Source organism: Rhinolophus sinicus, linkage group LG03 (genome assembly GCF_036562045.2).
Source record: "Rhinolophus sinicus isolate RSC01 linkage group LG03, ASM3656204v1, whole genome shotgun sequence".
NCBI lineage: Eukaryota > Metazoa > Chordata > Mammalia > Chiroptera > Rhinolophidae > Rhinolophus > Rhinolophus sinicus.
In genome coordinates, this window is record NC_133753.1 from 63,167,402 (window position 1) to 63,386,978 (window position 219,577).

The 219,577-nt window shown below is 42.0% G+C and overlaps 6 protein-coding genes and 2 long non-coding RNA genes across 19 annotated transcripts in view; 6 read left to right on the forward strand and 2 right to left on the reverse strand.

Moving 5' to 3' along the window:
• Positions 1–207: 207 nt before the first annotated feature.
• Positions 208–62,287, reverse strand: GANC (glucosidase alpha, neutral C). Of its 4 annotated transcripts, XM_019725410.2 has the most exons (24): positions 62,003–62,287; positions 60,141–60,203; positions 58,672–58,780; positions 49,665–49,792; positions 44,886–45,068; positions 40,873–40,918; positions 38,208–38,274; positions 36,650–36,746; positions 35,440–35,620; positions 35,061–35,214; positions 28,969–29,204; positions 25,690–25,816; positions 24,715–24,794; positions 22,247–22,390; positions 21,299–21,395; positions 20,095–20,196; positions 18,287–18,530; positions 16,885–16,949; positions 15,406–15,482; positions 11,470–11,544; positions 9,195–9,308; positions 7,901–8,013; positions 2,402–2,505; positions 208–1,796 (listed from the first exon to the last, which is right to left on the reverse strand). In XM_019725410.2, exons 1-24 carry the CDS (start codon positions 62,029–62,031, stop codon positions 1,687–1,689), a joined length of 2,745 nt encoding a protein of 914 aa, XP_019580969.2. In that variant the 5' UTR covers positions 62,032–62,287; the 3' UTR covers positions 208–1,686. The 4 variants fall into 4 exon arrangements, with proteins under 4 accessions (XP_019580969.2, XP_074183970.1, XP_074183968.1 ...); XM_074327869.1 differs by lacking the exon at positions 44,886–45,068 and having other exon boundaries at positions 1,535–1,796; positions 62,003–62,183; XM_074327867.1 differs by lacking the exons at positions 60,141–60,203; positions 62,003–62,287 and adding an exon at positions 55,617–55,833 and having other exon boundaries at positions 1,535–1,796; positions 58,672–58,776.
• Positions 4,571–5,279, forward strand: LOC109444193 (uncharacterized). The gene is made up of 3 exons (XR_002136802.2): positions 4,571–4,689; positions 5,001–5,067; positions 5,151–5,279. It is a non-coding gene; the product is annotated as an uncharacterized LOC109444193 (long non-coding RNA).
• A 770-nt stretch (positions 62,288–63,057) lies between the features above and the next one.
• Positions 63,058–99,158, forward strand: TMEM87A (transmembrane protein 87A). 6 transcript variants are annotated; one of them, XM_019725416.2, is made up of 20 exons: positions 63,058–63,276; positions 64,528–64,588; positions 67,423–67,508; positions 69,960–70,073; positions 72,046–72,099; positions 72,185–72,229; positions 78,367–78,484; positions 82,385–82,446; positions 82,940–83,123; positions 84,086–84,170; positions 86,461–86,554; positions 87,524–87,595; positions 90,040–90,148; positions 91,071–91,129; positions 92,097–92,200; positions 94,638–94,711; positions 95,462–95,523; positions 96,045–96,100; positions 96,655–96,685; positions 97,903–99,158. In XM_019725416.2, exons 1-20 carry the CDS (start codon positions 63,121–63,123, stop codon positions 97,942–97,944), a joined length of 1,668 nt encoding a protein of 555 aa, XP_019580975.1. In that variant the 5' UTR covers positions 63,058–63,120; the 3' UTR covers positions 97,945–99,158. The 6 variants fall into 6 exon arrangements, with proteins under 6 accessions (XP_019580975.1, XP_074183973.1, XP_019580973.1 ...); XM_074327872.1 differs by having other exon boundaries at positions 84,086–84,185; positions 96,048–96,100; positions 97,903–98,029; XM_019725414.2 differs by having other exon boundaries at positions 63,059–63,276; positions 84,086–84,185.
• A 1,773-nt stretch (positions 99,159–100,931) lies between these two features.
• Positions 100,932–143,360, forward strand: VPS39 (VPS39 subunit of HOPS complex). Of its 3 annotated transcripts, none has more exons than XM_019725417.2 (26): positions 100,932–101,154; positions 107,741–107,806; positions 112,695–112,727; positions 113,237–113,301; positions 113,619–113,661; positions 114,832–114,926; positions 115,835–115,933; positions 116,561–116,653; positions 118,987–119,170; positions 122,461–122,581; positions 122,693–122,813; positions 125,530–125,659; positions 132,131–132,273; positions 134,635–134,778; positions 135,245–135,386; positions 135,525–135,611; positions 135,940–136,013; positions 136,360–136,458; positions 137,064–137,181; positions 137,683–137,811; positions 138,409–138,511; positions 138,731–138,776; positions 139,681–139,830; positions 139,993–140,127; positions 140,327–140,418; positions 141,246–143,360. In XM_019725417.2, the coding sequence occupies exons 1-26, from the start codon at positions 101,082–101,084 to the stop codon at positions 141,319–141,321; spliced, it is 2,661 nt and encodes an 886-aa protein (XP_019580976.1). In that variant the 5' UTR covers positions 100,932–101,081; the 3' UTR covers positions 141,322–143,360. The 3 variants fall into 3 exon arrangements, with proteins under 3 accessions (XP_019580976.1, XP_074183977.1, XP_019580977.1); XM_074327876.1 differs by having other exon boundaries at positions 100,939–101,154; positions 107,725–107,806; XM_019725418.2 differs by lacking the exon at positions 112,695–112,727 and having other exon boundaries at positions 100,941–101,154.
• A 1,148-nt stretch (positions 143,361–144,508) lies between these two features.
• Positions 144,509–159,637, forward strand: PLA2G4F (phospholipase A2 group IVF). 2 transcript variants are annotated; one of them, XM_074327877.1, is made up of 21 exons: positions 145,403–145,540; positions 146,021–146,101; positions 146,469–146,541; positions 147,200–147,336; positions 147,435–147,563; positions 147,972–148,012; positions 148,276–148,318; positions 148,751–148,817; positions 150,648–150,817; positions 150,945–151,058; positions 151,269–151,306; positions 151,529–151,664; positions 153,800–153,936; positions 154,214–154,436; positions 155,347–155,461; positions 155,656–155,793; positions 155,894–156,007; positions 156,943–157,137; positions 157,385–157,551; positions 158,346–158,532; positions 158,845–159,637. In XM_074327877.1, the coding sequence occupies exons 3-21, from the start codon at positions 146,538–146,540 to the stop codon at positions 159,063–159,065; spliced, it is 2,376 nt and encodes a 791-aa protein (XP_074183978.1). In that variant the 5' UTR covers positions 145,403–145,540; positions 146,021–146,101; positions 146,469–146,537; the 3' UTR covers positions 159,066–159,637. The 2 variants fall into 2 exon arrangements, with proteins under 2 accessions (XP_019580978.2, XP_074183978.1); XM_019725419.2 differs by lacking the exon at positions 146,021–146,101 and having other exon boundaries at positions 144,509–145,540.
• A 22,549-nt stretch (positions 159,638–182,186) lies between these two features.
• PLA2G4D (phospholipase A2 group IVD) lies at positions 182,187–204,989 on the forward strand. The gene is made up of 19 exons (XM_019725538.2): positions 182,187–182,259; positions 182,462–182,598; positions 183,159–183,290; positions 183,959–183,999; positions 184,389–184,431; positions 185,941–186,025; positions 186,377–186,513; positions 187,389–187,499; positions 187,630–187,667; positions 187,850–187,985; positions 188,322–188,458; positions 189,651–189,873; positions 199,423–199,540; positions 199,933–200,070; positions 200,321–200,428; positions 200,556–200,747; positions 201,028–201,194; positions 201,783–201,969; positions 203,119–204,989. The coding sequence occupies exons 1-19, from the start codon at positions 182,190–182,192 to the stop codon at positions 203,343–203,345; spliced, it is 2,427 nt and encodes an 808-aa protein (XP_019581097.2). The 5' UTR covers positions 182,187–182,189; the 3' UTR covers positions 203,346–204,989.
• An 11,592-nt stretch (positions 204,990–216,581) lies between these two features.
• LOC141570597 (uncharacterized) overlaps positions 216,582–219,577 on the reverse strand; it is a 53,511-nt gene continuing 50,515 nt past the window's right edge. The window contains exons 2-3 of the long non-coding RNA XR_012494777.1: positions 219,043–219,113; positions 216,582–216,707 (exon numbers count right to left, since the gene is read on the reverse strand). This is a non-coding gene — a long non-coding RNA (uncharacterized LOC141570597). The remainder of the gene's footprint in view (positions 216,708–219,042; positions 219,114–219,577) is intronic.
• PLA2G4E (phospholipase A2 group IVE) overlaps positions 217,138–219,577 on the forward strand; it is a 59,846-nt gene continuing 57,406 nt past the window's right edge. Inside the window, exon 1 of the mRNA XM_019725422.2 lies at positions 217,138–217,559. Within this exon, the coding sequence (XP_019580981.2) occupies positions 217,377–217,559 (183 nt within the window). The 5' untranslated portion in view covers positions 217,138–217,376. The remainder of the gene's footprint in view (positions 217,560–219,577) is intronic.

Here is a 219,577-nt window from a genome sequence, read left to right on the forward strand (position 1 = left end):
GGTAATGTAGGCTTCTTTCTTAAGAATTGTAAAAAGTTACAGAAATTGCAAAAGTTACACAAATAAGAGGAAAAAATCTACATATGTATATGTGAGCTTATATATGGTGCAAAACTCAAATCTCAACTGATATAATGAAACGCACAATGTTTACTACTTCTGGAGGGAAGAGTCCTATGTCAGAAAAACAAGTCAGAAACAAACAGATTCAATTCTCGCTTTTTAATCAATCAAATCCATCAGTTAACCAATTACAGCCAATAGTTACTGAAAGCCAAGTATAATAACATGCCTTTGAGGAACATACAATCTAGTAGGGGAACAAGACAGACAAACCTCAAACACTAAGGACCTGTCCCTGAGAATGCTGAGTAGAACATGTATTATTACCTGGGGCAGCATTTCAGAGAAGGGGAAAATCACTGCTCATCGTACAGTGGAATGGGGGTGTTAGGGGACTTAGACAGTCTCAATGGAAAAGGGAGGTTTGAGTTGGGCCTGGACAGATGGTAAGATCTGCATAGGTAGACGGAAGGCGGTAGATCCTGGGGCCCAGGGAACAGAAGGCACAGACGTGGCAGTTGGCAAGTTGCTAAGTGGAGGAAGCCGGATAAGGAAATGTGCGTGTTGAGGAGCGCTGAGAACACGAGGCTGCCCCACAGATGCTGTGGCAGGAAGCAGGAAGTCACTGGGGTCTCCAGAGCAGGGAGGAATGGCAATGTTGTAATGTTCTACCCCTTGTCAAGCTGTACTGGAGCCCGAGGCAAAAGGAGAACTCAGTAATACTGATCCGTCTGGATTTAAAATTTTGATATTTGGTTAATCATGGATTTTTGCATTAATTTTGATTTTTTAAAATATTGCATTAGAATATGTTATTTTGGTTACTGTGTTTTTCGGCACCCCCTTATATTTTGTGCCCAAAGCAAGTGCGTCACTTGTCTCACCCTCATCCTAGCCCTGAGTTGTATTTCTGAAGTACGTAGGTGGGGACATGGGTATGTATTTTATTATTAATTATGGCTTACTCATGTTATAAATGTTCTTTGGTCAGTAGACAGTATTTAATAAAAACAAGAAATTAGAATTTTAAGATTAATTTGGAACTTTGGAACTCAAAAAGCATGAGAGGGAAAAGAATCCTTTGTACTCCTGAGTCAATCTGTGGGGAAGAATAACTCCCTGTTGCTGCAGTGTACGGAGTACAAGCAGAAAAGGGTTGTTTTGCCCACATCTAAGGGGGTGAAAGATAACTGTCGGGGGGTACCAGAGGCTGCTGTCCACTGGAGACAGGCCTCAAGCAACTCAGCTGCTGTAGCCAGAGTGACTCTGCTGCATGGCCCCAGGCAAACTTCCACAAATGGGCCATACAAGGTGGGCGTGGCCCACATCTCACATAAAACAAACCAATCCAGCTGTGCTCAAAGAGCAGCCAATCACTGGGCGACAGCGCTTACCACAGGGCCATGGCCCAACAAGCAATGGAACACTACAAATGTCTCAGGATGGTGTTTGACACAAAGAATATTACTAATACATCTAAAAATTGTTTATTAGTAAATTGATGACTAATGAAAAATTATTTTGAGCCAGAGAATTAGTATGCAGCACGACTCTCAGAAAAGACCAAGGGAAAGGTTGAATGGCGCAGGCTGCCCCTTGTTCGTCGCCGGATGCAAGTGTCTGTCATTTAATGTGTATCTCCCAGTCAGTGCCGATGTTCAGTGAGAGCCGCTCCAGGTTCAGGGTGGACGTTCTGGCACAATATGTAAAAGCCACAGACTGATCATTACCATCTAAATATCAAGAAAATAAAAGGGAATGTTTGATGAATGTCTAGATGAGAAAAATCTTTTTGTCTGAAATGTTTCTGGCTCTGTCATAAAACCTTATACCCTACTTAGGAGAATTTTACCTAGCACTTTTGCCCATGGACTTCCAGGAATTTTTAAAATATAAAACACTCCATTATTTTAAATGCAAGATTGGTTGAAAAGAAATTGTAAGGAACAAAGTGATTTGTCCAAGAAACTCAGTCGGTAAGAAAGGATATAGCTCTTCCTATGCCCTTTGAGAAACTCCACAAACATGAGTAGGGCTTCAGATAGCTACAGTTTACAAAATACAGATAGCTACAGATTACAAAATATTCAGAGAAGCCACGCTATCATTTCAAGCCCCAAACAATTTTCCTTAGAAAAGCATTAGGAGCTTACAGTGAGCAGAAAGACCAGCTGAGGAATAAAAGTGGGCTGGCCTTGACCCTCTAGATAGCATAGCTGACCGCTACCAGAAAGTGCAGAGTCCACCTGGTGAAGCACATTGTGGCAGTTTTAGGACTAACCATCTCTTCTCTACAGGTATTTCTATGTGCACAAAAACAAGTGGCCTGCTTCCTCACCGGACAAATGCATGGTCACAGATGATGGCTGCTTCCTGAGGCCTAGGACACATATCTGCTCCACCACACACTCGCTGGGATAATGACCACTCTCGTCAGCACAACTGAAAGCAATAAAAATGGCATTAGGAAAAGAGAAACAGCGCTTTGGACTGGTTACCAGGTCAATGTCCCCAGCCTTGTCAGCCCCCCAACCCCCACTTCTTTTCCTATAGAAGCCTAAACCATATGGTTATCATATTTACTAGGATGAAGAGATGGAAACAGATGAGTCTATGTGCCAGGAGCTAGCTAACCAGTAACGAAACCAATCTCTCTCTCTCTCATTTTTTTTCCCAGGGATAAAATAAACCAATTTTATTTTTCTAACAGGAATGAGACTGTGAGGCCTACTGAGGAATCTTTCATGCTACCAAATCATTAAAAACAAACAACTGTTTAAAACCTATTTACACCCAGCAAATCTCACTGGATAGTCTAGATGGGAAGTTTCTAACAAGGAATTAAAAGCTGATAGTACCCCCTACCTTCCTTCCAGGTTTTCTGTCTTTTTTTTTTTTAAATATTAACTGTCTTTATAATAGAGTAGGAAGTGTCAACATTTTAAGTTGGGAACGTTAGAAAAGTTATTTTCAATTACTTCATAGTATATTTTGTGTATCTGTGCTTTGTACCTTAACTAGGCTACTTGGGGGCTTATTTTTTTATTTAAAAAGGTTTTGGTCTTATTAATGAAGTTATTAGTTCATTAATTTCTGCTTTTCTCTTTAATTTTTACCTTGGATTTAACTTCTTTAAACAGAGTATATCTACTCCAAAATAAGGGCGAATGTGCTGAGAGTATTAAAATCGTTTGTTTTTGGAGTAAATGCAACGTTGTAAAATTCTTGCATTGGTATCAAATGCTCTTTGACGAGTTAAAATCAGGGAACATATGAACATTGTGGCAGTATTTTACATTTTATCTGATTTAATCCTTAGGACAACCAGGCTATCTATATTTTAATCTATTTTTATAGATGAAATCTAGACTTACAGTTAAAAATTTTCTCAAGGTCACATGTGTTAGAAGCAGAAATCTAAACTGTCATTAACAGACTATTGCACATGAAGGCAAGTAGGTTTCAAAACATATGGAAAGGCCTTTTAATGCCAAAAGGTTGGGAACTTCTATGAGCTCTTCACACACAGGGCAGTCAAAACACAATTTACAAGAGGGCAATCGATTATTTAGCTTCACACATTATTTGTACTCAATGGAATCAGTCCCGAGTGACTAGTCAAAATAAACAAGCCACATGTTGTCCCCCTGAAGCTGTAAGGACAGCACAGGGCACACTGGGAACATGGGCTGCGCTTGTCTGCATAGGAGCAGTTGCTACTACATGCACTGAATTAACCAGTGTACTTCAGAAACTTCACCCCTGCATTCTTTTTCTGGATTTCTAGAGGATGGGGATAATGGCCATTATCCACATGAAAGTAAAACTCTCCCCTTCTTTCAAGCCCCCACTCCAGATTAAGTATACACAGAAAACACTGCAGTTTCCTAAATATGTTGATTGGAGGTGCTCCTTAGTACCAAGTGTATGAACTGCTGAGGTACTGCACTGTCTCGTACGCCTACAGTCACTGAGTGGAGACATGATAAAACACTGCAGATATTTAAGGCACAAAATCAGACCTGAATAAAGTAGAAATGGAATCAGAATTCTCAGGCCCGTTTTTTTATTTGCAGTAATATCAAACCATCCATTTACAAAGTTTCTGGTCTCCTATCTGCTGGAATTAACTAGGTATGTCTTTGGAACCATGTAGTTGCATCCACTTTGGTGGTTACAAGAAAGCAAGCAACCAACCAACCACTGGAACACAAGGCTAGCATACCGCTCCAGCTGGAATCCAGCAGGGTTACCTGAGCATGCCACAACTGAACACTGAGTGGAGGAAAGGAGTAGAGCTGCTCTTCATTTGTTTCCAAAGCAAATTCATTTGAAAGAATGAACAAATTGTCATCAGTACGTCAAATGTTTTTATCACTTAGACCTTCAACCCAAGACAGAAAGTTTTTCTTTTTCTAACACCCTACCCTGAAATAAATTTGCCAATAAAACCCAATGATTTAATACAAATAGTACAATTCATATTTGCTTTCCTCTTTCCTTTTTTAGACAAACAACAAATAAAATGCAGGCGAAGGAGCTGAAACACAACTGGAAGCTGACTTAAAAACTACACTAACTTTAAAGAATCTAAAAGCATTTGGGTACTACTGCTTTTCAAGTAAGGTAACAGTCATACTGCTAGAAAGTTCCTGGGTGGAAAAAAAAAATTAAGGATAACCTTTTCAAAAAAAGATTAAGGCAAGTTGCTTATGCTTTATTTAGCTGTGGTCATGGAGACTATCCCAATTTTCCATAAAATCCTCTTGACACTGCTGCAATACTACGGCATAAATGATTCAAAGTACCACTAGACATAAGGACCAGAGTTTTTGATAATAAACCATGATTTTGGGTAACGTTTGGATGGGAACATTTGATATGGATGATCAGATGAAAGATACCAAATCTCTCTCTCTCTTTTTTTTTTTAACAAGCCATTTGGAGAGTAATCGCCTAAGGACACTGAAGTCACAAGTATGACTTGGACACTGCAATCAAATAGTAAGAAATCAGATACTTAATGAATTGTTGAATGGTTGATAAATGGGACTAATAGGAACTTGAATTCTTTTTTTATGTTTTAGAGAGGGAAGGAAAGAAAGATGGAGACAAGAAGGAAGAGAGGTTCATGGTATGATTGAAAAAATACTCCAGGGGGACTCTGGACCAAGATGGTGACATAAGAGGCTCCTGAATTTCACTCCTCTCATGCATGGATGCACCAAATGGAAAGCTACACATGGAGAAAGTTCCCTCTGAGAGAAATCCAGAAACTAGCTGACTGACTCCTAAACATCTAGTAAGTGAAAAAATACTGACATCAAACAGGTAGGAAAGGCTGAGATACATTCTCTCTATAAGTCCCACCCCCAGCACAGTGCCATACAATTGGGAGGGAACCGCCAACCCCCAGCTTCTCCCTAAAGATTGAAGGGTTTGTACTCCAAGTTTTAAGACTCCCACCTGAGGTATAGGCTCTGATAGCCAACAGGGTTTGTGTTGCCGAGTCCCATAGGATTTTAGCAAACAAAGAAGCAGGTGGGGCTCAGCACAGAGGGAGCAGGCAAAAACACCCATTTTTCAGTTTCTCCCTGGAAGGGGTTTGACTGCAAACTTTCACAGCTACTGCCTGAGGGTCTAGCTTCTAATCAGCTGGCATCTAGATGCTGACTGAAGTATCCCCCTTTGGGAAACTGATGGGTCTTGGCACCTCCTCAACTACTGGTAGTCACTAAGAACAAAGATGGCAGCTTGGATAATCACAAAGGCTTGAGAAGCAACCAGGAGCTCAGGCTGAGCTGATTGATGAAGTTCATCTCTCATACACAAGACCTATCTGTCGAGACTGCAAGAGGTGGCTGTTTTATTTAATGTGCAGAAACCAGCACGGAGAGTCAAGGAAAACGAAGAAACAAGAAGTATGTTTCAAATAAAAGAACCTGATTAATCTTCAGAAACTGACCTTAATGAAATGGAATTAAGTTATTTACATGAGAGAGAGTTAAAAATAATGGTCATAAAAATACTAAGATCAGGGAGCAACATATGAACCTGTAGTGAAGACTTTATGCCAAACACTGTAACAAGAGACGATAAAAGTCATTATATAATGATAAAGGGCTCAATTTATTAAGAGGAGATAACATTTGTAAATATTTATGCACCCAACATTGGAGCACCTAAATATATAAAGCACATATTAACAGATCTGAAGGGAGAAATAGACAGCATTACAATAATAGCAGGGGTCTTTAACACCCTGCTTTCAACAATGAATAGATCTAGACAGAAAATCAATAAGGAAACATTGGACTTAAACTACATGTTAGACCAGATGGACCTAACAGATAGATACAAAACATTCCATTCAACAGCAGCAGAATATATACTCCTTATCAAGCACACATTGAATATTCCCCAGAACTGGTCATATGTTAGGCCACAAAACAAGTCTTAATAAATCTAAGAAGACTGAAATTAAATATCTTTTCTGACCATATTGTATGATAGTAGTTATCAATTGCAAGAAGAAAACTGGAAAATTCATAAACATGTGGAGATTAAATCACATGCTCCTGAACAACCAATGGGTCAAAGAAATCAAAAGGGAAATGCAAATCAAAATCATAATGACATATCACCTCACACCTGTTAGGATGTCTATTGTCAAAAAGACAAGAGATAACAAATGATGGTGGGAATGTGGAGAAAAGGGAACCCTTGTACACTGTTGCTAGGAATGTAAACCACTCTGAAAAACAGTATGGAGGTGCCTCAAAAAATTAAAGACAGAACTACCACATGATCCAGCAATCCTACTTCTGGGTATATATCTGAAGGAAATGAAATAACTACCTGCACCCCCATGTTCATTAAAGTATTATTCACAATAGCCAAAGTATGGAAATTAAGTGTCTGTCAATGGATGAATGGATAAAGAAGATGTGGTTTATATATACAATGGAATATTATTCAGCCTTAAAAAATATGGATATCCTGCCATTTGTGACAACATGGATAAACCTGAAAGGCATTATGCTAAGTGAAATAAGCCAGACAGAGAAAGAGAAAGACAAATACTGCATGGTATCATTATATGTGGAATTTTTTTTTTTTTTTTTAAATGCCAAACTCATATAGAGTAGAATAGTGGCTGTCAGAGGGGTGGGAGTAGAGGTGAAATAGGGAGAGGCTGGTAAAAGGGTACAAACTTTTAGTTATAAGATGAATCAGGTCTAAGGATCTAATGTATAACATGATGATATAGCTGATAATACTGTATTACATAACTGCAATTTGCTAAGAAAGTAGAACTTAAATGACCAAAACAGGAAAAAAAAATACAAAATAGTCATAGAGATGTAAAGTACAGCATAGGGAATACGGTCAACAATATATTATAATTTTATTTGTCAGTTTTACCTTAGTGAACCTAAAAAAAAGAAAAGGAAAACACTACAAATGACCTTTATCATTAACTTCTTTAAATATCGTGTTTCCCCGAAAATAAGACCTAGCTGGACAATCAGCTCTAATGTGTCTCTTGGAGCAAAAATTAATATAAGACCCAGTACTATATTATGTTATATTATATTATTATATTATATTTTTATATTATATAGTATTATATTATATTATATTATATTACATTATAAAGACCGGGTCTTATATATTAATTTTTGCTCCAAAAGATGCATTAGAGTGGATCGTCCAGCTAGGTCTTATTTTCGGGGAAACACGGTAGTACCTTAAAATATTACCTGTGCATTTGAGGATAGCAAAAGGATAGCATAATTTACCTAAGATAATGCACAGATTTTTTAGCTGTCATTACCTGTTGGTCAAAACACCTGAAGAGAATGAAAACTTCCTGTGCAAGAATTGCTTCTGATGGAGGTATTTGAATGAATGGCCATCATCGAGATATAATTCACCCACAGCAGAACCCTGGAGAGTGAATCACAAATAGAGAATGTGCTTATATAATAGCTTTCTGGGAAAAGAATGTCACCCTCTAAAGGGAAATAATAGATTTTAAAATTTGTGAAAAATTATGTTGAACAGAAGCTTAATAAATACAGACATTCAATACCTATTAGTGAAATAATAATAGGAAACGGAAATCACATAAGAGGAGCACAAAGAGTGAGGCCTTGTTGAAAGAAATTTAAACTATGAAGTATGGTCAGTGGCATAGGTGGCTTCTCTGAAAATACTGTCCTAGAATGTGACAACAGGTCATAAAAGTTCACAGAATGAAACTGCAGTTAAAAAAAATTAGTATAGAATGGATGAGATTAACTATCTTTAGAAGACCCTCAATTTAGAGAATAGTATCTAGTTCCTACTTTTTTTTTTTTAATTAAGAGGACTCCTTTTGCATGTCAGATAATGTCACAGCATTCCATGTGGCAGGATACTGTAATTGACAATGTGCCATGGATCTCGAGTCTCTTGTATTTATTCTGTGGCCTCTCATGGGCTGCAGGCCCAGGTGGGCCCAAGAAAACATGGCTAAGTGAAACAGATGAAAAAGAAGGATGTAAGAAAAAGAAAGCTTAATTATTTTATATTTGCATAAGAGTAAGAATTTGTGTTTGGTACTATAGTTGGGCAAATTGATAGGCGAGGAATCTGCTAAGGCCTCATTTGGCTCAAAAGGATAGATCAGTTCTGGATCCTTTCAGGCTTAACCCAAGGAGATTTTAGTTGTTTGAGCCATCTGATGAGACCAGAAGTCACTGTGTGGGGGCGGTGTCCCGGAAATGTTGCATAGATACAGATACCCTTTTACAGAAGACTGAGTTCAGGGCTAACCTACGTGGCAGGCTGCCTACACCCCCAGTGACCTTTCAGTCCAGCGGTAATCAATGCCAACGGTCACAGTGCCCCAGAAGAAATTTCTATCATTTCTAGTTCTCAGAATTCCCTTAAGAACAAAGTCAGACAAGCTGGACAATGATTCAGAAATGATTCAAAGCTTTGATTTCTAGATAAACATCAGAAGCACCTATCCCATTAGATGGGGTTCACCACTTTTACATAGTGTCACACACTCAAAAGGCTCCCACTGCGAAGAGACAGAGTAGTAACAAATGAGATATATACAGGTAACATTTTCCACATACCTTAGTGCTCAGAGCCACCCGGAGCCCATATGGGAAATCAGTCATCCAGCCTGTGGATTTTCCTATTCTCGTCTTTATGGGCACTACACTTCCACCTCGTTGAAACACTGGTATCTATATAACAGAGCAACTCTCAGGGCAGGAGTATTCGTATAAGGCCATTTCAAAGTAGAATTTTAAAATATTTCATTGTATAACACTTCATTCTTTACAAGTATAGACTCAAAGGCAAAATAAATTTATGAACACAGAGATGGCAAACATGGAAAGGAAGAGCTCAAAATGGTCCATTTTTGAAATTATTAGAGAAACTTCTCACCCGTCATCAATTGATTACATAAGCTGCTTATCCTATAAGTAACCTTTCCAATTTTGTGTTTTTTTTCAATCAATAAAATAAACGTGTTTACTTCTAGGGCCCTGCTAAGGAGTGAATTTTTCTCTCTGTGCAAGCAGGCCTGGATGCATGTATGTATGTATGAGTGCATAGAAAAGATGGTAGTTTCTTGGTTTGGGGGAGATGACTTTTGTCCTTACTCACTGGACCCTATACCCTTCTTGCTCCCTGCTTCCCTGGATCACCAGGATGAATGACTCAATTCTGAGGGTAAATTCGTGGAACTTCTGTGATAGATGCCACCAAAGGTACTTTAAGTGACTCCAACACGGGGTTGTAGGCATGACCTGTATCTATGCGTCTTCCAGAATGGCGTTGCCAGCAGACGAAGTAGTAGGTTTCCTGTCTCCCTCTACACTCCTCTATAAGGAAGCTCCCTGGATCACATGAGGGCTTATACTTTGCTCTGAATAAAGTACAAACAGGAAGCATATAAGAGTACAAATGAAGTAGGGAGTGAGAGTGTAGTAGTTAAGATGTCCACTCGCTGCTTGATTCACAGTTGGCAGCAGGAAGTAAAGCACATCTATCTCCCCACCCTCATCAGACAACCTCTCTCTCTCTTTTTCCCCTCAAAGAATGAGGTAGTAAGTCAGTATGGAATGGGCTCAAGTGGGAGTCTGGCTGACCTGGGGTCTTGTTTCAGTTCTGCCACAATCTAGCCAAAACTCTGGACAAGTAATTTAACTTCTCTGAGCCTCAGTTTCTTCACCTGTAAGCATGTGGGATTCGAGTAGATGACTATTAACATCTCTTGTATATCTGAAAGTTGACATCTGAAATAATTTTCTTTCTAATGGAGTTCATATCGCTGCTGACGGTTAAAAAAATAACATCAATATCTATTTATTCCTCTTCACAGTACTGAGAGCTAATAGTAGTGGTTCTGATTCAGCTGCAGGAGCCCACGTCCCGTCAGAAATTCAGCCTGGATGAGCCACTTTGATTCTATTATCATAATTGGTAGCATTCCCTGGCTTAGAGGTCCAGGGTTACAATTAAAGTCTCATGGTTGTGGACTTGTTCCTACAGAAGGACACTCTGTACGGCATGTGTGGTGACCACCCTGTTGGTTCTCTGTCATCAGTGTTCTTATTTTCCTTAGACATACAGTATAAACAACAGGGGAGGAGTTGTTTGTCCTTGATGTTTCATACTGTGAAATCAGAGTATATGTTATTTTTATCCTCTCTTTTTTTCACAATTAAACAGCTTTATCAATGTAATCTACATGCCATACAATTCATCCATTTGAAATACACAGTTAAATGGTTTTTAGTATATTCTGAGTCATGCAACCATATCACAATCAATTTTAAAACATTTTCTTCACCCCAAAAAGAATCCCTGGGCCCATTAGCAGTCACTCCCCATTGCTCCCAAACCTTCTCTGTTCTCCAGCCCAGAACAACCACTAATCTACTGTCTGTCTCCATATGTGTGTGTTATTACACAGAGCACTGATGTCCTTGGTTCTTTCTATTCGTATGTAGGCATATGCTATGGTCTGAATGCTTGTGTCCCCCCAAATTCACATGTTGAAGCCCCAGTCTTTAATGTGATTATATCTGGAAACAGGACCTTTCTAGAATTAAGGCTAAATGACGTCATAAGAGTGGGGCCCTCATCCTGTAGATAGCTCACTCTCTCCCTCTGCTATATGAGGACACAGCAAGAAGGTGCCTGTCTACGTGCTAGGAAGACAGTCCTCACCAGGAACCAAATTGCTTGGCACCTTAATCTGGGACTTCCAGCCTCCAGAACTGTGAGAAAATAAACTTCTGTTGTTTAAGCCACCCAGTCTGTGGTATTCTGCTATGGCTGTCTGAGTGGACTAATACAGCACAACAGAGGAAAAAAACAGTGAAAATAACTTACAGTGTCCAAGGCTACTGGGATCTTCACAGTACAGGCTCCTTCCCAATGAGCAAATGTCTTTGAGTCATACCAGACCTGAAAAAGAACAGACCCCATGGAAAAGAATATAGGCATAACTCTGCTCACAATTTCATTATTCAGTGAAACACCATTTGTATTGATTTCAAATAACCAGAAAGCTAAAATAAGTATAATTTTTTAAAAATCTCGAGTAGAAGTTAGGAAGAACACATGCTTTTAAGAAGATCCCAAAGGACTAACATACTACTGTTCATGGATTAATTTGACTAAAAGGCCACTAATTTGTCCATCCATCCATCCATCCATCCATCCATCCATCCATCCGAAAGTTATTTATTAAACAGCCTACCAGGTGCCCAGCACTGCTAGGTATACACGAGTGAACAGAAAGACCTCATGGATTTTACAGTCCAGTTCGCTTATAAAAATTTAATGCGTCTATTAGTAAAAAAGATGAAGAAAGAAAAAGGAAACAGCAACAAAGAAGAACAGCACATTACAAGCAAATAAATTACAAATGAAGCAGGAGAAAAGGAAAGTGTCAGAGGAGGATACAGATCTTGGAGAAAAACAAACGGAAACTTGCATTACTGCTATAGGATCATTTATTTTTTACAGAGTACAGTACAATTTAGGGATGAGGTTCAAACTCTTATCTGGGATCTTGTCAAGGGGGTTTAGTTGCTGAAGTACCAGAAAGGTCCTACAGAGTAATTTGATGGGATAAATCCTTAAGATACCACCAGAAGCAGCATGAAAACAAAAACCTCTTTCTTCTAGCCCAGTGTAATTTCTGGCAGCCCAGAGTCTATTTCGCAAGTTCACCTCCTGGGATTACCACATCCTTTATATAGCTGAGCTGTTGCATCTCACTATCCTGCTGTGAATGTGAGAGGGTTGTTTCTTGACTATGGTTAGCTACTGTAAACTCCTTTTCTTTTTAATTAAAATTTATTGGGGTGACAATGGTTAGTAAAATTACATAGGTTTCAAGTGCACGAATATGTAATACATCATCTATATATCACATTGTGAGCTACACTGAACTCTTAATTCAACAGGCTCACACCCACCTCATCATAATGTATTATCCTTGGCTGGATTCAATATGTTAATGTTTTGTCAAGGATTTCTATGTCTGTCTTGACGAGGGATATTGTCTTAGCTTTCTTTTCTTATAATGTCTTTCTTAGGTGAATTCCAGTAGGTCTAGATAAAGAGCTGGTGGGAGTGAAAGGCAAAACAAACAAACAAACAAAAAACTGATTCAAACAAGATTTGGGGATTACCTGTCTACCATTACTAGAACTAGTTAAAATGAGGGGTGTATGGTATGTGCTCTGGTGCAGTACACAAAGATCTCCAGCCTAAAAAGGGTATAATTGGTACAAAACACCATGTAGATCAGGCCTAGAGCTCAGTCACCAAGCTCCTGACCCAGCAAGTACTTACTGAAGGCCTATTATGTACCAGGTGCCCATCTAGACCCTGGGAATACAGCGTAAACCTAATAGATAAAAATCACTGCCTTCAAGAAGCTAACATTCTAATGGGAGAGACAGATAATAAAACATATAAGCCAGGGGTGTCCAAACTTTTTTCAACGGTTTTCACCAAGGGCCATATGCAGTAAAATACACAAACAGCCGGGCCACTCACTTGCGGTGAAGTACGTATTGCCTCACCTGGTTTATTTAAGTAAACTAAATATGTTTTTGGAATTTGCTGTGGGCCAATTATCAATGGATCGCGGGCCGCAGTTTGGACATCCCTGATATAAGCAAATACATAGAATGTTAGAAGGTTGCATGTTCTGTGGAGAAAAATAAAGGATGAAGGAGGGTTGGATGGGGGCAGTGGGAGTGGTTTATAATCCTAAACAAGTGGTCAGAGAAGGCCTCACTGAGAAGGAGATATTTGAGAAAAGACTTGAAGGAGAGGGAATGGGGAAAATGACAGTGAGGGCCTTTAGATAGCCCCTTGGCACAGTGTAATGTGGGACTAGCTAACCAGCGACGTAAAGGTCTAGCAAGAAACAACTTGGTTCTTCTACCCAGGCTTTGGGAAGATGTAAGCAAGAGAACCAAATAGAATGCCCTGGGAAAATGGTGCTGGAGGAATATATTATACAGTCACAATAATATGCCTGCAATGATGACAGGTCATTAATAAAAATGTGTGGCTAAGTCAGAAAGGGAGTTCCTATTAATGGGAGCTTATACTTTGTTAGAATAAACTTGAGAAACTCTCAGCAAAAATGCTTTGACAGGACAATTTATTTAGCTGTTGTTGTATTTAACCTTTTCCTCAGGTTTCTGCTTGGCAGGGGAACCTTTGTAAAGAGCCCTCACCTTCAGAACTGCAAATGACTGGAGAAACCAAGGGGAAAGAACATAATTCATGAACATTCTGGAGAAAAGCCTGGTTATTTTCATATCAATCATGGCAAGTGCAGTGGGCTGATTGGTGGCCCCTCGAAAAGATATATTCACTTCCTAACTCCTGGAAGGAGTGACTATTACCCTCATAACAAATTTGACTAAATTAAGGATCCAAGATAAGGAGATTGTCTGGGATTATCCAAGTGGGCCCTAAATGTCATCACAAATGTCCTTATAAGAGATAGGAGGAAGAGACACGGACACACAGGAAAAGGCACTGTGAAGATGGAGGCATACATTGAGGTAATGGGGCTACAGGCCAGGAACGCGGAGGACTGTGGGCAGCCACCAGAAGCTGGGTGACAGCCATGAAAACAGATTCTCCCTCAGAGCTTCCAGAAGGAACCAACCCTGCTGACACTTTGATTTTGGACTTCAAGCCTTCAGGACTATGAGTGAATCAATTTCTGTCATTTGAAGCCACTAAGTTTGTAGTAATTTGTTACAGCAGCCTCAGGAAACCAATACAACAACCAAATATGTGAAGCTGGATGGAGGGAGAACACTGACACTGCATGTGGTTTCCTGGTGCTGCCGTACCAGGGCTTGATAGTCCCGGGCAGTGAGCACGGCCTGGCTCAGCCACCTCACCTCTCGCCTTGATAGCCCATGAGCATCTTGCCCTGGCGGTTCCACATCAGTTTCGTATCCTTCAGGCTCTTCCCCCTGCCTGCGGAAGCCTGTGGTGATGCTCCAGCGCTCAGCGACTCTCTCGGGGATCTGTCTCCTTCCTGCTCTCCACTTCACACCCTCTTTCCCTGGTCTGGTGCCCCAAGTGTCTGCCCTGTCTCTTCTTGCTCCTTTGGACATATCCTCGGTCTGTCTCTGGAGGCTGTTGCTCTTACCACCCATGGCTATCTGCTCTGCAGCCCATGGGTTATTCCCACCTCTCCCCCATGCTTTGCATGGGTTCAGTGCCCTGGGCTTTAGCAGGTCCAGGTGATATTTTCTACAGTGACAATAATCAATGACAATAACCAATAAAAGAGCAGAGGAAGGCTGGAGGGGCACAGAAGGAAGTCACTATTGTTACTTTTTATCCACTCCCATGAGTGTCTCGAGACCAGCTTTTGGTATCAAAAACTCAGGATTCAGATAGAGCGAGGAACAAGGAGCAAAGTCTGTTTATATTTCTGTTTCCCAGCCCGAGTTTAATACCTCATAGTAGACTAAAAATTTCTTACTACCCAAAACCTCACTGTGTTCACAAGGAGTCACTTACACAAGTCTACGTGTGAAGATAAAGAATTACTCTGATCCTCCTAGGTGTGGTCACCTATTCATGTTCCTCTGCACTTTTCCACTAAGTTTCTTGACCTCTGAGGACAGTGGTCATGACTTACAAGAATCTTCAGTTGCTATAGTCATTTGGGCGGTCTTCACAACTGCATGATGAAGAAATCTATATCCTAACGGGCTAATTCATTAGAACGAGGGATGAGATGGAAGATATGCGACTGTCATTTACTCTTACCTCATTTGGTCCCGGCAGAAACACATCAACCACAGTAGCTTTTGGCTCTGTGACTGGATGAACCAATAAAGCACTTCCTGAAAATGGAGAAGAAATAAAATCGAATATCATTATAAGAGGTCTGAAAATATCCTTTCCTTTTAATTGAGTGCTTTTGTGGTGTCAAAGACCACTCGCTGAGAAATTCTTCAAAGTAGAAACCTTGGAGAGTTGAACCAGTGATTCATCAGAGAGATGCATTGCTTGAAAGAGGACAGAGGCTCAAAGAGGTGACTGTATTATCGCCTATCATTAGTCCACTTAAGGTATATTGGGATTACAGGAAGGGACCCTTTCTTACACAGTCTATCAGAGTCTCATTTTGTACGCAACTGCGAGTGTGTCAGTAGTTTGAAAATGCCATTGCACTTCTCCAGGTGCTTCATTGTTTGCTATAAGTGACTCTGGTGATGGTCAGCTGTTATCCACAAGTGTGGTGGGTGTGGATACTCAATCCACTTCCTTGTGCAATTATCACGGGGAATGCTAAAATTCTCTTAAAGGCAACCTGAATTATTATTTTTGTTTTGAACTTTGCACCACATATATGTAAAATCCATCCACTTATGAATTCACTCCTTAATTCAATATTTATAAAGTGCCTACAGAGTACCAGGCACTGTGTTAAGCTCTGGAGATACAGCGGCAAGTAAGGCAGACATGTCTCTGCCCTCACAGAGTTTACATTCAGTGAAGACCGATATTAAATAAGTAATTACAAGTTAATTAGAGTTATGATGAATACCCAAATTGAAAGTACCACATGAAATGAAAGTTATGTAGTAGGAGGGGCTGACTTTGATTAAAGTAGGTGGAATTAGGTATTAGGAAGTAATTTGGGTCAGGAAAATTTTCTCCAAGAACGTAGCTATTTAAACTGAAATCTAAGGATGAGTGAAGACCTAAAGAGCTAGGTATTTCACAGTTTGGGTTTTCCACTCTCTAGAGTTCCACCTTTGGGGAAACTTTCTGTTGAGTCTGGCTGCTTGAGCACTATTCCCAAGAAACTTCCATGTTCTAGATTTGGTGGTTAATCCTTGTTAAAGAAGAATCCCCCCTCCAGTGGCCCCAATCCTATTTTGCATATGAAAAAGGCTCTTTTGGGTCTTTACTTCAACCTTCTCATCTACTTTATTCTACATCCCTTCCCTGTAGTGGTATCACAGGCTTAGGAATGAACCCAGAACAAGAATCCCAATTGCATCCACAAATAGAATGGATTTATTTAACATTAACAATATTATGAGAGGTGTTACATGATCACAGAACAGAGCTATGATCGCACTTACGCACTAAAAATCTTGGTGATAAAATTCCTTTTATTTTTTTGGCTTTCTTGAATTAGTTTTTTTTTTTCTTTTTAGTGCTCTTACACTAGAAAATACAATAACAAGAACATAATTACAGTATTTATCATAACTATAATCAAGAAATGCTCACCCAGCATGTATTCATCTTCCACACCAAAAGTCTCTAATTCATCAGGAAACTCTACCCACAGAGGCCTGGAGAAAGAAAAAAATTCTTACTTCAACATCATTAGATGTGTCATTATAATTCAATCACATATTTTCAGTTTTATAACTATTCAAAGGAAATTGGAAAAAGCCAAACAGCCAAGACTCTTTTCATATGTTTCAAGATTTTATGAGCAATTGCTATGATTACTAGTATTTTTCTTATGGAAAGAGCTATTAATTAGCTTAAATGGTCCACTGAAAGAGTGAGAATTCTGGTATCTGCAATTTTTCCTTCTGAGTGTTGAGCACTGAATACTACTCCAACGGGCAGAATTAGAGCTTTGTGCAAGTCCAAATGCCTAAAACATTTAGTATAAAACAAATTAAGTGTTTGTAAAACCATATTTTATAATGATATAAAATCCGCCATCTTTTTTTTCATGCTGTCACTGTCTTTCATACATCCTGAATCATTACCTAGTTAAATGAAAAGAACTGGTGTATCTCGTTTTCAAGCTGGCAACATTTTTGGAGGGTGGAAAAACTGGTGTGTGGTTTTTGTTCTATTGTTATTGTTGTACATAACTATCTAGGAGGCATTTGGGCTTATAAAAATAATAAAACTTTTAATATCTATGTATCTGAATACTAACTTAATGGTTCTAATAATTTTTCCAATTTCATGAGGAAAAGATACATTTTAATAAGAGAAACTTATTTTTAGTTTATTCACTAGACTTTGTAATAATATATTCCCTTTCCTACTGAATGGTAACAAAGCAGTAGTGTCCAAAGCTGGCTGATGTCTAGAATCTCCAGGGAAATTTCTAACAAATAGAGCTCTCTGGGACCTACCCAGGGAGGTTCCTAGTAGTAGATCTGGAGGTGTAGTTTTAGAATCTATTTTCAAAAAGCTCCCAGGTGATTCTGGTCTGAGCGAGGTTTCGGAACTGCTGATACAGAAGTCTTGGGGGACTATGTGTCTCTCTCTAACCTAGAAAGTTGATTTTTCATTCGTGCCTTTAAAATAGAATCAGAATATAATTTATACACCAGGAAAAATGTTCACCTCAAACTTGGAATGGTTTAGCATTAAGGGTAAAATAGAGCTTAAGATTGGCAGAATAAATTGTTCATGAGAGGATATTTGTGGGTTAAATACTGAATGAATTCAAAGTCACTTCCTTATTCTTTGAAAAATCTCTATTTCTGTCTCATATCAATATTAATACTTGAATCACAAAGTAGGAGGGAACCTAGCTATCTTCTGTGACCTCAACTGCCAGCACCCTGTTTACAATCAGTCCATAAGCTGATTGACTCCATTCTCCAGTGGTTGGGTAGATTGGTGCTGGGGCCTCTGACTGGTAAGGCCCATTTACCTCATGATGGGTTCGGAAGCCACGTGTGCACGGTAGAACAGAGAATACCAATAGGGCAGGAGGGCGTAGCGCTCTCTGATGGCTTCTCTGATGAGCCGGGTGTGTTCCTCCCCAAAGAGCCAGGGTTCCCGTCGCTTGGTGTTCATGGTGGCATGGCCACGAAAGAAGGGCTGGTAGGCTCCAGCCTGGTACCAACGCACTAGCAGCTCTGCCTCTGGATTCCCAATGAAGCCGCCTACATCAGCTGATTAGTCAGTCAAAGAAAGACTTTGTGAGGCAACCAGGCTTCTAACAAATGATGCACACAGGTAAAATAAGACCTTGAAGACTGACGGGAAAGGTGCTGTGTGGGGACAGAGTCCCAGAGAGCAGTTTCCAGGCTCTCGGTCTCACATGGAAAGGTCCTGGCTCAGGTAGCAGATGGCCATCAGCTGTGACTAGTTGGCCATCAGCAGTAACCAGTTAGCCATTAGCCACTGATACAACTGCCATGGCTGAGCTAGCAAGCGGATTGCAGTTAGCAAGTGGGGTTGGTTAGCAGAGAAGCGGACGGCAGGCTGCGGATTGTGTGGCTCCTGCTTCCTGTGTCTCCAACCCAGCCACCAGCGAGACTATAGTGGTATGACTCCCCTATCTATGGCTCCGTGGGTGTTCCTTTTTGGCCTCACCATATCTTGCGTTCTTATGTGAGGAGCAGGAGCAGACCCCGCATGACACCCCGTGTGACATATTGTATGTGCATTCAAAATGATAGGATAAAACTGTGGCCTTAAATTAGAAAGCACATAGTAAAAAAACAGTCTCTTTGAGGATCTGACAATATGCTCTTCAAATATTCTTGTCAAAAGGTCAGAGGCTTTCCTGCAAGATCAACATTCAGGTATGTTCCAGAAATTGCAAAATGTCTGCCTGATTCAATAAGTCTGTGTTTAGGGTGGGGTGGGGGTGGAGGTTTGGTATTTGATTTCCTTTAGCAACAGCTAAAGGAAGATAAAAATTATATAAATAACTAAAGAGAAGCAGATAATCAGAATTAGAGGTGTTAAGTAGGATTTCTTGTTTAGCCCTTAAGCAGGATACATATTCCTTGTATGTGGACCAATGTCATGAAAACACACCATTCAAAAAGTGATATTAAGTCGCTTCTATTCCTACAGAAAAAGGGCAGCTGGAACTGTAGCCATGCTGAGCACCTTACATACTGAGATTTCTCATCTGCAGAGAATTACTACTGGGATTCGGGGAAGGCAGCCCCTTAGAGAATCTTATTTAACTGAATTTATCTTTCTCAAGAGCATATCTTTTTTTTAACAGTAAAAATATGTCACAGAATTTTAAACCTGTGGAGTAAAAAAGATTTTTGTAAGACTGATTTCTGATTTGCTAAATCCTCTAGTTCTCTCCATTTTTCTCACTTTTTAAAAAAAAGAGTAATGAGTTTTATTTATTTATTTATTTCCAACACTTTTACATTTGTTTTCCAATTACAGTTGAATATTTTTCTCCCTTCTAAGAAGAAAAATAATGTGTCAGGAAGAGAAACTCAGTTATCAAGAGTGGCTAAGGAGGAAGCAATAATAAAGAGGGAAAGCAGCACTCCGGCTCCCTTTCTGACTTGATTTTGTGGCCTCGATTCAGACAAGACACAAACAGCTCTGAAGCGACCCTCCTTTCCCTCTCCTCATTTTCGCTTTCTCACATTTATCCCTGCCCAAAACAGCCAATGAAAAGGGATTTGTGACCAGCTTTGACGAAAGTACCCTTGCTTTTTGTTTTCTATCACTTCAAGCCTGAGGATATCATCTTACCTCCACAAAAAGAGATCCCAGTAACGTTGAGAGTGAGTAACATAGGGATAGAAATTTTCAGGTAACTCCATTCTGCTGTGTTGTCTCCTGTCCACACAGCACCTTCAGTCACCAGTAACAAGATATTAAAAAAAAAAAATCACAAATCAGCCCATGCACTCAATTTCATATTTAGATTTCTTATGTATAATAGACAATATAAAGAAAAACATTTCTTTTTTAAAATAATTTTTTATTTTTCAATTAAGTGTGCGTACAATATTATACACGTGTAAATGTCTAATCATTATGTTGTACACCTGAAACTAATACTCATATATTTACTGAGTTATACACACACACATACACACACACACACACATTTTTAAAACAAAATTGGGATAATAGTAAACATTTAGGCATTTTTTTCTCTCTCATTTATCATGATGTCACAAACATTTCCTCATGCAATTGAGACTACTATTTTAAATAGCTTTATGATAGTCTATCATGAATATACCATACTTTTATTTATTCCCTTATTGTTATATATTTGGATTTTTTGTTTGTTTCAAGAACTAAGGCTGTGATGAGCATCTCTATACATGAATCTTTGCCTGAGATGACAATAGTTTGTCCTTTTCAGAGTACCACAGGGGCTGGTTTCAGAGGTGGAATAGGAGGCCTAGTAATGTCCATGGTAGAGTGAAGGCTGGATTCTTCACACTACAACCTAAGCTCCCAGTTATTTATGCAAGGCCAGGGGACCTAAAATAGCCTTCTTGCCACAGGTTGGTAAAGTTGAACTAGATCTGTATTAGCTGGTAAACTGGATCCAGTTATAGATGACCCTGACCACAAGCAACAGCCAGGTCTATTTTAAGCCATGTTGCTAAGTGGAACAGGTGGTTGAAGGAGTGTGTTAGAAGTGTATTTCCCCTGGTTTTAATAAATAACAGAGACAGGACCAGAGATGACCATCCTGGCAAACTAAGATACTCTGAAGTTTTTTCAGTGGGAAATAAGAACTAAACTTTATTAAAATTGGTTTACTCTGCTCATAGGACAAAATGCATACTTCAGGGCACATCACTCTTTACAATCTAATACCTGCCCAATGGCTACTGAAAAGGAAGGCATCAGTAGCTCTATATACCATAAATGGTCAAAAACGACAGGTTGCTAACTTGTGTTTTTAAGTCTGATCATATTAGCCATTCCTTACCATACTTTTGTGATCCAGCAAAGAAAGAACGCGTAAGAACAAAAGGTCTCTCCTTTCCCTTAGATCGTTGTATCAGTCCTTCTGCAGTAGCCATTTGCTATAAAGTAAAGGAGATTTTTCAAAAAGATGATTGCATTAGGGCATTGTGCAGACGTCCCCAATAAACTATTTAACATGCAAAAAGCAAATGATGGGAATGTGAAATGGAAAATAAATAAATCCATTAAACAATTTTTATGATGTAAGGAAACTACTCTAAATTCCCCCATTAAATGAATGAAAAATTTTCTTTGATTACAACAGCAATGAAATAATAGTAGTAAACAGTAAGTTAGCATTTATTGGTGCTTACTATTGCTAGGCATTTTGTAAGATTTTCTCTTATAATCTATACAACAACCTCTGAAATAGTTTTCATTGATGAAAAATGAGATTCAGAGAAGTTAACTGACTGGCCTTGGCCTACATAAGAAAATTCTCTACCAATTCAAGCAAGAGGCTGTTAGAGAAGTAAACACATCTATCTGAAAACCACACTGTATCTAGCCAGCAGCTCCCACTGGAAGATACCAGTTGGTGGGAGAGTCATAAAACCACAGTTACATTCTGAAAATAACAACCATGGGTATAAATTAGGGAAAGTGACTGCCAAGTCTTTTTGGATGTGATTGGCAGATGGAAGGCAATTCTACCACTTTTTATTGAGATGTTTCTATGTTATCATTAATCTCACAATATCTGCAAATTCAAGTTTATTATAGAAGGAAAATATGCAAAGGGAGAAATAATAAGTCTTATATTGGCTAAACCTGATAAGACTCATTGCAATTGTCAGAAAAGACACACAAAGAGCAATGGACAGCATAGTATGGCGATTACAAAGGAAATTACTTTCAGTCCAAAAGGCGGGCACATGGGTCCACTGGGCTTCTCTCTTGGTTGTCTTACCTGATAAAACCCATAGATGTTGTGAAGTTCTCTGTGCTCCCAGTTGCCATGATGAATAGCATTCTTCTGCATGGTTAGCTCTGGCCCTCTAAAGACAGAAGGCTCATTCATGTCGTTCCATATGTAGAGGATGTCAGTAGATCCCTAGGAAGGAAATCTTGGTCAAGATAAGACTCCTACAATGATGATGTTAATATGATAGTCTTCCCTAGTCCTCTTTCCTACTCCATTTAATTTATTATGCTTATCATCTGCTCCGTCCTCTGCTCCACTGCTACAATAAAAAGCTCCACTGGGCAGGGAATGTTGTCTATTTTGTTCATTCATAAATCCCAAATACCTAGAATAGTACCTGAACCACAGAAGGTTCTCAATAGGTATTCGTTGATGAATGAGAGACTCTGCTCTGTTGTCTGTGAAATACATGTTGCCCAGCAAGTCCATTCACATCTACATGGAGAACCCCCACTGGAAAGGTTGTGCATGTTCACAGTTAGGCTCTATATCATCCGTCATCTGCTATAACTCTTAACCAAACGAAGGCCGATTATAGTTTTCTGATAAAATTCTGCCTTCCTCTAATGGTTTGAGACTTGACAGCTATGAGACCTGTTTGTTAGCATGACGTGTAGTTTGTGTTCTGTACAGAATTGTTCAATTTAGAGTGGGAAGGGGCAGTTGAGTCATCTAGTTAACATGGTTTTACAAACCGGTTATAGAATCCCTGGTCTCTCAGCATTTGACTCAATAGCTACAATGACAGGTAGTCCTTTAGGCAGCTCATTCCATTAATTTCTCTCTCTCTTTCTCTCTCTTCCTCTCTTCATTAGTTTCAGGTGTACAACACTATGCAATAGTTAGACATCTCACAAAGTGATAACCCCTCCCCCAATCCCCAATCTACTGCCCTCTGATCGTATATATCTATTACAATTCCATTGACTCTATTCCCTGTACTCCATATGCTGTACTCCATATCCCATGACTATATATATTAAATTATAGCTGACATACACTATTATTCAGCTTCGGCTTCAGGTATATAGTGCAGTGGTCAAGCATCTACACCGTCCATGAAGTGGTCTCCCTAATAAGACATGTTCCCATCTGATGCCCTACAAAATCTTTACAACATTATTGATTATAGTCCCCAAACTGTCTTTCATATCCCCATGACAATATTGTAGTTACCAATTTATGCTAATCCCTTCCCCTTCTTCCTCACCCCCACCCCCGTCCCTTCTAGCAACCATCAGGTTTTCCTCTATATCTCTGAGACTATTTCTGTTTACTTTGCTCTCATTCCATTAATTTCTGAAAGTCCTATTTCTGGTACCATCCTCTCACAGGGCCTAGCTTGCTTCTGGGCTACCACAGAATACACCTGCGGCCTTACCCACATGATAGACTTTCAAATGCCTGGAGGAGGCTATGAATTTTCTTTTGACTCTACCTTCAACAATTTCTAAACGTGTACTTTTATGAACAAGGCTATATGGTTTTCAAATATTAACTACCTTAACTATTCATCTTCAGCACCCTCGAAGGCAAGTTGGCAGACTTTTTCTGGAAAGGGCCAGATTTTCAACTTTGCAGGCCCATCAGGGCTCTTTTTCAATAATTTGACTCTGCTATAGTAGTGTGAAAGCAACCATAGAGAAGAGGAAAATGAATGAGCATTTGGCCCAAGCATTGTTCATCCCTGCTCTAAGCTGTTTTCTGTGTCCCTAATACACGACGCTCAGAAACAAGAGTTTAGTGGTTAAGAACTGGGCTTGGGAGACAAACAGTTCTGAATTCAAATCTTGGATCTGCCACTTACTAGATGGGTGAACTTAGCAGGTTTTTAAACTTGTTCATGCCTCAATTTCCTCATCCACAGTATTAGAGTTAATTATAGTTCAAACTTCAGAGGGTAATTGTGAAGATGAAATGGTATATGCACAGAAAGTGTTTAGCACACTGCTTGGCATATAGCCATTATATTGGACCTCATTATCATCCTCATCATAATTGGTTGAAAACAGTTCTCCAGATGTGACTTCTCCTGTTCTCTCTGTGGTTCTTCTGATATTTTAAGAATTGTTTTATAATTATACCTTACTTCTAATGATATGTTATACTTTGCAGGATATTTTCACATATGTAATTATTTTTAATAGTTATACAAGGCTATTTATACAAAATTTATATAGTAATTTGAAAATATAATAAATCTCTATTAAGTACTTTTATATATCATAGAGTCTATTATTTTAGAGGTAAAAACCACAGCTTTTGTGCATGTAATAATACATATGGCACCTTTCCCGGCACCACGAAAGTCGTAATGTGGTTGCCATCCTTGTCTTTTCATACAAGCATTACTTATCAGGAGATACTCAATGAATCAGAGTAGTTCTATTCGTTCACTTTTTCCCCTTTTTTCATCATTTCAAGTAACTAGAGCAAACAAATGAAAAACAAACCTGATAAGCAGAGAAAGTGAAAAGACTTGAATACCATTCTCTGACTTTGGGATTGGTGAAATCCAGGTAACAGGAGAGACCTAGAGAGGCAGAAGAGTAGACAGCCTATTAGGAAAAGTGGTCCTCCTGATAAAGTGTGCTGTAAGGGAGAATATCAAATGTGAAAGGTAGGCAATCAATGGACACCTTACATCAAATGTAAAGCCAGCTGACAGAGAGGCATGGTCTGGCAAGAGGCCAATGAAGGCAACGCTGGACTGCAGTGACAGCCACTAGGTCTTTCAACTCCAGAGGCCCAGGGGAATGCCAATGAACAAATATCAAGACAGGGCCTGTCCCTCACTAAGATAACTCAAATAATGATGGCAAGTATTCTGGAGTCCCCTCTCTGTTCTTAAAAAGAACAGAGAAGTGTTCGTAAGTGGGAAAAGGCGGGAAAAGGAATGCTAGGAGTTTCTCTACAGTGCATGGATTTGTGATAAGAGTGCTGTGATATGATAGAGTGGTGATTTCCTTTTGTCCTTGAGGAGTCTCTACTAAAGTTTAATAATTTCTGAAATGAAGAATCCAGAATTGCCAGAGGTAGCTGAAGTCACTCATGAAAGGCTGGGAAGTCAAAACTATGGGCTAACAGGGCAAAGAGGAATCACAGGGAGAGAGGCTGCAGGACCCTTTGTCTTTCTTCTCCTCTGCTTTTCTCATTCCTTGGCTTTTCACTTTTATTTGCTTAGAGAAATAGCATGCCACTGAGGTCTGCTTGTTTGTTTTTCATTCATTCATTGACTGAGATAAATGTATACAAAGTACACTGTACCAGATGTTATGAAAGCTATAAAAGAAGGCAGTACCATCTCCTCCTACAGGTGCTTAAAATATATCAAGAGACATCTACAAGGTATAAGAATGATGGCCATGAAACCGCCATTAATTCAGACTGAACAAGGGAAACGATAAGTATATGACGTAGTATCTTACCAGGCCAGCACACCCCTTCAAAGTCTCCCCCTTCATGATTCCTCACAAAAAAGTCCTGCTCTTTGGCCTTCGCATACACTGAGTAGTCGGGATCAATCTTGATGTGAGGGTCACTGATGACCACAAGCTGTCAGGACATAAAGGTTTGAAAGTCTCATTAGTTTCATATGAGCCATATGTTCATTGCTATGTTTTCATCATAGTTCTGGGGTTCAAATTTTACTCAGAAACAACTACTACTAGTATTAAAACATTTCAGACACCAGTAAATCCCTATAACCTTTCATGTGCTTATGGAAATATAAATTGATGTCAACACCAGGCCAATCCTTCTTTCTAGTGATTGCTGCTGAACCAATACATGTTCCTTAGAAGCTAGCATTTTTTAAGCTTCTATCTGTCTGCGGTGCTGGGTGCTATACATACAGGATTAAGCAGGCAAGGTTCCTGTTTCCTAGATATCTAGAGGCTAAGGTAACACTGACAAAAGCAAACATTAAAGAAAACAGGAGAACAGCATGTTAACAGCAAATCCAAAACCCAATAGTACAGGCATATTGAGGAAGGAGGTTTGAGAAAACCTGTGATCATAGCTCCATGTCTAGCGTCTGTCCCTGGCTTTCTAACACCATCATTTCCACCTAGTATAGGGCTTCAAAACCATTTTATTTGGCTAAAACAACCTTCTGATCATCATTCTCCATGTCCATTCAACTCTGCATACTCAAGTTTAATTCTCCATTGCTCAAAAACTTTTATTTACAAATTTTTAATTGTGTTAAAGTATACATAAAATTTAATCATTTTTAAGGGTGCAGTTCAGTAGTGTTAAGTGCATTCACATTGTTGTGCAATTAATGTCCAGAGCTCTTTTTATCTTGTAAAACTGAAATTGTAGACCCCTTAAAGAACAACTCCACATTCCCTCCTTCTCCACGCCCTTGGCAGCCACCATTCTTCTTTCTGTCTCTGTGATTTTGACTATTCTAGGTCTTGCAGATTAGTCAAATCATGTAGTATTTGTCTTTTAGTGACTGGCTTATTTCATTTAGCATAATGTCCTCATGGTTCATCTATGTTGTAGCATGTGTTAGAATTTCCTACCTTAAGGCTGAATAATATCCCGTTGTATGTATATGCTCTATTTTGTTTACCAGTCATCTGTTAATGGACACTTGGGATGCTTCTACCTTTTGGCTATTGAGTATAAACGCTGATATGAACAAGGTGTACAAATTTCTGCTCAGGTCCTTTCGATTCTTTTGGGTATATACCCATAAGTAGGATTGCTGGATCATAGGGTAATTTTATTTTCAAGTTTTTGAGGAACTGCCATACTGTTTTCAATAGTGGTCATACCATTTTACATTTCCACTATTAGTTCACAAGTGTTCCAATTTCTCTACATCCTCATCAACACTTGCTATTTTCTGGGTTTTTCTTTTCTTTCTTTCCTTTTTTTTTTTTTTGGTGGTAGCCATCTTAATGGTATAAAGTGGCATCTCACTGTGGTTTTGATTTGCATTTCCCTAATGACTAGTGATGTTGAGCATCTTTTCATGTACTTCTTGGCTATTTGTATATCTTGGAAGAAATATCTATCAAGTCCTTTTCCAAATTTTTAATTGAGTTGTTTTTTTTTTTTTTTTGGTTGTTGAGTTGTAGGAGTTTATATATTCTGCATATTAACCCCTAATTCAAAAACTTTTAATGTCTCCAAATGCATGCAAAGCAGCCTATACTAAGGCCAGATTCCCTACCACTCCAGCCCTGCTCATGCCTTGTTTGCTTGTCAAACCAGCCTGTGTGCTGCTTTCCAGATACCACTGGGTGCTCCAGCCTCTGGCTGCACTGCCCTCTCCCCCTTCTCCCCTTCTCCCCTTTTCCACTAAACATTCATCCTTAAGGATGCAACCTTCTCTTGGTCCACCCCCGACCCTGACCTTTCTTTGACTGTTACATTACTGCCCTACATTATGGTTGTTGTATACTTGCCTTTCCCCCACTCAATGTAAGACCCCCAAGGAGCTCATCTCCACATTCTCTTCATCTGTAGCACAGGACCTCAGACATTCAAAGGCCTTGATAAATAACTGCTTATAAGGATATAGGTTCTAGAGTCAGGCTGATCAGCGTTCAGATTCTTGCCCTACCACTTACTCACTGTGTGCCTTGTGCAAAACACAAAAAATCACTCTATACCTCAGTTTCTTCATCTGAAAAATGGGGTAACAAAATCTACCTCATAATTTTGTCATGGCTGGATGGAATAATGTGTTTTATCTTACTCTCTGACCCATAATAAGTGCTTGATAAATCATAGATATTAATTGGGAAATTAGGATTTAACGGGATTGGCTCTGGCCATTTGTGAAAGGCTTGGGAATCAACGGAATGGGTTGAAAAGGCAACTTTAATCTCAAGGAGAGACTGCAGGGATCCACTTCCATGATACATATGGAGTCCTCCTGCCTTTTCCTCTCTCCATTTTCTCACTCCCTCTTTTCAGTATTGATATTACCACTACCACCCTTGCATTACACACTTCCCAGTATCTTTTGCCTCTACCCATTTTCTATTTTAGTTCTTTCCTTGGCCAAATTGACAGCTGGAGTCCATTGAGGAAGCATGCAGGAAAAATGGTGTCATAAAAAATCTGACTTTGTTTTTCACAGACTGTTAAGAGCTGCGAGCCCTACCACTCTCTTACTCTTTTGCCCACATCTGTGTATCCCGACAAAGAAAGCCCCAATCCTCCCTCCTTTGGTCCCAGCAGAAAATTCAAACTACACAAGCCCGGGTGTATGTAAAGGAATCTCGTTCCCAGTCTAACTCTCTCACCACCTTTCCCAGCTCTCTCAAGCCAATTGCAAACCAGCATGGGTGCCGGCCGAGCTCCCCTCAGAATGCCTCACTATGTGACTAATTAACCTATTCATACCCTCTTGGTACCAGTGTGATGTCATCAATCTTGATATCAGAACCAAATTTTGCATGGGTGGGGGGATTCATCACATCACTACAGGGTGGCCACAACAAACGGGCCTGAACGCTAGGCCTCTTGTCCCTTATGGGGACTTAGACAACCAGGGATGCATGGCGGCACCACCTTTTCTCCACTGCTTTTCTGTTATCACAGTTTCAATTACATTTGAAGGTACTATTTTCATGGCCACTTTTATTTTCTTTTTATTGTCAGATAGTTCTCCACTAATGTGCGAAGGCAAGTTTTAAAAACGCTTTATAATGAAAAGGTTCAGAAGTATTGGCTTATTTTACCTTACGTTTTTTGTTCCGGAGCAGCTCTTGCATCCTTTTGGGGTTTGGGAATCTTTTCTTGTCCCAGGTGAAGTACCTTTTGCCCTCAGTGTGCTCTATGTCCAACCACATGACATCGTAAGGAATGTCATGTTTGTCAAATCCTGCATCCACTGCCTTTACATCCTGTTCATTTTCATAGTTCCAGCGGCACTGATGGTACCCCAAGGAGAAGAGAGGGGGCATGGCTTGTGTGCCTAAAAGAGGAAGAGGACAACTGAGCCCACTACTACCACAGTGATAATTCTACATTCGATAAACATTTCCTAAGTGCCTACAGGGGCCAAGCACTAAGCTTGGTACTTAGAATATCATGAAGAAAACAAACTCTCTACCCTCAAGAAAGTAACAATTAGGCTGATGACGCAGGCGTGTAGATAAATTGCTCTACTCAGAGGTGTAAGTGCTACGTTAAAGGTGTCAGCCGAGTGCTGTGGAAATACAGAGCAATTAGTAAATTCCACCCGCTGTGAAGTGTGGAATCTTGAAAGGCTTCATGAGATGGTAACCCTTGGTTTGGACCTTGAAGAATAAGTAGGAGTCCACCAAACAAAGAGAATGGACAGAGGATTCAAGCACAGGGAATAGAAAAGACAGAGCAGAGGTGTCCATGATAAGCTTAAGGAAAAGTCAATATTCCAAGGTGGTTACACTATGAGAGATACAAGTACGAGATGAAACTGGAGTGGGCCAGTTTGTAAAGGGCCCTATGATTCAGGCTAGAAATTCTAAATCTTCTCTTATGGGAATGTATCAAAAGTCTCGCAAGATGTAACCTTAGCAGAGCTATGTTTTAGAAAAGTTAGAGAGCAGTGTTGGGACTGATTTGAAGGGAAAGACTGAAGTCAGGAAGAACAGTCAGAAAATTATCAAAGCATTTACTGATAATAGGGAGAACTTTTATCTCTTTCCCCTCCGAAAGTCCCACTAATATCAGAGGAAAATAATAATAATAAAAAGGAATAAAGCCACAAGAACAAAGAGAATGGGAGAGAAGTAATTTCAATAAATTTGGGAAGGTGGCCTGCAGGGGAGAGATGGTACCTGCTGAGCAAAGCCAGGGAAGCTCTTACCAGAGTGCTTGTGAAGGGGAGACGGATGAGAAGAGCTCATCGCGGCTCCCAGAACACTAGCAGACAGGTACATGTCCCCTTCCATCCCAATACCAGGGTAAGACTCCTCAGGCACACAGAGCTTCCAGGCAGAGCCTTAGTCTTAAATATGCATTGATAGCCAAGGATCACCCAACATTTGAATAAAGTCTCCAAATTTAGAGGGACCAACATAAAGAAATAGAATGAAAGGATCTCTGAGAAAACAGGGACAATACAAGGAACCAAAGTCAATATCAAAACATCAGTGTCTCCAGGGAGATGAAAAAAGATATTATACCCATAAAATAAGACTAGGATAGCATAAAACAAGCAGAAGATATTAGAAACAAGAATGATCAGAGGATAAGAAAGAGTTTTTAGAAATTAGAAATAGGATAGTATAAATGGAAGGCCTAGAAGATAAAATTGAGAAAACTGCTCAGAAAATAGACAAAAAAACGGAAAGGAGATGATGAAATCTGTAGAGTACAAAGAGATGAAGGAGGGGAAGAAATTATCAAAGGAATAGTTTTCTAGAACTGAAGGACACAATTAAAGTTGTAAGAGTCCACATTTAATACCCAGCTCACTGATTATAAAAAAAAAGTCTGTATCAGGCATTTTGCTGTAAAATTTCAGAATATTAGAAATTTTAGAATATTAGAGATAAAGAGAAGATATTTCAGAGAGAAAAGATAGATCATATACAAAGGAACATGATTCAAACTGATTTTGGAGCAAGAAGATAGAAAACAATAGAGAAATGTCTTCAAAATTCTGAGAGAAATAATTTTCAATCTAGCTAGCCAAATTATCAATAAAAGATAAAGGCAGAAAAAAAGATGTTTTCATATCCACAAAGATGCAGAAAGTGTACCTCTAACGCGTATTTTCTTAGGAAACTACAAGAAGATGATTCAAATAAACAATAAACAAAAACAACAAGGCAATAAATCAGACACACACAAAACATGGGATCCAAGAGAGGATGGATCTAACACCAGAAAATGGCAAACGTAAGTTCTAGGATGACAGCTGTGCAGGGAGCCTAAACAGCAACAGCCCTCAGAGGGTAAGGGGGATGGGGGGGTGGGAGATGAGGGTAAGGGGGATCAAATATATGGTGATGGAAGGAGAACTGACTCTGGGTGGTGAACACACAATGGGATTTATAGATGATGTAATACAGAATTGTACACCTGAAATCTATAATTTTACTAACAATTGTCACCCCAATAAATTTAAAAAATAAATTAAAAAAAAAAAAAAAAAGAGCAACAGCCCTGATAGAAGCAGGATGGAGTCATCTGGGAGGGAAGTCTCCAGGGAAAAAAGTTGAATGGATAAAGTATCTAATACCCTTGAGCTTTTGAAAAAATGTAAATACTGACTACTGATTTAACCAAAAACTATGACATAACAATATTGGGAGGGAGACGAAGGAAAGATATTGTTGAGTTAAATCCTCCTCGGGAATCAACAGATAATCTATAAACTTATAAATTGGATTTCTTTGAACATGGTGGCTGACCCAGTGATTTTGATGCACTTTCCTATAAACCGGACTTATTCTCCATAATAACAATGTTGAAAGGGCCTGTAGGTGGGCCTGACAGTACTTGTTCCTATATGGGTGTCTTCGCATATCCACAAATTCCTTGTCCCCCCTATCAAAACTGGAATCAAATTCCTCTTCCCTTAAACATGGGCTAGACTCAGGGACTTTTAACAATAGAATGAGCAGTAGTGCTGCAACAGTACTTTTATTTTTAATAACTTTATTGAGCTGTAACTCACATACCACACAATTTACTCACTTAGAGCATACAATTCAATGTTTTTGGTATATACATTACCACTTTTTAAAAACGGTGGTAAAATATATAACATAAAATGTCATTTTAACTATTTTAAGTGTGCAATTCAGTGGCATTAATTACATTCACAATGTAGTGGAAGCATCACCACCACTATTTCCAAATCTTTTATATCACCGCAGAGAAACTCTGTAACTATTAAGCAGTAACTTTCCATTACTCTTCTCACTCTCCAGCCCATGGTAACCACTAATCTACTTTCTACCTCTATGAATTTGCCTATTGTAGTACTTCTTGTAAGTGGAATCATATAATATTTGTTCTTTTGTGTCTGGCTCATTGTATTGTGCATAATTTTTTAAAGGTTCATCCACGTTACAGCATGTATCAGAACTTCATTCCTTCTTACTGCTTAATAATATTCCATTTTATGTATACATCACATTTTGTTTATCCATTCATCTTTGATGGACACTTGGTTTGTTCCCACCTTTTGGTTATTAGGAAAGTGCTGCAATGATCAATGTCATGAAAGTGTATGTTCAAAGTCCTTGCTTTCAATCCCCTTGGAGTGGAATATATCTAGGAGTGGAATTGCTGGGTGTACTAGGGTTCTGCAGAGAAACAGGACCAATAGGTTGTGTATCTATGTGTATATACTTATATATAAGCACACACACAGAGAATGATTGATTTTAAGGAACAGGTTTATGTGACTGTGGCAGCTGGCAACTGTAAACTTTGCAAGGCGGACTAACACGCTGGAGACCCAAGGAAGAGCTGAAGTTGCAGCTGGAGAATGAAGGCAGTCTGGAGACAGATTCTTTTTTCTTTAGGGGACCTCAGTCCTTTTCTCTTAAGGCTTTCTTTCAACTGATTGATTGGATGAAGCCCACCCACCTTATGGAGAGTAATCTGTTTTACTCAAACTGATTTAACTTAATCTTCTCTAAAAAAAAAACCTTCACAGTGACACCTAGACTAGTGTTTAACCAAAAATCTGGGTACCATGACTTAGGCAAGTTGACACATAAAATTAACCATCACACTGGGTCATATGGTAATTCTATGTTCAGCTTTTTGAGGAACTGACAAACTTTCCACAGCAGCTGAACCATTTTAGCCCAGCAGTTTCCCCAGCAATGCGTGAGGTTCCAACTTCTCCATGCCTTCATCAACACATTTTCCTTTTTTCTTTTCTTTTTTTTTTATTTTGCCATCTTAGAGGGTAGGAAGTGGCACCTCATTGTGGTTTTAATTTTCATTTTCCTAATGACTAATGATGTTGAGCATCTTTTCATGTGCTTGTTAATCCATTTCTATGTCTTTGGAGATATGTCTATTTAAGTTCTTTGCCCATTTTAGAACTGGGTTATCTTTTTGTTGCTGAGCTGTAAGCGTTCTTTATATAATCCGCATCCTAGACCCTCATCAAATATATGACTTTGCAAATATGTTCTCCCAGTCTGTAGGTTACCTTTTCACTTTCTTGAAAATATCCTTTGATGCACAAAATTGTTTAATTTTAATGAAGTCCAACTTATCTATTTTTTTCCCTTGTTGCTCATGATTTTGGTGTCATATCTAAGAATCTGTTGCCAAATTCAAGGTAATGAAGATTTACCTATTTTCTTTTTTAAGAGTTTTATGGCTTTAGCTCCCATGTCAATCCATTTTGAGTCATTTTTTTGCATATGTTGTGAGGTAGGGTTCCAACTTCATTCTTTTGCATGTGACTACCCAATTGTGCCAGTACTATGTGTTTAAGAGACCATTCTTTCCCACTGAATGATCTTAAACCTTTGTTGAAAATCAGTTGGCCAATAGATGTATGGGTTTATTTCTAGTCTTTCAATTCTATCCCACTGGTTTATGTCTATCCTTACACCAGTACCACACTTATTTGGATTATTTTAACTTGGTAGTTAGTTTTAAAATTGGGAAGTGTGAGTCCTTTAAATTTTTTTTTTTTTTTCAGGATTGTTTGACTATTCAGGGCCCTTTGCAATTCCATATGACTTTGAAGGTCAGTTTTTCCATTTCTTCAAAAATGACCATTGGAATTTTGGAAGAGATTGCCATGAATCTGTAGATTGTTTCAGTAGTATTGCCATCTTAACAATATTAAGTTTTCCAATCCATGAACATTGGGTATCTTTCCATTTACTTAGGCCTTCTTTAATTTCTTTCAGGAATATTTTGTACTTTTCAGTGTACAAGTCTTTCATCTCCTTGGTTAAATTTATTCCTAAGTATTTTATTTTTTTAGATGTTATTGTAAATGAAAGTGTTTTCTTAATTTTCTTTTTTTAGATTGTTCATTTCTGTTGTATAAAAACAAAACTGATTTTGCGTGTTGATCATGTACCCTGCAACTTTAGTAAACTTGTTTATTAGCTTTAGTTTTTTGTGGATTCTTTGGGATTTTCTAACACACAGGATCACATTATCTGCGAAAAGAGATAATTTTATTTCTTCTTTTCCACTTTGGATACCTTTTATTTCTTTTTCTAGCCTAATTGCTCTATATAGAACCTCCACTACCGTGTTTAATAGCAGCAGTGAAAATGGGCAGCCTCTCTTGTTTCTGATTTTAGGGGCAAGCTTGCAGTCTTTCACCATTGAGTATGATGTTAGCTGTGGATTTTTCATAAATGCTTTTTATTATGTTGAGGAGGTATCCATCTATTCCTAGTCTTCTGAGTGCTTTTATCATGAAATAGTGGTGGATTTTGTCAAATGCTTTTTCTGCACCAATTGAAATGATCTTTTGTATCTTTTAAAGACAGATGCTTTAGTGTTAAAGCCAGTGGTGTGTTCTGATGGGCTAAGAGAATACAGAAAAGGTGGGTATACTGGTCATCTGAAATAAAGGTAGAGAAAGCGAGGAGTTACAGGCTACAAGGAAGGCAGATGGTGAGTGTTAAAGATGAGAGAATGGAGAATTCTAGCCCCAGTACAACACGGTAACCACGCTGAACGGGATGAGGGTGGAGGGAGGAGAAATGCTTGCTTCTTAAAAGCTTGGGTAAGTTGTTTATAAGTTCTACGTGATGTACAACAAATATTAGCTTCCAGTGATGACACTTGGGATACAGGACATGTAATGGAACAAAAAATTGGCACTTTCACATGCAAGTACCTGTAAGGGACGAGTACTGCTTGAAGACGTCAGAAGGTGTAGGCCCTGTCAGCAGAAAAACGTCAATGATTCCACTCTCTGACATCCAGTGCACATCAGTTCGCGATCTGACCTCTTGTTTAGCAGCAACTGGGCCCATCTGGGTCAGCGTGTACTAGAAAAGGAATGAAGGTATGAAAAATTTCCCTCTAACCTATAACATCCATATATGTGTGGGTAACAGTCTGTTCCTTCCGTTCATACTATTAACTGTCACTGATGATACTGCAAAGACTGGCGGTGGCAGAGAACTGCCACTGCAAAGCTCAGAGCTATGACTACACTTCACTGGTTTTGTTTCTTCAGTAAGTATGACCTGCAACCGTAATCCGTCACTCACCTTTACTGCAGGCTCTGTATTGATCTCCACTAGTGTTTCTGAGGAATTCAGCCAAAAAATGCCCAAAGTCCTGCCCAGTTTGTGGGCCAGAAGATAAGGCACGGACCCATAAATTCCCATCTTGTCATGTATTTTATATCCATAGACATCCAGGTTATAAAGACGGTAAGCCTCCCCGTCACTGAAACACACAAGAAGGATGACCATCAATTCTATGACAAGTGTATTATGAAGGAATAGTATAGTTCCATTCTCCTCTGCCATCACTTGGAACCTATGCATCTTTCAAGGCTCAACTTTTACCCCTTCCCTAAAGGTTTCCTGATCCAAGCTGGATGAATATGATCCTCCTTCTGTGATCCCTCTGGCATCTCCTCATGTGGTGATTGGCATGCCTTTAATATCTTTTCTGAATATCTCTTGTGAGGTGAGGGCTGTTCCCTATGAATCCTTTACAATGGCAAGCACACAATTAAGTATCTCTGACAAATTTTGTATTTCTCTGCCAATGAAACAAACTGATAGTGTCCTAACATGCTTCCACAGCGCTGAGTAGGGAACCTGAATTGGGGTGGGGAACACAGAGCTCAGGTCAGTGTAAGAGCAGCATGTTACAGATGCACTTGTCACCATGCCTGCTTGTCATTTAAACAGCACCTGAACCTGGCAAACTTGAGTAGACTGTTCCTCTTTGATTTTGCTTCCTCTTAGTCTGATGCCTCTGGCATTTATTTGTTAAGTGTTAGTTCGAAATGATTCTCCCTGATCCCTCAAAGATGACATGAGATGCCATACTTTTCCATTCTCTGGCTCACTGTCCTTTTTTGGTAAAAGCCTTTTTTCTAGGTCAGTGATTTTCACAGTGTATTCTCCCAGAGTTCCACAGAGAGGCCTTGAGAGGTGAGGGCAAGACCCAGGAGGTGGCGTGATGAAAATCTGCCCCCTACTTCAACTACAACAGCTCTGTATTTTCACTTCCTCTATATATTTAGGTTCAGCATTACAGTTTTTATAATTGTCTAATTTTTGCCAAAAAAAATAAAAAATTGAAAGCCAATGTTTTGAGCAATCATTCAAGAAAGGTTCTTAAAGCTTTATAAGCAATATCACGGAGGAAAAGGCCAGGCACATATTAGCACTGCTTCAGACATCTCACAAACTTTTCCAGTCCAGAAACCAGAGCTTCCTATAAGAATTGTTTTTACTTTACCCAGTATTTTTAAGTTGGTGTGACTCTGCATGTTGCGGGATCCCATAGAGATACTCAAATCCATGCAAGGAGAAATCCAAACCAACTGATGCAGGACCTGTAGGGACCAGGATATTGACTGAGTTTTGCTTCTCAATGGGACAATCAGTTAAGGAGATTCAGTTAACTGAGTGTAACAAGATGACGAGACTTGGGATCAAGAGACCTGAGCTTGCCCTGATCCATCAGTACATCATGTGTGCTGACTATGTAAGATGTATTCAGGTGTGGGGATACAAAAATATACAAGGCAAAGTTCTGGTCATTTATGAGTTATGTTTCCTTAGCAGGGTGCTGAAGCTCTGTGTCTTCATTTATAGTAAGTCAGTCTCTCTCCTTCTCTCTCTCTCTCTCGTAAAGCAAGGATAAGTTTATTCAAGCAGAGGAGAGGCAAGAAGCAGGCTACTCCATAGACAGAGCAGCCCAGTAAATCTCTTGTTTATCTATACAATATGGCTACAAAGTTTAGATTTTTTTCTAATCTAAATTTTTCTAAAATATACTGCATACTTCTTTGCTTTAGGAAGCAAAGAATATTGAGCAATTTTAATCTTCATTAGATGAAGGACTGGGTGTCTTCTGCCTGATCGTTTCTTCTTACTGCGTCCAGGGCACCAGGAGAACGTTTCCCGGCTCCTCAAAATACCCTCTGCTTGTAAATCTGTAAATTTCTTTTCACCCAAGTCCTTTAATGACCAATTGTTTTAGAGATATGGGGAAAATGTAAGTAACTAGGAGAGATAACATCGACTTAAATTCACTCAGGTTAAAGTATTCAACATCAAATGATCCTTACTCGGAGGAGTTTATGTACCAGGGGTGCTACAGAGATGGTAAAAAAAGATGATGCTATTACAGAAAGGAGAGTCTGAGGGCCCCCGCTTATAAAATGTGGGCATGTTGTCAGTCCTGATCATATACTGGGCTATATACATGCTAGAACAGGGATTCTCAAGGAGTTCGGGTCTGTCATTCTATAGGGTAGGGAGGAGGAAGGAAGAAAGTATTTTTTCCAACTACTTAAGCCCCAAGTATCTGAAACGTGTCTCCTAAAGAGACAAACTCTGCACACACCTCCCCTCCCCACTGCCCCAAGCCTGGGGAGAAACGTCACAGATAGGCACGTGACACTCATGTGAATGACGGCGAGCCCTGGAAAGGGCTGAGAACCTCTGGCTTGGAGTGCTGGAGCTGATGAGCTCTAGAACTTCGTTGCCCATCACTTAACTCATAAAAACAGAACGCGGAATTTGCAGCTGTTTGATATTCTGAATAGTGCACGTGTGCTGACAGAGGCCCCTCCATGAGACCCTAAGTTCCGTGAGGCCTATACTTCTTTTCTACTCCCCACAAAAGGCATATCATTACTATTGCTTTGTTGCAGGGGACCCAAATGTGAGACTTCTGTTCACCTTATAGAGTCACTTGTTTAGGTGCCAAAGCTCAAGGGACTTCTGAGTACAGACATTTAGCCATTTGGGAAAGATCTGTTTCAGCACAGTACCAGTTTCGATTTTACCATTAACTTTGACATCCACAAATGTTCCGAATTTCTCCTCCCATAGGCCCAGATCCTCTTGATTTTGCTGTTGGCACAAAAAAATGAGCAGATTGAGTTTATATATTGTAACTAATGTGGGTACCACAATAGCCCATTTAATTTGGGTTACTAAAAATTAGACGAGAAAATGAGTTCATCTTTTAAAAGACTAGTTTGTGATGTCAGTATATTTAACAAACTGGATGTGTTCTATATAAATACCAATAATCATCCTTATGAGCTATAGCTGAAATGAATGTTTTTTGTGATAAAATACACATAACAAAAAAGTTATCATTTTAGCCATTTTTAGGTACACAGTTCAGGGGTATTAAATACATTGATACTGTTGTGCAACCATCATCACCATCTATCTCTAGAACTTTTACATCTTCCCAAACTAAACCTCTCCACCCATTAAACAATAACTCACATCTCTCCCACCCCCCAGCTCCTGGCAACCACCATTCTACTTCCTGCTGCTATGAATGTGACTACTCTAGATTATCTCTTACAAGTGAATCAGTATTTGTCCTTTGTATCTGGCGTATTTTACTTAGTATAATGTCTTCAAGATTAATCCATTTTGTAGCATGTGTCAGAATTTTCTGCCTTATGAAAGTTGAGTAATATTTCATTGTATGCATGTATCACATTTTGTGTATGCATTCACCTTTCAATGACACTTGGATTGCCAGATTGCTTCCACTTTTTGGCTACTGTGAATAATGCTGCAATGAACATAAGTATACAGATATCTGTTTGAGTCCTTACTTTCATTTTTAGATATATACCCATAAATGGAATTGCTGGATCACATTGTAATTAAATGTTTAATTTTTTGAGGAACTACCACACCATTTGACATGAATACCTTTGCAGGAGCCAAAATGATGTGAAAGCACTTTGAAAAATGCACTCTTTACATATGTAAGATATTTTTTTCATTCTTTTTTTCCCTTGTAAACACATGAGGCAAAACATTTAGAATCAAGTAACTAAGCAAAGATTTTGGCTGAGATGGACACTTCTTCCCGCTTCAATCAGCTAAACTACTAGCTGTGTTCCTGCTACTGGCCTGAGAAGTCAATTGGGATGGCTGCTGCTCAGGTTCCTAATTTTTTGATCTAGAGCTATCCACCTTTTCAGCTTTATAAATGTCTCCTATTCTCTGGTAGAATGAAAAAGTTTTTTTTAAAAAATTGTGTTATGTTTGTGAAATGCATATTTCTTTTTAAAAAATGAGCCCTTTGCCCACTTCTAGGTTGTTTTTTCATAATTAAATCTTCTGCAAAGTGAGCCTTTTTTTTAAAAATCACACTTGAATTTTTAATGTAGGGATTATTATTCCGGGGTCTAAGGGTGGGCTTTAGAGTCTGTGAACTCCCTCAAACAGTTTGAATTTTTTGTTTTCCTACAGAGATGTTTCATAGCTTTCATCAGATTCTTGACTCAGAATCACTATCTGGAGTATCTAATTAGAGGTCTCCAAAAAGCTAATTTGACACATTGTCACAAAACTGTGTAAGGCTATGTCTTTGTTGTCCTGTCTTCTATATTTGAAAATGGAAAAACTATTCTCTCTCACACTCACCAGGGTGGGCTAGTTCTCAAGAGGAAGATGCATTTGTCCTTATTGCACTGGAAATATTTTTCACCATTCCTGGTGGCCATAGTTACTGTCAGGGCTCATTTGAAGATGCATGTAGCTTTGGATAAAGAGAAGATTTCTAGAATGTCCATGTTCCATAATTCAGTCAAAATAATCTTTTAAAATAGAAATCAAACCATGTACCTCTGGCTGCTTAAAATCTTTGCATAGTTTTCCTTTGCTCTTAGGTTAAAGTCCAAAAAGGTTAACATGACTCAGAAGAATGTAAGCTCCATGATATTGGGGATATTTGATTTGCTCAATGGTGTATCACCAATTCTTTGAACAGTGCCTAGCATAGGAGGCACTCAGCAAATGTGTGTGGAATAAAACAATTTTACATGTTCTTCACAGAATTGCCCTGCCTATCTCTCTAGCCTTGCTACACAGCACCCCTTTTCCTTTGCTTTCCTTTCGCCTGCTAAAACATGTTTGTTTTATTTCTTCAAATGTGCTCCTTCATACCTCAAGATCTTTTAATATGCAATTCCCTCTATGTGGAATGTTTTCCCCAACTTTTTCACTAGCTACTGTATCCTCATGCATCAATTTCAGCTTTAACATTATTTCCTTGAGGAGCTCTTTCCTGACCCTCATCTTGGTCAAGTTCCTTGCTGTGGTCTCCTATAGCACCCTTTTGTAGCACTCTATGCTTGTAATTATTTAGTGTCCATCTTTCCCAATAGAGTCTAGGTTTCCTGAGGACACATTGCGATTGTTTTGTTCACTGCTGACTCTGCTTGCCTAGCATAATATTTTGTGGCTGGCACAAAGCAGGCACTCTTTGTTTTATAAATGAATAAATACATGAATGAAAGAATCAATGAGATGATATGGCAAGCACAAGAGACACGCGGTCCCATTTATATGTAGTAGAGCATTCATCAAGTATCCATCTATTGAAGAAGAGAAGAGCAGAACCCATTATATGCCACATACTGATGACGATGGTGAAAAAGATAAAAAAAAGACAAATTGCTGAATTTAGATTACCTGTGAGGTATCAGTTGATGCATCCTCTTCATTTTCTTTGGTAGTTCTGTTTTAATATAAATAAAGTTGTTTCATGTATGGCAAAACTGACAGAATTTTGTTTAATGATAAAGATTTTCATTTTCAACGCTTGAGACTCCATAAATTATGTCCTTTAATTATCATTAGAAAAATAAGTTTGTGAAATTGAATTTATGAACTTTAATTAAATAGCTTGATTTCTTATAAAAATGTAGATATATTTGAATTTTCTTAACCCTTTAAAAATCAGTCTTTTATTATAAAGGTAATACATGCTCATAATATTTAAACAAACGTATCAGCAAAGCAGAACACAGCTCCCCTGAGCCAGTGTTGCCCTAGTACAGACAGCACAACTCACTGCCTTCCAGAATGATTGTGATAACTTACTCTATCACCCACAGTTGTGTTCGAGTACTCATTTCTCCCTATTGACAATACCAGACTTCATGGATTTTTAAAAAATGTTTGCCAATATTAAATTTTAGAAAAGATAATGCATTTCAATTTGAATTTCTATCATTAACGATGTACACTGCCTGTTCATACATTAAATGGTATTCCCATTTCTTCTTCTGTGAATTGTCTATTCATACTTGTTATTCATTAATTTTTTTCTGTAGTATAGACTACAGCATGCATATAGAAGAGTACATAATGTATGTGCAGAGTTTAAGGAATAATACTAAAGGGAACCACTATGAGCCCACCAGTGAACATAAACAACAGAAGTGACTTGTTCCTCTGGGTTTCCCGCGTGTCTCTCTTCAAATGCATCTGCCTCCTCTCCTCACCCTCCAGAGGTAACCACTTTACTAAATTTTGTGTGAAATTATTTTCTTGCTGTTTTTTTTAAACTTTTATTTATTTTAAGCATTTTTTTCCAGGACCCATCAGCTCCCAGTCAAGTAGTTGTTTCAATCTAGTTGTGGAGGGCACAGCTCACAGTGACCCATGTGGGGATCGAACCTGCAAACTTGCTGTTAAGAGCACAGCGCTTTAACCAACTGAGCTAACTGGCCACCTCTTCTTGCTGTTTTTTATAGTATTGCCGCAAGTGTATGAATCCCCAAACATATATTATTTGATTTTGCCTTTTAAAAAGACTTTTATACAAATAGAGATACACTGTATATATTCTTTTGTGACATACTTTTTTTACTCAAAAACCTTGATATTCATCATATTAATATGCATTGCTGCAGTTTGTATCACCCATTTTTATTTGCTTGTTCTTTTTCTTATTGATTTGTATATGTTCTTTCTATATTACACATATTAATTTTTGATTTCTTATATATGTTAAAAATTTTGGTGAAATTTGAGACAGCTGGTATATTGCCTTTTAATTTTTTGAATTAGTAAATTTGTTTTTTAGAGTTTTATGTTTACAGCAAAACTGAGCAGAAAGTGCAGAGTTCCCATATACCCCCTCACCTCACACCCACAGTCTCCCCCACTATCAACATCCTGCACCTGAGGGGTACATTTGTTACATTTGATGAACCTTCACTGACACATTATCACCTGAAGTCCTCAGTTTGTAGTAGGGTTCACTCTTGGTGGTGTACATTCTGTGAGTTTTGACAAATGTACAATGACTTGTATTTACCACTGTAGTAGCATAGAGTAGTTTCACTGCCCTAAGTCTTCTGTGCTCTGCCTATGCATCCCTCCCTCTACCTTAACCCCTGGCAACCACTAATCTTTTTACTACCTCCATAGTTTTCCTTTTTCCAGAATTTCATATAGTTGGAATCATACAGTAGGTAGCCTTTTTCAGATTGGCTTCTTTCACTTAGTAATATGTGTTTAAGTTTCATTCATGTCTTTTCATGGCTTGATAGTTCATTTTTTTTAGGTGCTGAATAATATTCCATCATCTGGATGTAACAGTTTATTTATCTTTTCACCAACTGAGGACATCTTGGTTGCTTCCAAGTGTTGGCAATTATGAATAAAGCTGCTACAACATCATGTGCAGGTTTTCGTGTGGACACAAGTGTTCAGTTCCTTTGGTTAATGACCAAAGAGCATAATTGCTGGATTGTGTGGTAAGAGTAGGTTTAGTTTTATAAGAAACTGTCTTCCAAAGTAACTATCATTTTCCATTCCCACCAGCAATGAATGTAAGTTCCTGTTGTTCCACATCCTCACAAGCATTTTGTTGCCAGTGTTTTGGATTTTGGCCATTTTAATAGATGTGTAGTAGTGTCTTGTTTCAATTTGCAATTCACTAATGACATATGATGTTGAACATCTTTTCATCTACTTACTTGCCATCTGTGTATCTTATTTGGTGAGGTGTCTATTAAGGTATTTTGCCCATTGTTCATTTTCTTATCATTGAATTTTAAGAGTTCTTTGTATATTTTGGATAGCAGTCCTTTAGCAGATGTGTCTTTTGCAAATATTTCCTCCCAATCTGTGACTTGTCTTCTCATTTTCATGACATTGTTTATCACAGAGCAATATTTTAATGAAGCCCAATTTATCAATTATTTCTTTCATGGATCATGCCTTTGGTGTTTTATCTAAGAAATCATCACCATGCCCAAGGTCATCTACGTTTTCTACGTTATCTTCTAGAAGTTTTATAGTTTTTCATTGTACATTTAGGTCTATGATCCATTTTGAGTTAATCTTTGTGAAGGGTATAAAGTCTGTGTTTAGGTTCATTTTTGTGTATGTGGCTGTCCAGTCATTCCAGACCGTTTTTTGAAAAGCTTATCTTTGCTTCATTTTACTGCTTTTGCTTCTTTGTCAAAGAGCAGTTCAGTATATTTATGTGGGTCTATTTCTAGGCTATTTTGTTCCATTAATCTATTTGTCTATTCAACCACTCATACCACACTGTCTTGATTGCAGTAGCTTTACAGTAAGTCCTGAGGTAGCGTAGTATCAGTTCTTCTCCTTTGTTCTTCTTCAACAGAGTTGGTATTCTGGGTCTTCTACCTCTCCACATAAACTGTAGAATCAGTTTGCTAATATCCACAAAATAACTTGCTGGGATTTTGATTGGGATTGCTTTGAATCAGTAGATCAAGTTGGGAAGAACTGACATTTTGATCATATTGAGTCTCCCTGTCAATGAACATGGAACATACCTTTTAAGTTTGTTAAGGTATGTTTTATGACCCAAAATATGGTCTTGGTAAATGTCCCACATGAGCTTGAGAAGAATGTGTATCCCACTGTTGTTGGGTGAAGAAGTCTATAGATGTCAATTACATCCAGTTGATTGATGGTGCCGTTGAGTTCAACTGTGTCCTTTCTGATGTTCTCTCGCTGGATTTGTCCATTTCTGATAGACAGTTGTTAAGGTCTCTAATATAGTAGTGGATTCATCTTTCTCTTCTTGCAGTTCTATCGGTTTTGCCTCATGAATTTTGATGCTCCACTGTTAGGCCCATGCACATTAAGAATTGTTATTCTTCTCAGAGAACTGACCCCTTTGTCATTATGTAATGCTCTTTTTTTTCCCCCTGATAACTCCCTGTTCTGAAATCTGCTCTTTCTGAAATTAATATAACTACTTTCAATTTCTTTTGATTAGTGTTAGCATGGTATTATCTTTCTCCCTCTCTACTTTTAATTATATGTGTAATTATACTTAGCATGTGTTTTTCATAGATAAGTCTAGGGTAACTCATGTTATTGTAAGGGGGTAAAGTGAAATTCTGAAGATGTTAGTATACATTAACATTTATCAAGTCAACAGAGTGTTTTTTAGAAGCGTGCAGAGGGTAGAGAATGCCATTAGTCAAACATACAGGATGTTAAGAGTGTCACATTTGCAAAAGTCTGGGATTCATTCTTGTTATCAAGCCTGCATACACTTGCACAGGTGAAAAGATGAAATTTCTAAGAACAATATTCCAGCAAATAAGGCAAACAAATTTTCTATGGTGATATATTGTCTATTTAGGCAATTGGTATTCACAGTCAGGCTTTCTTAAGATCTTTATGTGTCAAGTAATGTGCAAAAATACCTTTGCTTGAGAGGAATCTGCAGATGCTCAAAGTACAATTGGCCTAGCAAGTTTATGCTCATCATAACCCCTTCTTCAGATACCAAATCAACCTTGAATGGGTTTGCTGTGATATGACATTTAAGATTTCCTTTTCCATCTGCCAATACCAGACTGCCTGCATCCGTAGAGCACGAAAGCAGCCTAGAAAATAAAGCAGAAGGAGAAAACCAATTGCTAGAGGTTTACATGGCTGAATGTGATTTTTCAATTAATTAATTAGTAAATCAATATTCATGTGACATGGCATAGACAAGACAGTAGAGATCCATTATTGAAAGCATAGGCTTTGGTGTCAGAGAACTTGGATTGAACATAGCTGATGTTTAACTTTGGACAAGTTAATCAATCTTTCTAGTTCTTAGTTTCCTCATCTGTAAAGTGGAAATAATAAAAGCAAGAACAAATAGAACCTTTTGAGAGAATTAAATGAGATCACACATGTTAAGCACTTGGCCCATGCCTGGCACATAATAAGCACTCAATAAATATTAGCTGTCGTCATCATCACCTTGGTCTGGAAAGTCTAGTAACACTTTGTTGCATAGAATCTAAACACTTTGCTTTTCTTTCTCATTCCAACCATATACTCAGAAACTGAGGAAATAACACAGCTTGAGTTATTGACCCACTGAGTCAATAGTGAGATGGAACCAGGCCAAACTTTTATCTATTTATCACCTGACTCCTATCAGCCCCAATTTGACAGATAGACTGTTAGGATGTTTTGGACCCCCAGGAATTATGTAAGTTCAGAGGCAGCAATTAAAATCTCTCACAGGTCTAGGTATTTCTTTCTCTGGTGCATAATTCTCCTGGTAATGATCACAGACCTCTTTAGGAAAGGTTAGGAGGGATAGTTTATGTTCTTATTACATCCTTACAAAGTCCTTCTCCATGGATTCTAGGTCTCCTCCTCAAGTCAGATGCTTGGGTTCTGGAAGCTAACTCTGTCTGGAGATGGGAGGTTGTGTCTCACTGTTCATTAAATCTAAATAGAATTATTTTGATTATTTCACCAACTAGGACTTGAATCCATCTATTCCAGCCTAATGGATCCCTCAATATATTGTTCACTGCCCTGAGCGGTATATCACTTTGAGCACCAGAGGTGCTGCCGCACATTGTGGAAACATGTCTGCCTGGTCTCTAAATGCTGCTACTTTGACTCTGCTACCTGGAGTCTCATCATCTCCACTGAAACCGGGGAGTCCGTTTTAATGGCATCATTTCCCACCATTACTGCTAGCTCGCAAAAGATGTTCACTCACTGTAGTACTTTCCAAGTATTCCCTCACCAATGTATTTCTCAATGAAGAGAGCATCTTCTGGGTCCTCTTGGAGACAGAATTAGAAGCTAGATGAACTAGTTGCATATGATATATCCATTTCAACATCTTTCTGTCCCTAAGTCTATGGATCATTTCTTCTACACTGTGCCAAGGAATTTCTGGTAACTTAGCTTCATTCAGCAGAGTCCATGGCTGAATACAGAAAAGAGTTAACCAACCAAGCAAATAAATAGAACCCCTCTCAGCTCTCCAAGCTAGCATATCACATCTAGACTCTCTGGTACATGTACTATGTTAATAAATTGAGCATGATCCTAAAATTATGTGCCTGCCTTCTGATCCAGGAATCCCTCAGAAAATATTTTCATGCCTATTTCCCAGGTTTTTACCAATACACAGTCTTATAACTCTTTAGGGGTATAAGCCTTCTCCTCCTGGGTGTAGCTATAATTGGCTCCCAAGGTATGTTGGACTCTGATTCTGATCAGATAGTGGGTCTGGAAGCAGTGAAGGGTGGTAGGGGTGAGACATAGGGGCACTGGAATTCCCTTGCACAGGTGAGGTCAACATAGGGTGTCCAAGCAAGGTAGGGTCAGTTTCATCAGACACAGGAGACAGAGATGCTTCTGCTGGAATCGGAGGCTCAGTGGAATTTTGAAGTTTGTACTCAGAGTTATCAGAATCTTCCCAAATGTTGCTATTCAATTTTGAGGAGTTCTACCTTTTCCCAGTTAATGCCCTAAATTCACAGACCTGATGAGACTGTGATTTCAACTTATGGCCTAATTCAGCATACCACCAAATCAGACTGTCATCTAATTTTCAGCTACAAGGACTTTGCAGTTACAACAGATATTAAGAGATTTTTAGGTCTGTCATAGAAACCTACTAGGTTTCTGACAGAAAGAAACCTCCTAGGTTTCTTCAGCTAAGAATTTAAAGCCCTGAGATTGCTGTTTTCTTTAGATTCTTCATAGCAGTTGGGCCACCTCAGAATTTTGAATTCTGTACCACAACCACGCTGTGCTGTGGTCCCACCACTTGGTCTGCCAGAGCCATGCTTTCAATAGGCACTTTATTTCAGTTGACCACAGGTAGTAATTTAAGTAACTTTGCCATGGAATGCCGTGGCTTATTACTAGTGGTATTAGTTTGCTAAGGCTGCCATAATAAAATACTACAGACTGGGTAGCTTAAGCAACAGAAATTGATTTTCTCACAATTCTGGAGGCTGGAAGTTGAAATCAAATATCAGCAGTTTTGGTTTCTTCTGAGACATCCTTGGCACAGATGGCCATCTTCTTGCTTTGTCCTCACATCGTCATCTCTCTGTCTGTCCTCTTCTTAAAGGACACCAGTCAAACTGGATGACAGCTCACCCTAATGTCCCCATTTCAACCCAATTATCTCTTCAAAGGCTCTATCTCTAAATACAGTCATACTTTGATGTACAAGGGGTTAGGGCTTCAGCACATGAGTTTGGCGGGAAGGGGGTGGGGGGATACAATTCAACCCATAACACTAATATCTCATTGTCTAATGATAATCAGGTCCTCACTGCCTTCAAATCCAACTAGATCAGCTAACCACCCTCATATTCCCATCCATGAGGATCTGCTGCTTATATTCACTTCTGATACCAATGACTATATCAACCAAGACTCAACGGTAGCTAACAGAAACAACTGGCTATTTTAAGCAGAAAGTAAATGACTTAATATGGGGGAGTTAGGAGCTTACAACATCATGGGAAGGGCTGAGGTAGCAGGTTCTTGTGTGGGTGTTCAGTAATGACCCAAAGAACAACACTGCATAACTGTATGGCCAACACAACTTCCATCTCAGCTAGAATCAGGAAGCTGGGTAATTAGAAGTCACTGTGGCAACTGCTGGGCTCCAGGATCATGCCACCTTAGCTGCAGTCTAGCGATCAGGAAACCATTGCCCTAACTAGTGTGGCTCTAGAGCCATTCATTCTACAGCTGCCAAATCCATACCAGCAAAATGGGAAACTCAGTTCTGAAATCAAGATACCTGTAAGTGCATCTGATTGGTGAAACCTGAAAGAAATCAGAAACTAGCTACATGGAAGTCTGCGAAATGGAGAAATGTAGATTTTAGCTTTCTAGTTATTTCAATAGCCAAAAGCCCTCTAGAAAGAGATTGGAACAGAAGCAGAACTAATATACTATATTTGTTACACAAAGCTAATAGCGCCTTGACCTCAAAACACAGCAAAGATAGCCCAGAAAAAAAGAAAACTACAGACAAATTTTACTTATGAACACAGATTTAAAATTTTAAATGATCTATTAATAAAGTGAATCCTCCAGGATAGTAAAAAGTAATATATTGTGACCAAGGGGAGATATACATACATATATACATACATACATACTTACATATATGTGAGTGTGTATATATATATAAATATATATACACTCATTTGTCAAACTGCAAAGCCTTTAGAACAGTCTCTTTTTAATTCATTTTTCCTAAATTCTTGACATATAGTAGCAGCTCAGTAAATAAATATGTTTTAAGTTTATGATGGTGCTACCACAACTGAATTAATTTCTCCTTATTATCTATTGATCTTTTATTTTCATGAAAATAATGCAATTTATTTTTCATTGAAAAAAATAATCTACATAAAACAGTGATAATGATATAGTGAAAATTGAAGCACCTGGCATAATCTTATATTCCCTTAGTGAAATAACATGAAAAAACAGAAATCAACAGGCAAAACCAGGTTGAAATACCACTGGAAAGTGTGTTGAGAAGTGATAAAGATTCTGTAGGTATATGAAAAATGTTTTAATCCTCAGAGATTTTTTTTCACCTAGACCCTGATTATTAAATGATTTCTGATTCTAAGTTAAATTACATGTTAGACTTATTTTTATTCCCCCCTTCTTCCATGGCCCCCCACCGCCCCCACTCTGGTTCAAGCCGTTGTTTCTCAGTCTAGTTGTGTAGGACACAGTTCCCTGGCCCAGGCTGGTATTATGAGCCTTGCGCTCCCCTTGGCTGAGGCAGTCAGTCGCTGGTCGTTGGTTGGCTGCTCACAGCAGCTCACAGCAGCTTCACCGGCTGCCGACCGCTCACCTCGGCTGCGGTCGCTCATGGCAGCCCACGGTAGCCCACGGCAGCCCGGGGCAGCCCACAGCAGCCCATGCCAACCTCCAGCTGCTCACCGCAGCCCAGCTCCAGGGAGAGCCATTGTTCACAATCTTAGCTGTAAAGGGCATAGCTCACTGGCCCATGTGGGAATCGAACCAGCGATGCTGGTGTTATGAGCACTGTACTCTAACCAACTGAGCCAACTGGCTACCCCATGATTGTAGTTTTGAACAGACTAAATATGAGGTTCATACAAATCTACTCAAGGAATGATAAATAACATATTGAGGGTGCATTCAAGATATCTTGATCCTTGGCTTACCTTACAGTGCTTGGCTTACTTGTGAGGACATCGGGAACTTCATACCTGGGCTTCAGGGGAGTTTCTTCATTGATTTTAAGCCTGAAAATATTTCCCTCCATACCATAAACTTCAGCCAAAAGAGGAACCTGGGAACAGACATATGAGATTAGTTTCCACAGGTTACCCCAGTGATGGTCAGTTCTACCATCAAACGACAATAATTAGAAAACTACATTTAAATTATTACAGGCCAAGCAAACTGGAGAATAATGGCAGTCATGAAGAAAAAAAAGTTATCCAATCTATACACTGAGGGCACCAAAAAAGTGCATACAAGTGGACACTTTGGTCAATGTTGCTCAAGCAGTAGTTCGCAGGAATCAGAAGTGTCTGGACGCTGATGGTAACCACTTTGAGCACCTCTTATAATTGCAGAAGTCAAACCTGACTTGTATTCGTCTTTTGTTATCAGAACATATTATATTTTTAATACAGTTTTCCTTTCTAAAATGTGTATACATTATTTGGGCACCCTCTGTATATACTTGCTTGATACCGGTGGTAGACACAGGAAACACCTATGTGTTTTATGGTTAGGCAGACATATAATTGTCCAGACCAGGACCTTTAAGAGTGAAAGGGGTCTCTATTAATTATATTGGACGACAGGCATAAACTCAAACTGCTCTTTGAAAATTGGGACATATGACCACTGTATCTCTGACAAACTACAGATATCTTGAGAATAAGAGTTTGGTGTTAAAAGTAGTGTAACGATTCTGGCTGAATGAAAGATGAAGGGTAACAAGCCACAGAATAGAACAGAGAGTAAAATGGTAGTCATTGGGGTTCTCTAATGTAGATGAATGAGGCTTGCTGCTAAAATCAAGGTACTTCCTATACACCTGGTATGTGGCCTGGGGAACTTTCTCAAGAGGCTGGGGAACTTAGGTAAAACTCTGCCTACAATGGGAGATGGAAGCATCGTAGAACTATAAAGAGAATACGGAATTTGAAAAATAAGACACAAAAACAACAAAACCCAAGAGTAGAAATGGCTGGGTTTAGGTTACAAAATGAGGTATCTAGATGAGAGAAATATTTTATGACTGGTTTTAACTAGTGTCCCATGCCACACTAGTCGATTGCAAATCCTTCATCAAGTGTGATGCCAAATTCTGGTTACTGCTGGGTACATCTGGTGTTACTATAGGGTCTGCTAAAGAAAAGGCTAAGCTGCGTAGGCTGTGTGACATAGTCTAGAGCAGGGGTGTCCAAACTTTTTTCAACGTTTTTCACCAAGGGCCATATGCGGTAAATTACACAAACAGCCGGGTCACTCACTCGAGGTGAAGTACGTATTGCCTCACCTGGTTTATTTAAGTAAACTAAATATGTTTTTGGAATTTGCTGCGGGCCAATTAAAAATGGATTGCGGGCCACAGTTGGCCCGCGGGCCTCAGTTTGGACACCCCTGGTCTAGAGCAAGTACAATGTGCTACAAGTAACAGATAGGAAGTACGGAGAATGTCAAAGAAGCACCAAAAGAAAACGATATTATTGGAACCCTGCTTTTGGGAATATAGAAAAGTAATCAGGAAACTTAAACCGTGACATGGCACTAAAGAGTGGATCTGGTAAATAGTGCAGTGGTCATGGCTGCTTTTCCAGACATTCGTAAGACAAGGTTATGATGTAGTAGTGATCATACTGTAATTATTTTTCCCAGTTTTACTGGAATATAATTGATGTTATATAACATTGTCTAAGGTATACAATGTATTGATTTGATACACTTATATACTGCAGAATGATTATCACCACTGCGTTAGCTAATACCTACATGTCTCATAGTTATCATTTCCTTTTTGTGGTGAGAACATTTAAGATCTCTCTTAGAAACTTTCAAGTATGAGTATTATTAACTATAATCACTGTTGTACATTAGATTTCTACAAGTTATTCCTCGTATAGTTGGAAGTCTGTACTCTTGGACCAACGTGTCCCCTTTCCCCCATCCCAAATCATACTGTAATTATTGCTTACACGTTTAATGTTTTATATTCGAATTCTGTGCCATCAGAATTCTAAATTTGAAAATATGTCCAAATATAAAGCTGAAATCCTGCTAGAATATGTATTCTCTTCCAAATTAGACATATATTTCCATTGCTCTCTCAAATTCAATTCAACTAACATTTATTTGGCAATACTGGGATGTGCTGTTTGCTGTGAAAAGAAAGGATGGCTAAAGTCTTAAGGGGATTGTAATTGAGAGGTGACAAAACACATAGACAGTACACATAAAGCATTTTATGTTGAGAGAGGACAAGGGCAGGGCTGTGGGAGAACAAGGAAGGGGAATATTAGTGATGACTATAAGGAGAGGGCTTCTGGGACAGCTCCCTGGAGGAAGAGGGTCTTGAGCAGGGCCTTTGGGTTGGCAAAAATGGGCAAGACCATGCAAAGCAGAGTGTACAGAGGTTGTCTGTCTATGTATGATTAACAAATTACATCTAGTTTATGTACTCAGAGATCCTCCCATTTTTAGTAAAACAGCTTTCTTAAAAAAAATTTTTTTTTGAAAACAAAGACTGGTCTGTATGTTCTGTTCTTGAGGTTGCATGCCAGGAAAGAATCCTAACTATAAGAGGTAGCAAAAACCTTGCTATTAACATAATGACCTTATGCAACCAAACATACAAATCAGAGTCAAAGCCCCATTCTGTTGTCATTTAAACTTAATTAAGCAAACAAATTTTTCCAATAGGTACACCTTTTCTCAAGGTCAATATTTAGATTCATTCTTATCTCTTATCACCAACAAAGCTTCATGTTCCAAGCACATAATTTCCTTAGACCTTAGTATACATTTGCTCCTATGATCTGGCTCATGTTTTTAGTGGCTTAAAAATTTTTTTTTTAATAGCAGCAGACTCTCAAAAGTCCAATCAATAAAGTTACTTGGGTTGAAGATAGTGGGGAGCAGCTCACAGGCCCTACCTTTAAGCACCCCCTTCCCTCCCTGCATTGAGCCCTGAGACACTTCCATGGAATCCTCAGGGCTCTGTGGATGACAGTTAATAAATCACTTCTCTGGGCTTCTGAACTACCAGTTATTGCCCAATTATTCCATCAAAGCCTTGTTTTGTCAAAAAGTCTGAACACGAATGTTATATTCTTCTATCGAAAACATTAGGCATTTTTAGGTAGTCCTGTTCTTCTCTAAGGAACTGTTTGGACATTTATTAAACAATACTGGTAATATACAAATAAATTATCCATTCTCTTCCTCCTATTAGTGATGATCGGAATTGACAATGAAAAAATGTTAAGCAGGTAAGTTACAGAAGTGCGATCGCTTAAACTAAGAATTATTTAGTGTTAGTACTTAGATAATAGTAGCGGTTACACTCGGTTGCAAGGTGGATCATGTAAATAAAGTGAAGAAGCATATAACTAAACATTTTAAATGAGATGAGACAGCATGGGTTTTACTCCCTTAAAAATATTTAAGATGTATAAATATCCACCTACACAGAGAAGATGAGATAAATCCCCAGAGAAAGAAATACATTTTGGAGGTTCCTTTTAGTACCACAAGTCTCTACTTGGTTTTTCATAAACCTTTACTCAGAGGCTTACATCTCATAGTCTGAGAAAGAGTATTAATTCCCTTTTCCTATCTTATTTTTCCCATACTCAATACAAAACCTGGTAGTTTGTCATCCATAAGTTTAGTTTTTTTGGCCACATAGGCAAAAATATCAGGTTGTAAAAACGTCTATGTATTCAAGCAGTGGACAGATCACAATTATATTAGAACAAAACTTTTTGTTTACCCACAACTGGGAATCCCAACTAGTAGACTGACTGAGTTAACAAACAGCCCTAGAACACATATTTACATGGCAGTGGGTATTAAGAAGGGAAATTAGGACCCCATCACGTTCTCCTTGATGGGTAAGTCTCGCTTTTCCTCCAGCATCGGGTCTTTCCTCTTTAAGGAACGGTTAAGCTAAAAGGCCTACAAGAGTGAGCAATGACCTCTTCTAGCTGTTGATCTGAATCTTCCAGGATTCAGAGAATGCTCTAAGCATTCATTAAATTGCTGTAGGGCACCAACGGCCCCTTCCACAGTTGCAGCCAGTCCGTTTCTTGCAAGCACTGATTCTCTATTGAGAATGTTGGCAATTTCGCGCTGGGCATTAGCCCGTTCCTCAAGGACAATTAGCCTGCCCAGGTGTGCTTCTGATTGTTTGGCTAGTTTCCAAATTAGCTGCCTGTTCCTGGCATCTCTGCAGAAATAATATTGGCTAACAAATGGTAGTTGTGCCTCATCCATTGAGGAGGTAGCTGGCTGGGCAAAGTCTCATTTGCATCAGGCTTAGATGAAGAGGCAAGGGGTAACTTCATGGAGATGCTCAGAGATATCACCACACCTTTAGAGAAGCTGCTAGAAGTGTTGTCTCTGTTGAAAACCCAAAAATAGGCTGCAAAACAAAAATATACTGCCAAATGGTCATGAGAAAGCATCAAAATTAGCAATATAAAGTATGTCAAAGACAGGTCTGTTGCTTTTAGCTAGACTCAGAAGATGGCATAAATTCCTTTGCTCTGATGTCACAAAACTAGGTTTTCTCAATCCAGGTCAAATTTTCACTGAAGGTAAAAAATTGGTAATAGCAGAAAGAAAAAAAAAAAAACCAAACAGTTCTAAAAAAGCAGTCAACACTTTATTCATAACTCCTTTCTTTTTAGATTTTTTTCTGGAAGCTTCTTTATCAAATATCTACCTGATTATTCCATCATCAGAAATAGGCAAGATACTACACTGGGACCCGATGTGAGAAAATGTACACATCTGAACCTCCAACCAGCTTTTCTTCAAAGCCTAGATGTTCAGAGCATGTTCTGGAGATAATACACAGGGCAACACTTGAACTTGTAAAATTACTGTGTCCCAAGCACGATATGTTTAATACGGACGGACTGAATTATTACCCTCCCTCCCCGCAAATTCACATGCTGAAGCCCTAGCCCTCAGTGAGATGACATTGGCGACGGGGACTTTGGGAGGTGATGAGTTAGATGAGGTCATGAGGGTGGAGTCATGATGGGATTAGTGCCCTTACAGGAAGAGACCAGAAAGCTGGCACCCTCCACCATGTGAATATACAGTACAAAGATGGAAGTTTGTAAGCCAGGAAAAGGTTCCTCACCAGACACCTAGATCTTGGACTTCCCGGACTCCAGAACTGTGAGAAACAGATGTCTGTTGTTTAAAACACTAGTCTATGGTATTTTGTTATAGCAACCTGAACTAAGAGAATGTTGAATGAAGCTTGGTTCTGTTTCCTGGTTGCTTTTTAAGAGGCAGATCGGGAGGAAGGTTTTCAAAAATTAACAACAGATCTTGCTGACAAAGTTACTACTGTAAGAGTTTCAGTGGTGTGGGGGCAGGCAGACACTAAGAGTGCTGCGTTTGTCAGAATCTGCCTCATCAGTGAAATCTGAGAACTGCAGCTGTGAGCTGAATACGATCCTCTTAGACTTTGGGCTCGTCTCTCTGAACCTGAAATAAAAAGCTGTCATTCTGAATAAGTGGATGTACACAGCTTGTTTTAAATCTCTAGACCACACCCATGTCATATCCTATTGTGAAATCACCTGTGAAACATCCATCCCAGAAACCACCTCTACTGAAGGCTCCCTGACTATGACTGAGCAGGAGACAAGCTTCAGACCTTTAGTGATTACTGTCTGGATCTTTGTTGTCCCTACCAAACTGACAGAGGGCATGAACTCTTAAGTCCCTAATAGGCATCTCAAGTCCAAGAGAGTAGGAAGTCATTACAATGGAGTTAAGCTCAGAATTTCAGTGTCACCTCCCAAAACATATACATTTGCATGTATCTGCCTGAGATCAGAGCATACAGATTCCCTAAGCAGCCCTGATATTTCTAATACCTGAAAATGGAGTCTGTTCCAAGGGGTCCTCAAAGTTCTCGGTCTTGAGAGCCATGTTGCTGATATCCTGGGTAACTTGCCCTTGCTTGTTGGGCCCCTCAGCTCCCTTCTGGGCCATGTGCTGTCTTGTGCTGAGATCCCATGGGTCCTCCTGGACTGTGGCTGCTTTTCCTTTGAAGGCATCCAGATCTGGTAGGCTCTGTTTGTGGCATCTGATCTGAACAGTATTATCCCTCACAATTTCAGGATCCAAAGACAGGTGTGTGCAGAGAAACTGATCTATAGTCTTGTAAAAGGCCGTATGTGGGGCTCTACCACTCACTACACTGGTCGCAAGCTGCACTGAGAATTTGCATGTTGGCTCACACTAGTATGCAGGGGGCTTTTGCCTCATTTGCTTTGCCTCAGCATGTGTCATCATGACACTGGATTGTTCAGGAGATGCTCAATATACTAAGCCTCCCCAAGGACGGAAAGGGATTCTTGCCTTGACCTTGGAACAGCTACAACTCTCTGGGGTTAGATACATTGGGGACAAGAAGGAAAATGAGCAAATGACAGGAAAAATGAGACAGGAAAGGTGCCTGACATCTGGTAGCAGGCCTAATGACTGCTGGAAGGTCTCTGGTGGACTCCTTGCATTTCCTGGAGCTAACTGCTTCTGCTGACCCTGAATACAGGGGGTTGGCTGGGTGTCCGGCTATTATACCACATGCAAATGGAAGATAGTTCTCTAGAAAAAAAAATCAGTGCTACCCCATGTTTTCCTATGAACAGCCATCAAACTAGGCTACAGAAGGATGTATAGTTTGGAAGACTTGGATCAGCAGTAGAGGACCTATGACTTCATGGTTACCATGAGCTGAGAATTCAAAAGAGGTAAATTCCTTCAGAAAAAAACTAGATGGTATAAACAGCAGCTCTAAGTTTTGGAGAAAGGCTAACCATCCCATATGTGTAGTTAAGAGAGATGAACTAAGTGTACTGTTACCGTAACTATATCCTTAAGTAACCAGAAGTTGGGGACAGAGAACAGGGATAGAGAACACAGAACCATTGATATGATTCTAGCCTCTATTTTGAATTTGGGCAAGAAAGCCCGAATTCCACACCTATGAAATAAGCTCAAATCTCTAAAACTTCACAAGGAAGGCAGCCTTCCTCACTGTGCAATTGCTCTTCCTGAGAATCAAGTCGGGATGCTTTGCTAAGTTAAAGGCCTTACAAATGCTATAGAAAAATCTCTGGTGTGCTGGGGTCGTTTTTGTGCTGTCTTCTCTGAGGAGATCCCTCATTGCAGCACCACAGGGCCAGAACTCCGGTAGTTACAAGGAGAGCGCTCACAGCTTTGCAGTGAAAGTGGAGACTTTTTCTCAGTCTGCTTCCCAGAACTGGGATTTGGTAGAGTTGGTGGAGTTACTATGCAAGCTAGTAGGGACCTAGACCACATACATGGCTTTAACGATGTCTTTCAGTTACATGAATTACCAATTAAGCCAGGTTGGTCTGGGAGGCCTTAGACACTCAGGATGCCTTTCCAAGATGGGGGAGGATCTGCAAGGGAGGGTCAGGTCGGGAGCATCAGGTACTCGTGCAGAGTCATACTTCCTAGCTCAGCGCATAGCACTTCCTCCATGACTGGCCAATGTGTATCGGCCAGTAGTTTGGTGACTTGACAGGTGAAAAAAAGAACTTAGGATATAGTACTGCTCTAATCGTTTCAGTATGCAATAACTATAGTGCTATGCTAGGTAGTGAAGCAGCTCAGGAGATGGAACATTTGTGACTTAGGTTTTTCAACTACATAGTCCCTTGCTCCCCTGGCCCACCCACATTTTCAGGTTTAGACATTCCCTGAATCTGCACCATGCTCAGGCCGCATGCTCAGCTATATGCTGTATAATAGTGACAAAGTATGGGTGCTTGATAGAGTCAACAGATGCAAGTGAAAATTCTGGTTAATACCTGTTTCCCTGAAAATAAGACCTAGCCGGACAATTGGCTCTAATGCATCTCTTGGAGCAAAAATTAATATAAGACCCGGTATTATATTTATATCATATCTTATCTTATCCCCGGTCTTATATTATAGTAAAATAAGATCCGGTCTTATATTAATTTTTGCTACAAAAGATGCATTAGAGCTGATTGTCCGGCTAGATCTTATTTTCGGGAAAACACAGTAGCTGTAACTAGTAAAAGATACTGATTACTAGCTGTGACTTTGAGCAAGTGACTTTTTATTTATTTATTTATTTATGTATGTATGTATGTATTTATTTATTTGCTTATTTACTTATTTACTTATTTATTTATTTATTTATTTTAAGGGGAATAGGACTTTACTGGGGAACAGTGTGTGCTTCCAGGCCGTTTTTCCAAGTCAAGTTGTTGTCCTTTCAGTCTTAGTTGTGGAGGGCGCAGCTCAGCTCCAAGTCCAGTTGCCATTTCTAGTTGCAGGGGGCACAGCCCACCATCACTTGCAGGAGTCAAACCGGCAACCTTGTGGTTGAGAGGACGTGCTCCAACCAACTGAGCCATCCGGGAGCTCAGCAGCAGCTCAGCTCAAGGTGCTGTGTTCAATCTTAGTTGCAGGGGGCGCTGCCCACCATCCCTTGCGGGACTCGAGGAATTGAACTGGCAACCTTGTGGTTGAGAGCCCACTGGCCCATGTGGGAATCGAACCGGCAGCCTTTGGAGTTAGGAGCATGGAGCTCTAACCGCCTGAGCCACCGGGCCAGCCCCGAGCAAGTGACTTTTTAGATTTCAATTTCTTTATCTGAAAATTGGGGCTAATACTATGTATTAAGAAGACTGAAAGGAAATAACACTTGTAAAACATCTAGGGAAGCATCTGATACACATGCAGTCTGTATGTTGATATTAATTTTAAAGTAATATTAGTATAGATATGAAAAAGATTACATCACTTCTCTAACAAAGTTTATTTTTTAGAGCATACATAGTTTTAATTAGCCTGTGTGGAAATTTAATTCATTCAACTCAAATAAACATTGAAACAAATAAGTCTCTGTAGAAAATACTTCTATCTCACCTTAGTTACTTCATTGATGATTTGGAACTTGGTGCTGTCTTTGCCTGTTGTGGCTGAGTCTAGTAATGCCTGATAGGTGGACTTCTTGGACAGCTGCTGTTTCTGACGCCTACACATAGGAAGTATACAGATGCCTCAGAATTATATGTGGCTGTTAGCATCCAATAGACTATATTATCATGGGGAAGTCATTAAAATTTTTCATGATAGTAAGTGAATTCGGCACAGACAGTACTCCAATAAAGTACTAACAGTAGTACTTTGTTAATAGAGTGCTAATAAAATTAACACTAATAAGAAAAATACTAATAAAATTATTCAATATAACACTGCTCAAGGATGGTATTTTGTAGGATGGTATTCACTAGCTTGTTAATTTCACTCCCTCTTTCCATGACATGTACACTTTAATAGAAACTCAATCAATTCTAGTGGAGATCCAATATAACCTAGTGGTTTAACAAGGTGACCAGGACTTCACTAAAGAATTCCCTCTAAGGTACTTGTTCAGAATGAAAATGACATAATTTTCTTCCTTTAGAGCAGTGTGAATAAATTAGAAAGTTGTAATATATGATACAATTTTTTGGTGATTTCAATTTCAGGACCACATAAGGCACTGGGGAAATAGGCCATCTTATATAGTGAGATGGAAGTAAAAAATGATATAATCCCTACAAGGGATATCTGGTCATAGTTAAAATTTCAAATACATTTACTCTTTGACCCAGTAATCCCACTTCTGGAAATTCATCCTATAAATATGCTTGCATGTGCAGGAAATGACATACACGTATAGCTTTTCATTGTGGCAGTGCTATTATAGCAAAAGATTGAAAACGACCCAAAAGTCTAGGAGTATGAGAAAAACTGAATAAATTATATCTACCCAGCAGAATACTATGTAGCTGTAAAAAGAGAGGACAATCTCCATATATTCATGCAGAGCTCTTCAGAATAAACTATAAAGCAGGGAAAAAAAAAAGGCACACAACAGTGTATACAGAAAGCTACTTGGTGTAAGAAAGGTGGTAATAAAAGAATATTTGTAGTCACAAAAAGAAATACTGGAAGGATTAATAAGAAATCACTAAATCTGGTTACAAGGACAAGATATGGAAAGGGGCAGAAAGGGAAAAGAATAAATACTTCCAATGTACATATTTTTAATATTATTAATTTTTGAAATATGCAAACATATTATCTCTGCAAAGACATAAAATTTTAACATAACAGTTTAAAAACACTTTGACTTTCAAAATAAAATGCCTGTTTACTGAAAAATTTAAATAACAGAGTAATAAGTATATAAAGTTAAAAGCGAATGGCTTCTATCTGATAAATTCCTTAATCAGTGAATTTCCTAATTGACTTTTTCCTTGAACTCCTATATCAGAAATGTATTAAACATCAGTTTTGAAATACTGTCAGAAACGTTTTGATCTAGGTAATACTTTTCCACTTCTTACCTATAGAAAGCAATCTGGCTGCAGTCTTTGAAAATGTCTTTATCCACAGCTTCATCTTCAACACTAAACAAACACATTTGAAGAAAGTTAATTCACCCAGAGTTTGTGAATCCAATTTTTGAACCTTCTCTAAACTATGGTATGAACATGGGAAATAAACCTCTCCAATGCAAAACTGTATGCCATAACATAACATCATAACACGTGTGCTGCAGAGTAAGATCCTTTTGTCAATCATCCAAGGTAAACAACAAAACATCAAGTTCTGGGATTATTCTGAAAGCAATAGGAAGAGAGCACCGTCACTTATGAGTAAGGATTCTTTTAAAATAATGAGTGAAGGCAATGACTACAACAGTAACATTTGAAGGAGCAAAAACAAACAAAAAAACTCAAATCAAACCAACAAAAACAACCCCCGTACTTATTATTCAACAAAATATTTTCAGAATATTCTAACTGACTGCTGGGCCCTGAGGAAGATATAAAGGACTGTGTTCAAGATGTCTGCGAGAGCCTAACCAACAATCACAACAATCACCAACAACCTGACAAATACTGTAATACAGGTATGTGCAAGGTGCTAGAATAAGAATAGAGACAGGTGTAGAAGAAAAATGGTTAGCTTTTTAAGAAGATGCTAAGTGAAATAAGTCAGATGGAGAAAGACAAATACCATATGATCTCACTTATATGTGGAATCTAAAGAACAGAATAAATGAGCAAACTAAACAGAAATAGACTCAGAGATATACAGAAAAAACTGAGGGTTGCTAGATGGGAAGGGGGTGGGGGTGAGGGAGAAGGTGAAGAGATTAGAAAGCATAAATTGGTAGCCACAATATTGACACGGGGATATGAAAGACATTTTGGGGAATATAATCAATAATGTTATAAAGATTTTGTAGGGTGTCCGATAGGCACTTATTTTATTAGGGAGACCACTTCGTGGACGGTTTAGATGCCTGACCACTGCGCTGTACACCTGAAGCTGGAGATGAATAATATTGAATGTCAACTATAAATATATATATATAGTCACAGGATGTGGAGTACAGCATAGGGAATAGAGTCAATGGAATTATAACAGCTATTTATGATGTCAGAGGGGTAGAAGAATGGGGGAGGGGGTTATCACTTTGTGAGGTGTGTAAATGTCTATTACATTGTTCTTGTACTCTTGAAACCAAAAAAAAGAAGCTGATAACCTAGATATCAGTTTTTTAAGACCAAGTTTCCAAAATAGCTGTTTCTAGAATAAACCGTGAACAAGATTTATGTATATTGCTACTTGAGATTATGTATTTAACACATGCCAGTTAAAACAACTACAGGGTATAAGAAAAAAACATTGGTTTTCATGCAGAGGTGTGGCTGAATGCAGCTGTGGTCAGTATGTCCATGATTATGTAGGAAGCTATGATTGAACACCAATTTCAAAATATTATGAAAACAAGCCCAGACGGATACAGTCGGTCATACTAAAAAGGTAAATCCTTCATTGACTCAGTCATCACTTTTCTTTTAATCAAATGTGCAAAGAGTAGAAAAATTTGCAGTCTCCTCTTTCCAGCTTTGAAGAATGTGCTCTGGTGTAATATGGGAAGAGGTGGGTATAGCTGAACTTGGTAAGCAACGTGCTTGAAATTCATGTGTTAGAGTTCTGATCACAACTTCTCCAATTTTGTTAACCATCCTGAAAGTATTTTATGAAGGTCTAGCTATTAATATCAACTAATACCTGGGGAACTGAGGAAAAAAACGATGAAGTGCACAAATATAAAACATGCAAATAAGAAGTGCAATCAAACATTCAATAAAACCTTCAAAGCCAGAACCTGCTCGACCACTTGGGCCTTTACCTGATTTCTTCCTTCGCGGCTGCTTCCATGGCTTCCCAGTCTCTTGACAGGCTCCCGGCTCTCAGGCCAAGGACCCGTGCGATCTTTTCAAAACGCGATAGGCCTCTTTCTAAGTTACCACTAGCACTTCATCACCTTCAAGTTTCTTGGAAATGGGAAGTCCCCTCCAGGTCCTTAAGGAGTGACCAATCGACCCTTGTTGTTCCTGTATTTCCAGGGCCAAACAAGTGTTTCTACCGGGATTTATTTCGCATACTGTTCTTCGTGATGACTGACTGATGAGGAACTTTCATTAGGAACCGAAACTGTCTTTGCAGCCGAGGGGGCGTGTACGCAGAGCCCTACAGGATGAAAACTCAAGAGCGTGAGAATCGAGAGCCTGCCGGATTTGGGCTAAGCTTCTACGGGTCCATCTCAGTGACAGTAACGCCATACATATTTAAAACTGGTACACTTTCTCCCCGTTTTTGGCTTTGAGTGGAAAGGGCCGGCCGGGTCTTCGCTGGAGGTTTATGTACTCTGGCCAAACTCTACAGTAGCATCATGTTTTTCAGGGCTAGAAGGGGCTGTTTAAAGAGGTTATCTATCACACCATCCAGTTTAGCAATCGCTTATACTGCACCACCACCAAATTTCATTCTTTGCTTAAATACCTCCGGAAACCAAGAACTCACTACCAGACGCCAAACAAACAGGCAGCCAGACTACGGATTTCCCAGACTTTTAGTCCCGAAGTCTGACTTTGACTTGGAAGGGATATAAGGGACTGGAGCGAAAGGCGGGAAGAGAGAGCCAAACACTACATGCTCGTCGGTGCTTGCCTCGTCCCCAAACCCTTTTAGGGCTGGGAGAGAGAAGAGCCGACCGAGGCGGGGGTGGCTCTTGGCGATCATCCTAACTCTCCAAGGTGACCAGGTTCTGACGAGATGACGCCTGCGCAGTATGTCTAAAGCTGCACATCAAGTAGTGACGTCTATCGGAAGGAGGGGCCGCTGGGTCGCAAAACAAACGAGTCTCGCGAGGTTTCGAGGACCCGGATGATCCGGCCCCCCCCAGAGCAGAGCCGGAAGAGGGCGGGACGAACCGGAAGAAGGTGAAATGCTTTCGGTAGGCACTCCATGGCTGTGAAGATGGCGGCGGCTGCGTGGCTTCAGGTGCTGCCTGTTATTCTTCTTCTTCTGGGGGCTCATCCGTCCCCATTGCCGCTTTTCGGTGTAGGACCGGCACCCGTCGCTGCAGCCGACCGATCCAAGTGGCACGTCCCAATACCGTCGGTGAGTGTTCCCGAAGCAACTGAACCCACAGGAGCAAGGGGTGGGGCTACGGCGGCCCAAGGCGTCCATGAAGGTTCCGCAAAAGTCCGCTTCCAAAGGGGTGGGATCTCCGGGAGCGTCTGTGTTGCTGGTTAACAGGGACTCACCTCTCTGGAGCCGAAAGCCTTGAAGTTCTTGTGGGTAGATTAGCGGGAATGTCAGGGCAACTTCAGGAGCCGAGAGGAGTGGTGGAGCGGTTTCTTAGAAAAGTCAGAGAACTTTCAATTCCTGACTGAGACGTGTAAACTTGTATACCCAGGTGGAGAGTGGTTTCTCTTTCAGCTGGAGTTTCACAGACTCCAGTGACTCTGGGTTTCATGAGAGGGATATGTAAATAGACGTCTTTCTTTTACTCTGCACTTTTTTTGTTACTGGATAATTCTACTTAGGAAGTTGTATGATTTCGTTTGAACTTTGAAATGATTATTCTAAGCTTTGCTGTGTGATTAGGAAGTCTAAGCATTTAAAAAATGTATTCGAATGCGAGCATGGCTAAAATGCAAAAAAATAGTATTCTAAAGTTTGTTACGATAAGGCTAGTCTTTCCTTTGGACAATTAACTAGAGCGGTTTACCCTTTCTGCTCCTCCTCTGCCCCCCTTTAAACTTCATCTGGGTAAGAGCTAGAGTCCTGGGAGCAGACAAACGTCAGAGGAAGGCAGGAAATGCCGAAAAGCATTATTAGTCCTATTAAAATCACCATCGCCTTTTTGTTTCATTCTGTTCTGCTCACTGGTTGTAATGTCCAAATCTTATTTGAGCGTTTATATGGCGAGCATTAAAGTCTTTGTTCGTTTGGTGAAGATCTTCAGGTTCTCAGTTTTAGGTATTGTTACTAAAATGAGTTAAATCTGGCAATCTGCTCATAGAATAGTTTATTTGAAGAAATGATAGGTTATCCTGGACAGTGATTAGTGAGTGAAGGGGATGAACTGATTAAGGAATATCTTCCATGAAGGTTTAAGTTAAATCGAGCCACCTAGCAGCCTTCCTTCTAGAGTCCATGCCTATGGCCTGTGGGGAAAAATGTATCAAGCTTCAAAATCCTGCAGTTTGGATATGGTTGAATTTTACTAAAAGGAACGATATTGATGTCTTTTTTGTTAATAAAACTAACTTGAACACTTCATAAATTTAGGTTTTTATACCAAGTATATTCTGCCTTGGGAATTAAAGTGATCTGATGCTAATTCTCTTTCCTTTATCTTTGCAGGGGAAAAATTATTTTAGTTTTGGAAAGATCCTCTTCAAAAATACCACTATTTTTCTGAAATGTGAGTTTTTGCATTTCATGAAGTTTTTGTTTGAGTTTTTGAGTAATCTTTAAACTTTTAAAATACCTGTTTTCTATTTCTGATGACTTACTCTGAAATTTAAGTCCTGAAATTTAATAGTCTCACTTAATAGATTAAATTAAATAGAATAATTTAATAGAAAATAATTTAATAGAAAATTTAAGTCTGAAATTTTTGGGTGTAGTAAACACCAAAAAACAAGATAAATATTCTGTATACTTACAGAATATACAGTTGACCGTTGAACAGTGAGGGATTTAGGAGTGCCGTCTCCCTGCACAGTGGAAAATCCACGTATAAATTTTGATGCCAACGAAACTTTAGTTGCCGCTCGGTATCTGCAGAGGATTGGTTCCAGGACTCCCTGCAGATACCCATATCCATGGATGCTCAAGTCCCCTCATATAAAATGGTATAGATCAGTGCATGCATTCTGCCCTCTGCATCCATGGACTCCTAACTGCTGATGGAAAACAGTACAGGTATTGAAAATCCCTGTATAAGTAGACCCAGCGCAGTTCATACCATGTTCAATGGTCAGCTGTATAGTTAGACAAATTACGTTGGTTGATTGCCTGCATGGTGTTTTAATCTTTTGCTACCACTGATTTTGCTTTTGTGTGCCTTTTAGATGTTTACTGAATACGTAGACCATTGGCTCTGAATGAATAGGTTCAGTAAATCTTTTATTTACAAAAGGAGTATTTTACCACTTGGATCTTTGCAAGAGGAAACTCAAAGATATTATCAGGAAATAGGGATTATATAGAACAAAACCAGTTGGTCCAGTGGAAAAACCACTGTATCTGAATCCAGAATATCCCATTGTGTATTAAAGAAAAGCTTCCTTTTATTTCTGAAGTTACTTTAGGGAGCAAATTATCATGGGCAGCTCCATTTCAAGATCAGGGATAAAAATCCAGATCATCCATGTGGCTTCTATGCATATCTGTCTCTGTGAAAATGTAAAGTTGGAAGTTATAGTTGGATGATTTTATTCTTTTAATCATTTAGTAAGTAGTTATTAAAAACTTACTGTGTGCCAGGCACTGTTTTAGATAGCAGGGAAGTGTTAGAAAAGGTCCCTTCTCTTACTGAGTTTATATTCTACTGGGGGTGAAGGGGGCAGGTACAATTTCTGTGAAGAATATATTGTGTCTGTGAAAAAATAATCCCCTGACTAATGACTTGAAGTTGATCTAAATCAAATCTACTCTGACACACTGGTCTTTCTTGTGAGGTAAGAGTAACTTTTAGGGGTAGCAGTGTTTTGTCTTTTGGAATAGTCTTACAGCCTGTATGCTATTCTTTCTTTTTAGTAGGTAGTCTTTTTCTCATCTATATTTTGATCTAATGGTGTTTTGCCAAGTTAGGCTGCGTATTTTGAAGTGTCTACATTTCATTGTTTTTGGAGGATTTGTGGCTCCTTAAAATTTACATTATCTTTTACTTCTGTGCTTTCTAATACTTACCTTGTCTCTAATTTTATTCTTTTGTGGGTATGTTATATAGCTTTTTATGAAATTGACAGGACCATTTTCATTATCTCTTAAAGCCATCCATTCAAAATTCTAAATGGTGTCTTTTAATATAAAAAGTATTTTTGTAGCCGAATTTCTCTGCAGATCTTCTGATTTGGGGAATTCTTACAGGCTTTTATTTAATTAATCCCGTCTCTGTGTGGTTCTTCTGAATAGTTCATAGCAAGGTTGCAATATCCTTTTTATCATTCATATAAATTCCATTTAACATATCAGATTTTTGTATATTTTAATTGAGCCTGGTAAAAGTGTGTCACTTAAAAATTAGTTTGAGAAAACTATTTAAAACAAAGAAAAGGGAAAGGTTATAACTTTAGCTGTACTGCTTTTGTTAAGAACCAAAAGTAGGTTCCTAGATGCAGTAGTTTATCTTTGTCACATTTACATAAAGTAGGTATCTCTAGTATATTTTCCCTTAAACAACTAGAATCAAAGATAAACAGCAATACTGACTTTCCCCAGGTGAGACAGTTAATCAGTCATATTTACGCTGCTAGGTGTTCAGACTAATGCATTGGTCTTCTAGAATATTGTGTTCTAAATGTGTTTAATGAGTTATATGAGGCTTTTATGATTTCATGAAGTTTATTGAGGTCTCTCTTAAGGTGGGTTTTGAAAAGAAACTAATACACTTTTATTTTTGCGTTTGCCGCCATTCCTACCTTCCCTAGCCAGGTTTGCTTTTTGTTCATAGTTCTTTCTATCCAATCTTGATACCTTTCAAGTTATAAGCCATGAATTATTCCCTCAGTGGAACTATTTTGAATAATGCCTTGTGACATCCCTAATGTTATTCTTTATCTCTCCAACTAGAATGTAATCTTTTTAAAGTAATTGGCTCCCTCTCATTCCCGTCTTTGACCTAATACACTTGTTTTTAGCATTGTATTAATATACTTAAGTGTTTGCTCAATAAATATTGAATGGTAATATAATAGAAGACTGGTTTTATAGTTAGGACTGCTTTATTATTTCCAGGTTTTTCCCAACTTAGAACCAGAAATTGAGGTTAAAGCATAAAAATAGACACACATTTTAAAAGGTTAAAAACTGCTGACCTGCCGTTTCTTTCTGTGGATAACAATACTTAGTTTTATCTGAAGAATATCCAGTTCTTTTTCCGCATATTGCTTCATTACCTTCTGTTCAGAGAAAAGGATGGTCTTTGAGTATCTCATTTTAGCAGGAAATAAATGGGATGGGGATTAACAGTTTAGGAAAAGTGCTTTGTTTGGGAATGATCTTTTATTTACAAAGATTCTTCTTTTATAGTTGATGGAGAATCTTGTGATGTATCTTTGAATATAACCTGGTATCTGAAAAGTGCTGATTGTTACAATGAAATCTACAGCTTCAAGGTAAGGAACATAAAATTACAGGACTTTCGAGATCATCGGGTCTCAACCCGATAGAGGAAGGAGTTTCATGTAGCTGTGGAGAAGTGCTGAAACTAGAATGCATGCTTCCCAATTTGCAGACCTACCGTACGAGCAATTCTCAAACTTTCTGGTCTCAGAACCCTGTTACATTCTTAAACATATTACAGACTCCAAAAAGCCTTTGTTCCTGTAGGTTACTATATTAGAAATTAAAACTGAGAAGATACAGAAATGTGTATTAATTTTAAAATAGCAATAATAAATTCATTGCGTAGTAATATAAAAAATTTTAATGAAAAATAACTTTTAGGAAAAAAACAGAAGAATGGTATTATTTTGTATTTTTGCAAATCTGATGTCTAGTACAGTAGAAGATAACTGGAATCTTATGTGTCCTTTACTCAGTCTATTGCAATAAAGTGATTTTGGTTGAAGTATATACACAAAATATGGCTTCAAACATACGTAGTTGGGAAAGGGAGTGGTATTTTAAAAATGTTTTCAGATAATTGTGGATATTCTTTCATTCTATACTAAAATGTAACAAGTGGAATTTCTTAAAGGTTAGTTGCAATGGGGAATCTGAAACCATATCAGTGAACTTTTTTTTTTTTTACTCAGTTATATAAAAATACATTGGTGTGTCTTGCACTTTGAATGGTCTTTTACCCATGTTTGATTTTGTGACATGGTTGGTCATTTAGAAAATATCGGTTGGTTGAATTATATCAACTTTACTAGTCTTAACTCATTTTACAGTTAACTCAAAATTATATTTGTTAACATCACCCTTCAGTCTCATCAGAAACTCCTTAAGTATCGGAATCTGTTAAGCTCAGCGAGGCATATACAAGTTTTCCAAAATTCCAGTTTTTGTTTGAAAGCTCAAATTTTATCATTGGCAATGAATGCTGTCAGGTGTCTTCCTTGAATTGACAGCCTCCCTTTGCCCATTTTCAAGAAAATATCTCCCAAATAACCAAGTCCGAATAACTAATTTATCAGTCATTCTTTCAAGTAAATGAAAAAAGAGGACAGTTTAGCTTTAAGTCAGAACAGTCGCGAAGTACTTTATTTCAAGACAGTCATTTATAGTATTTTGCATACTTCCTATTTTGTCTCATAGAATACTAAAAAGGCGTGTACTCAAGGGTCCAGATTTAATCACTTTAATAATTTTTGCTGCTTCAAGAACATTCTTATGTAAAATTGGCTTCTTTATTTTTAACTGCAAGTTTGTGACTGAAGAATACAATGACTACTAGTCCAGCGAGATGCCACTGCCTTGGTTCCTGATAAGGGGCAGCCGTTTCCCCATCATTGCTTTTGCACTGTCAGTACAAGGCGAATAGCATGATGATGATGGGTTAAGAATTGCCGCAGTATACTGCTTGAGCATTGAAGATTTATGGCTCCAAGGGTGATTTTTCAGGCCAGTTCCATTCTGTTTCCACCCCTCTGTTTGCATCATTTCTTTCTTTTTTCAAAAAAACTTAAAATTACATTTCCCATACTACTCTCAAGGTTTCTTTTCAAAGATAATCTGACTGGTCTTTAAAAACTGTAGCATTCAGTCAAACCTTTTAACCATTTGGAATTTTCAGCCTAGTATTAGGGTTTAAATGATCTTTTTTGTCATGTTGGTAATTGTTTTTTGCATTTGTTAGATAACATTGGGTAGGATTGATAGGAGAAGGACTAAAAGGACTGAAGAATTTAGAGAGAAATAATATCAACTGAATATGGTTGGATATACTGTTTGGTGATCCTTCTCTCATCACTAATTGAATTTACAGTTAAAGGCATCTATTTGAAACTTGTGATAAACTGGTCAAGAACTTAACAGATTCAGTCTTCATAGGTAGTACAAGTTAAGCATGTAAAAGTTATTTTGGATTACCACAGGATAAAATTATGGAAATGAGAAGCAAATAGAGATGTGAAATTGGAGCTCTGAAAAAAGAGTGCAAGATTAGACTTGTAGGGATAGGAGAAAAATACACAGAACTGATGGATGAAGCCACAAAAATAATGAGTTTTTGCAGAGTATCAACAGTGGGCTCAACAATTTTGTGTTCTGTCTTAGCTTGTGAGCACACAAGTATATCTTTTTGTTGGTGTTATTAATTTAGTCAAGTAACTCTTATAAATATATCTTCTTGTGATAAAACCCTTTAGAATCTGACAGTTTTCCAGTCTTGTTAGAATTTGTAGAAGAACTACCCTTTGTGAGCTATAGACTGGAATTCTGTACTTTAGAGTTTAATATTGTTAGAGTTTTGCATACTATTATATAGAGTCTGTCTGGTGCTGTTACTTTTTAAAATAGTAAACACAAAACTATATTTGTATTATAGGCAATCTATATGTTCTAAATATCTTACTTGTGAAAGATAACTTAAATACTTTGTGTTTTCTCTATTTCTTCAGTCAGAAGAAGTGGAGACATATCTGGAAAACCTTAGGGAAAAAAAAGGCTTGTCTGGGAAATATCAAACGTCATCAAAGTTGTTCCAGAACTGCAGTGAGCTCTTTAAGACACAGGTAATGTTTGATGGTGGTTGAAGGGAAATAGAAGAGGCGAAACATGTATTGCTTGTCTTTTTGGTGATATTTGTTTCCCACTCCTCAATTCTTGCCTCTGACTGAAATAAGTTAGAAGCATGTCTGATAGGTGCATAGCCAGACACTTACATATTCATCTCATTAAAGAGGTTGTGCTTTTTTTGTGTGTGTAAAAAGCAAACCCCCAATTTTTTTATTGTAAATATACATACATAATATATACCATTATAACTGTTTTAGATATGCCATTTAGTGACATTAAGTACATTCACATTGTTGTGCAACTGTCACCACTGACCATTTCCAGAACTTTTTACTCATTCCAAATGGACATTTCATAACCATTAAACAGTAACTTCCACCCCCAGCTCCCCACACCCCCACACACACACATTCCTGGTTACAATTATGCTACTTGCTGTCTCCATAAATTTGACTATTCTAGGTACCTCATAGAAGTAGAATCATACATTTGTTTGGCTTCCTTCACTTAGCAAAATGTTTTTAAGGTTCATCTACAAGTATATAGCATGTATCAGAATTTCATTCCTTTTTAAGTAAGGTTGAATAATACTCCATTGTTTTGTTTATTCATCCATTCATGGACATTTGAAACCTTCAATTTTTAATTCCTTTGTTATCTCATTTAATTGATATGTCCCCAGAAAAATCAGCATTTTTAGATTTTACTGCTACGGACCTGAAATCAAAGGGTTGAATTTCACACATATTTTAAAATTCTCTTTTCTTAGAAATAGGATCTGACACCAATTTTTGAAAGAAAAATTGTATATTTTATACGTGATGAAAATAGTTATTGTAACTATAGCTTTTGCTTTGTCTTTATTGTATTTAAATATTGCTTCAGAATATTTAGCAAATTGCTTTGAAGAGGCAAGGAGTTCACAGAAAGCTAGGTTTTTTGCCTAGTTGCTAGAAGTAAAGTTTATTGACAAGAAGTCTTTAATAGTAATTGATAAACAAATGAAATAATTGATGGTTGAACTATAAGGATTCAGTTCTTGTCATAGCTTAGATTTTACGGACTTAGAGGAAAAAGAAAGTATCTTTTTTTTTTTTTAATTTTTATTTATTTATTTATTTTTTTAATTAGTTTCAGGTGCACAAGACAAAGCAAAACCCAGACGTCTATCATCTACATCCCCCACACTGCTTGAACCCCCCCACCCCCACCCCCCGTACGTTCCCAAAACCTCTCACCTAAGTATCTTTTAAATGGCAGAAAAGGAAATTTAGGAACAATGTGATGTTGAGTAGGGGTTTTTCTGTTGGTTCTCCAAATTTATCCCCCAGGCTCGGAGGATTGGTTGGCCTTTCTTGGTTTTGATTAGGAAAGCTACCTGTTGCATGCTGTTGTCCAAGGTTAGATCTGCTACAGTCTTTCCAGGGTCTTGTCCTATCCCCCTATTGGTAAGGGTCCCTCTCCAATCTAATGTAACAGAGTTGAAATACATGCTGTAATTACTCAGAAGGAGAATGCCTCATCTGCTGATAACTGGAAAGGTAAATGTTACAGTTAGTGTAGGGTTTTTATAGGTATTGAGTGTGTTGTGATCGGAGCAGTGGACCCAAGAGTTAAGAATCTTAGGTTCAAATGCCGTTTCTACATAAAGCTTTATAGCTTTGAGCCACATTTTCCTCACCTGTAGGACGAGAGGGAACTATAAGATATCTTTTATCTAAGGTTTCATCATTCTGACATATCTATAATTCTTATGGAAAAATTGAGTGGTCAGTTTGCTTTGGTAGTATTTTTAGTTCCCATCAGGGTTTTACTCACTTTTTTTGTTGTTAGAAATCTTTTGTCTGTTATTACCATATTATTGTATTTACTCTTAAAATGTGTTTTGCTTAACCATTTCTGTGGGTTTTGAGCTACATTTTTCTTTTACTATTATATATCTTTTAATTTTTTATATTTCTTTCATAGAGCTTTTCTGGGGATTTTGTGCATCGATTGCCTCTATTAGGAGAAAAACAGGAGGTAATTATTTTCCTTGTTAAATATTTCTGATAGTAAAGTAAAAATTCTGAATTAATTTTCTTTTTTTTGTTTTTAATGTTTAAAGGCTAAGGACAATGGAACAAATCTTACGTTTACTGGAGAAAAAATTGTAAGTGTAGGGAATTTGGGGCATTGAACACATATTTCAGTTTTCTTATGTTTGTGTGTTTTGAATTATCTTGGTATGCTAACATTTAAAAAGAAACTTAAGAATGGAAACTAAACACCAAAATGTTAATAATGGTTTCCCTGGATGGTATTATGAGTTATTTTTACTTTCTTCTTTATGTTTTCTGTATTTTCCATATTTGCTTACTCATTCTGTATTGTTTTTGTAATTTTCACCCCATAAATATGTTCACCTAAAAATAAAAAGCCAAAATGAGAGGCAAAAGCATTTATGTGAGTTCCAGAAAGAATTGCAGTTCTGAGAAGCACAGATTCAGGCAGAAACCCAAATAGTCTTCCTATGAGGAGGTGAAGGCAAGGAGCATGTATGAGCAAAGGAAGGGGGGAAATTACATGAATAGAAGAGAAAAGGAGGAATTTCTATTGATGGTAATAAGTCAAGGAATTTCTATAGATGCAAATAAGCTAAAATATTCTTTAGCTGTACATGGTGCTGCTAATTGTAAAGAATATCTTTAATTTTCAGTCTGATAGTCTGGCTGTCTGCTTTTGTGTTAGCTTTGCAATCAATTGTTTAGAGTACAGTGTTGTTTCGGCCCATTCCAAAGATTTGAGGAGTAAGACGGGTAAGGCACCTCCTCTGGGGTGGCAGCTCCAACTGCATTTTGAAGTGGCTCCAGTTATTTTTCTCAAATATTACTTATAAATAGGAAGAAACTTTTAAGAAAGAACCTTAAACTCCATCTAAAATTATCTTGTGATAGAGTATAACTGGAAGAGATTTTGGAAAATTGAAATAAGGTTTGAAGACTATAAATAATGCCTTAAATTTTCATGGTTCACTTTGTAATTCACAACTTAATTTCTCAAATTTTTGTCAGTTAAAAGTACAGAGGAAATAAGATAGTTATCCATGTTGAGTCATGCTTTTTACAAAACTGATTAAAAGTTTTTAATCTTATAACAACTTTATTAAGACATAATATACATATCTGGAAATTTACCCATTTAAAACATACACTTCAATTATTGTTAGTATATTCACAAGTTGTGCAAACCGCCAGTTGCTGCCTAATTCCAGAATGTCATCATCTCCCCAAAAGTAACGGCTTAACTGTTAGCAGTCACTCCTCATTCCATTCTTTCCCCAGTCCTAGGCAACCACTGTTCTTTCTGTCTCTATGGATTTGCCCATTCTGTTCATTTCATGTAAACAGAGTCATGCAGTTTTGTGGCCTGAAGTCTGGCTTCGTTTCACAATTTAAAATTCTGCCTTAGCTTTTACTTCCTTTGTGTGCAGAACCTTAAGATCAGCCAGAGGAGTGTGGTTAGGGCCTGTTCAGGTGTCTCTTGGACATATGTACACAGTCTAGCACATACACACATGCACAACCTGCATGTACTCCTGGCCTTCTGGATTTCCAGGAATATTTTGGAGCTTTTTAAAACCCCAATGGACATCTCAGTTCCAATTTTTCCTTTGAAGTTTTTAGTCAGCCTCTCGATAGCCCCACCTAGTAGCATCGCCTCAGGCAGCTGGGACCTTTCTCAATTGCTGAGGGTTTTTGAGAGTGCCTTGAGGACAGCGTCCTTCCCACTGAATGAGTTCTGAGTCAGGTCATATAAAAGATAAGCCCTGGGAATGAAGCTTTTCAGCACCTGCCAGGTAGCTCTGGCAATTGGGCTTTAGGGGACCTCCAAACTTGCTTTTTCCAGTGGTTGCCAAACTGCTGTTTTTCACAGCTGTTATAGTTGTGAGTTCTTTGGTTTCTAGGAGCTTGGAATGGGCCTGGGATGATTAAGGTGAACAAAAATACCACAAGCTGGCATTTCTTACCAAGATTCAGCTGGTTTTTTTGAGGAAACGCTTATAGGATTGTTGCAAGTCTTTAGTTAATTCTGAGAGTTCCAAAAAAATTGATTTTGATAGTTTTTGCCCCTGTTCTTACTGCTTTTATGGATGAGTGTATTTTCAGAGGTACTTATTTTGCCATTCTGGAAGTGTCCTCACTTTCCCTGACCTAATTAGGTCACTTTCTCTGACCTAATTATAGTTGTACAGAATTTTAATCTAAAAATGATTTATGCATCACCAACTTCATTACTTAAAAAAAAATCCATTGGGTTTTTTTTATTGCTAGTATGTGTATATTTATTATAAAGGTTTTAGAAAATATACATAAATGAAAAAAAGAAAATCTGTATCATAGAAACTATAAATATATTCTAGTCTTTTGTCTTCTGCATTTTTATATTTATTTAAAAATGGGAATCTTACAACATGTATTATATTGCAACTTTTTTTAGCTGAGCATTATAACATAGACAGCTTTCCAGTTCAGTAAATATTGGATGGCATCATTAGTTAAATGCCTGCATAATATTGTGTGAATGCACTGCAATATGTTAACAAATTCTCTATTATTGGACATTTATGTTTCATTACCTTTCAATTTTGAACAGTGCTGTAGTCAACATTTGTGTAGATCTATTTGTTTTTAGATCTTTATTTCTGGTTTCAAAACAATTCCATGTTGGTGAACATTTTGCATCTACAACTTAAAAGTAAAAATCCGTTGTAATTTCATTTGTGTGATTACGCAGAACACATGCATATTAACCCAAGGAGATATTTTGGGTGTTGCTGTGTAATTTTTCTTTTCACTTAACAAATTAGTACATTGAGTACTACTTCACCTTTTTTATGGCTGTGTACTATTTGATTTTACCGTGATTTGTATAATTAACTCCTAGTTGACATGCGCTGGGTTTCCAGATTTTTACTATTATACATAAGGTCACATTCATAATGTCTAGTTATATCTTTGTGCACAGCTATAATATTTTCTTTAGCCTAAATTCCTAGAGGTGGAATTGCTGGGTCCAAGTATATGCGTGATTTTTAAGTTCTTTTTTTATGTTTTTCCAAAGTGCTCTGGAGAAAAGTTAAAGCAATTTATGGTCCCAAGAAAATAAGACTGAATTTCCCTTTTTCCTCACAAAGAATATTCTAATTTAAAGCATTTTATGCAGTTGGTCTGGATAAATTGTAGATTGTATTTTTTGTTGTAAATTGTGTTTTTAAAAAATTGTTGAAGCTGAACATTCTTTTATATGCATATTGGCTGTTTGTAATTGTGCTTTGTTCAGTGGTCTTCTCGCATGGTATACTTTTCAGTTCTACTCAAGGCTTGAGTCCTGTTCCTAGTGATTAAAGGTGGCTGAAAGATGACCTTGTTGAACATCGCAAGTAGTATTTAAAAATATTTAGTCAGATTAGAGTCAAAAGAAGTCAAAGAATTATCTGTTCTTTGATTATTCTTCCTAAAAATTGAGCCTAGGGGAATACTTCATAATCCTATTTAAAGAATACTCATAAGTTTAGTATCTCTACCCCTTTCTGTAAAAGCTCTGATAGAACTTTTTTTTTAGAAGAAAGGGCCTCTCCTTGTCCCTCTCCTAAGAAAAGATAATATTTTGATTAACTCAGTTTTCTAGTTTGATTTAAGCAATAATGAAATATATTTACTGTTATGTTGTTGTTTTTTAACAAGCAATTTGTTTTTTTGTGTTTTTTTTTTTTAGATTTGTTTTTATTGAGGAAGGGGAACAGGACTTTATCAGGGAACAGTGTGTACTTCCAGGACTTTTTTCCAAGTCAAGTTATTGTCCTTTCAATCTTAGTTGTTGAGGGTGCCGTTCAACTTCAAGTTGTTGTCCTTTCAGTCTTAGTTGTGGAGGCTGCAGCTCAGCTCCAGGTCCAGTTGCCGTTACTAGTTACAGGGGGCACAGCCCACCATCCCTTGCGGGAGTCGAACCGGCAACCTTGTGGTTGAAAGGACACGCTCCAACCAACTGAGCCATCCGGGAGCTCAGCGGCAGTTCAGGTCAAGGTGCCATGTTCAATTTTAGTTGCAGGGGGCAGAGCCCACCATCCTTTGTGGGACTCGAGAAATTGAACTGACAACCTTGTGGTTGAGAGCCCACTGGCCCATGTGGGAATCGAACCAGCAGCCTTCGGAGTTAGGAGCATGGAGCACTAACCGCCTGAGCCACCGGGCCGGCCCCTGTTATGTTGTTTTTAAGTTAATAGATTTTTTAGAGCAGTTTTAGGTTCACAACAAAATTAAGCAAAACGCAAAGTTCCCACATACCCCTTCACAAATCCACACTGACTCTCCCACCATCACCATCTTGCACCAGTGTGGTACACTTGTTACAACCGATGAACCAATATTGACACGTTATTATTGGCTGAAGTCCATGGTTTACATTAGGGTTAGTTCTTTGTGTTGTACATTGTTTGGGTTTTAACATATGTGTAACGACAGATATACACTGTTACCATATCATACAGAATGGTTTCACTGCCCTGAAAATCCTCTGTGCTCTGCCTGTTCATCCCTCCCTCCCCCCAAGCCCCTGACCATCACTGATCTTTTTACTGTCTCCATAGTTTTGCATTTTCCAGAATGTCATATTATTGGAATCAGTATATACAGTCTTTTCAGATTTGTTTTCACTTAGTGATACAGATTTAAGGTTTCTCCATGCCTTCCCGTGGCTTGATAACTCATTTTTTTTAGTGCTGAGTAATATTCCATTGTCTGGATATACCACAATTTGTTTATCCATTCACCTACTGAAGACACTTATTGAAGGAGCTAATAATAGTACATATCTGATAGGGTTATTTTGAGGATTAAAGAATATAATAAATGTTACATACTTAGCAGAGTGTCTGGTATATGAATGTTGCTTTTACAGGGTCCAAATATCTATCATTCCAAAGCTAAATATAAACTGTCAGTTGTTTTCTGAAATTTGTAAGAATAGTTTTAAGATACATGAAATTAATAGCATAGCAGCTTATTACACCAAAGTTTTATTGGTTAATGAAAAAGTGAGTTCAGGAGAGGTTCAGTTAATTATGGGTCAGTAGGATGTGATGTACCTATAACTTTGAAGCTCTAAAGTTTTTTACAAACTGCTTCTGAGTTTTTCAGAGACCATCAGACAGATAAATGTGTGATTCTGCATGACATTTATGTTCTTAAGTTACTAAGATAACTTAGTAAATGTATAGCTGAAGAATCATTTAATCTGCTCTGTTTGATACTTTCGGTTCATGTCATGGAATATAAGTTTTGAGCTCTTTGTTTAGCCTTTTCTTGGGTTGTAGGGTAATTTGCACATTTGAGAAAAGCTGTGCCTCCACAGGAAAATGCATAAATGTGCAAAATCTATTACCTATGCTAAGTTTCACAGATCAGTGAAGCTTAACCTACAGGTCTATGGTTAGAAGATTTTTTTAAGACCAGAAGGTGATAAATTTCAAGTCTACATACAATACCTCCTTTCACACACGAGGAAGAAACCAATAGTTTTCTTTGTTCATCTCCTTTATCTTCGTGTCTTAGTCTTGTGTTCGTGAAAGTACATGGTCCATCTAGCATGTATGGCAACAAATCCTTTGCAGGCTTTTTGCTAGGGATGTATGCACATGAAATGGCCTTAGAACAGATTCTTCCCAAGTAACCAGTTCTATAAATACTATGGAGACTGTTGACTCCACTTCCTTGACTTTTCGGGACAGTTGTGACTCTTCCTTTCCACATAGACCAGCCAAGATTAAATGTGAGACCTTGTCAACAAATTCTGATAGTCTTAGAAAGGGCATTGAGCAAAGGGAATTAGAGTCAGGAAGTGGTATTTATAATTGACTGGTGTCATCATGGATGTTATTTGTTTTTTTAGGTGATTTAAATAATCTTTGTTTGGGATATCTATGTAAAATATAACCTAGTATCCTAGCATGGCCTAGTTAAACAGATTCGTTTAATGATTTTAGTTGATGTTTTCCTTGTAGAAAAATGCGTAAGTTAAACTTGAGTTTTGTGTATAACAAGGTATAACATTTCCTACCGTTTAGTAATTTATAATCTAACCTACTTTTTTGTATATACAATAGGCCTGTTTATTTGCTGTGCCTACTATTTAATGAATGAAAGTGAAGGACTTAACCCTATTTCTGGGTACATTCTGAAACAGAATTTTCATACTGTATTAACTTTTGTTCTTGAAACCTGAAGATTTAATGCCTTTTTTTCTCTCTAGACAATGCATGATCCATTGAAAACTTGGCAAGATGCCCCATACATTTTTATTGTACATATTGGCATTTCATCCTCAAAGGAATCATCAAAAGAAAATTCACTAAGTAATCTTTTCACTAGTAAGTACATTTCATTTCTTTTTACCACTTGTATTATCTAGTTGTGTCATGCATGGTGGGTCATGTGTAATTTGCTTTAAGGAAGGGAATAATTAAGAATCTTGTGAAGTAGAAAAACTGAGGGAGAGAAATTAACATTTTTCTGTACTTAATACATATCAGTCTTAGGCACTTCATATATGCTTTCCTTTTATATTTGATAGATTCTAGATTTCATTTTCCTCCATTTGATCCTCCTGCTTTTTAAATTTTTAATTAGTGTCATGTTCTCGGTATTCTAAACTAGACTTGTCAAAACTTGGTTACCAAGTGAAAACCTGAAAAATTTTAAAGTAATCAACTTTGGTAATTTTTTAATGTCTCACGATTTTTTCTTTCAAAATTTATTTTTTAATTACAGTTGACATACAAAATTATATTGTTACTGTGTTTTACATCTGAAACTAATATAATATTGTATGTCAACTGTCTCAATTTTTCTTGGTGTCCTTTCGATTCTTGCTGCCTAGTTCATGGAGTCATCTCTTACCTGGAATGTTGCAGTAGCTTACTAACTGGTCTTATTTCTTGTAATTTTTGTTTTGTTTCTTCCTTCTCTTCAGTTTCCTTTCCTCCTCTGCTTTCTCAAGTAGAATATTGAATAGAAGCAATAGTGGCTATACTTACTTTGCTCCTGATTTTAGTGGCATTATTGACACATTTCACTGTGAATCATGATGCTTACTATAGGTTTTTCAAAATATTTTTTATTTGGTTAAGGATGTTCCTGTCTATTCCTGTTTTACTAAGTGTATTTTTCTTTTTTTAGTATTAAGAATGGATGCTATGCAAACAAATGCGTTGATTGTATTGATTAAAAAATGATCATTTAATCAATTAATATGTTTTAATATTAATGTAATGCATTATATTAACTGGTTTTCTAATGTTAAACCATTCTTGAATTTCTGAGATGTCATTATTTGGTCTTGATTCTCTCTCTCTCTCTGTCATTATTTGGTCTTGATACATTTTCTCTGTCTCTCTTTCTCTCTCGCTCGCTCTCTTGCACACACACACACACACACACACAAATACATAGCTGGATTCTATTTTCTAGAATTCTATTTAGAATTTTTTTGTCTATATTCAAAGTAAGGTTGGCCTATAATTTTTTTCTTCATACTGTCTTTTGTGGGTTTTGGCATCCAGGTTATGCTAGTTTCTCCAATGAATTGGAGACTGTTACCTGTTTTTATATTCTGTGGAACAGTTTTTATTAAGGCTAGGATTATCTATTATTTGAATGTTTGGTAGAACTCATGGTAGTGTTTCTGCCTGATTTCTTTTTCTCCATGTAGATTTTAAACAACTGATTAATTTTCTTTTAACAGTAGTAAGTTATTTTATTTTTCGTTTTTCTATTTTTTCTTGAATCACGTTTTTTGTTTGTTTTGAGAAATTGTTCATTTAAGATTTGAGATTTATTGGCATAACATTATTAATGGTATTTCTTCACAAAAAATCTGTATCTGGTAGCCTTTTTTAGTCTTAATATTGCTTTGTGCCTTCTCTTTTTAACTTTTTAAATCTTTCTAGAATTTTATTTTACTATATTTTCATCCCAGTGAACCAGCTTTTGGTTTTCATAATTTTCCCAACTATTTCTGTGTCGTTTGTTTCATTAATTTCTACTTTTAACTTTATTATTTCTTTCATTTAACTTAATTTTAAACTTTGGTTTTTTGTGAATTCTTGTGTTGAATGTTTAATTCCCAATCCAGAATGGGTCTTATGCTCTGTAGTACTATGGGATATAGCAGATCAAGGCAAACCAGCAGGTAGCCTGGCACAGTTTCTGGACCTAAGACTTATGTGTCTCCTCCTTTATCTCTAGGCCCACAGCTTTCTAATGAGTAATAGCCTCAAGGAATAGTTGCCAGTGTTAATTTCCAACCTTCTTCCTTTATAAAGGATGGAGGAGAAGCCCTGCTTCACTCCACTTCAGCCTCTTCATGCATCACAATCTGGTTCTGGTCCCTCTTTTTCTTAGAATCCTATTAGTTTCATTGATCTCTCAGGAACTGTACTCCCAACTACCATAGCCTGCTTTTGAGCCCAGAGTCCACGTGACCATGGATTCAGTATCATGCATGGTTCTGAATTAAGTTCAGTTTTGTATTTGGAGATATTTACCTTATTTTTTAGCTTATGTCCTTTTTGTTTTATCTACCTGTTTGGAGCTAAGAAGAAGCTACTTTAAGGCATAGACTAAACTACACTATGTGTAAATCCTAGAATTTTCTCTCTAAAACAGTTTTACCATTTTTTTTCCCCTTCATTAAAACCTTTGAATTCTCCCTATTGCCTATAAAATACCCACAGTCTGCAGGAAGGCTTGAAAACTACAGCTTGTCCCAGTTTACCTTGCTGCCTTGTGTGAAAATGCTATGATATGGTACGATGTACATGTAATCTGAGACTGTATTCTTTAAATATATCATGCATTTTCATACCTGTCTTTGTTATTTCTTCTTCCCGGATGGCTTTTTACTTTGTCCTGGAAAATACTCAATTCTTCTGGTTCTGTGTCAAGGACATTTCTCTGTGTTGCTTTTCAACTTTCTATTCCCTCTAGATGATAATCTACTAGGATAGCAGAAAACATCTTACATATCTTACCATCTCCTATGGTTCCATAGTGTGTGTCACACAGTAAGCGCTCAGTTATATTTTAGCATAGAGCAGGGATTAGCTAACTTTTTCTTAAAGAGTCAGATAGTAAATGTTCTCTCCTACAACTACCCAACTCTGCCATTGTGCAAATGCAGCCTTAGAAAATATGTAAATGAATGGATGTGGCTGTTTTCTAATAAAACTTTATTCACAAAAAGTAGATGGCCAGATTTGGTCCATGTGCTGTATTTTGCTGACCTCTGGCATAACGTAAGCAAAGAATGTGGCAAATACTCAGTAATTATTTTATTTACTTTATTTATTTAATTATTTCATTAAATTAAGAAGGTATGGATTTAACAACCAGTTCTGCTATGAAATTTTTATGATTGCTATTATGCAGTGTTCCTTTTGTTCTGAAAAGTATTGGACCCAATTTACTTTTAATAATGGCATGTCTTTTTTGCCTGATAAACATTAGTAAGAAATTTTTGTTTACTAGTCAGTTATTAGTCTGTCTCTGGAGATAGAAATCACTTTTCAGATAAATCAGTTTTTATTTATTAATCATATGTAAAATTTATCTAAATAGTTTTATCCATAACAATTTAAAAATAGTCATAGGTTTGCTTCCCTAAAACAAATCTGTCTTTCAGATTCTTATTACTGTCACTTGTTCTGCTTCATTAAACACTTTGTTATTATTAAGCACCTTCTAAAAATGATACATTAATGTAACAATGTCACGTAAAATTGAAGTAGGTAAAATAATAAAGCAATAGGAAAACATAGATAAGGAAAGAGAGAAGATGCAGGGGGCATCAGAATGAAGGAATGAAGTCCTATACTTTTCAAAGCATATTAGTGATGTGTTGTAAGAAAAAGTATATATGAAGTGTGTTTGGAATTTAGAGGAGATGGGAAAGTTCCAGTTTGGCAGCTCACAGAAGGCTTTGTGGAGGAAATGCATCCTATCTAGTCTTTAATGTGAACAGAGGGCTTTTCCACTTAAGATACTGACTGGAGCAGAGGCATGGAGACCTATGCAGACACGGCATGAGCCATGACAACACTTCATGAATTTCAAAGTGCTCTACAAATGTAATATTCCCCAGATTGAAATGGTTAAAAAAGTAAATGACCCACTGGAATTTTCATTAATTTCATGAAACAAATATCAGACGTTTTTGTTTATAATAATTTCTGCATCCTTTACATTAATTCTGAGGACTGTGTTTTTGGCAGTGACTGTTGAAGTGAAGGGTCCCTATGAATACCTCACACTTGAAGACTATCCATTGATGATTGTAAGTAAACTTATATTCTTTAACCTCAATATTAAATGAGTTTAGCTTGAAAGATTATCCGTGTTTCATGGCAATATTCTTTTGTGAAGAATTGTTCCTAAACAGTTTGGAAAATATTGCTTGTACGTCTGTATTTACTTTGTACTAGAATGTGACCTTGGGAGTGTCAGTGAACCTCTTCATGCCTCATTTTCTCATCTGTAACATGAAGAGGTTGATGACTTGTGGAATTTTAGAGTTGCAAAGTTTCTCAAAGATTGTTTCGGATCTCATGTTCTTTCTATAATTCAAAACAGGGTACATCTTACAACCCTAAAGTTTCTGATCCCACTTAAAGTAACTAAATGACGAAGCCTTGAAGTAATATAATAATTATTTTTAAATAGGAGGTATGAGATGTATGTTTTTTACAGCTTGTTAAGAGTATATATTGATTCTAAATTGACTCTCGGCCTTAATCCTCCTTTTAATTTCTTATCCACTTCCATGACAGTTTTTCATGGTGATGTGTATTGTGTATGTCCTGTTTGGTGTTCTGTGGCTGGCATGGTCTGCCTGCTACTGGAGAGACCTCCTGAGAATTCAGTTTTGGATCGGTGCGGTCATCTTCCTGGGAATGCTTGAGAAAGCTGTCTTCTATGCAGAATTTCAGAATATCCGATACAAAGGAGAATCTGGTATGTAACCAAAAAATGTATGGCAGTTTGTAAGTAATTGGCAGGTGAGATGTGTGACAATTTTCCTAAGGTTAGCAGTCATTACGTAGGTTTAACTTTTCAATTATTTAATTATTAGAATAACTTAAGCAGGAACACTATGATTGTGACTTTTGTTTTTAATCTTACAACTTACTGGTTCAGTGATTTAAGAGTCATTTTACTGAAATATATTCATGAAAGTTAAAACAGGAATAGCCATTTTGGGAAAGATTATGCCATCATTGAATCTTAATTGCCGTTGATTTTGAAGGAAGCATGATTATATACATCTATGAAGGAAGCTACTGCTATTGCTTGTAACACATTTTCATTTCAAAGATGTTAAAATTGGTGGTGGGGGGGAGGTTCACCAATCTAAGAACTGGTGAAATACAGTAATACCAATAAGACAGGAGGGTGCTTATGGTTTAGTGAGGTGAACAAATAATGACAGAAATTATTTTGTATTGAAGTGTTCTGTGATAGCTTCAGTTCTCTCTAATCAGCCCATTTAATTGTTGATAATTATTGTTGCAAGATACACTAATTAGATCTTTTCCTGGTCTTTGAAAAGGCTTGAAAGTAGTAGATGTGAAAATGAATTGAAAATGTGTGTGTGTTTTGTCTTTTCCTATGTATAGCTATATTTCAGTTTTTAAAAATGGGGAGACTATTCCGTAGATGCTAAAAACTGTCCAAGTAAGGTGAGGTATTCTGCTGAAGTTTTAGTGAAGTGGAGGGTGGGGAGGGACGGTAAATTGAGCTATTCACCTTCATACCAGCTTGTATACTTGTAAAAATTGAAGGAGTATTCTTTTTTAGTGGGATTAATATCAGTGCTTACTCTGAAGAGTATTAGAGAGCTACATTCTTGTTCGACAATTGTACCTTTTCTCAAACCTGGATTACAGCACCTTTCTCCCCTTTCTTATTTCTCATAGTCCAAGGCGCCTTGATCCTTGCAGAGCTGCTTTCGGCAGTTAAACGCTCACTGGCTCGAACCCTGGTCATCATAGTCAGTCTGGGGTATGGCATAGTCAAGTAAGCATTAACTAGCTATGTGAAAAAGCTAATTAAAGTGCTGATTACATTGAAACAGTATTGCATATTCCCAGGGTAATGGTTCTTAAAGAGTTGATATAAGAAATAGTTCTGAAATTTTATAGATTTGTAAAAGGTGGAGAAATGTTAGTGTTTCATTTCGGAGCTGAGAATTCGAGGAACGTCTGTAGGAAAACCTGCAATGTAGTGAATGTCATTGAAATACCAAACTTTGAGAGTAAATTTACAGTGACTTTACTCTTCCAAAATATTTTGCAAATCAGAGTTTCTATGGGAAGAGCGTTCTTGCTGTAACAGTCTGAAAATAATTTTTTTGTTCAAAAAAGTTTTATTGAGTTCCTTCTATATATTAGGCATTGTTCTAGGCCCTGGGGATACAGCAAATAAACAAAAGACTTGGAGTTTACACTTGGAGGGGCACAGACACAAATAAGTGAGTAAATATCTAATACGTCAGTGACAAGTACTCGGGCAGATAAAGTGCACAGAGGGTATAGAGACTGCCAGGCAGAAGGTGGAGCTTGCAATTATAAATAGGGTGGTCAAGGAAGACACTTAGTGACATAGGTCTTAGTGGCAAAGATCTCAAGTTGGCGAGGGAACTGTGTGGACATCCAGGGGAAGAGGTGCTAAGATATGTTTAGATTCTGTATATATTTTGAGGGTAGAGTCAGTGGACTTTGCTGATGGATCAGATGTGTGATGTGAGAGAAGAGGAATCAAGGATGATGCCAGCTATTTTGTTGTGAGCAAATGGATGGAGGCAATGGATAGTTACTGAGTTCAGGAAGACCTTAGGTGGAATAAGTTTGCAGTAGGGGCAAGGTTAGGAGTTCCGTTAGATAGCCAAATGAGGGAAGTAAGGGTTAGGGCAGAGATACAAATTTGGGAGTCGTTAAGATGTAGATGTTATTTAATGCCATGAGACTGGATGTGATCACTAAGGGAGTGAATGTATATAGAGAAGAGGTCAAAGGACTGAGCCCTTGAATATATTCTATTACCTAGAAGTCAGTGAGATGAAGTAGAATTAGAGTAGAGGAAACTGAGGAGTGACCAGTGCCATGGGAGGAAATTTGAAGACTCTTTCAAGGGAATTGAGTAATTGTGTCAAAGGGTATTGAGGATTGACCACTGGATTTGACTATATGTAGGATGTTAGTGATCTTAACAAGAATGGTTTTGGGGAAGTCTTAGGACTTGGAGCGAGCTTGACTGGAGTGAGTTCAAGGAAGAAAAGAACAGGAATTGGAGCTAGCCAGGTATAGACAGTTACTTCAAGGAGGATTGTTTTAAGTGGCATTAAAGAAATGAGAGATTTTCACTTTTAAAATTTATTCATATAAATGAGTTTTGCTTTAAATGGGACGAGGGGGATAGGGGCTTACATTTTTAGAATGTATTCATTTAACAAATATTTGAATGCCTCCTATATGCTGAGAAGTATTCTAGGTTTCTAAAATATACCAGTGTGGAGAAAAATCGCAGCCCATATGGGGCTTTTCTAGTATATAATAAAAAATTATAAGAACAAATATTGCTAAAGGCTTAGGTCGACAGGATTTAAGGTACTGGTTCTCAAACTATAATGCACTTATGAATCTCCTGGGGATATTGTTAAAATGCAGATTTTGAATACCTCAGGATCTAAGACTTTTCCTCCTTCAAACGGAAGCTGCTCAAAAGATTTTTCACATATTGTTGGATTTTGAGCTTAGTAATGTACTGTTTATCTGATGAGCTTCAACAGGACATTTGATTATATTAAAAAATTGTTATTAATTTTTAGATTTGATAATGATACTGTGATTGTGTTGTTTTTTTTTAAAGTTCTTACCTGTTTAAAAACATACTGAAACATGTACAAATAAAAGATACGATATTTAGGATTTGCTTCAAGATAACGTGAGAGGATGGGAAGTGGATGGGCTGTGCATGTGGCAGATTGGCCATAGGTTGATGGCTCTTAGGACTAAATGTTGGGTATATAGGGGTTCATTATACTATTGAATATGTTTCAGAAATATCTATAATACGTTTTTTAAAATCCAGTAACCAGGGATCTGATCTAGAATTCTAGTGTTCAGTATCTTGTTTTAAGACCATATGTTCGTCTGAGTTTTTTTTTCCTCAGGCGAATTCACCAAGTATGTCTGGCTTATCTCTGTTAAGTGGTTGGCCTGTATTAATCAACATGAACTTGTCTTGGGGTTTGTTGTATTTGTACTCAACTATCTTTTTGTTTCCTCTTTAGGCCTCGCCTTGGAGTCACTCTTCATAAGGTTGTGGTAGCAGGAGCCCTTTATCTTTTGTTCTCTGGCATGGAAGGGGTCCTCAGAGTCACTGGGGTCAGTACTGTTTAATCTGAGTATTTGTGGTCAGTTCAGACATAGTGTTTTTGAGAAGGTGAATTGGAAACGTCTGTGAGCTTCTTCATTATTTGCTCTATGTCACTTTTGGGCTCTGATTTTCAAAATGTATGTATAATTCATTTTTCTTTTTCTTTTTTTTAAACTTTTATTTATTTTAAGTGTTTTTCCAGGACACATCCGTTCCAAGTCAAGTAGTTGTTTCAATCTAGTTGTGGAGGGCGCAGCTCACAGTGGCCCATGTGGGGATAGAACTGGCAACCTTATTGTTAAGAGCACCGCGCTCTAACCAACCGAGCTAACCGCTGCCCCCCCCCCCCCATTTTTCTTTGTAATCTTTTAGAGCTTTATAAATTAATTTGTGACCCAGAATGAATGCTTTCCCATCTGTCACCAAATTGCTACTTATTTAGTTCCTCCTCCTGGGCAGTGGGCTCCATTCTTATATAAGTGGTAAACATTGTAATCACACATTTGCTGGTTAATCTAATTTTTGTTTTAAAGTGACAGTGCTGTTTGCTTAAACAGCACTTGATTTTCAAAGGCTTTCTTAAAATGCAATTAATTAAATTTCACATAATTCTTGAGAATTGCATAATTATGCTCTTTTGGGGGAAGGAACCCAAAGCAATGAAATATAAGTGATAAAGAAATTTATGTCAGAGCTGGATTAATGTGAAAAACTTGGCCTGCTTAGGTCATTTTCTTATTTATTTTCTTATTTAAAAATCACTCTGCAATAATGTTAGAGTCAAGGTGGTAAATGCTATCAACTCAACTTTCCTCTGAATTAAACTGGGTTTAATAAGTTTTGTAATAAATTTCCTCTTATGTAGACTACTTTATGGATGCAAATTAGGTATTCAAATCACACTATCCTGTGTCTGTAACTTCCTTAGACTTTTAGTAACTTTAACCCTCTGTCAATTTCGTTTTCTTCTGCTGTAGTATTTTGTTTATCCCTTGGCTTTGGTAGTAAACCTGGCCCTGTCAGCAATTGATGCCTGTATTATTTTATGGATATCCTTTCAATAATGTTCTGATGATTGGGTAATGATAATATAAATAGAATCTTTTATGTATATAAACTTGTGAAAACTAGCAGCATAGGTTTGTGGACAGATACTTGCCTTACATCTTATTTTGAGGTGAGCTCTTTGTAAAATTATATTATAATTCTGGAAATCAATAATTGTTAGTATGTTTATGATGCAGTAATTTTAAAATGAGTAGGGTCTTTTTAGATTTGTAGCCAAAATCAAAATTATAGCATGGGATGCAGGCTTATACCACCATAATTTTTTTGGTGTGGTCACTTCTTAACATGGATTTTAAGCACACAAGAAACTCTGTGGTGATTAACAGCATGTGTCATTGTATTGAGATTGTAATTGACAGTTTGTATGAAATGCTTACAGCTGTATATTCTACGTGATGGTTTGTCAGAGGGAAGAATGATGTAGGTGCCAAGTGTAACTCCTTTTTATTTTCTTTCACTTCAAATGCAAAATCATTTCAGATTATATAAATACAAAATCATGTGCTGGTTTCTTCTCTGTGCCTCTCTAGACATCTTTTTTTCACCACCTCTTTTTCTTTATCTGCAGGCCCAGACTGATCTTGCTTCCTTGGCCTTTATCCCCTTGGCTTTCCTAGACACTGCCCTGTGCTGGTGGATATCCTTCTCATTGGCTTGTTTGATGGCGGTCCATTTTCTCCCCTTGGAGATGGGTTTCCATTGGTCTTTCTGCAAAGGGTTTATACCAGTTTTATTGATTGCTCCTTAGCCTGGGGAATAGGGTATTTTCAGTCTAACAACCTAAGGGCTCAGGTAAGCAGTTCTTTTTGTTTGTTTTTAATTTAAAAAATTGCATCAGAACTTGGTGACTGTGACCTGAGCAAAAAGATAAACGCTCCAGTGTTTTTTAATTTTTTTTTAATTTTTAAAATTTTTTAATGAGCATTTTTACCTCGATTTTGGAACTTTTTTTGTGCATCCCATTTAGTGTTAGACTCACTAGCTGCTCTGCTCCTGCTCTTTCTTTCAGCCTCTAGGAATTATTAAATGCTTTGAAAATGATGAAAAGATTTTGATTCTTAAAATGTGGTTTCAGGAACTACGTAAGCTTGTTTGATTCTTAAAATTCTATGTAGGTTTAGCAGATTTTAACCCTCCCAGGGTAAATGTTTTGTACTATCATTCAAAAGCTTGGAATTGTCTGAAAACTTGTACTCTTTGAAATAAATACTGATTCATTTATAGGCAAAGTCATCTAGCAGATAACAAACAAGTTTCTATTTGAGTAATTTTCTTCTTTTGCTTCTTAAAATCAAGCATTTGTTTATTAGGGACTTGGCCTGTTAAATGAAGGATTCAAGTTTTTGGACTTTTATCTTTTTGGGGGTTTTAAAAATTTGTTTTTTGTGTATTTGGTCCTGTGTGTAATTATGCAATGTTATTGTCTTGGTAGACTGTGACTGTCATAAACAACTGAATGTAAACAAAATTGTAATTTTGTGAATTTGAGTGGATTGTCATGTATCAGAAATGTTCGAAATTGAAGTATCTTGGGTCCAAATGACCAAAGCTTTTCTAGGTCAATGTCTTTCAACTGTGCTTTGTAATCCTCTATGAATATTGTGAAGAGTAGAGAGGGAGGTGGGACTGGACCACATAATCAGATAACCCGATGATTAGGTAACAGCTATAAGTCTCTGTCAAAGGGCAGAGCAAGTTCCATCTCAGTTATTTTCATATCTGCTGATTCTGAAAGTTGGACATGAGAGCAGATACCATCTTTAGTAGTCATTACTTCCACTCCTATTTTTCTGTGGCAGCTTCTATTTTGGAATAATGTCTGAAAATGGAGAGTTGCTGCTTTTAGAGCCTAACTGCCTGGGATTCTAAGCCAATTGTAACTGTATGGTCCTTTTAATTCAGGATTGATAAGGCAGCTGATGACATGGCACAAAGGGACCAAGTAAGTGTAGGACTCTGGGAGGTTGTAGGTAATGAGTGTATTTATGACCCTAGACTGGATTAGCTGGGACATAGAGAACAGAGCTACTACCTTAAAGGAAAAGAGAAAATGATGCTAACTTCTGTTTCCTTCTCTGTTACTCATTTTCATTTCATTTTCTTCGATTGTCTTTCTTTTTCATCTTTGTTTCTCTAGGAAGTTTCTTCCTGTCTTTCTTTCTTACATTTTTCATTTTTTTCTTTTCTTTTTTTTTTTCATTCTTATTTTATCCTGGTTTTGTCTTCTCTTCAGTGTCTCATTAAAAATGAAGACTTATTAATCACTGTGAGGCTGTGGGTGTTGGTGAGACTAAGAATAAGAGAGCTAACTGTAAGTCTTCTAGGATCCATAGCTCTATCAGTATCACCCTGAGCCTCAAAGAAATTTGAGGATTAATTTATTAACTCGTTTTTTTGAATGTTGATTTCCTTGACCTGCAAACACATATTTATTAGCTTGACTCAAACAATGAAGCTATTAAAACTTCGGAGGAACATTGTAAAACTCTCTTTGTACCGACATTTCACCAACACACTTATCTTGGCAGTGGCAGGTAAGTTCGGGACTTTCTTCTCGCTGTTTAAATGCCATCCTTTTAGAACAGAGATTCTTAACCTGAGAGGCCGTGAGTGGGTGCTCCAAAATGACACAGAAAGGTTTGCACATTTTATTTGGGGAATGGGTCTTTAGCTTTTGTCTAATTATTGAAGGAGTCGGGGGTTCAAAAAAGATTGAAAGCCACTTATTTAAGTGTAATAGCTGAAAATCAATCGTATGTAATTTCAGTTCTTAGTGTATCCTTCTCCTGTCTCCATTCTTTTTCTTGAGGCAAGTTAGCTTGAATGCCATATATAGCATCTAGATTATTTTTAGAAGACAATACTAGCTTATTAGGCTTTATTAAATGCCTATAGAATTTTAGATGAGGGTACATTGCTATTATATTGCTTTTACATATGTCACTAAACTGGCATAAAATATAGACATTAGTTAGACCATAGCCAAAGCAAGCTGATTTGCCTACCTTTTGGCCCTTGTACCAGGAATGAAAGTTCTGGCCTATGATTGGAACCAATAGCTGTTTGTCTTGCAGTCATTTTATGAACCTTTTTTTCCATCTGACCAGCCAAAGAAAAATTAGCATTACTATAGTAAGGATAAAGGAAGGGAAAAAATCATATTATTGATAATGCTGGAAAAAGGCACATTTCCAATATTTTCTTTTCCAATTCTGAGGGTTGCTGAAGTAGCCAGATGATAACACTATTCCTTAAGTACAAAAAGGGTTGACAAGAGTGCATATTGTGGGCCTTGCTTATAGTAGTTAAGTAAATTTGTATTGAATAAATTTATTAAAATAACTGATAGAAAATGATTGTGATGTGTTAGGAGTTAAGGATGTGTGGGAATTGAGAATGTTACTGAGGATATAAACCAACATTCATGCTCTGACCAGGTTTTTTGTTTTCCCTTAGCATCCATTGTATTTATCATATGGACAACCATGAAGTTCAGGATAGTGACTTGCCAGTCGGTGAGTAATAAACACATGTATTTATGAGTAATGCACTGTTTTATACACAGATGATGATGTTGACAACGGTGGTAAAGTTCATATCTTATAAGGAATTAGGGCTAAGACTCCACTCTGAACGTTAGAATGCTTCCCTCCTCCTAAATATTCGATATTACTATGTTTCTTGGTATGGTAGGATTTTTGTTTTGTTTTATTTTGTTTTGTTTTGTTTGGGGAGGGGTGATCTGACCATATATATATAATATATATATGTATAATATATATATATAATATATATATATGTATAATATATATTATATATTACATGTATACATGTACATATAATATACGTACATATATATGTGTACATACATGTGTACAATGTATGTACATATAATATACATACAATATGTATATTATATGTATATATAATATATATATATATCTCAATATGAGGAGAGAATTTTGTAAGAGAACCCAATCTTACCTTAACTAAAAATTCTCAAATCCAGAGTCCTGAACATTAAGTATGTGTAAATAATGCTAATCTGAGTAGAAGCCACGTCCTTAAGACATGAGCACAAAGACTGTGGCCAGTAGCATTTCTCTGGAGATGTCTAAGGCTTTATTTTAGTAAAAGTAAATAGAAATCAAAATTAGAAAAAATAATAATCTAATGTTACTTTCTCTTACCTTGTATAAAAATCCTTCCCCAAAGATTCTCAGAGCTATAAAGAAGCACTGACAAGTAAGTGCTCTAGTCAGTTGGTGCCTTTTCTTTAACAACAGTAAACACTACAAGGGAAGGAACTCTGTTCCTGCACTGTGTATCCCGGCGCTTAGCACGATGCCTAGTACATAGCAAGCTCTTAGTAAATATAAATTGAATGAATAAGTGATTCTTGTTCTATGCCAAGGGCTTATGAACAAAAGATTAAGGTAATGTATTAATATGAAAGTGTTGTACTTTTCCCTCTTTTGATAGGATTGGCGGGAGCTCTGGGTGGACGATGCCATCTGGAGGTTGCTGTTTTCCATGATCCTCTTTGTCATCATGGTTCTCTGGCGACCATCTGCAAACAACCAGAGGTTCTTGGACATTTCTTATTTTACCCTGCTAACCATTGAAGGGCCATGTCATCAGTTAGGCGTGGTTCAGTGGGTGACAGTGTCAGGGCTGCGTCACATAGTGGAAGGAACACTCACTGGGTCTGGTCTGAAATCAGGAGAGTTGGGTTCCCGTCTTAGCTCTTCTGTTAATTTGCGTTCTGATTTTTGGCATGCTGCCTCTTTCACCTCTCTGGACCTTCGTTTCCTCTTCATGTAATGAGGATGAATTATTTGAATTAATTGATATGAGGTCCCTTTCAAGTCTAACATCTGATAATATAAGTATTTGTATGGGAAAATAAGGTAGGTGCATAGATTGTGACACTTGTAATGAGAATCACACCTGTCTGGTGTCCAGAAAGGAAGAACAATTTGTGTAGTCAGTAGCCCAGTCCACTTCGTAACAATAGAGAGTAAAATGAAAACTTATGTGACTGACTTTGGAATTAACAATCCGCATGTGAATTTGCTTTGTCAAGCTATAGGCAAATCCCAACTGTTTAGGGAATGGCTACCTTTATTTTGTGACTGTCCCTACTTTTGTTTCCCCTTTTTTTTCTTTCTCCCCCTTATGTGTTTAGACAGTTAGGAGCTTATATCATGCAACCACACCACCAAAGAGGGAAAAAGATGAGATGGTATAACTAACTAGCTGTTAATAATTTTGTGATCAGACCTACCGATAAAAGGTTTATAAAGAAAATAAATGACATCCTTTCACCCCATGAAGATAGCCTAATCTTTTCAAATGATATACTCTGTTTCCCTGAAAATAAGACATAGCTGGACAATCCGCTCTAATGCATTTTTTGGAGCAAAAATTAATATCAGACCCAGTATTATATTATATCATATCATATCATATATCATATCATATCATATACCCAGTCTCATAGTAAAACAAGACCGAGCCTTATATTATTTTTTTCTCCAAAAGACACATTAGAGCTGATTGTCCGGCTAGGTCTTATTTTTGGGGAAACATTGTTTTTCCAGTTGGGGTGTTACAGCGTCCCAAGACCACTCATATGTTTCGGACTCATGGTACTCAGCATATAGTTGTACTTAGAGCAAAGATTTACTATAGTGATCTGATGAGATCAGCAAGGGAGAAGACACAGATGTAGTCTAGAAAAATCCGTATATTCTTGCCCTCTTCTAAGGAAGTATAATATATCAAGCGTGCTCTTTTTCCCAGGGAGAAAAAATCAGGTTTTTATTGGTGGCTGATCAGATAAGCACCACCCAAATAATATGTACCAAAATTCCAGATTCCCAGGAAGAAAGCAAATTTTATTATAGATTGTATTGTGCAGCCAGTCTAAGCACAGCGATCCACCCTTATCAGTTAGGGAACAGGTCAAGTGCCAGGTTCCCAGACACCAGCCATGGGGAATTCTTGTAAGGAGGTCCTTCTAAAGGCCTACTATGTTACCTGTTCTGCACAGAGGACATGGAAAATACGAATAAGCTACAATGATGTATTACATACGCTTCTACATCTATTCTTATACACTCTAATACGCCCTTGTCCCATTTTTTTCCCATTGTACTTTATAACTATTAATTATAACCAAGCTTGTTGATTATCTTTGAACTTTTTAGTGGTGGTTTTGGTCATAGAAAAACTCAAAAAATGAGTCAAATTTATCTTTTTTTTTTTTCCTTCGTGGATTGTATATTTTGTGTCTTGTTTAAGAAATCCTTTTCTAGCTTTTAAAGAGATTTTTGTATTTTTGTGTGAGGTGTTTTTTTTTTGTTTTGTTTTTTTTTTTGTGAAAGGGAGATTTAAAAACATGATAGAATGAAAATACTAGGCAACAGTAAATGGGGAGCAAGTTCGAAGCTAAAGCGTTGTAGGAATTACCTATCAGGCAGCTGCTTTGCTGAGTCTTTTGGAAGTTGTGAAGGAAAGATATCTGAGATGTACCAGATTAGGCCTCATCTTCTCGGTTCCCTTCATGGAAACTGAGATTTTAAATTACTAGAATTTACTTACTTCTGTGTGATACTATGTTTGTAAATGAACATTTATTGAATGCTTACTATGTGTCAGGTATTATCCTAAGCACTTTTTGAAGTGGCTTATTTACTTTTGACAGAACACCTCTATGAGCAATGTTCTGTTATCCCCATTTAGAGATGGGAAAACTGGGGCACAGAGAACTTGTCTAAAGGCACAGGGAGTATGTGGCTGAGCCTGCATTCATAAATATGATACTGTCCTGCTTCTCCCTTGCTAATATAGGCAATTGAGAGCTTTCTGAAGGGGAAGACTTATTTTATTATTCACTAAACAGATATTTTGGATGGCCATAAATGGCAATTTCAATAATTAGTCCTGTAAAATCCAGATAGTGGAGCAACTTTTGTAGTTTTCTAATTTTTCCCCGTCTGTTCTACCTTTGTTCATCAGGTTTGCCTTTTCACCATTGTCTGAGGAAGAGGAGGATGATGAACAGAAGGAACCTATGTTGAAAGAAAGCTTTGGTAGTGATAAAACTCACCTTTTATTTGTTCTTTAAATATTATTTGCCGGCTTTTGGAAATAGAGTAAAGCAAGTACAGTTGATCCTGAACAACATGGGGATTAGGGGCACTGACCTCCCATGCAGTTGAAAATCTGTGTATAACTTTTGACTCCCCCCAAAACCTAAATACTAATTACCTACTGTTGACTGGAAGGAAGCCTTACGAAAACAGTTGATTAAGACATATTTTGTATATTATATGTATTGTATGCTGTATTACAATTAAGCTAGAGAAAAGACAATATTATTTTAAAAATCATAAAGAAGAAAATATATTTATTGTGTTTATTGAAAAAATCCACATATAAGTGCACATGCACAGTTCAAACACTTGTTCCAGGGTCAACTGTATAATATTTTGAGTATCAAAATCAAGATACTTCGATATAAATACATTGTTTATTATTTTATAACTGTCCTTCCTCAGTTTGGTATGTGGTAAAGTTAGGGAGACGCAAAAATAAAGGTATAAATCTTAAGATGACACTATGGTAAATTCAGCAAATAATTGCACATTAAATGTCCATTTTGCTTATTAGAAATGAACTAAAAATTTGGCTTTGAACTTCCCAGCATAAATACAAAGATGGAGAAACAACTGTTGTATAATTCAATGTCAGTAAGCTTAAAATAAATCTGTAAATCCATTTTTGGAATCATTGCTGGTCTATTGACATAGTTAACCAGTCTCTTTTTTTTCCTTCTTTAGAAGGAATGAAAATGAGAAGTACTAAACAAGAACCAAATGGAAATACTAAAGTAAACAAAGCAGTAAGTATGAGTTCTTTTCTTTCCTGTTTGCTCTGTCTTCCCGCTCAGCAGTAATGTACAGACCTTAATGATTTTCTTTACCTATGCTATAATTAAGCCTACTTTTATGAATCCTTTAATATATATTGCATTTACATTTTAAAAACAGACAGCAAGTGATTCTGTTTAGGACCTATTAATCTTTAACTGATGGTTTGGCACTGTGTCCTGAAAAGATACCAGACTAGTCTGATGGTTCTGTTTAATGATTTTTGTCAATGAAGTCATAGCCTCATTGATAACCTAAGGTCTTTTTGGTAGTAAAGATCGAGATTTTTTTAATTAGCAGATTTTTTTTTTTTAGAATTGTGGATTCACTCTACATTTTAATTATTTGATTTTTCTGTTAGCAGTACCATTTATTATGTGAACATACTATTTCAGAGTGACAAAAGATTAAATTTAAAATTTTTGAGACCTTTAAATTTTTGCTTGAAATATTTTATTCATTTTAATAACAATTGGTACTTGTGTGTTTCTAGCAGGAAGATGATTTGAAGTGGGTAGAAGAGAATGTTCCTTCTTCTGTGACAGATGTGTAAGTCTGAATCATTACAAAAATCTTATTTCAAAGTTAGTATTACTTTTATTATTTTAATGAATGAGCTGAAGAATATACTAAGAATAGAATGCTTGTAGTTAACTTTAGAAATGTAAGATTAAATTACTTAAAAGAATAATTAAAAGTGTTAAAAAGATGTTAAACAATGAAAGATTAGGAATGATCTACAAAGAAAAGTAATCAAAATTATTCGATGACATTTCTGCTTAGAAAAATTTAGCTATAGATCTTCAAAATCAATGGGATAATTCTCTTGGAATTTTTGAGTTCCTTTCTATGGCTGTCATTTTATTAAACATTGGTCCTATTACAATGCAGAACATGTTTTGTTTTTTCTATACAATTCCAGGAACTTTGCTTCTTTCTTTTGTATTTGCTTTCCCCATCCACCTGAAAGAGCCATTATTGAGATGCAAATCTTAGATAATTATACAAAAAAGTTTTAAATTGAAATCATTATTCCACTGTCCTTTATGAACCACTTACAGCTTTATTTTACATTATTCAATTTGGTGTTTTTCTCTCTGTAGAGCACTTCCAGCCCTTCTGGATTCAGATGAGGTTAGTAACCAAATTATGTGCATAAACTGTGGGTCTGGTGACTTAATAGGGAATCTATATAAGTCCTCTCTTCAGGGAGATTTTATTTATTTGACTCAGTAAGAGTATCACTGAAAAAGGATGAGAATAGACATTTATTAGAACTCAAATAAATGTTTTCTTTACATGTCCCCCTTTTCCAAAGTTATATGGTCAGACTTGAGAATGTCTTTGTTTAAATTAGATAGTAAATACCATACTGCCCTGCTTTCTGATTTCTTTGTCTTAAGATATTCAGATTTAACCTTTATCTAATCTAAGCAAAAATAATGAAGAAAAGTATTGAGAAAGGAGTATAGTAGACCAAAGCAAGATACTTAAGTTACTACTATTCAATGTTACTAAAGTCACTATCCTCTTCAGATATTAAGGATTAAAGTTAGTACCTCTAATTTTTATGTTGATTTTTAATTCTTTAATATGCCTCTACACAGTTCATCTAGAAAGCTTCACAATAAAGTCTTGGGAACTAGTTCTGGGTAGGTTCTAAATATAAGGTTATTTTAGAGTCTCTTATTTCAGAAAGCGTTTGGAACACCTCACAAAATTGTGGTGAAAACACATAAAATGACCATCCTAATGATTCTCAAGTGCAAAGTGTTAACTATATGTATATTGTTATGTTAACAGATCTCTAGAACTTTTTCATCAATATAATTTTAATCAGTATGTAATATTCAACTATATAATATCCACTATATGGATATATACCATACTGTGTTTACACAATCCCATATTTTTGGACACTTAAGTCTTTCTAGTAGTTTGTTAAAATTCTGAGTGTTACCATGGAAATGCTTGTGGCTAACTCTTTGCCCACATACTTGACTATTTCTTCGAGTTAAATTTCTGAATCATACACATGTTTTATCAAAGTTTAATCTTAAGTGAACATTTGTTTAATTATCTTAATTGTCTCTAAAACATACAGTTTGTTTTGATTTGTGGTTTGATGTCTGAAAGCCTAGAGATTTTGATTCAGTTGAATTTTGTGTGGGGCCTGGATATCTCTCTTTTAAAATTTTCTTAGATGGTTAGGAATCATTGCTCTAAATATTTAATGAACTTAAACAAGTACTTGTGGAAAATGTATGTGTGCATGATCTATGTAGAAGGTATTTGGAATGTAGACCGTTTAAAATTAATGTACTTAGAATAAACCTTTTTTTTCCCCCTAGGAACGAATGATCACACACTTTGAAAGGTCCAAAATGGAGTAAAGAATGGGAGGCTGTGTAGTTGAAGATGGCTAGTGTCTGGGAAGAGATCAGCTTCTGTGTCAGTCTTCTACACTGCTCCATGGGATTAAAGGAGGAAATGACATCTGATCTGTTCTTTGATCTTTGTGCATGGGAGCTGGCGAGAGGTGTCAGAACAAGGAGAACATGTTACTGAAAACAAGTTCATAGGAAGAGAAAAATCTACAAGTTTCTTAATTTACAACATTGATGCCCCTTTCCCTGCCACACCCTGACATGGATATTTATGCAACTTCTGTGTGTTGTTCCTGAAGCTTCTATAATGTTTAAATTGTTTAATCTGTCAAACTAAAAAGTTTAACATCTTCTAAAGAACTGCGGCATCAACACTATAGTATGTAATCTCCAGGAGCAACTGCCTGTGATTTTTATTTATTTAGGGAGTTACATAGGTGATTGGGGAAATTGCTAATGATCTTTCCGTTTCCTGGGAAGCCAAGGTTACATCTTGCAGAGATAGTTTTGAGGGGGAAAAAAAAATAGAAAAAAGAGTCCTGACTTAAAGAGCGATGGTTCTAGCAATGATTAAAAGAAAGAAAAAAGAGAGAAACTGTTACAGTGTAATTCAGATCATTTAAAAAAGCAAAATCAAGTGCAATTTTGTTTACAAATGGTGTATATTAAAAGATTTTTCTATTTCAGATGTACTTTAGAGAGAAATATTAGCTTAACTCTTTTGACATCTGCTATTGTGACAGATCCCATTGCTGGCAATGTGGTGCACACTCCAGAACTTGTAACTACTGTTTTGTAAGCCTCCAAGGCAGCATTGAGTCCTAGGCAGTGCTTTCTTTGCCTTCATGCCATTCACTGGGTGTTGCACTAGGTGCACAGAGGCACTCCTAAGTGCTGGTGAGTGAGCACCCTGCTAAGAACTGTAATTCTTCAGAAGCAGGAGCTAATACAAAGGAAACAGGTCCTTCTGGCGTAATTTAAACAATTTTTTTTGCATGAAGTAGTGTGGAGGCCCTGGACTGCTGCTCATTCTGTAGGATTGACTGTTCTTGTATCTGGTGTTGGTTTAGAGACTGTTTATAAGAGACATCACAAGGTGATGGGATTCATTTGAAGCACTATATTTCTGTTTTAATGGTTTTGTCCACTTTTCCCTTCCCAAGAGTTTTGTTCTACATAGAAGGTTCATGCCATTTTTTAATATAAAAATTTTAACAAAATTAATGTGTTTCTCTTTTTTTCAAACTTTCTCTAAAGACCCTTCTTTCTCCCATGGGAGATTTTCCTTCTGTGGTTTTTATTCTGTATCATCTGTTGAAACCAGTGGCCCACATGACCACAATCTTCACTAACTCATACTAATGTGAAAGTGTTCACATTTATTTAACATTTTTCTATAGCTGTTTGCTGTCGTGATTTAAAAAAAAAAAAAATCACCTAAGGAACCGAAGTCCCGCCCCTTCCGCCCCTGCTCCCAATGCACCTTCAAGGAATGCACCAATGCTTGGGGTCTCTATTTCACCCTAGACCCAGAGTTTCTCCGTAGTGGAGTCCGAGCAGTCATTGGATTAACATGGAAAGGAAAATATCTTTATCCTTATACCTTATAATTAGGAATTAACTATATTCTCAGATTAACCTTTTGCTAAAGGCTGGTATAACTGTTGTATGCTTGTGTTCTTCCTTAACGAAAACTTAGCAAATGAATGATAGTCATAATGCTGCAAGATAGCTGGTTAAATAGTTTTTGAGGCTGGTTAGATGTTGACTTGAGACTAGGAAAAAAAAAACTGTTAAGCAGGAGTATGGAGGACAAATTCTGTAGCCTGGGACCTGATAATTCTATTTCTTACTACTTATGTTACTATGATTGTATATACTGTTATCATTTTTTTCTGAACAGGTTCAGAAGGCATTTATAGTATTACATTTATTTCAGTCTTGGTCCTTGGGCCTGGAACTACCAGGTATTATTAGACCTTCTTCCAGCATAGCAACTAATTGTAAAATTTCAAGGTGTTCAGTTTCTATGGTAAAAATCAAACAGCACAAGATTTGTTGAGCAATTTCTGTGGTTTTTCTTGAAAATATTTGTCAGGAACAGCATTTGGTAAAGATGGGACAATATTTCTCATTTACAGATGAAGAAACAGACATTGTATAAAAATAGTGACCAGGGCCAGGTTTTTTACGTCATACCATAAATTCACCTCTTTTTCCTTTTATATTTTTGCTTTAAACCAAAATGCTTAATTTTATGACATACCTGGGTTTTTTTGTCGCTTTTTTTTTTTTTGGGGGGGGATTGCCAGATACAAATCATCCTTGCTTGTGGTTTTCTAAAGTGCATGGACTCACCTGGGGGACTTATTAAAACAGACTGCTGGACACCTCCCATGCCGCCCCTACCCCCTGCAGTTTCCGATTCAGTAGGGCTAGAACGAGGCCTGAGACTTTCTTTGTATTTCTAACAAGTTCCCAGGATGATGCTGATGCTGATGCTGGTCTAGGGACCCCCTTTTGAGAACCACTGGCCTGGAACCTTTAAAATGCAAGGGTAAAAAGCTGGGATGATAATGGTAGTACCAAAACTACCATTTATTGAGTGCTCCGTGTGTCAGGCATTGCTAAGCTCTCACAACGCTAGCTAAGTAGATAACACTGCCCTTTGCAGACAAGGAAATTTAAGTCCTCTGGAGATTAAATTTTTTAAACGTCACAGCTAATTTCCTAAATGACAGATCTCCATCACAGTTCTGACGCCAAAGCCTGAATTCTTTCACCACCACGCCACACTGCCTAAAAGAGTTCTAAGATAAAGATATTTTCCTCTCCGTGTTAATCCAATGACTGCTCAGACTCCACTACGGAGAAACTCTGGGTCTAGGGTGAAATAGAGACCCCAAGCATTGGTGCATTCCTTGAAGGTGAGTTGGGAGCAGGGGCGGAAGGGGCGGGACTTCGGCTGCGGAAGGGGTGGGCTTAGGCAGCAGGAAGTTCGGCGTTGATGGCTCTGTTGTTGAAGGGCCTGTAGTTGGGGGTCCTTGGCCGGATTCTGGGCGGCCGTCTTCTTAGCCTGGTTCTGGCCACGAGCCCGGCCGGGTACACTCAGGGTGACTGTCGAGGCGACGCTGCTCGTCGCCATGCATGACGCCTTCGAGCCGGTGCCGATCTTAGAAAAGCTACCTCTGCAGATCGACTGTCTGGCTGCCTGGGGTGAGCCGAAAGACCAAGGGGCTGAGGCGGGGGAAGGGGACGGGCGTTTGGCTGGATGGGCTTCTGTCGGACGCTGTGGACGAGTGCCCTGGGATGAACGAGTGCAAAGCATTGTCGACAGCGAGGGCGGTGGGGCCGTTTTGGCGATACCTCGGGACCCAGGCATTTTAGGGACGTTCCACCTGCCCTTGTTCTTGGTGCAGAGTTGGAAGTTGAGTTTTCCTGCTTAATTGTACTCAGCTTTGGCTCATTTCGATTCCCAAGAAGTCTTTAGTGTGGAGGCACAAGCAGTGGAAAGTATACAGCTTATCAGGGACTTGAACTTACCCAGATGATTGTGTTGCACTGATTTTGGGGGGAGTGGGTGATGGGGCGGGGGGGAATTGAACTAGTTGATACCATATGCCTTTTACCCCCTTAGTGATGAATCATTAATCGTTCACTTATTATTGTAGGTAACTCACGTTGTTACTCTAAACTCTTAATCTAGCCCAGTGGTGGATTGCCTTATATTCAAAGTGCCCAGGTTACCCAACTGTGGGTCAGGAGCATCACTCCAGGCTGTCATGAAATCGAACCCATAAAAACTTGCATAATCCTCTCCGGAGTGGCCAGTGCAGAAAGCAGGGTCAGGCCCCCTTTATTTCTAGTACACTCCAGAATACAACAGGGTTCAGGGGTCTAAACCTTGACTCTTAACTATGAACATTATGCTCCTATCGATGAGTAATTGTGCCTAACAGCCACCAAAGACCACAGAAATAATTTCAGTATTTCCTGATAATGTCCAGGTACTAGAAATCAAGGGCCTTAAAAAGGTGGCTCAGGACCCTTCATCAGATCTCATACTGAGCTAAGTACTGGTGATGCACCTAGTGGAATCTCGGTGGTGGCTGGCATGTTGTGCAGCAGCTGTGGACAGTGCCACCCGGTCAGCCTTGCAGAGTTCTTCAGGGCCTCTTTAGGGTGCTTCCACGACAGATCTTCATGTTAATGTGCCCCCCCTTCTGCCTTTAGCAGCCTTGGGCCTCTTTGAAAATCACACCACCACAGTAAACTGTCCTAGTCCTTTGGGTTAAGGAGAGAATCCTGCTTCCTCCAGATTGCTCAAGAAAGCCTCCATTTTCTGTCATTAAATGCTCTCAGTAAGAATTAAAAATAGAGGAGAAATTTTTTTTTTGAAATGAAAGACCTGACACCACACAAAGGGATTGAATTCCCCTATTTCTTCACCAAATATGTGTTATGTCTACATGGACTAGTCTCTCTGCTAGGGACAGGAATACAAGGATGAAAAAGGCACAGTGCCTGTGCTTCTAGGACACATGGGGGGACAAAGACATAAACCAATTATGATATAAAATAAATGATACGAGGGTCATATGCTGCCTATTAGGGAAACATGGAGGAGGGGTACCTAACTCTGCCTAGGACATATGCTTCTGAAAAGGATGGGTACAGCTGCTTGCCACACTTTGCATAGCTTGTCACATGCTTGACTCATACCCTGTGGGATTAGCAGTACACCTGTCTCAGCCTCTCTCACCAACTCCACGTTGTTACACTATAGTTCCTGTGTCTGTGCTTTTCAGGAAGACAGTTTTGAAATGGTAGGTAACCTTTGGCCTGCCTTGATCTCACTAAACAAATGCCCATTGCTTCCTAGGATGCTGTGGTAAGTATTGGACTGCAAGAGGCCATTTATCACCTCCTGCCTCAAAACTACTTTATTTTTAGACTTTAGCAGCATTAAATACTGCTCTTTCTAGTCGTTACTCCTTTTACCTGTAGTTCATCCAGGAACCTCCAGGAGCCAGATCATGCAGGGCCAGACAATATTTGAGCTGGAAAATGTCTTGAGACACCATAATCTGTCTCCTGGGAAATGGAAATGAGGATACTAATGATGACTTCTCTCTAAACTCCAGTGTTGTAGAATGCGGCTGCCTTTTCAGCATCTTCGTTTGGATGTCTAGTAGCATGGCCAGAACAGTTCTTGACGATTACACTCTCCCCAAGCATGCCTGTCCCTCCGTATCCCACATCTCAGCAAATAGCATTTCTATTTACCCACCTGGCTAAGGCCGAAAACCTTGGAATCATTCTGGACTTCTCTTTTTATCTTACATGTCACATCCAATCCATCAGCAAATCTTGTCTGCATCACCTCCAGAATAAATCTAGAATCCAATCATTTCTTTCTATCTCCACTTTTTCTACTCTTGATGAAGCCACTATTCTCTCTTATCTGAATTACTGCAGTAGTCTTCTGACTGATCACCTTGTGTTTGCCATCCACGTAGTATTTTATCCACGTAGAAGTAGAGCGATCCTTTGAAAACTTAATCTAATCACATTTCTTCTCTGCTCAAAACCCTTCAGTAGCTTCCCATCATTACTAGAATATGTTCCAAAGTCCTTACCATGGCTGGCTAAACCTAACATGATCGGACCTCTGCTTACTTCCCTGACTTCATCTCCTATGCTCTTACCCCTTGTGCCTCTCTGCTACTAGTCACATGGTCTTTGTTCCATGAACACACAAAGCACATACCTACCTCAGGGCCTTTGCACTTGCTGTTTCCTCTGCCTGGCACTCTCTTGCCCTAGATATTTCATGGCTCATTCTTCATTTCATTCAGATCTCTGCTGAAATGTCACATAAATCAGCAAGACCTTCCCTGGTTACCTGTATTAAAGAGAATGCCACATCCACCAAATGTGCTGTTCTCTTACTCAAGCCTTATCTTTCTTCTTAACATGCATTGCCACCTAATGCTATTTTATATATTATTATTGTCTCCCTCACTCTATATTAGAATATAAAGTCCTTCAGAGCAGGGACTTTGTTTTGTATATTCTTTATTTGCATTGCCTAGTACAGTTCCTGACTCATAATAGGTATTCATTAAATATTTGTTTAATTAACTAATAATCATATTAATAGTAATAGTTTCCATTTATTGAGTACTAATCACATTGAGCTTTTATAGACTAATAACTCCATTTTGCAGAGGAAGAACCTGAGAATTTAAATAAATTTTTCAAGGTCCCATATCCAGTAAATCATGTTTGATTCTAGAGCCTGGTTCCCAAACTTTAATGTATATTCAGAGCCTGTAAAAATAATGCAGATTTGTGTGTGTGTGTGTGTGTGTGTGTGTGTGTGTATCTATATCTATGTGTGTATACACAATTATATTTGCTTATATCATCCAAAGAAACAATGGAAAGATAAATCAAAAGTTACCCAAGTGGTTATCGATAGCGGAAGGGAGAGAGCAGGGTGGAGTACACAGGGTGAAAACTAGACTTCTCACAGTTTTAGCTTTGGAACTACATAAATGTCTCCTATAAAGAAAAATTTAAATTAAAACAATGCAAATTTCAGGGCTCCACCTCAGCATCATTGAGTCAGACAGAGTCTGTGGGAGCGGGGCTCGGGAATGTGCCTTTTTAATAAGTCCCAGTGATTCTGCTGTGGCTCATCAGGGGCTTATGCTTTGAGAAACACTGGTCTTTGCCCTGTGACCCAAAGAAGGGAAGTGACCCCCAGCTTGCTCCCTGCAGTGGCCAGCACTGGGCCAGGAATGGAATTGTTTATCACATGAGGTTGGACTGGGTTGCGCTGCTGGACAGAGTTTCAACAGGGTAATTATGAGCAAGAGGGCCCAGCCTTACTCACTTCCCAGGAGGGATCAGGTCCAGCCTTGTGGTTCAGGATTAGGCCGCCAGGAATTTTCAAGGGCTGGCTCTCATTTGTGCATGTGTGTGTTACTTATTTGTGTAGGGAGTTCCACTTGCCGATACGCACTGTTGAGTCTCAGAAGGGGCTGTTTACCCGGGGTTGGGCCTGCTCTGCAGGCTTCTCAGTCTGTGTTTTGCATGCACGGCTGTGTTACATGATGACATGCCATAGAACGTGGAAGCCCTATGTGGGTCAGGTCCTCGGCCGGCCACCTGAGCCCCCACTGATTTCTGTCACCAAAGCGAGCCTCCTCAGAGTTCTGTGCCGTTACCTGGTTGATGTACTGTTTTTCCTTACAAGCTTGAGGATTAGGAATGAGTATGTGTATGATGCTTTGACTATTTAAAAGAAAGTTGTTCCAATACTTAGCATATATAATAAATGTATTTTTCCTCAGCACCTCCAATTGAAATCTTGAAAGCAGTCAAATAAAATTTCAATTAAAAGTTAAATAAATTTCAGTGAACCTATCTGATTCCATTTTCTGACCAATAGAGTAGACATTTGATAAGAAACATCTGTTGGCAAATAAACATCTCAGTAGAAATGGACACTGGACTCTCAAATGTCATGGTTATGAGCTTGACTTCATGTTTTGGTAGTGCAGCTTCCTGCGGATGTAAGCCCCGTGTGGCAGCCTCTGAAATCCGCTCTAAGGTAACTGACAGCAAACATGGAAGGACATGTAGAGTGAGACCAATTGAGTGCAGCACAAGCGTCCGTGGAGCGACTGTGGGTGAGGGCTGTTGGGAGATACCTTGTAGAGGTAGAATTGATAGGCTTTGCAGACCTGGGTGGAAGATGGGGCTCTTAAAAGAGATAAAAACAGGAACTGGGAGGGGTTAGAGGGCACAGTGGAGAGGGAACGATAGGGAAGGTGATGAACATTGTATTGGCCTTTTGGGTATAGATTTTTATGTATGTTATTAGAAGTGAATTTTTAAACAATTTCCACTTCATTTTGTTTATATCTGAAATATTGCTGAGTGTCCCAAAAATCAACTTTAATATTACCAATTGCTCGATACAGTGATATCTGTAAGTAGAGTTCTAAACAAAACTTTTACAAAGCAAGCGTTGTGAATTGAATTCTTTTTTCCACATTCTGCTCCAACATGAATCTCCAGCATTCCCTTAGAGCTAGTGATATTTCTGATTTGCACTAATGGCATTAAGAGCACACACAGTGTCTTCCTTTCTGTGTCCTGCCTTTGCTTTAAAATGCAAACCAAAAGAAGACAGAATCACTATCTTTTTCTGGAAGACTAAGAGCATCAACCTGGAGAAAATGTTCCTGGGGTCATTCCTGACGTGTTTTTATAAATATAACCACTGCTTTCCAGATAGCCTCTGGCCATCACCCATTTTTTGACATGGGATGCCTTAGTAAGTGCATCAAAGCATGGGGTTCTGACTCTTTTACATACATCTTACTACATGTGTGACTCCTGAAGGCCTCAACTTCCTCATCTATAAAATGGGGATTTATGGATATGTTTCAAAGGATAGTTGTGAGGATTAGTGAAATAGCATATGTGCTTAGCATTTCCTGGAACACTGGGTCATGCTTGATAGAGTTTATTTGTTTGTACTATTATCCAGTATTTTATTTTACAAAGGATCAAGAGACTTTATGAAAGGATTGATTGATCTTTATGTTACAGCATCAGAAAGCTGAGGAAGTATCTGTATGTGCTTAACTTCGTTTAATGTTACTATAGATCTGTCAGGGTAATTATTTATACCCTTTCAGAACCACTTGACTTTTTAGTGTAGACCAATGTCTCCTAAAATGCGGTCCCTGAACCACGAACATCAGCATTACCTGGGAACCTGTTCCCCTAAAAAGAAATCACGCACCCATTAATATTTACTCCCCATTTCCCCCCAAGCCCACCAACCCTAGGCAACCACTAAGCTTTCTGTCTCTACAGGTTTGCCTGTTCTGGACATTTCATGTAAATAGAATCAGAGTATGTAGCCTTTTTTGTCTGGCTTCTTTTATTTAGCATAATGTCAGGTTCATCTCTGTTGTAGCATGTATCAGCACTTCTTTTCTTTTAATAGCTGGCTAATATTCCATTGTATGCTAGGCCACATTTTGTTTATCCATTCATCAGCTGATGGACATTTGGGTGGTTTCCACCTTTTGGCTATTACAAACGATGCTGTTAATGAACATTTGTGTACAAGTTTTTGTGTGGACATATGTTTTCATTTCTCTTGTGTATATGCCCAGGGGTGGAAATGTCAGGTCATATGGTAATTCTGTGTTTAATTTTTTAAGGAACTGCAAGACTGTTTTCTAAAGCAACTGCACCATTTTTTATTCCTGCCAACAATGTATGAGTTCCAATTTCTTCACATCTTTGTCAATACTTGTTATTATCTGCTAGACCATCTTTTGAGATAATGAATTTTGTAAGCTTAATATGCTGCGGTACTTCTTATTTTCTCTAAAGTAAAATCATTAAATCTTCAAAGGATGCCTTTTAGTTATTTCTGAGATCAGATACCTAGTTTCATGTTTATATTATCCATTTTATGATTTTGTAAATGTTCATCATATTTTTGGTTAGTTTAATTTTGAAACAATGAAGCCAGAGACATTTTTTAATTCTCTAGTCTGTCTAGCCTACTAATTGTTGAATAAATACTTCTTTGAGTGGTTAATTCTCAAACGTTTCTTCACTATAAACATTCTTTAGCTTTGGAAAACACCTGCTATCAAAAGCAGCTCATTTTCTTGACTCTTTGATTCTGATTACAACCTCCAGATAAAGAAATAGGGTTTCACTAAAGCTGACTAACTTTTCTCACAGCTTTTTTCTTTTCCAGAGGAATGGCTTCTTGTTGGAACCAAGCAAGGACATCTTCTTCTGTATAGGATTCGGAAGGACGTAGGTAAGTGACAATTTTCCAGAACCGAGAAAAACATGGCTTACTACCCATGCAAAAAATTTTTTTGGTAGTTGACTAGTATACAACTGTGAAATCAGCGATGCTTGGACTATTAAAAGAGTGATGGGGGTTGGGAGTAGCACGGTGGGAAAGTAGGGAGAAGCATGTGAGAATCTCCAGGGTTTTTTTTTTTTTTTTGTCGTTTTTTTGTTTTTCAGACTGTATTCCCCTATTCCCATCTTGGGGAGGTGGGTGTAGAGCTGGATGTTACTCCCCTCTTCAGTTTTTTGGAGCTTCACAGCCAGAAATAAGAAATATTACTTATGGGAATAAGATTTTTCTGTAAATGGTGTGGTAGGAGGAAAAAAATGAGGAGCCATTGATTTAAAAGATATTATTAACTTATGAGAGGTAGATAGGAGAAAGACTTGGGTTTGAGTCCAGCTTTACTTCTCTTTGGCCACTTGACTATGAATAGATTCTTTCCAACATTATGTTTCTCTTCCATAAATTATCCTTTTCACAAATTTGTTAGGGTCTGATGCAGTAAATGCTTGAAAAGACTTTAAAAACTAAAGCTCTAATCAAATGTGACTTTTTCAGTAAAAATGTATAGTAATAACTAAAAGTGTGTGAAATTTATTTGGTTAGAGTATCCTCCATTAGGGAAGAAAGTACCTTACTCCCTGTTCCTAATTTTATTTCTATGTTCTTTTTATGGAAAATTGATGTGTTTGGATAGTATGCCCTGGAGCTACAGAGTCCATAGAAATCTGTTAATGCCAGAGTAGGTTGAACCATACGAAATTGTCATTATTTGACCATGTTAGGAAAAACAAACTTTCCTAGCTTTCAACCTAATTAATACTCGGAACTTTCTTTAGTGAAGAGCTTAAGGGAGAGTGGAGATAGAGCCTTCTCTTTAGAACCTGGAGCAAAGGTAACACTGGGGGAAAAGACCATCTTATTAGTGTAGGGGAGGAAAGAATGCTTTTTCCCCACTACTTATTTTAGGTTCATTAGCTGGGCACCTGTAAATTAGACTGAGAAAGAACAGATTCAGAAGAGAAAAACAAACAGGTTTGTTAAGTTGTGTGTCCTGCGTAGACATGGGAGTACTCAGTGATATAAAACTCAAAGAGGTGGTTAGAACTTGGGCTTACAGCTTAACCACCAAGCACATTTTTAGAGAAGTGACCAGACAAAGGAAAAAGACTTTGGGTTTCTAGAGTGGCAAATTGTGGGAAATCAAAAAATGGGGGAACTAATTGGAGATAAGTTTGTTTTGTAGATTCCTCTGGTGCCATCTCTGGGCTCATAAGCGTTTTGAGTTGTCTCCTGTGATTAAATTCTGTCCTTCCTGTTAGAGAGGGGAAAAGAGGCAGCTTTTAAATTTATGTCCTGCTTTTAGGCAAATGGGGGAGAGCAGAGAGAGCTTTTCTTGTGTCTACTTCTTCTCTATTGCCCTTAGCTCAAAATAATCCTTTTGCCAAAGTATTATAGCATATTTTGGGGTGGCATATTCTGCCATATTCTTCATTGGTGCAATAGGGGAAAAGGAAAACACCTGGCCAGATTCTGTGGTGGGATACAAAGGAAAGCCAGAAGATCAAAACAAAGGGTTTGTTTCATTTCTAAGTGTTTCAACTTGCCTTTAATCAGGACTCAGCAAATGTATTCCAATAAGGACCAAATAGTACATATTTTAGGCTTTTCAGCCCTTAACATCTCTGTTACCACTACTCAACCCTGCTATCATAGCAAAAAGGCAGCCATAGACAGTAAATGAATGGGTGTAGCTATGTTCCAATAAAACTTTATTTACACAAATATGAAGAGGGCTGGATTTGACCCATGGGCAGTACTTTGTCGCCCTTGCTTTAAATTTTTAGTTGTCAGAGCCAGAATATTTGCGTTCTATGACATCTACTAAGTCTATGATTTAAAAATTAAGCTTGTCTTGGATTTTATTCATTATTCAGCAGCTATGTTTTGACTGTCTACTGTGGGATCAGATACTGTGCAGGACGGCAAGATAAGAGAGCCTAATATTCTTTTCCCCTAATAGATAATCAGTTCTTCATGCCATCAAATACTAAATACTACATATAATAAAGTGACTCGTTTAATATACTGTTTCAGTATAAGTGGTGAGGAATTGAAAACTAGGTCATAAAAATCAGCATTTCAACATAGTATAGACTCAAACTGATAATATTAGTGCTAATCTGATTGGGAACCTGGTGGTGACTGTTCTTGCCTTTTCATCAATTCACTATGCCACCTTTGACACGTTCGTTAATCTTCCTGGGCCTCAACTTTCCCATAGGTAACTTGGCTAGCAATATGAACCTCCCTTGGACAATTAGGAAATCAGACTCTGATTAGAGACTTCACTTTTTTCCTATACCCTTAGAGAGCAGGTTAGTGCTGGCGCAGCTTTGGTCTGTTTGTGGGACAGAAATAGACCTGGACCTCAGTGAATCAGCCATGGAACTAACTCGGTCTCTAAATTTGAGATATTTCAAACGTAAACAGGCTGGCAACTAGATGTCTTTCTGAGAAAAGGGAGAGGGTAATAGATGTCATGGAAAGACTGGATTCTGATCTGACCGGAGCCATCTCTTTGAGGCTCTGAAATGTCTGTAGGCCTTCTTCCACTCATATCTTACACATAGAAGTTAGGTTAGTTCACCTCTGTGGTCTTCACAAGTTCCAGTTTTCCTCACTGTTGCCATCGCCTTAGAGCAGTGGTTCTCAAAATGTGGTCTGTAAATACCAGGGAGTCCCCAAGATCCTTTCAGAGGATCCACAAAGTCAAAAATAAGTTCACAGCAACACTAAAACGTTATTTGTTTTTCACTGACGTTTATTGACATTCGTACTAATGGTACAACAGCTAGCCACTTAGCACAAGTTCAAGACAGCGGTCGGCAAATTGGTTGGTGCCAAACTGTACTAGTAGTTGTGTTCTGCAGCATGCACTCACAGTGGTTTTGGTTTTGGTTTTGATTTTGGTTTTGGTTTTGTTAAAGCCAATTTCACTTACGAATGTTCTTTGTGAGGCAGTAAAAATTATGAATTTTATTATATCTTCACCTTTGAGAACACACCTTGTTAATAATCTCTATGATGTAATAGGAAGTACATATAAAGCCCTCTGCTCGGTGCCGAGGCGTGAAGCCCAGTGGCTGTCTCAGTTTGGAAAAGTACTTTTCTGTTTCAGTTACAAGCTGAACTGGCCACTTTTTTCATGGAGCATCACTTTTACTTGAAAGAATGACTGACAGATAGACTATGGTTTTTCAGACCAATTGGGTATGTGGTAGATGTTTTCTCAAAAATGAGCAAATGGAGTCTGTCACTTCAAAAACAACTGGCAGTATTTGTTGCTAATGATAAAGTTAGAGATTTCAAGAGAAAATTAGAATTGTAGAAAACTTGTACCGACCTCATGAGATTGACAGCTTCTCAGTACTTAAAGATTTTTCTGATGAGGTTGGGGGAATAATGAGTGGGATTGTTTTTTAATATCTTTTCATGAGATATGCCAACATTTATAAAATCTGCGTAACTCAGTGAACCAATATTTTCCAGTGCATGAAGTTTCTAAATCACGCATAAGTAAAGTATAAGATAGACCAATTGACTTTTATCTAACAGAAATGTTCATTATGAGGTGTCAGATTCCACACTGCAAGAAACTCCATTTGTCAAGTTTTGGTATAGTATCAAAGGATATGATCCACAAGTACCTGAAGAAGCTATTAAAATATTCCTTCCTTGTCCAACTGTACACTCACATGAGGACAGATTTTTGTCATACACTTCAACAAAAACAGTGTATCAAAACAGATTAAACGCAGAAGCAGATGTGAGAGTCCAGCAGTCTTTTATTAATCCAGACATTAAAAAGAGTTGCAAAAATGTAAAACAATGCATTTTTTTTATTTGGAAAAATAGTTATTTTTTCATTAAAATATGTTATTTATGCTCAATGTAATAGTTTTATTACTGTTATTTTTAAATGAGTTAATAAATAACATTTTAAAAATTTCTCAGTTTTAATTTGTAACATGGCAAACACTGGTAGATATAACCCACATAAAAGTTTTGGAGTCCTCAATAATTTTTAAGATTATGAAGGGGTCTTGAGACCAAAAACTTCGAGAATCTCTGCCCTAGATCATTCTGTTTATAAAGAGAATTGTTAGAATTAATAATAAAGCCCTTTTTAAATAGAGAACTCTTTATCAAGCAGGAAGTGGCTGAATTTTTAGTGTGTGTGTGTGTGTGTGTGTGTGTGTGTGTGTGTGAAATACCATGGCAGGATACCGGGCAGGTTTCTGAATCTCCCAAAATTCCAGGACCCCTTCTTCTTCTCCTCTGCTGAGGGACACGTGGAGGAAGTCAGACCAGCTTTGGTGGCCGTGGCCCTTGTGAATCAACACTGACTCCCAGGCGGACAGGGGCCCTGCTGGGTGTGGGGGACAACGAAGGGGCCTGCAGTGTGAGCAGCCTCTCCATGAGCTGGGAGACAGGTAGCAAGGTGTGGGCTCAGTGCACAGGCGTCATGGTCAGCCCCGCGTTTGCTTCCGGGCTGCCTCTCGCTGGCTCCTGCCTTACCGCTTGACCCATCAGGTCTCTCACATATGAAATTGGAATAATAATACCTACTTCTTGGGGGTAATTGTGAGGTTACAGAAAACATACATTTTTAAACCCAGAACCTGACACCTAGTTTTATTGCTTAGTTAATGATAACTGCTATTATTAATTATTCTCTTTTTGAGTCTTTGGTGACTTTTGAGGCTGAATATTTTTGTCATCCCAGCAAGGCTGGCTTCACATGTTTTTATGCTGTATAACTCTTCCCCCTTTTTTGTAACAGTGCCAACAGATGTAGCATCACCTGAAAGTGGCAGTAAGTGTAGTTGCATTGAATTGCTGTAGCTCTGGGGATGGTGTCGAGTGTTTGCTCTGTCCCGTGATGCAGGACATAGGGTAGCTGCTGGGATTTAGTTGGGTCTAGACCTAAGGATGCTTTGGGCTGGGTTTCATTGCTTGGGCTCTTACACTTGACTGTTACTTTTTATACTCTTTTTTGTGAAACACTTTGCCAAGGCACTATTTTGTAGGATAAGATCTTCAGACTCACAAGTATCTTGCAGCTTCAGTAAACTTCTGTGGTGTGATCCTTTCTGCTAATGCCAACGGGAAGTGCATGAAAGCCTCTGTTCTAAAATTGGAGTTGCAAGCAACTTACTGTGCGCAGTAATAACAGTTGGTTATTTCAGAGCTTCAACTTCTAGTCTTTTAGGAATTTTTAAAGATTCCTGTAGGAGAGCAGTATAGAGCAGCATTTTTTTGTTGTAGTTATTTTTAAGTGTATCCCTGTGTTTGGAACTGTGAATGTTTGTTTCTTTTCCATAGGCTGCAACAGGTTTGAAGTGACACTAGAGAAATCCAATAAGAACTTCTCCAAAAAGATTCAGCAGGTAGGCAGTGATGGTGGTGGCTACAAGAATATTGGACTTTCACGAGACCTTGTCAAAGCTAGAACTTTGGTAACATTATTTATTAACTCTTTAAATCCTTTGCTCTGTGACCTTCCATTTATGCAGGGATCTCTGTCTATCCGTCATGTACCTGAGATCCTCTTTCACAAGCAGACATTTTGATTGCGCGTAATTAGAAGTCAGATCTCTGTCATCAGTATAGGCTCTTTAGTCCCTTTTCAGTACTGTGGTTAAGTGAACGTTTGCTAAACCTTGTCAAAATGTTTAATTGACTCTAATGATTTGCTATTTTCCAGATCCATGTGGTTTCCCAGTTTAAGATTCTGGTCAGCTTGTTAGGTAAGAAAAGGGGTTATGTTTATATTTCATGTGTCAAAAAACAAAAGCTAGACTTAATTAACCCTTTCAGGGTTAATTGGATAGTCATTCCTTAACAGTGAAACTGACATGGTCCAAACCAGACATAGCAGGGTACAACAGGTGATGAAGGTCACAATATCCCTCATAAAATTGAGCCCTGTTCTCCAAAGAATGTCGCTTCATTCTTTCATTCATCCAGCAAATGTTTATGGAGCCCTCCTCTAGGCATTGGGGATACCAGGTTGAATGAGACATGGTTTCTGTCTTTGAAATTTATGTTCTGAGCTTGAAGACTGAAATGACAAAAAGTAATCATGATACAGTCTGATTTATGAAAAGTGTTGTGGGAGGGACATTATCCAGTGGATGATTAGAATTTTGACAGAAACAGTGTAGGCAGAGCGTTATAGGCAGAGGAAACAGCTTTAGGAAAGGCCCTGAGATCTGGCCAGTCGTAGGATATGTGGTGGAAAGTGGCGAGAGACAGGTAAGAGACAGATAAGGGCCAGACGATTCAGTGCCTTATGTGAAAAGCCACAGCGTCACGGGAGCCAGCAGTGAGGCCTTTTCTTGACAAGCGCAGGACCAGAAACTTGCCTCACACTCTCTACTGTTCATTCCAGGGCCTAAATGGTAGAAACGTTTTAAACTTAGTTTCTTGGTTGAGAGAGGCACTTTTAAAGTAACTAACTCTTCATGACTACAGCTAGATAGAGGCCCAAGTGAAATTATTTTGCTTGCTTAGCTAGAAAAGAAATCTTTGCCATGGGTTTGTACAAAACCTGCAGGGGGTTTCCTTTCTCTTGTTGGAGCCTCCTAATGTAAGTAGCTTTGAAAGCCATTTCTTGTGTAAATACTGCAGCACAAATTTCCAGAGTTGAGAAAGACAGAGTCTTAAGAGTGCTTTGGAAGTGAATGAACTCTTTTACTCAAGCCAGCCCAAATTTAAAGGAACAAAATATCCAAGTTCAGAAGACTGAGTGACCTCTTAAATGTTTTGTCATGTAGTTCTGGTAATAAACTAGAATAAATCATTGATAGTGAAGCCAAAGATACCTCTTCAACCAACATTTGCCATTTGGTTCTTCTGGTTGTTATAGTTATTTATTTATGATAATTTATTTTGATCTTTTACCTTCTTCTAAACAGAAAATAATATTTATGTCCATGACCTATTGACATTTCAACAAATCACTATGGTTGCAAAGGCCAAGGGAGCATCACTGTTCACATGTGACCTCCAGGTAAGTGTAGGCAAGATGAACTTGGACTTTGTGCTTTAATAAACACAGCCTTTCCTACACCATTCCTACCAGTAGATGGGAAGAATAACATTGATATCCAAACCCAGCAAAGACTCCAAAGAAATATTTGATGTTTGGATTGTACTGGAGAAATGTCTCCCTTAGGAGGCTGAGGTTGATGAAACATTTGCATTTCCTGTGCGTGTGCTAATTAGAGCACCAGACAGCTATACAGCAGGAGACAACTAACCAAGGATAAAAACACTTATCATGGACAAAGTGGGAAATCAAACCTGTAACAGCACCATGAACATAACTATAGGACATTAAATTGACTCTTACACTAATCATATGTATCATTGTGGTCTTTGTCTTTAGGGAGTTTTTGTTATTCAGGAAAGACATTTCTTCTTATTTTTGCCAATTCATCACCCCCAACTTTGGTCACTTTTTAGCATTTATGGTCTACATTGACACTGCATTGCCTTATGTGTAGCCACTTTGTTTTCCCAAACTCCTTCAAAGCATTGAAAGTGACCACTGATCTCTGACCCAACATGTACTGACAGCCATGAGTGAGGAACATTTAAGAAAAAAAGGAGGAAGTGGTTGTGTAGGTGAAGGCCTGCCCAGGGATTTTCCTCTCTGAGTTCTGCATGTCCACGGGAGCTGCCGGTGCAGGCGCCTTTGACCAGCATCCCGGGGGTAGGAATGCACCTTGGCCTCTTGTTTCTGGGTACCTCTTACTGAATGGTCTTCTCCAGCTCAGCTAGTCTGGCAGCGTGACTTTGTATTACAGGGGATTTTCAGATTAGTCCATGTCAAGGGAGAAAATCTCTCTGATCTAGCTGTCGTCCAGTTATGGAGTCGTGTGCGTATCTTCATTTGCTCTGGGTGTCTCTTTTCAGCACACAGAGACTGGTGAGGAGGTGCTGCGCATGTGTGTGGCTGTGAAAAAGAAGCTGCAGCTCTATTTCTGGAAGGACAGGGAATTTCATGAATTGCAGGTAAAGTCCACTGTTACCTGGTTCACAGGTTGGGTGGGAGGTACTACTATCGTGGACCCACAGCTTGAAAGACTTCTGGTTCATTTGTAGCAAAGGTCAAGACCCCAGTCTTGGAGATCTCTCCGGATGAATGCTCTGCTATAAGTACAGGAGAGCTCATTCATGCCCACTTGTCAAAGTCTCGTGGTTTTCAGAGGCTGGGACAATCTAGTTCTACAACATCTATACAGATTGATTTCAGAGTGGGTTTTCACCTTTTCCAAACGTACCTTGTCTAGCGCATGGGCAGCTTATATAGTAAGTCCTCACTTAATGTTGTCCATAGGTTCTGTGACTTTTAAGTAAAACAACATATAACGAAACCAATTTTATCATAGGCTAATTGACATAAATGAGTTAAATTCCTACAGCGTCTTATCAATGTTGCAACAAAATGATGATGGACGAAATGACATTATTTTAGGACCTGCTGTATTTTTGCTTTGTGTGGTTTCCTGATCTTGTCCTTGTAGAATTGAATTCAGATGAGGATGAGGGTGATTTTGCAGAATGGGGGTGGATTAACACGAGGTCATGATTTTTTTGTTTGAACATCTTTCCAATTAAACTCCTGCTCTCTTTCTTCAGGGAGACTTTAGTGTACCAGACGTGCCCAAGTCCATGGCATGGTGTGAAAACTCTATCTGTGTGGGTTTCAAGAGAGACTACTACCTAATAAGGGTAAAACGTACTATTTTACAAATATCATCAGTTTGCCTTGGAGAAGATGGTTATGAGGTTACATGGGGGTAGATGGTCGTGTGCTTCTGAACAACAGATCAAGAGACTGCCTTAAGTAGAGTTTTTAGCATAACAGGGTTTGTGTTTGTATGTTTGGTTATTTTTCATGCTTTCAGCATCTTCCACAAATAAGATATGTGTGTCTCTTAAGCCAGGCAGAGTCAACTCTCCGTTCTGTACATAATGAATTACCAATATCCTGTATCTAATTATTAGAACAGGTAATTAGGGCTGCTTGCCTCTGTCTAACAGCATTATCGTAGATTGCTATCTTCTGGCTTCAGTGCTCAGGAATTATAAGCTAATTTTAGTATTCGTTTAAGTATTTTTAAGACTTTGAGATTTCTGCCCCCAAAAGTCTGTTAGTATATTTGTTTTAAAAGTTATTTTCACTGTTTTTGTTCTAAACTTCAAAAGCCACATGTATTTATTATAGAAAATAAGGAAAATAAAAAAGGTATAAATCATCCATAATCCTCCCACTCAGAAATAATCACTGTTAAATGTACACTTATCTATATCTATCTATCTATCTATGTATCTATATCTTGGAGGTGCCAAAAAAATGTATACAAGTGGACACTTTCATCAACATTGCTCAAGCAGTAGTTCGCCATAATCAGAAGTGTCTGGACACTGATGGTAACCATGCTGAGCACCTCTTGTAATTGCAGAAGTCAAACATGACTTGTATTCATCTTTTGTTATCGGTATATATTGATTTTATAATTTGAATAGTTTTTTCCTTTCTTAAAATGTGTATATATTTTTTTGGCATCCTCAAAAATGGCACTGTCTGTCTGTCTGTATGTATGTATGTATGTATATGTGTGTGTGTGTGTGTGAGTGTGTGTGTGTATCATAGTGTATTATATATAGTAATATATAATATATATGTTATAACCTGCCTTTTCTCTTAAGCAGTAAATATCCACAACATTGGTGTTTTTTTTTCCTTTCCAATATGCACACTATATGTAGAAAAAGGTTGATATACCACTTATTTCATGGAATAATCTAAATTTCTCAGCTTTATCCTCCTCTTATAATTCAGATTTGGCAATTCTAGAAGACTTACTTATCTCCCTGCTTCCCTACCCCGACTGTGGTAGCTCTTCACTGTTTATGTAGTTAATGTATTTGGTCCATTGTTGGAATATCCTAATCTTATCAGCATCAGTTGCACACTCTGTAAAGGTGTCACTGTGGTGCAGTTGACTAAATAGCAGCTGGGCATATAGGTGCTGAGAGAAGTCTGTGAGGGGAGGGGACTGAGCCCGCGGGGTAGTAGGGCCCATTCTTCTGACAACCCGGAATGCTGCCATCACCTTCAGGGTGGACTTTCTGAGAGTGGGAAATCTTGTTTTAGGACCAGGATATTCAAAGTTGTTCATTTATTTACATACAGGTAAATTCATTCTTTTTGATGTATAGTTCTGATGCCTAGAGTTCTCTAACCACCACCACAATCAAGATTCAGAACAGTCTGTCACCTAAAAACATTCTCTCCTGCTGCTCCTTTGAAGTCAACCCCTCCTCCTACAGCCCAACCTCTCTAGTCACTACTGATCTGTTCTTTGTCCCTTGTAGTTTTTTCTGCCAGAATGTCATTTACATGGAATCATACAGTATGTAGCCTTTGGGTCTGGCTTCTTTCACTTAGCATAATGCATTTGACATCTATTTGTGTTGTGTGTGTGTTGATATATTCTTTTTTATGGCTGAGTAGTATTCCACGGTATGAGTGTACTACAGTTTGTTTATTCATTCGTCAGTCAAAAGACAAAGTTGTTTCTAATTTTTAGCCATTATGATAAAAATGCTACGACCATTTATTTGCATACAGGTTTTTATGTAATGAAAATAAGTTATTATATCTCTTGAGCACATGCTTAGTAATGGGATTTCTGGGTTATGTGATAAGTGTACATTTAACTTCATATTCTTATAAAGCTAACAAACAAAATGACTGCACCATTTTGCATTTTCACCGGCAGGGTGTGAGAGTTCAGTTGCTCTTCATCCTGGCCAGCACTTGACAGTGTTAGTTGCCAGACTTGATGCTCGTCTCTGTGTTAGGGAAAAAGAGAACTGGTTCTACATTGTGATGACACAATTTCTCATAACAAACTCTATTTGTTATCTATTTCCTTATGCCAAACAAGGAATATTATTGGCTTCTATAGGTTTTCGGTTTTATCTGTATTTTTCCAGGCCGCCTTCATGCCTCTGGCCGGAGAATGCCGAGTGCCTCACTTTGTGTCTTCCTATAGGTGGATGGAAAGGGGTCCATCAAAGAGCTCTTTCCAACAGGAAAACAGCTGGAGCCCTTAGTTGCCCCTCTGGCAGATGGAAAAGTGGCCGTGGGTCAGGATGACCTCACCGTGGTGCTCAATGAGGAGGGAATCTGCACACAGAAATGTGCCCTGAACTGGACAGACATACCAGTGGCCATGGGTGAGACCAGCAGTAGCTGCCATCGCCCTCTTTGGGCTGGGGGTGTGGGGGAGGGGCGGGGCGGGGAGGGTTGTGTGTGGCACCTTCCCAGAGGGGAATCCCATTCGTAGCATAGCAGACTGTGGTTTGCAGTGTCATTCACCCTCAGTTCCCCTTTTTATAAGTAGATGACTATTTTTAGGGTCATTAAAAATAGGATGTTCTGGTTTTTACAGGAAGCTAAATTTTACCCCAGAAGGGGGGAAATGTAAACAGAATTGTACATTTTAGGGAGCGATTGTCTACTGCTGTTTTTAGTTCTTGGTTCCTTTTTAATGGTTTTATTGTATCCTCTGCCAAATAGTAGAAATGTGTAGAAATTCCTTATTTATTCCTGTAATACATATAACTCAGTATTGAAGGGTTTTTGATGTGGTGGTTATTGCTGATCTTGTGTTTGTAGCTTAGTGGAACAGACTGCATTTAGGTGTCAGTTTCTGTCCTACACATTAGTAGTTTACGGCCCACACCTGCCTCAGGCTCCCAGCTCTCTGTAATGGTATTGCCTAGAAGCATATTTCGATTGGAAGAATAAGCATTTTAATAAGAGTTACTGCTGTAGAGTGGGGTATATACAGTATATACAGTTATACTGTCTTTAAGAACTCCAGCTTTGGAGACAAAGTTACACTTTGGATAAAGAGACAAAACAAGGTACTGCTTAAGGTGTTAAATTGGATGAATTGAGATTCAGTGGTTCAGAAAGGGGAAGTTCATTGTTCATTAGTCAGGAGGGAGTTTCATTACATGGGTAAGATTGGGCTGTACCAGGCAGAGCTTAGGATCTGGCTTAAAGAAAAAGTCCCTTTCAATCTAGGCAGAGAGAATCATTTGAAAAATGAGAAGAAATACAGAATACATGCTGATTTGTGAGAGGGCATGACAGAGACTGAGCTGGCTAAAACAGGTGGTCTGAATTAGGGAGGAAATAAGGATAGGCCCTTTGTTAGAGGTCCATGGGAAGGTCAGAGAGGCCAGGAGATGCCTCAGTGTTTTAAGTAAAAGTGTCATGTTCTACGGTGGTTATTCTGATGGTGGTTAGAGGTTAATAGACCAAAAGGAAGATAAATCATAAGGATAGGATTTTATAAGGCCCAAGATTATGTATATTAACAAGTTTGAGGGGCTACGAGCTTCACAAGAAGCTTCATGGTGTTCTAGAGGCTCTCGTTTTCCTTTCACAAGAACCTTGGTGGATTAGGTGAAGACGTGTATAATATCCTTCAAGCACGTTCCTGATTCCCTAGTGTGCGAGTTCCTGTTTTAAAATCTTTGTTCCTGCCCAGTGACTTCAGCAGTGTTTCTCAAAAACATTTCTGTGCCTTAACATATTGAAGGAGAGAACAAGCTTTCTAGGTAGGCTGGGAGAATCACCATGTGACAAGAGGAAGACTAAACTTAAAATGGTGTCCATTTTAAACTTCATTGATATTTCTGCTCTCCTGTTTACTACTTCACCCAGGCCCCAGTCATTTTGGACTCCTCACTGTCTACACTATTGCTTTTTCCTTTCTTCTCGCCCAGCAGCGTCCTGCTCATGGGACAAGGCCCCGTTCAGTGGGACTTCCTCTATGAAGTTTTCTCTGAACTACAGACAGATTTAGTCACTTCCCCCTTGGTGCGTCCACAGTCCTTTCAGGTTTCTCTGTCATGGCTCCTGCACTGTCTGCTCTGCTCATGTAGGAGCTCCATGAGCTCTAGGCTCGTGTCTTGATTCACTTTGAGGAGTGCCTGACACGTGGTCGTTTAGTAAATATGAGGATGAATAGATGAATCACTGTCATTGTCAACCAATCATTATATGCCTGCCGCACACGAGCCACTCTGCCAAGTTTCGAAGATACAAAGAGATCCAGACCATTTCTGTTGTTTTTGAGAAATACTGCTGAAGAGTTGGGGAGACTGAACAAATGATAAGATATGACAACCAGAAGGGTTTCTGTTATAGATTACCTTTTTTATTAAATTAGACCTTATTAAGATTTAAAAAGGACAGAAATTTTACATGTGTATACAAATTAACACTGAGGAAAATTGTACTGTCTTTTTAAGGTAAGGCCAGCATTAAAAGAAAATTTAAAAATTCAGTACAAAACAACCTGCTTTTTAAATTTTATTATTTTTTTGGCAAGATGAAAAATATCAACATAATAACAATGACATTCAAATTGATGGAAATATTACTTAAGCATCAGTTTACTCATTTCTGAGTTCCCTTCTGGCTTTGAAATTTTATTATACTATTCATTTAGAGTATAAAATTTAAATATAAAATGATAAACTTTTTATAAGACAGTAGATAATGAGAAAAATAAACTCATAGCAAGTTAGCCACACTAAGAAACGATTTTTATGAATATAATCTTTGAGTTTAAATTTCTATATGACAACTATGCCATCTAGTGGTTCATTTTTTTTAAATTTTATTTTTAATTATAGTTTTAACACAGCATAAAATCTATCACATTAACCATTTTTAAATGTACAGTTCAGTAGTATTGTGTATATTCACATTGTCATGCAACAGATTTTAGAGCTTCATCTTGTAAAACTGAAACTCTGTACCCATTAAACAACAACCATTTCGCTGTCCCCTAGACCTTTGCAACCACCATTCAACTTTTCTGTTTTTGTGAATTTGACACTCTAGCTACCTCATGTAAGTGGCAGGAAACAGCTACGCTGAGAATGCCATCCAGCTGCCTTCTCTGTGAACCATTAAACATCAAGTGGAGGTTTGCATCTTTTCCCTGTGGAAATCTCGAGCAGAAACAATATTGGCCATAAATGTGGAACTCTTTCTTTAGCATAATTTTAGGGAAAAAACAAGTTGCCCTTCTCTTGCCCTTCGTAAGAGAATGAAAGAAGAGGTTATGCAACCTTGATTTCCCACTGATAAGTTGTTAGAGGCAGCTGTAGCTGGCCTTTGCCTGGCCTAGCTTTGTGGCTGCTGAGAAAGGAGCAAGGGAAGTTTCCACCCAGTTCTTTGGGGGAAACAGTCGGCATGGGATCAGGTCACTCTCAGCAAAGCTGGATGTATCCTTTCTGTGTAAGAGATTTCTCTTGGCATCACTCAGGCGAACAATCTTTTTGTCTTTGTATATCACATTTGTAGAATCCTGGCTTGGTATTTGACTAGTGGGCTTTTTGGAGATCTCATTTAAATGCAGCTTAGAAATGGCAACTGAAACAGTCCATAAACCTAAAGCCTTAGACCAGAACTACAACTCCAGACGTTCTCTCTTGCACAGAACACCAGCCTCCCTACATCATTGCAGTGTTGCCTCGATATGTGGAGATCCGAACGTTTGAGCCGAGGCTTCTGGTCCAGAGCATTGAATTGCAAAGGCCCCGTTTCATTTCCTCCGGAGGGTAAGGGATTTCTGTCTTCACTGAGCTGCCATATTATTCCAAAGCTTTAAAGTCACCTGTGTCATCATAAAGCCTGTACTCTTTTGCTGATGTTTTTAATCCTGCCTGCAGATCAAACATTATCTATGTGGCCAGCAATCATTTTGTTTGGAGACTCATTCCTGTCCCCATGGCAACCCAAATCCAACAGCTTCTCCAGGACAAGCAGTTTGAATTGGCTCTGCAGCTTGCAGTAAGTTTTGCTTCTGAGATTTGGGTGTCAGCCTGCCTTCCTCACTGTTCTCTAAAGTAGGTAATTTGGGTTTAGTTGTTTATGTTTGGCCTGGTAGAATAAGCATGGAGCTGAAAGTCAGAGGGCTTGGGTTCAGGGTCTGACTGCCTTAAAGTATCTATGTAAGTGATTTCACTTTTTCAGTTTGCTTATCTGTCAAATGTAGATGGAATGCCACTTATAATGATAGCACCTCACAGAATTAATAGAAGAAAATAATTTAATAGATGTGGTCCGGCCTTGAAAAATTCAAGATAATGCAAATATTAGAGAAAAGTAACAATGGTAAATATAAGATTACAGTCTGAATGCAACCATTTGGGGGCGTTTCAGAATCTCTTTCAACAGTGGCCTCTGGGTTTGGACAAGCAGGTTGCGTTCTGCAGCCGCCTCAAGCTGCTGCCTTCCGCAGGGCTGCACTTTTCTTTTTCTCGCTCCTTGGTTTGCATGATGTTCACAGCAAAGTCGTGCCCGCGACCTGGTTCCAGCAATGCTCCCGTGGCCCACAGGCTGCTTGGACGCTGACTCCTGAGGCCTGTCTTACTCTTTTAAACGTCCTCTGTGGTGATTACTGTCCTCTGCAGAGGGTGCATTTGATTTTAGGAAACAACCGAAAGTCATTCTGAGCCTTTCCTAGTGATTAAACCAGATGGTGGTAATTTGGTAAAAGAGAAGACATTTTTATGAAGATGGTAGAAAAATTTAATTTCTAGAGTATCTTGTAAATTATTTCTGAAAGGAAAGCAGTAGTCACACATTTCAGTCCACATATGTTTATAGGTACATACAGTAGATACTTTTGAATAACAACATTTATTTTGGATGTATGAGTTCTGGCTTTCAAACAAAAAATCCAATCTTAATAGTTGGGCGTGTTTAACATCCCATAAAAATTATCATTTAATTTCAGCATCTTACAATTTTGTTATTTTGCACTCGTGCATTGCCCAATATTCTTTTATTTTCATTTAAAAATTAATGACTACCCATGCACCCACCATCCTACCCAAGAAAAAGAAATTGTATAACCTATATTCTCCTCCCCATCCCATCCCTCTGCCTCCCCTCCAGACATACCCATTATCCAAAATTTTGTGTATAACGTATACTGTCCTTAAAATTTTTTTTGTTTAATCTTTTACATATATGTTGCTTGAATATGTATTTAGTTTTTGAACTTAATAAAAAAGGGTATCATGCAGGATATAGCTTTTTCAGTATCTGTATTTCTCTTACACGGAAGGTCTTGGGTCTTTTGCTTGAACTTCCTGCTGCAGATTATCTGTTTAATCTTTAGTAGAGAAGACGGAAACGGGTTTCCATTTTCCCTTCTCTTTTCTAGGCTTGTACTTACTAGGAGGTTTGCCCTGTGACGAAAGAAGGTTGGTTGATAACATCTTAGCTCTTGAGGAACCTATCTTTTATTTAAATAAATCAAAGAACATACATGAAACCTTCGAGAGCAATTAATACTACAGTATTGACAAAATGTAGAGCCAAATATTAGAGAAGGGCCAGTTCCTTGCGGGCTAGAAAAGGCATCCTAAGGTTGGACCCTTTAAGGGTAGGTAAAATCAGGAGCAGGAACAGGGAGCATTCAATAGCCCGAGAAAGCTCAAGAAGTGGAAACAAGTCTTTCCAGGAAGTCTGGAGCCCATCCTGGCTGGAGTGGAGGGCATGGCTTCAATGTCTGGGAATCAGCGCGGTAAGGAGGCTGCACCAGGTTGTGAAAGCCTTTACAGCATCTAGCAGGAGACCGTGGACCAGGTGTGGCTGCAGTTTGATGGTCTGGACTAGGGTGATGGCAACGGAAAAGGAGAGGAAAGGAAGAGAAAAAGATGAGAGACATTTTGAAGGAAGAAATTAAATTTAGTAAAGATTACTTATAAGAAAGACACGGGGAAGAAAAGGTTACAAGGAAGAAATAGAGATAATAAATAGCCGTATTTATTTAGCTTTTACTGTGAACAGGACCTTTCCCGACTGTACCAGTTGTGCTGTGTCTTTTATTCCTCGAGCATGCTGTGTTCTTTCTCCAGAATTTTAGGGCCTTGCACATGTGCTGTCCTCTTTTCTAGGAACACACTATCTGCCTCCCCTCCCTTCTGTCAGCTGTGTGGCCTCACCTGGCTAACTCCAGCTCATTCTCTATGCCTCAGTTTAAACTCTTCCGAGAATCCTTCCCGGACCCACCGCTCAGCCTAAGTTGTATACCCTTCCATGTACTTCTGTCATCACTCATACCCTGTTTTGGTTTTGATTTTTTTTGTTTTTAAACTAAATTCTAGACCCTGTGCAGGTTTTGCCAGCTTTTCCATTAATGTCCTTTTTTCGGTTCCAGGTTGAATTCCAGAAATCACATTGCATTTAGTTGTCATGTGTCCTTAGTGTTCTCTGATCTGTGAAGATTTCTTAGTTTTTCCTTGCATTTCATGACCTTGACAGTTTTCAGAAGTACTGGTCAGGTACATTTTGTAGAAACCCTGTTATATTTTAACTGCATAATTATTGATCGGTCTTATGGTTAGACTGTAAGGGCAGCCTGTGAGGCAGATGCCATGTGGTGGTCTATACATATTGGCACTTGTACCTCCAGGGATATTGTTTAATACCTAGTGTACACTGAGTAAGTACTTGTCGAGTGAGTGAGCTCTTACCTATTCTGTTTTCTTATTAGGAAATGAAAGATGACTCGGATAGCGAAAAGCAGCAACAGATCCATCACATCAAGAACTTGTATGCCTTCAACCTCTTCTGCCAGAAGCGTTTTGATGAGTCCATGCAGGTCTTTGCTAAGCTTGGCACAGGTAACAAGTGGGCGTGGCCTTAGGATAAGGAACTAAGGGCAAGAGGGGAAAACTGGAAAGGGCGGGGCAGATGACACCAGACTTCTGAGAAAGGGGAAAGTGTAGGCTCATCTGAATTGATTCTCATACCTGACAGGATCCTGTGGGTGGCCGTCCATGGTGGTTCCATATTTATAGTGCTCATCTCATGAATTTGGTCTTACCCATAAATACAGACAGACTTCCAATTTTCCAGGATGATTTGCCCTTGCCATTAGAGAAAGGTAACGGAAAACTATCAGTTCAACAAATGTGTATTTGATTATCTAGTATTTGTTGAATGCTGTCTATACAAAAATCCCTGACTTGACCTTAGTAGGATTAAACAGCAGGTCGTTTTTGAGTGCCAACACAGGGCAGTGCCATGAAGCCCTTCCTTTGCTCTGTGTCCTAAAAGCTCGTGAGACATTAGACCATCATGGTGAGAAGCAGGCACTCTGGAGTCAGACTGCCTGGCCTCAGGCAGAATTCCTGGACCTCTCTGGGCTTTAGTTTTCTCTTCGGCAAGACAGGGCAAATAATAATACAGTGTTGCTGTGAAGATTATGTAAACTACTTACCACAGTGTGTGGTACTTAATAAGTGCCAATTCAGTGTTTGCTATTATTATTAAACTTTCCATTTCTGTAAATTCCATTTTTGCTTAACTAGGATCAATCTATATATATTTGGTTTGACTCTATATCATATTATTATTTATCCCCTCTTTTCTGCTCTTCTTTGCTTTGCCTTTTTTCCACCTTCCCTCAGCCTTGGCCAGTAATGAACTGCGGTAACTCCTTATATCCGTTAAGGTTCTTGGTGTGAGCAATGGAGACCAGTTCTGGATAATTTAAGCAGTATTTGAATAAATTAAGCATGGTTTATTGGAATATTAGGAGAATGGCAAGTAGAGGGACCCACAAAGTTAATGGGGGGCCAGGCTCAGGAGTGATAGGAACCAAAGGAGCTCCCCCAGCAGGAAACAGGAAGCCGGCCAGTAGTCCCTTTGTGCCGAGGATGCTAGGCAGTCCTTTACTGGCTCAGCCACTTCCTTAGCTGTTGCAGCCACCACCTCCCCTATTGTTGCATCCTCAAAAAAAAGTGTCCCCTACCAGCTTGTCTTACTATCTAATGCCATGTAATAAACCACTCCAAAACTTAGTAGCTTAAAATAACAAATCATCTGTTACCTCTCAGTGTCTATTAGTTAGGAATTTGGGAAGGACTTAGCCGGGCATTTCTCATTTGGTTGCACTTGTATGTCATCCGGGCTACTGTCATCTGAAGTCTTGACAGGGCTAAAGGACCCACAAGGTGGCTCACTCTCATAGCTGACAAGTTGGTGCTGGTGGTGGCCTGCAGGGGCTTCCGTTTTTGTCCAGGTGGGTTTTTCCACAAGGTTGCTTGAGTGTCCTCAGGCAGAGTGACTGGCTTTTCCCAGAGTGAGCAATCTGAGAGACCTCGGTGGAGGCCTCATTGCCTTCTAGGACCGTCACTTCCACCATTTATGTTGATTTACAAGGGTCCTTCCAGGTTTAAGGCAAGGGAACACAGACCCCACATCACATAAGAGGAGCGTGTAGGATATTGGTGTGTGTTACACTGCTTGTCGTCCTTGAATCACTTTCTCAAGATCAAGGGGATCTGATTGTCTAGGATTAGGTCATGATCTCACTCCCTCTGCCTGCACCAGGGGTGGGAAAAGAGGTGTGGCCCCCCTCTCTGTTTCTGAAGGCAAAGGTAGGTGCCTAGAACTGTTCTCTCACCAAGACTACACATGGTATGGAAGAGGGAGCTTGCCAAAAGGAAATAAGTTAAGAAGGGGGATGGAAGCTGGAAACCTGAAATCCGCAAGAATCTACTGTTCATCCTCTGAATGAACTCAGTTGGGGCATTTATTTTCAGTGTCCCACCAGCCCTTTGGAAAGACACTGGAATAATAAGACAGAACTGCTGTGGTAATTTGATCCTTTTTCCATGTACCGACAATACTTGAACCCCAACTCAAAGCTCTGAATTCAATCCTAATGAGGCTGCTACCTTTTAATTTATTCATTCCACAAATATGTACTGAGCTCCTAGAGAGTGCAGTGCACTCTGTTGGGCCCCAAGCAGAAATAATCAGGCAGGAATTCTGCTGTCAAAGAACAGTCTAGTAGGAAAGATAAGGCACAAGTGGATCCTTTCCAGTAGCAGGAGGAGATGTCTGCTGGTGGCAGTGCTGTTTAGGGGGCAGCTGGCTATTGACTGGACCTCTCGGGCAGCACGTCCATTGACTGATCTTGGTCTAAGGTCTGGTCCTTAGGTCCAGTAGTGAATATTCTTAGTAAATCTAGAGATCATAACACTGGTGACAGGCTGACCCTAATCAAAGTCACATGAGACTAATCTATTTATTTACTTATAGTAGGGAGGCTAGATCCCTTTCCAAGGGCCAAAATATTCATACATGGCACCCAGAGCTGCCCTTTTTTTTAATGTGTTTTGAAGTACAGGCATTTTTGCTATAATACCTTGAATGTGGTCCTGCAAACTTTATATTCTATAATAAATATGAAAAAATAACAGGGCTTATGAGAAAAATAAGTTTGGAGCGGACCACTGAAAACCTAGGCAACTTTGTAAGCAGGGCACTCATAAAAACAATAACAATTCTACTAAAATTGAATTCCCACTGTTGTTGGTACCCAACATGATAAACCCTGGGGCTGTGCTTTCTCCTGTGAGGAACAGATCTGGGAGAACATTTGTTTCTAATAGAAACTAGTTTCATCAAAGTCAAAAATCTGATCCTGGGTATAGACTTCTTTATAAGACTCCCCCAAAAATTAATAAGGAGAAAACATCTTTGCTTCATTTTTATTCTCAGCTTCCCCAGATGGCTTCACTTAATGTTAAGAAAAGTGGTGTTTGCAATAATATAGTGGTTTTTGAACCCACTAACCAGCCACTACTTGCATTAAAAGAGGGCACTTCCATAGGATTTTCAGCTCTTTTTTTTTAGATCTTCCTGTTGAGTTAAGGAAGGCTTTCTCTTTAATTCTGAGAACGCTTGCCCCTGGTCACTTCAAAACATTAACATGCTGGGGAAAATTGCACACAAACCAACAAAGCTTTTGCCTTCATACTGCCGTTGTTCTCCCACTTACCAACTGTGCATGAGCTAATTCACATTAAAGGGACTCGGGTTATAGCAGAACAGACTTTACCTGGGATGCCAAGTCAGAAGACTGCATCAGGGATTCAGAAATTTTGTGGAGGAATGTTTCTTCTGAGTCAGAGGGAGGACTGGCTGCAGAGAACAGTCTGGAATAGCTGGGGCGTCATACTACCAGGCCCAGGGTCCCCTCGTCCCCTTAGTGCAGGATGGACTGGGCCCAGGTTTGCTTTCTTGCTCCTCCCTTTCTTGTGTTCCACAGATAGGCCTCTCTAAGGGTGTCATATTTCTACCCCTTGTGAACCAGGAAGAAGCTCTGTCTCCTCCCGCTGGGGACATAGGGCCTGTGAGTGCGCTTTAGCAAGTCTGAACCACCCTTGATGTAAAATTTTGTTCCTCTGTGGGTTTTTCTGGAGAGAGGATCTATACCTTTTATCAAATTCTCTATGACATCTAAGAGCCTAAAAATGTTTAAGAACCACCAGTTATTTCCTTGTGGCATCCTACAACTTGTACATAAAAAGCTCCAAGGCAAGGTATTAGGTTGGTGCAAAAGTAATTGCGGTTTAAAAGGCTAAAAAAAAATTGCAAAAACCGCAATTACTTTTGCACCACCTAATAGAAAGTAAGCATTACAGGTGTTTGCAAGAGGGCTTGATGAGAAGAGTCCTGCCTTGAGGCCTTGGGAGTTGGGGTCTTGGTGGTTGAGTGTAATGGTGTGGAATGGCAAGAGTGTGAGCGAGGTAGCTCTTACATTTCTTGAAACTCATATTTAGATCTTGAAATTGAGCCTTAGACTGTAGGATTGGTTCAGATACTATTTTCATTACTTATGTATTCTGTCACTCAACAAAAGTTTTATCAAGCTTCTACCATGTGCTGAAGACTATTCTAGGTGCCAAGCAGTGAGGCTTATATTTTGATGCGGAAGGGACAGACAACAAAATAAATACGCAAAATTATAATATATTGGGAATTGATAAGTACTAAGAATAATAAAGCAGGGGAAAGGGGATATGGAGTACTAAAGATAGGAGTTAGGATTGCATGTTAAGGTACAATAGGAAAGGCATCTCTGGGCAGGAGAGATTTCACTTATGGCCTGAAGTAGATGATTTAATGAGCCCTGCAGATGTCTGGGGAAGAGCATTCCAGGCAGAAGGAATAGCTAGGACAAATGCAATGAGTGAGGCTAGAAGAATGCGGGGACCGTCAGATCCAGATCTGTGTGCCTAGGGCAGAGTTGATCTGTATCCTTTGTTCTGTAAGGGACTTAATTCCACTGTTAATTACATGTCTGCATTGTACTGGGGATTCAGCTGGACTCAGAGAACGCGCTGCCCCCACAGGCGGGTCAGCTGAGCATTGTCAGTGCCCAGCTCTGTCTTCCATCCTAGGCTTCAGGGATAAATAAGACACGTTCTGTGTCCACAAAGAGCTTGCACATAAAGCGGCTCAGTAAAACATTAGGGTACGTGGAAAGAAGTTCTCCAGGAGCGTAGAGAAGTGAGTGAGGAGGTCTGCCCAGGAGGACGGGGGAGAGCCGGGCCCTGGCGTATGAGTAGGAAAGTGGAAGGTAAAAGAAAGTGCGGCAGCAAGAGGCCCCAGTCGTGTCTGAGGGCCTGTGAACCAGCGCCCGGGCTGACGTTTGTGGTGGTTGCCAGATCACACTAGAAAGAGACACTGGGGCTAGAGTTTAGAGGCTCTTGAATGTCCCAAGGGAGTATGGATTTGTTTGGTAGGCTTCAGGTGATAGCATAAGGTTTTAAGTAGAACAGTGTGATTAGAGCCACGTTTGTTGACACACACCTTGGTGGCAGGAGGTGGACGAGGCTGGACGAGGCCTCAGTGAGGGCCATGTTCATGGAGGGTCCCCAGCAGCTGTCTGCTTTGCTCACATTGCGCCTCCATGCACTGTCACATGGCACTGCCAACTGTTCTGTTCAGTTGCCCCTTCTTGCGATTGTCTTTTTCATATTATCACAATTCTCTGATCTTGAAGAACAATCTTCCTGGCTATGCAGAAATATTGTGACCAGACACAATGACTTGGGGATGATGTGGATTCTGGAAGGTTCAAGGCGAGGCTGTGTAACATTTCTCTTTTGGTCAGTGGGTGTAGAAATTGGGTCCATGATGGAATGTTCCTCCATTTTTTTTTTAATGAAAATAAAGCAATACTAGTAAAAAAGGTTATTTAAAGCATCAAGGAAAAACTTCACCTCCAACCTTGTCTCTGCCTCATGCCAGCTTCTTTTCATGTATACATTTTAACAATTACAATACACTTTCATAGCTTTTGTCACTTAAAAATTGTTATCGCTGTTTTTTCCATGTTGCTGGGACCCTTCATAATTATAGTTTGTTATGATTGCATAATACTCTATCAGTTGAAGGAAAAATACTTTATTTTTCTGTTGAAGGAATTCTACATTGTTTCTGAAATTGCAGTTACAAGTAATGCTTGTAACATTACTTGTTCATAGAGATGTTGTTTTTCCCTCATCTTTTGGATTATTTTCTTAGGATCAACTCCTAGAAGTGGAATTAGAGAGTCTGAGTGCTGTTTTACTTCTTGAGGTAGCAGTATTTTTTGCCTTAGCAGTGTAAGTAAGGGTTATTCAGTTTCACACATTGTTAGCACTTGTATAAAAGTAATTTTTTACTAATTAAATGGATATAAATGTCACTTTTTGACATTGCTAATGCTTTGATTCTTAATGTAGCAGGACATTTTCCTACTAATTTATATTCTTCTCTTGTTAGTTGTTCATGTCTTTTGCCCATTTACTGAATGAAATCTTATGGGTTTTTTGTTTTGTTTTGTTTTTTACCAATTTATGTGAATTTGTTTTATGTAATCAACCTATTAGCCTTTTGCCATATGTGCTGCAGTTTTTTACCCTAGCGTGTTGTCTGGTCTTTTTGTTTTAGTAATATTCCTTTTTTGACATATAAGTTTTTATTTTTCACTTTAGTGATCTTTTCAACTTCAATGTCTTATCAATTTTCCCTTGGGAAACTTTTTTCTCCTGTACTTTAAGAGAGTTTATACATGTTCAGTGCTAATTCTGTGTACGTGTATGTGTCTGTGACTTAAAATATAGTCAAGCCATTTTTGTGATGTTTTCGTGAAATATATATAAATAGAGCTCAAACTATAAGCGTATTGCCAGCCCACTGAATGTGAACTTAGAGTCATTCTTTTTTGAAAATAATCAGTCTGGAACTTGTTTTATTGTATCCTTCAATGTCTGTGCTTTTTCCTGGGGAATCATCTTTACCGTCTATAGATCCTACCCACGTGATGGGCCTGTACCCAGACCTGCTGCCCACAGACTACAGGAAGCAGCTGCAGTATCCTAACCCATTGCCTGTGCTCTCCGGGGCTGAACTGGAGAAGGCTCACTTGGCGCTGATTGACTACCTGACACAGGTCGGTATAATACGGAGGTGTATGGAGGAGTTTACCTGGGAGTTCCAAGACCTGCTTCCTTTTGGCAGAGAATTGAGGGCTTTCTGTAATGCCACAGGCATTACAGAAAGGAATGCTGTAGAAGTTAAGTCTGAGTGGCACATATCTTTCTGCTGCTTCTCCCTGCTCAATTGTACTGTTGAGCTGGGTTTTTTTTGTTGTTGTTGTTTTGTTTTGCCAAATCCTGATACCAAGAAACACACTCGATTTCTGCAAATTCACAACTAAGCTGTTCAGGAAGTAAAAGGGGTACATTTTAGTTGATAGAAAAGAGTAAGTATTTTAAAACAACCTTTTAGCATACATAATTTTGGAAAAAATACCTGCTCAATGCAGAAAACTTGGAAAAACACAGAAAAGTATAAGGCAAAATATACAAATCACCTATATTTCTCCGTAGAACCCAGAAAAAAGTAACTAATAGTTCGGTGTTGTTCTTCTAGACTTTTATATGTATTTGTGAATTAGTTTTTATTTATTTATTTGTTGGTTTATTTATTACAAATGGATATAAAACTATATTGTTTCATAGCTTACTTTTAAAATATTGAGCCATATATTGAGAAAGATCTTTCGTCAATAAATAATCTATAACATAGTGTGTTTTTTTTAGGGGAAGTATTTAGATTTAAATTTTTTCAATTTACTGTTATGGACAGATAAGTGAAATTTTAAAGTCAGCTAAAACTCATATCTTCACTGAAGCTTCTTAACCCCACATTTCTTCTGCGGAAGGCTATTATGTATTTCTTGTGCACCTATTCGGAGTCAGAGAACTTAGTAAATTTTTTCCTTTTAAGTGTTCTTCAGACCTTTGTAAGGGCACAGAAAAGTATTATAGGAAAATTGTAAGCCAGCTTCCTGCCACCTCTTCTGGGTCAATTGGTGTCCCTCAGGTCTGATCGGGCAGGCGTAGCCTTGACACTTCCTTGACATTGGGTCCTAGGAGCGCCCGGCTGTGGCTGGTAGCCAGTAAGGAGCACACAAACTTGTCTCTCTCAGCACACTGCATAGCCCATGTGTCAAATGAAAAAGGTTCCTGGGGCAGAATGTCTCCCAAGCCTCTGGCTCTCCAGAAGGCCTTCGATTTACAATGTCTTAGCTTTAGAACTCCAGGCACACATTCTTCCCCGGTGTCCCCACCGATGTTTGTGATGTATGAAGTTAACCATCACTGCTATTGTGCCCGAGAGACGGTAGCGCCTATAAGGCCATGGGCCTGGCCAGACACAAAATAATACAAACTGGATGATTTCACTATATGAAGTTCTAGAATAGGTAAAAACGAATCTCTAGTGATAGACATTGTTTCAGTGAGTTAGGGGGTGAGTGGGATTGTTTGGGAAGGGAACTTTCTGGGATGATAGAAATGTTCTATTCCTTGACTAGACTGGTGATTGCGTGCATTTAGTACATATCTGTCACACTGCATCCAATAGTGCACTTAAAAGGGGTACATTTTATTGTATATAATTTATACCTCAATAAAGTTGATTGAAAAAAAAAGAATAAGAACGTGGGCTTTGGAATCGGACCCTAATTTGAAATCTGCCTTTGCTACTTATGAGGTATCTAATATCTGTGTCTTGGTTTCTTCACTTTTAAAATGGGGATAATAATACCTGCATTTGTTTTAGGTTTAAAGTAGGATAATGTATAAAGTACTTGGCATAGTGCCTGGTGTGTGGTAAATACTCAATAATAATTATTAGTGCATGTCTGGCAATTTGGCAGTTTTGATCCCTGATAAATATTGTGGACTATGACAGGGAGTCTGCTGAAGATTAAATGAGGAAGATCTGTGTGTCGAGGAAAATCTGAGCATCGTGTATGTTACATTAAAAATGCTCCATGGATTTCAGTTATTTTTTTTTAAAGTTTTTCTCAAAAAATAAAATTTAACATTGATTCTTTCACTCCTTGAAATTTTATTCACATTCCATAGAATTTGATCCTAATATATACATTTTATGCTTGAAAATCTTTCCTTGATCACTCCATCAATCTGTCATATCTCTGGAACAAAAATATGTCATTTTCAGTTTTTAAAATTTCCCGCAACCAAATGATTCTATGATTTAAAAATTGTCATCTGAGTTGAACTGTAACCATAATGCACAATTGAGCAATATATCATAAATATACTTAAATTTTAAAGAAACTGTGAATATTAAAACTGTGAATAAAAAAATTGTGTGCTAATGTGAGATCTAATGTGTGGATAGGTGTGAGCTGATTTGGAGGTATTTGAAATTATCTGGAAGATCAGATGATAAAGGAAGTGTAGTCCTAGCCTTGATCCCACATTTTTGGCCTTTGCAGAAACGAAGCCAATTGGTAAAGAAGCTGAATGACTCTGATCACCAGTCCAGCACCTCCCCGCTCATGGAAGGCACTCCCACCATCAAATCCAAGAAGAAGCTGCTGCAAATCATTGACACCACCCTGCTCAAGTGCTACCTCCATGTGAGTTCTCTGAGTACTCGGCTACCCACAATCCTCCAGGCCCCTGAAACTGGGCAAGTGCTGCCTGCTGCTAGTAAACGTGAAATGTTTGATAATGGAAACGCCCTAGTCTTTGCCTCATGCCTTTGAGCTTCTTGGAATTGAGAGGATAAGGCAAGATACTGACCCAGGGTCCTCCAGTGGGCTGCTCTTCTCCGTAAGATTAGGGTTAGTGCTACAAGATGAACAATATTTTCTCAAAGAAAATATCCCCCACCCCGCAAAGCAACAAACACAAACCATTAAAACATGTTGTAGAAAGAGCATAAATGCTCTAAAAGCCGCTGCCTGTAGTCCTGAAAAGGGGTGGTTTGCTTTCTCTTGCTTGTGTTACATCCCTGGCCTTTCAGCCTATAGTAGGCCTTGGCTGGGTAAGGGTGCGGCTCCCCAGGAAGCAGTTTCCGCTGAAGTCCTGCTTCCTCTGCAGACGAACGTGGCCCTGGTGGCCCCCTTGCTGCGCCTGGAGAACAATCACTGCCACATCGAAGAGAGTGAACATGTGCTGAAGAAGGCTCACAAGTACAGTGAACTGATAATCCTGTACGAGAAGAAGGGGCTCCATGAGAAAGGTGACTGGAGGCAGGGCTTCCTTTGATCTCGGGGGGGTCTCTGTACATTGACAGGGGAAACTCGGGGGTGATAAACCTCCCATGGGGATGAGCCTTCTGGAAGAGTCTCACGCCCATGTTCTTTGGCTTCGTGGCCAGCTCTGCAGGTGCTGGTGGACCAGTCCAAGAAAGCAAACTCCCCTCTGAAAGGCCATGAGAGGACAGTACAATATCTGCAGCATCTGGGTAAGTCCAGCTTGTGAAAGCGGAGTGGGAAAGGGATTGTGTTCAAACAGACCTGATCTCCCTCCATCTCTGATCCTGCCTGGGTGGTCCCTTCCCTCCTTGTGTTTCCCCATCTTGTGCCTCCAGCTGGAGTAAAAGTCCCCCAGTGGTGGAACCATGACAGCCCCTTGGTAATAAGCCAGCTCAGGGGGACTGAGCAGCCCTGAGTGGCTGATGCTTAGACAGAGCTGTCTTCTCTGGAAAACAAATTCTAGGGAGCCTGGGCACCTGCCTTCCTCGTCCTATGGGCAGTGTGGGCCTCACCTGCAGACAAGTCTTTTCCTCCTAGGCACAGAAAACCTTCACTTGATTTTTTCCTACTCAATGTGGGTGCTGAGAGACTTTCCAGAGGATGGCCTAAAGGTAAGTCACGGGAGGTCTTTGGTCTCTGGCTCTCCGGTTGGTCCTGATTATACTCAGGACAGCGATGGATGGAGGGGGAGGATGGATCCGTGCAGTTTTATCTGGTGTTCAGAAGAGTAGACTGGGAAACATGAAGTGCCAGTGTAGTCATTGTGGGACAGACTAGGCCGCAGGTCTGGTGCCTGTGCAAAGAGCCTTGCACAGGCGTCAGGAGACCTGCAGCTAGTCTGTTTCACACTGACTGGCTGCAGATGCCCTCCCAAAGTCTGTCCACTTGACCCCTCCACTCGCGTGAATGCGTTGCAGTCAGGTGGTTCTGTGCTAAAGCTCGGGTTTGTTTCAACAGATATTTACCGAAGACCTCCCAGAGGTGGAGTCCCTGCCACGAGACCGCGTGCTCGGCTTCTTAGTAGAAAATTTTAAGGGTCTGGCTATTCCTTATTTGGTAAGATATTTTTTGGTCAGAACTAAAAAGCTTCAAACCCAGGATCCAGAACCGTGTGGGTCAGTTATTAGGCAGTTCAGATTGGGGTTTGTGTCACTTGGGGATTGGTAAAAATGTAAGTAAGGGGGTTATTTTAACATCCTCTGAAGAAAGAGATCCCAGTAGGCCAAACTGGAAATGTCACTTTTTGTTGATACCTTCTAAACCTAGGTAAAGTACAGAGAGATAAAAGAGAAGCATGTTCAAGAAAAACATTTCAAAGTCATATTTGTACAACCTAAGTCAACTGTGACCACGGGACAACCAAATCGATTTTAAGTACCAGAATGCAAATATTTAACCTTAATTACGTGGGCTAATTTGGAGGCTTATGAGACTAAATTAATAGCAGAGCTTAGATTGGAAATCAAGAAAAGAATTCCCAATGTTGCTGGGTTGTATTGTGAAATTTCCCAGTGGTCTTAGAAGAGCTATCCCTTGGTAATCTTTGCATCTTAATTGGGGGACAATCTGGATGGGACCTGTTGGGCCTTAAAAATGTGAGGGAGACTGGGTGGCAGGGTCATAGCATTGAGGGTACCAGACAGACCTACATCTCACCTCAGGAACACGTCATCCACGTTTGGGAGGAGACGGGCTCTCCGTTCCACAACTGCCTGATCCAGCTGTACTGTGAGAAGGTACAAGGTCTGATGAAGGAGTATCTCCTGTCCTTCCCTGCAGGTACCAGTTCTCACAGAAAGCCACGTGGCCCCAAGCCTTAGAGGCGAGCTGGGACCTGAGGGTCCTGTGTGTGACATAGGGAAGCAGACTTCTCTGTGGGTCTCAGGTGGGCAGGAGGTTCTTCAGAGGAGCCCAGCACGTGAGACTCTGTAGTTCATGCCTGGATTTGGACATCTCTGGGCGTCACCCCTGGGGGAGGGGCAAGGAGCATATCTGTCTTCAAGATAAGAAACAGGTTTGCCTACCAGAGTGTTTCTCTAGTCAGCCATTTTTTATTTATTTATTTTTTTTAACCTCAAGCTGATGTTTGGGAGCCATGTAGAGACCATAAGAGAACCACTGAAAACCACTCTGGAGGCCCACCCCACCCCCCTTTTTTTTTGGAGGCCCCTTCTGATCATTGTGGTGACATCACTGAACCCGATCCCCCTCGTTTTTCTTGATGACCCCATGTTGCTGCCTGACAGCATCCTTTCATGTTGAGCTTGGTTTCCCTTAAAGGCAAAACTCCAGTCCCTGCTGGAGAGGAAGAGGGTGAACTGGGAGAATATCGACAGAAGCTCCTTATGTTCTTGGAAACTTCCAGCTACTATGATCCAGGCCGGCTCATCTGTGATTTTCCTTTTGATGGTGAGTGTCTGGCTTGGGTCCAGAAGCCACTTCAGCTAAAGGTAATGGAGAAATTGATCTTTCCCGTTCACCAGTTGAGCCAGGGAAACACCACATGTTTCAGGCCGGTGCTCCTGTGCGGTACCCTCTGAGGACTCACTTTCGTACCATGATTGGGAGGAGTTGCTTTTGGGTGTGAACCACCTGCGAATGGATAGCCAGGTTCACACCTGCGTATTGCCGTAATCCATGTTCTTGGCCACGTTCGTCGTTGAGCAATTTTTGTATTCTGGCATAATCTGTGTGATGTGTAAGCTCAGTAAGAGCAGACCAAGAGTTTGTGTACCTTTTCAAGTGACTGGCACATTAGAGGTACTTCCTGTGCACCTGGCTGTTGAAATGACTGTTCATGCCCTGTTTTAAGCGATCACGAAAAAGGTGGGATAAAGTACCTCCTAAAACGGCTCCTTCCCTGCTACATTTTAATAATTTTCCCCTGGAATAAATCCCAAGTAATAAAAATATTTTCTCCAGTTTCCATCTCTCTAACAGCTTAGCCCCTGGCCTCGTGCCTGCATAATGGCAGCAATGGTTACTTACATCCCTTTTTCCTCACAGGCCTCTTAGAAGAACGTGCACTCCTGCTGGGACGCATGGGGAAACATGAACAAGCTCTCTTCATGTATGTCCACGTCCTGAAGGATACAAAGATGGCTGAGGAGTACGTTGACCCCGACACCCCCCCTCCCAAGGGACCTAAAAGCAGGCCCCCTAGAGCAAGGAGAGGCGTGAGAGGCTACGACGGCCCCCTCCCCTCTGCAGCAGGAGTGAAAAGCCCCCCTGTGCTGGCCTCAGATTTCAGCTCTCATTAGGCGGCTCGTGCAGGCAGCATCGATGACCGACCTCCCTCGGCCTTGTCTCACCACTTTCTCCCTTGCAGGTACTGCCACAAGCATTATGACCGAAACAAAGATGGCAACAAAGATGTAAGTAGTGATGCTGGCCCTGGCGCAGCACGTGTGTATGTCTGTCCCTCTTAGCATTCCTAACCGCCTCGCTTAGGCCACAGGTGACACTGGTATGAATGAGTGGCTAAGACAGGACAGGCTGTGGGTCAGTGCACTGATTGATTCTGCCTGTGTGTATTGAGGGAGAGGCAGCATGGCCATATGTCCTGGTTTGCTTGGGAAAGTCCTGGCTTCCATCTGTTGTCCTCCAGGTCATTATGAGTAGCACCGCTGTCCCTTTACTCTCAAGAGAATCCTGCCTTGTATAATAAATGCTGTGGTCAGCCTGCTGAGAAAGAACATCTGATGGTTCTGAGAAGGTGCACATACGTGCTCAGTCTAGATGGCACACGGATTTGTCCATTTCTCTTTGATTGCCATAACTGGGGGTGGGGGTACTCCTAGGAGGTGGAGGCCAGAGTCACTGCTAAACGATACGCAGGACAGCCCCAATGAAGAATTATCTGGGCCAAAATGTTGAGTGCTGAGGCTGAGAAACCCTGTAGTACTGCTACCAGTAGGAAGTGCGGCATCTCCTCTTGGCTTAATCCTCACCTCCCAAAACATGTGACAGGGTTTCAGCCTTCAGAGCAGAGGAAATGAGGCAGCTGAGTCATTTTGCAGTGTTGGCATTTTTGTCAGCAGTTAACAAATACAAGGCAGTCGCTTTTTTCTTGCAGGGAAACCACAGTCCTTAATTTTTTAATACTTTCAGTTGACTGCTTTACCAAAATCATTTAAAAGGTGAAAAGGATGAGTTTTAAATGTGCCATGACAGCTGTTACTGTAGACTTACTCTCTTAGCTTTAGGTGTGGTCATGCTGTGGGGTCTGGGAGGGTTGCTGCCAGCCTCACGTGCGTGGCTTATACCTGTATGAGACAGGTGTACCTGTCCCTGCTCCGGATGTACCTGTCACCCCCCAGTGTTCACTGTCTGGGGCCAATCAAGCTGGAACTGCTGGAGCCACAAGCCAACCTCCAGGCCGCCCTGCAGGTTCTCGAGCTGCATCACAGCAAACTAGACACCACCAAGGTCAGTTCTTCTCAGGGAACTGGAGGGCATCTGCTGGGAACATGGAATGAGAAGAGGGGATGGGAAAGGGGCCTGGGGTTCGCGAGCTCTGTGGCTTCAGCCGTCTCCGCGTCTCACTTCTGTCCCGCCTCACCCTGTTCCCATCTCTGTTTCTGTCGATAGGCCCTCAACCTCCTGCCAGCAAACACTCTGATTAACGATATACGCATCTTTCTGGAAAAAGTCTTAGAAGAAAATGCTCAAAAGAAACGGTTCAATCAAGTGCTTAAGAACCTTCTCCATGCAGAATTCCTGCGGGTATGAACCTTGCAAACCCCAGGGTGGGCTGCTACTTTTTAGTGTGAGACAGTTACCACATGCTTCTTTCGACAACGGCAGGGCTCTGTGTTCCTTGAACACAACTTGAACCATCTTGACAGTTAGTTGTAACTGTTTCAATGAGAGGACTCTGCCGGTCAGCTCATGGGACTTCCCCGCAATGTCTCTGTCCTCCCAGGTCCAGGAAGAGCGGATTTTACACCAGCAGGTGAAGTGCATCATCACGGAGGAGAAGGTGTGCACGGTGTGTAAGAAGAAGATTGGGAACAGGTGAGCCGCCTCCACAGCTCTGCAGGGTCTCCTCTGGGGTGGGTCATGCTTGGGTGGAGGTCTGACCTTTAACCCCAGCGGAAAGCATGGCTGCTGACTGGCTGCTGACTGTCCTGGGCACGATTGGTTCTTGAGGCCCCAGAGGGCTGCCCATGTTATCTGTTGGGGTGGGCTCTGAGCTTTAAAGGGAATCGCAAGGGGCTGCTGACTTCTTGCCCATCCAGCCCTTCCCCGCTGGCAGCTGGAAATTGCGATGGAGCCAGTGGGTGTGGTGAGCTGCGTGTGGGAGAAAGTCCTTATCTTTTAAGGATGCATCTTTGAAGGCAGGAAAAGATCTTTCAACCTGCTGCCTCATGATTTGAGGAAATAGCTGAGCCAGAATCGTACTGTTTTAGGGCTTATGTTGTAGTTGATCCCCTTTCCCTCAGAGGATTGTGATTTGTCCGTTTTCTTACATGGCTGGAAGAATCCTTTTCTTTAGAAAGACTTAACTCTGTGTCCTTTGTGAGAATTAGCCTGAGATCTCTTCTGAGGGTCTCAGTAAGCCAGTACTGAGCCAGGCTGGCGGACTGCCCCTCTGCCTGTGGATTTCACATTGATGACTAAACAGGAACTACTCCCATGCACTCGAACTCCATGGGCCTCATCCTCTTCCCGCTTATTGGACAGAGATGGTGGCTGCGTAAATCCAGAGACCCTATGGGCAGGCTGCTCTTTGGGGTGAGGGTGGGCTGTGCTGGGCTGCTCACGGGTAAGGTGCCTTTTCCAGGTGAGAAGCACTGTCTTAGGGGCAGTCGTCACTCTCCAGCCATGTGCTTTCCCCGCAGCGCATTTGCGAGATACCCCAATGGAGTGGTCGTGCACTACTTCTGTTCCAAAGAGGTACACCCGGCAGACACCTGAGCCCAGAACGCCCAGGATTCAGCAGATGGACAGCTCGGCCATCCCACAGAGGGGAAGGGGCACCGGCCTTGGGAATCAGGGACTGCTGCCACCACCAGGTGTCTCCCCATTTGGACATTACTGGCTCCCTTGTGCCCTGGAACATCTCTGAATTAATCAGACTCGTGGTCTGGTGTCACCGGCTTTTTAACAGAAAAAGAGACTAGTTTGTACTTTCTATACCATTGTCACAGGCAGTTCCAGAGAACTTAACACCTGCTTGGACTTGAGGAGGTGGCAACTTGCCTTTGCATACCAGTCTCCCGAGGAAGGAAACTCTTGAACTTTTGTAACCCCAGGCCTGTTTATTCAGTTTTCTATTAAGACACATGCAGGGCTGACTGCACAAAGAGCCCTCAGCACAGTTGACAAGCCTGTGAGAAGAGAGCAATACCAGAGCTCGTGTAGCTGCCAAGGCCCAACACTGGTTCTCTAGGTAACTACAATCCTTTCTCCACGGCCACACCACCCTGTGTCTCCCCAGGAGCCTTCCCACTCGTCTCTTTATTTTCCAGTCCCCTTTTCTTTCTCACTGTTTTCTTTCTGTATCTCTCCCCTCACTGCTCCACCCAGGCTTTCTTTCCCGTTTTCCTGGCACCAGGAATAATATTTAAACAAGGCAAAGTGCGAAGCAAGGAGAAGTCCTCTTTTCTAGGGATGTGACTGCCGCGTATGTTGTACATAGCTCCTCCTTGGCCTGTGTGCTCTATGCCTAGGAGCTTTGGAGAGTGTCGCTGTTGGCCTGGGAAAGGCCCAGTGCACCTCCCCTTGGGGCTGAGGATGTCAGTAGCCCTGAGGACGGATCACCTCCCGGGTCGGTGACCCCTGAGGCAGCTGTCCACGGAGACTCCTGCTGCAGGGTCACCCGCCAGCCGCCTCGGGCAGGCTGGTTCAGTTTTGTGATGTTTATTATTAAGGGAGTGCATTGTGCTTGGGGCGCCTTTGTCTTTCCCGCCAGTGTCATCTCCGTACCTTACAGCATGGCCTGGCCGTCGTTCTCCAGCTTTGTTTCGCAGGGTTGGAGGATTGTGCTGGGGTCTTGTAGGTAGTGGCTCCCTGCTGCACACAGAGAACGATCAGATTAGGCACAGACAGTGACTTGATGTCAGGCGTGCTTGCGAGGTGCTCGGAGACGGCGAGTGTGCTCCAGGAGGCAGGAGAGCAAGCATCACGTGGGTGTATGGACTGTTTCACCACCAGGTCCGCTGAGCACTGTGTGTGTGGTGGGGGTGACACTGCCCCCCGCAGGGCGTCCTCGAGGCACCCAGGAGGGTGTCCAGCGCGGCAGGCTGAGCACATGCGGGGAGCGGGCCCTGCACGTTGTCCTCCCTGGGGTTTTACAGACGTGCAGTCCTGTGGCTTCAGTGTCTTTAACGGCGCTGACGCTGTGTTAGTGGCCTGTCCTTGACGTGATGTGAAACTTGTTAAGCCGCAGTGCTATACTGTTTTGGGCCTGTGCTGTAGACCAACTTACTGAGCGACTAGGCTTCTCCCAGGCAGGCTCTGTGGAGGGTCTCCAGGGACGGAGGGCGTGCCATCAGCACCTGTTCACAGAGACGGGATTCTGCTCAGGTTTTGGAGGCCAAGCAGCCTTCGCATGAGCCACCGTCCCAACGGGCCACACCCAGCCACAAGAAGCAGGGCTGCTCTTGGCCCAGTTTGCTCCAGCTCCGACCAGGCTCCCTCTGGCAGCAGCAGTGAAACATCAGGCCAGCCGTCCACTGTGCAGCAGAGACTTGCTCCGCCACGCCAGCCCCGCCCTCCTGGCCTGCTGTGTTTGTATTTCCCATTCCCACTGCCTGTGTAGCACATCTGTTTGAAGCAATAGAATAAAAAATGTGTGTTTTCTTCCCTTCTGAAATGACCCGTTTGTTCCGAACTGTAGTCTTCCTTCCCTAGACTATCTTTGCCCTCTGCGGTAGTGTGGAGAAGGCTGGAGATGAAAGCCTGTAATGAGGACTGATGAAGAGCTCTCATAATAAACATCATAAAGTAAGACACCAAGCCGATTTGGGTCTCTTCTTTCCCCCCTTCCTGTGGAATCTAATGAAAATAATGAGAGGATCATACCGTGTTTCCCCGAAAATAAGACCTATCAGGAAAATAAGCCATAGCATGATTTTTCAGGTTGCTCATAATAAACCCTACTGTTTCTTTTGGAGCAAAAATTAATATAAGACCTGGTCTTATTTTCAGGGAAATACAGTAAGGCTTATATTATGAGCATCCTGAAAAATCATGCTAGGGCTTATTTTCTGATTAGGTCTTCTTTTTGGGGAAACAGTAATTTAGCTAAGAATTGAGAAGAATTAAGTCAATCAGTGACTACAAAAAAAATCAGTATAACACATCTGTTATGTATGTCTCCATCTGTGTGGCTGATGTATTTCCAGCACAGACAGAACATTTCCAGCATCACAGAGTTCTGGACACGTTGGAACTTGGGCTGATGCCGGGGCCTCGTGCCCCTTCCCACAGCTCATAATGCCTGGGAGGGTCCCAGAATGTATGGAACTGGTAGGATTGACAGACCCAGGAAAGTTTGAGAAGTGTTGGTCCACTTTGGCGAGCTCCGGAAAGGTCATTTGGTCCTGTATCCCCCTCTTGAGCCGTGTGTGGCCATCCTGAGTGTTCTCTGGGGATGAAAAACATCTGAAATGAAGAGGCATAACTTTATTGAGGCATGGGCAGGTGACTTCCAGGAGAGTGTGGTATCGCCCAAAAAGCACTCAGATCAGTCAGGGAGCTGTACGCCCCCCAGCTGACGCCACGCCCCTCCCTCGGGCCCCTCTGTTGTGGCTCCGTGGATCTGCTACTCACTGCAGGTCACCAAGGGGGTTTGCACTCTGGCCTTCCTGGGACTCCAGCACAGGTCTTGGCTTCATGCTCCAAGTTAAGTAGAAACAGGCCCTCCCCTTGGGGTCTGGCCAAGGGCAGTCATATTTTGTTCTGGGAGTTTCTGGTCTGAACTTGCCTACAGGGTTCATTTTGAAGTTGAATCACCCCTTTTTTGCATGTTGTTTTTTCAGTCTCCACCTCGGTTCTTGGGAAGGAGAGTAGAGATGACTGAGTCTTGGCTGAGAAACAAAAACAGCTTACTGCCCCGGAGATGCTTTCTTCTGGAGATTGTGCCTGTCTTGGCCACCCAGATGGTCAGAGGGACCATAGAAAAGGGGACATCACATACCATCTTCAGCCTAAGGCTTAGGATGGTCAACAGAGGACTTCAAAGCCTGTGTCTCTAGTAGCTTAAAGACTGGCAGTCTTGCTTTTTACTTGTCCTTACCGATACCACCTGACCACATCCCTTCCTCTATACCTGGACCATCCAGGTATTTCCACTGATCCAGGAAGAGGGCCTGGGCAGAAGCCACAGGGAGTCATGAGGCTGTGAATTTCTTCAGGATTCGGACAGCCCTCCTCACCTTTGGTTCCAAGGCCTGGTGCAGGTCCTACAAACAGCAGCCTGTGGGTCTTTGTAGAGCAAGGGAGGGGAGGGAGGCCAGGAGAGATTAGAAACACCTTTGAGTCCGGATCAAACATTAACCAGGTATTTCCATGCTTGTGCTTCAGAGCCGTGGGGAAGGTAGAACTTGAAAGGCATTGGTTTTAGGCTTTTCTGAAAGCTGGAGAAGGCGGCCCCGGTGCAGCACTTCGCGGGCTGCCGTTCCCCAGGCCAGCTGTCAGCATCGTCCACAGGCTTGTTGGAAATCTGAACACTGGGGCTCTGCCCACCCCATGAAGTTAACTCCTGCTGGGGTGTGAGGCTCAGCTGTTATTTTCCATAAGCAGCCCAACGATAACCAGGGGCTGGGATGGGGAACCAGAGGGCCAGTTTCTCATCGTCTTGGAGAGGGACTGAAGGGCCTGCTGCCTGAGGAAATTAGGCTCCAGTCACTTCCCGGAGCCTGTCAAACCCCACCTTCAGCCTCAAGGGCTCACAAGCCCTACATCCTCAGCAGAGATCCAGCTCCACCCTCCCCACCCCTGCGCTACCTGTCCGACCTGAGCTAGCAGTGAGTGTCACCAGAAGAGAGCAGCGTGGCTCCGGGAAGCAGGCTGCCTGGCCATGCTCTGGGCACTGTGGCCAAAGTGGCTGGCAGGCAAGGGGCTGCCCCTCTTGGGGGTAGTGCTGCTGCGGGAGAGAGAGAAGAGGGGGCTTCAGTGGAGTCACCGGCGGGTAAAGTACCTGATCTTTCCTGGGAAGTGTGGACTGGAGGGGTCCTAGGAGCCTGGACCCCTGTGACGACGGAGGCCAGCCTGGGATGGAGCGGGGATTGGGTTTTGATCTGGGGTCGGGGCTAATTTGCTCCAGTCAACCTGGCGGAGCTTAAATTAGAGAGGTTGGTGAAAACATTGACTTTTGAAAATCATCCCCCAATTAGAAATGGAGGACACGGTCATGTGACACTGGCCGCTGGCTGGGTTTTGCCCAGAATGCCTGGTTGTGGGGTTCGAGGGGAGAGTCTCACTCCCGGGAGTCTGCAGTCTGAGCCCAAGCTGCGGTCTCCTTAGCCACGAGTCAGACCAGTACAAGCTGAGTGACTCTTGGTTTCCCTTCACCTGCCTGCAGCCTCCCATCTAGGCTGTGTCAGGGAGCTAGTGTGTGGGGTTGATCACAGCTTTCGCTTCTAATATTTAATCTCCTTAAACACATCAGATCTCAAGCTACAGCAGTGGCACTGTGGTCTGAGGGGCGTGCAAGTTTGTGGTGCATGATAACCGTAGTTAGCAAAAATGGGTACGTGTGTCAAGCATTTAAGCCCTGCACTTATACGGCTTCTCAATGAAAATTCACCACAACCCTGAGATTAGCATCACAACCCCCATTTTATAGATGGGAAAACTGAAGCATGGGAAACAAGGAACTTGCCCAAGCCCATCCAGCCTGACTGATTCCAAGGGTCAGGCTCATCACCAACACCCTGAGCTCCCAACACCTGCCCTGCCAAGGCCCCCCAGGCACAGCAACAGCTGGGACCCTGGCTGCTGCTCCATGATGGGACGAGGGAAGCTTGAGCTGGGCATCACTGCAGGGTGATCAGGCAGGGCGATCAGGCCCCACACCGGCTTCCTGGAACTGAGTTCCTGGAGTTCTGTTGTTTCAGCGGGAAACACACCCATACTATGACCTCCAGGTGAAGGTGCTGAGGGGCAGAAATATCCAGGGCAAAGACATGCGTGAGTGACCCTCAATTCCACCCTTTCTCTCCTTTTCCCTGGGGCCTCCACAGAGCTCAGTGGAGGGGCCGGCCGGAAGTGTGCGTGTGTGTGTGTGTGTGTGTGTGTGTGTGTGTGTGGAGTTGGGTAGAGAGGCTGGTGATGACTGTGGAGGGAGGCCTCCCTGGTGAGGGAGCCCAGGCCATAGCCCCAGAGCTGGGAGGTAGGTGCTGAAGGGGAGCATTGTGCAGACCCCCAACTCCTCCCTGAGTCGACCAAGTGGAGCAGTGCCAGTCTGGAGAGCGTGTGAGGCCTGCTGTTGCCAGAAGCCAACGTCTGCAAACCAGGAGCTCTCCGTGCCAATGCTGACAACTGGGAGGGGAGTTTGTCCTCCGAATTAGGCCTTTTCTGGGAATTGGTGGTCTGTGCTTCCATGTGATCTTGTCAACTGGGCACTGCAGGATTTCCATTCAGCTGAATGGAAGGTGTATCTGGTGGAGAGGGAGTCGAGGACATGGGCTCTCCCGCCCATCTCCCCAGCCTGCCCCGTGGGCAGCCTCCTCTCCTGACTCTGCTCCTCTCCTCACTCTGCTCCTTCCCCTCCCACCCCAACCTCCTCTAGACAACCTTTTCAACAATAAGAGCTTGAAGCTAGCACTGCTCCCTATCTTACCTGCAGTGTCCAAAGCTGACTGCTACGTGCAACTGTGGCTGCCCACGGCATCCCCCCACCATGCCCAGACAAAGGTGGTGGCCAACTGCAGTGACCCCGAGTGGAACGAGACCTTCTACTACAAGGTTCACAGTGCTGTGAAGGTGAGGGCCAGTGAGCGGCCAGGGTAGCGGCAATAAAGGGCTCCTCCAGGGTGCCTGCCCTGCCTCAGGCCCCCACCTCCTGCCCGCCCTGTCTACAGAACGTCCTGGAGCTCACGCTCTATGACAAAGACGTCATGCTCAGCAATAAGCTCTCCCTGCTGCTGTTTGACCTGGAGAACCTCAAACCCGGCCAACCCCACAGACATACCTTTCAACTCAACCAACAGGTGAGCCATGCCCACCTGTGCCACAATAAGCCGAGCTCTAGGAGAGGAGGTCCCGCCCAGGGCACTGAGGAGGGGCTCCAAGATGGCCCCTCCAGCCTGCACTACTGACTCTACCAAGGTGTCCCTCAAATACCTCTTCCCTGTGTGGAACCGACGTGTGAGCTCCTTGAGGGCAGAGTACTTTTCTCGATCATTGCTAAACCCTCAGCCTCTAGAACAGGCGTCCACACACAGATTTGAATGAATGAAGCTCCTCATGGAGATGCCACTACCCCTCCTGTGCCCACGAGAAGGCACGACAACAGTCTCCTCTTCTGGTCCCTGGACCTGAGCAGGGCCGAGGGCAGGGACAGTCCCTGAGGCTTCCAGAATGCTTTGAAAATGTGTTCCCTTGCTCCCTCCATGTAGGATTCAGAAGAGCTGCAGGTGGAGTTTGTTCTGGAGAAGAGGTGAGTACAGGTGGAGCCTATGCCCTTCCATTTCCTCTGAAACTCACGGGCAGCTCCCAGCTGTCAGTCACCAGGACCTGCGCTGGCCTGGCCTGACAGGGGATGTCCTGGTCTTGACGCCCATTTGAGTGTTGGCCCACACCCACCCCGACCTCCAAACCCTGTCAGGCTCCCCATGCTCTTCCAACTGCTTCAGTCACATTTTGATAATAACAGCCATCTTGAGGGGCCCAGATATCCCATGAGCCCCTCCTCCTTTGCAGCCAGATGCCTGCATCTGAAGTCATCACCAATGGTGTCTTGGTGGTAAGTAGTGAAGGCCAGCTTGGGGCTGCCCAGGGCTGGAGGGCAATGAGGAATTCACCACTGGGCCCGTCACACCTACTTGCCTCTGAAGGACACTCAACCCCTCCTCAGAGTGGAGATGTGCTGGGGGAGGCCTCACACCCGAGTGGGCAGCCCAGAAGCCGGCCTTCCTGTGCTCAGCACATTACTCATTTGGGACTCGGGCTTCTGAGACTGCCGAGGACCCTTTACCTCCTCCCCCTTTGCCACCAGGGCCACTTCTTCTGAGTCCTGGGAGTGGGGGCTGCTACAGAAGACCCTTGCCTGTAAGGCACAGGCCCTGGGAAGGTTTTACCTGGACCCTGCCCCACATATCGCTTCTTTCCTCCCTCCTGTTTCGGGCCCTGTGCAGGCTCTATGACTATCTGGCTCCCACAGACCTCTGCTTTCCAGGCTCACCCCTGTCTGAGAATCCAGGCCACCCTCGGGGAAGATGAGACAGCCCTACATCGAGAGTATGGTGCGTTTGGCCAGTGGCCTTTGGTCTTCCCTTCTCTCCTAGGGGGTTGGGGGACTGCTGATTTCAAGAAAATGGGTCTGGGACAGAAAGGTCTTCATTTTTCACTGTGTAAAGCCGATCAAGGATAGAACTGATTGCCTCGGGAAGAAGTGAACTTTTTGTCCCTGGAAGTATTCATGCATAGAGGTTGTATCAGTCCAACTACTGCTCTATAAAAAACACCCCCAAGTCTCAGCGGCAGACAACAGGAAGCATGTATTTAGCTCTCACATCTGGTGGTCAGCTGGTGCGTGGCTGACCTAGGCTGGGCTTGGTGGGAGTGACCTGGCTCTGCAATGTGTGCCCCTCCCTCATCTAATCTACCTCCTGTGACCCGTGGACTAGCCTGGGTATGTTCTTAGGGCGTTGCCGAGGTGCAGGAGAGCAAGCCCAAATGAACAGGTGCTTTTCACGCCTTTGGTCACATCACACAGCCACAAACATTTTGTTGTCAAAACAAGTCCCAAGGCTGACCCTAAAGTTGGAGGGCAGGGAAATTAGCTGGCCTCTTCGTGGGAGGAGCTAGCATCACATGGCAGAGGGAGAATTCTAGGAGACTGCGGAAGTGAGCACACCAGTGCACTTCCAGCACAGAGGGCAGCCACTCAGAAGGGGCACCCGATGCAGGAGTGGGACAGAGGCTGTGTGACAGCTCAAGTCCCCTGTAACCATGAGAGAGAGGCCGAGCCTGCAGGATGAGTCCCACCCAGGTGACACGTACTATGAGTTAGGCACTGCGCTAACCATTTGACATGTGTTTTATTATTTAACCCTCATAACAACCCCATAAAGTAGGTGCTTTAATTCATGAGACTGAAGCTTAAAGAAGAAAGCTAGTAAGTCACACAGCTAGTAAGTGGTGGAGCCAGGACCGAACACGGGTCTGTGATACTCCAGGGCTTCTCTCCACCACAGATTCAGTGGTTTCTGACTATGAATAGCGCATATTAATCTTAGTCCTTAAACCATGAGGTGAAAGAAGTATGACTTTCCGTATTTTCTCTAATTCCCTCCCCCTGGGTCATGTCAAGTCCCCAGGTCTCATGCAGTCCCAAGGAGCATGTGTAGAGAGCATCTGGGGTCCCCTTTGCCTGGACGTCAAGTATGGCCATTTCTTCTTGCCTCCTCCCCAGAGAGTTGCTCCTGGGCTACAGGCCTCTCTGCCCCTCCTCCCAGCCTGGCCTCCCCTAGCCTGTGCTAGTTCTCCCCTTCTTCTCCAAGCTACCTAGTCTCTCTGAGGCCACAAACCCACTTCTTCCCGTTTCTCCTCTGCAAACCCTCTGCGTTCTCCCGAGGTCTTACACTTTGGAAACAAAGGCCAGAACAACTTGCGGCCTGAGGGTGTGAGCACAGAGCTTGAATGGGGGAACTACCAGTTGAAAACTGGTAATTAATGTAATAATTAATATATGATAACTATAACATAATCTCATAGAATTATATTTTATATATTTAATATAATCTCAAAATCATCAGCTCCATAAGCTTTGGACAGGGGGCTCTCTCTCTCCCTGCCTTTCCCCCCTTCCCCTAGGCATTGTGTGTTCCCCACTTTCCCCAGGTCCTCAGTTCTGACCAGGACAGGTTACAGGACCCTGATGTCCTTCGTGATGGCTTTGTTATGGTCTCAGTGCCAGAGAGTGAGCAGGGTGATGAGTTGGCATTTCCAAGGGGAAGGAAATGGGATTTGCTATTCAGGGTGCTACCATCACACACACACACACACACACACACACACACACACACACACACACCTGCTCTCACTCCCTCACCTGGACCCTCTGCTCCCAGGCTCTAGGCAGATTCAGCTGGCAGTGCCCGGGGCCTATGAGAAGCCACAGCTCTTGCCCCTGCAGCCTCCCGTGGAAGCAGGCCCCCCAGCCACCTTTACCTTCCACGTGAATCCAGCGCTGCAATCCAGGCTGGAAGTGGCGCTAGAAGAAGAGCTCACAGTCCTGCAGGTGAGTGAGCTCACAACCTGGAAGATGCAGGTGATAGGATCAGGCCGGCTGGAGCAGTGGTCCAGGGCGTCAGGGCAGGCACGTTTCCTCCACTCTGAGGGGCTCCACCGTGTTGTCTTCCCTGCAGAGCAGCCCAGCTGCTGAGTTGGAGGTCCAGAGGAGCAAGCTGGGCGAGGGGGGCATCCTGCTCTCCTCTCTGGCCCTAGGCCAGGAGGAACAGCGCTTCGTGGCCCTGGGGGAGGTAAGGCTCTGTCTGAGTGCCTAAAGGACCCCTGCATGCTTTGTGATCTCCAAAAAACTTCTGAGGGAGGGGCCTGAGAGGGGGTCAAGATCAGACCATCCAGGAGCTCAGCCATGGTCCACATCTGGGCTAGAGTTACCGGAGCAGCAGGGGCTGCTGGTGGGAGAATCCAACCCAGAATCCTCAGGGATGGGCTGTTGTCTCTTTCAGGGCCAGGAAGTGGCTCTGAGTGTGAAGGCAGAAATGAGGTGAGGAAGGCTCTCCTCAGGGGGCTCATGGGCTAGGCTGGAAGTGCAGGGGCTTTCCTGCCTGTGCGACTCATCCAGGGGGTGGGCAGGTCTGGTTCTGGTGGGATCTTTGTGAGGGGTTCCACGGAGTGTGTGTCTGCTCCTGCGAAAAACTGGCTTGGCCCGAGGCTCCCCTCCACTGAACAGTCATCCAGCACCCCACCCCCATTCCACATGAGGCAGCTCTGGGGACCTGGACCTGCGCCTGGGCTTTGATCTCTGTGACGGGGAGCAGAAGTTTCTGGACAAGAGGAAGCAGATCGTGTCCAAGGCTCTGCAGCAGGTGCTGGGATTGAGCCAGGCTCCCGACAGTGGCCAGGTATGGAATGGAGGTGCCAGACCCCAGCATTTCTGGGACCAGATCCATCCTTTTCCCTTGAGAGGACTGTGTGGCTCAGAGGTGATAGGAAGTATAGAGGAAACATGGGGAGCAGAGGAGGAAGGGGGCAGGCCTGTTCGCATGAGCTGATGGGCACAATCGTATGTAATGAGGGACTGAACAGCCTGGCCAAAGCGGGTGAATTAGTCATCTCAGGCTGCCATCACAGAACACACCACTAACTGGGGGGCTTAAACAACAGGTATTTATTTTCTCACCTGGAAGCTGGAAGTTCAAGATCAAGGTGCTATCAGGGTTGGTTTTTGGTGATGTCTCTCTTGCTGACTTGTAGACGGCCACCTTCTTGCTCTGTCCTCACATGGCCTTTCCTCTGTGTATGTGCAGGGGGTGTGTGGGGGGTTCTTTCTCTTTCTCTACAAGGACACCAGTCCTATTGCCTTAGGGCCCCACCCTTATGACCTCGCAGAACCTATACTACCTCCTTATAGGCCCTTTCTCCAAATATAGTATCAATCGTAATAAAAAAGAGTCTAGCTCTGGCTAGAAATAAATGACAGATTTATTCAAGGGCTTTAGAGTTTGAGAACTAGAAACACAACTAGGAATAAATCTAGAAATGTTCCAAGGAAGAAAGAAAAATCATTAGCTTATATGATGTAACCGAATCACAAGAGAGAAAGGAGCCCTGCATTCCTAGTTCTTTGATTGGTCCATTACAATGACTTAACTAGTGTCAATAATTATGATGATGGATTTCTGGTAGCTGTCGAGTGGGGCGTCAGGCAGTCTGCACACAGTTTTCTTTGAGGAGGTCATACGCTTAACGGGAGCACATGTACTGACATGTACTATGCTGATGATAATCTGTATGATGTCTAATGCAGGACTAGAGTTACAGGAAAGTTTAAAAGTTTAAATGTCAAGATTATATTTATGGTTTTTCTGCAAGCTTCAGGTTCTGTTAGTAATTTACCAGTAAGGCTGAGAAGAGAACCATTCAGTTTTCCCTCTTTCCTCAATAGTCACATTGGGGTTTCAGCATATGAATTTGGGAGGGACGTAATTCAGTTCACAACAGTAGACAAAGGGATTTGGAAGTGGTGGGTCCACGGGGCTCTGTGGCTAGGAAGCAGGAGGGAAGGCAGTGCTGAGGGCGAGACCTATGGTAAATTGGGAAAAGTTGGTGGCTTCCTCCCGGCTGCAGGTGTACTCAGGAGATGGAGCCTGTGCCCAGTGCTGACAAGCTTAGCAAGCCTGGATTGTTTGTTTGGGAGATGCCTACTCTGTGCCAAGCTCCACTCTGTATGTGGAGGGTGAAGACAGCACAGACCCTACCTACAGGGAGCTCTGTCTCTGCCAGCACTCTGTAGGGACAGTGCCCTTGCTGGACAGTGGCCAAGGAGCATTTTTTTCAAGACAGGAGAAAGGAGCACAGGGAAAGGAACCAAAGATCTGGGTGAAATGGGCAAAATCATCTTGGAAAAGCTGAGTAGCGAAAAACCTTCTATTCTGATCCCACCAGACACCTCTGATCTTAGAGCTATCTGGACACCTCTCATGTCATGGGCAGGTCCAGGTTGCTCAGTGGTCTTTGTCACTTTAGCTCAGTGGTTCTCAGTTGGTGGCAATTTTACCAGGCGACATTTGTCAATGTCTAGAGACATGTTTTATTGTCATGACTGGGTGAAGGGGAGAGAGATGCTACTGGCATCTACTGGGTAAAGGCCAGGAATGCTGTAAACATTGTAGAACACACAGGACAACTCATCATAACAAAGAATTATCCAGTCTAAAATTATCAGTGGTGCCAAGATTGAGAAACCCTGTTTTAGCTGTTTTGGGTGAATATACCTTGCAGGTACATCCTTTCCTAGTATAATGATTATGAGCCATCTCTGGATCCATACTGTTTCCATCACTTACTGACTGTATTATTACGGTCACGTTATCTAACCTTCCTGTGCCTCAGTTCTCCCATCTGTAAGATGGGTTGCTGTGAGGATTCAATGAGACAATACATGTAAGTCTCTTAGATCAATGTCTGACACTGTTAGCAATAATATATAAATAACAGTGGTGGTAGATGTTGTTATCATGATTATTACTGTGCCCAGGTACCTGTGGTGGCTGTGCTGGGTTCGGGAGGTGGAACCCGTGCTATGTCTTCCCTGTACGGCAGCCTGGCAGGGATGCAGGAGCTGGGACTCCTGGATATTGTGACCTACTTGAGTGGGGTCTCTGGGTCCTGTTGGTAAGTGAGGTGGGGGCAAGGTACAGAGTAAAGGAGAGCCCTGAAGAGACAGGGGTATGACCTGGTGATCTGGTGGAGTCCCTGGTGTGGGGGGCAGGAGTCTGCCTCCAAGGAGGTTAGGAGGGGGTCAGGAAGGGACTGAGTCCCCAGGGATCCCCTAAGTAGGTGGTGCAAGGCAGTGGATACAAGTGATGGTGGAGGAGGTGTCACTCACAGACACCTGCATCCCTCTCTCCCTTTCCTGTGCTCCCCTGCCCCCAATTCCCTCCATGCCCAGGTGCATCTCCACACTCTACAAGGACCCAGCCTGGTCCCAGGTGGCTTTGCAGGGCCCCACTGAGCATGCCCGGGCTCGGGTCTGCAGCAGTAAGATGGGGGCAGTGTCCGTGGAGCGCCTGCAATACTATGCCCAGGAACTGGGGAACCTGGAAAGCAGAGGCCACAGTGTTTCCCTCGTCGACCTCTGGGGCCTCCTCATTGAATATGTCCTGTACCAGGAGGTAAGAGAAGAGCAGGTAACAAATAAACACGACTCCTTTCCACCCTTGTACCACCAGCACTTAGTTCTGCCTTAGCTGTTCTGAGATTTGCAAAGCTATCATTTAGGTCTGAGCAACCTGGGGTGGGGGGTGGAGGGGCTGACACCCCTTCATCTTTCCTGGCTCCTAACCCTTGGGGAAGGAGAGGCTGGTTTGTAGTTCTCAGATCTGTCTGCATTTTGGAATCACCAGTGCAGCTTTTCAAAAACACCTCATGCCTGGGCCTTACTTCCAGAGATACTGTTTTGTTTGCTCTAGAGTCGAGCACTAGCACAGGTATGTTTTCAAAGCGTTCCAAGCGATTCCCACTTGCCGCTGAGGCAGAACACCACTCCCACCTGTTGGCCCAGCGGCCATGACTCGCGCCACCTGGTGGCTGCTCCTAGATCTGCAGGCCCAGCATTGGCGAGGAGTTGAGAAATTCAGAGGTGAGGAAGGATCTCAGCCCTGGGACGCCTGGCCCACTGGTGTGTGGATATCAGCTATGGATTTATATCACAAGTGATTTCTCACTTATAAGAAAAGAACTCATGTTTTCTAGTGATTTACTTTTTAAAGAAAGTAGACTGGATTTCAGGTATTCCTTTAAAAATGTCACTGTCTCTCGGGTGCTGATGTGCTTTCTTGAATGGGGAAGAAGGTGGGAGGGTGTTCCCAGTGCCCCCGGAATTGCATAAAACCCACAGCGGCCTTACATCTGTTGCAGCCTAAAGCGTGTCCCCTAGAGAGAGAGATGTCTCTAAAGCAGTGGCCTTGGCGACCACAGTCTCTTGTGGACACAACACACCCCATCGGGTGCCAGCCTCAGGCCATGGGGATGGGGAACGAGAACTCCCACAAGGCCAAGGGCATTCCTTTCTTTCCTGTCCAGGAAAACCCTGCCAAACTGTCTGACCAGCAGGAGGCCGTCAGCCAGGGCCAGAACCCTTACCCCATCTACTCCAGCATCAACATTTGCACAGACATCAGCGGGGAAGACTGTGCAGGTGTCTGAGTGTGCAGACCTAGGAAGCAGGTGGAAGGCGTGGTGGTGGAGGGCGGAAGGGGCCAGACTGTCAGTATAGGTGGGAACCTCGGAGCACAGGGGGGTTGTTGCCTCCTGTTCTTGACAAGGGCCGGGAGAACCCTGGGGTCCTGGTGGGAAGCCCTCGCTGACATTCCCTTTACTCTGGGCCCCTAGAGTGGTGCGAGTTTACCCCCCATGAGGTTGGCTTCCCCAAGTATGGGGCTTATGTTCCCACCAAGCTCTTTGGCTCAGAGTTCTTCATGGGGCGATTGCTGAAGCTCTGGCCAGAACCCCGGCTCTGCTACCTACAGGGTGAGTCTAGGCCGGAGGGCTGGGGACAGGGAGGGTGCAGGGCCAGGCCCTGACATGGGTGCAGGAGTCATGACGGCCTGGGCCTGGCCTGTCTCCTTAGGTGTATGGGGCAGCGCCTTTGCAGCCAGCGTGGATGAGATCTTCCTGAAGACGACTGGCTCCAGCCTCAGCTTCCTGGATGAGCACCGAGGCAGCATGAACACCACAGAAGAGGGTGCAGACCCCGAACCCCAACCCCATGCCTCCTTCTAGCACTAGGGCCCTGGAAGAGGCAATGAGAAGGAGGGAGGGGACAGTGAGGGACTTGGCTGTCCCACTGGGTTCAGACATGCTGAGGAAATGACTTCCCTGTAGAGGCAGTGTGGGTAGGGGGCTGGGCGAGGGCCCACGTCAGAAACCCCAGTGGGAGCCGGGAGTGCTCTGTGATCAGGCTACAACTTTGGATTCTCTCCTTGGACTCTAATGAAGTCAACTCAGCCCAGGGCCACTGGGCATCTGGATGATACTCTGTCCACACACCTCAGGGCTCCTCTTCGGCCTGCTCTCTACATGGCCTATGAGCACCTTGCTGCAAGGAATACCTTTCCCACCTTTCTCCCCTGGATTCCTTTTGCTCAGCTCTTACAATTCAGCTGAGACATCATTTTATCAGGAAGCTTCTCTGTTCCACTCCATCCCTCCAGGGAGATAGAGGGTCTAACCACCCAGGTCCCTGTAAGACCTCAGGCACATCACATGGGTCACTGTCCTTACCTCAGCGCACTGTCCCGATTCATTCTCTCTCTCTGACTCTCCCCTAAGTAGGCGTGAGCCCTGAGGGCCGGGGCCGGGTCTTAGTCTCCCTGGTGCCCAGCACATAGCAGCTGCTCAGTAGGTGTTTAGGGGGTGAAATTCTGGTTGGAAATTGTATATGCAACTTTCAGGGTGGGTGATGTTATTAATAAATGCAGTGTCATAGGCAACTTTCAAAATATGGAGAATGTGAAAAAAACACACACATTATTTTAAAGGGGTTCTGGGAAGCAGTGGTCAGAAGCCTGGGAGGCGGGGTGTAGGGAGAAGATGGAGGGGCCTCCCCTGAGCCATAAAGGCCAGAGGACAATGAAGGGTACCACTTCTCCCTATATGTCACCATCCCATCCTCACTAGACGACTGCCAGAAGCTCCAGCTGCATGACCCCACGAGGCTGAGAACCAGGCTCTTCACCCCCCAGGGGCTCTTCTCCCAGGTTGTACTGGGCCTATTCACCTGCCGCTTCACCTCCGCGAAGAACTTCAACTTCATGCACGGCCTCTGCCTGCACAAGGATTATATGGCTGGCAGGGAGTTTGTGGCCAGGAACGGTGGGTGCTGCTCTGCGTGGGGCCCTCCTGCTGCCTGTGCCTCCAGCTCATGGGGGCCAGTGCTGCCTTTTGACCCGGGAGTTGGGGTGTGGGCTCCTGTTCCCCAAAGGTGGATGAGGGGGCTGGAGTGGGAGACCCCAGAGTGGCTGTCAGAGAGGGAAAGAAGCAAAGACCTCTACAGAGAGGGGCATTTCCAATACAAAGAGAAGAGAGTTGCTAAGAAGAGCAAGCATTTGTCCCTGTGCAGACACACACCCGGACGCCTGCCCCAACCAGCTCACTCCCATGAGGGACTGCCTGAACCTGGTGGACGGCGGCTTTGCTATCAACTCCCCGTTCCCGCTGAGCCTGCTACCCCAGAGAGCGGTGGACCTCATTGTGTCCTTTGACTATTCTCTGGACGCCCCCTTCAAGGTAAGGGGTGGGGGTTCTCTGCTGAGGCGGCCTGACTGGGTGTGTGGGGATGGCCCTTCGCGGAGGGCCTGGGTTCTAATCTGTCAGTGGCGCCCTGTGCCCCCTGCGCAGCACTGGTCTCCCAGTTGGAGGAGAGGATTGCTGAGGTTTTGGGAGGGAGTGGGAGTCGGGAAAGGAGGCCAAAGAGAGTCCTCAGGCGTCTTCTATCCTGGTAAAGGGACGACCCCTATTGTAGGCCCTGCCTGTTCCTGGTAGCATCCCTTGCTCCCAACAGGGCCTGGGTCTGCCGTCCCTTCATTTTTGTGGTAACAAAGCTTTGTGGTAACAACAGGGTCCCTTCCAGAAGTCTCTCACAGTGGCTCCCTCAGACCCTGTGGGGTGGTGGACAGGTTCCCCCATTCGGATGTGGGTTCCAATTGTGCTGTTGGCCCAGCTCTTCCCTCATTGGCCTCCCCCTCCTCCTCCTGGGTCCAATGAGAGCTTGGGATTAGATGATGGACAAAGCCTTTTCCAACGTGACCTTCTGTAATCATTTGGTCTCAACCTTGTGAACTAGAAATCAGCCCGCTAAGAGGGTCAGAGGAGGGAGGCAGTGGGAAGCCACGGGGTAGGAAGCATGGTGAGAATGCTGGTGATTATTGTTCAGCTGCACACCCACCGTGCCAGGGAGTTCTTCTCATGAAGGGGAGGTCACCTGCCTGCAATCACTCAGCTAGTGAGAGGCAGAGCTGACCTGTGTCTGTGTGCGTCCAGGTGGGAGGCACGCAGGGTCAGAAGCCTGCCTCCCTGCACAGGTCTTACAGATGACAGAGAAGTACTGCCTGGACCGAGGCATCCCCTTTCCCAAGATTGAGGTGCTCCCTGAGGACCTGGAGGAACCCCGTGAATGCTACCTGTTTGCCAGGGCCGAGGACCCTCACGCACCCATCGTGCTGCACTTCCCCCTTGTCAACCGTACCTTCCGCACACACCTGGCCCCAGGTGAGGGGACGCCCTGGGCCTGGCCCACAGAGCTCTAGGGTGGTGATGGAATACTGTTCTGGGAGTGGGTCCCCTGGACAAGGTAGCAAAGCATGCCTCCCGGAGGGCCCGAGCCGGCCACTGCTGCCCTCTGCTTCCTGGACTTAAGCACTGGTACTGGCGCCCCCTGATGGGCAAGAGAGCAGAGATGTGGGCCCCTGGCAGGGCCTACAAAGAACCAGCCAGCTGTCCTAGGGCAGGGGGGCTTCTGGGCTGGCAGCTCCCAGCCACAGAGTACCCCAGCCTGGTCTCTCCTCCACTTCCCACCCGCAGGTGTGGAGCGACAAACAGCTGAGGAGAAGGCCTTTGGGGACTTTGCCATCGATGGGCCAGACACCCCCTATGGCATGACAGACTTCACCTATGAGCCTGAGGAGTTTGATCGGCTGGTGGCCCTGAGTCGATATAACGTTCTAAACAATGCAGAGACCCTGAGGCATGCCCTCCAGCAGGCTCTGGACAGGTTGCAAGCAGGGGCCAGTGCTGCAGGCTGACCCAGGCTGGAGTTGGAGGACTGTGACACAGAGGAGGGACTGGGGGGGTGCAGACTAGGGCTTGGTAAAGGGGGGAGTGGACTCTGTAGGGCTCTGCTTCCCGTCTCACCGGGACCTGCCTTGAGGTGCCCCAGGCCTTGGAAAGCTCCTGCAGAATTGCAGGTTGGACTTGGGGCTGGGCCCTTCTTGTATGTGTTGCTGGGAGATGGGGCAGTATGTCTCTCCGGGGGCACTTGGGGTGTGGGGCAGAAGTGAGCAGTGCTATTTTACATTGGAGTGTGTAGAGGGGATGACCAGGCAGTAGTCTAGCCCCAGGTTCCACCCCCTACACAGAAGGACTTCAGACCCTCACCAGATGGGAGCTGTGAGAGCTGAGGTGCTGGTTACTCTCCTTAAACTGAGACCAAAAGCAAAGATGCATCCAGTTCACACTTGTGCAAGTGGCTCAATCCCTGATCCACCTCTGACTCCCTCCCCCACCCCCACCCTCTCTGGTCCCCAGCTCCTGGATGCAGTGTAAGTTCTATCAATAATAAAGGGGGACCACATGGGTTGCCACTCTGGGTCACTAACTCCATCATCCTTCCTGCTAAGTCTCCTTTGCCTTCTGCCTCACTCACACCCTCTCCCCCACCTCATCCCTCCTCATCGCTCACCACCCTTCCCTGTTCAGTGTCCTGAAGGCTGTGGGATGACAGCCCATCCTGGCCGGACTCAGGCTGGTGGGTGTGCACATTGTCTCCCTGCTAATTACTCATGGTTTGCACTTTAAACTTGGGCTACATTCTCTTGTCATGTGTACAGCTGCCACCTCATGCAAATAGTGTCACCATTCCAGCAGCTAAATGGGTGTGTCTGGAGGCCCCATCTGCCGATCAGGAGGCAGAGTGAATGTGTGCCTGCATGTGTGTGCGTGTTCCTAGCGAGGGCAGGGCCGTGTTGACCGTTGGCCAGGGAGGCACAGTGATAGAGGGAGCCTGGCTGGGAATTCAGAGGCCGGGCTCCTGTCTCTTTCACAGATGCATCCAATGATCTGGGCGATCTGTCTCTCCCCCGCCCTGTTTCTGATCTCTCCCTACCCACCTAGGACCCTCCAAATATCTGGAACCTTTCCAGCATGGGCAGATTTTAGGTCTGTGGAGACCAGGGTTAGTCTGGGGGACTCTCCAGGCCCTCTCCCTCTGGCCGTGGGCTTCTGCAGCCTCATTTGCCTCACTCCTGCCCTACCCAGTACTGAGCCAGCTGGGACCCTTCAGTGGCCCAGCTGCCATACATGCTATGGCTGCTGGCACTTCAACACTTGCTCTCACTGACCTGCCCACCAGGAGTGCTCTCTCTGGCTGCACCCGCTGTTCCACTCTCCCTCCCTCTCGCACATACCCAAGCATGCTCTCCAGGGCCACGGTCACCATCCTTTTTCAATCAGGGACACTTAGGCAAGGAAGCTTTCCCCGTCCTGACTCTGGGAAGAACACCGTGGTTCTGGCTTCCGGCTGGAAGGAAGGTAGCTCAATCCGAGCCTGCGCCCCCTGGCCTGGCCCGGCCTGGGATCCCCAAACCTCTAACTGAACATGAGCTGAGAAAGGCAGAGGGAGCCGGGCCTCAAAAGGGCCAGTGCTTTGGGCTGGCACGGGGTGGGGGCAGCTTGGTTCTCTCCTGCCTCCTCACCATTGCTGCCCATCACAGGCCACCACCACCCCTGCCTCTTGGCTCAGCAGTGAGAGGTTTCCTTTGGGGTGCCCAGGCTGGTCCCTGAGCTCCTGCTATGGCTGCTGGCATCACCACTGCTATGTGTACCATCCATCACCAAAAACTGATTAGGACCTCCATAGAGTTCATAGCTCTGAACTTCACAGAGTTCCTAGAACTTGGAACTCATAATGTTCACAGAGTTCTTAGACCTTCGGTCTGTCTTTAATGCTTCATATGGCCTCAGGCTATTTCTGGCCCATGGAAAGTAAGCACCCTAAGAGCAGAAATTTTTGTCTGTTGGGTTCCCTGCTATATCCCCAGTGCTCGGAGCAGTAGCTGGCACATAGTAGATGCTCAGTAAATATTTGACAAATGAGTGAGATTCTACATTCTAAAGAGATGGATCATTACCTGCCAACCATGAAAAGATGTACAACACTAATGGCTCTTAACCTATTTGGACCTTTTTGAAAAGCTGATGAAAACCATGGACCTTCTCCCAAGAAAAATGCACATACATATGACCAGTTACATACAACAAGGTCTCTGCTTTACTATGTGATCACCACCCCCAGTGTGGTGGGGGTTGTTTTTTGCCTTCCTGGGCCAGCAAGTTTTGTGAAGAAAGCAGGCATGTGGGCTTGTGTAGAGCTGGTAGGTACCTTCATTCTCACAGAAGTATAGGAAATGCCATGTTGGCTCAGATTAGATTTGGGAAGATGTAATGGGCTCAGGGTGGGAGGGCAGGAAGGGGGAGGCCGGTCTGGTGCTCTAGCCAAGGAACTGACAGCAGGTGTAGGGGTGACCTCAGCTAGGGAATGAAGAAACATCTCCAGGATTAAATGTGGGAGCCAACAGAGTAAGGAGGCGGAGTTCAATGATGACCTGGCCAGTGTGGCTCCTGCTCCTAGGCGAGGAGGGATTTGAGTCAACTTCTCCATTTCTGCCCCATTTCGAAGCATTTCCCAAGATGGCTGGAAATAAGTTTCAAGGTCCTGCAGGTGACTAGGGCGGAGGGATTTGGCCAGAAGAACACAGCTGTAAGCTTGATTCCTCTGAGGCTGGGTGGAAACATAAGAGTAGGGACATGATTCTTCAGCTTGTCAGAGTTCCTCATCATGCAAGGGGAAGAAAAGGGTGGCCATCGAGGCTGCATGCAGTGTGTGGCTGCCCACGTTGTGTACTGCACAACTGCAGGGGGTGCCATTCATATGAACTGATGATGTGAATTTGCCCCCATGCAATTGTACCACACGGTGGCCCTGGGACCACTGTCTTAGCTGAGGGAGTGTGAGGACAGAGGCTGGTCCAAATATTAGATCCGCTGGCTTCTTCAGACACATCTTCAGGCATTCAAATAGTCTCCTGCAGAAAAAAGAAATGGGGGCATTTGAAGAAGGGAGGGAGAGAAGGAGGGAAAGAGAAAAAGGAAAGAGAAACACCTCTTCATTCCTTGGATGGCACAGCAATGGGAGGGGAGCCTCAGGTATTGGCAAGTGGCTGGTTAGCATGGGAGCACCCCACCTTCTCCAGAGCTCCAGCCAAGCAGCTCTTTGCCTCATTGTCACTCTACTCTTTTGCTGAGAGTTTGAAAGCCCCCTCACGTCAGATTGAGCCATTCTTGGAGAGGAGGAAAGGAGGGCTACCTGCATAATCCTACATGCATCCATTTTTCCCCAACACCCACCCCCTCTACAGTGGGGGAAAATCTACAGGACCCAGAACAAACAGGGCAGGAAGTCCAGGACTCTCCCTGCAAGAAAGAGGGGTCTGTATTGGGATTGTCCTGAGAGTCAGGGAGTCTGGTCACCACAGGGGTGGGGATTAATTTTTTTCTATTAGGACAACTGAGGCACAGGAAATATTAAGCAATTAAGGGCCCACACATGTTAATAACCATTTACTCTAGTCAAATTTAGGTTTTGAAATATATATATGTATATTTATATATACATATAAATATACATTTAATTAGTCCATTTAATTAGACTTTCAAAAAATCTAATTTACAACTCTAGATGGAGAGCTTTGGAAAAGTAAATGGTAAAAGGAGGCAAAGTTGGGGGAAAGGTCAGTGAAAGACAAAAGGAGCAAAATACGAGTAAGGCAGCCATGGGCAGAGCTCCCAGAAGTGCAAGTGGGTAGGAGGGGGGAGCTCGTGCTGAAGGGAGGTGGGACAATGGCTCTCGAGAGAGTCTCTGGCTGATTGGCTGATGTTTACAAGTCCTCTATGGTTGTTAATCCTTTGACCTCAGAGTGGGGGTCCCCATCTGGGCTGCACCCTGGAATCACCTGGGGAGCTTAAACAATACAGATGTCCACGCGCGTTCTGCTCTGGGTCCTACTACAGGTCATACTCCCCATCCCACCCAGCCCCACTGGGTCCTCTGGATGTGGGCCGAGGGCTCCTCGGTACAACCCAGGTATCCATCCCTTTTACCTGTTTATCTGATTCAGGCTGGTACCAGCCAAGCCTCCCCGTTGTCCATTTCTCATTCAATTCTCTATTTTCCCACTCTTTGCTCCTCGACTGGTTTGAAAGTTATACTCTCTATTTCCAGATTCTGGTGGTTCCTTTTGCCAATTTTTTTGAAGTAAAATTTATAAACAGTGTAATGCACCCATTCTAAATGTACCATAGTGTACAAGACTAAGTGGATATAGCTCAATGAATTTGGACAAATTTATTGATAAACGCACATGTAACCATCTCCACCACCAACATATGGAACATTTCCATCCCCCCAAAAGTTCTCTTGTGTTCCATCCCAATCAACCTCTCACCCCTGGTCCCACTGACCACTGATCTACTTTCTGTCACTAGCGACTGGATGTGTCCTTTCCAGAGTTTCATCTAAATGGAATTGTATCGTGTGTACTCTATTGTGACTGGCTTCTTCACTCAATATAATGTTTTTGAGATTCATCCATGTTATTGTGTGTGTCAGACATTCATTCCTTTTAGTTGCTGAGTAGGAATTGTACACAGATACCACGGTTTGTTTATCCATTCACTGCTGATGGAAATTTGTGTTATTTCCAGTTTGGGGCTCTCTTTACGCTTTGAACACTTAAACATTTTTTTAAATTAAAGTTTATTGGGGTAACAATTGTTAGTAAAGTTACATAGATTTCAGGTGTACAATTCTGTATTACATCATCTATAAATCCCATTGTGTGTTCACCACCCAGAGTCAGTTCTCCTTCCATCACCATATGTTTGATCCCCCTTACCCTCATTGACCACCACTCTCCCCCCTTACCCTCTGGTAACCACTAAACTATTGTCTATGTCTACAAGGTTTTGTTTCTCATTTGTTTGTCTTGTTCTTTTGTTGTTTTTGGTTTATATACCACATATCAGTGAAATCATATAGTTCTCTGCTTTTTCTGCCTGACTTATTTCGCTTAGCATTACTCTCTCAAGATCCATCCATGTTGTCACAAATGGTCCTATTTCATCTTTTCTTACCACCGAATAGTATTCCATTGTGTCTATATACCACAACTTCTTTATCCACTCATCTATCAAAGGACATTTTGGTTGTTTCCATGTCCTGGCCACCATAAATAAAGCTGCAATGAACATTGGAGCACACGTGTCTTTACATATAAATGTTTTCACATTTTTTTGGTAGATACCCAGGAGAGGGATTGCTGGGTCATATGGTAATTCTATTCGTAATTTTTTGAGGAACCTCCACACTGCCTTCCATAGCGGCTACACCAGTCTGCATTCCCACCAACAGTGTATGAAGGTACGGATGGCACTTTGTGAAGTGGCAGCCCAGCGCACTGTGGAGGCTCCAATTTGCCTTCTTATTTAGAGTTGCCTCAGTTTTTGGTCATTAAAGAGCTCCCTTTCTTGTTTTGTATCATGGGTTATGAATTTATTAATCTATATTTATATATCTCCTATCATTAATCTGATGGGTTTGGTGTTGAGGGGTAAGTAAAATATTACAAAGGGGAATTTCCAGTTTCAAGATGAAAGATAGAGAACAAACTAAGATCACTCCCCAACGTTTAAAAAAATTTAACAATTTTCAATTATGCAGTAAATTTTCTGAATTTGTCCTTTTAAGAAACAATCTAGGTTAAATTAAATATTGTGCATCCTAAATAACGAAGAATTTTTAAAGTATTATTGTTGCATAACATTTTATTATGTTAGCAATATCTGAGTTTTTCTTTTTTTTTTAATCACCAGTGTATATTTTAGTCCCCAAATGCACCATCTATCGGAACTGATGTCCACTCTTCCGCTGGACCAGTTGAATCTAACACATTCAAAGGTAAGGAGCCTCTTGGTCTGAGAGCTGCCTGCCTCACTAAGGCTCTCAGAGGCTGCTCACAGGGTGCTGTGGGGGTGACATGAGACAAAGTGTGTGACATACTGAGCACAGTGGCTGGCGCACTGCACATCCTCAATACATGCTGGTTACTCTTTTACATGGGGTACCGATTGCTCTGAGCTGCCAAGAAGAAGTGGCCTCTTGGCTGGTCCTAGATGATTTGGTTCTCACTGCTCCCCATGCCCTGCCAGGTACATTCAGAGCAGCCTGGCTCAGTACTGGGCTTGTTGCTGACACACTGTGGGGATGGGGCTGGCTGGTGAGCTGGCCAGAGGGACTGATCCTCAGGTCCCAACCCTCCCCTAGGCCAGGGTAGAACCCGGTCTTCTGGAACATTCCACAGAACTCACTCCTTTTCTTTGCCCTTGGATCTGCCTCATCTCCTTCCGTCTTCCTGGCCTGGGAGGAGGTGCTTCACCTCATGCGTCCCCATGTGCATACACCTGTGCATTCTCTTTTTTTGTTTGTTAGCGGTGCCAGAGATTCCTGCTGGTACTGGCTGTCCTCCCAGAGGTGAAGAAAAAGCCCTCGATGAAAGAGACACCCAGAGGGTGGAGCCCTGATCTCCTCACAGATCCCTGCCTTGCTGAGCTGGGCAGATCTAAGGTCCCATCCTCACGTGATTGCTGCTGTCACCACTCAGGGAGCAGGTATCTTTGTCGAGAGTTGGACTTGAAGTGGAGCAGGAGCCAGGGCTGGGCCAAGGCAGGAGGGACTGGCAGGGTAAGCTGGTAGCAGGGCTTCCAGCTACTGGCTGCTGTTCCCAATGTTCCTGAATGGGAGACATGAAGCTCCTCAGCCCCCAGGGTGGCTGGTAGGGCCGGGTGTATGGAGCCCTCTCGGTCATTGTCTTCCAGCTCCCTGCAGACTTGCCCATTTACCCTCCTGTGCCAAATCAGTGGCACCACTATATAGGAGCACCATGTATGAAAAGAGTGGGTAAGTATAGGCCTAAGGGACCACCCAGATTTTCTCAGCCATAATATTTTTAAATTACCTGCTGGGACCAACGGCTGAGGCCACAGTCTTTATACAGCTTCCTTCCCTACCCTCAGGCTGGCAAGGGCTCCCAGATGCACCTGCAGAGTTTCATGCTCAGTAGAACCCCTGTGGACCCTAGGCCCAGATGCCTTCTGTCAGCACCCCCTCCGGATCTATGCCCCCCTCTGAGCAAAAACTACTGTAGGCAAATGGCCTTCTCCGGTGTCCTGATGCTGGCTACAGAGGGGGCCAAATGTGACCAGGGCCACTATCCTGAGTCTCCTTGTCTCATTCCCGGACTGTGCCTGGCTTCTGGAGCCTTGACCTTGGAAATCTAGGTCTGACCTGGATCTCGACAAGCAGCTTCCAACTGGAACTCCCAGAGAAGACTTGCTGTGGGTCAGGCTGACCCTAGGGAATTTGGGAACGAGAAGCAGTTTGGGGGACCCTAGGGCTAGAGATCCCCTTTCATTTAGGGACAATTATGACCAGGGACTTGCTGCTATAGCTTGTGTCAGTCTGAGGTCCTAATGTTTTCAGCTGCCCCGGGGAACATGGTCCAGTAGTAGGTGGAAGTATCCTCCAACGGCTGGGAGGAGCTCAAGCTGCCAGAGTGGGGTGGGTGGGGAAACAGTAGCTAGGGAGCAGGCTGTAAATCCAGGACTGTTCCGGAACATGCTTACTGGGTGGTCTGAGGCAGGGAGAAAGCTACTTCCCTGTAGTGCAGGGCCCCTGCCATGCCTGCAGTTCCACGCCCTTTTCTGACCCCACCCCTCTTCCCACCACCACCCCCATGAACCTCCTCTTTACCATTTGGTCCTAGTTTACCAGCCAGGGAGGGTCAGCTCTGCTCAGGTTGCTCTTCCTGCAGAGGACCTCAAGTCACCATCATACTGGAGGCTCCTATCCCCACAACATGAGTCTCATCGATCTGCAAGTGGCCCTTGCAGGGCTGCTGGAGAAGCCCCTGAGGGATTCCTTCCTGGGGAGTGCAGATGACTGGGAGGAGAGATGCAGGGAGCCAGGCGGAAAAGTTGAGCTGGGGCTGGAAAGGGTTCCAGAGGCCATCTGGGTCAAGTCCTTCATTTAGGGATGTGTAGTGATGTTCCTCTTTCATTCCTGATACTGTTCATTTGTATTTTGTCTCTCCACGATCAGTCTAGCTAAGAGGTTTATAAATTTTATTATTATTTTCAAAGAGCTAACTTTGGCTCTTGTTGATTTTATATATTATTTTCCCATTTTCAATTTGAAAAGTTCCATTCTTTATTATTTCCTTCTTCTACTTTTAGTTTAATTTGCTCTTTCTCTAGCTTCTTAAGGTAGACGTTTAGAGCATTTAAACTTGGTTCTTTTCTAATATATGTATTTAAAGCTATAAACTTTGCTCTGAGCACTGCTTTAGCAGCATTCCACGGATTTGGTCTGATATTTTGTTGGTAGAATTGGCCAATGCAATCAGATGTGAGAAAATAATTAGAAGCATAGGAATTGTAAAAGAAGTAAAACTATCTCTGTTTACAGATAATATTAAAGTATACCTAAAACACCCAAGAATCAATGATAAAACTAACAGAGACAATAAAAGAATTCGGTAAGGTACAGGATAAAAAAATGAAGATCCTTCATACCCACAATCACAAGTGATAACAGAAGTGAAAATCCCATTTACAATACTAACAAAAGAAATGTACTATTTAAAAATAAATTTAATAATATGTAAAACCTATATAAAAAAACTATAAGTAACTTTTAAGAGGCATTAAGAATAAATTGAAAGATGTCTCTTCTTAGATAGAATGATTCATTGTCATAAAAATGTCAATTTTCCCTAATGTGATTCAATGAAAAATATATTTTTTTCTTTTGAGCTAGGTAAGTAGATTGTAAAGTGTATATATAAAAATAAACATGCAGGAATGGCTAGAAAAACCTGAAAAAGAAAAGCAATGTTTGTGTGTGTTAGTAGGGGACAGGAAACTAGCCTTATCAAATATTAAATCATGATAAAACCTTTATAATTAAAATTATATTCGACTGACACACAAATAAATCAATAGAATACAAAGTATAGAAATAGAAGGAGAAATACATACGGAAATTTAGTACATAACAAAGGCGATATCTCAAGTCACTGGAGAAAAGATAGACTTTTTAATAAGGGTGTTGTGATAACCAGATAGTTATTTGGTAAAAGATAAAATTGAATCTACATACTACATATCAGTTATTATAAAAACTCCAGGTGGACCAGAGACCTAGATGTACAAAATGAAATCAAACAAGAACTAAAAGTAAACATGGCTATGGGGATAGTTTCTAACTGTGATTCAAAATACAGGTACAATATGTGAGAAGATGGATAAGTTTAATTAAATTTAAAAATGTAAAAACCTTTTATGTGGCTAAACCCCACCAACAAAGTCAATGACAAACTTAGAAAATTTACTGCAATTCATGCTAATCTTCCCAATGTATAAGAACTCTTAAAACTCAAAACAAGAAAGACAGACCAAAGGCCTGCTAGAAAAATAGGCAAAGTAGATGAACAGGCAGTACACAGAAAAGAAGGTATAATTGCCTTCAGTCTTCTCTGCGTTTGTTTTGGTCTGTCTGCCTCCCCTATTTGTATCACAAATTCTTATTTTTAGTGAAAATATAAGTATATATCCTCTATTGAATGCTTACTTTGTGCTACACATTATACATATACACATATATATGTATATCTATCTATCTATCTATCTATCTATCTATCTATCTATCTATCTATAGTTTGTTTGTTTGTTTGTTTCCTTTATCCTCACTACAATTCTGTGAGGAAGGTAGTATTATTATTCCCATTTTAGAGATGTAGAAACTGAGGCTCAGAGGTATTAAGTTACACGCCCAAGACCACTAAGGTCAAAAGTGACATAAACAGGTCTTGAACTCAGGGTTTTTGTTGTTGCTGTTGTTTTTATTCCAACGCCCCAGCCATTAACCACCATACCACCCTGTATCTTTGAGCACTTACTTTTCAGCATGCCCAGTTTGGGGTTTGGGTGTGGAGAACATTATGAGGGGCCCAAGTTAAAAAGAAAAAAAGAACTTTGTACCCGGAGAACTTTCAACCAAGCCAGATACAGGGCTGAGGGAGCGCCCTTCAGTCCCCAGAGTGGGCTGGACTGGGCCTCAAGAATGTGGTGTGTCTGTCCGTCTGTCACATACTGACCCAACTGGCTGCTGTTACACCCAGGCTTCCAGCCACTTGAGGGCCCTTTCAGTCCCACCCTCACCTGGGTGAGGTCTGTGGCTTGGGCAGCTAGCTATCAGGCCCCCACCCACAGGCTCCCCTGAGGATTGCGAAAGGAATTTCTTGCAGCCTGTGGGCCCTCCTGTCTTAATTTGTGCCTTCTATTCATTCTACTTTTTCTAAATCTTTTTCCTGAATTATTTTTGATTCTCTTTTCCCCTCCCTATTATATTGGGATTTCTATGTTCTATTCCTATTGTTTTTGTAAGTACCCCTACATTTTAACCTGTTTACTTAAACTAACAAAGTTTAATCAATTTTTTTACTCACCTCAGAAAAATATGAGGTTCTCAGAATGCTTTCGCTCTGGTCACATTTTCCTATTTCATGTGTCATTGTTCTGTTTTAATTCCTTCTTTCTTTTTTATTGCTAATATTAGTCATCATCATTATTATTTGTATAGTCAATATTTTGGTTTACCTTATGTTTCCTAACTTATTTTCCCACCAAGCCCATCAATACTACCATTTCATCTTCTGTTCTAGTTCCTTCTTCCTGGAGGAAACCTTTATAAGTGGTTGGTGAGGGTTGTTGGTGGAAAACTTTCAGTTGTTGATCCGATTCAGTCTTCATTTAATATTCAGTTTTAAGTTTGGCTGAGTTATAATTCTCATTTGGCAGGTTTTTTTCTCTCTCAGCATTTCGAAGATATTTTACTTTCTTCTGGCTCTTATAGTGATGTTGAGAAGCCTGCTCCAACATACTTGTCAATCCTTTGTAGGCAAAAGCTCTCCCTCCTTCCGGAGGGCTTTTAATATTTTTTTCTTTATCTTTGGTGTTCTGCAGTTATACTACAATATGTGCAGGATGAATATTTTTATTTGTCCTCCAAATGTGTTGTAATTCCTGGATAATTGCTTATAATAATAACAGCTAATATCTCTTACTAGCTGTTGGTGTTGGCTATGCATCAGGCACAATCTAAAGTACTTTACAACGTTAACTCATTTCATGGTCCAGCAGTTCTATTATTATTACCCCCATATTGCAGGTGACTTAAGTGTCTTGTCCAACTTCCACTATGGTGAATGTTGAAGGTAGGATTGGAAGCTGGACTTTCTCCCAGGGCTTCCCATGGGCTTCAAGGACTCCATGAGTTGCTTTTCTCCTTAAGCCAATTGGAATTTGGTCTCTGGTACGTGTGCCTGAAAAAATTCTGGTTAATCCATTGGGCAACTGGCATTTGAAAATCAGGAGGGAAAAGATTTCCTTTTGGAAAAAGGAGACACAGCATCATATTACTTTACCCAGGAACCTGTTGGATGTCCTCTGGGATGTCAGGAAGGTTCAGAATCATCTCTGGAACTTTGTGTTGCTGTACCTCCAAATTTTCCCTGCCCGGTGGCTCCTCATGGAAATGAGCGTCTGATGGAGATGAGCTGCCTCTGAGCTGTGGTTTGCAGCCGTGGGTCCTGAAGCCCTGGCGAGTGGCAATAAATTGTGATGTGTATTGTAAGTGGTTTATGGTTCATGACAAAGCGTGCACATTTTCAAATCATCTTCTTTATTTTTATCACAGTTACCCATGCACTTAGTTTTACAAAGCTTATAATGAAAAACGTTAATTTCCTGCCCCACTCCCACCCACTGAGAAGCAACTGCTTTGCACTCTTTAAGTTGATTCTTTAGATATTTACCTCCGTATTTCTAAACAACATGCTTATACTTTTATTTCTTGATTTTTATTGACTTCCTACTATGGAAGATGAGGGGTTAGTTCTTTTATCCTACCCTCCCTCAACTCCCTAATATTGTTATAATTGTTTTGGTCCAATTTAGTGTTTACATGGTTGTGATCATTTCTTTAGTTATAACTTTTAGTTTTCCTTGGAGTTAATATTTGCCTCACTTTTTCACTTGCTTAATTTCTATGTTACTGTCACTTATTTGTCTTCAAACTCTCCACCAGAAGTGCAAGTGTCCTCTGAATATGTCAGGCGATCATCCGTTTTATTATTTTATCCTCTTTGACCTCCTCCTGCTTACTTCCCAAAGTATAGTCTGTGGGCCAGCAGCACTGGCGTCACCTGAGAACTTGTTAGAATTGGTGAATCTCGGCCTTCACTCCAGACCTCTTGTCCTTCTCCCTGCTCCCCATCCTGGGGGTACAGGACCTCCCCCCGTTCATCTTATGTAGGATGGGCATGTCCCCTATGTAAATACTCTCTCTCTCTCTCTCTCTCTCTCTCTCTCTCTCTCTCTCTCTCTCTCTCTCTCTCTGAACAGGACTCACAGTTCAAAGCTTTGCTTCTGATAGGTAAAAGGAAACTCTTGGAATTTAGAAACCCCTTTATTTTCCTCACAATGTTCAGCCTTCAGTCTTGTCTCTAAAGAGTTGACTTGAGACCTGAAACAGAAGGAGGGCGTCTTTCTATCTCTCATCTCCAGCTTTGGCAGTGGATGCCATTAGCCAAAGAGGCAGCAGATGAGCAGGAGGAAAAGTCAAAACATTAAAAACGTATTTACATATACAGTTGACCCTTCAACAACATGGGTTTGAGCTGCACAGGTCCACTTATATATCCAGAGTTTCTTCAATAAATATGTATAGTACTGTGATATGTTTTCTCTTCCTTATGATTTTCTTAATATTTTCTTTTCTCTAGCTTACTCTGTTGTAAGAATAGAGTATATAATGCATATAACATCCTAAATATATGTTAATTGACTATTATGTTATCGGGAAGGCTTCTCGATAACAGTGGGCTATTAGTAGTAGAGTTTTGAGGGAGTCCAAAGTTACATGCGGATTTTTGATTGTGTAGGGAGAGATGGGGGGGTGCCCCTAACCTTTGCCTTGTTCAAGGTCACTGTATATTTTAAATAAATAAATAAATAAATAAATAAATAAATAAATAAATAAATAACTCAAGTCCTGTTACATGAGGAAAGATCTCTCCCGTAGCTGTAACTAGGGAGCGTGAGGTGGGGCTGCGCTTGGTCACCAGCTCTCAGCCCCAAATCAAGCCTTCACTGCGGCTCCTCCATGGAGCACAGAGAGAAGGAAGGCTCCTCGGCTTCAGGTGTAGCTTTCTCAGCTGCAGGACGGCAGCAGGCTGGCTGGAGGTCCAGGCCTCACACGTGGTACAGGTGTACCCCACACCCCTCCTGAATCCCAGTCAGCAGATCATTGCTTCATTATCCTCCCCCTTGGGGTTGTTGCTTTGTGGGGTGTATACAGGAAAACCAGCACATTTCAGAGGAGTCAGTGCTGGGTAGAGAGACAAGGGTAAATTTCATATGAACTCCTGGCAACAGAGCAAGCAGGATGCCTGAAACTCTGGACATGGGGTCTGGATGAGTTTCTCCTATGAAATCCAGTGGTGTCAGGGAGGTCATCGCCAGAGTTGAGAAAGAAGGTCTTCTATTGAGATAAACTAATCCACAGAAATAAAAAGCATCGGAAGGTCTTTATTTGTGCTTAAAATAGTTTAGTTTTGGTTTGTGCTTTGAAATGTATAAAAGCCTAATTAATATTTTTTTAATCATGAGCAAGAATATTAGTTATAAGCACAATAAATTTTAGATTCTCACACACATTTGCAATGTGTAGAAGGTTTATGAAAAAGGAATCAGAGAGGAAAATACCAATAGGACAGAGTGGGGTGTGGGGAGAGCCCCCCAGAGATGGAGGCAGAAGCATCCTGAAGGGAGACTGTTCCAGGTACATCAGTCGTTCTTGAGACACGCTGTCACGAGGGGTGTCATGCAGGGTTTCTGCTCCCACTCCCCACATAAGAACGCAGGATATGGTGAGGCCAAAAAGGAACACCCACGGAGCCATAGATAAGGGAGTCACACCGCTATATTCTCACTGGTGGCTGGGTTGGAGACACAGGAAGCAGGAGCCACACTATCTGCAACCTGCCGTCCACTTCTCTCTGCCAACCAACCTCACTTGCTAACTGCAATCTGCATTTGCTATCTCAGCCACCATCTTCTTGCTAGCCCCCATTTTCTGCTAGCATAGCCACAGCAGTTATATTAGTGGCCAATGGCTCACTGGTTACAGCTGACGGCCATCCAATCACAGTTGATGGCCATTTACTACCTGAGCCAGCACCTTTCCATGTGAGGCCGAGAGCCTGGAAACTGCACTCCTGGCTATGTCCCCACACACGCTCCTGTGTCTTAACATTTTGAAGCTCACATACCTGCTACCACTGCTTCCAAAGTGAATTAGCCAAATAATATTTGCTTACGGTTCTTCCATAGCTCTTTACCTTGAAATTCTGGAGGTTCTATTCTGGGTCAGGTACTTGCTCCAGCACTCCAGGGCCTGCATTGTAACGTCCCAGGTTCTAAGACAGTGGTGTGATTCATTGGCTGAGACACATGGAGTGGAGGCAGATTATATACACTGGTCAGAAGCTTCCTGAGGTAGCAATCAGGCCTGTTTTTATTCACCTGGCTCTCTGTCTGGGACATGGTAGAAATTCAATAAATATTTGTTGGATAGATGAATGGATTGGCTGGTTGGTATCCCACCCCTTGCTCACGGAGAGGTTCATCCTTTTCAATTGCCCTAGAATGAGGATAGGGTCTGGTGCTCCTTTCCTGCTTGGTGCTTGGCAGTCATGGACAGGAAATGGACGTTTTTCTCGTGTCAGCTGAGTGAATAACCACTTGCGTGTGAGGCAAGAGCACAGACCTGCCTATGCCTTGATATTGACATGGTAATTAGTGTGGAACTCGGACGCATGTGTCATCCTTGCCTCATACAATACATTCTGCCACCTGTCCCACCACCTGTTTCAGGGCTTTGGCCTGGAATCAGCAGAGCATCAGCTCTGTCTCCTCCTCTACCTGTCAGGTGCTTCCTCTCCATTATGACACTGTCACTGAGTGCTATTCTAGGGAAAGGTAAGGGGAGGGGAGTGACTGTACCTTTCCTTTCTGGAGTTAAAGGAGATGGAGAAGGGCTGAGACCCCACAATTAGAGGCGAGGCTTAATCTAGGACACTCTCATGCTCCTTCTTGCCTGCACTTCTGCTGGAGGGCGAGCATATCACAGATGGTGGTTAAGAGCACAGCTTCTGGGCCAGATTCCCAGGGTGACCTGAGGGCAGTTCCCAATGAATGCCTGCCTCAGTTTTCTCATTTATAAAGTGAGGATAATAATAGTACCTGCCTCATAGGGTTTGGGGAATCAATAAATGTTTTATATATAAAGTGCTTTGAACAGTGTGACACGCAGGTTAGATCCACGTTCTATGGAGCCTGAAGTTTATGCAGGTTGATATAAAATTAGGTAAGAAAGTGAATATTTATTTAGAATATTAAAAGAAATCACACAACAGTACAAATTTTAAAAGGCTGACAAATGCCAAAACATCAGAGAATTTTCGAAAAATAACACAGTATTTGTGTTAATTAACCTCTATACCATTTCCTTCATTGTTTGGTTGCACGCTCCTTGATGGACTCTTTATTCAACACCAGTTTTGTAATATCATTTTCTTTAGAGCAAACAGAAAGTAATCTTCCCTCTAGCCTGGTTGATTGAAATTCTTTTAAATTATTGATAGTTAACAATAGTTACTTATTGAAAGTTTCTGCTTCATAACCCTTCATCAGCAATGCCCTTGTAAAACTTTAGGATTGTTAGCAAATCTGGGGAAACCTCTGACGTAGTTACTATGGCTATGTAACAGGCCACTCTGACATAGTTACTATGGCTACGTAACAGACCACTCAAACTTAAGAGTATTAAACAACAACCACTTTATGAGAATCATAGATTCTGTGCGTCAGAAATTCAGAAAGGGCATCGGCTGGGGGTAACTCCACAGTAAGGCTGGAATCATCTGAAGGCCCATTTATCCCCATACCTGGACCTGAGCTGGGAGGACGTGGAGGTGAGGACTGCCAGCTCATGTCCTCTCCCTGTGGGTGGGCTTCCTGGCAGCACAGGGACCTCAGGGGGACTTGGACGTCTCACATGGTGGCTCTCGGCAGAAGAGGCTGCATTACCTTTTATGACCTAACCTCAGAGTCAAGTGGTGTCAAGTTCCTCACATCCTATTAGTCTCCAGCCCACAAGATTCAAGAGGAGGGGAATTTGCCTCCACCTCTTGATGAGGGAGTGGCAAGGTTCTAGCAGAGCATGAAGGACAGGAGATGTTGCAAACATATTTAGAAAAATAAAGTCTGCCACCAGTTTCTCTCATATCTGAGCTATTGTAGATGTGCTAGCTTCATAGGAATATGGTAACTCCTGTTTCTTGATTCCCATCAGATAAAGGGAAAAAAGTATTCAAGATGTGATTGAAAACATCTCTTCCAAGGAGAGAACTGTTTTGATCAAGGGGTGATGAAAACTAAGTCTTCTACTTAGGATTTTATGTCTGATTGGATGAATTTTCCACAGACTAGTTTCTGGCTCCATATATTTTAGACCTTGTTTTTCTTCCTCTACTCTGTTCTCACACCGCAATACAATTTGTGGCCTTGTGTACCTCTGTGTCACAATGCCAGGTAAGTTGGCACAGCGGGTGGTAGGAGTATTTTTGAAAACTATTCCTAAACCAGAGCAGCTAGCAGTAACTTCACTATACATGAAACTGACTGCAGACCACATAACTATGTCTCACTAAGCTGAAATTAAATGCATCTCTAATTCAACTTCTCCCTAACTGGATCTTAACAATAGCCACAGTCACATCAATGCTAACAGAGGAGATGAAAGACTGGGAAGACAGTGGTCTGCAAATATTATGAAACATGTGAATAATCACAAAACCTATTCTTAGTCTCCTCTCACAGCCTGGGAAGGGCATGTGCCCTTGGGAGGACCCACGTGAAGCAACATTAGCTTCACAGCAAACCCACCTCTGCCTGGACACAGTAAGTATTGTTTAAGTGCTTATGGGGACAGAGCCAGGAGTGCAGTTTCCAGGCTCTCAGCCTCACATGGAAAGGTGCTGGCTTGGGTAGTAAATGGCCGTCAACTGTGATTGGATGGCCATCAGCTATGGCTAGTTGGCCGTCAGCTGTAACCAGTGAGCCATTGGCCACTAATATAACTGCTGTGGCTACACTAGCAAAAAAAACTGGGGGCTAGCAAGAAGATGGTGGCTGGCAAGCATGGACTGCAGTTAGCAAGAGGTTGGTTGGTTGGCAGAGAGGCCGACGGCAGGTTGCAGATCATGTGGCTCCTGCTTCCTGTGTCTCCAACCCAGGCACCAGCAAGACTATAGTGGTATGACTCCCCTATCTGTGGCTCCGTGGGTGTTCCTTTCTGGCCTTACCATATCCTGCGTTCTTATGTGGGGAGCGGGAGCAGAGACCCCACATGACACCCTGCATGACAGTGCTAATTCTCATTGGCTTCATTTTCTGACAGGTATTTCTCCTGTGGTGGCAAGATGGCTACATTCAGCAGCTTCATATCCTCCCCGGTGCTTGTCCAGCAGGACAGAGGAAGCACCTCCCTCACTACTTCCTGCAGCAGGACTTACTTTGCATCAGCCTGGGTCATGTGTCCAACAAACCAATACCCGGCCCGGGCGATTCCGTGTGCTGGTTTGCCACCCTGGACCAGGTGCTGCTTTCTTGCGGCTGAAGGTAGAGCAACAGCACCCAAACCATGGGGCTGTGGGTGGGGGGAGGGCAGGTTCCGCAGAGGAAATTTGGAGGAGTTAAGGCATCTATGAACGCCAAATGAAAAAGTCGATGTTCATTTACTGGGAACAGGCATGTCCCTCCCTGGAGAATCCCATTGGCCAGGGTGAGCAACATGTGGCCTCAGCCATGCCCAGCTATGCCTCTGGCCCTGCTCCAGAGTGACTGCCACCAGATTTCCTCTGCCTCTCTTCGGTCTTCTCACCCTGAACTTTGTCCCTCTTGGCCTACGTCTCCTGTCCTTAAATCTCTAATCACAGACTTGCAGGGTCAGGGATAAGGAGATCAGCAAGACCTAAGCAAACGACTTGCTTCCCTACTCCTGGTCCCTGCCCCTTTCCATTTTGGGTTGCAGCCAGGTGAAATCCTAAGTCTTGGCACATACACAGTAAGTCTTGAAACTGCTATTGGAGGGTCCTATTTCTCGTCATCCATGCAGAACTCTGTGGCTGGCTCCCCTATAGACCTGTACTCTCTGATAAGCCACTAGCCACGTGGCTATTCCATTACACTTGAAACGTAGCTAGTCTGAATTAAGATATGCTGTAAGTGTAAAAGACACAGTGATTTTTGAAGACTTAGTGTGAAAAAAATGTGAAACATCTTAAAAATTTTACATGTTGAATTGATATTACCTTGGATTATTGGGTTAAATAAAATATACTATTAAAGTAATTTCACCTGTATCTTTTTGCTTTTAAAAAGATACTATAAATGTGGCTCACATGATGTTCCTATTGGACAGTACGACATATGACATACGTGGCTCACATGATATTCCTATTGGATTGGACAGTGCTGCTCTAGACCCTTTTCCAGAAGTATTCACATACATATGTACCCACGTAATTTTGATTATAATTTCAGGAACTGGTGGGAGAGCTCTAAATCCCATCCGTGAGAGGAGTCCCCAGATTAAGACCCTCTGAGTCAGGAAGTCCATGGTTTTCATAAGGCTCAGAGTCTAACACAGTATCACTTCACAGGTGGAGAAACTGAGCACCAAGCTGTTCTCCTAGTTCAACCAGCTGAGCCCCGGGACCTCTGGGGCGTGGGGATGCCTCACCCTCCCATCCTGGTGCAGAGGGCTAGCCCTGGGTGTCACCTCCGGGAGAGTGATGCTGCAGTGCTGCCTCGCTAGCACACCCCCTGCACAGGTATTTCCAGGTGAGACCAGCAGCAGCTCCGGGAGACGTGAAATCGCTCCCCAGGTGGATGTATTTCCTCAGGGCTCCTGTGGTCCTAGGATAGCTCTGGGACTGGCCCAGGTCCTGGAGGCCACTGAAGATTCCATGGTGAGTGGGCTCCAGGCTGGGCTGAACCCAGTCTGGGGAGGGGGGAGGGCGTTCAGTGCAGAGAGCACAATCCCTGGCTCTGCCTCTCACCAGCTGGGACTTTGTACGTTGCTTCATCTATGACCCACTTTGGAATAAGTTGTTCTTTGTGGTTTTCTACATTTTACATTTACTGTTTCATTAGATTTTATATCTGGTTCATGCAAATTAGAAATAGTTTCCATTCAATTATTTTTCATCATTCACTATTAAGACCACTATTAATTCTTATTCATTCTTTTTTTTGGCTGATTCTACAATAATGTAGAGTAATGTATTTATATATAGTAAATGTATAGTAATACATTTTAGATGACATTTGTAGTAATTTAACATTAATTCAGTTTCATTTGCCTTGAAAAACAAATTGTTCAATTATAGTGAATTGACAGTGAAACTACTGAATTCATGTCATTTCAGGAGAACATTTAGTGTTATTGTGCACATATTCGTAAAGTAGTTTCAACAGGTGACTTCACCAAGTTTTTTCTGTAATATTCATTATCTAAGAGTTTCCTGATTGGTCTGTTTTATCTTTATCACAAAGTTTGCCATTTGAGTCTAATGGAAATCCTCTAAACTCCTAGGACCAGCCAAGTGGAAGGGGTGAGAGTGAATTTGAGGGTGAGGGGTCTAGAACCAGAGACCAGAGCCCACTGCAGTTCTCTGAAGTCTGCTCAGGGCCTCCACCATGACTGTCTTTATTATATGGAGCTGCCAGGGAGGCCTGGCCTCTTGTCTGTCCCCAGTTGCACAGCCCTCCTCCCGCAGAGGCTAGCCTGGTGCAGGGGTTTCCTCAGCTCTGCCCCCACCCCACCCGAAGCCCGCGCTTCAGGAGAACAGCTTCCTGCCACTACTCATAAGACTTGTGTACTCCCCTCACTGTATCTGCAGTGCTGACACTCCACATCTGGAAGTGGTGCTCCACCTGTCAGACCTGGAGCCCTGCCAGATGTTTCTGGAGATGCTGGTTGACTCAGTCTCTTAGGGAAGAAGAGAAGCTTCTGGGCTGAGGGAGTGACCTTAGGGGGGTGGAGCCCCAACCTGTTTATAGGATTATGGCTCCTCCGAGGCTGGCAGATTCACAGTCAGTCCCATCCCATTGGAATAGTTGCTGCCAGCCAGCCAGGGAGCTGTCATCTTGGCAAGGAGCAGAGCTGCAAGGGCTTGGAGCAGAGCTGCAAGGATTGGCCTGGAGAGACTGACACTTAGGGGACCACCTGGCCATCCTCCTCAGGTAATAGTGTCACGGAGCTCATGGGCATCAGTCAGGGCAGGGCCTAGGGCTTGGGTGCATTCTAAGAAGGTTGACACAGCTGAAACCAAGGGGATTCTTGTCTCGGGAAGGCCTGGGTCCCAGACCTATAGTCTCTGCCTAGGCAGAGGCTGAGGGTGAAAGGCAGAGGGTGAGGGAGTCTGTGCTCGGGGACGAGGAGTGGATGAGATGATCAGCATCCTTAGAAGCGAGGGCCCAGGAGACCAGAGAACCCTTCTCCATCGTGAGTGACCAGCCCACAGCCCCCTTACAGCTACTTCCTCTCCTTCCATCAAAAGAACACAGTGGCTGCGTGTCATAGAAAGAGATCCCACGAGGCCACAGCCCACCACTGCAGCCAGTGGACTCCTGGAACTGGCTGGAGACCAGGAACCACTCTGTCTCAGCAGCTCTGCCAGCCCCAATCCCCATCCACTGGCAAGTTTTTACTGGGCTTGAGAGCGAAGAGGCTGCAACCAGGCCGAGGAACCCTACAAACAGCTCGCCCCACCCTTGCCACATGCTTCCCCTCAGCCCGGATTCTCATTCTCTGCCAGGGACCAGGGCTAGAGAGAGTGGCTCCTTCTGTCCAGTCCAGAGGCAAAACTAAAGCCCAAGGTTTGATGACCCTGAGAGCTTGAGTCTGCCCTCACACCTGGGAAGCACTTGGCCTCTTGCTGATGTTTCTGGAACTGGCTGAGACCCCAAGACTGGGCCCAGCCTTCAAGTCAGCTCCTGGGGCAAGGAGCCTCAGCAGCGGCCTCACCCAGGCTGTTTTGTGCTGGGACAGAAGAAACAGGAACTTGGCTGGCAGGGCAGGCTGGGCACTTGCCCTGGGACGTGCTTGCTATGTTTAGCCTCACTCAGGAGGTACGGGGCCTGAGGTTGTACTGTAGCTTCTACTCCTCACCTCTCCAACTTCTCTACTGTCCCGCCATGGTCACTTGGTGCCAGCAGGGGAAAAAAGTGGCCTGCTCATTTTTTTCTTCCTGCTGAAGACCCCGTGGTGACAGGTACTGTGGACCCTGGTCTGGGGACTCCAGCCCTCTAGGCTCCTTTGGGTCACATCCACCATGATCTTCTCCTCATGGAGGAGGATGGAGTAGGTCCCAGGGTCCCTGCACAGGGGGAGAGACAGTAGCTGGAACTCTTAGGAGGGAGGTACTCCCACCATCCTACAGGGAGCTGGGCTAGGGCGGGGGCAGTCCCTGCTGGAGAACTCCTCCAGGAGTGTCCAGGGTTAGTCATCAATTAAGGCAGTATTTCAGGGGGGATGATCTTTTAGGGGCGGGTTATGGGGGGAGGGGAATGAAGTCCCAATGCCCTCAGAAGAAAAGAATCCCATAGTTAATAAGTTAGTTCAATAATCGTATTTGGCTAAAACAAATCTACGAAATTCTAGTGTCTAGATAGCCACAGGGCAGTGGGGAAAAGTTGCATGCTTTTACAAAGAAGCAAAGTCCTGGGAAGGTAGCATAGCACAGGGGTTGTGAGCTCTGGCCTCGAAGACCTAGGTTTGAATCCTACTGTCACCGACGCACACTGAGACCTAGGGCAAAGTGACCGTTCTGAGCCCCAATTCTCTCATCTGTAAAATGGGAGGAAGTGAGAGTACTATCTTATGAGGTTGTTGGGAAGATAAATCAAGTTTGTATACGTAATATGCTTAGTACACAGCACCTAGAAACATACCAAGCACTTAATAAATAGTAATAAGAGCAATGCTCTAGAACCTGCTTACTTTTTTGCTAACCATTTTACAAGTATTAACACATTTCGCCTCAGAACATTGTGTGAGGTCAATACTATTATTAATCCCACAACATATGAGGAAGCAGAGGCACCGAGAAGTTCAGTGACTTATGTTGAGTCACACAGCAAGTAAGCAGAGGACCAGGGTTTAGATCCAGACAACCTGGCCAGGAGCCTACCTTTGCCCACTCTGCTCTACTGCCCCCAGTAATCAATGACCAGTTGTTGTAATTACTGTGAGAGCCCATCCTCTGGGTGCTGTGTTAACGATGGTCTTAGAAGTGATGAGAAATGGGGCTTCGCCTTAGGAAAAGTGTCTTGTCAAGGGTTGGGGGGGGGGGCTTTCTGAGGTTGAGAGACTCTGAGTGACCGGAGAGAGAAATGGGCAGCAACACTCAAATTGGGCAATATGACTGGCTAAATAATGAGCAGCTGGGGGTACTTCTTAGTAACCCCAAGAGGCTTTAGAGCAGCCCAGAGGCTGTGGCTCTGAAGAGGGGGGGAGCCTGCGAGACCTCTGCCCTTCTTGCATCTTGGAGTGGGTGTGGGAGCACAACCCCCAGCAGGGCCCCAGGGTCCTAGCCAGCACCTTCTCTGTGGCAGGTGGTGATGGAATCTGGGTGCAGGGAGGAAACAGAGCCGGGTGTCTAAAAAGTCTTTGTATCCCTGCCAATGACAACCTCTGGTTTAAGGCCTATAGAGATGAAATGTTGCCGGTGTCACTGGAGTTAATCCCCAAGAAGGGAGTAAGGAGTGGACCTTGCAGGGAGGATTATATATGCTCTGCCAGAAAGCTGACAGGAATTACAGGGACACTCAGCATGGAGCTGCAGGGGATGGCATCTGTCTGCTGGCGTCTCACCGTGAGGGTCCTGGAGGCTCGAGGCCTGGGCTGGGCTGACATGTGTGAGTAAATGTCTCTGGGCTGCAGGGCTGTAGGGATGACTGGTCCTTCAACAGGTGAGGGCTGCAGCTATGTACGTGCCTTGGGGCTGGGCTTGGCTGGGCTGCCCACTGTGGGCGCCAGGGTCTTGCAAGGAAATTGGCAAGGCCCCTAAAGAGGGGGATGAGGAATTCTCTCTCACGATGGTTCTCTTGATGTTGGCAGTGAGTGAGGCAGACCCCTATGTGGTCTTACAGCTACCAACTGTACCTGGAACGAAATTTAAGACCAAAACAGTCACCAACTCCAGTCATCCTGTATGGAATGAGACCTTCAGTTTCCTAATCCAGAGTCAGGTCAAGGTAAAGCTCAGGTCACCCACCTGAGGACAGGCTGTACCCTGCCCAGGGAGGGTTCTTGGGGGTCTTTGTCAGAGAAACTGGGAAGTGGGTGTCTTTGTGCCCCAGCCTGGATGTGCTGTGTGTTGAGAGAATGTGTGAACCCATCAGCCGCCTGTGTCCCGATCTCCAGGCTAGCGGCTCGTCCTCTCTAAGCCCATCTATGGAATGGAGCTAGTAAGAATCCCCTCCTGATTTGGGTTGTTGTGAGGTTAAATGAAATAATGCACTCCTAGGTACGTATGTTGCCTTAGGGACCTAGCAAAGTAGGGGTGTGGTGGGTGGGGGAAGAATTCTTTGAAAGAATTTTATTTTTTACACAAATGAAAATTAGCAGGGGAAAACTAGCAACTTTGCTGGGTTTTCTTTTACTGCTTTTAAGTTTTACCATTATGTTTATTTTGAAGTACAAAGCATGGAGGCATAATAATCTTTCTGGCTCTCACCTTCAAGTAAATGTTCAACAGGTGAGGGCTGCAGCTATGAGTAAGTGATGTGCTAAGTTGCTTTTCCTGAGTCTCTAGAATGTTCTGGAGCTGACTGTCTATGATGAGGACTCAGTCACAGAGGATGATGCCTGCTTCAAGTTTCTCTACGACATCTCAGAAGTCCTCCCTGGCAAGCTGCTCCGGAAGACCTTCTCTCAGCGTCCCCAGGTGTGTGGGGAGTCCCTGTGGGCTCCAGGCTGAGAAAGTTGCAGTTTTTCTCCTCTGCTGGGTTGAACTCATTCACAGAAAGATGCAAATCCCTCCCAGAGATATTTACATTTTAATAGGAGAGGGGAAGGCTTAACTTGTCTGTTATAGACTGAATCCTCAATGGAGGAATTTTACTGTCTGTGGAAGGAGGTTTTGGGTGGTGGAGAACTTCCTTTAAAACACATCTCAGTGTAACTAACCCTTTTGGCATTTGTGGCTCCATCATTCCAACTCACTGCCTCTGATCTCCCATGTGCCCAAGGCCTGCTTTATGAAGGTCTGTGTGCTCTTTCTCCAGCAGGTAAAGGCTGGGCACATGGGAGGGCAGAGTTATGGGATCCCCCTCAAGAGGAAGATGAAATGGGCCCTGAGTACCTTCAAGCCTCCTTTGGCATGTGCCTTGCCAGAGACCTGTTCTTTGCAGATTTACTAGCTGTGGTAACTTAGGCAGGGAGCCAATCTTTCCCTAAGCCTCAATTTCCTCATCTGTAAAATGGGAAGAATTGTAGGTAATACCGTGCCTCCCTTAGAGACTTGAGATGATGAAATAATGAGTGTAAAAGAACAGTGTCAACTCTAAAGACGCATACAAATGTTGACGACTTGCTCATCTTCTCTGACTCCAGGGACAGGAGGAACTGGATGTGGAGTTCCTGATGGAAAAGACGTGAGTAATATCACACAGCTCAGGAAGTGTCTCAGGACCTAAGCTTTATTTAGGGAAATGTTATGATCCAGATCTTCCTGTTGGTCTGTCCAGCCGAGATTCCCTGTCCCTCATCTCCCAACTCCTGCCAGTCTGGGTGGTGGGATCTGATCTTCTTAGAGAAACGAAGATAGGAAGTTCAATCTTTTCTCTGCCTTCCTCTCTCCCTCCTCACCTTTCACCCTCAGAAGAGTCTCCCTGCACCCCGAATAGTATCCAGGACTTTGAGAACCCTCAGTGTCACCCAGGGATGCCCCACATTGGTGGAGCCTCGGCTGTGAGGGGGGCTGGTCTGCATAGGGAGCTTTTGCCTTTGCAAGGCCAGACTCTGGATGGTTTGATTTTTCCAGGTCAGACCGCCCAGAAAACCTCATCACCAACAACGTCCTTGTGGTAACCATTACCTTCCCCAAGCTTGTGAGGGGGAGCTGAGGGAGGGACCCCAGAAAGGACACTGGGTCTGGATGGGGCCGGTTAGCTGCCCAAAGTGTGGGCAGAAAGGCCACCCCTGGCTTCTTGGCTAGGTGGTCACCTAGGGCTGTGGTCAGGGGCTGGGGCTTGGTGGGCCCTGGGACTAATGCGAACCTGGAGAGAGGAGAGGCTGAGGCTGTGTTGAGAGGAGGTTCTGGCCCAAGGCTGGATGGTTGAGGGAATGTTTGGGGAATTTGAGGTGCTTCCTGATGTGTTTAGTCACTGTAGTGAACTAATAGTTCTTAGCCCTGGCGGAGGAAGCCCTGGTGAGGAAGCCGTGCAGGCCAGACCCACTCAGGTTGTTAATACTGAGGTAACTGAGATTCACAATGAGTTTCCAGGGTTGTGTGCTTCAATCTGGGAGTTTCCGGGTACGGCCAGTCAGCTCTTCCTTGGGATAATGGAGAGTCCTGGCCGGCTCTCTTAAAACACAGCAAGCTTACAAAGCTGCAGTGTGAAGGAATGGACACAAGGTGGCGACAGGTGCGTTAGAAACTTTCTACTTCAAGTGCAGTCCACACCGGCAAGCTGACCTGGGAGCAGGGCTGGGCCCAGCGTGGGGTGAGTAAGGCACCTAGAGCCTCACATTGAAAGAGGCACCACTTGGGGTCCTGCAAATGCCTGTTTGATGGGCAAGTATTAGTTTTTCAAATACAGGCATACCTTGTTTTATTGCACTCCACAGATGTTGTGCTTTTTACAAATTGAAAGCAGACCCTCCACCAGCAAAAAATTACTACTCACTTTATTGCAATACTTGCTTTATTGTGACAGTCTGGAAACGAACCAGCAGTATCTTCAAGGTATGCCTGTGCATGTTAAAATAGTCATACCGGTGGCAACTGCCTCTTATCTGAAGTGATGAAGACCAGTGGTATGTTGAACTCAGCAGTTCCACAGGAGAGGGTCAGTAGCAACAGCTGAGTGGGCTGCAGGCACCAGCTGGCATGCATTACAGAGAGAAGGCACCAGGCTCACCTGGCAAGTCAGTTAAGTGAAGGACAGCCAGGAGATACTGTAGTTGCTAAAATGTTAAGGGTTGCTCGGATCCGTTCCATCGTCCTGTAGACCAGTGCTTTGCATAGTACCCTTTGTAGTAGAATGCATCCTCCAAGTTGAGACCGTAGAGAAACTTAGAGAAGAAAGAACTGTGCCTGAGAGATCGGGAACCTTCAGAGATTCCAGAAGTTTGGCAAATCTAGAGCTTGGGGGTAGGTGAAGAGGGGGCTCCCCTGGCTGTTCCAGGACATCTGGCTTAGCAGTTGTAGTGGATCAGAAGTGGGGTGAGGGGTTTCTGCATCTGGTCCCACACTGGACCTCACTTCTTGTTCTGTGTGTGGTAGATTAGGGGCAGTGGGGCTTACAGGGTGAGGTTGAGGGGACCTCAGCTTCCCCAGCAGAGCCCCCTGCTCATGATGTGGTCTACCCCAGGCTCGAGAGCTGTCACGCCTGGATGTCCTTCTGGAGAGCATAGGGAGCACAGCCATGAGCGCACATGAGACCTGCTCAGAACCAGGTTTGGCCTATGCTTGGAAGGTGGGGGCTAGGTGGGGGTGGCTGGGAAATCCACATAGGGCAGGAGGTGAGCAGCAGGGCAGAGCTTGCCTCTTCCTTTTTGCCCACACAGCACAAGGGCAACAGGTCTGGGCAGGAAGGTCCCCCTGACCTGGTGGAGGGCATGTCACAGGAAGTGGGAGTTCCATGGGGGTTGGGGGAGCTGGCAGGCTGGGGAGGGCCTTTTCTAGAATCCTGTTTGCCATGATCCAGCCGCCCAGGCCGCCACCATGTCTGGGCAGCACTGCTGGTTCCCCAGGTTTTTGCTGGGGCTCTTGTTCCCCTCATACTAGCCTGCCCACTCTCTCCCTAGGTCAGGACAAGCTGGAGCTGGAGCTGGTGCTGAAGGGGTCATATGAGGACACACAGACATCTGCCCTGGGCACAGCATCTGCTTTCCACTTTCACTACATGGCAGCTCAAGAGGCAGAGCTGAGTGGGCGCCTGAGGGTGGGTCTTTGGGTCTCATCTCTGGAGCTCTCCTGCCAACCCCAGCCTTGAGTCAGCTCCAGCTGCTGCAGGCCCCTCCCTGGCCTTCCCCCTGCCAAGACCAGGCCCCTGTGGCCTTGTCGCCCTCCCCTAGTTAGGCATCATGTCCTTGGCAGACAGGGTGGATCACCAGGGCCTGGAATGGGTACGGGGAGCTGCTATATCATGTCTGTCTTTGAGCCCTTCAATGGCTCCTCCAATAATGCTCTTAGACTAAAATCTAATGTCTGTGCCCACAGGCCCCGCCCAGCCTGGCCCCTGCCCACCTCTGCTGCCTCATTTTCATTCATGCTCTCCTCAAGATGCTTCAGCCATACTTGTCTCTTCTTGCTTTTCCAGCATGCCAGATGCTTTCCCTGTCCTCCTCTGGCTCCTTCCAAGGCTGCCTTCTTCTCTTCCTCTTCTCCCCTCCCCCCCCCCATCCCCCTCCTTTCCTTCCTCCTCCTCTTTTAGATCTGAGCTCAATGACCACTCTCCAGAGGGACCCTCCTTGACCTCCCTTCTTAAATGGACCCCACACACCCCACCTCCGGTTACTCTCTTATCATTTTGCTCATTTCTTGACAACACTAACATCATGTCATTGCCTGTTTCTTTATGAATTCACACACATGATTCACCGAGAACAGTAAATATGAGCTCTTATTACACTAAGTAAATATTAGCTATTATTTTTGTCATTATTCGTAATTATAATTCTTATAATTTTAATAATTATAAATATTGAAATTTTTTTTGTATTGTCAGGGAGGGACTGTGTCTGTCTGGATCACTGTCTAGATACTCGGTAAGGATTTGTTGAATGAATGAATGAATGAATGAATGTTTCCCCTCAGAGCTCCAAAAGCAGTGGCTGGAACTCAGATAGCTCAGCTGAGCATCTCTCTGTGCCGCTGAAGTCCTTGGCCCCAGGGAAGGAGATAACCATGGACATTCCTGCTGCAAATGTAAGTGGCCTCAACTGAATGGGAAGTGCCAGTGAAAATAAAGATAGGGGAGCCTAAGGCCCCCAGGGGATGCCCACATTCCCCTCAGGGTCTAGGACATTCTGACTGAGGTCTCTTCCTTGGATTTCAGGCCCCAGGAGTGAGGCTACAGCTCAAGGCTGAAGGCTGGTGAGGGACATTCATATCTGTGGGGGACAATGAGGGGTGGTAATGGGGCAGGAGAGTGCTGTAGAAAGGGTAGTCCTTGGGATTGGGAGCAGGGGAGGTTATTCGGCAGCTGTCATGGGCTTGTCCAACCAGTGTCTGAGCTCAGCAAGTGCCCCCTGACCCTGGATCCTCTACTGCCCTAGCCATAACGAGCCGGCTGTGCGCTTGGGCTTTGACCTGTGTGCAGAGGAGAAAGCCTTCCTGAGCCGGAGGAAGCAGGTGGTGGCCAAGGCCCTCAAGCAGGCCCTGCAGCTGGACAGAGACCTACAGGAGGATGAGGTTTGGGGGATACAGAGGGATGGATGTGCAGATACCTTGAACGGGCCTTAGAGGAGTACCTGATTCCTATGCCCTCTCCAGATACTCTAGTCAGCAGAGCCTGGGGAGTGAGCATGTATGGGGCTTGGAGTTGTGTGGGGTGCTCGCTCCTTTTGGAGCTCTGTCCAGGTCTGAGAGTTGTCACTACCTGGGGAGGGGTTGGGTGCTAGCTCTAACTCTGACCCCATCGAGACCCTGACCCCATCGATACCCTGGCCACGAGGTCCCTTCTCTAGAGGCAGGAGGCAGCTCTATTCCTGTCCCTTTTAAGCCAGCCTATGTCTTTTTGTGATCCAGGTCCCCATCGTGGGCATCATGGCTACAGGCGGAGGTGCCCGGGCCATGACCTCTCTCTACGGTCACCTGTTGGCCCTGAAAAAGCTGGGACTCCTAGACTGTGTGACCTACTTCAGTGGCGTCTCGGGAGCTACATGGTGAGGGTCCTGGGGACTGGACGAGCAGAGACGATCAGGCCCCCGAGGGGAGGGGAATAGATACCAGAGGGCCTCTCTCTATGGGGAAGCCAAGCGGGTGTGAGCAGTATGGTCCGATGGGTGCCAAGCAGCTTTCTCAAAAGGGAGGAAGCAGACATTACAGAGGTCCTGCCATGAGTGAGGCATTGCTGGTGTCCACTCCATGCTACTGAAGAGGTGTAAGGCAGCTGATTCAGGAGGAGCTGGGTTTGAGTCTCCACAACACCACCACTGGCTGGGTGACCTTGACCAACTTATTTCCTCTGATTCTCAGTTGACTCATTACCAAAATGGGAATAATAATAGTACATACTCCATAGATTAGAGTGGGACAGCCCAAGTAAAACACTTAACATGTCTGATATGTGCCAGGAGCTCCAAATTGGTAGCTCTTTTTTTTCTTTAATTGTTATTACCTCATTTAATCCTCACAATACTCTCTAGGGTAGTTTTTCTTATTGTCCCTATTGTATAGATGAGAAAATTGAAGTCAAGAGGTGCTATTTTACCTAAAGACAACTTTGCCTCCCTGTATTCCACTGAGCCTGTAATGAGGTGGGACTTTTCACTGTTAGAGATACATTCCTTTGAGTCTTGCTAAAATGTGACTTTAAAGGAGTCAAAGAGGAGTAAACGCCTCAGAGGAGTTTAGGTGACAGTTACTAAGAAGCAGTCTCAAAGGGCTTCAGGACAGACCTATGAAGATGGGTCTAGAGCTGTGCTGTACTAGTACTTGTGGTTATCGACCGCTTGAAATGTGGCTAGTCCAAATTGAGATGTGTTATAAATATAAAATACACAGTCAATTTTGAAGACTTAGTTTGAAAAAAATATAAATTTACGTTAATTTTTTATATTGATTACATATTGAAATGATTTTGATAAATTAAATATATTATGAAAATTGACTTTTACTGATCTTTTAACTTTTTAAAGTATTGTTACTAGGAAATTTTAAATTACTTGGCTCACATTATATTTATATTGGACAGTGCTGATCTAGAAGGAGAGAAAGCCCTGAGGCATTTTCCAGATAGGCGGGGTTTTGCCAGCAGGAGCAACACATTGGGGGAAATCGAGGGTGGGTAGGGGGAGTTGCAGCGACTCCTGCTGTGCCTCAGCATCCTACAGTATTGTCCCTTTGTTCTCCCAGGACAATGGCCCAACTATATGGGGATCCTGAGTGGTCCCAGAGGGACCTTGAGAGACCCATCCGATATGCCCGGGAGCACCTCGCCAAAAGCAAGCTGGAGACCTTCTCCGCAGGGCGCATGGCAAGTTACCGTAGAGAGTTGGAGCTGCGGACGGAGCAGGGCCACCCCACCACCTTCGTGGACCTGTGGGCTCTGGTGCTGGAGTCCATGCTACACAGCCAGGTATGGTGCCTGCACATGCCCGGTGGAGTGTGAGTGCAAAGGCCGGGCTGGGGTAGCCTCGCAGCTGGCTGACACACGTGCGCATTTCCTACAGGGTAAGAGCCTAGGACCGGTGGTTAAAGGATGTGGGAACCACTGTATATCAGTGTCTGCCCAACTTTGTGATGCTGCCTTTTTGAGTCAGGCTATTCTTCAATTAATTGCCGTGAATCTGAAATTTCTGGATCTCCCAAGAGCTAGCGACAAGTCAATGCCATTTTAGTTAAGCAAACAAAGCTTTTGCATTTTTGCATTGTGTTTAAGAGTCAGTGAGTTTGCTCCAACAGCTTTTATTTCATTTATGCTGCAATACGAAATACATTCTTCTTTATCTTTATGGTAGTGTTAAAAGCATAGACTCTGGAGCCAGATTCTCTGGGTTCTAATCCCTGTGCCTCTTACTAGTTATGTATCCTTAGGCAAGTTACTTAACCTCTCTGTGCCTTAGTTTTCTCATCTATACAATGGGGATGAGAATGGTACTTACCTCATCTGGTTGTTGTGGTTCCTCAGTGGTGCCTTGGCATGGAGTAAGCATTAAGTGTGAGCTATTATATTTCTTTACTATTATCTTAACACCATTAAGACAAAACTTAGCATATAAGTTTTTCATACATTGCTTCTTTAAGGAAAGCTTAGTAAGTTAACTGCTGAATTTTATATTAACTGATACAAATATTAAAATCAGTGACTTTTTTTCACGTGATTGTTTTACCACTATAACTATCTGAACAAAGTTTCTTTTAACGCATTTGAAACAACTAAAACATAAAATGCATTTTTAACATGCACAGCAAAAAGTAAACTATGAAATATATTAGCAGAGGAAACTTTCTTATCTTTCTTATCTTTGGGTATCAGGAGTTTGACCAAGAAAGAATATCATGTAAACTAACCAAAAATGAATTTGCTGTGAATTTTTTAAAAAATTTTTATTCTTGCTGGCAAGCATAATGCTACTTAGAAATTAAAAACCATTCTTATGTTTTATTTATTAGTTTAAAAATATTTATCATAAAAATCTTAATACTTATTATTAAGTATTTATTATGATACTCTTTAGACCTAAGAAAATGCATAAAGCATAATTTAATGAATATTCATGATCTCACCAACCACCCTAAGAAATGAAATGTTACAGAAAGAGTTGATACCCCCAGTGGACCCCTCTCCAGTCCCATTTTCCTCCCACACCCAGAGGCAACTACTATCCTGAGTTTAGGTTTATGATCACATACATATCTGCAATCTGTGTACTTTACTATGTTATATAACACATAACATTTAATTATATAACATATTTTATATAACCTTATTATATACTTTATTATATATACCTTTACTATGTATATTTTTATTAAAATATATATATCCTTAAGAAAAATGTATTATTTACATGAATGGTTTTGTACAATTCTCCTTGTGCACATGTGGTAGTTAGAGATTCTCTACACCTTGAAAATATACACCCGATGGTGGAATTGTTAGGCCGTTGGTTACATGTACTTTCAACTTTCCTATCTATTGCCAAATTGTTCTCCAAAAGTCTTGTGTTAATTCACACTCCCACACCACCAGTGTATCATAATTTCTTTTCTCTACATGCTCTTCAGACTTAAATTTTTGTTCATTTAATGGATGTGAAATGAAATTATTGTAGTTTTTCATTTCCTTGATTTTAAATTTGACTGATCAGATTTTCAAGTATATTTGTCACTGGGACTTCCTCTTTCATAGATTACCTACTCAAATGCTTTCCCATTTTTCTATTTAATTCATCTTTTTATATTATTTTGTAGGAATTCTTTATATATTCTGGATATTAATTCTTAATATTTCTAATAGTTTGAGCATAATCTTAATATAATCCAGTGTATCATTCTTTTCCTTTATGGTTTGTGCTTTTAGGGTCTTCTCAAAAATTTTTAACCTCTCCTAAAGTTATAAAATATCTTCCTATATATTCTTATAAAAGTTGTAAAGATTTGTTTTTCACAATTAAGCCTTCAATCTGCCCAGAGTTTATCTTCAGGTATTATGTGAATAGGAATCCAGTTTTATTTTTTCCATGTGGATAGTAAACTTTTCTAATATCACTTATTGATTTTTTTTCCTCCACTGATCTGCATTGCTACTTCTGTCATGCGTCAGTTTTTCTATATTCGTGGGCCTCTTCCTGAGCCCTCTCTTCCATTCTGATGGTGCTGATTTTCTGTTCCTGTGCCAAAATCTCACTGGCTTAGTTCCTCTACCTTTGTAATAAATCTTGGTATCTGACAGGGCAAATTTACCCCTATCTGACACCTTGGTTCTTCTCAAAATGATTTTGGCCACTTTTGGCCCATCTTCTTTTTCACCCGTCCCCATGACCCCCTCCCATCTGGTAACCCTCAAAATGTTCTCTGTATCTGTGAGTTTGTTTCTTTTTTGTTTGTTCATTTATAGAATCAGCTAGTTAAGCTTCATGATAAATGTTGGGATTTTCTTTGAAAGGGCACTGAATTTCTAATGGCAGCATAATTATTTGAAATATTTTTATTAATGTATCCTATGTTTTCTTAAGATCTATTGTTAAGTTCATGTTCAGTTGTAAGGGTGTTATATTCTATTAACTGAATTTTCTGCCTGGCAGCAGGAATTATTATAGTTACTATAGAATGGGAGAAGCTTGTTTTTAACAGTTCACTTTATAGGGTGCTAGAAAATGCAGTTTGATCCCAGGCTGTAAAAAAGACTTTCATTTAATTACCATTTGATCTTCCAATAATGACTTGCATGGTTTTATGTACAAGGTTTATAGTCATTTTTTAAAATATTTTTTAATTTTTTAATTACAGTTGATGTACAATATTATATTAGTTTTAGGTGTACACCATAGTGGTTAGACATTTATATAAATTATGAAGTGATCACTTCAATAAATCTAGTACCCATCTGGCACCATGCATAGTTATTAAAATGTTATTGACTATATTCTTATGCTATACTTTATATCCCCATGACTACTTTGTTAACTACCAATTTGTACTTCTTAATCCCTTCTTCTTTTTCACCCGTCCCCATAACCCCTCCCATCTGGTAACCCTTAAAATGTTCTCTGTATCTGTGAGTTTGTTTCTTTTTTGTTTGTTCATTTATTTTGTTCTTTAGATTGCACATATAAGTGAAATCATACAGTATTTGTCTTTCTCAATCTGACTGTATTCAGGATAGTACATTCTAGGTCCATCCATGTTGTTGCAGATGGCAAGATTTCATTCTTTTTTATGACTGAGTGATATTTCATTGTATATATGTATCACCTCTTCTTTTTTTTTTTTTTTTTTTAAAAGATTTTATTGGGGGAAGGGAAACAGGACTTTCTTGGGGAACAGTGTGTATTTCCAGGACTTTATTGGGGGAACAGTGTGTTTTTCCCAGGACCCATCAGCTCCAAATCAAGTTGTTGTCCTTTCAATCTTAGTTGTGGAGGGTGCAGCTCAGCTCCAAGTTCAGTTGCCATTGTTCAATCTTAGTTGCAGGGGGCGCAGCCCACCATCCCTTACAGGAGTCAAACCAGCAACCTTGTGGTTGAAAGCACGCGCTCCAACCAACTGAGCCAACCGGTTGCTCAGGAGCTCAGTGGCAGTTCAGTGGCAGCTCAGAGGCAGCTCATTGTATTCATTCTATTTGCAGAGGGCACAGCTCACTGGCCCATGTGAGAATCGAACTGGCAACCCTGTTGCCCAGAACTCATGCTCTAATGAACTGAGCCACCCGTCTGCCCCGACCTCTTCTTTTTCTTGTTGTTAAAAAAAATAGATAAATTTTGTGTAATTTTTATTGGGGATTATTGGGAAACTGTTTTTCCAGGACCCATCAGCTCTAAGTCATTGTCCTTCAATTCAGTTGTGCAGGGCACAGCTCATCTCCAAGTCCAGTAGCTGTTTTCAGTTTAGTTGTGAGGAGCACAACCCACCATCCCATGCGGGAATTGAACTAGCAACCTTGTTGTTAAGAGCTTGGTCGCCCCACTGGCAGCTCAGCGGCAGCTCGTTGTCTTCAACCTAGTTGTGGAGGGCGCAGCTCACTGGTCCACGTGGGAATCGAACCAGCAACCCTGTTGTTAAGAGCTCCCACTCTAACCAACTGAGCCATCCAGCTGCCCCTGTACCACCTCTTCTTTATCCATTCATCCATTTATGGACACCCAGGTTGCCCCCATTGCTTGTCTATTGTAAATAATGCTGCACTGAGCATATGGATGCACATTTCCCTTCAAAGTAGTGTTTTGGGTTTTTTCTGATAAATACCCAGAAGTGGGATTACTGGGTGCTTCTGTGTCTCTTGTTATAGCCTTTGTTTTAAAGTCTGTTTTGTCTGGTATAAGTATTGCTACCCCAGCTTTTTGTTGTTGTCATTTTCATTTTCATGAAATATCTTTTTCCCGTCCCTTGACTTTTAGTCTACATGTGTCTTTCGATCTGAAGTGAGTCTCTTGCAGGCAGCATATGAAAGGGTCTTGTTTTCTTATCCATTCAGCCACCCTATGTCTTTTGATTGGAGCGTTCAATCCATTTACAATTAAAGTAATTGTTAATAGATATGTAGTTGTTGCCATTTTATTATTCATTCATTCTTCTCCTTCTTCTCCTTCTCCTTCTCCTCCTTCTTCTTCTTGTCTTCTTAAAGAAGTCTCTTAAACATCTCTTGTAATACTTGTTTGGTGGCGATATGAACTCCTTCAGTTTTTTCTTGTCTGGAAGCTCTTTATCTGTACTTCGATTCTATATGATAGCTTTGCTGGGTAGAGTAATCTCGGTTGAAGGTCCTTGCTTTGCATCACATTGAATATTTTGTGCCAATCCCTTTTACCGTGTTTCCCGAAAATAAGACCTAGCCATACAATCAGCTCTAATGTGTCTTTTGGAGCAAAAATTAATATAAGACCCAAACTTATTTTGCTATAATATAACACCAGGTCTTATATTAATTTTTGCTCCAAAAGACACATTAGAGCTGATTGTCTGGCTAGGTCTTATTTTCTGGGAAACATGGTCTCCTGCAAAGTTTCTGTTGAGAAATCAGCTGCCAGTCTTACAGGAGCTCCCTTGTAGGTAACTAACTGCTTTTCTCTTACTGCTTTTAAGATTCTCTCTTTGTCTTTAACCTTTGGCATTTTAATTATGATGTGTCTTGGTGTGAGTCTTTTTGGGTTCCTCTTGTTTGAGATTCTGCACTTCCTGGGTTTGTATATCTATTTCCTATGCCAGGTTAGGGAAGTTTTCTACCATTATTTCTTCAAATAGATTTTCAATTCCTTGCTCTTTCTCTTCTCCTTCTGGTACCCCTATAATGAGAATGTTGTTATGCTTGATGTTTCCCAGAGGCCCCTTAAACTATCCTCATGTTTTGGATTCTTTTCTCTTTCTGCTGTTCTGTTTGGGTGTTTTCTGCTACCTTATCTTCTAAATCACTGATTTAATCCTCTGCTTCATCTAATCTACTGTTGATTCCCTCTAATGTATTCTTCATTTTAATTATTGTGTTCTTTATTTCTGACTGGTTCTTTTTAATGTTTTATAGCTCCATTTTTATGTTTCATACCTCTTCATTGAAGTTTTCCCTGAGCTCATTGAACATCCCTTCCACCAGTGTTTTGAACTCTGCATCTGGTAGATTGCTTGTCTTCATTTTGTTTAGTTCTTTTTCCGGAGCTTCGTTCCATCCTTTTATTTGGGACAAGTTTCTTTGTGTCCCCATTTTGGCTGCCTCTCTGTATTTGTTTCTATGTATTAGGTAGGGATGCTATGTTTTCTGGTCTTAGTAGAGTGGCCTTATATAGTAGGTGTCCAGTGGAACGCAGTGGTGCAGTGTCCCTGGTCACCTGAGTTGGGTGCTGCAAGTATGTCCCCTGTGTGTGTTGTGTGTGCCCTCTATTGTAGTTAAATCTTGGTTGCTGTTTGCACATCAATGGGTGGGATTGACCCTCAGGATGATTGATTGTGAGGACTGGCCATGACTACAGCGGAGGAGCTGGGGTGCAGGGGTTGACCCTACAGAGCAAGATTTGCTTTAGCAGGACTCTGGTGCCTGTCCAGTCTGTCCTTTGGGTGTGTCATCCATGGAGGCAGCCAAGTGGAAGTGGCCCCACTGCAAGCGAAGTTCAGCCACCTCATGTACCCTGTCTGGAGCCACCTGAAATTAGCCACAAAGCAATCTGAAGATGGTTCCCACCCACACTGGGCTTGGAGATGTCTAGGAGAGGCAAAACTGTGAACTGAGGCTGGCTGCTACTAGTGCCAGGTCTGGGGTTGCTTAGCAAGTGGCACAGGGCATGCCAAGGCCAGATGCTGCTTGCTTGGGGTTTGTGAACCTTTTTAGGAAAGTCCACAGCATGAGCCAAGACAGGCCATTTGTATGGAAAGGCCATTGGAAGCTGCTTGGGTGGATCCACAAGTTGGGTAGGATAGAGTCTCTGGGAATCACCAGGGTGGGGAGAACACTGTTAGCCAGGTTGATAGAGACTTAGCATGTACAGGCTGAGTGGGGGAAGTGCTCAACAAAGAAATAATGGCTTCTGCCAGTACTTCTGTCTGGAACAAAGCTGCCCCTCCAGCCCTTGCCCTGAAACCAGACAATTCAATTCCTCTGTGTATGTCCCTGGTACCTTTTGATCTGTGGCCCCAGTGCAGGAGCTCAAAGTGAGTGAGTCCATCAGTGAGTAAGTCCCATACATGGGCCCTCTAAGAGGAGCACCTCAGACTCCAACAACCCTCTGTCTCACTCAGCCACAATCTCCACTGGTTTTCGCAGCCAGAAGTTGTGGGGACTTCTCTTCCTGGCACTGGAACCCTGGGCTGGGGAGCCGGGTGTGGAGCTGGGACCCTTCACTTCTCAGGGGGGACTTCTGCAGCCAAGATATCCCTCCCAATGTTAACTGCCACACACAGGTATGGAACCAGCTCATTCTGCATCTCCACCCCTCCTGCCAATCTCGATGTGGCTTTTTTTGTGTTTCCTTAGTTGTAGGACTTCTGTTCAGCTAGACTTCAGGTGATTCTCAGTGATGGTTGATCGTTTATTTGTAATTTTTATGTGGTCATGAGAGGAGGTAAGCACAGTGTTTATGTACTCTGTCATCTTGACCAGAAATCAATTTATAGTAATTTTTTAAAAGACAAACTTAGTTATTTTCTGTTTATAAGAATAAAAATTTTGTGGTATTAATGAATAACAATTTATTCTTAAAAATGAGCACCCATGTGGTTTTAAAATTTTTGTTCCAATAGGAAAACTTTTCAAATATTTTTTCTTTTTTCATAGTAATCATGCTTTGTCTCTTACAGCTAACACTCACTGTATGCTTTTTAAAATAATTTTTTATTCAGACAAATTCAGTATTGATTTCAAATTTGTCATCAGATAAAAATAAGTATCTCTGTATTATACTAATCTACAGTACCAAAAGTCATTTTAAAATTCCAGAAAATATAATTCCATTCATAACAAATCACAATTTTATTAACATTATTATTTTTTAAAATATTACACCTTAATCTTTACTCAGAGAAATTTTTTAGTTCACATACTTTTATAATATTGATTTGGTTTTTGTAAAAACCTATTTGTAAAATTCAGCAGTTATAATCAGTGCTTCTCAAACTATCTCTGTGAAACTGTTCATCTTTTACTGGCAAGCACTGAACTGCTTAGAAGCTGCTCACCATTCCTCAAGGAGAAACTTGTATTTTTTCTCTTATCTGTTCCTGAATTAAAAGGTCTTACATGTTTTTCTTCAACTCTGGACAAAAGGTTTTGCACACCCTTTAGTCCCACCCTATACAGTGCCCAGACCACGTAAAGAGAAACATGTTGCCAACAGTCCACCTAGCTCCCTCACTTCAGGTGGGACCCTTGAGCCATCCTAGTGGTGTTCTGCAGGGTTGGAGATCCTCATTTGGAAACTGGAGGAATTGAGGTGCAGAGACCTGCCACAAAGAAAAGGAATCCTGTTTTGATTGATGGAGGGGTGTGTTGATCCTTTTCCAAACCTTTCCCCAGGGCAGAAATTGTGCATCTGTAGTAAAAAGACACATTTCCCTTCATCATACATATCAAAAGAGCAGACAAACAGGATTCCTAACTAATAAGACTTTGACAAGGGAAATTGCAGGTATTAATAAAACCCCTCCCGTCTCAACATATATACACATTCACACCTACAGAACTGACTTGCAGATATGACAAATCATCCGTGCCTGCAGCTCAAGCTGTATTTGGGAATTTTCCTGTGGATTCCCTATAACTCAAGTCATATTGGGTGTCACTGAAGAACTGGGGGAGATGACAGTGGTTGACACATGAGTGCTCTCATCCGGTGACAGAGGGCTGATGGGGAAGAGGAAGCTGAGGCTTTGCCATGGGTGGGAGGGGGACTCCTTGCTGGATAGGCTGGACTAGAGTTCTGGGACACACACCTTTCTGATCCTGAGAATCACCTGGGAAGATTTTAAAAAGGACAGAATCTTAGGTGGCTTCTGCTGACTCTCAGAAGAGATCCAGTAATCTGCATATTTAACACACTTCCTCAGTAAATCTGAAGATAAAGCCTGATATGGCAGGTGGGAACGCCCTAGGTCTAGCGGCTGAGAGGGGTGCCTTCCAGCTCAGAGAGCCTCAGAGAGGGACTGTGTTCATGGCGCACACACTGCTCTCTGAGGACAGCACAGGGCCTGTGGCAGCAGGATCCTCCCGAAGGCGGGGCTCCAGGCAACCACCACCATTAACCTTGTTGGTGCTTGAGATAAACCCTCTTTGAATCTCTGGTCTGGGATAAAACGAGACATTTCTGTGGAGACTCCTTCAGAAGGCAAGCCACCGTCCTTGCCATCAAAGAGGAGCCTGGAGTGTTACTGAAGAGAAAATTAGAAACAGAAGGCAAGAATAAATAAAGGAGTGCAGCTTCATACGGTGCAAAGCAGGAAGGAAGGGGGTGCTGAGGCAGGGTGGAGGGGACAAAGATGTCAGGAAAGCATTTGGGAGGGGCTGAAACTTGAACTGCATTAAGGTGAACCTAGAAGGGGCAGCCCGCCCCTGGCAGAGTGTACAATGTCTACTGAGATAGGGAATTCCTGTGTTCTTTCTAGAAAGCGGTGTGTGTGTACCTTTGTGACTATGTGTCAGAGTCCACATCCAATCCACCCTTCAACCCATAAAGATGGGTCCACTGGCACCAGAGGAGACAGGAGTGGGGTGTCATTGCTAACACTGTAGTCCTCGTGAATGGTACTCTGCAGGTTTGCAGGGCACAACCTGCATAGCCGTACGTGGTGACTACATATGGGGCTGGTTAGAGCATTGGGGCAGAAGTGGGAACGGAGTAGGTACACCCACCCATGCCACTCAAATCCTAATAGGGAGCTGCCTCCTCACCCCTAGTCTGTGCCCCTTCCGCACCCCTGGCCTGGTAGATTTGCTGCCTCCAGGATGCTCTCAACCGCACTTAGGCCCTCGTGTTCCCCACCCCAGGTGATGGATCAGAAGCTGTCAGGACAGAGAGCTGCACTGGAGCAGGGCCAGAACCCTCTGCCCCTCTACTTGAGCCTCAATGTCAAAGAGAACAATCTGGAGACTCTCGACTTCAAGGGTACAGTCCTCAGTCCTGTCCACTCTGCCCTTCCCCCCCCCCCCCCCACACACACATGCACACATGCACACCTCTGCACCCTACGGGTCCCCAGAGAATTCAAACGGGAAACACCAGAACAGATGGCCCCACCTTCTGGAAGGGTGGCCGTTCTGGTGGGCTCATGTGCCAGGTAGTGGAGGCTCGCTGTCCTGGAGGTGAGTAGGGTGGAGAGGGACGGACAGGAAGGATGTGCACAAGGGGCTGGGTGAGTGGTCAGCCCAGGAGTCAGCCAGCCAGTCGGGCAGTAGGGAGGCTGGGGCCTGCTGGGAGGCAGTGTCTTTGGCCTGTCAGAACTGGGGCTCCGCCTGCCCACTCTTCTCTCATTCCCACCTCCCCCTCCTTCCCCTTAGAGTGGGTCGAGTTCTCCCCATATGAGGTCGGGTTCCTGAAGTATGGCGCCTTTGTCCCTTCTGAGCTCTTCGGCTCCAAGTTCTTCATGGGACAGCTGATGAGGAGGATCCCTGAGTCCCGGATCTGCTTCCTGGAAGGTGAGGGGTGGTCACTCTGCAGCCCTGGCCGGTCCCGGGCCAGGCCTCTCTGACTGGACAGACTCCTGTACTAGGTCTAACAGAGCTTCCTCTCCTCCCCACCCCGTGAGGGCTGGGGTTGGGCTATGAAGAGCCATTACAGGGGCAGCCTGCTCCCCCTCTCACTTCCCATCAGCACCCAGGCTTCCGGGCAATGGAGGACAGGGCGCTGAGGCCTGAGGCTGACCTCTCGTGGGGCCTTCGCCTTCAGGTATCTGGAGCAACGTTTTCTCCCTGAACTTGCTGGATGCCTGGTATGACCTCACCAGCTCTGACAACTCCTGGAAACAGCACATCAAGGACAAGATCAGGAACCTAGGTAAGAAGGGGAGGCAGCAAGGGGAGCCTGGCATGAGGCCGCTTCCCCTTCAGATGCCGGGGGTCGGGGGCACTGTCAGAGGGAGGCAAGCCCCTCACTGGACCAATGTCTGTTTCTCTGGGTCCAGAGGAGCCCGCTGCCTCCTCGAGGACTTCCTCATGGCCGGAGGCCTTGTGGCTGCAGCCTGGGACAGCACTGGCCCAGGCATTTAAGGGCTTCCTGACAGGCAGGTTGCTCTACCAGCAGAGCTCCAACTTCCTCCAGGGCCTCCAGCTGCACCAGGACTACCGTGACCACAAAGATTTCTCTACCTGGGCAGGTAAGGGCCACAGTCACATGTCCCCAGGTAAGAAGGTTGGGCTCTCTGGTAGAGATGGACCATGGCTAGGACTGGCAGACGCCTCAGAGGTTACAGCATTCACTTCTGGGGTGTGGACTGGAGAAGGGCTTGGGAAGGGCTCGGGTGTCATGTGTATTCAGGGAGTGATGCCAGAGGTAAGAAGGGGATGTAGAGGCAAATGCAATATGAAGGGGGGGGGGGTGAGTAGATAATCTATGGAGGAGTGGCTGCCCCTGACTATCGCTGCCTCCCCCATCAGACAGCCAACTAGACTCCACCCCTGGCCAGCTGACCCCGCAGGAACCCCAGCTTTGCCTGGTGGATGCCGGCTACTTCCTCAACACCAGCTGTCCCTCCATGTTCCGGCCAGGCCGCAGGCTGGACCTCATACTCTCCTTCGACTACTCCTTATCTTCACCTTTTGAGGTACCTCCGATTGCCCCCATGAGAATCCCAGATCCTCTGTGCAACCAGGCCAAGCTCCAGGGGTGAGCAGCAGAGCCCCTGGGCCACTGGCCCAGACGTCCTATGTCCCCAAGGGAAAGGAGGGATGACAGGCTCCTGCCAGGGCCCTTGGTTGGGAAGGGTTGTGGAGGTGCTGGGGCTTCAGTCTCCCAGGACAGGTGGACAGGGAGGAAGCTTGCCATGCCCACCCCAAGAGGAACAGCTGGTCAGAGCTGGGAGGAGGCCCTGGCCTGTCCACATCCTTCCCCCCAGGGCCTCCCTGGGGACTCTGGGAACAGGGAGGAAGGCCATGGTACAGAGGTACTTGACTAATTAATCAATAGCCATCCCAAATGGGGTGGAGTGCCAGGTTTTCACCTCACCTACAGATTTTAACCAATTAGTATTACAGGCCATCAGCGTCCTTGCCTCTCTCCATGCTTAACTGGGCCATGAACAGGAGCCAGGTTGTCTTGACTGCTCAGTTTGGGTTGGAGCCGTTCTAGCATTTTCTAGACCTGAGGTGACCAGGAGGTAGCTGGTTCTCTCTGGGCCCCTCTCCCCTACCAGGTGCTGCAGCAATCTGAGCTGTACTGCCGGAGCCGGGGGCTGCCGTTCCCCCATGTGGAGCCCAGCCCGCAGGACCAGCGCCAGCCCAGGGAGTGCCACCTCTTCTCGGACCCCACCTGCCCCGATGCCCCTGTCGTGCTGCACTTCCCGCTGGTCAACGCCTCCTTCAAGGACTACTCGGCACCTGGTGAGGCAGCCCCTCCCTTCCTAACAGCCTGGCGCCTGGCCCCTCAGAGGCACTGCCTTGGGCTCTCCCAGGGCCCCTGTGGCCAGGAGAGGGGGCAGAGAGTCTTAGGGCTGGTACCCCCAGTGTTGGACACAGCATACTCCGGTGTCTGTTGCGGATGCCCACATCCCCACCGGGGCACTTTGCAAAGTCACTGTGCTACTGTCCTCTTTGTCATGCCCCAGTCTCCTTTGCCTTGCCCACCCCCCCTCCCCCAGCACCCTAGTTATACCTGGGCCTCTCTGCTCTCTGCTTTGTGGGGTGGAATGAGAGAATCCCTGCATCCAGAGGCCTCCTGCATTGTCACCATCTGCAGCCATCTCCACCGCTGCTCAGGCCCAAGTTGTTAGAAGAATTCATAAAGGCTCCCCAGGCTGGACAGCCAGGGAAGAGAAGTCCCGGTCCCCACTCTCTCAGAGTCCCCTAAACTTACCTTGGGTTTCAGCTGACCTCTATCATCCTATCCCACCCCAGGCTGGGGACCTTTCTCACGGAGCTGGACCTCTATCTGCGCCCCTGAAATCGAAACCCTTATCACATTCCTTTCAGTCCTCACCTCCCACCAACTGGTCAGTCTTTTCTTTTGGTGAGAAAAACGACATTTCTGCCTTTGTGCATTATTCCTGGCTTTCTAGTTCCTGCCACAATTCCAAACTTTCCAGCTATACTCTTAGCATGCTCATCCCACATCTTGGAATTCTCTTTCTCTCAGCAAAGACTTGTTCTTAACAAAGCAAAAGTATTTTGGTTTTCAGCCTCTTGTTTCCATCATGAGTTTTAAGTATCCATTCACTAACCTAATTGACTTTGTTGTTCTGGCCATTTCCACCTTACCCTGGAAGGTGATATACACACTATGAGGTTGCCTTAATAGTGGAAAAAGTATAATGCTACAAAGAAATGTGGGGAGTAGCAAACTCTTCATATCTCAAAATTGTCTCCTGCTATCCACGTTTATATTTCTGGGCAAAGGACACAGAGGGCTGAGAAAGAAGCAAGGACCCCTTTCAGTGGGGTGCAGCTCACCCCTGTGCCCAGCTTTGGGGCTTATTTCTACCCAGCTGTGCAGGCCTCTGGGACCCGCTTCTAACTCCTTCCCACCTCCGGCAGGTATCCAGCGCAGCCCTGCAGAGCTCCTGGCTGGCCAAGTGGATCTCACTGTAGCTACCTCACCCTATTCCCTGTTCAATATAACCTACAAGGAGGAAGACTTTGACCGTCTGCTGCAACTCAGTGACTACAATGTCAGGAACAGCCAGGACACCATCCTGCAGGCCTTGAGGACGGCTCTGAAGCACTCGGCCCCGGGGGCCAGGGTTCCAGGGGCACAGACTTGAGTCTGGCCCACCCTGAGCGCCAGACTGCTTTCCAAAGCAGCTGCACTATATTTACACTCCTGTCAGCATTGTATGAGGGTTCCGATTTCTCTACGTCTTTGCCGTACTTGTTATTGTCTGTCTTTTTTATTATAACCATCCTAGCGGGTAGGAGGTGGTGTCTCCAATGCATTTCCCTAATGACTAATGACGCTAAGAATCTTCTCACATACTTATTGGCGTTTTGTATACCTTCTTTTGAGAAATGTCTATTCAGATCTTTCACCCATTTTATTGGATTATTTGTCTTTTTATCTTTGAGTTGTAAAAATGCTTTATATATCCTACACACAAATCCCTGATCCAATGTATGATTTGCAAAGTGTTTCTCCAAGTCTGTGGGTTGTCTTTTCACTTTGCTGATATCACTTGAAGCACAGAAGTTTATTTTATTTTTTTTATTTTGATGATGCCCAGTTTATATTTTCTTTTTTTTCAATGTTGCTAATGTACAGTATTATGTTGTTTCAGGTGTACACTATAGTTATTCAACATTTATATACCTAAAGAATTGATCTCCATAAGTCCAGCAACCGTCTGACACTGTACTAGGCTATCACAATATTATTGACTATATTCCCTGTGCTGTACATTACATCCCCATGACTTATTTATTTTATACCTGGAAATTTGGACCTCTTATTCCCCTTCACCTTTCTCCTTCCTTTGTAATTTTTCAATTACAGTTGACATTCAATATTATGTTATATTAATTTCAGTATACAGCATAGTGGTTAGACATTTATATAATTTAAGAAGTGAACCCCTTGACTAGTCTAGTACCCACCTGGCACTATACATAGTTATTACCATATCATTGACTATATTCTCTGTGCTTTGCTTTATATCCCTATAACTATTTTGTAACTACCAATTTGTACTTCTTAACCCCTTACCCTTTTTCAACCATTCCCCCAACCCATCTCCCATATGGCAGACCTCAAAATGTTCTCTGTATCTATGAGTTTGTTTCTGTTTTGTTTGTTTGTTTATTTTGTTATTTAGATTCCACATTTAAGTGAAATCACATTGCATCTGTCTTTCTCTGTCTGACATACTCCACACAGCACAAGATCCTCTAGGTCCATCCATGTCACCATAGATGGCAAGAACCCATGGCTGAGCAATATTCCATTGTATATATGTACCACCTCTTCTTTATCCATTTATTCATTGACAGACACCCAAGCTACCTCCACATCTTGGCCATTGTAAATAATGCTGCAATGAACATATGGATGCACTCATCCTCTTGAAGTAGCATTTTGGGTTTCTTCAAATAAATACCCAGAAGTGGGATTATTGGGTCCTTCTTTGTCTCTTGTTATAGCCTTTGTTTTAAAGTCTATTTTGTCTGGTATAAGTATTGCTACCCCAGCTTTTTGTTGTCATTTTCGTTTTCATGAAATATCTTTTTCCCATCCCTTGACTTTCAGTCTGTATGTGTCTTTCGATCTGAAGTGAGTCTCTTGTAGGCAGCATATGAAAGGGTCTTCTTTTCTTATCCATTCAGCAACCCTATCTTTTGATTAGAACATTTAATCCATTTGCATTGAAAGTAATTATTGACAGATATGTGTTGCCATTTTATTATTCATATTTTTTATCTCCCCCCCCCCCTTTTCTTATTAAAGAAGTCACTTTAACATTTCTTGTAATACTGGTTTGGTGGTGACAAACTCCTTTAGTTTTTTTGAGTCTGGAAAGCTCTTTATTTGTCCTTAAATTCTAAATGATAGCTTTGCTGGGGAGAGTAATCTTGGTTGAAGTTTCTTGCTTTTCATCACTTTGAATATTTTGTGCCTATCCTTTCTGGCCTGCAAAGTTTCTGTTGAGAAATCAGTTGACAGTCTTATGGGAGCTCCTTGTAGGTAACTAACTGCTTTTCTCTTACTGCTTTTAAGATTCTCTCTTTGTCTTTAACCTTTGGCATTTTAATTATGATGTGTCTTGTTGTAGGCCTGTTTGGATTCCTCTTGTTTGGGATTCTCTGATTTATTCTGGGCTTGTATGTCTATTTCCTATGTCAGGTTAGGGAAGTTTTCCATCATTATTTCTTCAAATGGTTTTTCAATACCTTGCTCTCTGTCTTCTCCTTCCGGTACTCCTATGATGCAAATGTTGTTATGCTTGATGTTGTCCCAGAGGCCCCTTAAACTATCCTCAGGTTTTAGATTCCTTTTTTCTTTTTTGCTGCTCTGTTTTGGTATTTTCTGCTACCTTATCTTCTAAATCACTGATTTGATCCTCTGCTTCATCTAATCTGTTGATTCCCTCTAATGTATTCTTCATTTCAATTATTATGTTCAGCTGCAGCCTGTGCCCTGCCCAGGGCCACCTGGCATGAGCTACAAAGAAATCCACCAATGGCTACCACCCATGCTGGGCTTCAAACCGAGTTGGCTGTTGCTATTGCAGGATTTAGGGCTATTCAGCCATAGTTATGGGACACATCAAAGTCAGGTGCTGCTTGTTTGGGTTTTGTGAACCTTTGAGAGATTCATGGGAAGTCCACAGTACGAGCCAAGAGAGGCCATTTGTATGGAAAGCCACTAGAAGCAGTTTAGATGGGTCCACAAGTTGAGTGGGGCAGAGTCTCAGGGAATCACTGGGGTGGGACAAACAAACAGTGTTAGCCAAGTTGATGGAGACTCAGAAATGACAGCTACCTGCATCTGCACACTGGGAGGGTGGAGGGCCCAACAAAGAAGCAATGGCTTCCACCATATCCTCCATCCAGGAAAAAGCTGACCCTTCAGCCCTCGCTCTGAAGCCCGACAACTCATTTCTTCCCTATTTGTCCCTAGTGCTGTTTGAGCTGGGCCACAATGCAGGAGCTCCAAGCAAGTAAGCCCGTCAGTGAGTAAGTCCATGAATGGGCACTTTAAGAAGAGCACCTGGGACTCCAGCAGTTCTCTGTCTCACTCAGCCACAATCTCTACTGGTTTCTCACAGCCAGAAGTTGTGGGGACTTCTCTTTCTGGCACTGGTTCTGGGGAGCCTCATGTGGGGCTGGGGCCCCTTACTCCTCAGGGGGTAACTCTGCAGCCGAGATATCCCTCCCAATTCTTAACTGCCACACATGGATGTGGGACCAGCTTGTTCTGCATCTCTGCCCCTCCTACCAGTTTAAAGGTGTCTTCCTCTGTGTTTCCTTAGTTGTAGGGCTTCTTGTTCAGCTAGACTTCAAGCAATACTCAGTGATGGTTGTCCTGTAGTTTATTTGTAATTCTGATGTGGTTGTGAGAGGATGGTTTATCTACTCCACCATCTTGACTGGAAATCGCTCTATCTATATTTTGTTGCTTGTGCTTTTGTTGTCACATTTAAGAAACCATTGCCAAATCCAAGGTCATGAAAATTTACACCTAAGTTTTCTTCTAATAGTTTTATAGTTTTAGCTCTTACATTTAAGTCTTCAATACATTGAGTTAACTTTTGTATATGGCGTGAAGTAGGGATTTAACTTCATTTTTTGAGGTGGATATCCAATTATTCCAACATTGTTTGTTGAAAAGGCTATTCTTTCCCCCATTGAATTATCTTGACACCCTATTGAAAACCAATTAGCTGTAAATGTGAGGATTAATTTCTAGACTCTTGATTCTGTTTCATGGATCTATTTGTCTTGATTGCTGTAGCTTTGTACTAAGTTTTGCTGATACCACACCATCTTGATTACTGTACCTTTTAACTAAGTTTTGAAATCAGCAAGTATGAGTCTTCCAACTTTGTTCTTCCTTTTCAAGATTGTATTGGGGATTGAATTGAATCTGTAGATAAAATCTGTAGATAAAATCTGTAGATAAATCTGTAGATAAAATTAAATCTGTAGATAAATTTATTAACAATTGTAAGTCTTCTGATTCATGAACACTTGATGTCTTTCTATTAATTTAGGTCTTCTTTAATTTCTTTCAACAATATTTTATAGTTTTCAGTGCACAATTTAAACTACTTTGAATAAATTTATTTGTAAGTATTTAATTTTCTTTGATTCTGTTGTAAATTGAGTTATTTTCTCAAATTTTATTTTTGGATTGTTCATTGCTATGGTAAAGAAATACAACTGATTTTTGTGTGTTGATTTTACATCCTGTAATTTTGCTGAATTTATTATTAATTCTAACAGTTTTTCTTCTCTTTTTTTTTTTTTGACTCCTTAGAATTTTGTACATATCAGATCATGCCACCTGCAAATAGAGATGGTTTTCTTTCTTCCTTTCTGATCTGAATACCTTTTATTCCTTTTCCTTGCCCCAACAAAAACCTCCAGTATAATATTGAATAGAAATGGCAACAGCAGACATCTTTATCTTGTGCCTAATATTGAAAGGAAAGCAATCAATCTAGAACCATTAAGTATAACATTAGCTGTGGTTTTTCTTAGATGCTGTTTAGCAGGTTGATCATGTTCCCTTCTATTACTAGTTTGTTGAGTGTTTTTTTTTATGAAAACTGTGGTATTTTGTCAAATACTTTCTGTGTCTCTTGAGATAGTTATGTTGTTTTCTTCCTTTATTAATGTGATATGCTGCAATAATTGATTTTTTGTGCTCTCCTGGAACAAATTCCACTTATTCATGATATATAATCCTTTTTATGTATTGCTGCCATACTCAGTTATGGTCTCCCATACTCAACCAACACACACACACACACACACACACATACACACCTCACAATTATTGCTGCTCTGGCCCCAGGTGGGTGTCACGGTGACAGGCTCTGGCTCTAGGATTGCCTACATCTGATGATCTCTCCTCAGGACCCTCTTCCCTGTGCCTCTTATGTATTTGGTTTTATTTTGATCCTACAATTTCTCCATTTTATCACAAACACTTATTTTCAGTGACATTGATAATGGCATCTATTGACTTGAGTAGAAAAAACATTCCTGTGTTTTTCCTTTACTACTCACACAGAACACCTCTGACACTTCTGATCACCAAACGAGTGGGTCTTTCTCCCACTCCAAGCAATTCTCTACAACACCGGCTGGATGGCCTATAATTCAGTTTAATTCTGACACTATTTACCTGAAATTAGCATCAGGTCCCACAAGCTCAGGCATCAGCCCTACAAGACTGCCTCCACTTCAGATGCCAATTGCAAGTCCCAGGTTGTCATCTGTACTTCTGACTAACCATTGGCTATAAATTGGGATCCCTACATCCTTCTTGAGTTCAATAATTTGCTAGAATGACCCAAAGAACTCAGAGAAACACTTACTGATGTTTACCAGTTTATTAAAGGGTATGATAAAGCATACAGATGAGTAGCCAGATGAAGAGGTACATAGGGAGAGGTCTGGAAGGGTCCCAAGTGCAGGAGATTCTGTCCCTGAGTTGGGGTATGTCACCCTCCTGGTATGGATGTGTTCACCAACCTGGAAGCTCCCTGAACCCCATACTATTGGGATTTTTATGGAGGCTTTATCAAATATACATGATCAATTATTAAGTCCATTTCTAGCCCTTCTCCCCTCTCCAGAGAATGGGGGATAAGACTAAAATTTCCAAGCTTCTAATTATGGCTTGATCTTTCTGGTGACCATCCCCAACCAGAAGCCCACCAAGAGTCATCTCATTAGAACAAAAGATAGTCAATCTTATCGCCTAAGAAATTCCACACAGCTCAGTGGCATATGCTCCCATCACTCAGGAAATTACAAAGGGCTTAGAAGCTCTGTGTCAGGAACTGGGGTCAAAGAGCAAATATCAGAACAAATCATCTCCTGGCAGCCCTATTTACAGGGGTTTTAGGAGCTCTGTGTCAAGAACCAGGGACAGACAAATAATATATAATACATTTTATATATATATTTTATATATATATAAATATTATATATATAAATATTAGTATATATAAATATTATATATATATTGCATGACTACTGTATTTTATTTTATGCCAGGCATTTTACATTATTTCCTTCAATTCTCACAGCTGCCTAAGTACGTTCAGTAAAATTATTACCCCATTTTATCAATGATGAAACTCAGGACTGAGAAAGAAAAAAGCAGCCCCTAAGTAGGTCTGATGGGAGATGAGCCGGCATTAGCTGCTGGGCCATGGTGTTCTCCTGCTGAACACACTTTCACAGAACACCAGCGTCAGATCATAGCATCACTACACAACTGTGATGGAATGAAACAGAAATAAACCACTCCATAATCAAGTCTGAGCTTGGACAAAAACAAGATCATTGTGAAACCACCAAAACGACCAAATTTTGTCCTCACCCTCTCCTATTTAGCTGAGAGATTGCTGCTTCTTTACCAATTGTAGCTTTAGCCCTGCCCCATACCCCCACCTCCTAGATAAAAAATTTGAAGATACGCAGTCATAGAATTGTCCTCACTTTCTGACAGTGCCCAATCCAGAGTAACACTTCACTTCCTTGAACATTCTGTAAATCACTTCACACAAGTCCAAATCTGACAATAACCCCCTTCTACCCCTCTTGGCCCCTTCCCTATGTGTCATTTCTTTTGGCTGTTTTCAATTTGTGTCCTTTCACTACAGAAAAACAAAAAAATCTGTAATCATAAGTATAGAGCTTTCCTGAGTTCTGTGAGTTGTTCTAGCAAATTATCAAACCTGAGGGTCGTCCTGGGGATCCTCAAATTAGTAACCGCTGGTCTGAAGTGGTGGTGGTGTGGGGACCCCTGAACTTGCGGCTGGTGTCTGGAGTGAGGGCAGTCTTGTGGGGCTGTTCCCTCAGACTGCACAGTATGGTTAGCTCCCTTGTAAGTGGGGTCGGAAGTCCTGGGCAGACCTGGCAGTCTGGAAGATTGTGCCCTCACCTTGCAGTTTAATGGACTCAGGGCCCCTATGCTCTGTAGCATGAGAGGGGGCACAAGTAGAAAAAAAGACTTGTCCAATTTGAGGAACTTTCACGAAACCCAGAGAGAGGCCCAATTTGTTCGGTACAGCCTCAGAGTGGACTGGACTGAGGCCTAAGGCCATACCCGGTGCCTGAGTGTGCAGGTGTGCATATGAGTGGGTTTGTCGCTCCTCCACTTGCTGACTAACTTCTGTTACCCCAGGCCCCCTGATTGCCTTAGGGCCAGGAAGTCCCATCAGCCCCACCCTGATCTGGGTGAGGACTATGACAGGGACAGCTGTCATGTCCCACCCACAGTCTCTGTGGGGATTACACAGGCTCTTCCTGCAGCCTGTGGGCCCCTCCTGGGCCAGGCCCAGAGCCAGTGGTGGAGGCAGGAAGGCCCTAAAGACTGTTTCATCACCAGTTCTGGAAATGAGCTGGCACTCTGCCCTCTGCCCATCACAGGTGGTTGCAGTGGGAATAGCAAGCAAAGGATAAACTGAGGGACACTTCCTGTTCAAGTTGGATTTATCTCAACAATGCAAGAATGGTTTTATATTATGAAATTTATAAATTTTATTTAACAATATATAGACCAAATGAGAATAGTAATATAAAAGTAATTGTTTTATAAAATTCAACATAAACTCAGGATTTATGAAAACCTCTTTAAAAATTAGAACTAGAAGGGCATTTACTTAATCTGATGTAGGGTATCTGTGATGGTTAATTTCATGCGTCATCTTGGCTAGGTCACAGTGCCCACATATTTGGTCAAACTGTATTCTGGATGTTTCTGTGAAGACGTTTTTGGTCAAACTGTATTCTGGATGTCTCTGTGAAGATTTTTTTTGGGTGAGATTTACATTTTAATTGGTGGACTTTGATCACTGGTTCAAGTATAAAGTATAACATTTGACAATAATGCCTGTTTTGAAAAACTAGTAATTAACTTCTTCTGAGTCATGGTTGCAGTTCAGGCAGCTGCCAACAGGGGGAAGTGTTGCCACATGACCGTTGCCAGGACAAAAAAAGGCCCGGAGTGGTGGGCCCCAATTGCATAGAGTATACTCATCACTCCGTGAACCTTTTTACAAAATATACTTTAAAACTCATGTAGCAACCTTAAATATTAATTAGTAACCAGCATTTACGTATAATGACGTATATTCAAAGAAGAACATAATTCAGAGGAAAGTTCAAAGATAAAAGCCTAGGTAGACTCTCGCTGAACTAGTATCACAGCCCAATAGCACTTGGAATTTACCCCTTTCTAGCTAGGATGTCCATCAAAGGTAAAACGGATAAATAAATCTTGGTGTATTCATGCAATGGAATACTATGCGGCTATGAAAATGAACACTGTGTCTACATATGTATGGATTTTGTAAATGTAATGTTGAGTGTAAGAAGCCAGGCATAAATGAGTGACTGCATTTATAGAAGTTCTAAAATGGATAAAATGAATTACGGTGTAGAAATCAGGGTAGTGTTTACCTTTGAGGGTAAGGAGAGTAGTGGTTGGAAGGAAGCATAAGGAGGGTTTCTAGGATACTGGTAATAACATTCTTTTCCTTGATCAGAGTGCTGGTTCCTGCCATAGGTGTGTTCAATAGTGACAATTCATTGAACTACAGACTTGTGATTCATGCACTTTTCTGTATGTACGTTAAGCTTTAACTAAGTTTATTTTAAAATGCTGGGGGTACCATCATCTGCATAATGGACTGTAGTAGTTTTCAATTTGTACCCACCTTCCCATCACTCTTCTGTCAACAACCCATGCACTGTGGCCTCACGTGAGAGGGTGTGACCAGGACTAACCTATCACAATATGTCATTTTCTTCGGATTGGCCCAGGGGCAGACACCGAACTCAAGCTAACAGATAAGAGCCCTTCCCTAAGATAAATGTGCCTGGTAAAAAGCAAAACAATGCCACCCCCGAAAAAAAAACACACAAAAAAACAAAGAACCCCACCAAACTTCTCCCTTGATATGCGACTTGCTGAGCTCCGGCTGCCAGTGGCTATATCCCCAAAGGTGGAACGGGACAATCTGTATTAGGAGAGAATGAAGTCAGGGCAAAGAGAAGCAGAGGAAAAGGAGATGGGAGCCTAACAGAGAGTCCAGCTGCTTCAAATCCCAGGTTCTGTCCTTCCTCAGCTTCCCAGGATCTTCATTTCTCAATCTTGTTGGGTAATTCAGCATCTTTTCAGGCTAGATGAGGCAAAAAATTGCTGTTCATGCAAGAGCCCTGACTAATCCATTGAGAAACGGGGTGGATGGCAGGACCACTTACTAAAGTAGGTAACAGGAAGAGGAGCATTTGCTCCTGGCGAAAGTGTGAGTGTGAGTATCATGAGTCCAACTCATCCTGGAAGGGGATGCGTGCCCTCCTGGAGGTCAGGAAGTTTCCACAGCTTGTCATTGGTGTTGTACATGACCTTTGTCTGTGCCAGGAGTGATGATTCCCCCTCAAGGTAACAACATGTAATTACTCTTCTAGCTGGGGGTTCAAATTGAGATTCCGTTCTTTTTCATTATCCATCTAATTGATTTCGAGCCTCCAACCAGTAGACTTAGAAATATGTCTTTCCTTCCTGGATTTCTCCCATCAGTGATCACCACCACCCTCCCTGCCCAGGATCGCTTACTTAGTCCAAAGGGGTGAGTCCTGGCCATTAAAATCCTGAAGAGAGGAAATTGGACAACCTCCCTTTAGCCAAGGTTGTCAGCTGACTTTTCGGCTCTTGTTGTTTTCATTGCCACCTGGTGTCACTGTGGAAGCAGGTAGTCTTAGCTCCTGGTAACTGCCCCCTGCTCTTGTCCTGCAGCACTGATCATGAAATACAGATGCTCCGGCTGCTCTGGCGTTGTCACCGCCCACCCACCGCTGGACCATCTGGGTAGGCCGACTGTGGACCCCATCAGCATCTGCTGCCTGGTTTGCCTGTCGCCCCATCTCAGGGAATGAAGCTGAGGGCTTTGCAGAGCCTATATCCACAGGTTCCACTTCCCTGGAGCAGTTGGTTATGGCTTGCCCACCATTTTCTGGGCTCAGACCCACCCTGAGTTCCTCAGCTCATGATGTTTGCACCGCCCCACGGCCACTTTCCCCGAGGCCTGGTGTCAGGGTGGTAGGGTCCAAAAGGGTTTCCACTCTGCAGCTTCAGCCACACAGTGACCTTGAGCTACTTTCCTTTTCCTGTTTCTGCATTCTGGGCCCTGGAATGAGGGACATTTTACCTTGGGCCAAGCCTAGTCCCATTTCCTGCTCTGTGATGAACTCCCAAGTGTGTATGGGGGAATGATGCTCTTAAAGCTAGTTTTTGAAGGACAGTTAGGAAAATGGCCACCCTCCCCTTCATGAGATAAGAAAAAAAAATATATATATATATATATGGTATTTTATTATTATAGCTTTATAAAATTATCGTTAGATTGCGATAATTTTAAAAGTTAAAACAGATCTATAGTATTCATATGAAGTCATTTGGTAGTAAGCTGGGTTATTAAAGCTATGCTTTCTAGAATGGGGACTGGGCAGAAAAGTGACTAACATTGATTGTAGCCTAGTAGTTCCCAGGCGTGAATTCTCACACTTCTGTGAGGCCAGCATCTTCTTTATTATCTGTGTTTTACAAAGGAAGAACCAAGGCTCAGAAAGGTTGGATAACTTGTCAGGAGTGTGCTCTGGAGCCGGGGGAACACCTGCCCACCCCACAAGCCCACACCAGCTCCTTCATGGCCTCCCTGCATCCGGTTTGGCATCAGGACTTCTGGAGAAGCACCAAGCCTTTCCTGATGTCACCCAATACTCTTCCATGGACCTGTAAGGAGATATCTAATTATTACCTCCCGATATCCATGGCTGGTAAAGCCCCATCCCTCTGTTTTGAACAAAATGAATTGGGCTTTTGTTGCTTAAAAATCACTTCATCTTCTTTCTCTAAGGAAAGGTGTTTTAGGTGCTTTGTCCTGGGAGCTGAGGCAGAAACCTGAAGTGAGAAGCAAGCATGGACTGTGGATGGGTAGTGCTGAAGCCTCCCAGATGTGGGGCTTGGAGAAGGGTATTCCCTGTCTCCTCCTCACTCCTCCAAGGTCCCTCCACCTCCCAAACCCCCACCACCCCTGGAGCATCCCTGAAGTAAGGACCATGGTAGGGGGAAGCAGCCCCAAGCAATGAGAGGGTCTCCCAAGGCAGGAAGCAAAAAGAGGAGGCAGGGGAAGGAAGCCTTGTGTCGTCCCTCTCTGGCCCACACCCAGTGAACCCAAAAGGCTGCCCTCTCGGCTAACTCTTCAGTGAGTCATGGCCTCCACTCTTCATGCTGGGCCCTCAGCTCCACCACCACCACCAAGCACCAGGTCAGCCATTGGCCAAGGATCTGACTGATCGGCTGCCTAGAATCATCCCATTCTGCATTTCACTGGCATGGGTGGGGGCTGCAGAGTTAGGGGGAACCATAGCATCCCCTTCTAGACTCTATGGGCAGGGCAGAGGGCTCTAAGCAGTGGTGTCTGGGCTTCCCTTCACCTTGACTAAGGCTGAAAATTATTTACCAAAAGAACCTTTAAAGTACCCCATTCTAATATATATATATATATATATATATATATATATATATATATATATATATATATTATAATTGGGTTACGATTTAGAGAAATGAGAACATCTAGATACAATTAGGTATTTAATTCATTAATCTTCAACTATCCCCTGTCATACCTAGTCTAATCCAGGTTTCCCCATCGCATTCTGAAAGTTGACCTAGAAGCCAAGGAAGCTTGGCTTCAAATGCCCTTGTAGATTAGATTATCTCCATCTACGGAATTTTTTTCTTCCAATCTCAAGCTTCCTCTCTTGTAGCAAAATAAAAAGTAAAATATGGTAATCATATTTGGCATCTGCACACTTACTCCATGAATAGTTGCCTTTTCCCCGATCTTTTGCTGGCACTGGTTTCTAATAAAGATTTCCAGAAACGAGGCCCGTAAGAAATGGAAAACGCGAGCAAACCTGCTTTGTAAACTGCTAAATGCCATGCTGATAAATTTGACAACTATGCAGGTCTCTTCCAAACTGCTTGCTGTTTGTAAAGGGACTCTGTGTGCTTGAAAGAACATTATCTCCTTTTATCATGATTAGTACTGTCTTTCAAGCTATTTTTTCCAATAGCACTATAGAGGATGAAAAATCTATTCCTTTTAGGTTCTCTGCCTGGAGTCATGTAAATTAGACAAAAGACAGGTTCACAAGAGAAAAACAAACAAGTTTATTAACACATATGGAGCGTGTAACACAGGGGAGCATTCAGTAAGGAGTAACTCCTTAGAGTTAGTGGTTAGGGCTTGGGCTAATATAGCATCTTAGCCAAGTGACAATGCATTTTTAGAGAAGTGTCAAGACAAAGGAAAACGACATTGAGTCTCTAGGGCAGCAAATTGTAGGAAGACAAACATGGGGAAATTCATAGAGGATAAGGGCTTGTTAGTAAAGCTTGGTGTGTGGCTTCCCTGGTGCTTCTCTGGGCTGATGAGGGTCTGGAGTTATTTCTGGTGATTTTTATCTGTTGTCCCTCCTAGTAGAGAGCAGAGGAGGGACACTTTTGTAAATTTACATCATGCTTTTAGACAAATGGGAGGGGGGCATTTTCTTGTATCTACTTCTTTGCAGTTGCCTTCAGCTCGAGAAACAATCTTTACGCCAAAGTGAAATATGGGGGAGGGGGGAATTCTGCTGCCCTTCAGTACAAACTGCAAAATGACACTTTACATGACATCTCCCACCCGAATACATGCCTCTGGTCAGTTGACTGTGTGTCTGACTGTTTAGGCCAGATATAGTCACCACTGGAAAACAGCCTCAGGAAAGAGACGCCTGAAATGGGGGGTGATAAGGTGTCCCCAGCTAGAGAGGGTGCTGGATCACTCAGAGCCAAGACAGGGAGAGAGACAGAAAATGCACATTTCAAATGCACCTTTTAAAACAGCTGCAAACAGAACACAAAGAGAGTTTATTTTTATTTTTGTCTGTAACATGAAGGTCTGCTGTGTCAAATGACAAAAGTAAAACAATTTAGTAACAAGTTTGATGTCCTTTATTCAAGGGAAAGTAACCCATGGACTGGGTGAGTGCAGTGTCTCATAAGCAGTGGAGCACTCTTCCCGAGGGACTTGGGACACGAGCGGCTTTAACAGAGCATTAAAGAGGCAATGTGGAAACAGGGCATGATTGATTAGAAGGCCAGGGATTTCCTCATCCACTGAGCAGGTCCTGTTTTCTAGGGTGAGGTAAAGCAGCTGAAGCTGAGCTGGAGGATTGTGATTGGTGGATGTCAGGTTTCCTTGACAGGTGTTTCCTGGTAAGCACAGGCTGACTTCCGGTTAGATTTGTGACAGTGGGCCAGGCCATTACAGCGGCCTCCATTTTTCATGTCAGTATAGACTGAGTTTATCAGATGCATTCTTCAGCTGCCAGACACGGCACTAATTAAACCAAAGAAAGGGTTGAAATGAGAGGCATATTAAATTCTCTTCTGGCTGGCAGCCCCCACCATCGGCCCAAACACCAGGCCAGGGATTTATTTTCAGGGCTCAAAGGAAAGATCTGGGAATGTCAGCCAAGAGCCAGGCGAGTGGCTTTATCTTCCCAGGAAAGTGAGTCTCCCTCAGGGCTCTGGAGGCCTCAGCCACTCCACCTCCTGCCCTCAGCTCCCAACTCCTCCCCACTGATATATTGAGTTTCACAACTTTAAAAATAGCACCTGAGCAGTGAGGGAGCGATCTCTGAGCCTGGATTCCAGCGTGGAAATGCAGGCCTCTTTTGACCAAGAGCTGCCCTATGTGAGTGTAATTCTAGCTCTCTGCTTACGTTTCATGCACCACAAGAAAAGTTCTCTCCCCCAAAGTAAGCCCCGGTTGTTTGAAATATTCACAGAGACGTGGGAACTCCTTTAGATAAGCCCTGACTTCCTTCACTCTTTAATAATTCATCAGGATATTTATCCTCAGAAGGAATCCGATGGCCTTGCTTTCACTTTTTTGCAAACCTCTTGAAATTTCCCAAGGGTGTCTAGACGCCTCACTGTTAAGTTCCAGCCCCCAGCTCCGTACAGCCTGTCTGGAGCTCCATTTCCCAGCCTGAACGCAGCTGGGATGACTCTCCAAGCCCTGGAAGGCCGTCCTGGCCGGGGAGCTGATGTGTTTGTCCCACAGAGCCTACGAGGGGATGAAGAAGACAGCAGGCCAGGAAGAAATGGCAGTGAGTTTGAGCATACACAGGACCTGGAAACTCCTAGTCTACCACCTGTCCTTCCCAAGGCCCCTTGGGGCTCTCAGGTATTGTCTGCGTTCCTGGGCAGAAGGCTCCTGGCCCCTTAAATTTTACCCCTACTTTCCTGACTCTGAATCAGTTCACCTGTGTTGCTGTAGAGTTAAGAGGTTGTTTTTATTAATTCCTTTCTTTCCCAGCGGAGTTCCTTCACCCTCATTACCTATCTGTCTTTACCTGCTTCTGTCTCCCCAAAAACTGTTAACTAAAAACAATGACAGAATTTTACTGAGTGTGTTCTACGTGTCTGACACTCCGCTAGGAAGGAATTAGTATCTCCATTTGATGAAGAAACTGAGACTCAGAGGGGTTAAGGTAACACAGCAAGTTGATGGGAGATCTGAGATGAAAGATATTTCTATTAATATGATACCGAGAAGAGTGGAAAAGACCCTGCATGTGAAGGACCTAGTAGAATGCCTGACACATAACAGATGCTCAAAGTGTGCAGTGTAGTATAGTGGTAGGACAGGGACATAAATGTCATTATATGTAACTCAGAGGGAGTTGGAGGGAATGTATTTACTTGGCCTTCTTCACGGACCCCACCTATTGGTCAATGAAGAGAAAAACCTTAAGTAAGTCCCTTCCGGTAAATTTAATGGGCTACAAAAATTGAACAGTGTCTTTAGGTAATTTTACCAGTGAATTCACATCTACCTCCCCTTGTTTCTCCTCTGGGTGGTGTGTGAGCTTCCGGTAGACTCCCAGCCATTGGGGTGGGGGCAGTGTTCTGGTGTCCCTCTGGTTGCTATGGTCTCAGTGACTGTCAGGCTGAGCTCAGCAGGAGCCTCACCTGGCTTCCTTCTGTGGGCCTGGGCCTCCCTCACAGGGCGCACTGGTCATGGTCCATTCGCCTCCTATGGACCCATCTGTTCCGCCTCACCCTCTGTCTGGACCCTGGCTGGGTGGGTCCATCCTGGGCCTCGAGCATGGGCTCAGCTTGCTTGGCTCCAATAGATCCCACTTCGTAGTCACAGCTGTCAATCCAGTGTCTACCACACAAGGTAACTGAAGGCTGTCCCACCCCAAGGACACCACTCCACCCCTTGACCAGAAAGACTGCCCCATGCAAGCACCAGGGCCCCTGCCCGTGACTCATCAGAGTCCCAAGTGAAGAGGGATCAACGGTCCTGCCCCACTGCTCACACCTTCCCACCCTTCCTGTAATCCTCCAGCCCCCAATGAGCAGACTTTCCTCCCCTTCCTCTTCCTGACTCTCCCTCCTGTCCCAAAGTCTCTGTGGTCTAGGAGGCCAGGCCTGTTCCTGATACACTGCAGAGGGTGATGTGCTAGGCTCGTGTCTACTAGAGAGGTCAGGGGCCCGCCTCTGCCCGCCTTGGATTCAGAAGCTTCCTGACTCACACTTAGAGGTGGCCAGGCGAATGTTTGAAGAGCCATTAAAACACAAAACTTCAATATTTGTAAGAGTGTTGTTCTCGTTAGAGTGGCTGAGAGCATGGGTGGTGGAATTAGACTGGGGTTCCGTACCTTTCTCTGTCATTTGCCAGCCTGTAACCTCAGACCATTGTCTTCACCTCTTCAGACTTCAGTGTTTTCACCTATGGGGAAAAAAGAATGTGAGGAGTAAATAATGTGCTTAGCAGAATGCCTGGAGCACATGAAGCAGTTGACCATTGTTGCTGTTGCTGTTGTTATGACTTTATGACCGTTTCTTCTCCTCTGCCTCTGGCATCCCCATGCCTGACACCTGCAGGAATGAGGCTGTGCCCACGGCACCTTGTCTCATTCCAGCTGCTTGAGGGAAGAGCAGAAAGGCCACATGGCTGGGAAAGAGCCAACCACACAAAGACATTGTATTTAATCTTCACATTTCCATATATATGTGTGTGTATGTGTATGTGTATATGTATATATATATATATACACACACAATGTATATATATATCATAAAGGAAAAGTCCAACATAATTCCATTAACTCAACACAATAACTCTTCCCTTTCAGTCTTTTTTCTCCATAGATAATATTGATATAGATGTGCTTATAATATTTATATCAGATT

Excerpts from the sequence above, each read along its gene's own strand:
- GANC (XM_019725410.2), bottom strand. The coding sequence starts at position 62,031 with ATGGAAGCAGCCGCGAAGGAAGAAATCAG. Across the intron at positions 36,747-38,207 it reads TGTGGATGTCAAAGTTAATG|GTCCTGCATCAGTTGGTTTG; the intron begins GTAAAATCGAAA and ends TGGTCCCTACAG. Across the intron at positions 35,621-36,649 it reads CACCAACTTAAAAATACTGG|TGACGGGGAGGCTTACCGTC; the intron begins GTAAAGTAAAAA and ends TGTGTGTTTCAG.
- TMEM87A (XM_019725414.2), top strand. The coding sequence starts at position 63,121 with ATGGCTGTGAAGATGGCGGCGGCTGCGTGGCTTCAGGTGCTGCCTGTT. Across the intron at positions 72,230-78,366 it reads CGTTTACTGGAGAAAAAATT|ACAATGCATGATCCATTGAA; the intron begins GTAAGTGTAGGG and ends TTTTCTCTCTAG. Across the intron at positions 95,524-96,044 it reads ATACTAAAGTAAACAAAGCA|CAGGAAGATGATTTGAAGTG; the intron begins GTAAGTATGAGT and ends GTGTGTTTCTAG.
- VPS39 (XM_019725417.2), top strand. The coding sequence starts at position 101,082 with ATGCATGACGCCTTCGAGCCGGTGCCGATCTTAGAAAAGCTACCTCTG. Across the intron at positions 136,014-136,359 it reads TTCCAGAGGATGGCCTAAAG|ATATTTACCGAAGACCTCCC; the intron begins GTAAGTCACGGG and ends TTGTTTCAACAG. Across the intron at positions 138,512-138,730 it reads GATACAAAGATGGCTGAGGA|GTACTGCCACAAGCATTATG; the intron begins GTACGTTGACCC and ends TCTCCCTTGCAG.
- PLA2G4F (XM_019725419.2), top strand. The coding sequence starts at position 145,430 with ATGCTCTGGGCACTGTGGCCAAAGTGGCTGGCAGGCAAGGGGCTGCCC. Across the intron at positions 153,937-154,213 it reads GGGGTCTCTGGGTCCTGTTG|GTGCATCTCCACACTCTACA; the intron begins GTAAGTGAGGTG and ends CTCCATGCCCAG. Across the intron at positions 154,437-155,346 it reads AATATGTCCTGTACCAGGAG|GAAAACCCTGCCAAACTGTC; the intron begins GTAAGAGAAGAG and ends TTTCCTGTCCAG.
- PLA2G4D (XM_019725538.2), top strand. The coding sequence starts at position 182,190 with ATGGCATCTGTCTGCTGGCGTCTCACCGTGAGGGTCCTGGAGGCTCGA. Across the intron at positions 183,291-183,958 it reads CCTTCTCTCAGCGTCCCCAG|GGACAGGAGGAACTGGATGT; the intron begins GTGTGTGGGGAG and ends CTCTGACTCCAG. Across the intron at positions 187,500-187,629 it reads TGGACATTCCTGCTGCAAAT|GCCCCAGGAGTGAGGCTACA; the intron begins GTAAGTGGCCTC and ends CTTGGATTTCAG.